Source organism: Nymphaea colorata, chromosome 1 (genome assembly GCF_008831285.2).
Source record: "Nymphaea colorata isolate Beijing-Zhang1983 chromosome 1, ASM883128v2, whole genome shotgun sequence".
Taxonomy (NCBI): domain Eukaryota; kingdom Viridiplantae; phylum Streptophyta; class Magnoliopsida; order Nymphaeales; family Nymphaeaceae; genus Nymphaea; species Nymphaea colorata.
The window spans coordinates 14,484,756-14,696,893 of NC_045138.2; the positions used below are offsets into that span (position 1 = coordinate 14,484,756).

The 212,138-nt window shown below is 38.5% G+C and overlaps 22 protein-coding genes and 1 long non-coding RNA gene across 39 annotated transcripts; 11 read left to right on the forward strand and 12 right to left on the reverse strand.

Moving 5' to 3' along the window:
• Positions 1-13,606: 13,606 nt before the first annotated feature.
• LOC116258338 (uncharacterized) lies at positions 13,607-13,948 on the forward strand. The gene has a single exon (XM_031635482.1). The coding sequence runs from the start codon at positions 13,607-13,609 to the stop codon at positions 13,946-13,948; it is 342 nt and encodes a 113-aa protein (XP_031491342.1).
• Positions 13,949-22,511: 8,563 nt separating this feature from the next.
• On the forward strand, positions 22,512-25,403 carry LOC116258415 (iridoid oxidase-like). Its single transcript, XM_031635597.1, has 2 exons — positions 22,512-23,420; positions 24,792-25,403. Exons 1-2 carry the CDS (start codon positions 22,512-22,514, stop codon positions 25,401-25,403), a joined length of 1,521 nt encoding a protein of 506 aa, XP_031491457.1.
• Positions 25,404-31,233: 5,830 nt separating this feature from the next.
• On the reverse strand, positions 31,234-35,474 carry LOC116245487 (pentatricopeptide repeat-containing protein At4g17616). Its single transcript, XM_031617004.2, has 3 exons — positions 35,146-35,474; positions 34,860-34,953; positions 31,234-34,216 (listed from the first exon to the last, which is right to left on the reverse strand). Exon 3 carries the CDS (start codon positions 34,141-34,143, stop codon positions 31,894-31,896), a length of 2,250 nt encoding a protein of 749 aa, XP_031472864.1. The 5' UTR covers positions 34,144-34,216; positions 34,860-34,953; positions 35,146-35,474; the 3' UTR covers positions 31,234-31,893.
• Positions 35,475-38,738: 3,264 nt separating this feature from the next.
• Positions 38,739-43,000, forward strand: LOC116250058 (WAT1-related protein At5g64700). The gene is made up of 7 exons (XM_031623406.2): positions 38,739-38,965; positions 39,329-39,391; positions 39,513-39,629; positions 40,131-40,386; positions 40,951-41,109; positions 41,668-41,819; positions 42,522-43,000. The coding sequence occupies exons 1-7, from the start codon at positions 38,793-38,795 to the stop codon at positions 42,634-42,636; spliced, it is 1,035 nt and encodes a 344-aa protein (XP_031479266.1). The 5' UTR covers positions 38,739-38,792; the 3' UTR covers positions 42,637-43,000.
• A 981-nt stretch (positions 43,001-43,981) lies between these two features.
• LOC116245733 (uncharacterized) lies at positions 43,982-44,941 on the forward strand. The gene is made up of 2 exons (XM_031617245.2): positions 43,982-44,287; positions 44,403-44,941. The coding sequence occupies exons 1-2, from the start codon at positions 44,171-44,173 to the stop codon at positions 44,652-44,654; spliced, it is 369 nt and encodes a 122-aa protein (XP_031473105.1). The 5' UTR covers positions 43,982-44,170; the 3' UTR covers positions 44,655-44,941.
• Positions 44,942-48,036: 3,095 nt separating this feature from the next.
• On the forward strand, positions 48,037-53,029 carry LOC116247470 (uncharacterized). The gene is made up of 7 exons (XM_031619651.2): positions 48,037-48,419; positions 49,551-49,580; positions 49,898-49,993; positions 50,536-50,695; positions 51,614-51,917; positions 52,075-52,129; positions 52,656-53,029. The coding sequence occupies exons 1-7, from the start codon at positions 48,297-48,299 to the stop codon at positions 52,728-52,730; spliced, it is 843 nt and encodes a 280-aa protein (XP_031475511.1). The 5' UTR covers positions 48,037-48,296; the 3' UTR covers positions 52,731-53,029.
• Positions 53,030-55,834: 2,805 nt separating this feature from the next.
• LOC116257520 (transportin-1) lies at positions 55,835-74,225 on the forward strand. Of its 3 annotated transcripts, none has more exons than XM_031634359.2 (29): positions 55,835-56,236; positions 57,749-58,036; positions 58,826-58,915; positions 59,019-59,096; positions 59,226-59,306; positions 60,136-60,186; positions 60,460-60,545; positions 60,799-60,865; positions 60,953-61,009; positions 61,092-61,121; positions 61,245-61,307; positions 61,594-61,707; positions 62,322-62,435; positions 63,000-63,098; positions 65,522-65,647; positions 65,723-65,797; positions 65,918-65,989; positions 66,081-66,191; positions 67,347-67,430; positions 67,691-67,798; positions 69,301-69,402; positions 69,479-69,547; positions 69,630-69,704; positions 71,169-71,240; positions 71,331-71,455; positions 72,849-72,900; positions 72,991-73,059; positions 73,306-73,365; positions 73,474-74,225. In XM_031634359.2, the coding sequence occupies exons 1-29, from the start codon at positions 56,063-56,065 to the stop codon at positions 73,555-73,557; spliced, it is 2,676 nt and encodes an 891-aa protein (XP_031490219.1). In that variant the 5' UTR covers positions 55,835-56,062; the 3' UTR covers positions 73,558-74,225. The 3 variants fall into 3 exon arrangements, with proteins under 3 accessions (XP_031490219.1, XP_031490228.1, XP_049934152.1); XM_031634368.2 differs by having other exon boundaries at positions 69,479-69,541; XM_050078195.1 differs by lacking the exon at positions 55,835-56,236 and having other exon boundaries at positions 57,905-58,036; positions 58,761-58,915.
• A 5,365-nt stretch (positions 74,226-79,590) lies between these two features.
• Positions 79,591-85,934, forward strand: LOC116245010 (serine decarboxylase 1-like). 2 transcript variants are annotated; one of them, XM_031616770.2, is made up of 5 exons: positions 79,591-79,849; positions 84,291-84,522; positions 84,646-84,839; positions 84,922-85,058; positions 85,167-85,934. In XM_031616770.2, the coding sequence occupies exons 1-5, from the start codon at positions 79,606-79,608 to the stop codon at positions 85,731-85,733; spliced, it is 1,374 nt and encodes a 457-aa protein (XP_031472630.1). In that variant the 5' UTR covers positions 79,591-79,605; the 3' UTR covers positions 85,734-85,934. The 2 variants fall into 2 exon arrangements, with proteins under 2 accessions (XP_031472630.1, XP_031472628.1); XM_031616768.2 differs by lacking the exon at positions 79,591-79,849 and adding an exon at positions 82,777-83,287.
• Positions 85,935-87,049: 1,115 nt separating this feature from the next.
• Positions 87,050-99,666, reverse strand: LOC116246333 (transcription factor RF2b-like). 3 transcript variants are annotated; one of them, XM_031618163.2, is made up of 4 exons: positions 98,937-99,666; positions 98,276-98,408; positions 89,320-89,404; positions 87,050-87,463 (listed from the first exon to the last, which is right to left on the reverse strand). In XM_031618163.2, the coding sequence occupies exons 1-4, from the start codon at positions 99,536-99,538 to the stop codon at positions 87,186-87,188; spliced, it is 1,098 nt and encodes a 365-aa protein (XP_031474023.1). In that variant the 5' UTR covers positions 99,539-99,666; the 3' UTR covers positions 87,050-87,185. The 3 variants fall into 3 exon arrangements, with proteins under 3 accessions (XP_031474023.1, XP_049935331.1, XP_031474022.1); XM_050079374.1 differs by lacking the exon at positions 89,320-89,404 and adding an exon at positions 96,408-96,492; XM_031618162.2 differs by lacking the exons at positions 87,050-87,463; positions 89,320-89,404 and adding exons at positions 93,614-94,458; positions 96,408-96,492.
• Positions 89,411-93,002, forward strand: LOC116246332 (serine decarboxylase 1-like). Its single transcript, XM_031618161.2, has 5 exons — positions 89,411-90,584; positions 91,377-91,608; positions 91,732-91,925; positions 92,008-92,144; positions 92,254-93,002. Exons 1-5 carry the CDS (start codon positions 90,233-90,235, stop codon positions 92,818-92,820), a joined length of 1,482 nt encoding a protein of 493 aa, XP_031474021.1. The 5' UTR covers positions 89,411-90,232; the 3' UTR covers positions 92,821-93,002.
• A 12,010-nt stretch (positions 99,667-111,676) lies between the features above and the next one.
• On the forward strand, positions 111,677-113,151 carry LOC116263820 (vacuolar iron transporter homolog 4-like). The gene has a single exon (XM_031643611.2). It carries the CDS (start codon positions 112,254-112,256, stop codon positions 112,878-112,880), a length of 627 nt encoding a protein of 208 aa, XP_031499471.1. The 5' UTR covers positions 111,677-112,253; the 3' UTR covers positions 112,881-113,151.
• Positions 113,152-117,128: 3,977 nt separating this feature from the next.
• On the reverse strand, positions 117,129-118,024 carry LOC116245781 (RING-H2 finger protein ATL73-like). The gene has a single exon (XM_031617336.2). It carries the CDS (start codon positions 118,022-118,024, stop codon positions 117,362-117,364), a length of 663 nt encoding a protein of 220 aa, XP_031473196.1. The 3' UTR covers positions 117,129-117,361.
• Positions 118,025-124,708: 6,684 nt separating this feature from the next.
• Positions 124,709-126,038, reverse strand: LOC126410609 (uncharacterized). The gene is made up of 2 exons (XR_007575007.1): positions 125,687-126,038; positions 124,709-125,387 (listed from the first exon to the last, which is right to left on the reverse strand). It is a non-coding gene; the product is annotated as an uncharacterized LOC126410609 (long non-coding RNA).
• Positions 126,039-128,144: 2,106 nt separating this feature from the next.
• On the reverse strand, positions 128,145-131,880 carry LOC116245976 (cytochrome b-c1 complex subunit 6-1, mitochondrial). The gene is made up of 5 exons (XM_031617633.2): positions 131,737-131,880; positions 130,749-130,805; positions 130,411-130,495; positions 128,503-128,592; positions 128,145-128,416 (listed from the first exon to the last, which is right to left on the reverse strand). Coding segments are annotated over exons 2-5 (210 nt in total). The 5' UTR covers positions 130,751-130,805; positions 131,737-131,880; the 3' UTR covers positions 128,145-128,383.
• Positions 131,881-134,515: 2,635 nt separating this feature from the next.
• LOC116245975 (uncharacterized) lies at positions 134,516-137,290 on the reverse strand. Its single transcript, XM_031617632.2, has 4 exons — positions 136,601-137,290; positions 136,292-136,375; positions 136,122-136,211; positions 134,516-135,034 (listed from the first exon to the last, which is right to left on the reverse strand). Exons 1-4 carry the CDS (start codon positions 137,018-137,020, stop codon positions 134,768-134,770), a joined length of 861 nt encoding a protein of 286 aa, XP_031473492.1. The 5' UTR covers positions 137,021-137,290; the 3' UTR covers positions 134,516-134,767.
• A 680-nt stretch (positions 137,291-137,970) lies between these two features.
• On the reverse strand, positions 137,971-140,502 carry LOC116254340 (protein WHAT'S THIS FACTOR 1, chloroplastic). Its single transcript, XM_031629707.2, has one exon. It carries the CDS (start codon positions 139,881-139,883, stop codon positions 138,651-138,653), a length of 1,233 nt encoding a protein of 410 aa, XP_031485567.1. The 5' UTR covers positions 139,884-140,502; the 3' UTR covers positions 137,971-138,650.
• Positions 140,503-140,681: 179 nt separating this feature from the next.
• LOC116254345 (fibrillin protein 5 homolog) lies at positions 140,682-145,616 on the forward strand. The gene is made up of 7 exons (XM_031629722.2): positions 140,682-141,252; positions 143,424-143,539; positions 143,823-143,945; positions 144,886-144,984; positions 145,102-145,146; positions 145,253-145,326; positions 145,425-145,616. The coding sequence occupies exons 1-7, from the start codon at positions 140,964-140,966 to the stop codon at positions 145,492-145,494; spliced, it is 816 nt and encodes a 271-aa protein (XP_031485582.1). The 5' UTR covers positions 140,682-140,963; the 3' UTR covers positions 145,495-145,616.
• Positions 145,617-145,723: 107 nt separating this feature from the next.
• On the reverse strand, positions 145,724-148,250 carry LOC116254352 (protein BOLA2). The gene is made up of 3 exons (XM_031629730.2): positions 148,095-148,250; positions 146,176-146,198; positions 145,724-146,069 (listed from the first exon to the last, which is right to left on the reverse strand). Exons 1-3 carry the CDS (start codon positions 148,155-148,157, stop codon positions 145,880-145,882), a joined length of 276 nt encoding a protein of 91 aa, XP_031485590.1. The 5' UTR covers positions 148,158-148,250; the 3' UTR covers positions 145,724-145,879.
• A 1,692-nt stretch (positions 148,251-149,942) lies between these two features.
• LOC116263571 (sm-like protein LSM3A) lies at positions 149,943-153,949 on the reverse strand. Its single transcript, XM_031643311.2, has 3 exons — positions 153,618-153,949; positions 153,100-153,195; positions 149,943-150,280 (listed from the first exon to the last, which is right to left on the reverse strand). Exons 1-3 carry the CDS (start codon positions 153,750-153,752, stop codon positions 150,200-150,202), a joined length of 312 nt encoding a protein of 103 aa, XP_031499171.1. The 5' UTR covers positions 153,753-153,949; the 3' UTR covers positions 149,943-150,199.
• Positions 153,950-154,801: 852 nt separating this feature from the next.
• On the reverse strand, positions 154,802-158,458 carry LOC116263557 (2-hydroxy-palmitic acid dioxygenase MPO1). 2 transcript variants are annotated; one of them, XM_031643302.2, is made up of 5 exons: positions 158,306-158,458; positions 157,791-158,150; positions 155,431-155,493; positions 155,213-155,284; positions 154,802-155,128 (listed from the first exon to the last, which is right to left on the reverse strand). In XM_031643302.2, exons 2-5 carry the CDS (start codon positions 158,118-158,120, stop codon positions 155,012-155,014), a joined length of 582 nt encoding a protein of 193 aa, XP_031499162.1. In that variant the 5' UTR covers positions 158,121-158,150; positions 158,306-158,458; the 3' UTR covers positions 154,802-155,011. The 2 variants fall into 2 exon arrangements, with proteins under 2 accessions (XP_031499162.1, XP_031499156.1); XM_031643296.2 differs by having other exon boundaries at positions 157,791-158,420.
• A 10,270-nt stretch (positions 158,459-168,728) lies between these two features.
• LOC116245968 (uncharacterized) lies at positions 168,729-171,777 on the forward strand. 6 transcript variants are annotated; one of them, XM_031617616.2, is made up of 4 exons: positions 168,731-168,884; positions 169,049-169,147; positions 169,412-169,511; positions 169,751-171,777. In XM_031617616.2, exon 4 carries the CDS (start codon positions 169,966-169,968, stop codon positions 171,247-171,249), a length of 1,284 nt encoding a protein of 427 aa, XP_031473476.1. In that variant the 5' UTR covers positions 168,731-168,884; positions 169,049-169,147; positions 169,412-169,511; positions 169,751-169,965; the 3' UTR covers positions 171,250-171,777. The 6 variants fall into 6 exon arrangements, with proteins under 6 accessions (XP_031473480.1, XP_031473476.1, XP_031473477.1 ...); XM_031617617.2 differs by having other exon boundaries at positions 169,049-169,307; positions 169,412-171,777; XM_031617619.2 differs by lacking the exon at positions 169,412-169,511.
• A 3,156-nt stretch (positions 171,778-174,933) lies between these two features.
• Positions 174,934-186,948, reverse strand: LOC116258926 (uncharacterized). 4 transcript variants are annotated; one of them, XM_031636429.2, is made up of 19 exons: positions 186,745-186,948; positions 184,716-184,825; positions 184,435-184,593; positions 182,553-182,615; positions 182,383-182,466; positions 181,979-182,287; positions 181,773-181,870; positions 180,506-180,541; positions 179,306-179,426; positions 178,976-179,212; positions 178,665-178,760; positions 178,486-178,551; positions 178,303-178,341; positions 178,077-178,211; positions 176,977-177,341; positions 176,418-176,511; positions 175,897-176,079; positions 175,594-175,693; positions 174,934-175,487 (listed from the first exon to the last, which is right to left on the reverse strand). In XM_031636429.2, the coding sequence occupies exons 2-18, from the start codon at positions 184,812-184,814 to the stop codon at positions 175,598-175,600; spliced, it is 2,280 nt and encodes a 759-aa protein (XP_031492289.1). In that variant the 5' UTR covers positions 184,815-184,825; positions 186,745-186,948; the 3' UTR covers positions 174,934-175,487; positions 175,594-175,597. The 4 variants fall into 4 exon arrangements, with proteins under 4 accessions (XP_031492289.1, XP_031492284.1, XP_031492275.1 ...); XM_031636424.2 differs by having other exon boundaries at positions 174,934-175,495; XM_031636415.2 differs by having other exon boundaries at positions 174,934-175,495; positions 175,591-175,693.
• Positions 186,949-189,247: 2,299 nt separating this feature from the next.
• Positions 189,248-209,092, reverse strand: LOC116247572 (serine/threonine-protein kinase STY46-like). Of its 3 annotated transcripts, none has more exons than XM_031619755.2 (16): positions 208,520-209,092; positions 206,875-206,989; positions 202,615-202,730; positions 202,303-202,416; positions 200,206-200,278; positions 199,590-199,700; positions 197,864-197,914; positions 196,142-196,278; positions 195,936-196,043; positions 194,600-194,673; positions 194,060-194,235; positions 193,382-193,477; positions 190,814-190,894; positions 190,631-190,681; positions 189,657-189,791; positions 189,248-189,572 (listed from the first exon to the last, which is right to left on the reverse strand). In XM_031619755.2, the coding sequence occupies exons 1-16, from the start codon at positions 208,696-208,698 to the stop codon at positions 189,546-189,548; spliced, it is 1,644 nt and encodes a 547-aa protein (XP_031475615.1). In that variant the 5' UTR covers positions 208,699-209,092; the 3' UTR covers positions 189,248-189,545. The 3 variants fall into 3 exon arrangements, with proteins under 3 accessions (XP_031475615.1, XP_031475609.1, XP_031475624.1); XM_031619749.2 differs by having other exon boundaries at positions 202,300-202,416; XM_031619764.2 differs by lacking the exon at positions 202,303-202,416 and having other exon boundaries at positions 208,520-209,090.
• Positions 209,093-212,138: the final 3,046 nt, after the last annotated feature.

Sequence of the window (212,138 nt, forward strand, 5' to 3'; positions counted from 1 at the left end):
ACAATAAAAGGTTGAAAAATTGTAGGTTTTCTTGTGCATGTGGATATAAATAATATCTCTTATCTTAGGGACAATTTAATGTATCAGTGTTGTTAAAAAAATAATAATTGTAAATATATTGGTTAAAAAAAGTTAAAAAGAATGAAGCATATCAAACATTTTATGGCATTGATATGTGTGTGTGTGTGTGTAGGTACTAAGTTTAGTATTTAGTTATTCTGCAAATAACAAAAAAGCAAAGTACAAGTAACTTAGCTTGCTGCATCCAAGCAGTATCCATGTATACCACTCATGTGGTCATCAATGAATGTGCAATAGTTTTTGATAGTCATTAGTTGTATCTACCCTGTTGTGATTTTGAAGCACATAATGCTGTTTCTGTTTTCTCATGCTTGTGGTCTTTGTTTTTCAGATGGATCACAATGTTGCTGCTGAGGAATGCCTTCTACTTGTCCTTATTGCTTTTGCACGTCATTCCCCTGCATGTGCGCGTGCTATCATGGAATGTCCTCGGCTTGTTGATACTGTCATTAACCGCTTTGTTAAAAAGAAACAGGAACCTTATCACTAGAACTTTTGAACCTTATAATGGGCTTCCTTTCCATTGGTTGCTCTGTAAGTACCTAGTTGTAATTTATCATAAAGAATCCTTGATTTTTAATGCGGTTACATCACAGTATAAACAATGAAGTGCACGTCATTCCCCTGCATGTGCACGTTCTACATAACAATGAAGTGAAAAAAATGCAAAATTTCATCATGTTCTGGAAGAAAACGACCCCTTTTCTTGTCTAGTGATAAGAAATTACATCTAGTGATAAGGTTGCTGTTTCTTTTTTAACAGAGAATTTACTGGTTCAACCGAGAATACTGTTCTGCTGTAACTGCAGTTCTTTTGCAAGAACAGTGCATGGTTGGTGGGCTCTTCAATCCACCTGCAGATGGTGCATGTATTTTTTTTTCCCACTTAATAACGCAAGGTATACCCAATAATAAATCCTTTCCAAAAGAAACAGAACCGAGAAAGGAACATTTATTTTTGCTATTTTCTAGATAATGACAAGAACTGTTTCTAATACATTACAGAAATGGGCAATCGATTCTGCCGTGGCTGGTAAGATACTCTTTAATAGCATATTATGGCTAATGTTTACTTAGCAGAAACTATTTTCTTTTCCAGCATAAAACTCTTAAAGTGATAATCTTATTAAACTTCTCTTGACTAGAGTGTCACACTTACCACTGTTTGTAACTTTAACTGAGATTCTAACCTCAACTCTTGAATCATCACACATTCAATATCTCCATCGGCACAATATTGTATTGGGGAGTGAGCCATGAGGTAAATAAAACACGCACTGCGCTTTTAAAGCCATTAAAAACAAAAGTCTAGGGCCTGGTGCTAGAATCTGTTACAACTTTACGCTTTTCACGTTTACTTATAAAATTGGTCTTACAACTTTAAGAATGAACGACTTATAAAATTGATTTACGAGCGAACGACTATTGCTTTATCAAAATCGCGGGGGAAGAAGTTAAAACGTGTTGTTCTTAATATACATAATCCTAACTTTTCAAGATTACTTGTAAAGATGTTACCTTGCATGTCTTTCTGTTTCTTTTCCAATTTAAGCCATGCTTACGTGTGCTTCTTAACTTTCAGTATGTGTGGTTACTGAAGTTATCCACTATAAGCCATGCTTACGTGTGCTTCTTAACTTTCAGTATGTGTGGTTACTGAAGTTATCCACTATATAAACAGAAGCACACGTAAGCATGGCTTAAATTGGAAAAGAAACAGAAAGACATGCAAGGTAACATCTTTACAAGTAATCTTGAAAAGTTAGGATTATGTATATTAAGAACAACACGTTTTAACTTCTTCCCCCGCGATTTTGATAAAGCAATAGTCGTTCGCTCGTAAATCAATTTTATAAGTCGTTCATTCTTAAAGTTGTAAGACCAATTTTATAAGTAAACTTGAAAAGCGTAAAGTTGTAACAGATTCTATCTCCGGGCCCTAGGCTTTTGTTTTCAAGATTTCATTCAAGGAGTTCTCATTTTGCAAGTGATTAGGAAGTTAATTTGCCAGCTCGTATATGTCCTATATAAACAGAAGCACACGTAAGCATGGCTTAAATTGGAAAAGAAACAGAAAGACATTCAAGGTAACATCTTTACAAGTAATCTTCAATGTGTGATGATTTAAGAGTTGAGGTTAGAATTTCAGTTAAATTATTTAAGTTACAAACAGTGGTAAGTGTGACACTCTAGTTGAAATATGTTTGTATTTTTGAAAATTTTTTACTATGTATATGTATTTTCAAAAATATAGTTTTGGCACCTACACAAATTTTATAAAAAATAATATTCAGTTTTTTTTTAAAAAAAGTTTATAACTTCTCACACCGGTCTCTATGCAGCCCAAAACAGGAAGAATGAGGGGCTTTCAAGGTTTCCTCGAATGGTATACAGCACACGATCAAGTCCAGAAAAATAAAAGTGAGAAAGGGAACAGCCCTAAGAATTAATGGCACTCATCACAAAAAGCATATATGCTACAACACCAATATATAAATACTATTCTGCAATAAACCACTTTGATCTTTATCTTTTGCTTTTTGAAAAAGATCAGAAGTCCGTTTACTTGGTTCGGTAAACGCTGCCACCAGCAAAAGAACGTATATATATATTCGAGCATGGTTGCTTGAGTAATTGTATTATTAATAAGAAAATTAAAGAAGCCGATTTATGAGATTTTCGAACTATCATTTGGGGAAGGTTTGGAGGAGAGCGGATCCGATTATCTGCAAACTCTATCTTGGAAGAGATCTCATTCAATCATGACCTATATAAATTTTTTGTTAGGTATTAACGCCCTATAGCGATTTCCTTATTTGCATAGGAGTGCACCTCAGTCATGTTACCCAAAACAGGTAAAAAATTATTAGGCTTTCGGTGTCTTATGGCCGCTTCAAAAGGGTTTACATAGCTAGCTAGTTAGGTAGGCGACATGCTAACCGCATGTCATCGGTTCAACCGCATGACTTTGGTGTGTAGAACGGTGCATAACATGAAGGAACCCTAAATTCATTTAGGTCTTGAAGTAGTCATGCCAAGGTAGAGCCCACATGGGTCCTGATTTCACTTTAATTTTTAAAAATTTACATGTAAATTTTTAAAAATTTCACTTATTTTATATAATTGAAAAAATGATATTTTGGCCATAGTTAAAACTTATAAACTTTAATTTGGCCCACCTCATAACAAATTTTTAGCTCCCCCCTTGATCATGAACCCCGCCAGTAGGGTGAAGAGGAGAGACACTTCAACCTCTTTGGAGTAGTATCGCTATAAAGACTTGGTTGTGTAGAACAGGGCAAAACTTGAACAATATCATAGCAAATTAGCATTTTGGATCCCAAGGGTGAAAAAAATTTGAAGCTTTTCGATACACCTTGAATCCAAGATCAATCAGAACCGCAGACTTCACATGCCTGGGCGGCATCGTGCATGATACAGTTCAGTTTGTATACCAGGAATTAAATTGGATCCACATAATCTGCCATGAACAGCAACCTGACAGCTTGCATTGAATTTGATTGCACTCAAGTACCACACTAGGTCGCTCGGGTCGAAACTATGCGCTACCAAGTACCACCCAATGGGGATCTGATTCAAATTAGGGTTCACATTGAGCCAAGTGGGGACATCAATCTCAGGTTTGATTTAGTTTAAACAAACGTTGGTAATTATGGATCCATTCTTCAGATCAAAAATACTAAATTCTTTCTATATGAGGGAATTTTGGCATGAATTGAGGTTCATTTCACTTACTTATGAACCAGTGATCCCCTTTCATAGGGTTGACGTAACAGTAGCAGTAAGGCTGGTAGGCGGCCAGTTTTTGTTTCAACTAGTAATAGCTTCGAGACAGGTTTCTCAGCACCCATTTTCCGTTTTTTCTCACTGCTTCTTTAAACCGCTTGACTTGTGATCTTAGTCTCTCTTTTGATGGCACAGTAAATTTTTGAGTGGTAAACTTTTCATGAAAAAAAAAAAATCAAGAAAAGTATACGACGAGTAAGTTTGAGATTTTTCCAAATCCTTGATGGCCTGGATGTTTTTTCTTAAAAACAAACTTATGTGTTTGTTGCACACGAGAAAATTGCCGTGAAGGAACAGTTTCCTGAATCAATGTGACCCACAGGAAAAGGCAAAAACAAACTGAAGAATGAAGAATTCGCTTTTAGCTCAACTTTCTCTTCATCCGTAACTTATTATTGATCGATCGAAACTTTTTCACCCCTTCCAATTAATGATCTGGCAACCGAAGCCTATTTTCAACTCTGAGAGCCAAGGTTGCTCAATAATAAATTTTTGAACTAGCTTTTTGCAAACTTTTTAATAACCCTAATTATTTCACACAAATGTAGCAAAATTATGATAAACCGACAAATTTAACGGTCATCAATGCAAGTAAAACCACATGCTAAGAGGGTGCAAACATTTTACTCATTAAAATCCAAACTCAAACATGAACGAAAGAAAGTCGTAGCTGAATCTAAATCCCAAGTCCGATTTCACAAGCCAAATTTGATGTGCATCTGGATTTTACGTTCATGCCTAATCAAACACACCCACAAAGCAGAGTCAAGCGGACGAGATGAGTTGGACGTTGCGGCGTTCCTTCCCATTACTCAAATCAAATTCAATTTTTCTCCTCTGGTGTCTGTCTAACAGCTTCTAAAAACAACATATTGTGTAAGAAACAAAGGCATTTTCTTGGCTTGGCATCGACGGGCTTCACCGCCCACCGGTGAACCGGAGGGCGTCTCGCCACATGTAAAGGTGGATTTGCGTTGGGTCCACCTCCTTCCATATTACGTAGTCGGAAAGCACCCCACACCACGCTCCATCCTTTTCATCTTGATTTAAAGGGGTCTCTTGATTTCTGGCGGTTTCTTCCTTTTCCTTCTTGATACTATGGAGGGAATAAGCCCTCTGCGTCGTCGATTACAGGAAAGGAAATGTCACCCTTGAGGCAGGCCGATTCTTTTGATACTCAGGTCATTAGGGTTATTGATGAAACAGTGTCGGCTGCTACTGTTACAAGAAAACACACACCCACATGCACTGTCCTAACCCAGTTAGAGCGACCCTCACTAGAGGAAAATCCCTGTTTCATCAATAACCCTAATGACCCCCACATTTCGCTTATTTATATTAATCTTTTGGGTCAGTCCAATAGACCTGATTCCCGATCCGAACCCTAGACTGTAACAACATGGTTTGTCTATTTATGTTGATAGCTCAAACTTCTTCGGCACAAAGTTTACTATCTATGATGCACAGCCTTGTTACGCTGGAGTTATAGTGACAAAGAACCGATCAACACAGTGGGTTGGTATCAAGCTAGTCTCGCCGAGAGTTCCAGCCGGAAAGTTTGTTCTTGCAGAGATTTATACCTTCTTTCGTGGGAACTAAATTTGACATCTTCAGTTATTCTTGCGCCATTAGTAGGACCTTGGAAGGTCACCCTTTTTTTACAGTAGAGATTAATATTATGAGTTGCATACCATCTGTTCGAAAGTGGCATTAAGAATATACAATGTACAATTTGACAAAGGGACTTGATTGAGGTCCTATGAGGGGCATCTCTTTTTAGATAAAAAAGCACAAGGGACTTTACGATGGTCTAAGCTCGGTAACAATGTTTGACCCTTTTTTCCCTGCCATGAAAACTTACGTACTGTAGCTAAAAAGTGCACCTATACTAGTTTCTCCTTTTAATGTCAAGACTTTTCTATTCTTTTGATCTTTTGGTAGAGATTGGTATTTGCTTTGTAGCCTGGGGTTTTGATTGATTGCTCACAAGGTGTTACGTGCAAAGTTAGTTTTCCAAAATCAAATTATGAACTTTCATTCATCTTTTCCAAAACATTACTTTACACATGGTACTGTTTATTGAGTAAAGCTTAAAATATCATTAGTTTTCGTGTTTATTGAGTAAAGCTTAAAATATCATAGCTTTCATCTCTTCAAGTGATAAAATCCTTTGTTTTGCCTGCTGATTGACATTTTTTTATATACAACGATGCATTATAGAAGACCAGATTACCTTAAGTTGAAAAAGTGGAAGTTTATTTTCTTGAAGTGTCCAAAATAACCTGGATTTCTTTGAGTGCTCTTAATATCAACCTGTTGTAGTTTGTATTTATAATTTTATTCATGCGAAAAATACTATGAAAAAAACATAAGATTGCATGAAAATCTGGTACATGTGGTATGCAAATCTACCAAAAATCTAAGAATATAATAAGAAGCTAGTTGTTTGTGAGTTGACGAGTGTAAAAAATTTAAAAAAGTACCCCAAATATATTGAAAGAAAATAAAGGGTTGAGATGGCTAATATTAAGAAGCTTTTCATAATAGTTTCTTGTTAAACTATGAAAATGTTTATAATTTTTCTGCATATACAGAATGAGTTCTTGAAAACTAGAAATTTTTATGTGCCTAGTTTCCCATCAAAGCTTTTATCTCGACCACTCACGATTTCAGAAAGGTCAAGGGTTCAAAGACTTGGTGCGGCATCAGCATTCCTGTTTTCCAAGTAATAACAAAGTCCGACCACCAAGTTAGGATTACTCGCTGAATTAAGTAAATTTCTGACGTATGGTATATATATATATATATATATATATATATATATATATATATATATATATATATATATATATATGAAAATTTAAATTTGTTGTTTAAAATTTGCGTGATTTTTTGCCCTCCTTTTTTCCAAAGAAATGCATGTTTAACTTTGAAAAGCAATTATCATGGGTGTTTGTAGGCAAATTTTATAAGATTAAGTTGGACAACCACTCGGTCTCATTCTGCAAAATCTGCCAAAGACTTTGGCAGATTAATACTTTGGCCCAAAGTATTAATCTGTTTATAGAACAATAACGAGCCCCGAACCCCTTGAATTAATTATGTAAGTTTTGACAATTATCATGGGTGCATCTTTGCCTTGGAGGGCATGTGGCGCAGTTACGTAAAAGGTGAGATCGTCATTCTCTAATTGATGATGAGTTATCAACTGTATTAAGGGGTGGAATGATACTTTAGTTGATTACTTATTCAAGGGTGGATTGAGAGTGGGGCTTGCAGGGGCCATGGCCTTCCTCATATTTTGATAAAAAAAATGTTCATATTTTTTTTAAAAATTTTACTTGGCTTATAAATACTGAAAAATATTGTTTTGGCGCCTATATAAATTTCGAAAATGCTATCTGGCTCCTTCTAAAGGTTAAAGGGTAGCCTTCACACAATATATAAATAGTATTATGCAATAAACCACTTTGATCTTCATCTTTTACTTCTGAATCGTTTTCACAACTCCGTTTACTTGCTTCAGTATTGCTGGCACCGCAAGCGAGCATATATATTTCGAGTATATTTGTTTGGATGACTATTATTAATGAAAAAAAATTAAAGAAGCTGATTTTATGAGATTGTCGAACTATCATTTGGAGGGGAGCAGGTCCGATCATGTGCAGACTCTCTTATTCGATCATATCAGTTCATTCAGAATGTAGTTGGTTCGACCCATAAACGTTGACGAGTACCCATCAGCATCAAACACCCGTGTTCTTCAACCACTGAAGATGATTGGGTTGGGCGTCGTCTGTCCGTCCACCATCAACGCCACAGCAAGAATGGCATCTGTGCCTTCGCCATCCTTAGGGAGAGAGGGAGAGGGCCTTTTGTGTAAACCTGTATTGATTTCTGAGGTTCCGGAGAGAGATTTTGGGCTGTTCTCTCATGCAAATCTTGGCATGCAGTTCAATCAAACTGAAATCTAGCTTGTGTTGATGGCTTAGCACCTCGTCCGCAACCTTGAAATGTTATCTGCATGCTGGGAGAACTAATTGAGGCAGAAAAAGTGGGTGATTTAGGCAAATTCTGATCATGGTGCTCTTTAGTTCTTCTGGAGACTGCCCATTTCTTCAACGCATCATCTGAACACCTTCTTAGGTTGCACAAGATCAGGGTGTACTGGTAGCAGAACCTCAACTAATTTTGGTACTACCAACCACAGAGACCTGTTTATAGTTTTCTGATATTTTCTTCCATTTTCACGCTGCATTTCTAAATTCCAACAACTACGTTTTCCGTTTGAAAATACATAAAAGTTGGAATTTGATATTTTTTCCATTAACTATTCCCCTTCCTGCTTTCATTGTCTAAGAAGGAAAGTGTCGGAACTTTTAAACATATGAAGGAGCAGCCAAATAGAAGACAGTTTCCCACAGGAAAAAGGAAAAACAAACTGAAGAATGAATGGAATTCACATTCTAGCTTAACTTTAGCTTTGTCCGTAACTTATTATTGATCGATTGAATCTTTTCTTTTCCCTTCCAATTAATGATCCAACAGACAAAGTCTATTTTCAACTCTGAGAGCCAAGGTTTCTCAATAATAATTTTTCTACAAACTTTTTCAGTCTCACTTGGACAATAACGAGTTCTTCTTTTGAATTGCACAGGATAAGAGCGTAACTATTGAATTTATTGAATAACGAGTTCTCGAAGCTCCATCTATATCATATTCACTCTTTCGCAAAACTCCATCGATATCATATTCAAACTCGAAGTTCGTTCTCAAAACTCCAATTAGAAAAATAAGTAGGACTGCACATAAAATATATATTCAGTAAGATATAAAATATATATATCTCTCCCTTCTCCCTTTCTAGAACACACGAAGAACGGATTTCCATGTTCTCAACTACAAGCATCACATTCGAGGCTTCACTTTCACAAAAACGAAAAAGCTAAAAAGCTTCATTTCTAAAGCGTAACTTGCACAGTATTTTCTGCAACTATATTACAAATCATCTGATGTCATGGGAGTAGACCGACTTTTTCTTTTAAACGTTTAAGTCAGACATCAAGTAATAAGCCCACTTATTTCACATAAATGTAGCAAAGTTACAACCAGTTGGCATATTTAAAGGTCATCAGTACAGGTACAACCATGACAGTGCATGTCTTACGAAGATGAAGATTTAAGAGGGCGACAATATTTTACTCATTAAGGTATGGATGTCAATGGTTTCCATTTGAATAGGATGTATTCTCCATCACATTTTTTTTTATGTTCACATCTTTGGATTCAAATTCAAACTTAAATACGATCTAAATCTGATATTGCAATCCGAATTTGATTTGTATCTGGTTTTTACATTCACATCTGAGTTTGAATCTAAATTTTGACTAAATTATGCGTATTTTTAGAATGAGAGGGCATTGGATATATGATATTGTTTGAAACTAACTCTGACCTAAATCCGATCGAATAGTTGTGTACATCTGAATCCGATAAGATGTCTTTTCTTAAATAACAAATCAGATCCAATTTCTTAATGGGACATTAATGCTTTTTTTTTTATAGATGATTTTTTGGAAACAGTTTGGTATGGTGTGCAGTTCAAATTAGAACATATAAGCTGCTCCGCTTCAAAATTGGTTGGCTTGGGATCATGCCAAAGAGTCTCTGTACGACAACAATGGCTCCTTAGAATTTCTGATCGTAATACAGGGGCCATCTGGTCCCATGTCCATGAAATTTTGAAAAAAAAAACTGAAAAAACCTGTTAAAATTTTAAAACTTTTCAAGTAATTTGCCTTTATAAAAATTTTGAAGACTATTATTCAATTCCTGTAATATATATATATATATATATATATATATTTCTGGCTCTACCCATATCGTGATATACAAGGAACCAGCAAAACTTGTATTGTCACACTTGTCCGCCTTCTTTATTTGAATTAACTTAAGAAACGAAGAGACGAATATAAATTGTATTCATATATATATATATATATATATATATAGATATATATATATATATATATATATATATTTCTGGCTCTACCCATATCGTGATATACAAGGAACCAGCAAAACTTGTATTGTCACACTTGTCCGCCTTCTTTATTTGAATTAACTTAAGAAACGAAGAGACGAATATAAATTGTATTCTTATTCCTTCATTGAGCAACTCCCCTTACTTTCCGCCAAACAATCATTCATCCGACAAATCACAACTAGTCGATACTATATTTTTATTTTATCCAATAAAAGTCAGAAGGGCAGATTTCAGGATCTACGAATCTGAAATATTACTTGTACAATAAGCAGCTATTTTAATATAATAACGGAGAAATGTTAAAATTAGACCACTACCTTTCGTAAATTACCATTTTTTTTCCCTTTTTATGATCGAGCGCCACCAAATCTTTCCAACTCCTCAGCCCACCAATTTCTGGGTGTTGGGCTATTTGATTCCCCTTTATTTATGCACAAAAAAGAAAAAAAAAAGGTTTAGATTGCCTGAGAAAATGGAAACTTTTGTGTAGAACTGTTGCTTTTTCAAATCAAAGTTTCAAGAGAGACGGTCACTCTGAAAGATAAAAGGCTAAAATTCATTTTGAAAAATCGACTGTCCTCTGGTCCCGTCCACTGCTCGACCATTATATAATCCACAGGTATGGCTAAAATATGAAAATGCCGTGAACCGAAAAAAAAAAAAAAAAGAAAAGAAACAAAAAGAAACCATATGAGAGGAAATTAGAAGAGTAAAAAAGTTAATTTTTTTTTTTATGAGGATGGCAATACTATTAAACAAAATAAAAACTACATCTCTGAAAACAAACTAACGACTAAACTTTCACGGATAGGTGAATGAGACCAGCTACCCCACATTCTCAGGGCATGACAAAAATCACCTATCAACGAACAAAAGAAGAAAAAAAAATGCCCCCACATGTTAAAGTTAATAGGAGAGACCTCAAATCTACAACTCGAACATCATATGTTGCTTAGATGACTTGGAAAGAACATGCATGCATGAATCAACTTTTCAAAAAGTTGGATGGCAGTCATCTTTCCTGACTCCTCAGCTTTCCCAGCCCCTGTTTCAACTTTTCCAAGCAGCTGATTCGGTTCAGAGAACCGCTTATATATATTTGACAACAGTCGTAATCTCACCTGTCTATCTAATTCTCTCCCTCAGGCAGGCCCATCGCTACCATTATCTTACTGTTTGAAGGAAATTTGAACGATGCGTCGCCGGCACAAAGACGTGCCATTCTGGGTTATCATCAAACACCAAAACAACAGGCCATTCCTCTGTTGCCTTCTTCCTTATCTAATCAATCTGTCCCTTTCAAATAATCGCACTGTCGCACATTTCTTTTTTCTTTCTCTAACTCATCAATACATATGTATATGTTGATGTATTTCATGAGCTTAGTTGATCCAAATATGATCTACAGAAACTACTTTGTTCCTCTCTTTTGCATGAAATTTTTCCATTTTTTTTGGGTAGAGGAGTTGAACTGTATTTGAGCAGTAGGTAGCTCATGCTAACCCTAATTCTGTGCAGTAGGTGGGTGACGCAGACATCCGAACTGCGCTACAATATTATGCGGGTAAGTAATAGCCGCAGTTGCTTTTAAACCGCCACTTTATTTTGTTGACCAGCAGTGCACTCCGCAAGGATAATGCTCTATCGGTAACAATAGTAGTGGAGCAAAAGAAAATTTCATCAGTTTTTTAAATTTTGATTAGGACCGAAATATCATTTTTCAAAATTTTCATATAAAACAAGTGATTTTTTAAAAATTTACATGTATTAAAAAAAAATTAAGGTGGGGCCAGCGTCCATATGGGCCTACCTTGGTTCTGCCCCTAGCAACAAGTGCATGCTCAGTCTGCGGGCCTCAACCTGCCATCAACTAGCTGTGATTTCTTATTTATATGACAAGTCATGTAGGGTGGAGCTATGAATTTTTTATTAAGTCGAATTATAGTTTCAAAATTTTAACAGAAAAATGGCCCTGAGAGACTTGGTGTCATATAAGAGGCTACGTCTAATTTATGCAAGTCCGATGCCAGCAGATTGAATTCAATCCTGTTAGATTCCTTTTTGAAGCCCACAGCAGCAATAGAGTACTTGCTATTTTCAATCAAACAGATCATAGATTTAAAAAATAAATTTGCGGCCTAGCAAGACTCCATCAAGAGGGTCGCCATGCGCTTCAAACTGGGCTCAGGTTCGATTAGGTCGTACTAATGAGCTCATCATTCAAATAAACAATAACATTAACAAACAATTCATAATTAAGCAGAGCAAGAAGCTGGCATTAGCTCATTTGCTTGGACATACAAGCAACATAATCTTATATATAATCAAACAAGGTAGTGGTTGGATTATATATCTATAGTTAGCCGGAAACTTTTGTAGATAGATCCAAAAAGCTGCAGTACCCAATTTTATAGACAATCAACCAAATCAACAACCAAGATGAAACAGGGACAAGGACAGCCAATATTTCAAAATGCTTGCATGAAAAATATGATTTATTCATACTTGACACACAATATTATATATGCAAAATATTATCTATGCAGCTCATTAGCTCTGAGGGGCATAATAAGTCGGTGAAAATATGATCGTTAGTATTATATATTTGTGGACCGCAAATATTTGATTGATAAATTCGAGATAAGTTTTTTTATTAATTACGTTTTCTGAAAATAAAAAACCTATTTAAATCGATTAAATAACCAGAAAACGGAAGAAATCTAAAGGAAGGTATCGGTCCGAGCATAGAGTCGAGTTGCTGTCTCTCCTCGTGCCAACTCATGCCTTCCAAGAGAAGGAGGCGGCTCCTTATCCCTCTACGTGGGCCCGTTCCTGAAGCCCACGTGTACTTGCTTATGGCCAAGGAACACGTGGACCCCGATAGAAGGACGACCTCCTCTTTTAGGACAAGCCGCTGTCATATACACGACTCATCGATTTGAAGCTTAAAGTTGGAGTGCTTCGTGTGATAAGAGGGTCCATTAAGCACGCTCATTCTTATCACGTACTAAATCAGATTTCTCAAAAAAGGCAGGAGATTACATATGTTAAAGCCATCGACACATAAATTCTCATTGAATGGGCTCGCACTTCGTTTATTCTATTAAAAAATATCGTTTTCCTTTTAAGTTGATAGCTTCATACGGGCTTCATAAATTCGTCAACAACAATAAAGCAAGAAGAAGAACGAGTTTGAAAGCAAAAACGAGATGTCAAAAGATCGACCAACCAAAGCTTAGCTTCTGTCTCAATCTTCAACGTAAGAATGAGAAAGCAGGAGGATTAAAAGAAGAGAGAGCGAGTTGAGAATTAAAAAGAAAGGAAGGGAAGAAAGTCAAGGGACACATTCACTGGTTCACCTGCTACGTACGCAGGGTGGCGTCGTTTCCTTCTCTCTCCCGCCCTCCCAACTTCCCCGCCTCAACGGGTAACCGCACCCACCGAACCAGACAACAACCAGAAGGAAGAGAGAAAGGAGAACCCAACACGCCATCGATTCCTCCCCTCCGTCCCAGGCGTCCCTCTCAAACAGAACCACCCTTAAATCCCTCCCCCTCCTCAACTCCCCAACGCCTCCCCCGACCCTCTTATATATATATATGTATATAGAGAAGGGGTCTCACCAAAATCCCCACCAGAAAAGAATCGACGCCAAGAACAAAGAAGATGACCATGGCGAAATCGGCAGCGGCGCCGGCGTCTCTTTCCTGGTGTTTCTCAGCGGCGGTTCTGGCTTTTATGATGCTCTGCTGCGTGGGGTCCGAGCAGAGAGGGTTGAGAGGGGAGAAGATGATGATGATGGCGATGATGGACGGGCACCAGCAGAACGGGCATGGCGGGGAGCAGGAGCGGGCGTGCGATGAGATATATGTGGTTGGGGACGGGGAGACTCTGCACACCATCAGCGAGAAGTGCGGCGACCCTTTCATCGTCGAGAACAACCCGCATATTCAAGACCCCGATGACGTTTTCCCTGGCCTGGTTATAAAGATCACGCCCTTCCATGGTCGATAACTTCGATAGTTCTTTTGGTTTAATACGGTAATTTAGTGCTTCCTCTGCTTTTTTGTAGCTATGTATATGCAAGCGAGTTGGAGGGAGAGTTTTCTTTGTTGTCTGAGTTTGATAATCCGCTTTCCTCCTCTTGCTGTTGATTGTATACTGTAAATTAAAGATATAGAATAATAATAATCTTCTTCTTCTTCTTCTTCCATCTCATTACTTTGCTTCTTTGTGTACATGAGTCGAGAAGATGTTCGCAGACAATCCAAGAAAAAAGGGTTGGCTTTCATGGCGGCCAACGATTGTGTTCTATGCAGATAAAAATTCCCTTTTACCACAAAAGATTATATTTCTTGTATATATCTTCATATTTGAATACATAAACAGCTCTTGTCTGCCACAAAAGATTACGTTTCTTTGAGAAGTAAAAAGTTTTATCAAAACCTGGAAACAGTATTAGATACTTGGCTCAGAAGAAGAACATCGAACGTGACGCTGCACCTGGAAAGAGGTAAAGTAGTTTGAGTTGTTCTGACACGTAGACAGTTGCTGAACGGAGGTGTCCGTCGGAGACAGTGTTGGATTCGATTGGATCTGAACCGAGAAAAGCGAGACTTGATCAGAATTCAATTAGTAATGGTTTTGCGTATGAAAATTTTTATTGAATTGCAGTTCAAACAAAATCTCTCTCTTGGATGTGGCTTCTCTTACGATATTAAGATTAAATGGATCTGGATCTGGATCTGGGTCTGATATTGTAACACCTTTTAAGGAGGTTTGCATTTAGACCATCCAATTTTTTTGAGGGTGACCTCGATAATTTAGATTAATTCATGTTATGTAAGCCATCGGCAAACTGCGGCTACCTAGATATTATATCGGATCCAATGAGACTAAGAATCAATGCGAAAATTGACCAGTCACAGCAGTCCTGAGATTTGAAATCCGATCGGATCAGATCTTTATGGATCTCGCGGATCAATTTTCAAGAACGAGCTGCAAAATGGTCCGAACTCCTCCAGAAATCAAAAACCCGATTTGAACTTTTAGCACGTATTGTTAGCAGAGCTGTATATATAGATTTGCATCACTTAAATCCCACAGGAAAGCTGAAATATTACCGTGAAATTTCAGTTCAAAGTCTCATAATTTCCTGAATTATCTCAAAGTTGGGACTTGAAACATGGTATCTAATCAAAGGACAATATTTTTCTGAGTTAGCATTGATCTTTAAGCATCAATGTCATTGAAACTCCTCCCTTTTGGATCTCGAACTTAATATCTTTTCAATTCAACTCTCATATATATATATATATATATGTTAATGTAATTTGAAACCAAACTTTTGAACTTTAAAGGTAAGATTCTGGTGTTTAGTTGATGCATTAAAGGTTGGTCACCTTTCGCGGCTCACGAGTTGAGGAGTTGAATGGGAGAAATTCTAAACAAATCAGCGATGGCGAGCGGCGGTGGGTCAAGTCAGACCACATCTTCACCTAACGATTCTTCTGGGCTGCTGACTGCGAGGGTGACTTTAAGAGTCAAGCCACAAATCCAAGACCGCCTTTTGGGATTTGACCTTCTGATGCAACAACCACATACAGGCATTTTACCCTATGATGCAACACTCGTTGCACCAGCCAACGACCCTTGGACCCCGTGGAAAGACGGTGGGGGCATGGTTTCTCGTTCCCGTTGACTTTACGAGGCGGTGTTTGATGAGGTCATTTAAATTCTCATCTTTTGATGAAATAAAAATTGAGTTTTCAGACCAAAATTTTTTATTTCATAATTAGAAGCTTCTTTTTTAATCAAAATTCTAAATTGTAATTCTGCATTACTAATGGTACAATTATGATTTCAGAATTTTAAAATTCTTTTCATCTATGTCTAGAACACGTGTAGTAAAGGTTTTAATTCATTAATTTTGGAACTTAAATTACTGTTTTGTCAAACACGTCATTTTCAATTTTGGAATCACAATTCTTGAGTATCAAACACGGGAAACTAGAACTGAAATTTTCATTCCAATTCTAGTTTGAAGCGGAATTTTGTTTCTATATAACTTTAATTCTATTCATCGTTTAAAAATCAAACCGTGGATTGGCTTTCTACCTGTCACTAACCTGACTAGTTATGTCAAACCCTTCCAGGCTCATGCGGAGTGGATTTTTTCTCCCCCCAAAACTTATGACTTAACCACTCAAGTTGGTTATTTTTTTGTGAATCAATCAGGTAACTCTTGCAAGGCTTCACGAGTTCCGGCCGGCGGTGTAAAGAGTTCAGGGGTAGTTGGATCAGATCCAAGTTTGAGTCAATGGAACTCAAATGAATTTGGATTCACATTAGGACCCGTTTTTTTGTAAATGAATTTGCAGGATTTGACATGATCCGGCATTCGCTTCTGATTAGGGATGTCAATATATCAGATTTGAATCGGATATCCGACCGATCCGATCCGAAAAAACGGTTATGGATAAAAAATTAATATCAGATTAAGAAATCGGATCGGATTCGGATTTAATAAATGACATCCGATTGGATTCAGATTCGAACATACATGAATATCGGATCGGACTCGGATACGGATTCGGATCGGATTCAATTCTAGACAAATATCATCTATCTAATACTTGAAAAATGGCAAAATCCGGTTCAAAATTCGGATTCGGATTCAGATATAAATATAAAAATCGGATTCAGATTGTAAAATCGGATTTCGGATTCGGATATGACTTTGCTGTATCTGAATTCGAATCCAAATCTGAATCCGAATATATGAATATCCGAAAAAACGGATATGGTTGAAGATGTATCCGATCCGAATCAGATCGGTTGACATCCCTACTTCTCATAGGTCACATCTTTTCCGGATCTCAGTTGGATGATTTCCTTATCAGATCCGATCCAACTAAGATACTCGAAATCTTAATTTAAGATAGATGGTCGTTCTAATTGAGTTCGTATCATGTCAATTGCTGTATTGGGTTGATAGGAACTAAAGAACCATGGGATTCTTCCAAATCCTTGTTTGGAAGTTGAAGTTGTTGGTTTTTGGCACCTTAAGAATTCTCTTCCAATCAATTCTAAATATTCATATATTTGAGAAGATATCATCTTTTTTCATATTAAACATTGCTACATTTGAACTCATCCTTTTTTTCGTATTCATTATTGCTATATTTCGTCAGTTCATTTCCGTTTATAAAGAGGAATTCACTTTTCTTGAGAAAAACATGATGCATAACAGAGGAATTGATTCTGATTATTGTGTCACTGGTTGCTGTGCTCTTGATCTGCAAAAGTTTATCCTCGAAATAAATGACATTCCATCTATTATACACCATCTGTATCGAAGTGTTCTTCAAGAATAAGTATATTGTTTGTCATCAGAACATACTCACGGATACGCAGATATATTTTGACTTTCTGCAGACGAATGCTTCAAACCTCCGTCCATGTTACTCATGGATCAATGTTTGCATGATCCGTGGAGGCAGGTCTGTAGATGAGTCTAAGTCGAGCTTGATCTTGGATAGCTAGACTTTACTTGACTCGTATATTGTTCGGCTCAAGCTCGAGCTTGATAGACCGAGTCTCTACTCAAACTCTGAGTCATTTAAGCTTGTTTACAACTCATTTGACTTGATCCTTTTTCTTAAGTTTTTGAAAATTTGAAAAGAAAAAAAAAACTAAGTTAAACAAGTTTACTCAGTTTAATCGAGTTGATTTCAAGTAACTCGAACTCAACTCATTGTAAGTTCGAGTTTACAATTAAGCTCGACTGAAAAACGAAAGAGAAACTTCAATAGAGGAAGTAACTGAGGGAGTCACCATTCGTGAAAAAAAAAACAAGTGATTTACTTGGGTGGTAATTAAAGAATCATGAAACTGCAGGATTTCTTGAGTTCGCTTCAGTTTGATCTCTGGTTAATTAAACACAGGAGACTTTGGTGCTTGTCCTGGTAAAGATTCTTTGACTTCCACAAAAAAAGATAACACTACCTTGAAATCTTGTACTGTGGGAGGTGACTGTAGCCACACTAACAGGAAATTAATAAACCAATGGAGCAAGATCGTCCATCCCCAAGAGCTGTTTCATTCTCCATTATCGAACAAAAGACACCCAGAATTTTCTATCTAAGCACTTAAGACTAAACAAAGTTTTAAACTGAGAACCGCAGAAGAGGAACCAGGAAAAATGATGTTCTGTGGAATAATTTGAAAGAAGACGGAAATTCACTGAAGCAATTCTACTGAAACCGTCGGTATTGATTTCTTCGAAACCATTGTCGCCCACCCCTCCTCGGGTTGGCCCCGAGCGGAGCCCGATTCCCAAGCATTTGTTTTAGATAATCAATGCTTTTGTTTCCTAGATTTAAGGCCTTCTTAAATGAAGATTGCTTCAAGAGTCAATGCTGCCAGATTACACTGTTTCAAAAGTCAAAATTTTCCGAGAAAATGCGTGTCAGTTCGCGGGCGAGGGGCAGTTGGGATATTAATATGTGCATCGCCGCCGGCCATCGCCGGAGTCAGCCCCATTGATCGATCGCAAACAAGCTTCCTGCCTCGAAGAAAATCCAATGCTTATTTTGCAACTTCAACTCTCGCCTGGTTGAACAAAGTCAACTGCGGCTCCAAGAACATTTGAGAAGGAATGGCCGACAAAAGAAGAGAACAGATTAATTTGAATAAGAAACTAAGAGTACAAGTTAAGCAATCATCTGCCCATCTAAGTTTGTGAAATCCAATCAGACGATTCATCAATTAAATATTTAACGAATAATTTTTTAGAACATATATTTTATATATATATATATATATAAAAGGTCCGGGCCTCAAAACAAAGAAAGAGGGATATGGCGAAATTGGTAGACGCTACGGACTTGATTGAATTGAGCCTTGGTATGGAAACCCACTCAGTGGTAACTTCCAAATTCAAAGGAACCCTCAAATTAAAAATGGGCAATCTTGAGCCAAATCCTGTTTACAGAAAGCAAAAGTGTTCTTTTCCTAGAAAGCCAGAATTAAAGGTGCAGAGACTCAATGGAAGCTGTTCCAATGAATGGGGTTGAGGGGTTGGTATAAGAATCTATCCATCGGAACTTTGAGGATGATCCTATGTACTGAAATATGAAACGATTAATCACAACTCGAATCCTTATTTTTTTCAATATATATATATATATATATATATATATATACAAAACCACTTGGGTAAAGGAAGAACTAAACTCTTATATTCATGTTGTTTTCAACAAAATATGAACTTTCTAATGTGTTCATAAACACTAATTTAATATGAATCATGAGTGATACCAAACCACTTGGATAAAGGAAGAACCAGACCTCTTATATTCATGTTGTTTTAAACAAAATATGAACTTTCTAATGTGTTCATAAACACTAATTAAATATGAATCATGCTTTAGTTTAACTATTTTTAGAAAAAATGGATCTTTCTACTATTAATAAGAACTGTTCATTATTTTGTTTTTATAAAACATGATTTAAGAAAGAAAATGACTAACTTAATTTATGTTTCTCACCAGAACACTCTTAAGATCATATGGATGAAGCTAGATTGCCAAAAAAAAAAAAATTCATAATTAATTTTAGTAGATCTGATTTTTGTCTGTTTCTCAATTGGTCTGGTTTTTACCAACTTATATATATACTTTAAAAAAAAAGAGAGTGGAAGAGAGACAAGTGAGGTTCGCTTGATCATTCAATCATTTAATGAATCGAATCAGTTTGCCAGCGATTCAATTTGAATAAGCCGATTCAACGCGACAGTTCTTTCAATAGAATTTAGTTTCTTTGTGTATCATCTGAAGAATTCATGTCGTAACTCTTTTTCATCATAAAAACAAGAGAAAATTATCCAACTTAACATTGGTGCATGCTAAATCATTGACATTTCTAGTACAGTTAGACTATTGTTGTATTAAAATTTTAGGGTTTAAGCTTTAAAGTAACTCGTTCGGGCGTAGTACCCTCGTCATCAACCAGCGTATTTAGCCCATTTGGTCGAGATGATTTCCGCCAAATCATGCAACCAAACCGGCCACATTGCGTTTGTGTAACGTGATTCAACCTGGCTCCTTGTTTGTTTTCTTTTTCTTAAGTCAAGTGTGGCTATCATTTTATTTTTTTAAAAAAAAAAAAGTGCTCAAGTTATATGTTCTTTGGATTCTTGGCCCTCACCAGTGTATGTATGTCTCAGACATGTTAGGGCACCAAGTTTATTGTTATATATATAAATTAATCGTTGATTATTTGGTTACTCAAGAGACACATTTAACCAAGAAACGCACAACTTCCTATATGTTTTATATCAAGTTAGATTTAAAACGTAAAATTAAGTCTGAAAAACATGTAGAGTTTGATTCATGCAGGTGCTACTCTTCTAGGGTTGCAAATGGTGACATAATGACACTCATATACCATGTGACCGATACAACCCAGCACCCCAAACACAAAATGAGAATTTTTTCAATGGAGGATTGTTAACATCCTCATTACCCAAAATGTCTAGATTTTTTAGAGCATAAAAACAAAAATTACAACAAACAAGAGACTTGGCATGAGCGCTGCATCGATTTACAAAAGCAGTCACTTGGCCACAAACGGGTCGTCTGGATCCAAACAAGTTACATGAAGATTTATGAATATTTTTTTGTGCGTATATGTTGGTTTTCTCAGTTAGACAAAAAATCATATGTATATAGCCTTTGAATTTCTATCTTTTAGATACAACTCAGGCAGGTGCTGGCAGGGGCGCCCCTGGTTCTACTCCAGCTCACAGACTCCAAATATTGGCGTGCCATGTGCCGTCTCCAGGCAACTCCATTATTAATTTTGAGTCATGCCTGCTGAAATTTACGATTTTTTTTTTCCCCAAGGGACGACGGCCCTGCACTCAGCCATTCGAAACACCATAACTGATGTTTCTAACAAAGTCAATTCACTGGCGACCACTGCCTCAATATGACAACCACAGCTTTAATTAGTTTCTGCCATTTACCTTTTGAAGACATATTCGTTAATCTTTCGTTACTTTGACCATGCCCAGTACCTTATTATAGTCATGAAGATACGCCCTGGGTAATACTTGCACGGTATTTGATCTCATTCCTCTGCTTCTTTCTTTGCGGTAGAGCATTTGTTTTTTCTCCAACTTCTTGATCTTGTAGTCGATATATAACAAATTTTAGATTTACGTAATTACAGCTTAAGATCTTGAACAGTTTCTCTAATTTTAACATCTCCTGAATTCTTCCTCTAGTTTTCAAACATGACCCAGTTAGGTCCCATTCCCATTAAGAACCACATTAGATACCAATTCATACACACGATCTCATTAATCCGGTTTGCAGATTGGTTTCTATTATATGAGTAAGGGAGCTCCACAATGTTGCTCTAAGCTAAAAATTCTCCGGTAAATGGTATGGATTTAATTTGTAGGTTAGTAAGCTAGAAATGATCAATAAGCCAAATGCCCTATAGGTCAGTCGGCACCAACGTGAAAGAAATTTAAAACAAAAAATAGACACGGTGTAACTCTAGAACAGCGCAAAGTGGAGAATTTTGGAGGTGCCAACAATCTCCTTTCTCCTCTGTTGATCCTCAAATGTGGATTGACAGTACGAACTAATTAGACACGTATGGGAAAATGTGGTAGCTGCAGCTTAGGTACTACTGCTTTTTCTTGGAAGATGACGACCCACCGGCCTAGTGGGGATTCAAACGATTGCCAATGCTCTAAATCTGATTCTGAATAAAATTTTAGTCCGAACAAAGAGTTCAAAAGCAGTTATGAACTGCATTCAAATTAAATTTCTTGCTAATTGTTCAATATTCACATGTATATCGAAGATTAGGGTTTATGTGGTGTTTTTTTGCCTTAGAATGAATCCGGTGATGACGACACCGGAACCAGGTATAGGTTCTTGCTCGGATCTGGTGTCAACTAACACGAGTTCTCCAGTTAGATATTTTTTCTGTACAATCCACTTGCACTGCACCTGATGAAGACTGAGAGAGAGGCGCCACTGGGAGTACCCGTCTCTGACTGAACAGGCATTGGCGTCCTCGATCTGCTAAGTAAGTCATTAAGATGAGAGAGAAGTCACGGAGAGGGAGAGAGATCAGAAAGAGTATTCTTTCATGGAGGGAAGAATGGACTTATAAGATTCTTCCATACTGGCAGGACTTAAAGAAATGAATACACTGGTTTGCTCTCAATGATCGAGCAGTCGGAAAACCGCAACAAATTTTAAATGGCCTTCCCGGTGTTTAAGGGCCTTATGTATGTAAACGGCAGTAAACAACTCTGGGCTCCCGCTCTATTTAAGCTTCGACTCTGTTCCACTTCACATGCATCTCCACCCTTCTTCACCTCCACATTCTCCTTCCATCCTCAGCTCTCCTTCTCTCTGATCTTAGAGTTCATCACTTGCTGCAAGAACTCTAACACACTAGACCTTTACAAATTTAGTGAAGGTTTTACAGCTACCATCTTCAATTTGGAGCTCGATCGATCCATTCATACCATAGTGTTTGCTTCACGAACATGGATATTATCCTGTTCTTGTGTGCGGCCGTATGCATCATATGCATGTGTCTCCGGTCGCTGCGTCTCGCTTCCGGCTCTCGCTTGCCGCCAGGCCCGCGGGGCTTCCCTGTCTTCGGCAACATGTTCCAACTGGGGTCGCAGGCTCGGTCTCACCAGGGTCTGGCCAAGCTAGCAGCCAAGTATGGACCGCTCATGACTCTCAGGCTCGGCTGCATGAGGACCGTCGTCGTCTCTTCCTCCGGCGCCGCTCGCGAAATGTTCAAAGTTAACGATTTGTCGCTCGCCGGCCGGACCGTCTATGAGGCCATGAAGGTTGACGTCGCACAGAGCAACAATGGGTCCATAATCACTGCCCAGTATGGCCCCTCATGGCGCCTTCTCCGTCGACTCTGCTCCCGCGAGTTCTTCACGAGCGGCCAGCTTAACGCCATGAAAACCATCAGAAACAACTGTATGGAGGACATGGTCAGATTTATAAGAGAAGAAAGTGAACATGGCAAGAAAGATGTCGAGGTCGCCAAGTTTGTGTTCTTCATGAACTTCAATCTTCTTGGTAACCTTATGTTCTCTAGGAACCTAGTGGATCCTAAGAGCAAAGAAGGAAACGAATTCTACGCCCTTGCGGCTAAGATCATGGAGGTGGTGGCAGAGCCGAATCTTGCCGACTTCCTACCGCTCTTGAAGCCCTTTGATCTGCAACGTATTAGGAAAAAAATGCATTACTACACCGAGAAAGCATTTGAGATCACGGCAGGGTTCACCAGGGCAAGAATCCAAGCAAGCAAGAGCAAGGAGGAGCGAGAGAAGGGAAAGAAGGATTTCCTGGACGTTCTGCTGAACTTTAAAGATGGCAATGGAGATGAACTGTCCAGCTTCTCTTCTGAAAGCATCAATGCACTTGCCTTGGTATATTGTTCTTCTTTCCATTAGTCAGTCCTTTATTCAGATATTGAAACTATGACTCTTGTAGATTTTTGTTCTCCTCTCGTTAGTTTTGTTAAATATATATTATTAATGATTTAATCAGGAAAGAGCGGTTCTATTTGTAGATTTTAAATATTGTAATCTCATGAGGACCCAACTTCTAGAGATCATCCTTCTTTTTTCAAATTCATCCCTTACCATTAGGGGTGTTTGATCAGTTTGGATTTAAAATCCATGATTTGATGGGGTTCTGCAATGGTATGCTTTTTTTGGTAAAAGATCTACAGTAAAATTCATGATTTATCATACCACAGATCCAGGGTCACACATAAGATCTACACTTAAGATCCTTACTTCACTCCTTTGCATTGAGAAAGAGTGTCATTTAAGATCAAAGGGAGAATGGTCTGGCCCATGGTTTTCAAATCCTATAGATCTCAAGTGGGAGGCTATCAAAGCCCTCCTAAGCAGTAAAGGAATCTAGGTTTGATTTTGATCTTCTTAGGCAAATCCATCCTTTTGTTATTTTTTTCACGATGAATAGCTTAAGCAGCATGTGTATAGCTTATTTAAAAATTACTCGCGTCTCTCCACATTTAAGTACTTCATGTTCTATTATATTCCCATTGGAATCCCATGAGTATTTTATTAGAAAGAAAAACAGTTCTCATCAGCAATATTAACTTCAATAGCAATTGAGAATGCTTTTTGTTTCAGTAAATTATAACAGCCGCTTGCGGTTTCCTTCTTGTCCTTGAAAGTCCATAAATTCTCGATCAGATCTGTGTGTTTTTTTTAATGATATCGATTCCCATCTGTTTCAATTCAATGCTTTTTGTTCTTTCTTTAATTAATGTTAATGAGGAAGCACCACATGCTTTACTGGAGGTACAAGTGGGAAATATCTCTAGGTAGCACGATCTAATTAATTTTCTGAAGGTTAGAGTAGTAGGCATTCAGTTACACTACGCATAGCTTGGTCCAAAGTACTTCAGCCTACTGAAAAATTTAGGTGAAAGTTGGGATTCTTCTCAGATAATTTGCTTGTTATTGAGATAATTCCCTTTTCATATGAGTTTTTGAGCCCAGAACTGGCTTTCGTTTTGAATGGTGGAACATGTATTCACCTCAATACAGGTGTAGCCTAAGATCAGCCCTGGCTGATAAAAAATAATGAATCCACCAGAAAACTATTGCATTTGAGGAAGATTGGCTAGTGAGAAATTGCTTGTTGGAAAACATTTCCGAACTTGAGAAAGCAGATTACTAATTTAGCGAGTGATGGGGGTTGGTTTCATGCTAAAGACAGCGATTTCAGTTATTTAACTGTACATACTGCATGTTGATCTGCAGGAAATGTTCATTGCCGGCACAGACACGACGACAAGCGTGGTGGAGTGGGCACTGGCAGAGCTCCTCCACAACCCCCAGATAATGAATAAGCTGCTGGACGAGCTTTCCGGCGTCGCCGGCCCGGATCGCGGCATCGAAGAGGCGGATCTAGAGAGTTTGCCGTACCTGAGAGCAGTGGTGAAGGAGACGCTGAGGCTGCACCCACCTCTGCCTCTGATGGTTCCTCACAGAGCTATGGAGTCATGCACCATGATGGGCTATGAAATTCCCAAGCACACCCAAGTGCTCGTCAACACATGGGCTATTGGCAGAGACCCAGAGACATGGGAAGACCCGCACTGCTTCAAGCCAGAGAGGTTCCTGGATTCCGCCATTGAGTACAAGGGCCAGCACTTTGAGTACCTCCCCTTTGGCTCCGGCCGGAGGATGTGCCCCGGGATGCCGCTGGCCCATAGGCTTCTTCCTCTCACTGTAGCTGCTTTGCTTCTTTCATTCGACTGGGTGTTGCCGGAGGGGGTCGATCCTAGCACCGTCGACATGAGGGAGAAGCTGGGGATCACTCTAAGAAGAGCCACACCATTGAGGGCAATACCTTTACCTCGCCGATCATGAGATTTTTTTCAAAGGATCTTGAAGTAAGAACTTTACCAGATCTCCAAATAAAGGAGTCCCAATTGTTTCATAAATTCATTTCTCCTTTTAGTGTTTTTTCAAAGATTATGTTTGTATAGTGTTTGATTTGAGTTACCATGGTCTCTTAGTCTGTATCATGTGCCCATATATTTTTGAATTAATTAATTTTTACATGGTTAGTTGATATGAACATTGTCATATTTGAGTAATTAATCACCAAAGAATGCATTGTGGCAGCGAAGTTTTGAACAACTTCCATTCCAATCTGTTAGCAACAGTATTTTCTGAATCTGCTCACATACCTTTTTATATTTTATTAATATTTTGAAATATTTATTTATTATTTGTAAATGAAAATACTTAACGACGATGCAAACGCATCGTATCGGTCAGGACACTGTTTTCTTATACTGGCGGAACGATCATAATATTTTTTCATTTCTAAAGAGTAATTTCAAATTTAAAAATAAGAACACTAGAAAGTGGAAAGGGTGAGTCGCTGACAATAATATCAATGAGACTGGTAATTATTGGGAGAAGGGCCGAGTTTATTAATTTATCAGTCCACCACCCATTCTTTGATTTCACACTACTTGAATTCTTTTTATACGTATTTTATATATATATCAGCTTCAGCCTACCATCCTACAAAATATAAAATTAAACATCGTGCAATTACAATTCCTGCTTTTATATTCCTTTGTCGATGTGATTGGTGAAATTAGTTGCATTAATCAATGCAGACTTTGTTAACTGCAATGTCAATAAATTGATTTTAGATGGGATATCAGACTAAACTATTTTGAAAAAATCGACTTATGAGAAGAAAATATTTAACATCCAATTAAGAAGTTGAATCTGGTTTGCATTTATGAATTCAATCAGATTTGGTTCAATTTCTAAATAAATGCCCAAACCAATTAATTCGGAGTCAACTTCGGGCTTAAATAAATATTCTATATTCAATATACATACATTTTAGAGCCACTTTTTAATGTATCATAATGTGGTCCAGATCCTGTTGTGTATTTTGAAAGTTAGATTTGAATTGAAATGTCCATCTAAAAGATGGATTCATATCAGATTTATGTTGTAAATTTAAAAATCAGACTTATGTATGGAACTTAAATTCTTTTCATTAATTCATATTTGAATTCGAACCCAAATGTGTGAATCAAATCAGATGTTAAAAAGAGTAGATGCGGTTCACACATGACCTATTGATATCCCTAAAATCACACATGTGATTCATTTGCATATATGTATATATATGACCAACAATATATGTTGCCTAAAAATTAATAATAAGTCACTAAAAAAAACAGTTGCCACGAACATTAGGGACAATTTCTAGCGTAGCAATTGTTTATGGCATTTTTAACAAAAGTTTATGGTGTTTTCAATAATATATGTTTAATTTTGAACCATCCGGCAATTATTTGGCATCCGACAGATTTGAATCTTCCAATTTATGTGAAGATAAGATGGTTTTTGCTTTCAAGGACATGTAGACTTCAAACGTAGTTCCGTAGTAAAGAAAAGCATCCACTCGACATTTACTCAAACTTTAGGCGCCCAACGGTGACTGTTTCAAAGTTAAGCGTGGTTTTATAATATCTACAATAATTGGGCACTTGTTTATGAATTTTTCACAAAGAAAAATCCCAATAACGCGCGCGGTTTTGATAGGATCTCACTGCCAAGGCGCTGTCGCTACCCAAGATCACGCTCAAGAGGGTGGATTGGTCTTAACTTTGTGATCTGCCACAGCTTCTCCTTCTATCGCAAAATCAGGGGAGACAGATGTTCCTTCAACCGATTAGAGAGAAAAAGAAAAGAGTATTGAGGACGGAAGGAGGATTGACGCCGTCAGATCGAAGAAAGACACTAGCCATCGCTGGTCAAGGGTGAGAAGAAATCAATCCGGCCACCGCCGGGAAGACGATTAGACTTGATTGAGAAGAAGATGGGATGAGAGAGAGAGAGTGACGCCTAAAGTGAAAATCAATTCATTCTTCATTCAAGCATAATCCCAAAAAACTCTAATTACAAAGCTTATATACATCTCGGTTCACTTAGCTCCTAACCCGAGACGGTACAAAGAACTTAAAGTAAAACGATTCTAACACGTCTCAAACCGAGATAGTATAAAAGAGTAAATAAACATAGGCAAAATGAGCGCCTGGATTGGATCTAGTTGCGCCCGCTCTCTCTACGAATCCGGACCCTATGAGTCATTTCTTGGGCTTGCGCCCGTCCTTGGCCGCGCGTAGTGCTGCGGCCTGTCGGCAATCCCTGCCAAGGTTAACCTCACTAGAAAAAGAGGGTTTAGGCCGGTCAGGTGGTAATCGGCGTGCCCAGCTACACCCTACTCCGTTGGTCCATTCTACTCTATGACTCTCGGTCATGCCTTCGGCAGTCCTCAACAGTGTCAAAATTAGGCACTTATCAGTTCCAACTTCCAACGTATTTCCCACGCCTATCCTAGCATATGGTTTGTGGAATTTAATGCTTTTATCTAAGTTAATATGCGATTCAGATTTGATATCTAACCAAACTATAATATAATGTAGATTCAGTTGAAAATTCTAATTATGGTATAGATTTTTCTTCTTCCAAATTTGAATCTGAATATATAAATATTTGAAAAACAAATATGATAAAATATATGAAGCCATGAAACTCTGTATCACAGAGACCGACCAAGGAACTGTGATCAGTGCTCGAAAAGGGCCCATGATCACTGCTCAGTATGGTCCCTCATGGCGTCTCGTTCGTCGCCTCTCCGCTCACGAATTCTTCTCGAACAAACGATTACACGCCACCAAAAGCATCAGAAGGGAGTGCGTGGACTCCACTGTTAGGTTCATAAGAGAAGAAAGTGAAGATGGCAAGAGGCCATCGACGTACGGAAATTCGGGTACCTCACCAATTTTAACGTGCCTCTAGGAACCTAGCTGATCCCACAAGGAAGGAAACGAGTTCTTTCATCTTGCTAATAAGATCATAGCACTGCTAGGAGAACCTGACGCAGCAGATTTTATACCCATTCTGAAGTGGTTCGATCCACAGGGCATAAAGAGAAAGTGCCAGTGTTATATGGAGAAAGTCTTTCAGATAATGACTGGCGTAGTTCACTGAGGAAAGAATCCAGGCACGGATGAACAGAGGGGAGGAAGAAAAGGGAGATCAGAAGGACTACTTGGATGTGCTGCTGAATTTCAGACGACAACGCACAGATGAACCAGCTAAGTTCCCGGCTGTCGTCATCTATGCAATTACCTTGGTACATACATTCTTCACTTTGTCTTACTCTTCCATTCTAAACTTTCCAATGTCTAATATATTGATTGGATTGATTTGATGATTATATTAAGTATTAGGATCATAGCTTTCTTGTCTTATAAAATCTGATCTAGACATCATCATTATCGTTTTCTGTTGGATTTATTTGCTATGAGAAAAAGCAGTGCTTCCAATTGATTAAAGTGTGATGACTTAATTTTGATGTATGTTATGCCAAAAGATGTTTATTGCTGGTACAGAGAGCAGCGGAATGGGTGCTATCCGAGCTCGTCCGCAACCCGGCAGCCATGACCAAGTTGCAGTCCTAGCTGGTTGTCGTCGTCCGCAGGAACGGGAGCACATTGGAGATGCTGGACACCTTTCTTCTTCCTTCAACTGGGCTTTGCCTTATGGACTCCAGCAGGAGATGCTGGACATGAGAGAGAGGCTGGGAATCGGTCTGGAGAAGGCAGTACCACTCAGGGCGATAACTTTGCCTCGCACCAGCCAAAGTTGTTCGACTATATGCGCTTGCTGCTGCAGATCAATGGCGTTTCTGGTCGTAAACTGTGTCAGATACAGTCGTTTTCAGTAACAATTCTCCTGTGCAGTCGTCCAAGAGTCCGGTTGCACAAGTCGGTGTGCTATGTGCTTCATTAATCTCAATACTAAAGAGTGTTGCTTAATAAAACTATGTTCTGTTACAACATGATTTTACGCATGACCAGCCATGGGCAATTCAGACCTGATCCAAATGTCAAAAGACCAAGGATATACCACTGTCCGGTGGCTTAATTTCTTTAATCATGGTTCGTTTTTATAGCACGATTGGCGTGATTAATTTTGTCATGATAATACGTAGTATTGCTTTTTTCTTTTAATTACATGTAATTTTGTGTTTTTAAGAAAAATTTCCCCACACGGTTGGTATTCTTTATCATAAAAGAAATAAATTTTGTAAACTTAATTTTCTTGTGCCTTCATGTGTTCTGAATTTGTGGCACTCCCGCATCAACTTGTCGCATGCATTTTATTGGCATATTATGCTGATCATTTCAGTAGAAGGAAAATTTCTCAACTAAAATTAATTAGAGTTAAATTAATGGTAAAATGAATGAGAGAATGACAAGTGCCATCTACATATAAATAAACAAATTACATGAGAGGATCCAATACGGGCGTAACCGGAATTTGTGGGCAATCCAAACACATAAGAAATTGAATTTTGCAGTTTAGAAAATTTGGTAAAAAGAATTAAACTTTTGTTGATATTTTTCGAAGGAACAAAATTCTTAATAATACAACGATTGAGATAGACAGCTTTCACCATGAACGAATATTTCAGCTGGACTTTGAGAAGTTTTTAATAATAATAATAATGATGATGAACAACAACAATAATAATAACAATAGCAAACGAGAGTGAAGTCTCGATTATCATCCAAACTTTACGAAGGAAAAAGACAATGTGGCATATGAACATCTTCATGGCATCCAGCTTAGATACAACATAATTTTTCTGCCAATTCAAACACGATTACAGTGCCCGACTCGATCTAAAATTCAATTCTGATGACACAAGTCCGAACCCTTCACATCACCAAACAGTTTTTTTGCCTAATCCACCATCGAAGAATATTCTTAACATTATGTAACAACAAGAGCAAGGAGAACCTAAGCCTTAAATTTGAAGCATGAATACTAAACTATATTTATATTTCTGTCAATCACGTCAGTAATAGACTGTAGATGTGCATGAAAGCGAAGCATATGTGTGTTTTTTTTACCAACTTTGTGCAAAGTTTTCCATTTAGATGAATAAAATTGTGCCGACAGTATGTTCTTATACGTCAATATGTCGACAATGAATGGCGTCTAGACAAATAAATAATTTAATATAGATTATAGGTATGATTAAATAAGCATAAACAATAGAGATGACGACAATGGTGATGATGAAACAGTATGTTAAATTGGTGCTTTTAAAAAAGCAGATGATCAAGGAGTGATTCGGGGTGCTGCCTCTGCAGCACTTCCATCACAAACATGGAGGAGTGCTCACTTTTGAACTCTGTCAGGGGAGGAGGGGAAGAAGCGAAAGGCGGTGAAGGTTCTCAACTGGTAATTCCCCAAGAAATTGAGGAAGTTTGAGATGCAATAATTTTTTCTTTTGTTTTTTGCTTGATTTCCTTTTCTTCTTCTTTTCATTCCTTCTTCCACCCAAAATTTTATTGTTGTATGCAAGCATCATGTTCTGCAAAGGAGAGAACCCTCCCTCTCTCTCTCTCTCTCTCTCTGTGTAACATGACATGCGTTTGCAGTTTTTTCAATTTGCACTCGATCGCTCTCTTGGCAGTATAAATTGTCGGATGTGACTCCCAAAGCATATTTATAGCACTCTACGAACAACAATTTCACATTCAAAAACATTGGACAAGCTTTAAGGTACTAGTGAAATATAAATGAATCCCTCGCAATCTTCGACCTGTTAAAAGAAAGTAATAGATTCGGATGACTCAAAACGTAATCTCAATTTAGCTTTTGGATTGCCATTGTTGTATAGAAGACGAACAAATCTTTCATGCATGAATATTGCTAAACACGGATAACTCTATCTTGGTTTGTTTAAACACATTGGAGCAGAAGCTTGTTCTGTACATAAAAACACGATGACCATTCAAATAAATAGATCATTTAACCACCTGTCTTCAAGTAGCATCCAGATGGTAAAAACCCCTTATTAAATTCTGCCTGTAGAGCATAAGCATGGGGCAACGGGATCTTTTGATGTCTTTCATCAAATGTCCGGACCCCATTCACTGGATTCCAAATTCTGTAGAACGACTCGGATGAATCATACTCTTCTTTTGATGGTAAATGCCACAGAAATATGATGACTAACGGGCTGGGTTTGGGCAATCACCAGCTCAGGCCTTGAGGTCCAGTTGCAGAGAGGGCATGGTTCTTCAAGTTCAGGCTCATTTGTGAATAACCAAACGCCTTGTTGTATCGTGGGTTGGGTTCACATAGTTCCTGCAGTTTTGATACAGACAAATGAGTCCTGAAAGGGCCCTATCGACCATATCCAGGTAGGAACTTGATGATGTAAGAACCGTCTTAATGAACCTTCTCCTGATTCCATGATCCACTCTTTACAGCAAAGGATGCAGTAATTCCGCGAAATTCATTTGATTTCAGCCCACCTACGGAATGCACGAACGTGCTCCAGCCTTTTACGCTGCACCTCGTTCTTGGCATCTGAAATTTTCAAGCCTCTGTAAAGAGTTAAATGAAGTTTGAGAAACTCTCTCCTGTACTTGAGTTTATCAATGAACATACCATGCTCACTCATCAAGCCAATAATTTCCATGGCTCTCTCAAAATAACCACCCCTGAGAAAATTCAATAGTAAACTGTCAAGCAAGTCTCTGTTTCTTTTCAAAACTCCACTAACCATGCACTCCTTGATCTCCCCCCATATCATGGTGACCTCTCTGTACATACCTAGAGAAAAATAAGTATTCACAAGATAGCCAAAAGTTTGAACTGTCGGTTGCAGACTCATACTCTTCATCTTCCTAAATGATTTTTGGGCGTCCTCAATCATTTTAGCCGTACAGAAAAAGCAGATGGCAGCATTTATTTCAAGAACCAACAAGTGTGTTGAATCTTCATTTCCAAATTCATGTGCCAAATGTTCTGCTAACTCAGACTTTTCAGCCCAGCCAAAGGCCCTTGTAGCTGTTCCACAAGCATCTGATAAAATTTGTTCATTCGACATTCCTCTTAGCAGGCCAACCTTTCTCATTTGTGTAATTAGTACAACGGCCTCCTTGAACTGATTTTTTTTGCAATAAGCTACGAGAAGAGATGAGTATGAATCTTCCTTAATGTGAACTCCTTCGGCAATTAGATCTTCAATGATGTCATGTGCAGTCTCCAACCAACCCAAGTGAACACAGGCCCATATAGCTTCAGTCACCATCCTGCCTACTTCTGCCTCATCCATCTCCTTCTGTATCGAGGAAAAAAGTTTGGCTAGTTTCTCAGTCTTACGAACCCTCGTGCAGCCAATGATTAACTTTGCAAGAGCTTTATGACTTGGTACAAGCTTTCCTTTGTTCAAGATTACAAGGTCCGGATGTCCTTCAATTTCGATTACAAAATTGTTCTGCAAAAGCCTTGGTTCAATCTTTAGGGCTAAACTTGTTCGCAATCTTCGTGATCCAATATTGACAACGCTGCTGTTAAACTTTTCTTTCACTTCCCCTTTTTTCTCATTAGAGAAAGCACATCCTTGTTGCCGCTTGTAGAGGTTAACTACCAACGCTAAAGAGGCATCAATATCCCTGAACTTGAAGTGCAAACTCAGAAAGCTGTTATACAATAACTGGTAATGATGAAGTGAGTATGCAGAAACCTCACTAACATGTGCTTCAAGTTTCTTCAGTTCATCTCTCTGACCATTTCTCTCATGAACTAAGCTCATGATAGCAATTGAGGTCAAGTCCGCCCCAACTCCTGTTTGTGCCATTAGTTCAATTATTTCTTGGGCCTTTAGTACAGATCCAGCTTTTAAGCATGCATTCAATACAAGGTTAAAGACTCCAGTGTTAGGAGTCACTGACTTAAGAAATGAACTTTGGCCTTTGTTTAAGTTCCTTTTGTGTTTCAAGAAGCATTCACTGATCTCAACCAACAACTCTGATGCAAGATAAGTTCCAATCTTTGATTTTACCAAGTGCAAGAAAACTGCAGTCCATATGCCGACTGGTGGAAAAGCACCTTTCTCCAGCAAAAGTCTCAAGATGGAAGACGCAGGAATAGGCATTTCTGCTCTTGAAAGGGTGAGAGACAACATAATCAGTGAGTCATAACAGAGCATTTCTGGTTTCTCCTCCTTGATTACTAGCACTAAATCATACGCTTTACGAAGCCAGGCAGGTTCCGATGAATATGACAGCTCAGCTAACAATTTTTGCAGCAAACATTTAGTTGGATAACCATATAATCTTTTGAAGTCGGTAAATGATTCCCATGCGTCGATTATCCTATGGTCCTTCAGAGCAGTTTCAAGGTTGTTCAATAGCATTGAATAAGTTGAACCTGCCCAAGAAATTGGAGACTTGGTGACAGCAGAGGAATCCCCAAGAGATGCATCAGAATGTTGCAGATGGTGGGTATGTAATCCTCTAACTGCTCCAAAAACCTCCAAGGACTGAGGCCGAATTTCAGCAACCTGACCTTGTTCATTTGAAGGCTCCAAGGGACCAGACTGGCTGGAACCCATGCATCTCCTAACCCAAACCTTAATAACTGACGGAGTGAAGCAAGTGAAACCTAAACATCCCCCAGTACATTGTGCAAGGGTATCAAAAGATGTAGAGAGCAAATGGCGACAAAAGCCACCGGCAGGAATTATGCACTTTACCATGATGGCGATAGATTATCCAACATCATGGAGTCAGGCACGCTTGCTGGCATAATTAACCTGCCACTAACCTTTCCTGCATAAAAAATCGTTGCACATCAGATTAGAGAATTCACATAAATCTTTTACACTTATAACTTTGCTACTAGTAGTGAAAAATATGATTAAGCTGAAAATCCTGTTCTAATTTTCCTTCCAAAGGGGAAAAAGAAGAAGCTCCTAGAAGTTATCTTTTGGAAATAGGAAGAATTAACAGTGACAATTTTCTATTCTCTTTCAGACATTTTCACGAATAGTTGGTGGGCGGTTAAACCTCGCACAATGAAACCACCATCAGAAAGAAATATACAATTACAAATAGGTTGGCGTGGTAAAGCGCTTGAGATCAGAACGTAAAATAATCGCCAGCAATTGGCCGCTTTGGCAAGAACACATTCAAAACCAAAAGAAAAAGGAAACCTCAAGTGAAGCCATTTGTTAAACTTCAGAGGATGCTGATCCTACACGTTTATTGCTTTTCCTATTAAACTTCAGCTTTAGGTGAATTTCGGTGAACTGGATGAAAACATTCATTTTCCTTGAAAACAGAATGGCTCATGACCTAACACAAACATACACATAAGAGCTCAAAAAATAACCATAAGCATCATGAAGGCAAGAGAATGTGTCAATGCATCAAAATCCAAGAAATCACTTCCTTTTATTCGAAGAGACAATACCTGAAGCGTTAAGGAATAGACAGAGACATCCCACACCCTGAAAGTTTTATGTGCTACTCTTTCCTTTGATCCCACCTTCCACACCCTGAACTGGCTGCAAGGCAGATAATTGTAGCTGAGGCATCATGTCAGAATTGCTTTCCTGGAACTGAAGCTTCAATAATTAAGAAGAAAGGGGAATTGAATCGTCTTGGACAACAAAAAGGCTCTAGGCCATTCCTTACAGTCGGCCACAGTGAGATGTTAACGCATGTTACACAACTCCACTGAAAAGAAAACTCCCTACCATGAATTTATACATTGGCAATTCTCTGTGCACCCAACTTTTTATTTTGTAGAAAAGAGTGCTTTTGAACTTGTTAAATCCTGATATCATTCATCACTCATCAGCTCCGTTATCAGTTCAGCAGCACAATCATTCGCGATGTTGTGTGATAGCGAAGAACGTTCGAAGCCATCCACCGGTGGGGAGCCGGAACTTTCGAAGTGCCACGGGGAACTTTTGTGCTGCTCGCTGCTCGCCGGTGGAACGGAAAAGGGACCGCGGCTGGGCCAGGCCGAGGCGGCGAGAGGCTGTTCGTTGGGAACACCTGTTCGGCTACCGCCTACGGACAAAAAGCTACCCAATACCCACAGGCCACAGACCACGGATAAAAAACGAGTCGCGTCTATCTGGAAAAAAAAATGTAATATTCAATTAAGAAATAGAATTTCAGATTTAACAAATGGCATCGGATTGATTTGGAATATACCATAATCTCATCTGATTTAGATACTGATTTAGATCAGACTGTTGTTAGATAAATATTGTATATCAAATTCAGTCAAAATTCAGATTTGGATTTTAGATATGAATGTAAAAAGTCAAAGTTAGATCAAGTTTGCATTCTAAAATCAGATTTCATACTCATATACGACTTTTTTTTATTTGCACTCGAATTCCAATTTGAATTCGAATATGTGAATATATGAAGAAGTTGAATATAGTTAAAGGTATATCTGCCGATCTGTTCACACCCTTTGTCTAATCTTAATCTTGGATGGATCACTTTAGATTGATGAATTGTGTTTTTCTTCTTGGTGCCAAATTAATTTTCTCAATCAAGCTTTGCCTAAAAGCCTCAGGATGCATGCCTTCACCATCCCGACCGACCATTTGTTTCACATTATGGGTCGAGCCCACCCGACCAACAAATTTGACCAAGATGTGGTCCGCATTTGTTTCAGACTATGGGTCGAGCCCACCGGACCAACAAATTTGACCAAGATGTGGCCCAGGTTCTATTCAAATCAAAAAGTTGGAGCGAAGAAAAGGAGGATTAAGAACATGGACGTAAATATCGAATCCATTTAAGATAGTCAAATTCAGATCTGATTCCTACTCGGTTAGCCCAATTTGAATAACTTGGATCTGATAAAACTATGACCTGATTACATAATCCGAATCATTTACATCCCTAGTTAAAAACTATGATCTATTTCGCTTTCTCATGCACGTCCAAATTGGAAGATGAAAACTTTTGAAAAGCGGGCTTGTTTACTTTTAGAATCTTGCCAACCGATGGGAAGAATTGAGAGCAGATAATTGAAATGAGGTATTGATATTGATGTCATTGATGGGGATGGGCAGATCTACAAGGATCTAATCTAATCCAAACTCACTGTTGGTGATTGATCCCTTTGCCTACTTAAATAATTGGTCCAAATAGTTAGGAGAATGTCAAGCTATTTATTCATGAGATTCATGCTTATGTTTAGTCGATGTAGCCGATTGGTTTCTTGGTCTATACTTTTTTTTTCTAGATACAAACTGTAGGATGAAATACTCTTCTTCTTGATCGAGACATTCAAAGAAGTTACATACGAGTACTGTGCATGTAAATATATTTATATTTATATATATTTATGAATGAGAAAATTATATTTTGGATAATTAATATTAAAAAGCAACATACAAAGCATTAAATCATCATGGAAAATGTAAAAAATAACATGTTCTTTTATCGTCGCATCCAATTGTGTCGCTATATCCGGTGTCCGGACAAGATTTGAACGGCAAAGATTATTGAACACATTGAGGGCTCAAGTTCGGACCCACATTGAACACACTGAAAGCTTCATCCACTTAATCTGGAAAACAATGAATTTGAATTTTTTTTTTGTTTTTGGATTTGCCATAATATTTTACTAATCAATTTCTGAGAATGAGCTGTATTTCTTTTTCACTAAAAAAAAATCCAAAATCCCTCTAGTCAGAAAGCACCAACTAGCCAGGATTTCCTTTACATACAAACTAATGATGTAATCCTCTACCTAAAAATGAATGTTGGGCCCCTAAACACTCGTTCACTTGGCTCAAATAAAGCACTCAAACCGTCACAAAAAAACTTAGTTTCTAGTAAAATAATTTAATCTACCGACCATCAATTCCAAGAACATCAGATGTGGAGATCGAATTGCAACTAAGTTAGATTATTTTTTCAAGAGTCTAAAACACCTTTCAAAGAAGATAAAGGAGTTTTGTTTAAAGAATTGATCATTTATTTCCTCTTCTCTTTCTTTTGATAGGTATTTTGGGCTTGTCCTCTATTATTTACAACTTAATTTTCAATGTTTGGCGTCATCGAAATCGACTGCTCGAATGATCCTTTATCAAAGCTTACCTATATGTGGGAGATCGATAGCTACTTTTTTTCCGGTAAACAACAAACAACAATCTCCTTCCGGTAACCCCACAATCGGCCACAATTTTTGGACGGCCAAAGAAAAACAGATGGCGACATGCCTTGCTTAAAGCTAACTGAGTGTGAAACAGTAGACTCTCATGCATGGACGCCTTCTTTCCATTCGAGATGTGACAGTGAGTGCCAACAGGAGCTTTCTCGGCTAAACTAAGAGGTGGGGTTTAAGACTTGAAGCCCCAAGAAGATTAACAATCTTATCATCAAAAATGCATTTTTTGCATAATTTTATAGCAGCTTACCTAATTAACCTGCTAATAAAAATGAAGGGTAAGACCGGAAGCAAATATTTGTGCATATGATATTTCAATCTTGTAAAAGCTTTTGCTTCGATGGCAAATCTTTTTTTGCTTTTGATTTCGAAAGTGGCCCTCGTTTTATAGCTTTCTTTAACAGTCCTGAATTGCTAAATCACAGTTGGTACTCTTAAAAGGGTGTTTGGTAAGAAGAATATTATATCCTTAAATATCACAATAAAACGAGGCATGATAATAAAAAAGTTAATTTAGAAACCTGGGTTCTCACAGATTGTGAGGTCAAAGTCTCTGGAACTGCTACGTTGTGATTGATTATAACTAATAAGGCTCAACCACCTTGTTTGATTATATGGGATTTGAAATCAACTGATCTAATGTGGATTTGACGTGCCATGTTTTTACTGAGGTAGCGAAAGACCAATGCAGTCTTTATGAAGTGGATATAAAATACTCAAGATTTAGTATCTGCTACAGAATAACCAGAAAAGTTTGGTTTTGGATTAGCAAATATCATTTCATTGTTCTGTATTGCTACTGCTTTACTCTTGGCCGTGGCTGAAGATTCTTTCTCCAATACATATATATATATATATATATGGAATGGTTCTTTTAAAACCAGAAGGTGCATATCTTTTTTAAGGAGACAGAAAAGCAAAGACCAAATAATGTGAAGGAAGAGGAGCCCAGGAAACAAAAGCCTAGTGGAGTGTAAAGCATATATTTTATTGTTGTGGCAACATCAAAAGTGCTTTTCGCATGTCTTTTCCACGTCAAATGTGCACCAAGAAATAGAGCCTAGAGGGTATCAAAATAGAGCATCTCTGGTCCCATGCTCCTTTTTTGCTCTATAAAAATACGGAAGTATAAGAAATTTTCTTCCCCCCGAACTGGAAACTCATCTCATTAGTCCCCTTAGACTGCCATCAAGGAGGACAATGTCTAAATACAAGCCTTACCTGGCCATGATCTGTGTGCACTCCATATATGCAGGCATGGCCTTGCTCACCAAGGCAGCACTCAACCAGGGAATGAATCACTTCGTGTTTGTTGTCTACAGACAAGCCATGGCTGCCGCCTTCTTGGTGCCAATCGCACTGGTCTTCGAGAGGTTGCTTCTTGCTCTTTTGCTGTTAATCATTAAAAGAGATGTGGCAAGTTTAGATCTCATAGCATGCATCTCTTTTCAAGATTCAGTTTATATGTACCTTCTGACAAGGAGGAGAAGCCCCTGCAGGTTTGCCAATTGGTAGTCTGCAACTGAAAATGTAATATAGACTGACTAAAAGGACCTGACTTTTCCCTTGGCCTAGCCAAAAGGACACTGAAGTCTTTAGTACATATCATTATGTGATGCACATACATGTATATTAGTGAGACAACAAAATCACCATGTGAACCATAGCATTTCACATATAAATCATGAACATTGTCATAATGATACGATGTCCATCTTCTTTTCTTGGAATCACAGGAAGAAAGCTTCGTTGCTGTCATTTCAACTCTTCTGCAAGGCTTCCCTTGTGTCCCTTGTGGGGTATGTTGCAGTTCAAAAGAAACTTTCTTGCTTTATATTACTTTAAAATTTTGTGGTTTGTCCTTGGATTCCATGAAAAGGAAATTCAGACAACTTGTTGAATGGTGGGATGTTGTTGCAGGATCACTTTGAGCCTGAATCTCTATATGATTGCCATATCATATACATCTGCTACCCTTGCAACTGCCACTACCAATATCGTTCCAGTTTTCACCTTCATCTTGGCAGTCCTGTTCAGGTTGGTTTAATTTATTTTATTGCTAATCAGATATAATTGAGCGCATGGTGAATCCTGCTCTAGTTCTTTCCGTTGTTGATTGAAGGCTGAAAATCTGTACAGCCGGAAAAAACCAATCAGGATTAAAGCTGAGTGATACATGGAGATGGCTTGGCAGTCTGTGTTATAATGATCAGCATACAAGTTAATGTCCCAATCATATATTAATGACTAGAAAGTATCTCCATATGAGTTCAATATCAATGAAAAGGTCACGGAGTATTCTGACTTGACCATCACAGATTCACAGCAGTTCTTCATTGAGGAAATCTGCCAAGGTGTCTGCTAGATGTGAATTCTATTTACTTGGTGAAGGTTCTCAGCTTTGTTGAGCTTCTTAAATATTACTCTGTGTATCGATATTGGTAGAATATAAAAAGCCTCCTTAAGGAAGCAATGATTTGCAAGTTGAAATTGCTACCATGTTCTTCTATAATAAATTTGGAGTTTATAAATGAGCAGGATGGAGATCTTCAGTATTAGGACAACATACGGCAAACTTAAGATTGTGGGCCTCGTATCTTGCCTAGGTGGTGGTGTCATACTAGCACTTTACAAAGGACCTTCAATAAGATTCTTGGGTCATCATCAAGCTTCAATTAAAGGAGTCGGCGACGCCCCTGCTTCGGGCCATGAACCTTCGATGAGAGACTGGATAATTGGGACATTCTTAATGCTTTCCTCCAATCTGACCTGGTCATTCTGGTTGCTAATGCAGGTAACCGCTCACGAAAGCTTTAAAACCATACGTTTCTTTCCTTTTGTGAAACTTCCACATATGTCATTTAGTGTAGAGCTTACTTTCTTTGAAAAAAGGTAAAATTTTCCATGAATGATCGAAGTTCTGTTTTAAGTCACAAGTTTCAACGTCTATATGCTCAATCAACCAGAATGATTTGAAGTTATGACTTGTCTAATTTATATGCTAACTATGCATTAAATTTGTAAGCTAGCATGCACTTAGGCACACATACAATGAAAGTCTCTAAGGGACTGTTTGGCAGCAGTAATACTCTGTTGTTGTCCTATGAATATACCATATAAAATAGATCTGATTCATGGAACACTTGTCATAATGTTGGATGAATCTACCTTATGTTTTTGAAGCACATTTAGAGAACAATATCAGAGTGTTACTGTTTCCACCGTACGTGTCATTGAATTGTCAAATAACTGTCCTCATTAAGATAGTCCACTGCTATATATTGGGATCAACTAATCTTGATGAATTTCATAACACGGTTCATTTGTGAATCTTATATGTATATAACTATTGGTGCAGGCCCCTCTTCTCAAGGTCTACCCCTTTAAGCTGTCCTTAACTTCTCTGCAATGCCTTCTGAGTGCCCTCCAATCTGCACTGGTAGCCTTTGCCTTTGAAAGAAAAGCCTCGGCATGGAGGTTGAGCTTTGATATCAAGCTTCTCTCAGTTATATACTGCGTATGTTCTACCTAATTAATATTTTCAGTACCCTTCTGTTGATTAATAGTACAAAAAATCCTTCTTTACTTAACAAGTGAACAAAAAATGGTATACTTAAGGGGCCATTTGATAGCAATAACATATTGTCGTTGTTCCATAAATATGCTTCCAAAGCATTGAGCATATTACTTGTTACAGTGTGCCATGAATCTGCCCATTTTTTTGGGTAGGTTCATGAGGCTGTTACCAAGCGGCCCCTAAGGGTCCATTTGATAAACAAAACAGTATATAACTATGACATGAATATGGCTTAATGATTGGGACAGATTCATAGGACACGAATCTGCCACAACTTCTAATGCAGATTCATGCAACAGTTACAAACTGTTCTATTTGTCAAAGGAGCCCCAAAAGATCGTTACAGAATGCACAACCATTTGTTTACTATGAACAATGTAACTTAAGAAGCTTGCCAAATTGATGAGGCTGCGGGTTCGAAATCCAGCTGGGAAGTGTGAACTCTTGGGATTGGTACATGAAAGGCTATGCTAATTCAGATTTGGGTTTTATTTTCAGGGCGTGATCGTGACCGGAGTAACATATTGGCTGCAGGTGTGGTGTGTGGCGAAGAAAGGGCCGGTGTTCACTGCCATTTTCACTCCATTGTCGTTAGTCATCACCATTATTTTCTCATGTTTCTTGTTTGGGGACTTGTTCTATGCTGGAAGGTAAGTTGTAGACAAACAAAGCCTGAGGTTCATTTATATTCTTCTTCTAAATTTCAGGTTCCATAACTTTGTCTCCAGAACTAACTCAGATCGAGTTGTGTACACACTTCTATACACCCAACAAGTATGCGCCAAAGTGAAAAACAAAGTCCATTTTTTGCTTACACTTTTAACGCTAAAGTAAAGAAAGTGTTCAATGCAATCATGGAGCTGAAGCTGTGGGCTCTCCTCCTTTGGTAGGTGGGAGTGGGACTTCGGCTGGGGTCGGCGTTTGACGGAAAGGCTTTCCTTTTGAAATAGCAAGAAAGAGAAGGGATAATTGAGCTTTATCAAGTTCAGATAACGTCTGAATTATCTCAATTAAGCTTATTTCTCATATCAAATTAAGAAACTTATCTTATGAATGAAAAGCTTGACATTCTTTAATTTGTGGACATACTTATAGTTTTGCTTTTTTTTTATTCTTTATGAAACTACATCCAAGCCGAGAGACTTTGCTGCTTGCCCGGCAGCATAAAACTCTGATGCTAGTACCCAACCTATGTTGAAATTATTATTATTATTATTTGCATTTATTATGTTAAGTTGTCATTAATGAGAATAGCTGATATATTTTGGTGTGATGGAACATGCAAAACAGCGAGTGGTTGCAACGCATATTAATTATTTGAGCCATTTACGTTCATATCTTCATTAATGCAGTGGGCTTGGTTCGATTTTCATGGCGGTTGGTCTGTACTGCGTCCTATGGGGAAAGAACGGGGAAGAGAACCAGAGGCATGATGATGAAGTGATATCAAGAGAAGAGGCGTGTTAATCCATTCTTGGCATGATTTCTGTAACGTCCACAAGCTTTTATGAATCGTCATTCCTTATCGCAAGAACGGACGGCTGATCGGATAAAGAATCTGAAAAATATTTTCCAACCTATAAACAGCAAACTAATTGCTTCTCTTATATATATATATATATATACATAACCAGTTATGTTGTGTCTGTAAAACCCATGAATTTCAGTAATGTTCTATACTTTCAGAAATTGTTGATTTATGTGCTCGGATGAAAAATCAGTTGTATTCGACACTTTTATCCTTCTATATGCATGACTAGAAGTTCCACTTGGTAAGAAATGATACAAGATGTAATTTTTTTTTTTTTTACTTGAATGAAAACTGGGCATCTACCTGATATTGGATTCTTGTCTTCTTCATGAGGGATTTGATAGTCAAGGAAAAAAAAGAAAAAGTGTATTGAAGGAGTGAAATTTCACATATATTTGTATGTCCCAAAACAAAAAACTAGGGAAATTTCACCCGTAGTGCATTGCAAAAGCTAAAAATCTTGAGGGAAAAACAAAAGAATAGGTGTGGTTCGATTTTTTTTTTAATTCTAAAAAGTATATATTTTTTCATAAAAAATTAAAAATACTCCAACCCTTTTTCATTTTTCCTTGACTGTATGTTTGTTAGGTCCACACCCTGATACACGCAACTCTATCTCTCTTTAACTAGCTAATGAAGCAAGTTTATGGTTCAAAGAATTAAACCTTCTTTTTTAGAGTGTTGGACAAGATCCTCCAGAGATCAGCATCAGAATAATGAGTATTCAAACACTAATTCCAATAGGATGAACACAAACAAATCTGTTTAAAATATCTTATTTTATTTACTGTTTACCAAAATCATATCTAGCCGATCTACTTGTAAATGAAATATCTGATCCAACTTCTTCCTTTTTGAATTAACATGATTCAAATATATAAAAGAATTCGATTACCGATGCTCATGTAGTCACGTTCCACGCGATCCAACCCGATGACGTTTATATAAATGCAAGTCGGATCCAAATTCGGTTTTAAAATGTACGAACTACGCATTCAACTTCCAATTCGGGTCCGATGAATTCGAATACTAAAATTAGGTAAGGTTTGGATCCGTCAGAGATGGGGAGCCCTTGAAACGAGTGCTAACTATCGGCTGGCGGCATGCTTCCCTGTTCTGCAGCCCGTGTTCCACGAAGCCTCTGTAACGAAAATGGCCGGTCGGAAAGGTTCTTCCTTCCTTTGCGGGTTGATCAGTTTGTGGTGCAGCGGCGACTGCGCTGTCATTATCGGCCATCGCCACCACCTCCCCTTCTCCTCATTCCTATATAAGAAGAGCCCGCCCCTGTGGACGAACCATCCCACTGCACTTCTCGCCTTCCTTCTCCTTTGCCGTATTCTTTTTCTCTCCACACCTCTCTCTCTCTCATCACTCTCATCTCCATTGCTGGTCGAAGCTCGGCCGGTCGGTCTGCTGTTCCACAGCAGGAGGAAAAGGACAGAAGAAGAAGGAGAGTGAGAGAGAGAAAAGATGGGAGGTTGTGCCAGCATTCCCAAAGCAGATAACGCCGAGCCTTTGGCGGCGGAACCCGAGGTCGCAGATCCGGCGGCAGCTCCCACCGAAGCTGCCGCAGCAGCAGACGTCCAGGTAAGTCAAAAAAGCGCTCATCGTTTGCTTGGATGATTTATGTGAATCCCCAAGTGGACATGCTTTAACCTCTGTTGTTGATCGACATTAAACGAGCTATGCTTCCACATTGCAGGTTGAAGGAGAAACCCCCAAGGAAAACCACGAGGCACCAGCGGCGGAGGCACCGGAGACCAAGCCGGCGGCCGAAGCTCCAAAATTCGATGCGGCTGTCGTAGACGCACCTGCCGAGAAGGCTGAAGCCGCCGTCGAGAAGGCCGGGGCCAAGGTCGCAGACGAGCCACCTGCTGAGAAGGCAGAGAAAGCGGTTGAGCACAAGGATGAGGAAGCAGCCAAGGAAGAGAAGAAGGAGGAGGTCAAGCCATGAGAGGGATCCATAATCACTATGTTGCTGGGAAAGAAGATGAAGAAGAAGAAAAAAAAAAAGTTGATAATTATGTGATGTGTTGAGAACTTGTGTCTATGCAGCTTGGTCGATTGTCGAAGATTTAATTTTTTTTTTTTAAGTTGTTGGTGATATGAAGTTCTTGTGGATGAATCCTACATTCTCAGCATTGTTTTTGTGTTACATCCATCGTTGAAAAACAAAAAAGAAGTACGTAATATTCTGAATTTAGTGAATAATTAATTCGTTTTGAGCGAATAATTTGCTTTCCTGGGCCCCTTCTCACAATTCTATATATATATATATATATGCTTTGATTTATTTAACTTAATTTATAAAAGGGTGACCTCAATATACGATATAGCAAGTTCTAAAAAATTATTGTTGCTGAGCATAGACTTTACTAATAACAACTATTTATGCCACAAGACTTTAAAAACAACATTGCGCACCAATTGCAAGGAATGAGATCATTCAGAGAGCGTTTGATCATGAACAAAGTAAGCCTACTTGGATATTGAACATTTGCCTTAGCACGCATAATTTCCTAGACGGCACATATGAACTTTATATTAATCAATTACAGTCTTCAATTGTTTACTCAAGCTAGGTGACGAAAAATCATCATCTTTGGCCATGGGCCTACATGGATCACCTTCTAATTTCCTTTAAAATTTTAATTACCTGCTACTTTTTCCGACAAGCACAGCCGCATAATTAATTGATCTTAAGGGCCCGTTTGATGGGCGGGTGAAAATTTAACGCGGTAAATTTACTGTGGTAAATTTTTCTGGAAAAATTTACAGGTTGAAATTTCTCCCTCTTCCAATTTGAAGTCGTGTTTGATGCACAGGAAGAATTTACCGTGGTAAATTTAACCCTGTTTGATGCACAAGAAGAATTTAACCTGGTAAATTTAACCCTGTTTGATGCACAAGAAGAATTGAACTTGGTAAATGTTGTTTTTTTTTGTGTCTTCTCCTCGCCAAATATGACGTGCAAAGAAATTGGAAGATGATCTTCCAAAACACAGTTAAAACCATAACATCCTACACAGTTTCAGACTTGGAGCATATTCTAAACCAATTTCCAGATAATCAAGATCCTTTGTTGAACGTTAATGTAGAATACATATTCATTCATGAATCAAAGTCCAGAAACAGTAATTCTTCAACCTAGACCATCAAAATTAACTGAACATACAATTCACAAACTGGCAAATATAACGAGCTCAGCGGAGGAAAATCTCAAACAAATGGACTCGTTTATTAGGCTAAGAGAGATCAAGAGAGCACGTTTAATTTACACCAAAAAGACAACTAAAAAAGAATGACAACATATATCAAATTTATTACCCAATCAAGCTTTCCTATCATACGAGCACCACTTGCCCACAATCACCTACAAGCACAACACAACTTGCCTAGAATAACAAGCTTCTCAATTCCAGTAACTAAGCAAGCGAGAAAACCATCAAAATGGAGACAAAATCCAGCCAAAAAAAACACCAATACATCTACTAAATTGCACATCTCAGCAATCTAAATGAAGCAAAAAATGAAGACGAAGTAAATCACTACATCCATGAAGAAGCTCCATAAACAGAACCCAAGTTGATCTATTCGACAAGCAATCACAAAAAAAAGTTTACGATTTTGATCGATCTCCATAAACTAAGAACAAAATTCATGCACTAAACAGCCAAACAATAGAGTCAACCAGCAAATTCCGTCTTTAAAAAGACCTAGATCACCATTTTCTAACCAAAAAAGACCGTGGATGTCGAACGATGGTGGACTGTGGTGGCTCGCAGCTACAGGGCATGCACCGTTTTGTGAAGCGATGGCGGTGGTGGTGGCGGACCGACCGTGCAGCGACAGTGGATGTCGGATGGCAAACGGCAAGTCGGCGATGTCGGCAATGTCAACTCGCACAACACTTTTTCTCTCTCTGCTTGACTCGAATGGAATCCTGGGGAGCGGACGATCGAGAAGAAGGAAGAAAAGGCGAGGGAATTGAATGAGCGGTTGCCCAATGCCCACTCATACAAAGTGCATGACCCCCAAAGCAAAACAGCAGGAAATGCGGAAGAATAAGAATGAGATGATGTTGGTAAGTAAGAAGGAAAGGGGAAAAGGAAGAAGCTGCACGATGGGGAAAGGAGAATATCGGTCCTCCTCCTCCATTTAGGGCATCAGAAGAAGGGAGAAAGAGAGGGAATGAGAGGGAGAAAGAGAAAAAATTTACCGACGGTGGAGGGGAGAGGCAGCGGCGACGGCGGTGCGACCACTCTGGTGCGATGTGAGAAGGCTCGAGGGAGGAGGAGCAGAGGTGTGATGTGAGCTGCCGAAGGAGGTCATGCGCTGAGGAGGGAGGTCGAGCGCCCGAAACAACGAGCGGGTGAAATTTTCACCCGCTCAAAAGTCCGAGCTCCGAGCTCGGACTTTCGAGCGAGTGGAATTCCACCCGCTCCCTTTTGGGTTAAACGGGTGGAATTCCACCCCGTTTGACGGGATTTAAATCGAGCGGGTGAAATTTCACCCGCCCGTACCAATTTCCCCTCCCCTGGTGGATTTCAACCGCCCATCAAACGGGCCCTAAATAGTGGTTGTATAAAGCGGCATGCGTGACTCAGCCTGATAGCCTATGTATAATTTTATATATATATATATATATATATAAAAGCTTGATACGCCTGCTCAGTGGAACATAGGCACCTATTTGCAATTTTTTTAACCATATGTGCATGTACATGCAAATATAGAATTTAAACTTCAGGAAATCCCCAACCACGGCACTTTTTTTTTTTTTCGGAAGCCGCCGAGTCGCCGACGCGTTCGGTGCCTAAGACAGCCCCGTGTTCTAATGTTTGAGGGATTTTTTTTTTCTGTCATTTTGAAAAAAAAAAAAGAATAACTTTCATCATTTTTCTAGAAGGACAACGTTTCTTTTTTCCGATTTGTGCCCTTACTAAGAAAGCCCTCCTTTACAAGTTAAACACGATTTTGAATGCAAAATATCTGTGTAATTTTTATGGTAGTTTCCACAAAATTTTATGAGATATTTCAGAATGTCTCGCTATTTGAAATTGGCAAAATGGTTTTGATGCTGTACTGCAAGTTCTTAACGTTAAATTATCAGTTATTTTCATGTATTATACAACTTAATGTTGTAAATATCGGTTTCCATGTTACATTGACATTTTTAAAAATCGATGAGAAAGCAACTTAAAATTTGAAATTAATTTTTCGTTAATATATGGGTTTATATGGAGCTGCATTGACTGATATAATAGTGTAGAGAGAGTGATTGATACGGAGATCAAATCGGCCTTTTATTACTTGGCCGATTTTTGGATCGGCAACTTGAGATACGGACATTTAGCGGCGATGGTTTAGCCCCAAAAGACATGAAGGGTTCCGAACCCTGCGAGCCAACAAAGGGTCCACCGTGATCGAAGGAGAGGCGCCTCTCCTCCATTTCGGCCGTGTCGTCGCCTCGTCGGCCTCTTGTTTCTTTGAATTGGGCTACATCCCAGTTTTTGGCGCTTCCTGTTAATGGCGAGGGAGCATCGCGTCCCCGTTGTTAATAATCGGGGGATCCTGTGAACCTATCTGAGGAGAGATGCAGATCCTAAAGTCAAGAAACTTGGCGGTTTTTCTCTGTCCTTTCTCTTCACCTTATGGCAACGCGTGCTTTCATTCCACGCCCTCCTCTTTCGCTAAATGGAAGAATAAATGGGAGGCGGTGAGTTCCCTTTTTCTTCGTCCATTTCTTCAGTTTGACACCTTATACGAGACCTGACGTGGAGACTTTTTTTTTTCCCCTTGTGGCCACATTTCACGAGTTCTTTTTGTGAATTTTGGATATGGGCGGTGGTTTAGATTTTTTGTTGATTTTAGGTTGATTTGGTGATGATGGCAACGGTTAAACTTGTATAGGCCGTGAATTTTGATGAGCTAACGTGGAGTACTGGATTGAGCATGTGTCTTTTGGGGCGGCATTTCATTGTTTCTATCAGCTGTTCTTAGTTGTTGCTCTGAGGATGGCGATAGCGCATTGATATGGAATGGGCTGGTGCGAGATGTCTACATTTACAACCATATGGGACTTGGTCGTGCTCGTAGGAAAATCTCGTTTGTTTATGTTTTCCTCTTTTTCTCTAGTGCTTGGAGAATAATGTTGGAATCGTATGCGAGGTTGTTTACAAGGTTATACGTCTGTATTCACCTGACGTGGGTGGACGGAGGTGCTTAGCTTCTATTCATTTAAATGCTTGAACTTTGCATAGGTAGGGTGAAAAACAACAATAATTTGGTTATTTAACTACAATCATTTGGGAGCTGGAGCTCCCTTGTGCTCTTGTTCTCATTTGTTTGAAACCGTTACTCACTTGTCCATCTATCCTTTGCTTGCTCATCTATGTTGTTGCACGTTCAACTTCTCACAACCATGAAGAAGATGCCAAGAAAAATTTGCTGCCAACAGATGTTTCTTTCCCAAATTCAGGAAATTGATATTTTGTTCTAATTTTTTCTGGTTTTTCTTTTAGCGAATCAATGATAAACCAGTGCCAACCCTTGATTTTGATCAAGTGAAACAGTTTAAGAAAATAATTTGAAAGTTGTGGTATATCCTTTTTCTCTTTTAGTGGAAGCAGAGGTCAATAAGGAACTGGATCTTTGTTTAAGTTATGTAACTAAATTGTGTTCCTCCAAGTTGTGTTGAATCTCCTAATTTTGTTTGTTCTCCTTTATAATGGTTCTAGTTGACAAATTTATGCTGTCAACTAGAAACTTTTCTGTGCGTCCAGTTTTGTTGCCTTTTGGCTGTCATAACAATAATATTCATTTTCTATTCTGTGATATGGATTTACAGGACCGAGGGAGAGGTCAAGAGCCATCTAAGGTACAAAATCCTCTGGAAACTCCTCCTTCCTCTGCTATGGGTTCGCCTTGCATATGTGATTTGAACTAGATAACTATCTACTGAGATTTTAACTGAGGTGGTAATACTTAGCTCAAAATAAGTGATGGCCTAAGCAAAAATCAGTTAGGTTGGACTTTGTTATGACTAAATCCAACTTAGTGCAGCTATTTACATCCCTAGCTCTGGTCATGCTAATTCTGCATGATACTGTTTGGAACCTCTTTTATCTTCCAACCATATGGTATAGGCATACATGCTTTTCTTTCATAACCTTATTTTGAGATCCTGGATTGCAGAACTATGTCAGATATGCCACACGTCTGAAGCGTACTAATGCTAAGAAAGCCCTAAGGGATCTGCTGTCCAAAAGCACCTCTAAGTTTTCATTTCAGGTAATTATTATTATTATTATTCCCTGTCTTGTTCTTCCTTTATCTTTCACAGATGCTAGCTTTCTGGGTGTTGGGTTTTTAATGCTTGCTTCTTCTTTGTGATGCCTGTATAGTCTTTTACGAGTTGAAGATGTCTTTGGCTGGTTCGTTATTTATTCTTTGAGAAAGGTGCAAGAGCATTGTTGTCCATGTGTTTTAAGCCAGTTGAAATTAAACGTAAGGCAAGAGTCCTGGTTACATTGTTGTGAAATTGTTTCTGACGTTCTTATTTTGAATCACCAAATGACGTTTTTGCAGATGTGTAACGATGGATATTGACTTCTTATGGAAATAGTTTTAATTCACTTTCAAGATGTTACGTACTATTTGGGAACTTGCATGATGGCACTTCTGCTCTCTAACTATTGTCGGCTCACTCTGAGCTACTTCTCGTTTCTTATGTGTATTATTAAAGATTTCTCCTCCTTTTGGAACTTCAATACCAACTTATGCACAAACTTCCATTCTGTCTGAAGCAGCTATGATGTTAAACTTTTTCCCAGGATGATGACATGTCATGGAGTTTTGATGGGTGGGAACAAGAAGAAAAGAAGAATTCCAATGGGACTAACGACGGGGTGCCATTCAAGCAGTCTCCTGATGATTCCAAGACCAAAAATTCATCACATCAGGGAAGATCTAGCCATCAAAATAGAAATATGCGTAAGACTGCATGCATAAAGCTTTTTCTGGTTTAATCTTATTGTCTGCTTGATTGTCATTTCTCTGTTACCAAATTGAAAACATTGTTTATTGCCTTAACTGTAAGCGGTTACCTGTTTTCTTTAACTTGCCTTCTTAATTTTTCTCTCATGATTGAGTAGAGACCCTCATATTGGAATCCTCACATAAATTGAAAGGGAGTGATCATAAATATGAGGAGAAATTAGACTAGTGGTTCTTGGATTTGAGATTTGAGTTGTTCTAGTGCCCCTTGTCGAGTGCTTGAAAAAAAAATAGGGCAGCAGATTCAGGATATGAAGAACTGGGTTGCTGACACCTGGCCTGATATTAAACTCTGAAGTTTTGCAAATTGCAAGTATCAAATCTGAGCTAGGTTGGATGTCACAGATGCTCACTTTCTGAGATCAAAGAAGAAGAAGTGGGATCTGAAGTCCACCAGGGAGAGGTTGGATCCTTTGGCCCAGATTGGATTCAAGGTCATGCGCTTTTAGTTTGAACTGTTTAGCAGGTTCCTAGAAATATCTTCCTGTTGTTATGTGCTTAGCTCAAATTGAACGATTTGGAATACTTCACAGAGGAACTAACTACAGATAATAAGGGAATATGATTTAGTGTGAGTACAAAATCTAGGAGTGAAATGAATGGGACCCATGGTGCATTGTGCAGTTCTTTTGCTGTATCTGACTCCTGATGAACTTAACCGATTCATTTATATGTGAAATGAGTGTCTTCTTTTGTTCTCCTTGTTCCATGGTGCATGTTTAGTTATTCTGCCTGTTCTGCATTAGAATTCTATTAAAATACCACGGTCCTGCTCTTCTATCTTTCCTGAATCATCTAAAATTGTATCTCCATATTTTTCGAAATGAGATTGAGAATACCTGCTAAAATTTACAGGAAGACCAAGAAAGCGAAGATCTTCCAGTGACTATCTTGAACAGGATGAGACGATCTTTCAAGCAACATTTGGAAGCAAATGTTACACTTGGTCTTTTCGATCATGGGGTGGACACCAATTCCAGAACTCAACATGGGGATTTGAATGGAGAGAAAATTTTGATTGGGGTGCCAATCGAACCATACATGATAGTGAAACTGATGAAGATGATCATGAAACAACCTCAATTGGCTCATCATCTGATAGAAAGATCCTTGGATTGCCATCCACAGGTCCCTTGAAGATGGAAGACGTGAAAAGCGCGTGAGTAATTCTTCTGTGGCTTGTGATGTACTTGTGACATTATGCTTTTTTGCAACTTTACGATGACGCACTCTCTTGCATCTACTTACTGTTCTTCTTTGTTCTATTTTGTGTTGCCTTATTTCTTGTTAATGACATTATAAATTTCTTCCTGCAGCTTTCGTACCTCTGCTCTAAAATGGCACCCAGACAAACATCAGGGTCCTTCGCAGGTCATACTTTAAATCTTCCTCCACCGTTGTTGTTGCTTTCCTGCCAATTAATCTGCCTCCTCCAAGTCAATAAGTACACTCCTATTACCAATATTGATTGGCACCGTGCATAGTGATGTCTATCATTATTTCAGTTGTGATGTTTAAGTTCATAATTGCAAGACTCCATCAGTCTACTCTTTGGTACAGCGAGTTTTTCCTTTTTTCATAGTTCTTTTTGGAGGAGTTTAGTTATAAAGCCTGCTCGTTCAACGTTGTGAACAACTGAGTTGGTTAGTATTTTGGCCAACTAGTCATGTGTATTTGTTTGTACTTGTTCGGTACACTGCACTGGGGTTTTTAGAACCTTGGAGTTCAAGAGCTGACAATTTTGATGAATTTGAAGACAAACGAGTACCCAAATTGCAGTTCACTAACTATCATGGGATGGATAACGAACCATCAAGTAGTCAAGGCTTTCTCAAGGGTCAAGTCAATTTAACATGCACCGATTCTGATGATGGGTTTGGATATTTTTCTGCAACAGGCTACAGCGGAAGAAAAATTCAAGCTATGTGTCAATGCATACAAGTCTCTCTGCAGTTCTTTATCGTCAGGCTGAGCAAAAGCTGTCATACCCAGCTCCTGTTGATGTTGTTGACAATGGCGAGATGTATATTGTTGGTTCCAAATTATCAGCGGGAGTCCACTTTCACGTCCAATAATCTTAAGGCAACTGTCCCATGATATTCCATTGAGTTAGGACTGTTGTCAAGAAATTCAGGAAATTGTAATTTAAGTTGAAAAGTAGATTTATCAAGCGTGGAAGATGGTTCAGTCTGTTGCAACCAACCCACGAATGAATTGCCTCCTAAATGTATCTGAACTTTTTCAAAATGGAAAAATGATTCACATGCGCTATCTCTCATGTCTGCTGGAAATTTAAGAGAATTGCCATCTAGAAATCCATTTCTCAAAAACACAGAAAATAATTTTCTCTCGCACGGTGGCCTCAGTTTGCAGGCATGATCTTGTTCTTTCTGATTTTTTTTGGGCGAGGGTCGAACTCATGGGACCTACATGACTGGTCGACCGCGGCTGCTCGTGCATGGCTGGTGACTGGAAGTGGCTACTCTGAGCGTAAACTCAGTTAGTCACTGGCTGGTGACTCAAGGTGGGTGCCTTTTTCCTCTGCTTGGCCACTGCTGAGAAGTTGGTGGCCCACTTTTTCCAACTTTTTGAAGTGTGGTTGTCTTGTTTTCTCAGGTCTCCCTTACATCCCAATCTTCCTTTTCTTCTATGGAATGATTAAACAACATTCAAGCAGTGAGTCCTTTTTTAGATATTTGCAATGCTTTCTACTGCAAAAAGCCTATGGAGGCGAGACAGACAATGTACTGAAAGGGTGAAATTCCAATCACCATAGGTGAAATTTTTCCCGACCTCCCGTGCAGCTACGAAGGTCTGCTTTTGAGAAAAAAGTAGTCGGTCCTGAAGGGATCCGACAGTTTTGCCGGAAAAATGTTCACCCTCTATCCCACTAGCCAATTAGCACATAGACCCGTGTTTTAAATCTTTATGGGATTCCAGATCGTACTTGTAACTCAAGTTTCAACTGAGTTCCGCAAATTTTAACCAAAAATAAAAAGCTACAAAGAATCTGATCCGGTTGTGCTTTATACAATCTTTATGCTGCCCATGTACTGTTCCTCTTCCATGGCAGGTCCTTTCGAAACCAGATCCGGCCCTAGTACCAGTACCATCGAATTTGGATCTGAATATGGACCTGCCAATGTTAAAAGCAGGATCGACCCACCTTTTGACATCGTAAAGTTGGTCAAATGGTTCATGATAACGTCAAATGTTCGTAAGTTGGAAAAGTGATAAAAATTTTACCCACACAACTGTTCTTTTACCCATTTCTGGCAATATCCAAATGAGCACATCAAGATATTCCGCCATTGTGGGGCACTAAATGATGAGGATTTAGAATCTTCTTCTCTTTTTTTTTTTTTTTTTTTTTTTTTTTTTCTGCTTTGCATCGACAGACTATTCTGAGTGAAAATGACACTTTGGTCGATTTTGGTCTATACGTAAAACTCGCATGTTCAAACATATCACCTTCTCAGCTTACGGCATGTAAAGTTAACTGTTGTTTCAACTATTTTGTAAAAAATCTACTATTGTTTGGACTTATAGATGGAGAAGAGACTTAGGAATGAACACGAGCCAAGCTCGAGCTCGACTCGCCTCGTATTAAGCTCGGCACGAACTTGACTCGAGCCTGGCAAGGTCGGCTCAACTCGGTTAGCTCGGATAAGCTAGTTTACTTTATGACAATGTTTTATAGCATATGTCAGTGAGCAAAAACTAGTTCAAGCTTGTTTAACTGAGCTAGGCTTCTCGAAAGTTTTGATTCTTCCAATCTGGTTTCTTCACTTTTAAAAGTTGGGGAAAGCGCCTAGAGACTGGGAGAGAGCCGCGATAAACCCTTGAACTGAGTTAACCCTAATGTTTAGTTTGTCGACATGTTAAATTTTGTCAAAATTCAAAATTTAGCTTACGAAGCCGTCTCGAGTTGAAACGAGTCGAGTTAAGTGAACTCAAACTCGACTCAACTCATTTTATTAAGATCAAGCTTAAAGTTGAGCTTAAACTCGACTCGTTAATAAACAAGTAAATGTCCCTTACACACACACACCACCAAGGAAAATGAAAAAAACTAGTCCCTCTAATTTTATGTTAAAATGTACTACAATCAAATCGTGAACACTCTAAAGTGTTGATAAACAGTAATTCAATATAAACCACATTTTAATTCAAGTTATTTTTGCAAAATAAAAAGTTTACTTTTTATGTCTAAATTTGAGTTATAAGAGCCGTTCATTTTTCTATTATTAAAAAATATGATTAAAGTAAAAAAGTGACTAACTTAATGCATGTTTGTCACCAAATCACGCTTATTATCATATTCATAATGTTGGATTGTATAAAAAACACTTTCATGATTATTTTTAGTAGTTTGGTTTTTGCATCTTACCTAGAGCCCTCTGGCCAACCGACCCAACATGATAGAAGGTTTAAAAAAAGGGATAAAATGTTGACAGGTATATTAGGCACATACTATTATTTCATATCATTTTTCATTGGTTTTCTTTCAATTATTCATTTGTAATAAATAGATTTCAATTATTCATATGTAATAAATAGATAACCTTAGTTAGACGGTTAGGTAACTCTGCATTGCAAGAATCGTCATTTACCAAACCCTTACATATTAGGTTGGATGAGAATTGCACTAGCAATTGATTTTAATGAGATTGAGTGGCAGAGAAAAAATTAAAAACCAAACTGCATTTTTAAGAAATGAAATACCCTCATTTCCATATGAATAGGACTTCTAGACAATAAGTTTTTTTTTCTTTTAATAAGGAAACATGTGATTGAATACATTATATATATATATATTACATATATAAAAGCAAAACTTTTTTTTTTACAAGACATTAAGTATATAATTAACAAATTTTCATTTGATAATAGAGCAGGAACACGGGTCTTGCTAGGCTCTTTTATATAATTGAACAAGATGGGTGTATTCTACGAAAGAAAAAAACATAGATATGGGAGAGAGAGATTAGTTTCGTTTTATCATTATTTAGGTTAATACGTACTCTTAAACTGGCCTTCCCTCCCCCTCACTCGTATATAATCGGACAACAAAATCCGGGCCATCCGCCTCTGTTTTGCTCCGCCCCATTCGCGTCGGCTCATTCTCCGGACGATAACCCCTTCCCTTCCGGCCTATATCCTCGCCGGAAGTCGGCCAATCTTCGCCCCCCTTTTCTCCTCCCGATCGATCCCCCGAGCAGAGGTAGTGGAGATCCTGTTCCACTTCTCTCCTTCGTCTTCATCTTCCTCCACGTCATCGTCGTCCTCCTCTCCGGCGACGCGATGGCGACGGCGATCTGGCAGCCGCGGGAAGAAGGTCTACGGGAGATCTGCGGCGTCCTGGAGGAGTACCGCTCGCCGACATCTGATCAAGCTCGGATATGGCAGCAACTGCAGCACTATAGCCAGTTCCCCGACTTCAACAACTATCTCGCTTTCATTCTCGCGCGGGCTGAGGTATCGACGTCACCTGTTGATAACTAGGGTTTCTCTATCGGATTATGTCTAGTTTGTTCCGTTAAGTGCATTTTCGGATTTTGGCTATTTTGTTTTTTGTTGATTCATTCACCTTAGGTTTTTCTTGCCGATTGTAGGCGATCGTGCACTTCGATTAGAATTAGGAGTACGTTTGAAGCATGTGCTATGTGATTCGAATGTTTTGTCTTGTCGTTTTATTATTCATTTTGGCAGTTCTCCTGTTCCTCGAAGTGAATATGGCCCAGGATAGTTTGGGAAATGATTTAGTATTGTTTTCTTTTCATGTAGCTTTGGTACCATTCCTGCAAACAGTGGACCTTATCTTCATGTACGATGCTTTTGTACTATTTTAGTTGGCTTGAATATCGAATTCGACTATTATCATAATGGTTTAGCATTATCTATGTTGAAACCACTATTTGACGATTTTTACAAAACGATAGTGTAGTACTTTATCTTTTGTTAGTTGGTCTGGGATGTGCCGCCACTTCCAAATAATAGATATGCTCGTTTCAAACAAGCAGTTTTCCACTTCTTTTCATTGGTCCATGCTAGTGGCCTTGGGTAAGAGTATGGGTTTGGGCGGTGTTGGTTAATGGCAATCATTCGATACTGCTTTTCCCGATTTAACAAGTTGCTTTCCACCATCATTGCATAATCATATATTCTGCTGTTGCCTTTGATTATGGAGTTGCTTTTGGCTCCAAGCTTCAATCCCATGTCGCATGGGCATTGTGCAGGATACAACGTATTTACACAACAGGGTCCGGAAGTAGATAAATGTGATGGACCGAAGGACGTCCATATCAACATGATTTTTCTCATTTTTAAATTTTCACGGCCATTAGTCGCCCTTTGTTGTGCAGCGTCCTGGCTTCAAAGACATGTAAGTCAATTATGTCAAAATAAATAAAATACTGATAACATGTAAAAATCTGGATATTTTCGAGCTATGGCTTGTTAGCTGCAGTAATTTAACTCTGCTTGTCTTCATTGTCTATAATCATTTGCAGCTTTGCACTGTGTCATCATGGTCGCTTGTTTCTTTTAGCACTCATCTTTTAGGTTGTAATGCAGCATAGTGTCTTTGACTTTTGTAAGGGCCTATGTTGAATAGGTTTGCCCATTGGATGTTTTTCTTGCCTGTGGCAGGGATCAAGGAGGTACAAATGAGCTACCGGCAACCTAATTTTTCTTGCTTTTATTGTATGCTAGGTTCTCCATTTCATTTTTCAGTCAATATGTAAAATAATATTCTCTCTTCCTTAAATAATTTGGTGGAGTTCATTAACTCATTGATAACATTTAGTGTTCCTGGACCAAGATATGAAAGTTTATGCTTTCTATTAGTGTTTCATTGGTAATATTCTTTGCAAATTACTGCATTGCTGATTTGGCATCTTATGATCTATCTAAATCACTTATTGCAAAAAGATGTCCTCAGTAAATCTATTTGACTTTGGTATTTCCAATTATCTTCTTTATCAACAGGGGAAATTGGTTGAAGTGCGCCAAGCAGCTGGGTTGCTTTTAAAAAATAACCTGAGAACTAGCTTCCAATCTCTCTCTCCTTCCTACCAGGCATATATCAAATCTGAATTGGTTCCTTGCATAGGGGCAGCCGATAGGCACATCAGGTCAACAGTTGGAACCGTAATCAGTGTAATTGTGATGCAAGGGCATGTTTTTAACTGGCCTGAGCTGCTACAAGCACTTGTAAACTGCTTGGATAGCAGTGATTTCAATCATATGGAGGGCGCTATGGATGCCTTGTCAAAGGTACCAAGGCAATTCACTTTGTGATCATGTTTTCTGTTGTTAAGTGTTGCTTTTTTTCCAAATAATTTTCTTGTTACCAACAAATAGTTGCATAATGGATCCTTAAGAAAATGCATATTAAGATTACACTAGGAAAGTGTTGTGTCTCACAGAATATGGGGCTATTTCTTGATTTTCTGAGACCTATTTTTTCGTTTGCTATGTAGCTCATACAAATTAATTTTTTTTGCTTCTTTACATGTATAATGATGAGTGGTAAACAATGTATGGTTATATAATCATTTATCATGAATTGCTTAAACAAGTGTATAAATTAACTACTGTGTCTTGGCATAGCAATATTTATGTCACATGGAGGAAGTTTGTACAAAATTGCTGGTTTATTCCCTCTAGACCATCTACTTTTTTCAAATTTTCTCCTTCTGTGTTCTTGGGTATGTTAACAAGGATGATGCTACTGAAGCCGTTCTTGATCCAATTATTTGATTTAACTGTTTACGTCCATATGCTTCTGTGTGCTTGATGTTGAGGTGTCTAATAACATTATATTTAGTGTGTGGACTTGTTTTATTTTGGCTGTACCACATCTGATTCTTTATGTATTTTGCCAATTGAAATCTGATTTATCCACCCCCATATTAGTATTGGAATCTGGATGCATTTTTTTTATTTATTATTTTCTTCAGATATTCAAAAAGTGTCACTGTTCTCATATGGTTGTCAGTGTGGTGCATATGATAATGGTGAGTGAAGTTGTGGTCAGTGAACTGATTGGTTTAGCAACCTCAGATTTGTGAGGACATACCTGAAGAGCTTGATACCGAGGTTCCTGGGTTAGCTGAGAGGCCGATTAATGTCTTCATGCCAAGATTATTTCAGGTTTGCTTGGGTACTTATGATTGCCAGCTTTATATTTCCTTCCTTTTGGAGCTATGTTTGGACCATAATGACAAAAATGCTACTTGATTTGATCTCTTTGCAGATGTTCCAGTCACCCCATGCGTCACTCAGAAAGCTTGCTTTGGGATCTGTAAATCAATTTATTGTGCTTATGCCTGCTGTAAGCATGCAGCCAATTCCCTGTGTGTGCTTGTGTGCAACATAACTGATGCAAACGTTAATGATACAATGACATGCTTTTCTGTTCTTTTGATTATCCAATGTTGGTTCTAACGCAACCTTCTTTCAGGCATTGCTTATGTCTATGGATCAGTACCTCCAAGGTCTGTTTCTTCTTGCACATGATCCTGTCGCAGACGTTCGAAAGCTGGTCTGGTTACTGCTCTTCCTTGTTGTTAACAATTGGTTTTTCTTTCTCCTCAATTGAAAGCTCTGTGCTACTTAAACTGATCAAAGTTGATTCCTGTTTTAATTTCTGGGAAACTGTTTCATCTGCTATTTGGAAGAGGAAAGTGTCGAATCTACCTCTAATGATAGTAGTCCCATGGCCCAAGTAACCATATGCAGTGAGTTTTGAGCATTGCAGAAAATTGTGACTGTAATGAGACTCTCTTGCATGTGATGGCAGCTGCAATTATGTGGTAGACCTTTCATTTGTTTGCCATAAACATGGGCAGCGTGAACATCCTCCACTCTAAAAATATGTAAAATGGCAAAATTTTGTCAGATTGCAAAAACAAAATAGCGCTGAGAGTTAAGTAGACGGGTTAAGGAATAAGGATGCAACATAAAAAAATCGGAGAACCTTAAGGGTATAACACAAGTGGCAGTTTGTCTATTGTCTGTTTGTACTTGTGATTCTATTTTGTGCTATAGATGTAGTTCTATAAGTTCAATTTGGTAATGTGTCAAAATGCCATTATTTGAACTGAAAAAGGGACAAGTATGTATGGCTTTTTGTGAAAGGTTTCTAACCATCATTCTGGGAAATAAACCATTATTTGTGATTCTATTTTGTGCTATGGATGTATAAGTTCTGTAACTTCAATTTGCCAATGTGTCAAAATGCCATTATTCGAACTGAAAAAGGGACAAATATGTAATGGCTTTATATGAAAGGTTTATATGTTAAAATCATTCTCGGAGATGGGAGTTTTTTTGTGCTAATGATGATTTCCTCTTTGTCTTATAATATTCAGGTGTGCTCAGCACTTGTTCAGTTAATTGAAATCCGTCCATCTTTCTTGGAGGTAGGGCATCATATGTTGATAGCCTGATACTATGGCAACTTTGTGCACTTTTCATTCGCTGTACATTTGTGCATTTTTTGGTTGCTCTAAACCTGCTTATAGTGCCTGCCTTTTTTGGCTAATGGAATAAGCAAAACAGATCCTATATTCTTATTTCCTGCATCATATACTAATTTACTCATCCTTTAGAAGCATGACCGACAGCCATTTTGCATTTTATAATCGTTGTAGTTAAGTCCTGTCTTTTTTTGTTTTCTATGCCATGTTTTACAGCCACATTTGCGAAATGTTATTGAATATATGTTGCAAGCCAACAAGGACACTGATGATGAAGTTGCACTGGAGGCTTGTGAATTTTGGTATTGCTTCCTTTCTCCCAGCTTCCTCTATGATGTATGAACTGCAGTTTTTTTGCTTACAAGAAAAACGAGAGCTCACCAATTATGCTGAACTTGTAAGGGATTGACATGTTTGTATAGAATATTTAATGATATTGCAGTAGATAACTTACCAAGCAACAAACAAGTAACAACTGGCTTGACTTTTTTTCTCTATCCCTTTTTTCTTAGTTCTTTCTTTTTGAAATTTCACTGTGCTTTTTGTGATGATTAGGACTGCATATTGTGAAGCTCACTCACACCCGGAGAACTTAATGGAGTTCTTACCACGTCTTATTCCGGTAACATGGTCAGATCTTTTGGTGAAGTCAAAAGAATATCTTCAAAATCTGGAATGTTTTTCCAAGCTGCTAATATTTGTATATTAGGTTTTATTATCAAACATGGCCTATGCTGAGGATGATGAATCTCTTGATGATGCTGAGGTAATCATGTTAGTTCACATGCTGTACTTCTATTTACTATTTTTCTTGTTCCGTTCATTGATGTTCCTGCATGCATTTGCAGGATGATGAATCTTTCCCAGACAGGGATCAGGTAATGGCTGTATTTGATGCTTAACTCTACTTGGAGTTTCCGTTTTCTAATTTTGTTTTTGATGCTGTATAGTCTACAAATGCTGGATGTGGGTAATGCTCACCAGATTTTTGCTTGGTGTAGGACCTGAAACCACGTTTTCATTCTTCTCGACTACATGGAGCTGATAATCCAGATGAGGATGATGTATGTTGACATCTATTTTTCATCAATTAAGAAACATGACAGCAGATTGCAATCTGTTTTCAGTCTTTATTCTGATTTACATCTACAGTGTCCAATAGGGTCAAAACCACTTGAACTAGCGTCATGATATTAAACCGAATTTTACATGAAAGAAAGTGTGGCATACATATGTCCTACATATAATTTCTGCTTCCCCACCCAGTCAAAGGTCTTCCATTTGGCTGGCCATTTTAAAGTTTTTTTAATACTTAAAAACTGTATTGCATTTTGTTTTGTTTTTTTGTAGGATGATGATATTGTGAATGTATGGAACCTGAGGAAATGCAGTGCAGCTGCGCTTGATGTTTTGTCAAATATTTTTGGGGATGAGATTCTTCCAACTACAATGCCCTTGGTTCAGGTAATCATGTAACTTGTTCTAATTTGTATGTTTTAGAAAGTCTTATGGAATCCTTTATGTAAGATGCTGCTTTAGAGAAGGTATAGGAGGGGAAGTGTGTATATGCGTATATTGGATGTAAATTATTTTTTCTGCAAACAGGATTGTAACTGAAGTAACAGTGGTCAACTGGTGGTCTCTGTGATCACCAATCATTCCATTACCCGTCAAGTCTTTTCATAACATTCCAAAGGGAGTTGGAGAAAGGCTTCCAAGACTTTAAGACACATCTCTTTATAAACAAGCGTAGTGTGAAAACAGTTGTGCTGCAGTCTTGGATATGAGTTGCCTTTCCTACCTGCAGTCTGCAAACACATGCTAAGAAGTAGACATTATTAATTGGTGGTTTTCCCTGCTGGAATTGCAGCTTAAATGGATAAAAATTTGCTTTTATTTATTTGTCAAATTTCCTTCTATATGGCATGAGTTATTTTCTATTTTTTGCTTTTGAATATGAAAAGTATCCTAGTCAGACGCTGCTGTGCAAATGGTCATTTTGTGGCTGATATCCCATTAGGACAGGATTCGTCCTATAATTTAATGTATGTTGCTGGACCTGTCTTCCTTATTTATAGGCCAAGTTATCCACTGCTGAAGATGCTGCATGGAAGGAAAGGGAAGCAGCTGTATTAGCATTAGGTGCCATTGCTGAAGGCTGTTACAGTGGCCTCTATCCTCATTTGCCTGAGGTAGTATGCGGTAATCTTTACTGAATTTTGATAATGCTATGATCCAGTTTTACAGTTTTTGAGAATGATATTTTGGTCCACTCTTGCAAAATTGTCTTTTGATGCCATAGAAAGAGCATTTTTTCTCATACATTTCTTCTGCAAGCTCTAAATGCGTGCAATTATCTGTTGCAAAGCTGAGGTTTTTGTCTCTCTCTAGTTCTGTTGCATGTGTACCTTCTAGCAGCAAATATGATGTGGGAAGAACCTTATGAATTTTCATTCTTAAACTTCGCATCCATCCCCACTGTAAAAGGTAGTCATCATAGCTTGCTTCTGTGTCATGTATCTGCCTGCTAGTTGTAACATTTTATTTATAGAGCAAGAATAGGAAATCCTGGCTCTTCAACTGAGCAATGAGCATATTTCAAATGCAAACAGATGTTTGTCTCATTTCTCTGTGATTACTGATTTCATTCATGTTCATCTGCCTAATTTTCAGATTCATAGTTGTCTTTATTATTTAACATGATTATAATCAGAAATATGCTGTGAATTCTTTTCCTTAGATGGCTTTTCTTGCAGATAGTGGCATTTCTCACTCCACTTTTGGATGACAAATTTCCTCTTATAAGAAGCATCACATGTTGGACTCTTTCCCGGTTTAGCAAATGGCTTGTTCAGGTAAAATAAACTGCGTTCTTCGACACTTTGTTAAATTTTAATTTTGGTATCCCTTTTGAGAGTCATCTGCATTTCATATGCCAGTTTGATGGTTTCTGCCCGCTTTTGATAGTAGCCTCAGTACCCATAATGGTTTATTAACTCAGGTGGTGCCATAGCTGCAAGTATGTGGTAGAACATGGTTTTTCAGATTTTGGCAAATTATTGCTGCCTACAACATGATTTAGGATTACGGCAACTAGCATTTCTTGAACATCTCAGGTAGGGTTGGGAAGTGTATGACAGCCTGGTTATCCATCCACCAGTTAGGACTACTTACCAGCGTTTGTTCATCTGTTCGATTCAAAGTTCAAACAATAAATTGAGGAACAATATGAGCTCAAAGAACTAAGGAAGGCAAGTACAAGGAAGGGGGGTTGGGTAGAGGAAGAAAGAAGTTTGTTCCTAGCATTTGGAATATCTGTTGTGAAGTCGCCTTCTTTTGGAGATAAAAGAACTAAAGTGCCTTGAAGGAGTTGGAATGGGCACTTCGGGGAATAGCAATGGTTTCAGAGAGGGGAGACTATAAGAAGACAAGAGGCGCATACTGCCGGCTAGGACCTATCCCAGGATGTCTGCTGGTGTTTGGTTCATTTTGTGCTGGAAAAAATCCTTTTTTTTTGCCAGCTTTTACATTGCTGTCTGTTGAAGGTTATGTTGTCAAGGCGTCGCTAAGGCAACGCTTAGGCGTGGATTAAGCCTGAGTACACACCCGTCTCCTAAGTCCACCATTTAGGCAACGGGATATGTACTGGTGCCTAGGCTGGCCTAGGCGTGAGCATGCCTAGCTCGTGTTATGTTACATTATGTTACATCATTACCTGCTGTTATACCTGTTACATGTATTGTAATACCTGTTTTATGTATTGTTAATTTTGCATAATACTGTTATAATACCTGCTGTTATACCTGTTATGTACAGGTAGTCTGTTTTGTTATATATAATACCTGTTATATGTATTGTAATACAGGCTGTTATTCCTGTTATATATATATATTGTAATAACTGTTATATGTATATACTGTTATGTACAGTCTGTTATACCTATTATATAGCATTGCATTAGCCTGTTATATGTATATACTGTTAGCCTGTTATATAATATATAGTATTGTGATACCTGTTATATGTATATGTTGGCATGGTTATGTACTTATATGGATTGTTACTTTCATGTATTTATATGTATGTTATTATGTACTGTTAGTCTTTTTTATTATATTACGCTTTCTTTAAGTACAGTTTGCCATACCTGTGATATTATATAACTTATATATAAATGTATTATCTAAACAGTCTATCTGTTTTATATATGTTTCTGTTTCTGATTTTGGATTTCAGTCTGAGTTGTTAATTTGTTCTCTCTCTTTCTGTTACATGACCGTCTCTAAAGTGATTTCTCATTTCTGTTATATACTAGTAATATATATGACTGTTTTATATATGATTTAGCCATTAGTAGACTGTTATATGTATTCTGTTTATGATTCCTGTTATGTATTCTGTTTTACTGAATAATAGTCTGTATTACTATTCATACTGTTATACCTTTTCTGTTTATGATTCTCCTACATACTATAATATTGTAATATGTATTATATTGTTATATACTGCTTTAGTAATCTGTATGCTGTTATATACTGTAATATGCAATATGTGTTATACTGTTATAGTATACTGTAATATGTAATATGTATTATACTGTTATAGTATACTGTAATATGTAATATGTATTATACTGTTATATACTGTAATATGTAATATGTTGTTATATATATTTTTTAGTAAAATGTATACTGTTATATACTGTAATATGTAATATGTATTATATTACTATTCTCCACATTTCAAATATTAGTAATAGTTAATCAAAATAACTTGACATATTAACATAACTAAAAAAAATTAAGTTTCCTTTTTTGCCTATGCCTGCCTAGGTGCTGCTGCTGCCTGGGTGCCTTGACAACGTAGGTTGAAGGCAGAAAAAGCATTTCTTGTTTTGCTAGAGTTAATCTGACCATGTTGAAATTTCAGTACTTGCTTATCGATGTCCTCTTCATTTGAATGCCATGTCAATGTCAATTTGTTAGGCTAATGCAAATACATTGATTTAGGTAATTGTTGTGTCCCCTTAACTGTATTGCATCTGTTTTCTTCTAGAGCTGTATGTTCTGTGGTTCAATTGTGATCCTTTGTTTTGTATTTTATTGATTTTGTGGTTCGTTATTCTGTACTTCAAATATTGTTTCTCTGACGCAGTGTTTGAGGTTTTCTTCTTTTCCTTTATCTTTTTAGTCTAGGCTTGGTATTTTGGGTAGCGATGGTGGTTGACTAATGTGTCTTCTTGCTGTTTTTATTTATTTTCCCGTTGATTATTGCACAGGGCACTGGCAATCAGAAAGGTCATGAGCAATTTGATAAGGTGCTTATGGGCCTACTAAGAAGAATACTAGATACAAATAAGCGTGTGCAGGAGGCTGCATGTTCTGCTTTTGCAACACTTGAAGAGGTAGGTATGATTTCATTGGCAGCTTTTTGAAGGTTGTCCTTCTGTTGAGCCAGATTATTATTATTTTATTGACAGGAAGCTGCAGAAGAGTTGGCTCCTCGTTTGGAGATTATTTTGCAGCATCTTATAATAGCCTTTGGGAAATATCAGGTTGTTTTTTCATTTCACTAAGGTGTATGTTTTCATTTTAAAAATGTGAAGTTCCAAAGCTACCAATTCACTGTCCCCTTTGTCTTTCTTAACCTATGATTTTCATTTTGGTATTTGCAGAGGAGAAACCTTCGAATTGTATATGATGCTATTGGTACTCTGGCTGATGCAGTTGGAGGAGAGTTGAACCAGGTTAATTTTTCTTAAGTGCTTTTCGTCTACTGCAGTAATTCTCTTGATGAAAGTTCTTTTTATCCTGACAATGGTTATAATGGTTATTCAGCCAAAGTATCTTGACATTTTGATGCCACCTCTCATTTCGAAGTGGCAAGAACTATCAAATTCGGATAAGGATCTATTTCCGTTACTTGAGTGCTTCACTTCAATAGCACAGGTATGCCTTTTCTGCTAGGTTGCAGTTGGAATACAAGCTTATGAAGCATACAAAGTTTTTGTCCTTAATTTTTCTGTTTTCATTTTCTCAGTTCTCTTGAACCTGATCTTTTTTGATCATGTGTCTGTCGATAGTGGAAGATTTTTTGTTTTTTCTGTATTTTACAGATTCTGAAATGCTTTATTTTCCCTGTATTGTTCTACTTTGTTATGGTCATTGAAGAAGTGCACAGTTAACTTGGTTGTTTATAATTTTTTTTATATGTTAAACTGCTGAGAAGTTGGATGGTTCTTGGTAGGTATCTCTTATGTCTTTTTCAGAACCCACAGGTGAACCTTCTTGTTTTATAAAGCCTCGGCCGTGTTTGGATGACACCCTCATAAAAAGTTGTTTTGAAAAAATCGGTTTTGCGAAAAATTCGGTTTTGTAATCATTTTTTATAAATTGTTTTGTATGTTTGGATGACTCACCCAAAACCTTTTTTTTTTGTTAGGTGCACGGTTATTCAATCCCTTTCCAAAACCAGGTTTTCTTAAAAATGTTTTTTGAGAAACCCTGGTTTTGGTGTCATCCAAACACTAAAAGAACTGTTTTGGAAGCGAAAAGTTGTTTTGCCTTGATGTCATCCAGTCACTAAAAGAACTGTTTTGGAAATGAAAAGCTGTTTTGCCTCAAAAAAGCTGCTTTGGAGTGTTTTTCAAACACTATCTCAATCTTCTTTTCATGATTTATTGTCCTTGGCCAGTTGTTTGATTGTCCGCCCACCTGGCTAATGAATGGGATGTGAGACTTTCAGGTTGAAGGATGCAAGGTTCAATACCTAGTATATACCTCTGTTAGAATAATTCTGGCAGGAGTCTACCTAACCCCAGCTTGCTTATTTGAAAAAAGAAAGTTGTCCTTGATTTGCTAGTAATGACCATGGAAAATTTGTAAGCCCATGATTCTTTGTGCCATATTGGTCCAAGGAAAACTTGCTTTTACTTTTCTGTCTTTCTTTCTTATTGTTGGGTTCACTTTTGCATTTCTTTTATAGGCCTTGTGTTCCCTTATCCTATAGTTTCTTTATGTTTTGATTTGGCTTACTGTCTTCTGCTGGAAAGTTCTTTGTTAAAATTGTTTGGCTGCTCATACCTTGTTCTTTGGATGCTTCAGGCACTAGGTCCTGGTTTTACACAGTTTGCTGAACCAGTTTTTCAGAGATGCGTCCACCTGATCCAGTCACAATTGATGGCTAAGGTGAAGAAAATGCTCCAGCTTTTGTTCTTCTACATGCTAATTTATATATAATGCAAGGTTGGCCCTATTTATAGAGTCCATTTGCTTATTAATCCATCTTGTTTATTCGTAAGGTGCCAGTAGTTAGTCAGGTGCTAAGTGGTTTTGGATTCTTTGCTTTTTTCATATAATAATTGTCTATTGTTGCCATCTAGTTTTTTCTCTTGCTTTCGTCCATTTTTTGTTTTGATTTTCATATAAGTGCTATGTTGTATATGCAGGTCGATCCTGTTTCTGCTGGAGTTCAGTATGATAAGGAGTTCATTGTTTGCTCCCTTGATTTACTTTCAGGACTTGTGGAAGGTCTTGGCAGTGGAGTTGAGAGTTTGGTATTGTGTTTTCCATATCCACATTAATTTCGGTAGCACATTATTTGCTTTTATTTTCTAATTATGTTACAAATTCTAATTCTTTAGTTGACTTGCTTAGCCATTTTTCTTTTTCCTGAAGTCATGTTCTAAAGCTTATTTTATAAAATGATATGCTAGTGAATTTCCCGATTTCCATGATGCCACTGTGATTGTCAAGTGCATATATCCAGCCAGATAGAACATGAAATTAGCAAATATGGTTTAACGTTTGAAGTATGTGAATTTTTGTGTTGATACGTATACTTAGAAGTTAGAACAGTATAAAATTGCATTTGTGTTTGGGATGCCTTTGATGCTTGAATCATCTTGATCAAGCACACTCGTCTAAGATTTTTTGCCTCATCCACGTTTATCAAAGAGGACACTTGATCTAGACTTAGTTTTGTGGTATAACAGTACTATATGTACTTGAGAGGGAACTTGTAATGAAGTTGTATTCTGTGGCATAGCTATATCCCTTCGTTGGCCACTTTGAGTTTGTAAATGGTGGCCCTGACACTCTTCTTGTTCTGGTGAACTTTGGTAAAACCATTATCTAAACGGACCTACATGTTATTTGGTTCTCCTATCCAGCCTTTTTGCCTGTCGAAGGGCCAAAGACTTGTTGCTGCTGTTTAATTACCACTTGGATTCATGATGAAAATTATTATTTTCTCTGATTGACAAGCCTGTCAACTTGACTGAGCCATCTTTTGGGTTGACCCTAGTGGGACCTCAAATGGATTGCTTGTGCAGGATCATTGATCCAATAATGTCAGAAAAAAATTAAGTATTTCTCTTATGAGAACTTTGTGGTACCTTCCATAACTCAGCTGGCTTGGCTATGATTGGAACTTGCATAATGCTTCAAGCAACTTTTCCATGTAAAAAATTGTGAAATTTAGGCTTAGTTTTAGCTAAGGAAAGAACTTTTAAAAGCTCTGCCAAGCTATGACGTTATGTGATTCGGTCTTTTTATCCTTGTTTTTCTTGGTTGAACAGTCTTCTGGTGGGAAAACACTGTCCTATACTTGATATATCACAAATGCTTTAAAACTCATTGAAAATTCCACAATTGTTCTTCTGATGTTGATGCCTTGGCTAATGCATTATGGATTCGGTCTTTTTATTCTTACTCGTCTTGGTTCAACAGTCTTACAGATGGAAAACACTGTCCTTGATATATCATACACTTTTTAAAACTCATGGAAAAATTCCACAATGGTCCACCTGATGTTGATGCCTTGGCTACTGTTTAAAGTATATGTACTTTTCCAATACTTTCTTTGATGCAAATATCTAAGGATTCATGGTATTACTCCTTAGACCATTCTGCGAATTCCAAATTTCTACTTTGTTACACTTCTTGTTGTATAAAAAATATAACAAATATTCCCGACTCTGACAATTTTGCATGTCTGGATTGTTCTGGCCAATGGAGAATTGCGGCTAACAGTAATTTTATGCTTGTGTACATGTAGGTTGCACAAAGCAATTTGAGGGATTTGCTCTTACAGTGTTGTGCAGATGTTGCTGCTGATGTTCGTCAAAGTGCTTTTGCACTTCTTGGTGACCTTTCAAAAGTGTGAAGCTTTTATTTTTGTCATTGTTTCTGTGTTTTTCAGTTCTTGGCTATCTAAAGTCTTCCTCATGGATCAGGTTTGCCCAGCTCATCTGCATCCTCGACTGCCTGAATTTCTTAATATTGCAGCTAAACAGTTGGTAAGGGTACGCTGTCTAGTTTGAACTTGTTGAACCACTTGTTTTTTTTTTCATGAGTTGGCTTTAATCTTAAAATGTTCTGTCGTAGAATACTCCTGATCTCAAGGAGACTGTGTCAGTTGCAAATAATGCCTGTTGGGCCATTGGTGAATTGGCTGTTAAGGTTAGTTCCTTTCCTGTTATGCTCTGCTAGAATGGATGGGTTAGATATGCTAATGGATATATGATCTTACCTATCATTCATGTTGCTTGTTTTCTTGTTTCCTGCATTCTTTCCTCTGTAAATGGAAAAGGTGAAGTTCCTACGTTGTAGTGGGAAAGAAATGCTATTCAAAACCACAAGTTTTGCTTTGGTTCCGTAACAGCGGTTGTTGACAGGAAATGGGTTGATTTAATGGATTACAAGGTTGCCATCATAATATCTCTCTTGTGCGTTGCCACTAGCTGGAATCGAACTTCACCTGTTATACTTAATGGTTATGCCTTCCAGTATCGACCTGCTTGGCAATAGGTTTCAGATCTTTTACTGCCAGTACTGGCTGCAGCTAGACAAAGCTTATTACACAATTCCGTGGGGGTTTTTTGACACATGAGTTGGTTTGAGACAGTGCTGCAGATGGTTTGCAGCTGAAGAACAGCACTCACCCGTTTATTTTTTATAGTTATGCCATGCATTTTTTTAAGGTGTAAGGTGGTCAACCACAACACAGTATTGGCAGTTATTTCTTTCCTTTGGAGATCTGCTGAAGGCAAACCTAACTTGTGGTTTTCCTTAGTTTCTTGGCTTCTTATTTTTATTTTCTCTTCTTTTTAGTTCTTTCTCGTCCCTTTTTTGGTATCCTTGTCCTTCCTCTCTTTGTACTTGCCTGACTTTTTCTACTCATGTCCAAAATACTCCAATATTAAAAAACTGCAATCATTTCAGTTCTTCTCATTCTCAGGTCTGTAGGTGGAAAGAGCGTGTGTGCCCCTTTTTTTTCTTCAATCACAGGGCTCTTTGTTGATGGTCTTCTTATGACATTTTATCTACCTAATGGGCAATAAGACAAAGGGATAAAACTTGTAATACATGCTGTGATGAAGGCTAGGCGTGCTTTCTCTCTATTGAACTGAAGATTTGGATTTTGAGAATTTGATATGGGTGTAGCATTAAGGTGAATGGCAGCCAGCTGAAGCTCCCTTCTTACCCCTGCTCCTGGGCTTTAGGGCTGCTTTGGTTATGGAGTGGACCTATGGTAGACCCGTCAACTAGAGTGTCGTGCTTGCTACCTCTTATGGTCCAGGGAAGTAGTACCCATGAGAATTGAACTGATAATACACTGTTAATTCCCCCACCAGCCTGGCCAGCTATGCTGCGCCCATTGGGGAATTTGGTTGTATATATATTTAAATGTAAAAAAGACTTTAGAAGCTTCATTCCTAGTAATTGCAAAGCTAAGTAACTCCAAGTTAAATGATTAGTTGAATAGCTTTTCTGACTTCTGGCTGCTATAAGAAATGATAATTTTTTGCTAGAGTTGGAGTCATTTTTTAGATGCATTTAATCTGTAGTGAACTATGCTTGTTAGTCTAGTCTAATTGGCATGAAAAAGAAGCTGATTTTTTCTATGAAATACTGAATGTTCAGGTTCACCAGGAGATAGCTCCCGTGGTCTTGACTGTAATCTCGAGCTTGGTTCCTATACTAATGAATGCCGAGGTGTAATATCTTTTCTACTTCCTTCCCTTATGCTTACTTGAGGCTTATTCCATCTGTGCTCAGTTTAAAGTTACACTTTTGACATGACAGGGTCTCAACAAGTCGCTACTAGAAAATAGTGCAATCACACTTGGACGGCTTGCCTGGGTTTGCCCGGAGGTTGTATCTCCACATATGGAACATTTCATGCAATCTTGGTGTGCTGCTCTGGGCATGTAAGTTTGATTCACTTTGTAGCATTACACTGATTGCATTAGCCAGTTTGAACAAATTGGAGCTCAGCAGGGCTATAGCTTGTTGAAGGTGACAGAACATACAACTGGTCTTTTCCATGATTCTATGCCAAAAAGAAAGTTGATTAAAAGATGATTATTTTATGTATGCTGGTACTCTTGATTTACATATTTTACGTGATGTATTGATCTTTGATCATCTTTTAAGCTATAGCTTGTGACTGGTTATCAATATCATCTGCATTCTTACTCAAACAGGAAGCAGTTCCAGCTATTTTGGACCTAGTTACTAATTGATTATTACCAATATTCTTCCTTTTGAGTCTTTCGAGCCTTAATCGAGTCGAGCTATTCTCGAGCTCAACACGTAACTACCGAGTCGAGTTTTAGCTCAACACGTAACTAGCAAGTCGAGCTCGAGCTGCTTCCGCCGAGCTATTCTCGAGCTCGAGGTTTCATTAGTCGAACCGAGCTCAAACTGATTGAACTCAGGCTCGACTCGGCTCGAGCTGCTTTCGTCGAGCTATTCTCGAGCTCGAGGTTTCATTAGTCGAACCAAGCTTAAACTGATTGAACTCAGGCTTGACTCGGCTCGTGTTCATCCATAGACTAGAAGCCTAACTATCGATGTAAAAAGTGTTTTGGACAAAGCGTTCCTGACCATGTCCAGTTAGATCACTTAGACTGCTAGTGGTTTGTTTTGTTTCTGTGGGGCTTTTCGATTGTACCCACTGTTCGCTGCCAACTGCATATGGAGGGGGATCATATGACGACAGCCAAGCGCATCGGATCTGTGAAGAACTAAACTTACTTTAGAAAAAAAAATTTGTCAGGAGAAATTTATAAAAAGCTGCTTAACTTTTGACATATTTCTAATTGACTGTTTCAGTTTTGAGAATTTATGAGCAGCGACCCTAGTTTAAGAAACCATTCCAGTCTTTCTTTTTTATACCTCCTTCACAGGTTGAGCTATCACTTCACGTTTGTGGTTTGAAATGAATTCTTTTCTTAATTTATATGGACTCTGGTAGAATTCGTGTCGCTTTGTATGCTCACTATGTCATAGCATCTTTATTGCAACATGTGCATTGGTCCTAGGTTTCTGTTCATAGTATACAATATCGTCAGTTTTCTACAGTAGCAGAGGGGAAGGCCTTGGGCAGTTTTGGTTAATTTACTATAACTAGTGATATTTAACCTTGAAAAGTTCAAGTGATGCTCTCCCATCTTTTTCACCAAAATAGGAAAGATTAATGTCTCTCTGCGTCCACATTTTCTAGCATTATGAAAATTCAGAAACCTCTGGTTTTCTTGTTTTTTAGTGCATTTGTACATTGTCATTAAATGCTTCTTATGATTGTAACTCTTAATGCAGGATACGTGATGATATTGAAAAGGAGGATGCTTTTCGAGGTCTTTGTGCAATGGTGTGTGTTTGCATATGGGAACTGATGACATGACTACCATTTTTTGTTTCATTTTAAGAGAGGTTTTTTTTTTTTTTTTTTTTTTTTCAGGTTCGGGCTAATCCATCTGGTGCACTGAACTCACTTATTCAATTGCTCAAAGCTGTAGCGAGCTGGCATGTAAGAAAATTGTGTTTTGTCATCATAACTTGTGTCTATCGATAAATACTGAAAGTCGCAAAGAGATAAATGGGTGACTACACTATGCAGTCAAGAAGTGTCGTCAAGGATTTGGACGACAACTTTGCTATAGTTAACATGATACGTTCTATTGCTATTCTGGTATAATAAAACACAACACGTGCACAATTTTTCTCCTATACATGAAAGAGGTTTCTTCCAACTTATCTTTCTGTTATTCTGTAGGAGATACGGAGCGAGGAGCTACACAATGAGGTTTGCCAGGTCTTGCAGGGCTACAAACAGGTAAACAGCTCATTCTTCACTTGTGTATCAGATTTTATGTGCTGCTACTTTTGAAGATCATTATACAGATTATAATCTATAAGGCCAGTAAAATGAATACTTCTGCAGATGCTTGGGAACGGGGCATGGGAGCAATGCATGTCCACGTTGGATCCTGCCGTCCGGGAAAAGCTTTCAAAGTACCAAGTGTAAAAGATTGGATATTTATCATCAGTGTGGCATTCAACATTTTGTGAGCTTCTTGCCCATGTGTATGTGCGTCAGTAGGCACAGTGTTCTCGGGTGTCTTGTTGGTTGGTCTTGAATGAAGCTGCCATATGGCTTGTGGAGTTTCTGGAAATTTCTTTGCCCTGGCTTGCCAAGGATGTTGAAGCATGACCAATCCTGTTCAATGCTAGAAGAATCCCTGGCAGTGGTTGTCAGCGGCGGATACATGTCCAGGTGTGCGGATTTTCAAGCGCCTCTGGGAAGTCTTGACCCCCATTCACATGTATACAGTCATTCCCATTCATCCTGCTTCTTTGCAGTTTTTATTATTTTGTAATTGTGGTTCTTTTTTACCTAGAGGCCAGCTTCTTGGTTTAGTTAATTTTGTTGGTGAGTTTCTTAAATGGAGTTCCGAAGAGTTGTCTGCGGGTCCTTGGAGTTTTGAGGCTGGAAAGTCTTTTAGGGAATTGTTTTTTGAGCTTTGAATGTTGTAGCATGGGTTTGTAATTTTTCACCTTGAATAATTTTGGAGCAAGGTTTTTCTTTTTACAGTAATAATTTTGATTGCGGAACCTGTAAAGATAGTCGATCACTTGATGTATGAATGTTGCTTGTACAGTTCGACAGTTTTTTAGAAGTTATGCTTTGTTATATGAGTTTTCTTTCCTCAACTACCGTGATTGGCACTGTATTCGCTTTATTTATGGATGAAACCGGAACTTTACAGAACTAAGCGATTTTTTTACAATGTTCACTTTTGATGCATCCGTTGTGATGTGTGAAGAGGATTATTCTCACACGATGTCTAGATCTGCGTTACATGTTTGAAACGGGTGCTAGATTTGGCTAAACCTAGAACAATGAAGCACACTTGATTATAATTTAACATATGTATTGACTTGTTCGCTAAAAATGATGCCTTTGTTTGAGTAAATTTAAAAATGACGTGTATCGAGAGCGTCATATTTCCGAATTCTTCATTTACGTTTTATGCAAGTTGAATTAAATTCTGGAGGTTAAATTTATCAATTTTTTTCGATAGGATGATACACATTACTTGTAAGTTATAGTAAAGGAAAATAAAAAGAAGGAAAAAACGAGGCAAATTAGGGTTGCCCTTCAATGACATAGCGTCATGCCAAGTATACGACTTTTGCTGACCTTCGTCAATGACAAGAACATCATTATATGGATTTGCCGGGCACTTGTTATTCAGCAGTTGATTTAGAAAAAAAATTTTCCTCTTCGCCCACTTCCAAACTTTACTCTGCCCAACTTTTATCCATATGCATGCTTCTTCACATTTGTTTTAACACAAAACATGTGCGATATAGAGATAGAACCAGAAAATTTACATCAACAAGGTCGCGAAGATACCAAGTTATGTAGAATACCTGAAAGTTAAGTTTTGGAGAAAAGGGTGGCGAAGCAGCACAACCTTAAATGCAGGAAGTAGAGATCCAATTTTTGCCATGGAATGGAAGGGCCAAGCAGTTGAGGGACTTCCTTTAACATAGGCTAATAAATCTTGTCGAAAATTCTTAGCTGGGCCAAAATACAATTTCCAAAAAATTCTAACTTGTAAATTTTAAAACATGATGGCTCCGGCCAACCCCTTGCTCCGCCCCTAATGCTCACGAATTTTCAATACGTCTTTTTATGTTCTTTTGACGTACAAGCAAAATCTTGAATAAGCGTTTTCTTTTAAAATTTTGAGAAAAATAACTTTCTCAAATCCTTAAAAATACAGAGGCACATGATATTTTCATTCCAAACTCTTCCCAAACGCGCCGAAGAGTTCGCATGCTGCTTGCTTATCCAAAGGACTATAAGCTTACCTAATTTTAGACACAATAATTCCAGCAATATATATGGTTCCCTACCTCGGCTTCTATTTTCTAAAGCATGTCATTTTCTTTCGTGGGTCTATGCATCAACAGTAACATGGACAGATTTACAATAATTTTTTGAACTCAAACATGACCAACTGCGACTGGTTGAACTAGCGAGCAGACCACCCAGCAGGTGTGCAGAATTCGCGTACAGAAGACAACCCCAGAAGCTCGGACAAGTTAGTTTGCAGCTTTCTTAGGTAAACTGGATTCTCTTAAGTGTGGGAATGCTCTTACCTAGGAAAAAAGTAATGGAAAAACTTTCTCATGCAAATTAGTTAAGTGGGCGAGTCACTTTTCCTAAGAAATGAAACCACCTGTTTTGCTAGCTATAGTTCTCTCTCTCTCTCTCTCTCTTACACAATTTCTCATGTTTGCAGACAAAGAATGCAGAGGATTTTAATATCAGACAAAGATTGCAGAGGATTTTAATATCAGACTCCTTCCCTGCTTTTGCTGACTTAGCATATTCTTTTTTGAGAAAAGAAACCTATCATTTACATATATACTGAAAGTATACCTGTAAGAATCTCTCCACATGGTGAAGTTATGCATATACGTAGGAAACCAAGTAGCTACCACACTCTCATATACCAGACTTTCATGAGAAGTAATTGGATCATTGATTCCAAAGATATTAAGCAGTAAATATCAATTTGAAAATTAGGAACACCCCATAAAGAAAGTGAGAGGGGGAGAAAGAGAGAGGTTAGAGGTTAAGGCACAAGATATTTTCATTCCAAACTCTTCGCAATTATTACTTAAAAAAGAAGCACTTCTGCTCGAAATTCTGCGTCGCAAGATCTCCAGCCATAAAATATCTCACTTTTGCATCACGTTCGCCCACAATACTTCCGGCATCTGTCACTGAAAGCTTCTTTCTTCCCAATTATTACTTGCCACACTGTCTGATCGTGATTGCTGATGGGGAAGAAGGAAAAGAATGCCTTGTTTTTTTTTGTCATGAGGATCAGTTCGCAGCAGCACGTAAGTGGCTCGCTCCCTCCAGATAGTTTGGTTTTAAAGAGTCGTTTTGAAATTGTAAATAAAGATCACTAAAAATCATTTTAGAGAACCTCTGCTTGTAGCACAGTGCCGGCCTGGCTGCATTTGGCAAGGTAGAAATATCATCTCAAACTGAAATAGGAACGAAAATTCAAATTTTAATTTTCGTTATGTTTTGATAGTCTGAAATTTTGATTTTAGAATTGAAAATAATGTGCTTCATAAAACAGAAATTAAAATTTTAGAATTGATGAACTAAAACCATCATGACATGTACCACTGAAAGAGATGAAAAAATTTTAATTCTAATTCCACTCCCATAAAGTATAATAACAATTCCCGAATTGTGATTCAAGAACAACTCTTTAATTCCAAAATGAAAATTCTTTGTTTTATAACATAATTTTCATTTCTTTAAAAATAAAAATTTTAATTTTAAAATTCTAGAATTCCAACCTCATCAAAATTCTAGAACATTACTGAAATGATATTGGGTCAACATGAATTTAGAAAGTGCTTTTTAAAAATGTGAAATTATCTTAAAATAATTTAAGTTGATTTTAAAATAAGATATAAAATGTGCCAATAGGGCCCCATAAAATTATGGGGCTTGGCCTGCCAACTTGATGTCCCCCCCGTCCCCCACGCGGCACTTTCTATCATGATCTGGCAACTTTCATGAATTAAAAACATGTTTTTGAAAAAGAAAGGAGCATGAATCTATTCATTGCACCTATAAAATTATTGGTCTACAAATTCTTTCAAAAATAATTCCTACTAGCTAAACATGACGCAATTGGCTTTCATAGGACCCCCCCTTCTCAAAATAAAAGAAACATGTAATTTTTAAAAATATTTATTTAATCTATATAAACATTTAAAAAAATTATAGTCAAATTTTTTTGAAATTATATTTTGGTCTGCATATTTGGTCATTTCTCTTTCTTTTTTTTCCCTATAACAAGTTAGACAAACACTTATTTTTAAACTCTTTAAATCTTGTCCTCTAACTGTGTTGATCTTAGTTATATTATACTTGTCAACTAAATGTCGACAAACTTGTCGACCTCCTATTGGTATGCAATCCATGAAAAGGGGAGCCGCAATCCGCATGACAATAATTTTTGTATCACGTATCTATCAAGAGAGTTGTTGATGGACCATCACCAATCACCATCTTCAAAATTACTGTTTGTATGGATGTGGAAAAGAAAAAGGGCGAAAAGACGGTAAAAGTTTTCTTAAGTATACCTTGAAAGGTGAAAATTTCTAGAGGAAGAAAATTACCTTGCTTTCGTTCCTACTTATTTTTAGCCTGAAAAAGTTCAAGTCTTACAGTAAGAAAAAATTTTCACCAACTTTTGGAGATACAAAGGGAACATTTTATTCTGGTAAACTTTGACCTTGTTTGGTCGATGATGCATAGCGAAACCAGTACTTCATTTTAGTATGACAGAAATGACTTCTCATGCATTTGCTTTCTATACTTCCTTTAGAAACAAGGCATGCTTGACGAGGGTTATCTCATATATATATAACATTTTGGAGATTTTCTTACGAAAAGAATGATGAGAAAGTAGCCGCATACATACACAAACCTTGAAAGTATAAAAGTTGAACAAAACATTAAGATTTATAAATATGATAGACACTACATGTTTCAAGACTACGTCAAAATTATAAGAACAAGATTTTTCAAATAAATTATTTGTTCAAGTAAGGCCGTGAAAAATACATTCTTGTTAGAAGAAGCAGAAGATGGATGATCTTACCACTGTGAAGAAAATTTAGACCTATATAACAAATTAAATGTAGAGAGAAAGTGGTATCCAAACTGAGTTTTCAAAAAAGAAAAAAAAATACAAAAAAATTGTTTTGCCTCTCTGTAATCATCAATGCACTCATTAATTATATATATGCACCGTGGATAGGGTTGATGACAACGCGACAGTGACTTAAGCATCGAAGTCCTCAGCGCATTTCTTCCCAAAGTTGTGACCCAAATTTTTTGGGGGTTTAGTTTGATACGTGGCGCATGTCCGCGTCCTTAGATGGATTAGATTTTATGGGAACCGAAAAAGAGTTATTTGAATGGACCATATGAAGGTTTGATCATCTATAGATGATAAAACTATAAAAATGTTCTCTTATATCAAAATTTTGTAGTTCATAAAAAAAAATTAAGTTATAGTTTAGAGGGTGACGCTTTTGAATAAATGACTTGATAAAATTCATTCCCACACGATACCCAATTACCCAAGTCCATTTAACTCTTATATATATATATATATATATATTCATCTTTGATAGTGAAGGAAGATATAGTAAATGTCCCTTTACTGAAGCCCCAAGTATCTCTTTACAAGTCTCCATTAAATTATGAGGGCATTTGTTTTACTATCGATTTTTGATTAGTTCTTACATCTTAGATTCATGGATTTAAGGTTGGAATTCTTCTGCCTCTTTCCTTATGTTAACGTGAAAGTAATATCCAAATTATAGAGATCTTGAGAATCTTAGAAAGCACATCTTCAAGACTATAAAACACAAGCTAAACAATTTACTGATAATTCTTTCTTGATGTTTTTTCTTGCCAGGGCACGGTGGAATTCATGTGGTGTTGGCATTACCTTTTTAAAACAGATGACAAGGTACGTGACCAGATCTGTTTGACATTGGCAAAATATATATGATATTGATATCCTAACCTCAGTTAAACCTCATGAAAGTTCAATCCCCAAGGCGTTTGAACTCTTCAAATCTCATAGTTAGGGCTTTGTTCGTTTTCTTCTTCTTCTTCTTCTCACATCTTGTAAGAGTATGGGACTGTGCGTAGTAGTGTCGGTAGCTACCATCCACGTGACGGCTAAGATGCGGTATTCCTTTTCAAAGACTATCACCACCACGTATTTAGCATGCCCAACTAATGCGCCACACAGTAGAGATAGAAAGAGGAAGAGAGAGAGATAGACAGGAGGAAGCCCATCCCTCGACGTTCACCGCCGGGTCTTCCACTGACTCTTTCTTTCGGGCTATAAAAAGAGGCAAAACCCGACGATTTTCTATCACTTTACTCAGCAATAGAGATTCTTCTTCTTCTCTTCTTCTGCAGGTTGCAGTTTAGAGAGAGAGAGAAATGGTGGGGAGTGTGGAAGTGTCTTCAGGATACGTAAAGAACGGGAGGAGGAAGAAGGAGGAGGCGGGTGTGGTGGTGGGTGGAGGTTTGGAGGGGAGGTGTGTGCGCAGGACGATGGGGAACTGCGTGGCGGTAAGGGAGCCGGATTCCGACGAGGAGGAGACGGGGGAGGGGGAGGCCAGGATGGCCGGCGTCCTCGCCAGGTACAGAGCCTCCCTCCTCGAGAGATCCAAGCACCATCTCGGTAACGATAAGACACACACTCTCTTCCTCTCCCTCCCTCCCTCTTTATAGTTTCTCAATTGATCTCCGCTTTTCTTTGACAACGGTATCGTCTTCGAATATGCTCTCCCAACAGCATCTTCGCATATTCTCTCTCTCTCTCATGTCTTTCTTTTTCAACAAGCAAGGTGCATCTTAGTATATATATATAATATATGCTACGCACTCTCTCTTTCTCTCCCTGGTCGCTTGGAAGCTTGCATTCAACATAAAGCATCATCTCGGCGTTTACCTCTTACGCACAGACACAGGTTGAATCCTTTGAGATGCCGATTGAAGCCCAAATCACGAATGGCGTCCAACCACAAGGTTGATTCTCTAGATAAACTGAGTTCCTTTCAGTGAGATGCTGAGAACAAAGTGCTAGTCACGATAATTCTTCACCGTCTATCTATGCAAATGAATGACAGTTAAAGAAATTCTCCCCTCTCTCTCTCTCTCTCTACCATTGTGTCCACAATCCGCTAGGAGTTCTACTTAGTTCTTAAGGCCAGCTGCCGCACAGCTCTTCTGAATTTGTTTGCGCCTGAGTTCTCTGGTTGGAAGGTTACTTCTGCATTTCTGGTGTTTTCAGCCGACTGACCTCTTTGGTTGCATAATGTAATTTTGTTTCTTACACACATGCATATACGCACAGCGTATGGCAACAGGTTAAACTTGTATGGTCAAGTCTTTCATCCCAACAGTAGTTTCTCTGTCACCAAGAAAAAATTAAGAGAAAAAATGCCAATTCTGCACATCACGCTGCTACTCTTTAAAGATACAGCTGATTTTAACCAAAAAGATGCATATCATAAATTTATGCGTCATGCTTCTTATGCTGTTACAACTACAGCTGATGCTTTGGTTCCTACCACATGATTTGGGCCATCCTGTTCTTAGACCTATCTATCATATAATCCTTGAGGCCCGACTCTCCTCTCCCTTGAAGACTACACATATGGGGCTCTGTTTTTACCTCATTATGTATCCTTTGTCTTGCACCCCACTACCTCTCTCTCTCTAGACCTCTCTCTCAGAAGAAGAACAAAACTGGGAATTAGGAAGAGGATTTTGGAAATCTGATCAGTCACCAGATTTTCTGTTTCTTAATGGCAACAACCAACCGCGTCCAACAAGATCCAAAGCGAAGCTAGGAAAATTATGCATAGAATTATCAGTTGATGCTGTTATGTGTATGTGTTTCTGCGTATGGATATCCTTTTGGGTCATCAAGTTTTCTGTTTCTCGAGGGCAACAACCACCAGCGTATTTTTAGTGACGCAATGTAAAACGTCTGAAAAAACTCGAATAAGCGTCGTAAAAGTTTTTCTGATGTCATGTGCGAACGTGAGTCTAAATTATGTCGGTGAACCATTCTTGGCTCTACCAAGAGCAGGTTTGAGTGCACTTTCTTTTTTTTTTTTTTAAATTTTAGCTCGCACGAGAATGAAACTCATGAAAATTGATGGTTATTATTGATTGAAGGATATTGTGTGTTCGACGCCAAAGCTGACTGCAAAGGACAGAACTTCCTTATCCTTTTTAGAAGAACATGAAAAAGAAAAAATTATGTGCTGGCTTGTCATGGGCCAAGCAATCCCGTCGGTATTCTTTGTCGCCATTGACTAATGTGGCGATTGCCGTTTGTCCCCACTGGGAACAATACTTTTCCAGCCTTTTGTTGTCCCATCCTTGACCTGCAAGATAACAAAAGAAAATCCAACTAGTACAACATCTTTTTTTATTTTTTATTTAAAAAAAAATATAGAAAGGATCGATTGCTGATTCTGTATCTTTTGAGAGATTTTTTTAAAACCTGCTTGGCTATGTAAGCAAAATAAAAAGACAGAGTATAAGTCCAATTCTTTCAAAGTTGAAGAGATTGAGAGTGAAAGGAAAAAGTGTGACATCATTTCCTTTCTCTTTCATTTCAGCTTAATCCATCCACGTTTCTTTACCAGGTCTACTCTCCAACCTGATATTATTATTATTTTTTTTTAATTTTCAGTAGTGTATCAGCAGCATGTACGGGTGATATGGCAAGCAGTTTTTAAAGGAAGGAATGCATTTTTTTGCCATAACAAAGTCAAGTTTGATTGAGAAAGCCATAAGATCAAACTCATGATAAATTATTTTTAGAAGGATATTCTGTATTTTCAGACTGTTTGGGTGACATCAAAAGTAGGCTCAAGTTTTGGGCATGTTGCACACACATAAGCCAAGCCAGGATCAAAATTCATTAAGACAAGCCGTCATCCAATCTCCTTTTAAGAGTCTCTTGGCTAGAGACAATTTTTTTTTTTGAGATTTGATGCAATCAAACACGACTTGCAATGTTTTAGATGGAAGGGGAGTAATGATATCAAATATAGAAAATGAAAAAAATTAAGAGATTAATGCTTGAGAAGAAAAGGAAAAGAAAGAAAATTAAATAACATAAAAGCTTGTTTATATAATAAATAAAATAAAGAAACTATGAAATACCATGTTCATTTTCTTTTCTTTTTTTTCAAAATTTTAAAAGGATTGGAGATACATTCATGTATTATTTTCTTTATTTCGTTACTTCGTATCTTATCCAAGCAAAATTAAAAATTCTCCTTTCTCATTATTTCATTTTACTTTCTATATTATCCAAGCATATATAATCTGGTACTTTTTTTTGACACGAGTTTCGACATCAACCGGATCTATATCCAAAACGGAACGATGACTTAAAATCCAGAGTATGAGGGCAATCGAGTCATTGTGGTCAGACAGGGTCACTCACGTCACGTGTCTGAATCAAACGTCAGACTGCCCATCTTTTTATCTACATCGCCTTTCTGTCGGGAGATCGGAGAGATCGCTCAAATCGGACGGTCAGAAATCGCGGGAATCTTCGTCCCGCGCCCTAAAGAAGGGAACGGGAACCCGACCGATCCTTCCCTCTTTCCCCGTTTCTTCGAGGAGACCTCCGGAATTTTTGCTCCGGTAGGCTTTTCCGACACGCTTCCTGGGATTCTCAGGTATAGGAAATCGTAGCATCCTGGTTTAACCGGGTCTTGTTTCGCTTCGGATTGAGGAGCTATGGTTGGGAGCGTCGAAGTTTCCCCAGTTGAAGCGAACGATCGGGCGAAGGCTACCGTCGATGACGTCGAGCCGTTGCCGGTGGAGTTTTACCCGTTGGAGACCTCAGATCCAGCCGATTTAGGGACGACAAATGGTGTGGGAAGCGTGGGTGGGAAGGCGGAAGGGCCGCGTGCTGGAGATGGTCGGAAGAGGGAGATCGTCTTGGGGAGGAACGTCCATACGATGAGTCTGGAAGTGACGGAGCCCGAAGCAGACGATGAGGTCACGGGAGATCGGGAGGCCTATATGGCGGGGGTCTTGGCTAGATATAGAAAATCTCTCATTGAGAGGACGAGGAATCATCTCGGTATATTCCCTGTTTTCTTTCCATGTCTTCATGTTGAACATTTTTTTTTCCTTCTGTTGTTTTTCCAATTCTCTTCATTTTTGTGGCCGTGATCGTTGCGTGAAAAAATTGGCACACACGGCTTACCGCGGTCGTGATTGCTATAGTAACATGAACAGGAATGTCAATCTTGTGCACGAAGAGTCCTAGTTTATGTGCCGATTTGGTTGTGACTCTGGGCACTGCATTTGTGTAATTCCAATTTTTGAATGGTGGCTACGTTTCGATCCTTTTCTGTGATTGCCTATTATGGAATTTGGGCAGCCCTTTTTTGTGTATTTTTCTGAGTTGATATATTCTGCGTGAACGCTGTCCTTGATGTATAGTGTTACTATCGTGATTATCTTTCTGAATTCGTGAACTGATTTGTCTAAAATGAATTCGCGGTCTTAGTGTGCCTCAGATCTTCATGGCAGAATGCCTTTTTGTTGGAACTCGAGATTTTGCTTGTCTGGCGTTGTTTATAATTTTTCGAACCTTTTATATTCAAAGTGGTCTATGAGAAGAAAGTTTATTCTTGTTTGTTATACATAGCGCTAGTCATGATATATGGGTGGTACTGTATAGCTTAAGGTGGAAATTTTTTTATTTCTACGGCCACCATAGATGAGCAAATCCTTCCCCACGTAAGCTGCATGCGTACTGACTTGCGTAAGTCAAATTTTTTTATTTGTTGTTAATTGCATCATATTCCAAATGATGCTCAAGTGCCTCGCCATTCTATAAAGTCGTCAATGATGTTATTATATCCAAATATATTCTAAACACATAATTATTTTTTTACTAATATACTAAAGTGCTGCGGCCATTCTCAACAGGGCTGGCACTTGATTTTTTTCCTGTAAATGTGGGACCAGTGTGGGCTACACGATTTAATTTAGTTCTCAATTTTCCTCGTTACGTCTATTCGCCCATTTGAGTATTCTCCGCATTTTTTAAGCTATGCTTTTCTTCCTTGTTGCAGGCTATCCATATAATCTCGATTTCGATTATGGGGCGCTGGGACAGCTGCAGCATTTCTCTATTAACAATCTTGGAGATCCTTTCATAGAGAGCAACTATGGTGTCCATTCAAGACAATTTGAAGTTGGAGTTTTGGACTGGTTTGCACGTCTTTGGGAACTGGAAAAGAATGAATACTGGGGGTACATAACGAATTGTGGTACTGAAGGAAACCTTCATGGCATTCTTGTTGGGTAAGAAGAACTGACTCGGAAGTTTCTTATTGTTATCTCCGGCATTTCTTCATTAGAAAGACAAGCAAGCATATCTTGACAGTTTCAACAGTCGATGGTTCTGACCTCCACTTGGTTCTGCAGGAGGGAAGTGTTCCCTGATGGAATTTTGTATGCCTCGAGAGAATCCCATTACTCCGTCTTCAAGGCAGCAAGAATGTACAGAATGGGTTGCATAAAAGTCAACACTCTAACCTCTGGCGAGATTGACTGTGCAGACTTCCGAACGAAGCTCCTCCAGAACAAGGACAAGCCAGCCATCATCAACGTAAACATTGGTAAGTACAAAACCATCCCTGTTCATCTTGCATTATTTGACTCAGGTTCTTTCTCACACAATGTTGGTTTAACGCAATGCAGGAACCACGGTTAAGGGAGCTGTTGATGATCTTGATCTGGTTATAAAAACACTCGAAGAAACTGGTTTTGGTCGCGATCGATTCTACATCCATTGCGATGGTGCATTGTTTGGACTCATGATGCCCTTCGTGAAGCGAGTATGTAGAGCTAACAGATTTCTCTTGCCGTTACGATGTTACAACGGAAGCTTTAACATATTCCTTTGTGCTGCGGTTAGTTCATGTGGTTTCTTCTCTTGTTAACAGGCACCGAAGGTTTCCTTCAAAAAGCCAATTGGAAGTGTGAGCGTTTCTGGGCACAAGTTTGTTGGTTGCCCAATGCCTTGTGGTGTTCAGATAACAAGACTCGAGCACATCAATACGCTATCAAGGAACGTTGAGTATCTGGCTTCAAGGGATGCTACCATCATGGGCAGCCGAAATGGTCATGCTCCAATCTTCCTGTGGTACACACTCAACCGCAAAGGCTACAAAGGGTTCCAAAAGGAGGTGCAGAAGTGCCTCAGGAACGCGCATTACCTTAAAGACCGTTTGCACGCGGCTGGCATCGGCGCCATGCTTAATGAACTGAGCAGCACCGTGGTGTTTGAGCGCCCGCATGATGAAGAGTTCATTCGCAAGTGGCAGCTAGCGTGCCAAGGGAATATAGCTCATGTTGTTGTCATGCCTAATATCGATATAGAGAAGCTTGATAACTTCACGAACGAGCTAATCGAGAAACGGGAGATCTGGTTCCAGGATGGAAAGGCACAAGCTCCATGCATTGCAGAAGAGATTGGCGAGGAGAGCTGTATGTGTACTCGTCACAAGTGATCTGGTTCTCCTCTCGGCCAGATGGGAGAGTAGGTTGCAGCTTTTTTTTGTCTTCTGAAAGCAATGTCCGTATATCAGTATTGTTTTGATTTTCCTTCATGTTTCCAGTTGCAAAATATGATTTAGCATTTGGTGCCTGATTTGTTCTCAACGCTTCTATGAAGCGATGCGTCTAAATAGTATCTTCTTAGTTTTTGGCCAGTCTTCTTCGTCTTCATCATTGGCTGCAATCGATATGGTTGAGGACAATGTGTTTTAGTTTTAGAGCGTCTCTGCTGAATGATTATAGACGTTGCAATAGGCTAAGAGGTCTTTAGGCTCTCTTTATCCTGGCAACCTACACTAGGGAACAGGAGAGCCATTCAATGTTCAATTTAGAGCTCGTTCTGGTTCATCTACACCAAACTTTGGTAAGTCCCACGCAAACCATTAGTTTAGTGTTTGGCGACCATGCAGATACCTTTACGTACATCCTATGGTATTTTTTATTTTTTTTGATTTTTTTTCATCCCGAGCAAAAGTTGAAGGACCCTCGCGTTAGATTAAATAGTGTAATATTGCTGCCCATAGCACCTGCTGTGCCCGTCTAAACTCAATATAGAAATAAAGTGCAGCTAAAGTCGTCCATTGTCATACTATATCCATGTAAAACACTAATGACCATACATCTATTCAGATGGCATATCATCATATCAGCAGGGTAACAAGCCTATCAGGGGCATATGTGTGGTCCTTGATGCATGTTGTATCAACTATCAAACGCCAGGCGACCTAGACCAGGATACTTTAAGGAAAAATGGACACCAGATAAACAAAACATCTTAATTATTGAGCACGATATGAATCGCCATCAAATCAGATGCAACCCCTTCAAGTCAACGATGAATATAGCTTATCCAGTTGAACAAAAGTGTGAAGCTGCATTTACTCCGCAGCACAAGGAGACTCAGACATTACAACACCAGAGAGAGATAGACACAGTCTTCTTGCAACAATCATATTGAATATTCTTCAGTTTCCCACACTATTTTATGACTCAAAATACATTAAAATAAGAATCAACATATTGCTCCAACCAGTTCAACAAATAATCACATCGACAAGCCATACCAAAGTATTACCCTAAAATGACTCACTCGAAGTTGGCCAAATTCCAATGCCAAGGCAAGCTTCAACGTTGCAACTGAAGACATAGATATGCTTGGCTATGAGGTCTGAATTATCTGTCGTATGTAAGATGATGAACTCGTCTTAATCACAGAGGTCAGACACCACACACTAGAAAGCAGTCCCCTTGTTGGGCCTGGGAGCCTTAATGCATAACTTAGATATCACTGACAATACATGCTTACATAGTCTGCTTCACATATATATACAGTAAGAACGGTTAGCTCTCTCAAAAGGACCAATTTCTCCTCTTCAACAATATGAGCATGAACAAACTGAACGGCCCTATTTTAGATCATATCGGTTACCAGATGCATTGACGAAATCCATGGAGTTTTGCTGAGAATGATCTACAAGAGGCTGTCCATTTGGAATTTGTGGAGACATTTGGGGTTGTTGAATCTGTGTGCCGCCAAAATGATGCAACTGCTGGTGGTTGGGAAGGAAGAACGATGTATTTGGCTGAGGCAGACTTCTGTTGAAAGCATTCCCATTGACAGATGGGACTTCTCCTGTTACTATGTTTAGTCGCTGCAGCTCTTCCCTTAATGCTTCATTCAAGGCTATTAAAAACAGCAGGATGTTAAAACAAAAGTACGCAATGAGCTGAACTAAAGAAAATTGCTTCAGGGTTGCTCAAAAGAAAAAGAATCAAAATCAAAAGTGTGTGATAGGCTGTCAGAAATAGGATGTATGAACTGAACACTCTGTATCCCGTTTTAAAGGTACACTGTTCAGGGTGGCCAATAGAGACCAACAGCTTCGCATTTAATCACCATCAATGACTTACCCAAGCAATCATCCACAACATCAAATTACTATTTTGAAGACAATACTTTATAAATCTGATTTCTGAGTACACTTCAAACACAATAACATTCAGAATAATGAACGATTTCTTGCATCTATGGGAAGAAGAAAAAAGCATACACTTTTAGTCCATGGCCTGGATGAATTCATCATTCAGGCTTTTCAATATGCAACCACATCATAAATGAGATGTAGAGGACCATATTCCATATTGGCAATAAGCATCATTATTCTTTCTCAATTCAAGTGTGCCATTTGGTCCACTTTTGTCCTGTGAGCCAGAGTTAATCCTAGCACCTATAAATATCAAGAAACAAATAGTAGGGTAAATTTTGCAGTGCCCCTCTCTGTGTCCGAAAATTACAGTTTAAACTTCAAACACTGTGACCACCGTTTGTTCACTGCTCCATGTCAATAACCATCCAAAAACTAGGCAGTTTTCCACTTCATTACAATACGTCAATCGAAATGAAATAACTTAACATGCCCCATTTGGCTGGAGTACATTCAGCTCTTTGATCAGTTTTTATCCAAAGCCAAATAAATGGACATGGCCCATTTGACAGGAGGGGCATACATGACATACTAGGTCACTGACTTAAGGAGACAACCTGCCACGTCACTGATTCAAGTTCAGTCTCTCAAACAATATCATCGAATCAAATAATTTGAGATGCACTTTCCTTCTAGGTCACTGATTTAAGAACCCGAAAAAAAAGGGAAAAACAAGATACCTCCATAAGATTGTTGAGATTTATCTCTTTGGAGACATCCAGTGAAATAGAAGTAACTTCCCAAATCTGACATACTTCATGTAGATATACAATCTAGCTGAATTATAGCAGTGCAACGGTTGTAGATAAATATAGATAGTTTTTATCACATGCTTCTATAGCAGAGAGGATGTCTTAAATAACCCTACGAGTTCAGCTGGAAGAACATCTCCGAAATGTCATTGCATTCAGCATCTGTACTTTTCTCATAAATAAATTGCACAGCGAATAACAGTAATATAGAAAACCCAATGAATGTTAAAAGGTTGACAGGAGAAGATAATGCTGACCCTTTGAGAATGATGTAAAACATTATCTAGTGACTACCCCTGGAACTATAAGAACAATTTCATAGTATACTCTGCTGCAATTGAGTGACTAACAACGAAAAACAAACAACATACAACAGAACCTAGTGTATGCCAGCATCATACTCACAAAGTAATGAATACCCCAAGGCATTGGATCCTCAGAGAATGAGGAGAAATACAAAGTCCCTTCATCCACAAAAAGACACCATGCAATCACCTGTTCAAGTAATTCATGGAGGAATGTCCTTTTCCACCCATTAGAAAAAACCAAAACTGCCCTGGCTTACTTTAGAAACACTAATTGCAAGCGTCACCAAATGTTGCATAGAACTGCAATTTTACATTTTGCATGGAAATTGCAAGACTTAAATCATTTTCTGAAGCAGTGAGAGGAAAAATCCCTTCTCCTCCTACTATGCTTGCTTTATCTCTTCTCCAATGCCAAAAATTAGCTTAACCTTTAAAAACCAGACAACAGAATCATAAATAAACTGCAGTTGCAAAAGCATCATAATGCAAATTTACCATCACGAAGATGTGTTTGTTGCTCCATAGCCTGCAGCCTTAACTTGAGTTCCTTGTTTTCTGCAGTCAGGCCAGTAGTGTCCCTCTGACTTCATTTCCTTTCCCTATCATTCCCTTTGAGTTCGGGGTTTCTCTGAACTAAAATGACCTAACTGGTTCAATATCCCATTACCAGGTCTAGTCTCCAACCTTCTTTTTTTTTTTAAAAAAAAAAATTCAGTTGTGTTGGATAGGTAGTGTACCAGCATGTACGGGTGAATGTGGCAAGCAGTTTCTGAAGGAAGGAATGCCCGATTTGGGGTTCACTTTTTTGCCAGAAGAAAGAAAGCCATCAAACTCAAGTTTTCATCATATGATTGAGAAAGCCATCAAACTCATGATAAAATATTTTTAGGAGGACATTCCAAAACGTTTGTATTTCCAGTGTGTTTGGGTGACATCAAAAGTAGGTTTGAGGAAAGCTCAGTTTCGACAAAATTTCGCGAGAGCAAAACTTAACCCCTTATTAAAAAAACATGGTTTTTGGTATTGGGCATGTTGTACACACATAAACCAGGATCGAACCGACCATATACCCTGTCAATATCGAACGCATTAGTGGTTCAGCAGTAAGGGTAGGAGAAGCCACCCCAACCCTCAAGAATTCTGAAAGGGGTTATGCCACCCATGACAGGGGGGCGGGGAAGACTTCTGCAACGGGTTATGCCAACCATGACTTATGAGGGAAGTGGCATCCGTTATAAACTTAGTCGGGAACCCGACCGATCCTTCCCTCTTTCTCCGTTTCTTCGAGGAAAGCACCGGAATTTTTGCACCGGTAGGCTTTTCCGACACGCTTCCCGGGATTCTCAGGTCCCGGAAATCGTAGCTTTCTGGTGTAACCGGGTCTTGTTTGGGTTCGGATTGAGCAGCTATGGTTGGGAGCCTCGAAGTTTCCCCAGTTGAAGCGAACAATGGTGCGAAGGCTACCGCCGATGACGTCGAGCCGTTGCCGGTGGAGTTTTACCCGTTGGAGACCTCAGACCCAGCCGATTTATTAAGGACGACAAACGGTGTGGGAAGCGTGGGTGGGAAGGCGGAAGGGCAGCGTGCCGGAGATGGTCGGAAGCGGGAGATCGTCTTGGGGAGGGACGTCCATAAGATGAGTCTGGAAGTGACGGAGCCCAAAGCAGACGATGAGGTCACGGGAGATCGGGAGGCCTATATGGCGGGGGTCTTGGCTAGATATAGAAAATCTCTCATTGAGAGGACGAGGAATCATCTCGGTATATTTCCCTGTTTTCTTTCCATCTCTTCATGTTGGAACATTTTTTTTTCCCCCCTTCCGCTGTTTTTCCAACTCTCTTCATTTTTGTGGCCGTGATCGTTGCATAAAAAAATTGGCACACAGATACACACGGCTTACCGCGGTCGTGATTGCTATAGTAACATGAACAGGAATGACAATCTTGTGCACGAAGACTCCTAGTTTATGTGCAAATTTGGTTGTGACTCTGGGCACTGCATTTCTGTAATTCCAATTTTTGAATGGTGGCTACGTTTGATCCTTTTCTGTGATTTCCTTTTATGAAATTTGGGCAGCCTTTTTTTGTGTATTTCTCTGAGTTTATTCTTGTTTGTAATACATGAAGCTAGCCATGATATATGGGTGGTACTGTATAGCTTAAGGTGGAATTTTTTTTTGTTTCTACGGCCACCATAGATGAGCAAATCCTGCCCCACGTAAAAACTGCGTGCGTACTGAATTGCATAAGTCAATTTTTTTGTTGTTCTTAATTGCATCGTATTCCCAATGATGCTCAAGTGCCTCGCCATTCTATAAAGTCGTCAATGATGTTAGTATCCAAATATTATAAACACATAATTATTTCTTATATTAATATAATAAAGTGCTGCGGCCATTCTCAACAGGCCTGGCACTTGATTTTTTTCCTGTAAATGTGGGACCAGTGTGCGCTACACGATTTGATGTAGTTCTCAATTTTCCTCATTACGTCTATTCGCCCATTTGAGTATTAACCTCATTTTTTAAGCTATGCCTTTCTTCCTCGCTGCAGGCTATCCATTTAATCTCGATTTCGATTATGGGGCGCTGGGACAGCTGCAGCATTTCTCTATTAACAATCTTGGAGATCCTTTCATAGAGAGCAACTATGGTGTCCATTCAAGACAATTTGAAGTTGGAGTTTTGGACTGGTTTGCTCGTCTTTGGGAACTGGAAAAGAATGAGTACTGGGGATACATCACGAATTGTGGTACTGAAGGAAACCTTCATGGCATTCTTGTTGGGTGAGAAGAACTGACTCGGAAGTTTCTTATTGTTATCTCCGGCGTTTCTTCATTAGAAAGACAAGCAAGCATATCTTGATAGTCTCAACAGTTAACGCTTCTGACCTCCACTTGGTTCTGCAGGCGGGAAGTGCTCCCTGATGGAATTTTGTATGCCTCGAGAGAGTCCCATTACTCCGTCTTCAAGGCAGCAAGAATGTACAGAATGGGTTGCATAAAAGTCGACACTCGAGCCTCTGGCGAGATTGACTGTGCAGACTTCCGAACGAAGCTCCTCCAGAACAAGGACAAGCCAGCCATCATCAACGTAAACATTGGTAAGGACAAAACCATCCCTGTTCATCTTGCATTATGTGACTCGGGTTCTTTCTCACACAATGTTCGTTTAACGCAATGCAGGAACCACGGTTAAGGGAGCTGTTGATGATCTTGATCTGGTCATAGAAACACTCGAAGAAACTGGTTTTGGTCGCGATCGATTCTACATCCATTGCGATGGTGCATTGTTTGGACTCATGATGCCGTTCGTGAAGCGAGTATGTAGAGCTAACAGATTTTCTCTTGCCGTTTCAATGATACGACGGAAGCTTTAACATATTCCTTTGTGCTGCTGTTAGTTCATGTGGTTTCTTCCCTTCTTAACAGGCACCGAAGGTTTCCTTCAAGAAGCCAATTGGAAGTGTGAGCGTTTCTGGGCACAAGTTTGTTGGCTGCCCAATGCCTTGTGGCGTTCAGATAACAAGACTCGAGCACATCAATACGCTGTCAAGGAACGTTGAGTATCTGGCTTCAAGGGATGCTACCATCATGGGCAGCCGAGATGGACATGCTCCAATATTCCTGTGGTACACAGTCAACCGCAAAGGCTACAGAGGGTTCCAAAAGGAGGTGCAGAAGTGCCTCAGGAACGCGCATTACCTTAAAGACAGTTTGCACGCGGCTGGCATCGGCGCCATGCTTAATGAACTGAGCAGCACCGTGGTGTTTGAGCGCCCGCATGATGAAGAGTTCATTCGCAAATGGCAGCTAGCGTGCCAAGGGAATATAGCCCATGTTGTTGTCATGCCTAATATCGATATAGAGAAGCTTGATAACTTCACGAACGAGCTCATCGAGAAACGGGAGATCTGGTTCCAGGATGGAAAGGCTCAAGCTCCATGCATTGCAGAAGAGATTGGTGGGGAGAGCTGTATGTGTGCTCGTCACAAGTGATCTGGCTCTCCTCTCGGCCAGATGGGAGAGTAGGTTGCAGTTTTTTTTTGTCTTCTGCAAGCAATGTCCGTATATCAGTATTGTTTTTATTTTCCTTCATGTTTCAAGTTTCAAAATATGATTTAGCATTTGGTGCCTGATTTGTTCTCAACACTTCTATAAAGCGGTGCATCTAAATGGTAGCTTCTTAGTTTTTAGGCGGTCTTCTTCGTCTTCATCATTGGATGCAATCGATATGGTTGGGGACAATGTGTTTTACTTTTAGAGCGTCTCTGCTGAATGATTAGACGTTGCAATAGGTTAAGAGGTCTTAGGCTCTATTTATCCTAGCAACCTACACTAGGGAACAGGAGACCATTCAATGTTCAACTTAGAGCTCGTTCTGGCTCATCTACACTTAGCTTTGATAAGTCTCATGCAAACCAGTATTTGGCCCAGTTCAGAGCTCATACAGGCGTCGCTTGGCATATCTTTACTAAGCTCAATATAGAAATAAAGTCCTGCTAAGGTCGTCCATTGTCATACTATATCCATGTAAAACACCAATGACCACACATCTATTTAGATGACATCATCATATCAGCAGTCTAACAGGCCTATCAGGGGCATATATGTGGTCCTTGATGCATATTGTATCAAACGCCAGGCGATCTAGACCTGTATATTTTAAGGAAAATTGGACACCTGATAACCAAAATATCTTAATTATTGAGCACAATATGAATCGCCATCAAATCAGACGCAACCCCTTCAAGCCAACGATGAATAAAGCTTATCCAGTTGAACAAAAGTGTGAAGCTGCATTTACTCCCCAGCACAAGGAGACAGACATTACAACACCAGAGAGAGATAGACACAGTTTTTTTGCAACAATCAATGAGCAACAATCATATTGAATATTCTTCAGTTCCCTACACTATTTTATGACTCAAAATACATTAAAATAAGAATGAAGATACTGCTCCAACCAGTTCAACAAATAATCACATCAACTAATCTAAACATCGACAAGCCATACCAAAGTATTACCCTAAAATGGCTCACTCGAAGTTGACCAAATTCCAATGCCAAGGCAAGCTTCAACGTTGCAACTGAAGACATAGATATGCTTGGCTATGAGGTCTGAATTATCTGTCGTATGTAAGATGATGAACTCGTCTTAATCACAGGAGTCAGACACCACACACTAGAAAGCAGTCCCCTTGTTGGGCCTGGGAGCCTTAATGCATAACTTAGATATCACTGACAATACATGCTTACATAGTCTGCTTCACATATATATACAGTAAGAACGGTTAGCTCTCTCAAAAGGGCCAATTTCTCCTCTTCAACAATATGAGCATGAACAAACTGAACGGCCCTATTTTAGATCATATCGGTTACCGGATGCATTGACGAAATCCATGGAGTTTTGCTGAGAATGATCTCCAAGAGGCTGTCCATTTGGAATTTGTGGAGACATTTGGGGTTGTTGAACCTGTGTGCCGCCAAAATGATGCAACTGCTGGTGGTTGGGATGGAAGAAGGATGTATTTGGCTGAGGCAGACTTCTGTTGAAAGCATTCCCATTCACAGGTGGGATTTCTCCTGTTGCTATCTTTAGTCGCTGCAGCTCTTCCCTTAATGCTTCATTCAAGGCTATTAAAAACAGCAGGGTGTTAAAACAAAAGTACGCAATGAGCTGAACTAAAGAAAATTGCTTCAGAGTTACTCAAAAGAATCAAAATCAAAAGTATGTGATAGGCCGTCAGAAATAGGATGTATGAACTGAACATTCTGTAGCCCGTTCTAAAAGTACACTGCTCAGGGTGGCCAATAGAGACCAACAGCTTTGCATTGAATCACCATCAATGAATGACGCAAGTAAACATCCACAACACCAAGTTAATATTTTGAAGACAATACCTTATAAATCTCATTTCTGAGTACACTTCAAACACAATAACATTCAGAATAATGAACGATTTCTTGCATCTATGGGAAGAAGAAAAAACATAGACACTTTTAGTCCATGGCCTGGATGAATTCATCGTTCAAGCTTTTCAATATGCAACCACATCATAAATGAGATGTAGAGGACCATATCCCATTTTGGCAATAAGCATCATTATTCTTTCTCAATTCAAGTGTGCCATTTGGTTCACTCTTGTCCTGTGAGCCAGAGTTAATTCTACCACCTATAAATATCAAGAAACAAATAGTAGGGTAAATTTGGCAGTGCCCTTCGCTTTGTCTGAAAATTACAGTTTAAACTTCAAACACTAAGACCACTGTTTGTTCACTGCTTCATGTCAATAACCATCCAAAAACTAGGCAGTTTCCCTCTTCATTCCAATACGTCAATCAAAATGAAATAACTTAACATGCCCCATTTGGCTGGAGTACATTCAACTCTTCGATCAGTTTTTGTCCAAAGCTAAATAAATGGACATGGCCCATTTGACAGGAGGGACATACATGAAGTAAGTTCAATCTCTTAACCATGATACCTGGCTGGAAGAACATACGTTAGATAAGAAATATGGTGACATACTAGGTCACTGACTTAAGGAAACAACCTGCTACGTCACTGATTCAAGTTCAATCTCTCAATCAATATCATCGAATCAAATAACTTGAGATGCACTTTCCTGCTAGGTCACTGATTTAAGAACCCAGAAAAAAGAAGGGAAAAACAAGATACCTTCATAACAATGTTGAGATTTATCTCTTTGGAGACATCCAATAAAACGCTTCATCCAATGAAATAGAAGTAACTTCCCAAAGCTGACATACTTCATGTAGATATACAATCTAGCTGAATTATAGCAGTGCAACGGTTGTAGATAAATATAGCTAGTTTTTATTACATGCTTCTATAGCAGAGAGGATGTCTTAAATAACCCTACGAGTTCAGCACTGGAAGAACATCTCTGAGATGTCATTGCATTCAATATCTGTACCTTCCTCATAAATAAATTGCACAGCGAATAACACTAATATAGAAAACCCAATGAATGTTAAAAGGTTGGCAGGAGAAGATGATGCTGACCCTTTGAGAATGACGTAAAACATTATCTAGTGAGTAGTGACTACCCTGGAATTACAAGAACTTCGCAGTATACTCTGCTGCAATTGAGTGACTAACAACGTAAAACAAAAAACATACAACAGAACCCAGTGTGTGCCAGCATCATACTCACAAAATAATGAATATCCCAAGGCATTGGATCTTCAGATAATGAGAAGAAATACAAAGTGCCTTTATCCACAAAAAGACACCATGCAATCACCTGTTGAAGTAATTCATGGAGGAATGTTCCTTGTCCACCCATTACCTAACACAGAAAAAACCACAACTGACCTGGCATACTTTAGAAACACTAATTGCAAGTGCCATCAAATGTTGCATGGAACTGCAATTTTACATTTTGCATGGAAATTGCAAGACTTAATCCTTTTCTGGAGCAGTGAGAGGAAAATTCGCTTTTCCTCCTACTATACTTGCTTTATCTCTTCTCCAATGCCAAAAATTAGCTTAACCTTTAAACCAGGCAACAGAATCATAAATAAACTACAGTTGCAAAAGCATCATAATGCAAATTTACCATCACGAAGATGCGCTTGTTGCTCCATAGCCTGCAGCCTTAACTTGAGTTCCTTGTTTTCTGCAGTCAGGCCAGTTGTGTCCCTCTGTCATCAAAGAAAATATGTTAGAATATTGCACGGCAGAATGCAAATCATGTGGGTTTACTAACTTACTTTATGTTCTAGATAGATATCGACAGAGTATAAAAGACATGACACTTAGTTGTCATACCAGATTTACACCTGAAAATCTTCCTTAACCTTCACCGGCTTTTGGTAGTTCAGAAAAACGATTATTAAACTACTTAACTGACATATAAAAACCTGTAGCATGTCAAAGATGGAGGACTAAGCTACACTTCTCTTTTTCCATCAGAACCCTTCAATTAGCCCCATCCAAGTGTAAATCACAGAAAGTGTAAATAATCAACCTTCATATAACTCAAAAAGTGATGAGGTAATGCAAAGTTATAACAAGACCATAAAGGAGAAATGGCTTTAATAGCCTTTAAATAAGCCAACCCGTTAGTACATGCTTTGCAAAGTGACCAAAACTCTGAATGTTTTATAAGAAACATGACAGGAGATATGCTCATCAGATCAAAATTTTTTATGTTTCCTTCTCTTTTTGACCATCAAATTTTGCTAATTTCACAGATAATACATCCTATTTTTATCAAGAGATGTCATTCATATGGAGTACACTTATTTACAACATTACCACATATGCTAATGATTATATCATCCAAGTTTGGAAATTAACATAGCCGCTACAGAGGCAAAAACAAGTTAAATGTTTAGCAACTTTAAGTGATCAAGTGATCAGAATGAAGGGACAATTGCAATAGATGGCACTTGGCAGAATAGGTAGTGGTTCCAAGGTAGTAGCTTGTCTCTTGACTAAATAGCTAAAACAAGTTACCAATATGAGTTAAAGAAGTTGTAAACAGGCCTTATTTTAACAAACTATCATTGGCTGCAATGATCGAACTAACCACCTACAAAGTAGGAAAAACTTCTTGGGGGAGTTCAGATAACACCCTCAAAAACCCAGTTTTGTGAAAACTTGGTTCCATACAAACCAAGCTTTTTAACCAGCTTTTAGAAATGGATTTTTGTGTTAGAGTGACAAACCCAACACAGTTTTTTGTGAATAACCTGGGGGGTCAGGTTATTCACACCCCCTCCCACCCCCCACCTTTCTGAAAACCAAGGTTTGTCTAAAATGGGTTTTCTAAAACCAGCTTTAATGTCATCCAAACACTCCAAAAATGCTGTTGATTTATAATATGAAGGACGGTATCCATCACTGATTCCAGGAAGCAGAAAATTAAATATCAGAGTTCCCCATTCCCTTGAATTTCAAAGAGTCAAACTGTAACAGATCTCGATATGAAAATATGATTGCTAGAAAATGAAAATGAATTGAGGCAGAATTGCAGGGTGCAAAGCTCTAAAACACCGAGATAAAAAATTTAAACTAAAGAATAGTTAATGCCAATGGAACTAAGGAAATCCTTTTCCTTTGTAATTTGCAGGTGCAATGGTTTCATCCTAACTACAGCTGTTTCTCACAAATGATTGAAGTTTCTTGTCATATGAAATATTACAAATTCAAAGACCAAATTATGTTGGCTTTTCTTTCGACAGAGCAACTAGCCAAATCAAAATGTACACCCTACTTCATATTCCAACTCAAAACTGTCCTTTGTCACATGAGCATATCTCACTCATTGCAAATAAAAGCTGATAACTTCATCGACCACACCCATTCATATTCAATTTACGAACTACGGACCAAAGGGCAGCCCAAAGAAGCCCAATCATGAGTATTTTTATAAAACGTCTGTAGTAAAAACAAAGATGAATCTGAAACGAAATCCTATACCTGAAGCAATGTGAGCTGTGCTGACAATGTGGTTGCCTCTGTCTGAAGTGTCTGAACCTTCCTTTCCAGCTCACTTGTATAACGTATCTTCCGCTCCTTTGACCGTGCTGCAGACTGCCGATTAGCAAGAATCCTGCCCACATAGAGTCAACGTAAACTTAAAAATGAGTTTAAACAGAAATAAGCCGTACCAACATAAGCAACAAACTGAAGCTCGTAATCAGCATCTAAAGCATCACCATATATCTGAATACCGGACTAGCGAATAACAAACAGTGGTCTTTCGGCACATCTCGAAATAAACGAATGCTTGAATTGATTAACGAGTAGGAAGGAAAACATTAGCGAAAAGCACCAGCAGGCAAAAAAAAGCGAGTCAATTTCCAATTCAATGACCAGAATCATGAACTGCAAACACTAGTACGAGTGCCACTAGTACAACTAATCTGAGAAGTGAAAAAGAGTAGCCAATACAAATATGACGAAAATCGATGGCCATATTACTAGAATTCCCACCAAATTTTAAGCGTTTGTGGTAGTTCCGAAACTATAGGGAAAACAATTATGATGACAAGAAAGAGTGATTGGAGGGGGAAAATAGTTGACAAACAACGGAAAAAGGAAATGCAATAAAGAGAGGTAGAAAAAGAAGAAGACGAGCCTTTTAGCCCTCTTTGGATCGAGCAGGGCAAGTTCGGCGAGCTTATCGGCGGGCATGGCTTTCTTCGTGTCAATCATAGGCAACTCCCCCTCCAGCAATGAAGAACCAGGCGAGCCGTCCATGGACCCAGCGCGGCGATGGTGCGGCCTCCGGCCAGCATCAGCCACGGCCCGTCCCCCGTCCTCGACCGAACCCGGCTGAAACGCCATCCTATCCAGGAACGCCGCGTCCATGGATAAGCTCCGCATGTGCGAACCCCCACCGCCACAGCCGCCGCCGGCCGCACCGTCAACGACGATGGGCTGCGGCTCTTCCTTGACGGCGCTGCCCACCTCCGGCGACTTCCCGGTTTCGAGAAGCGCCGAAAACAATCCGCCATCGCCCGAATTGCTGTCATCGGAGAAGGAGGGGACGTCGATCAGGGGAAAATCGGCGTCCATGTCGAAGAGGAAGTCGTCGGGAAGTCGGAAGGCGACCTCGGAGTGGGCCCGTCGGTGGGAGCCCCTGCGGGGGGTTTCCGGCATCTGGTCGATCGCGTCGCGGCCGGATCCCCGGCCACCAAAGAACCTGGCGGCCGCGCCGCCGGAGTACTCCGCCTCCATGACGTCGGAAGGAAACCGCTAGCCGAAACGCGCCAAAGAAATGGTTCCCCAGAAAGAACCTTCCTCCTCTTCGATTATTCTCCTCTGACCTCTCAGAGATGATGGAGAGGACGAAAGAGAGAGATGGAAGCGAGAACGTTGGTTTTTCATTTTTACCTGTTTTTTCATCGTAAACGCGTAGGTGGGGCCCGCCGGCAGGTGTGTGGGCCCCGCGGAAAGGCATGTGTGTTGACTGAGAGAGTGGCCTCTTGTCAAAGATTGGACCGCCGATCGCCGCTGTGGGGCCCGCGTCGGTGTAAGAAGACGAAGAGAATTGTCACGCTTTTTATGTTCCGCTTTGTGCTTTGACAAAGTGAGCTCGAGACACACAACTTTCGCTCGAGGTGCCTCCTCTTTTACCGTAAGTTCGCAAACAGCCTTACATCGTCTTGTTTTTTTTTTTCTCGTGTTGTCTACTTCATTTTTCTAATCATAAACTTATATAATATTCGTTATATTTTATTTAAGTTAAAGCAACAAAGCAAATGATAAAAGCTTAGTGCGAAGAGCCAAAGTGAGGTCCAACTTATGAATATTAAAAAGAATGTGCTTTTTTCCTTAAATTACGACGAAAAAAGGTAGCTCTAGTTAAATATTGTTTTTAGAGTCGGAGGGAGGTGACTTTGGTGGAGGGAGAACCCTTTTTCTGTTTTTGGGGAATAAGGTAAAAAGGGCCTTTGTTTGACCTATTCAATGATTTGGGAGGGCGACTGTCCAACCACCCGCCGTCCCAGCCCCTCCATATCCGGATGCATATAATGTCCATATATATATATATATATATATAAAAAAGATGGATCCCTCCAACAAGGAAACATCTCATCTCATCAAGGCCGCTTGGAGTCTTTCTTTTAATTACATACATGCCCTGATGCATGCATTGGGTTATATGTCATAAGAAAAAGAAAGAAGAGACAATAACTAGTTCACTTAGTCTTCATAATGACATTCTTGATACCAAGCTCAATACCATTAAGATAGCATCCCATAAGATTTGAACCGAGAACCTGATGATCGCACACCACCTAATTCAACCAGGAAACAGAGAGAGAGAGAGAGAGTTTAGATTTCTTCTTTAGATTTTAGTCGAAAGTTGAATGGGAAGGCGCACGTAGGAAAAAAAGAGAAAGAAAGACACCATCACATGCACAGCATGGGATGGCTGCGTGCATAGTGATGCCCATTTTAGGTGTCAATCCTCTCTAGTTTTTTATTTGATCTTATAAGATATCATATGATTAAAATTTAAAAATTTATTCTTGAAAAGCCATCATTATATTCAGTAGCAATAGTTTGTGGCGATTTTAGACTTTTAGTTTTTTAGTGCTTTTAAAATTTTAACCATTCCACAACTATCCAGCTTCTAGTACCATTTTAACACACACACACACATATATATATATATATATATATATATAGAGAGAGAGAGAGAGAGAATAATGCCGAATCCTATATACCAAATTTGTCTAAACGTCATTTATGAAAACTTAATTTTCCTGGTTCGTGCAAGACTGAATTTGTAATCTAAGTTAGTTACGATGGTGTTTGAACACATCATAAGAATCCTACCGATTTGGAAAATATTGTTGATAGAATAATATGATGTCAACATGTACATTTTATTACTATTATCACTAAATAACTTGCTTGGAAAAAAAGCAAAGTTTTTTATTTTCCCCATGAGAGATGGCTGAATACCATTAACGATTAGTGTCATTATTAAAAAAAAAAACAATTTTCTTGCTTTCTGATTGCATCTCTATTCTCCAAAAAAAGATGTCGACCAACTAGTATTATATATATATATATATATATATATATATATATATATAGTGTCTTACAAAACACATCTTGCAGAGTTTTCCAGGTGTTTAGTAAAATCTATTGAAACATTGCTTCATCCAATCTTCCAAGTCCCTATCCACTGTCCATTTTTTGTTAGGATGGAGAAGAGTCAATTGAACTAAACAAGGTATTGACCATGATCATAATTTGATATTAAAATCACATGTGACGTATAACTTTTTTGAGTTTATACGATTCAAATGAATTGACTTCACAGTTCACATATAGAAGTACATTTCAAAGACAATACAATGTTGGAATTGAATACACACACACACCAATGAGTGATTTGTTTAATATGGAGACAATTTGTTTGTGCATCACTGGATTGACCAAGAGAGTAGCCTCATATTCAACTCCAATATATTTATCCAATTTTAAAACAAGCTTTACATGTGCTCAACACATTCAAACATTGAACTTCTTCTTGATTTGATTTTCATTTATAAGTCAATCAAACCTATTGCTTATTATCTTGTGGCTTCTATAAAAAAAAATTTATTTTGCTCAAAATAGAAATTTCCACATACAATAGTAAAAGAAGCAGTTATGAATGATCTAGTAATGGAATATCCAACCCACTACATACGACTGTCATGGGCTGACTTTTCCAAGCCGTATTTGGCTCGCGCAGTGTCGAAGGTTTTCCAAGCCTTCGACCAACCTTAACTCAATCTTAACATAGCAGACGTATTCACCAATCTTCTGGGACTATGGACTAGATGGGGAGTGCATATTATCACCCAAGATTATATGACAGTAGATCATTTGCAAGTCGTGGCCATGAAGTCTTGTTAGAACACCGCCATTCCTTGAAGTGCTTACATACTTTCATACAAAATCTGAGTGAGTGTATAATTTACTTGAGAGGATTCAGACAAAATCTGAGTGGGGGTATAATTCTTTTGGAAGGAAGTCCCCAACTAAAGCCGATTTCCGACTAGATGTCATTAAGGCGGCCGACCATCGCCCTACTCGACAACGAGCTTTCACTTGTTCGCTCCTGCGTGACTCTACATAGTTGTGGTGCGTTTAGAAAGGGGGGGAGGGAAGAGAATTGCCCCTAACCCACGTGCACCCTTGTGTGCATCTAAAAGCTACACTAGGGAACCTATTGATTTCCTAACGATAGACTGATGACCACGATGCACTTATATACTTTATCGTTGCACCACCTCGCTGCACATTCTAAGTGCATTGTTTTTTGCTTGACTTAGCGCCTGATTGGATCTCATTTGCTTCCCGAGCAATGCCCAAACTAGCCAAGCAGCATCCCATACTACTAGCTTGGTCGGGTTAGATATAGTCGGTCCACATCAACTACAACGAAGCACTAAAATTTGAAACAACTATCTTTTTTTCATCTTTGAGTTGAAGGATATATTGTACTTATACTTGGACTAACACCTTCCCCATCTCTCCTAAGTAAGTCAAAACCTTCAAAGCAGGGTATGACCTTGGATTGGATAGCTGTTTTCGTTAAATAAACATTTTTTTTAGAAACAATAATAATATCTCTGGTCATAACACATAGAAATAATAAAATGGAACTTGTATTAGTCAATGCGTGAGGAAGTAGAATACGCAAACCTAAGCAATAAATCAAACGCAAATACTCTAAGATTAGTGGTTGATGTGAAAGTTAAATGGTATTTGTTCTTTTATACTTCAAACCTCATCGATTGACTGCAGAGAGCTTCACAGGCATCAAGAAAATATAAAATTATTGCATTGGGAAGTCCACACTCAAATGGCTCTTAGTTGCTTGTAAGAATTGAGGGATGTATTTTTTTAATATGCAACAACAGATTAATCAAACAACACTAACAATAAAAGAATTTTTTTTTTCTCATATTCATATAAAAAAAATCGACTACTTAACTTATGATTGGGCATGAATAACAAATCCATTCTTCTCGTTTGCGTCGAAGCACGCAAATCCATTATTTTCGTACATTAGCAACTTCCAATATGCACGTAATCGGGGAATGAGTTTCTATTAATTATCTGAAAAATGCTTGCAATTTTTTTTTTATTTATGTCGTTCCTGTGAAAACTTATTTCAATTTATAAAAAAGGAAAAACTGATTTTATTAACACATTTAACAACAGCTATAAGGTGGGGATAAAAACAAAAGGTGATACATAAGGGAAGGCTGAGTATGAAGAACCCCAAATTGCAAATTAAATATTAAAATTTTTAATACTGCACAAAATGATGTAGTTATGTATGTATATTCCTTGGTCTTAAACTATGGGGAAGTGGATTTCAATGAAAGGATCCAGTTTCTCTTGCATTTAATTACTTGAAATAAAATGAGATCTACTTGTTACCCTAATTTGTTGAGTAATATCATCTATGTTATGATTAAGGCATAAGATCTACTTTTGACAATGTATAATTGGTGTCATATAAATTGTTTTAGTTTTATTTTAATAGATCAGTTTGATGTATTTCAGGCATGGTAGGGAAGTGATTAATTAAATTAGCTTTGTATTCTGTAAAGAGGCAAAAGCATATGAAAAAGCTTGGACACTTCACCAGCTACCTTATAGAAAAGGACATGAGAATCTTTCTTCCTACCGGATATTCCACTCATACAAAAAAAAGAAAAATATTTATTGGGTAGCTGATTAATGGAAGCAGAACTTAGCTCACAACCACATAATCCTAAACTAATTCAAAGCCATTACCAACCAAGGTTTGATTTTTCCGTTTGTCTCAAAATAAAGTTGAGGGAGATAATTTCGTGCAAGAATCTATAGTTTATTTTTTTTTAAAAAAAAATAAAATTTATCCTGATTATAAAGATTCATGGTTTAAATATAAATAATACAGGGAAGGGCGTACATTAATCAACAAGTAGGCGAGCCTGATGGATTTGTCAATTAGACATGGACGGACGCCTGTGTTGGGAATTGAAGCAGCAGCGGAAGCAGGTTCACCAGCGGCTTCAGTTTGCACGTGAAGAAGCTGTGGCAACTACTGTGTCTGTTGAAAGATGGAGAAGAAGGAGAGAAAATAGAATAAGAGAAAACAGAAGCAGTGCTAGAGTTGTTCATGGGTTTCCTTGTGAGGCCCACATTCAGGTAATCACCAAAGATTAACCATAAAATGGTGTATTGCAAGCAGAGAAGGGTGGAAGCAAAGGGGGTAAGCCGTGGCCCCACTCCAATTAATTGAAAAAAACAAAAATTTACATTACAAAAATTAAAAATTTTTAGTTGGATAATATATTTTTTATATTTTGGTTTAGTTTGGCCCTACCCAGATAAATTCGTTGAACCATTTGGTCCGCTCTTGAAAAAAATCTTCGATTGTTGGGCTTAAATATACACCCTCACATGATTTCTCGATGCGCAACTTGCGGTTGGGTGAGGAGAGATAAGCGGTTTGATAAACATGGTAACGTTTATCTTAAATTTTATCAAATAATATGAGTTTAACAAACGGTTTTGAAGTTGATCTCGTAACTGCGAGTAGACTCCCTCGCAGTTGCCAGATATTGGGATAGGGTTCAAGGCCAATATCCAAGAGCCTGAAGTTGGACACTGAGTAACTCTAAGTCCACTCACACTTAACTCGATCAAGCTGAGTTAACTTGGACTTAATGACAACAAGAGTAGAGTTTGAGTAGACGAGAAAAGACAGAGCTGAACTTTTCAGAGTTCGAGTAGACGAGAAAAGACGGAGTTAGAACTTTTCAGCCGAGCCCAGATCGAGTCACTCTCCTTAGAGGTGATGCATGTTAAACGGAGGCACGAGAATCGTGGAGCCGAGCTCAGAATCAAAAGCTTGAGTTGGAGGCGGGTTCATGCCAAGGTTTTTCAAGGGCCAAGATGAGCTCAAGTTGCTTTCAATGGGCGCGAACTCCGCTCGCATGTGCCCCATGAAGTCTCGATCGATTACTTATTGTAAGCAACAGATGAATTGAAAACCTCACATCGTCCAAGTATTGTTGTCAACCTTTAAATTTCAATGTGATTCGTTCCGAGTCTCTCTAACAACTGAAGGAAGCCAGTTTTGCACTACATGATCCACTGCTTCAGCAGATTTAAGCAGGAATTACGGCTCATTCTCTCTCTCTCTCTCTCTCTCTCTCTCTCTATATATATATATATATATATATATATATATATATATATATATATATATATATATATATATATTGAAAATGCAAAAAAAAAAAAAAAACTATATCTCACATGGATGATGGACACATACATGACGGAGAAGATGGCCTTTTAAGAGCTTTAGTCAGCGATGTGGCAGCAAATACAAGGCTAACTGCGTGCGGTGATGGAAATAAAAATGGGCAGTTAAAAATAAAACACTCGTAGTTGAGCCTTCTTCTCGTAAATCACCAATAATGTAGGAACCTTTAAGCGATTTACTTTATTTTCTTCATCAGTCCTTTTCTTCTTTTCTCTTTTCTAAAACCGTCTAGTACGGTACGGTTTTCGACAAATAAATGTGAAAGAGAAAAGGTTTGACAATGCCACATTCACTAGGAACCAAAAGCATTAATGCATGTTAAATAATAAAAAAAAAAGTGTGAACATTTAGAAGTTACCAGCAATATTAAACGGTTTGGATTCGGTTTGGGTCAAGGCTTTTATCGAGTCTGACCCGGTTGGATCTCATTTGACCGGATTAAATTTCGGCTTTAGATTGGATCTGGATATTAGAAACCAAATCGGGCGTCCAACTTAGCTGAACATTTGACAGTTACCTTGTTTTGAAAGTTTCAAACGAAGATCCTCAATCAAGTCTCAACCCTGCCATCAACGATAATATCGTGTATCCGACAATACGTATTGTTATGTCAGTCCCGTATTGCTTTATTGAATTTCAAATCTTTAATTTAAAAAGAATTAATATATTTCGAATTGTTTCTAAAAAAATAAAAATGTAAAATTCAAACCTGTATCAGCCCTATATTGTATCGGCAAGGAGCTGAAGATACGATGCATATCTCCTGTTATACAAGGCTTGATTTATTTGTTTAGGCGACCCATTCAAAGCCAAAGCCTGTGTTTTGAAAAATAATATGAGGAGAATCAGGTTTTTTATTTCCTTTTACAAAACCAGGTTTTGTAGAAAAGATAGTTTTTGATGGCACCTAAACACTCTACAAGCTTGGTTTTGAAGGTTAGACCTAGTTTTGGATGTGTTATCCAAACCCTTCCGAAATCTTTTGATATTATTAAGCTTAGCTGGAAATTTTTCCTTAGCTTGCTAGACCCATTAAATGGTTTGCTTTTTAAAGATAGGCACGCTGTGAAATAATATCGGAGCTACACATATGTTGGTGCGGCAACTGCCCTTTAGGTAAAATAATTTTTTTTAATTCTGCTCTACTCTCAATAATTTTAAAAAAGAAGGCTTTAAGGGTCATAGTGCAGTTGGTCGGGTTAGGGGCTTGTATAAAGTATGGTCTCTAGTTTGATTTCCATGTGTGTTATGTTTTTATGTCTTAAGGTGATAGGGCACGACATCCAAATTAAAAGGTACACTGTTACTGTCGTTAACACCGATACAGCTCAAGACCTTGCAGTTAAGGGGAATGGGGGAGGGGGAGGCCTTAGGGCCTCATTTAGGAGGGACGCACCTCTCACCCAAAATTAAAGAAAGAAGATTGGAAATGACACATTAATTTGGTTTGCTCTTTCAAGAGTTCTCGACCATGAAAAGCAAAATTAAAGAAAGAAGACTGGAAATGACACATTAATTTGGTTTGCTCTTTGAAGAGTTCTGGACCATGAAAAGAAGAAGAAGATGAAGAAAGAAACCGATTTAAGTGGTAGGGTTCTAGTAGACCATTAAAGGAAGCATTATAAAGACTGAATATTTTAGTAACGCTATATAGATATGCGCACATGCAGCTCAATGGATGGGTCCTACGGGTACTTGGCATGGTTTATCACCACAAATTGATCTTGTTAATGGAGGGGAGACTGCCACTACAACATATTTCTGAAGTTCTAGAAGAATCAGCAACCCAAAGTTCTAGATCGTTGCTAATTAACTTCATCAACTACCTATGTTGCAGGCAGAGCGCCATCGCCATTGAGAGGTGGTTATGTGCACTAGAGTCTACCAAGCACTCTCCTGGTGCATGACATGTATCTTCCTCACCCACTGATCGCCATTAATAATCCCAGGTGCAAGCCTGTGCACATAATCAGCTGAGGTCGGGCTCACCCGTTCTATTGCAGTGTGCCTGTCTTGAATCTTGAAAGACACATGCTACGGGGGCGCATGATCTTCTTTATAAGCTTTTGCTTTCTTCCGCTCCAATCATTTTCAGCAGAACTACTTTCTGATTTGTACAACCAGTTAAATAATTCAGGAGAAAACAATGATCAAGATTTTTGGCAGGGGAAAAGAAAGTCCAAAGATTCGTCCACTGTAGAAAAGAGAAAAGTTTACGGGGAGGCTTCTTTTCTGTGTCAGATGGCTTAATTTCGTACGTGTAGGTGAAGACAAGGTCCATGCACTGAGCGAGCAAGTACACTGCGATGGTTTTTTATGAACGGCCCTTCAATGTGGGAAGATGCAGTGGTAAGAATGTGGTAAAAACTTGGCAGAAAGTGATCAGGTTCACGCACCAGGACGATGATAAGCTCCTGATCCTCATGACTCATCATTCCGGCATAATTTCACCTTTTCCTGCTGGTCTGTCTCCATTGCCGCTTCTCCTGTGCTGCTCAATGCTGCCATCAGTTGTTAGCAAGTGGCTTTCCGTTGTCTGTCTCTTTAATGCTCGGGGGTTCCATCATCTACATTTCTGTCCACATTCTAAGTTTTGATTTATGAATCTGATCCTACTATGGAGCCTTCATGTTTAGTGTCAAGAAAATCATCAGAGCATGGGCAGCGATGTTCTTCTTCTAGATCTCCATTGAATTCCTGCATGTGTAGAAGAAGAACCAGAAAATTTTATTTGTGCGCTTGATTAATCTCCCCATGATTAATCCATCCGGCGGCCCCTGGTCATATGCATTTAAGCCCACCTTTGTTTATGGAAGGAATTTGTTGATAGTTTATGATCATAATTGCGGCATATATTGGAAGATCTTTATTTTCATGCGTTCATGTTTTTGATCAATTTCTTTATAGTTTGTGACTTTGTGTCAAGTAAACATGTATGTACCAGGATTCGGATGGTTCAAATTACACCCAACCCAACTTCAGTTTTGGCACAGGCAATCAGATTTAAAACCCGTCTTTTTGAGCTCCGAAATCGATAGCCGCCTTTAATGGTAAATTATTTTCGGATTACATTTTTATGAAGTTCTAGTTAAGAGACCTCATTTTGGCTTTATAAAAAATATACTCTTATTTGTTCTGATACAACCATATATCTCTCCATTAGCAGGAATTAGCTAGAGATCCGATTTATATGAAATCGACCATAAAAAGCCATCACATATATTGGCACTCGTATGTGCTTCAAATTAAGCATGAAAATTTGAAATGAGAGAGATCTGAAAGGCGTATGAAAAGCAGATGATCTCTCTCTCTCTCTCTCTCTCTCTCTCTCTCTCTCTCTCTCTCTCTCTCTCTCTCGTTGGGTATTTGTTTCCAATTTCCTTTTGACTGAAGAAACTTCTGCACTAATTAAATTGCACCCAAACCTAAAGTCGCACTAAAATGTTATCTTCAAGTCTTAAACATATCTTTCTTCCCTTTTCTAATAGAAGAATTTGTTATTACTCTTTTGGCTTTTCAACGTACCATTGGAAAAGATGTGTAGTCTATTATGTAGCGAGCGAGCGAGAGAGAGAGAGAGAGAGCGTGGTTTGCACACAATGTCCACACTCCATTTACTCCACAATGCGTTCTTACATGTCGTGGGACATATGTCTTTCTCTCCTTCTCTTTCTCTTCGAAAGAGTGATAGTCGATTCAGCAATGCATTATCTTTGTAGTGGCAAAGTGCAAAAGGAAGAGTATGGGAAAGAGACAATGTTACGTAGGTTGTGGGCATCATCATTTATAGGGTGTAACAGCTCTCCACAGCAATGGGCAGCACAGAAACGAAAACCCAACAGAAATCTGTTTGTTTCTTCCTGGCCTTTCCCTCTCCTCAAGGGCCATGGCTTAAGCATGATCCTTGCTGCTACAACTGCCACCACATTCATGAGATCATTTAATTTAGCTTGCTTCATCAGTTTAGTTTCTCCTTTAGGTAAGCTCGAAAACCTACAAGTAGATAGTAATCAGAAACTGTCAAATGTTCAGATTCAGATCAGATGTACCCTTTACCAGATCTCGTTAACCGGACAGTCACATATTGGTGTTCAAGTCTGAATCTGATTATCAAAGCCAAAGCCAAAACTGATCTGAAATCCCACCTGGTTTTGCAATTCCTAAACAACTCAATCTGCATTGACTGAGACCAAATCTAAGAGATATATATTAGTATAGAAACAGGAAACGGATTGATGCATGGATAAATTGAATCTTATTGGCAGTGGTGGGGGTAGAACTTTTGACCGCGGGCACTTGAGTCAACTGGAGTCTGGTGTGGGCACCGCATGTAGCTGAATCAAGGACCAACTTTACCATAATGTAATTTTTGATGGGCTGGTGTGGGCAGTGGCCGACACCAGTCCACACTGTAGCTCCACTAGGGCTTATTAGGTGTCATTTAATTTTCAGCACCGGATCTGGTCCAGATTTCCACTTGAGTTTCTAACTTTTATTTTCATATTCCACTGATTTAAAGTGGTTTAGTTGGATATCTAATGCGAGTACGATCAGTAGACATCCCTATCTTATGCGGCATTCTTTCCAGAGCATTTCGGATCCTTTCTTTTTTGGGCTACAGTGAAGGTGTTGATACCATTACTAATGTTTTTGACGGTGGCGGAAGCCGTGTCAGTAAAACTTTTACTGACATTTTTCTTTCTTTACTTCTATTTTAGTGGTAGTGATGAGTGAAATACTTGTAGTGATATATGGCAGACCTGATTTTCTAGCAGTTATAAATGAAGAACCAATAACTCTTGTTCAGTTAGAACTCTTTGATTATCTTAGTCTACAACATCTGTTACAAAGTACCATCTTCTACCAAATTAGACGAGCAATACTGGTCAAGCGAAACAGTTCAGCTTGGCTTCTTTAAGGGCTTCCCTAGCAGTGCTTAGTTTGTCTAATCAGAAATGGATGTTGTTTCAAACTGTTGATGGGGGAATATATGAATGTTTTGAAGGGTTTGGCTTGTGAAGCACAGGCCACTTTGGGTCCAAGCACGTTTATTTCTTGCTTCAAAATAGTTGTATGCGATCAGAAAGGGAAAACTCAAGATGCATTGCATTAAACAGGTTTGTTTATGCTTCAAATTTCCAGAAATTTTAAACTAGAGATCCTTCTTTGTGCTTGGCTAATTTTTCTGGTGCCTACTGTGAAAGCAAACTCTGTTTGGTCCGGCAGTTAGAGAATCGAGCAAGATTGAATGTATAAACTTGGGGTCACTTGGATCTTCTTTATTTTCTAGACATATCCATGTTTAAGAACTACGAAACGACAAAAACAAGCGTATGCTGTGAAATTAGATCCTAGTTCTCTGAATCCTCACATCCTGACTTCAGTTAACCACACACACACACAGAGAGAGAAAGAGAGAGAGAGAGAGAGAGAGATGTCAAGTGGCTAAAGGCACCTTATCTTAATTGAGATATGTAAAAAGTGGCCAAAGGTACCTTATCTTATACTAATTGAGATTGGTAAAAAAGTTCATAAACCATGGAATATCATACAGGAGTTTGCCTAGGCAAAAAAGAAGCAGGCAGGCTACCGCTAGAATAGTCGGGCCAGCTTCCATCTTTCAACTTTTTTGGAAAAGCTTATTTTTTTGCTTTTTCCCAAAAACAAAAGGATATAAAAGTTATGTACTCTTACTGCTGCATAAAAGGAGCACTTGCATAAGACTGTTATGGGACAGTCCCCAATCCATGCATTGAACAAATAGGAAAATGTCAAAATCGTCTCCCTTATGAAAAGTTAAACAGAGTTTTTATTGCACACTTTAACTGATCTAATCATTTTGTCAAATGCAATGGTCATAGACGCATCTCATACAATAATCTAAAGGAAATGAGATGGATTCCAATCAAATCAGTACTGCTACAGAATTTAATAAGAAAGCTAGAACTTTCAGCTTTTATTTAAATCGTGGACTACTTTGCTGTGGAGAAACCTATCTTACTTCAAGTCTCCTCTTTCTCTTTAATCTAAAATTGTTATGGGCGTTACAGAAGAAGCAACTGATTGCCCAATAAAGCCAAGATGACAATGCTCTATCTCGTGGCTCACTTCTAGGCTTTAGGAATGGAATCACATTATTCTCTCTTTCCGAGACCTTACATGCTAGGGGAAGAAGAAAAGTAACATAAACTACTGAGTGGAGACACCAAGATTGCAAATGGGCAATTTGGCATGACCCACCTTCATTGTTGCTCTCTTTAGTGCTCATCTGCGTCCACTCAATGCAGTAACAGATCCTATTTTCTTTCCACCCCCAATCGCTTGTAATTTGTATATAAATATGTGCAGCTTGTGGCGAACTTGTGCCAACCACAAGTTCACAATCTTCTTCACTTCTGTAGATGCTTAAAGGCCTCTAATAAAGTCCTTAGGTCGTCTAGTTTTCTGGCTGGGGGTTCTGCCCTCCGGCGAGATTCGAGCTCCAGCACCTCCGTCTAGATCGCTTCACTCTACCAACTTGGCTACTCACTAGCCAACTGCCATTGTCCTTGATTGTTGATCTTGCGTCTACTTGATCTTACCATTATCGTAATCGACATTTTTTTTGTAGACAAGATGGAAAAAGTAGTGATTGGAGTGAACGATCATGCGATGGCGGGTGCTGAGAAGACTGAGTTCGATTACTCTCAGAGGTCTCAGTGGCTGAGAGCTGCCGTTCTGGGCGCCAACGACGGCCTCGTCTCCACGGCTTCCCTGATGATGGGGGTGGGGGCGGTTAAGCAGGAAATCAAGGCCATGATGCTTTCGGGGTTCGCCGGACTGATGGCCGGAGCTTGCAGCATGGCCATCGGGGAGTTCGTGTCGGTATACTCGCAGCTGGAGATAGAGGTCGCTCAGCTGAAGAGAGACAAAATGAGGGGTGAACAGGGAGGCCGTGAGGGTGAGGAAGACGGAGGAGGGCAGCTGCCTCGGCCGTTTCAGGCGGCGTCGGCGTCGGCGATGGCATTCACGGTGGGTGCAATCGTGCCCCTGCTGTCTGCTGCGTTTGTGAGGGAGTACTGGGTCAGGGTTGGGGTGGTGGCCGGGGTATCAAGCGTGGCGTTGGTGGCGTTTGGGGCGACGGGAGCTGTGCTCGGCCGGTCGCCGGTGGTCCGGTCGGCGGCAAGGGTGCTGATCGGAGGGTGGGCAGCCATGCTTCTTACCTTTGGGCTCATGAAGTTGGTCGGGTCGAGGGTGATGTAGCATTAAGGCCAGTACGTGGTGGGTGTTGCATGTCGAAGCTGTCTGTTTCATGCAGCATTAATCTCCTAGCTAGTTTGAGCTTTCTATCTCTCTCTCTCTTTCTCTCTCTCTCTCTCTCTCTCTCTATACAGTGAGGAGAGAGATGAATAGGTATTCTGATCTTTGACGTATGTTTTGCATGAGGCAAGATCTACGAGAGCTTGTTCTGCAGGCCTGGTTTCATCATGCATGAATGCATGGTGGCTGTTTGTTAAATAAGTAAAAGTTTGCACGTCTCTCTCTCGTTATAAAAAGGAAGAAAAATGAACGAGTAGTTCGATCGATGCATGATTTGCATGAAGCGCATTCCATAAAAATTTGGTGTGATCACGAGATAGATGCATTCAATCAAAAATTTGGATAACAAGTTGTCACCAATTTTACAAAATTCGGCAGAAGAAACAAAATGAAACAGAAAACAAGCAAAAGAGAGAAAGAGAGAGCTTAAATCCTAGTACTTGGGGATTATGGGAATCGAACTGATGGCAGGTTAAGCTGTGTTAAGCCCTTTGGAGCCCAAAAAAAAAATAAATAAATAAAAGAAAAGGGAGAGAGAGCTCCATCAATATAGTCGTTGCAACCATATCTCTTTATCATTTATATCTAGTGATGTTCTACCTAACCCCATCTTCCTGATTAAAAATAAAGCATCCACCTAACTCCATCTTACTAATTAATTAAAAAAGAAACTATAGAATAAACACAACCCACATTCTAACTCACTCATAGATGTCGAAAAATGTTCTCTTCACAACCTTTTTGCGATGTTTTTATGAGTAAGTGAATGGAAGTCAAATCCCATGTACCAATGAAAATAAGGATAAAATTTCACATAGTTTAGCATTTGTTTCATTGTTTAATCACACAACTTTGGAGAAATTTGTCTCCTTGAGTCGATCTCCTGAAGATCTGGCTCCTGCTCCTTCATGAGGACACAACAGTTGAGAGTCCAGTATGGTAGATGCAGAAGAAAGAAAGAAACTGGAAAAAAAAAAAACATTTGAATATTTGGGCTCTCTTTGTTCGATATAAGATCTAATTTATGGAGATGCTTGACATATTTTCTTGATTTTTATTACCTTTTGTGCATTTTTAATTAGTTTTTCTTATGTTCTTTAGATTTTTCATCCTTCAACATAAATTTTGATTTGAATCTTATTTTGAAGTGATTCTCATTTCTGACTCGCATCAATGGATTCTGGTCTTTTTACTGACGACGGATTCGATTAAGGAGTAGCTTTTTGCAATACTAGAGGCCACTCGAATACTCCACCTGAATGATGAATCCCCTTTCTAGTTAAAGTGTAGAAAAGAAAGAAAAGCCAGTGAAGGATCCACGTTGTTCATGGGCATTATCAGCGTGGGAAGATGATAACTGACATCATTGCTCAGGAATTATTTCTGGCTTTGTCTTTGAGAAAGAAAGCTCTACCTGCAAAACCATGTGCACCAAGATTCCATGGAATGGTTCTTTTTGCAACAAGGCGACCAAAATCATGACAATACAATGCGAGTTCCAGATCGAAGTATCTAATTGAGACAATGGTCCTGCTTGAAACGGGGAAGGTTTAGATTTGAGTTAGTTGGATGCCAATTAATTAATTTGGTGAAATTTTTTCAATTCACCATTTGTTTTCCGAAATATAAATTTAAAAAAAAATTGTGTAACTTTTTGTAGGCTCAAGATGGGAACCATCGTCAAAGCATTTTTTTTAAAAGTAATTTCATTCGTGAAATATAAATTAAAAAATGGTGGAATTTTTTCTTGGCTGAAGATGGCAATGATTTTTTCAAGCATCTTTGTAAGCAAGTAATGTCGGTCACTTTAGTCGACAAGTTTACTACGGGTGCGCTTACATTGCAAAGCAGTCTTAAACCCCAAAAACAGAGAGAAAGAGGAGAGTTTCAACCCTGCTTCATACGGTTTGAAAACTTTGAACTAAAGTGGAGACATGTTAGTTTATTGACAACATTTTCTAACGGAATTGTTTGTTATAGATTTTCTTGGGGATAATTTATGTAGACCACCACTTTGGAAAATGAACAAAAATTTGAAACCACTGTCAGTTATAGGTTTTAACGGGTTCAATACAGTGGCGGAGCGGTATGGCGACTGTGTGGGCAGTTGCCCTTCTTAGAATTTCTTTATTTTTAAATTAGCATCTTTAAACATATATATATTATATACATATCCCACCGAATATGAGTATTTTTAAAGCCAATTTTTCTAGCTCCTTTAAATATGAAACCAACGTGATCCATACTGAGTATGTTGGAACTGAGTTTGATACAAAAGAGCCCGGCCTGAATGTTAGGGTCTGACATGTACCGTGTGACAGGTTGACAGCAAGGCCCAGCTTTCACTTTTAAAAGGACCTGGATATGGTTCCCATTGGGGATCCAGATCCTGGCTAAAAGCTAGCCTCACTCAAGCGGACATGGGTCTGGTTCGGGCCATGCAATGCAAGGGTGGTCCGAACCACTGCCACTAAGTCCATGGGCCCAGCCCGACTATTATTAGGTCAAGCGTTGGGCTTCCATTTGGATTGTTCTAATTTTTCTGCCATTAAGGTGAAGCTGGTTATACTAAATTTCCTGTGCGTCTGTTTAAAAGAAAAAGTAAAATTTACAAAACAAAAAAGAGAAATAAAAAAAAAATGAAAAGACTCAAACATTTCTTTTAGCACACTGGCGCGGGGGACCGCTAAGAACTCGGGTCGAGTCCTTGGGCATCACCTGCCCGCTTCAGATGTGCTTCAGTCCATGGCCGTAAAGGGCCCGAAACAAGCTCAGAACCCAGGGGAGAGGGTGACGAGGGGGGGGCCTCTGGCCTCTCTTAGGGGGGTGGAATGAATCACTCACCCTAAAAAAAAAGAAAAAAAATAATAAAAAATGTCTCATTTTTTTTCTTTTGGCATACTTTTGTTGCATGCACCGAGCGGCCCACACAACTCACTCCCCCTTTTATGTGCCAAAATTCTGGGCCAGCGTGATTCCCATCACCTGCTGAGACACAGAGAAAAAATCAGAATCCAAGCAGATTAAAGACGAACACCTGATAGTACATGAACCAAACTATTGTACTATTAGCATATGACAACAATTCAGCAATAATGTTCCCAGGCGGTTAAACCCTTCTAGTTCTGCTGCAACCTGGTCCTGCTGGAAACCGGCAGATTGATCAACTCACGATTGTGAAAACCAAGTCCATCTCTAGCAACTTGAACAAAAATGATAATGATCCGTCCGAATCATGGGGAAGAGCACGCTTAATTGTGCTCGGCGCACGTCAAGAGGTGCGTTGCTAGTTTGATTCTCATGAGTGCAATGCTTTTAGCTTTTAAAGAGCTAGTTTGATTCTCATGAGTGCAATGCTTTTAGCTTTTAAAGAGCGAGACGAGGTACCTGAGTTGAAACTTGTACTGTCGTGACTGGAGATGCACAATGGAAACTTGCAATTCATAAGGATTTCTCATTTATGTGATCAGAAGCAACAAGCGGAAAAACAACTCTATAAACTTGTTAACGTTTCAGTTTTCACCAAATCGGTAGCCGGCCTCTGTTATAGTCTAGCAAAGCTCATAGAGAGAGAGAGAGATCAGATTCCATAAAGTTAATTTGCTGTTCCAGCTTCACGAGCGCCAAATCTAATTATTTATACAGGCAGGTTCACCACTGTTCTTAAGAGAACCTACTTTAGTCATGTTTCTTAACAAGAATGAAATCTTGGCTTCGGTTTTTCGGGATAGAAAACTCCACCAAATTTTGATGCATCGCAAGCCCTTTACTTTTGGTCTTCTTCTTTAAGACAATGCAATTCAAAGCTGGTTAAGGGTAAAATAATCCAAGCTTTTGTCCATCATATTGTTCGATTAGACTGTTCTATATATATATATATATATATTCAATCCTTCTTTGCTCTAGTCAGTGGGGTCACAAAATAAAAAAGACAAACAAAAGCCTAAGACGACTGCCAGTAGAGTCCAAACAAAGTTGAAAGTCCCCAAAAGAGTCCCAACTCGATCAATGGCCATAAACCCATTGATTAGCCATTCCAATAGTTGGTTTCAGACTCAGCTTCCAACTCCTCAAATTCCATATGCTTGCCCTCATCATTAGCCAAAAGAAAAGGCATTGCATCTAATTATAAATATAAGGTCTATCAAACGATCAAATAAACATATAATGTTAACAACTAAAAGCCACTTAATTTAAAGCTTAATTACTCGGTGAGATAATTAAATCTCATGCTCCCACCATTTAAAAAATGACAATTTGTGCACAAGATCATGACTGTGAATCAGCATCCTTAAGTTTGTTTTAAAATGCCAATCACGTCCCAAATTTTCTAAAGCCTTAGGGACCGGTCGGTCTTACTCTTACATACTGTACAAAGCTCTTGGAGCTTACACATTGCGCAGCTTAATTTTAAGCTGAGTCGTTCATCTATAGCCAAGTATGAGCCCTTCTGGACCTAGTGGCTGCAGAAACCCTGAGAACCCTGCTTGGTTCATGACCAGGCTGCCGGAAATTGGCTTCGGATTGGCGCTCACTAGGCAATGCCTACATGTCGGGCACGACGAGTGCGATGCGAGCCACGTGTCGATGCATTTGAGGTGGAAGCCATGGTTGCACTTGGGAAGCACCCGGACCGGATCGCCGGCGACGAACTCGGACAAGCATATGGCACATATGGGGTCAGAGCTTGAGAGTTTTGAGCTGGTTGAGTAGAGAAGTGTTGGGAGGCTCATGACTGCTTTCTTCTTCAGGCCGGTGTTGGCGGCCCGGGCTGCCCTTTGCTCGGACCTCCTCGAGCACTGAAGAGCACATCTAGCTACAGAATTGAGCCCTAGCGCACATACAAGTGCACATAGGAAGAGAGCGAGGATCAGTGCTAGATTGGCATCAAAACTTGCTCCTCCGTCGTCAAAGGTCTCTGTTTCAGAGTTACTGCTTCCGGTACCGGGAAATGGGTGGCTGCTGCCTGAATTTAGTGCTAGAGGTTGGTTGCTAGGAGACTGGACGAGTAGCTTTCTAGACCTGATGGAGCCTAGAAGAGCTTGAGAGATCACGAAGGAAGAGGAAGAAGCATAAGAAGAAAACATGATGCTTAAGGTTGGAGCTTGAAGCAAGTGTTAATGGTGAGATATATATAGATACTAAAGTGTTTGCATTTGAGTTTAATATTTGTTTGAAAGATTATCTTTCTTTTGAGTATCTTGGGGGGATCATTAGTGTTGTAGCTTTTCTAAGGTAGGTTGCTCTTGGTCCATGCATGCTTTTATATTACTCTGTGTGTTTAGATGCCGCATTTCGATTAGGCGAAACCGGTGGCATCAGCTTCGGCTTGGCTTGGCTTCCATTTCCCTTGAGATTCGTAAGCAGGGGAAGAGGGAAGAGGTCCCCTTAGGCCATAGCGTCACCCCAACTATTTGAAAAAAAAAATACATTAAAAATTTTTAAAAAAAAATTAGTTGTGCAATGTATTTTTTAGATTCAGATTCAGTTTGGTCCTACCCGGATTCGAGGTTGAACTGTTTGGCTCGCCTCTGAAAAAAATTCTGGCTCCACCCATGGTCGTAAGTGTCGTACCAATTAATCTTTTTACATGAACAATTGGATTTCAAAACTAAAGATAATGCAAGTGTGACAAACAACATAAGATAAGAATGAAAGTAGGTGAGTATCAACATCATAAATGATAATTTTCTTGGTGGCCGCCATTTTGACAACAAAGTGCGGTCCTACCTCCTCTTCTGTAATCATAAATTGACATCAACATTCAATTTCTTGAGTTGGGGATACATTTTTATGTTTGGTATGGGACTTTTCATGCACACAATCTATTTCATGAATCTGTCCTAAAAAATGAAATAAGTTGATGAAACAATATGTTAGCACAGTAATCCTACCCATTAACACAAAGGGGTTGAAGGACCATACATCCCTCTTGGCACAAAGGGATTGATGCTCATGCCGTTCGAACCAGTGACCAGCTCCCTTCCAGCCCTCAAAGATACCCAAAGATGTAACTGGCTATCAATCATTTTAAGGGAGTGAAATAATCCTTTGAATATAGATGATGGTCCCTTGTTTCTCCTCCATGACATTCACTTTAATTCTAATGAATTGTTATATATAATCCAAAGGAATTAACCTTTTTTCTTAGTTGTGCTTAATTAAGATAAAGAAAAGATTGAGCATCAAAAGCTAAAAGCAAATAATCAACTAAGAGATTCCATGTACCTAATATATATATATATATATATATATATATATATATATATATGGACGGATGATTTAATAAATGTTGAAAGGGGGTCACTAGGGCCATTGAGCCGAGCCGCTTGAGCCGTCAAATAAATTAAATTAAAGATTTTAGTTACGTTTTGGAGCCTCCACTGAGCCGCCATCTGGACCCTCAAACGGTGGACGTCCGAGCCACGTGTCCAACAGTTCGTGGGACCCACATGGGCAATCTGCATTGCTGACGTGGATTTGGACCACGCGTTTCTGCCACGTAGAAAGGCCCGGTGGTCCCCTTCAACAACTTAGGTGGGCCAGTGATGTCCTTCGGTCCTTCGAGTTCGGTTCATGTACCGGATCCAAGTCTGTCCAATGAGGTCCGGTAAAGGAAGACCAAATATGAATGCCTTCGGTTCTATAGTTTTGCATTAGAATACCGAATCCCCATATCCAAATTAATGTGAATCATGAGATCAGGAGATCCAAGTTAAGAAATAAGAGCGATTGGGTCCAGAAATGTTTTCACCTCCGATAGAACCGAAAATCTGATGAGTGCAACTACCATGCCACAAGGACATAACATTCCAGTGCTGAATTGTTTTAGTTATTATGTTGCTGCCTCTCAATTATTCTGAATTATTTGCATGAGGAACAGTTTCTTCGATGATTAAAAAATGTGTTTTCAGCCAAGTTTCTTAGTACCAAATGCCTATGTAACATTAATCTAGGAGTTGGTAATGAAGTTCCTCTATATGTATATTTGTACAAATATATAATCACAAAGAGAGAGAGGGAGACCGCAGCATACATATAATCTAGATGGCTTAAAAGTTTGAGATATAATTTTTTATGTAACTGGTTAAATTGGTTGTGTGGGACCTGGAAGATGGACTTTTCTAGAGTGTGGTGCTTAGTGGCCCATCGTAATGCACCAGCACTCACTAGTATTAAATATGAGATGCTAATCCCATGATGTCCATGGTGTGAAAGTGTTGAAAGCATAGTTTGAAACACCCGAAACAGAAGAAGATCCTACAACTGAATTCGGAGAACTGCATATTCAACTGGCTAAAGATCATTATCAAAAACCAAGTTGGCCATAAGAGAGAGAATGAGAGAGAGCGAGACTTAGTTTCAGAAAAAGAATGAGCAAAGGGATGCAATTTCTGTTCATCGTAAGGAGGATACGGCAACGTGTGTGTGTGTGTGTGTGTGTGTGTGTGTGTGAGAGAGAGAGAGAGAGAGAGAGAGAGAGAGAAAGAGATTTTGAATTGAGTCCATGATAAACAAGCTTTACAGTTACAGCGTAACAGCAGTAACAGAAAGGTCCAGCTACAGAACTGCAGTATCAAGACTTGACCTCTAGCCCCCAATTTGATTCTTTTATATTCTCTTTTAACACCACCTATGATGTAGTAGAAAGAGAGAGAGAACACGAACAATTTTTAAAAAGTGATTTGAGTGTACCCCGAGTAATGTACATTATCATTTTGGATCATCGTGAAGATGATCATGACACTGCAGCTATACATTCGAATCCTTGAGATTGTGGTTCTTTGTCCACTTGCATAGCCTGCCTTTCACTAAGACCAGAGGATTCGAGAAGATCAGAAGGGCATCCCACAGCTTGATCACATATTTGGAACTCGTGCATTATTGTTTTCAGCACTTTCTAAGACCCGTTTTTTGACACTTTATGTAACCCGAACTTTCCAAGGTTTAAAATAATGGATTACAGAACATCTTTACAGAGTGGAGTCCATTCAAAGTACCTTTTTGTGTGGTTTAATTATCTTATCTGTGCAGATAGAGCAGTACATAGTGCTAAGTTTACAGATGCAAACTCTTGGGACCAAGATCAACTGTCTGATTGACTTTAAATCGATTAATTAGTAAAATTAAGTGGTCAAAGTTGGTACTGCCCAGTTTTAGAATACGAAAATTTTGCAATGATATGAACTTGAATTTAGTTGATCCTTTCTACCACAAATCTGATTCTAAGTTTCATTATACTATACTGTGGTGAGGTTGGATCTAATAGTACGATTCGGCAAGTTTGGCCGTCCGCATAAACATAAATTAGAGATCAAACAGAAAGAATCTTATGATATTTTTATCACGTATTTATCAGATTGAAAACTATAACTACTTTTTAATATTAATACACGATGCCACTATTGAGTATATTCTTTAATTTATCTCTCCCTTGTTATTGGAAAAGTACCGATATCCACAGTATAGCAGTGTAGAATGACTTTACTTTTTTTTAACTTATCCAAACATTCTATCTTGTTGCTTTCAGAAGTGCGGGTTGTATACTTGGTTTGGCCATTTGCTTGTGTATGCATTCTTCATGAATTTTGTGTTTATGGCACAAGGGCACTGGTGAAGCTCCTGATTCGATGAGTCTTTGGTGTTGAATTCCTTTTTCATATGTTGAAACTAGCATGCAGGCGATTTAGTAGTGAAAACTAAAGCTACATCAGCATTTGACAGTAGATTTATTCAGATATCGCTAGACTAGTCCATATGTCAGTAAAAAATCAACACCGAAGTCTTTTTCTAAATGGGTTTCATCAGATTGTTGTGTTTCGCCACGTGTTTAGAGTAGTGGGGAAGAAAGAAGTTGAGAAGTTCCATTGTTGAGATATAATTGCACACTTTTTGTACAGTTGGATTAGACAGGAGTATTAGTTTCTCTCTCTTTTCCATCTCCGCTTGTTGCCCTCAAATTTTTCAGGAACGTGAACATCAATATTCATCATATCTTTTCTCCTACCTTGGAGGGAAAGCCATGATCTTACAGACACCTACTGCCACCGGCCTCTCTGTTGCCTGTATGACTTGCGAGATCTGAAAATGAGCAGAGGAGGCCTTATACATACCTGCTGGCTCTCTCTGTTCTCTGTATAACTTCTGAGAACTCGGAGAAAAAGCGGTGGAAGAAAGGCTCGCCTGGGTGGCCAAGCTTGAAAGCAGATCCACAGAATATGGCGATGCAAGATACCTGAATAAGATGTCGAAGACGTCGATTTACAAATTGCCTCATGACCTTGTCTATACTTCAGGGTCCACTAGCAATAACACTACACCCCACAGATGGCCTCCTTCGGCCCTTACCACCACGCTCTTCTGCCATTTCCAAGGAGGGCTACCTGACCTTATCGGTGAGTACGTTGTTCCACAGACACATGCTTTGGAAGAAGGGATTTTGTGCTTCTTTCGTGCTTCTGAAAATTCTCTGGTGAATCTTTTCCTTATTGTCGATCATGGTTGTGTCTGCAATTGTGTAGATACATCTTAGCCATTTGTAGCAACCCTTAGATGCCTACTCCTTTGCTGAAATTGTGTTTTCAGCAATATGGAATTCAATCAGATCTGGTTCTGCTATATGGTGAACTAGTGTTTTGGCTTTATGGCTGAAATTGTGTTTTCAGCAATATGGAATTCAATCAGATCTGGTTCATGCCGATATAGGTTGGGACTTCCATAACAGGTGGTCTTTGAGGTCCAGCTTAATGAACACAGAGGAAGACAAAGGATTTCACTGGATGGTAGAATTTGGGCTCCCTGAAATTGTTTTTTTGGATGATGTCGATGTTAGGAACGAGGCCCTCTCATACGTTCTTACCATACCGAGAACAAAACTGAAGAAGAGGAGGAAGAAAGATTTTATGTGGTGCAAAAACAAGCAGGGTGGAGCTAACCATTTTTGTTAAGCTAACCATTTTTGTTAGGAGTATAGTTGGCAAACTCGAGAATTGGTAGACCATCGGGTAAGTGGGTCAGCGAGATGACTCGGTGATTCTTACTATAACCTTGTAGTGTAATCAATTGTTTCTCCACCTAGAGCAACATAATCTTGATTATAAATAGGTAATGAATCGACAAACACTTAGCTTGTATTTATTTTTATCTCTCTTTCTCTCTCTCTTATATATATATATATATATATAAGGGAAGGGGGTCTGCCTAGGCCATGACCCCTCCCTGGCCAATGAAAAAAATAATTACATTGAAAAAAATAATATTTTTTAATTACACAATATATTTTTTGGATTTCAATTTAATTTTGTCCTACCCAGATCCAAAGATTGGACTATCGGTCCGCTTTTGAAGAAAATCCTGACTCCGCCCATATATATATATATATCAACCACGGAATCATCTATGGGCCTTTATATTTTTAGAAATTGAAGGACGTGAGAATATATTTACAAAAATTTGGGCTAGTATTCATTTCATGTCTCTAATTATAAAAGCTTTCGTAACAAAAAAAAAGTAAAAAATGGTTTAAAAAACCTATGGATAAAAATTATTTTTTGCACTTTAAAACAGTTGAACTGAACTAAACTCAAGCTATTCTGATCCTAAGTCACCGATCTAGCAAGTCAGCTGATTCTTAAAGCTGGTGTTGTTATCAATGAGGAACGTCAGCGACTTGGTGTGGTAAAAAAAATCAGAAGAAATATTTGGAGATTTTTATAAAAATAGATAATATGAACATCATTTCTCATACTATCTAATCCCCTAAGGTCGATAGCGGCCTTCCGTGGTAAAAAACCATGTTAAATATCCAATGTCTATTAATTTTTTGTGGATTTTTAGCATGGTATCAGAGTAGAAAAACCTTCGTATGTAACAAGATAGGATGGAAAATACGAGGATAGTTAATGAGCAAAATTTGCTAAAGTAAGATGGAAAATATGACGTTGGATAATAAGGAACACTCGCTGAAGAAGATTTATTCTTCAATGAAGGTTTCCACACCACCAAGAGATCGTTAGCTTCTTCAACAAAGTAATGACTCGATCCATCTTCACAAAATTTTCAAGGCTAAGTTGGACTTTCCAAATATGTTATCCAATTTGAGGAAGAATGAAAATAAAATATGTTATGCAAAGTATTTAATGTTATCAAATTGGACTTTCACAGTGAAAGAAATGTTATTATTGATAAGTTAATGTGGAAACCTATAAGGGAATGATATCTATGAAGGTCAAGACATGAACAAAAATAATAATGGCATTACTATCAGCAAATAGGATCATTGGCCTGTAACTGAAAAAACGTCAATTGAAATATCTCTTGGACCTTCCAACTATGTTTTCAATTTTGAGGGATAATGAAAATGGAAAGCAATTTGCAAAGTATCTAACATTACCAAATAGGATCTTCCAAACAAAAGGAATGTTATTATTCTTAAAGATTAATATCATAACACATAAGGGAAAGGTACCTATGGAGGTAAAGATGCTAACAAAATAATAATCTCATTGTAATAAACAATAATTGTCGCCAAAATAAATTAGGAAATAAATCTAAAAATCATTGCAAACAAAGAGTATAAATATCAAACCTCACACTATCGATTCTAAGACCAATAGTGGCCTTCCGTGGTGAAAAACCACAGTTAAATCTCCTTTTTTTTTTAATTTACTTCCCAATACAATAACAATTAACTATGATTTCGCTTATAATTTTCATTTTTCAGAGAAGAGCTGCACACACACCTTTTAGCTAACTTAATCTCAGGGTCTTGATTAGTGGCAGTGCCGCCAGAACTTTCTTTTGCATTATAAATGGAATTTCGGAGGCAAAACGATAGATGTTCTAGTCAGCCAACAATGAGAGTGGGATCTCACCTCTGTATTCTTCAGATACAATGGGACTTTCAATATCAGGCTTCAATCTAGGAAAATGGGGGCCATATACGCAACCAGATGAAATAGCAGAAGAGGTCTCATTTCTGTTTTTGGTGTTTCATCATTAGTATGTGAGCATAGGAAGATGGGACATCTTCCTTTCTATCCAACCTGTTATAGCTGGGACATTCTTTTGCTAACTCATCCAACTTTCTGTGAATAAGCTTTGTCACTCTGCAATGATTTTAACAGTGAAAGGGCTGTTGGAGGTTCTGAAAATGTAGCAGAATCACTACAAGAGCGTCGATGGAGACTTCCACTGAGACCCCTTTCAGATTCACCAACTAATTCATCAAACCATGACGGCTGCTCATCTCATCTATGACTGCACTCAAAAATGGAGAACGTTTGTGCCCTCGGCATGAGTCCTGGATTCTCCCACTCAGCAATGAGCCTGAATCCAGACATGGGAAAGCGAGGCCTCTACTCTGCAGGAGGCAGGTGGGCATCCTTCCACACGGTACAAATAATTTACAGACCGCACATATAATTTTCTACCGCCGGTTAGTATCTTCACCTGCAATAAGACGGATGAGAAGTGTTTTAGCTACAGTTTATAACTTGAGAATGGTATTCTATACCGTCAAACCACAACCAAAATCTCTACATATTTGGTCTACGAAGTTCAATCGCTGTTTCTAGTATAATATAACTTCGAATCATAAAAAAAAAAAAAACCAAAGAATCAACAACTAGAGAAACCCCATTTTCCCTTTCTACAGATGAAAAGCATTTCTCACAGGTAGTAGAACAAGTTACTAACACAAACTTACAAACCAAAAAGATACATAACAAAATAAATCATACAAAACCCACATCAACCAAAGAAATCTTATGAATCCCCTGCTAAGCTCCTGCCTCTTTCTTTCTCTCTCTCTCTCTCTCTCTCTCTCTCTATGTGTCGGTCGCGTTGCTTTTAGCTCTGTTCACGAGAGCACCATTATTGTTCAGGTAAGGAGCGATATCTTGGTTCTCGGTCGTTTTCTTTCTCAAGCAGAGCAGTTTCCATAATTATTTTTTGTCAAATGGGATTTTAGGTTTTCAAATTTCCTTCCTTCCGCAGTGTAAATGGAGAGCTACACTATGAAAGGAAGAAAATTTGAAAACCCAGATCCCATTTGAAAAAAATTATGGAAACTGCTCTGCTTGAGAAAGAAACCTACGAGAACCAGATAGCGGCACTTCCCTAGTCGCTGCGTACCTGAACAGTAATGGTGCTTTGGTGAACGGAGCGAAAAGCAAAAGCGACCGAGAGACATAGAAAGGGAGTTGCTTGACAAATGGCTTTCTGACATACTTATTGACACCCAATTCTAGTGTTCCATTAATATATCACAAATAAACCTTGTCGTCATTAATATATCACAAATCTTGTGGTCATGAAACACGTACAGAATGTCTCAACTATCAAACAACCCCTATCTTACTTTTCAAGTCAAAGTGCGGGTAGGGCTTAGCAGGGGATTCATAAGATTGCTTTGGTTTGTGATGTGGGTTTTGTATGATTTATTTGTTATGTATTTTTTTTTTTGTAGGTTTGTGTTAGTAACTTGTTTTACTACCTCTGAGAAATGCTTCTTTATCTGCATAAATGGAAAATGGGGTTTCTCTAGTTGTCGTTTTTTTTTCTTGGGGGGTTTTTTTTATTGATTCGAAGCTATTATATACTAGAAATAGCGATTGAACTTCGTAAATCAAATATGTAGAGATTTTTGTTGCGGTGTAACGGTATAGAGCACCATTCTCATGTTATAAACCGTCTAGCTAAAACACTTTTTCATCCGTCTTATTGCAGGTAAAATGGCCAGCTACACACTCAAGCGTATAAGAGTAACAAACGTATTCATATCAAATTAATTGAAATATTGGACAGCCCTACATTGTAATTAACAAAAAAAGAATCATGTAAGAAGCTAGCGTATTGCTTGATCACGAGAACGTATGCAGTCTGGAAACATTTCTGTTGCGACATGTGTGGGTTGTTCATGTTCACGCCCTTTGACAAAAGTAATGAACTTTGCGAAATTTGTTACCCGTACATTAACATGAAAAACATGGCTTTTTTTACATTGTAAGATAGTTTTAAAGGCCAAAGGAGCGGACCATTAATTAAAATCTTATTATGAAAATGTAGAGAAATTCTTCTCTATCAGACGGATATTGAGATATGGGTTACTTATAAAATGCACAAGCTAACAGGTCATAAGTTGAAGCATCTTGCCCAAATGATCAATTCGACTCCCTTCCGAACTATGAGTCATAATCTTTGTTTCGGAACATGTATTATGTGTTTCTTTTTTTATTCCCTTTGAAATATAGGTTTCGCTTCTTTAGAGCTTGGACTACATCAAGAAGAATTTTCCATAGAGCCATACGCTTACCGCACTCAGCATTACCTTCCTCGTCTTAGACGGCAAACTTATCATCCCAACCAAGGGTCCACTTTTTTGCTGCAATTGGGGCCTGTTTAGTTCTGTTTCTTAACGCAACTAGGAAAAGTAAGTTAAAGACTTTATGAATGGAACAACTAGCCCCCTTCAGTAGGAAGAATGAAAACCAAATTATTTTTCTAAATGGGTTTCATCAGATTGTTATTTCACTAAAATTGTTGTCCCGGACAACCCCCACTCAACTTTTTCCAGACCAGCGTTTTCATAAAACGCTGCACTATGATGACGTTGAGGCCCCAATACAATCTTAGTAGTGCTACCAACAACACCAGCAGTGGTGTCCTTGGGTATCATCCGAGTTACCACCAAACCACAGTCAATACCTCAGTCCACAGCTTCAAGCACGGCCCAGGCACTAGTTTTCAATTTCATTTGCTACACACGGACACACAGAGAAACAAGGAAGAGAAAACTGTGCGTTACTTTTCTGTTGAAGACGAAAAATACCACTTTTGTTCCAAAATTTTGGACCCGCCAGTGCAAACGGCAAAGTGCACGTCTATCTTTTCTTGTTTGGCTTGCCTTTCTCAGTATCTTAGCAAAATGAATAATTTTGCCCGTCCGGCTGAATGTCATCGTTCCTGGTATTGGGTAAGTTCAAATATTCCTCTTTTCCTGTACTAGTTTTTTCTCGGGGAGAGAAAGAGAGAGAGATGTAGTAAGGAACTTAACAAAAATTTCTAAGGCAACCGAAAGGACAAGTTATGCACGATCTGAACCTTGCACCGCAGAGAACGCTCACAGATTGATAACGAGGGCCTGGTGTAGCAACAAAATAAGCAGGTGAAGTATTGAAATAACAAAAAATCTAAGAACCATGTCCTCGTGCCCACAAAAGACAGATGGTCTCTTTATTTGGCTTTCTCATTAACGGAACCATAAATAAGGTGAGCAACACGCTTCAATATAGCAAAAATGTATTTGGCTTCATCAGGTTTTAGCAATCAGCACAATGCAGCCATGCTGGACTTGAGCAAATGACGAGCCAGTAAAGTACTGAAGTACAGTTCGCAATTTCCAAAAAATTGAAAAGAAAAGGTACTGATTTTGCAGCTCGCAAGCATCATTTCAGCTTTGCAAAGAGAGTTGGAGCAACCTGCAGTTTTGTTGGACCCTTTTAGCAGATATGGTTAGACCAAAGAAGCAACATAAATTAATTCAGCGGTGCATAATCACACTTACACATTTATCAATACATGACCAGTAGTCAAAGTACTGCCCTGTGCAATGCTTGTGCCCTGAGTCATCCCCCTGAACCCTCTTTATACACGCCTGAAACAACTTATACAGAATCAGAAACAAGCTTTTGTATTCTTCTAGTAACACAAAGCATCTACTGAACAGGGCAAAACCAAATTTATCCATGCAATATAGTTGGGAAACAGAGAGAACAAAAGAGAAGGGAGACCCTACTGACCACCTTGAAGAAACAGTCCCTAAACAAATAACCAGGCCTGACCAGAGGGAGCAAAATTTATGACCACTAAACATTGGTCATTGTGACCTCCTAAGCATAGAAAAGCAGAAGCATTACAAGGAACAGGCCAGGTGGGAGTAAGTACACACAATGCATCATTAACCTCTCTCTCTCTCTCTCTCTCTCTCTCTCTCTCTCTCTCTTCATGTGTGCACGTGTGTGTGTGTGTATATAAATAGAACTATGAAACATGAAAACACTGTAGGCCATTAAATCATTTAAAGGCTGTGATATAAAAATAGTTTTGCAAAGTGAAAGTGCTCCCTATCTACTCAAGGTCTCAAATTAGTGCTATATATAAAGAAGGATGGAGTGTTACCATAACTATAACCATCTTTTTTTCAAGAAAGAGGAGATTTGGACCCAAATTCTTGTAGGACCAGTTAAAACGGTTTAACTGGTCCTACTCATTTCACATAACATACATACATGCATAGCCCAAATTCAAAATGGCATGCCTCATCCTAGATTACCTCCACACACATAAAATTGATGGCACGGATAATGTTTGATCAGGAGTGTACCAGTCAGTGATAAAGCAAATGAAGAAAAAGAAGTATCAAGCTTGCAGATCAGGCTTATTTGATAGAACAGATGGAAATGGCCAAAGAAAGAGGAGACCAACCATAATATGTCATTGGAGATCAAATTCAGCTATGGAACATGTTGTTAACTTGTTATCCATAGATGTAAGTTTTAACATCAGATGGTGATATTGATGCTAGAGATTGGGTTGGTAAAAAGTAGTGGCAATGAAGGTGATACTTGTGGTGGAGGTGGTGGTCAGTGGCAGGAGCAAAGGTAGTGACATTGGTGGCAAAATCATGTAATGATCTGGCATTGGTGACAACAAAAATAGCAGTGATGACAGGGAGGTTGTGATGGTGGTGATAAAGAAAGATTGTGATTATGTTGGTGGCAATGTTGTAGAAGTAGACAGCAATGGTGGTGAACTTAGTTGTTAAGGCTATTACAAAATATTTTTTTTTTTGCTCTTATGAGGATTCCATGTTACGTTATTTACAATGTAAGAACAAATGGGATAGTTTTCCACGTAATCACTAGCAACATTTTCTACTAGATCTTAAGAAGGCTTGGCAAGGAAAATTTTGCGAAAAGTGACATGGGACACAATAAGTGTCTTATCAGGGATCTAAAGGAATGAAGTGTTGAGTTATTATAATTCCAAAAAGGTAAATGGCAGAGCCAAAACAATAAAAGTACGCATGTTTCACGTTCCTAGGACTATACGAAGGGATTAGCCAATAAAGTGCTAATGACATAACCAGCCCTACATTGTTAAAGATACCATACAAGCGAGACTAAGCAATAAAGTGCACCCACAAATATTTTTACTTGAGTTGAGTTCATAACGGTTTGAACTTTGAACTGTGTAATCTCCAATTACAGAGATTGGTAAAGCAATTTGATAAATTTAGTTTGTGAGAATCATACATGGAAACTTCACATTCATCAGTCATTGATAAACAGTTTTTGGGGCAAGAATTTTGGAGCAATAAATTTATCAACAGCATTGCAGTGGAGTACCCAAATAGCAACAACATTGCAGATGACCCATTGATCACCAAAATTCAATGTAAGAAGAAAATAACCTGATATTCAAGTAAGGGTTTCACACACTTTGGCTTGCAGGATTCTTCAAGATACTTCTTTGGATCCACAATCTCCTCATCAGCCCTGGATTCAAATAAAACACAAGATTGACGAGCTTACTTCAGTTTCCAGGACACGTATTTAACTGCAACACAACAAGACAAGGCAAAACCTTTTATAACAGCCAACATGTTTTCACGTTGGTTGTCCGTCAGTTTTTTTTTTTTAGGGGGTGGGTGGGAGGGGGGGGGGGGGGGGGGGGGGTGGCTGTTATCTAGACTTTAAATATTCAATAATGTAAGTGAAATGATACGAATAAGGGGAGAAGAGTACTCACATTGCAATATAAGTTCTACCTCGAGTGAGCAAGAACAATAAGGCTTATGAACTTCACCTGGATCGTAGAAATTATTAGATCCTTGAAGAGAGACTACTGCAACACCAAGAAAAACAGGCCTGACACTAGCTATCTTTTTCCTGACATATAGGTCAATGCACGCTTCGAGGTGCTTGTGTTGGTTGAAGATATTGAGAAGGTTTCCCGCTTAAGCCATCAACAACTTCTATTATTTAGATGCATCCGCAAGACCATTTCAAGTCAAAATCATCTCTCAAACATTCGGCATGCATTTATAAACTCACAAATAGCTGCTCAACTACCGATACTCATTATGGAAGCTGATAAGCTCGTCCCCCCAACCAAACGACCGAAAAATTATGCTGGATTTCCTACTCAGTGACCAACTTAAAAGTCTAACATACAAAAAGAAGCACGAACACTCAGATTCATGTCATCACACAACAAACACGCTGATGAGAAAACAAACAATAAAACGAAGAACAGGCGAAGACACGCCCACATTCTTTGTCTCCAAAAGAGCTACAATTGCCAGCGGCTCCAAAACTATCAAGAAGGACAGAAGCAGCAAAAGAAACAACAATGAAACTAAACACGGGCCTCAAAATCTCAAAAAATAAGAGACAAAAAGGAAGAAAAGAGATACCCCAGTTGATCAACGAAAGAATCCAATTAACAACACCAAACCGTAAGGGAAAACACAGCACCCAGACGTGGTCAGGTAGATACACACAAATCAGGTATACGAACAATCAAGAAAAAACTAATTGAAATCAAAGACTGAAACAATTTGAGGGTCATAACCAGAAGAGGATGGATCAGAAGAAAACGATAGAAAAAATGTAGGGCAAAAAAACAACCAAAAGATACTGATCCCTCCTGATCAATCAGGAAGAACAAAATGAAACAGAGGAAACGGAAGCGCAAAATATAGTAGGAGAAAACGAAATCATTCAACCATACTAACCAGGTGAGCTGGTGCGCTGAACCGGAGAAGGGTAGCGACCGGAGAACCGAGGGAAGGGAGATATTGACCAACGGCGGGGACGCGAAGAAATGGGAGGGAGCGACGTAAAGAGTTCGGGTCCAAGCTGCAACCCGATTTGATGTTCCTTGGTCTGTTAAAACGTTTGAATGGCAAACATTCCAGTAAGAATTTTGTAGGTAGGGTTTGGATGATCCATTAAAAAAATATTATTGGTTTTTTAAAACTAACTTTTAAAAAAATTAGTTTTGAAAAAATTAGTTTATGTTTTTGGATATAGGAACAAAATCACATTTTTTAATAAACTTGGGGTGTCATGTGATTCACTCTTTTTTCGAAAAAAAAAATTATGCTAAAAATAAGTTTTGGCGAAATATTTTTTTTGTCATCAAACACGGTTGAAATAGCATTGTAGAATTTGTTGGATTTTGGGTGTCATCCAAATGCTCCCTTAGCTTCTGTGAATTGAATTCAATTCTTAAAAAAAAAAAAAATGAAACTGCATGACCGTGTAAATTCAAATAGTCAACAAGAGATTGCATTTAATTAATCATGGGGTGCAGATATTTGAATGGAACTTTTCTCACTAAATCCAATAAGTATATGCGGGAAACAAATCCAATCAATATTTGATTTTGAAGGATATCTGACACGAAAAAATTACATTAGTTATATTCAAATTTGATCCTAATTCTGACTGAAATCGAGCAATATCAGGAAATTTGAATCCAGGATCCTTCTCCATCCGATTTGCTTATCGCTTTCTTGAATTCATCAACCATGTTTGCTTTTCATTATCGTTTTATGTACTGATAACTGTCATTTGATAACTGTCATTTGATGAGTGAATCCATGAAATAAAACGAGCCTATACTATGAGCTCCTAAACCCCAAGACGAAGCTCAAGGGAAGGGGGGAAACATTCAAAGAAGAGGAGGATTCCCCGACTTCTTAAATAAGGAAATCGAAAGTGTTAGTTCATATATTAACTCAATTCCAACAATATCAATTACCATTATTTCTCCTTTCGCACTTAGTCTAGGGGGTGCTTGCTTCATAAGAATACTGTGTTACTGCCTCATAAGTATGTCTCAAAGATTGGCATGTTACGTACAAAAATATGGGAGAACAGAGCTGTTCTCCCATGTTTAAAACTGGCTGTGAGGAGATACATCGGGGCTGGTGCATAACGCTGCACACACTAAACCCAATAAAAATCTCATTGGAAGACTTAAAAATTACAGTGTGATAACTCAAAAATTCAATGGGCTGCCCACATCAGTCCTGGCCTGATAACTGAAGACTGCCCCTCAACCAAAAAAATCCTGGCTCCCCCACAGAAAACTGGCTCAAGTTATTTAAAGACAAAATTGAAATCGTTTAGATAGACTTATTATTTCCTGCAGCAGATGATTAAACTGAGACCTGCATTTCAAGACAAGGACTTGAGAACAATTCAGGGAACCCGTAGAGCTTTTGCAATTACCTGGGGATGATTACAGGGCCTTTAAATGCTTGGTGGATATTGCAGCAACTTGGGTTTCCTTCTTACAACTACATTGGCAAGGGCATAGAATGGTATTTATCACAAAGGCCGTTTTTCTTTAGACAGGTGAGGTGATGAATAACGTGTAGAAGATTTAATAATTTGCTCTCTATGAATAACTTTTGAAAGGTGGTCTTGCTGATAACATACAGAATAGCTACATATTCTGCTCATGACAGGTCAAATGTCCATAATCTGGCAAGGCGTGTGGCTCCTAATCAGTAATCACATTAACTTTTTCTCTCCTGGAAACATGCCATAACATCATCCTTTATCTATAGAATATAAGAATTATGAAGGTTTTAGAATCTCATTCCTTTGTTGATCTTCTCAGACCTTCAGTACGTTTCGTCAAGCAACAAGATGGACCCTACGTCCGAGAATGAAAAGAAAAAGAAAGAATGATTATTATAAATTAGAAGTAAATTGGAAGTTTAATATATAGAGAAATATCTCAGGTATTAAAGAACTGTAAGGTTCTTTTGTTCACATTGTTCCACTGAGGTAGGCCAAAATAACCAATGAGGAAATAATGCCATGGGTGGAGGATCAGCATTGCAACTAAAAGGATTTGTATTTATAGATTGTAGTCACTGACAAGACCATTAAAAAGTACAAGTTAGACAACTTAGACTGCAGCAACATCAGCATGTACCTTGGTTGCTAATTTTGCACAAGGAGCACTAATGTCAGAAGGGGCACGGAGCCTGCTTTTTCAGGAGGAAGAAATGCTTGAAAACATGCATGTACAGCTAGCTTTTTCCACTAATTTTGGACTACAGGAGGGTTGCGTTGCTTCCAACTCATGTAATTAGTAAAAGTTAATGAATTCCTAAAGCTAGCATGTTTCACAAACTTACGGAACAAATAGAAGGAATATCAGAGATCAACTTACATGTTTGCAATCCCCTTCGAGTCTTAAGATATAAACATCTAAGTGCACCTAATGGCATCGTATGCTGCTCTAGCAAAATCTACTTTTTTCACAAATCTGCAATATCCCAGCTAAACAAAAAATACAAGCTAAACAAGTTAGGCTCCAACCAATGGGAAGGCAAATTCCAATTCTACGTATGAAGCAAATATTTGGGACATGACAAATTTTCTCTTCTACCTTCTCATGCATCAGGACATGAAATAAGTATAACATATTTTACAGGAAATATCATTACTTTCTACGTACTTTAAACATTTTAATCAGTTAAACACCGAGGGAAAACATAAAAGATTTGTTAATCAAAAACACTTGCATGTGTGTGGGTGTAAAACAGTAATACTTGAAGAAATGCAACTGCTGCAGTCAAAACAACCGAGGCAAAACATACAGCAACTTCTGCAGTCAAAAAACTATGATGCAGAAAATACAGGAACTTTTGGGATCAAAAACGATCAGAGATTCAGAAGCACAAAATAGCTACAATGTTTTCTTGGATGGAACAAAAGCAATGGACTAATGGTCGTTCCAGACTATGATAACATTGGTGCAGAGCCAGGTTCTGTCTCAGGTGATTCAAAAGGGATTGGTTTTCTTGGTGCAGGCAAACGGCCAATACTGTCAACCTTATCCCGTTGCTTTGGTGGCGGTCTTGCTGGTCTTGGTAACAGCCTTCCCTTCTTCTCGAACCATTCTGGCTTGAGCAGTGCACGGAAGCCTAACTTGTTGTAGTAAACCTTCCTCACTGACCCACCTGCAGCTTCTACTGCTTCTTTTGCTCTGACTGTTACCCTTGACACCTGAATACATTTCATGAATGAGGAATGAGCTAATTGCTCCAGCAAGCAACAGCTAAGTGTACCATTATTACTTTCGACATGCCATGGTTACACATATGATTGACTATTAAAAGTGCTTCCTATTACATATAAATACTTTTCAGCTTTTTTCTCACTTTAATAGCAAAGAAAAACTATGATATACTACAGTGTCCGGTATTATCAGTTTTTTTTTTTGTGTGTGCACCCATGTGTTTTGTGAGTGTCTATGTTCAAACACATTAAAATTAAACGACGGCCTAGGGAGCAGTTGATAGCCAGGTCAAAATTTTCAGGCCTACTTTTTGTTGAAGTTTTCCACCCCGTACAGGTTGTCATCAAGGGAAAAGAAAACCTGGATGAATTTTTTCGTTGGTTTCATAGGCCAACAAATAAAGCATTTCCAAAATTTCACTTGGAGCTACAAGCTCTGACCATCTATCTTGAAAAAATTTCAAACGCCACAAGCAAATGTCCCCTTATCGAACCATTTTTTGTCAAATGAATTAGAAAAGAGGCATTAATATGAATTTCAGAATGAGTTTGCTGTCTAAGCACGTCATGAAGCACCTGAACTGAATGCCCTATGTCATATCAAAACATCATCCTAGACATGTGTCCCTCATTACACACATGGATGCATGCTCAGTCATGATATCAACATTCGTCACAATTGTTCCGATGTTTTTTCAAATTTGCAAGTGGAACCGCTAAGCTGTTTGTCCATGTATCAAACTGGCTCAATGTCATATTGGTAACCCATGAAAAATTACAGAAGCCCGTGAATCCCACGACAAAACCATAGGCAAAGATGGGATTATAGCTCCCACACTTTGCCCGAAACCATTGCCTTCTCAAAGGAACCTCCGATGTGTGTTTGACTAATTTGTGGATTAGCACCATCACTAAATGTGCTTAATAGGTTTCTATATTCTACTTCCTTCAAGTCCACGTAATGCGTACTTTAGTTATCGAAACAATCATCAATCCCTTTTCTCAAACTGGAATGCTTAGAATGTCATATACATATGCCAAAGGCTAAAAAGTGTCAAATTTTGAGTTTGCTTACCTCAAGGTGGATAGGCCACTTGATATGTTCAGCACCGCGTCCCATCAATCTTACACCATCTTCTATCTGCTTTCCAATGGCACCAGCATCCTGCAAATTGGAATACTGAGACGTGTATTTTCCAATTAACCAACGTGATGCAGAAGATGGGAGATAGGAAGCAAGCGTACCTTCAAGGTCTTCATTGTTATCAACTCTGAGGAATCAATCCGGCCGAGATTTATGAGTTTTGCAATCTTTCCCAAGCCAACTGGCTATTTTATGAGCAGAAGATACAAGGCATCTTAGAAATACTTTACAGGGCATTCATAATATAATTCAGCATCATACAGATGATGAGTGAAAAGAAATTGAATACAGTTGGCTGAAAATCGACTACCCAGAATAACAAACCCTGAGAAAGCCCCATATGAACAGAATTAAGATAGAACAAACAGAATGAATGAAGAACCACAGCAAGGAAAAGCGAAAAGGAATGCCTGAAACGTCAAACTGAAGGGATTTTTGAATCCTCTCTTGGGCAGCCTTCTCCTCAATGGCGTCTGCCCACCTTCGAAGCCGAACTTCATCGTCCCCCTGGCCTTCTGTCCCTTGTGTCCCCTTCCCGCGGTCTTCCCCTTCCCAGATCCAATACCTCTCCCTTTCCTCGTTTTCTGCTTCCTCGATCCCTTATTATCTCTGAGATCATTCAGGCTCAGGAGGCTACTGTACGACCTAAACCAACCACCAGAAAGAATGGGGTTTCTGGGTATCAGCGGAGAGTCGGGGACTCCATTGTTGGTGGATGACGGCAACGTGCTCTGCACTCTCAACTTCAAAAATGATGAAGAAGAAGAAGGAGGATGAAGAGGATTTAGTAGAACCCGTAACGTGGGCGATAGTCTCCTCCACATTGCCATTCTTCCCCCACTTCTGTCACCGAAGGACGAGGTTATTCCCCACCGTGAATTAGGAGACGGAGAACACGCCGAGGCTGCGGGTTCGAAAAGGGAGAAGATGAAGAGACCTAGAAACTAATTCCGGGATCGCGTCCTCGTACCTGAGTCTCTCTCAGTGAGAAGGTTGTCCGGAGTGGAGATTGCCACTGATGCGAGTGGCGACCAGGACGATCTCATTGAGCTTGAGCCTTCTACCCTTCCCATCTTCCCCACAAAAATCGCGATATTTTCTAAAATACGGTTTCTCTCAGAAGCCCATCAGAAAATATCGGCCAGTGTAATTCAACAAAAGCGTAATACTATTAATCCAGAAACCTAGCCACCTCATTTTGGCATGTAAATTTACAATAATTTCACATTACTCGCTGCTTTAAAAAGTTCCTCCCATATTCTTGTTTAGTTCCTGAAAATATCTGTGTTTTAAATTAATGATATTTACTTCCAAGGAGAAAGCTATGTTTTTTACCGGCCTTTTAGGGTTTTAGAATGGTCCCACAGGCGGGTCTGACCTGTGGTGTGGTCGATTCAGGTCCCAAGTAAGAAAGAAATGTATGTGCCCCTAATTCCAAGTATGAACTTTGCCTTTTTAAATGTCTTGATATGGGCCTTTGATCGCCAACAAATATACATCCTTTTTTCTCCGTGAAAATAAAATAGAACGGGGAAGTAGAAACTATCAACATCTCAAGGCTATGAATGTGCGCATCGGTCACAATATGTGATGTCCATCAGGAAATTCAACCAGGGAATGAATGCAGCGATACTGGCATCCCAGTTTATACAATTCCTGTTCTGTTTATGAACCACATTTCAGGTTGAGTTTGTATTTTTTGGTGTAAAGATTCAACGTATTCTCCATTACATTCTGCAAAAAGAGAAGCACAAAAAGTTCAGGATGACATTCCGCAGTATGATTAAGCAAATGATCGCTTAGTTTGCATGTCATTTTACCACTCAGTGTTTACAGAGCAAGGAACATGTCAATGGTCCACAGATTTCATAAACTCCACAAGAAATGGATAACAAACGCACTTTGAATTGCAGGGTACCATTACCAATTGATTTAGACCGAAATGATTTAGTTCTGCAAGCATAACACCTAACTTCTGTTTCAAGAATGAACTCATTCTAACCAATGACAAAGCCTTATCGAGAAACAGCATCAGAAACTCCAATATCGGCAAACAGCAAATTCATACTTAAATTCTAGTTGCAAAAATCTCTCCCAGACACTAACGTGATTCAAGCTGGTAACTCTGCTCATAAATCTGCGCCTTTCCATGAACATTGTTCACCAAATCATTGACGTGTGCAGAATTGACGAAACAAACTCCACAGACCGACAGACCAATCCCTTCCATAACGTGGTTCATGTTGCCTCTTTTCACCTACTCATTCAATAACATCAAGTCTGTAGGAACCCTGTTGATCATAGTAGACATTCCTTTTCTCCAGACCACTTTCTTTTTCCTCGTTGAAATGTTTTCTTTTCTAAATCATATGGTCCCCTTGCACCACCATGCATCTTCGGGAACAAAAAAGTTATGGATAAACCCAATTAGTTCACGACACATAAACACCTATATTTCTTCTATGGCAAATTGCTGGAGAGATCTCTCAGAAATGACCTCGTTTCTTCATCTTTGTACAACCCCTCCTTCCATCCATCAAACTCTTTCCTTTGTGATTGAATTACCGACCGCTCACTCCCTGAGACAGCCGAAACCAAACCCTTCTTCCGCTTCTTCTCCAAGTTCGCCAAATGCCGTCGCCTATTGTACTCGTGGAGACCCTCCTGCATCAATTCCCCAAACTTCTCTTTCACGACTACCAGGGGATCCTTGTCGATCAACTCCGATCCAGAGTAACCCTCCCTCAGTACCACAGTGTGTCTCAGGTACCGATTCGACACGTAGAAGATGGCCGGATGCTTCATGAGAAATGGTCCAAGTTTTTCCGGCAACGCAAACTCCCTCCTAAAATGCCCTAATTTGACAATCGATGCCTTCTTCCACAGAGTCGAGGAAAGCAACTCGTGAATGAGCCCCACCGCCCTCTTCTCCATCTCCTTCACCCCCAATTCTCCGACGTCAGCATAGGGCGACACGTAGGGAGAAGAATTGAACTCCCTGAACCGATCCAACGACTTCCCCCAGGTCTCCGGCAGAAACCCCCGGAAGGCCGGCGTCGTCCCCCGCGCCCTGGCCCACGCCTCGACGGCGGAGATTGAGAAATCAGGGTTCCAGGAGGCGAGCTCGATCTCCAGGTTGCTCCTCCTCCCGGTGTAATTGACGATCCTGAACATTTCCGGATATTTCGGGATAATCCTGACGAGATAGTCGTCCGAGAAGCCAAAATTCCTCTTCAGCTCGGCGAGTTTCACGGCATTGATCCGGCGGTGCACGGACATCATCAGCAGCCTGGCGAGTTTCTCGGCCATTAGAGGCTCCCGGGCGTCGCGGACGAACTCCTCCTCTTCGACAAGAGCATTCATTCGCTTAGTCAGGCGGCAGAGGAGCTCGCCTCCACCCCCGGCTTCGGAGGAGAAGACGTCGAAGCAGCAGGGGTATTTGCGGAGCCAGTTGAGGGCCTTCCCCTGGAGATCGAGGGTCTTGAAGCGCTTCTGAATTGATTGGACGGTAACGACGCCGTCGGGGCTGCGTAGGATGATGTTTTTGAGCTGGTTATTGACGATCCACCGGCGGTTGCGGGAGAGGGCCGCCTCGAGGGCGGGGTCCTTCTTCATCGACCAGGGTCCGGTGCCGGAGGAGGAGAAGTCACGGCCCTGCCGGAGAAACCGCGCTCGCAGAGCTACCGTCCTCATCCTCCGCCGCCGCCGAGTCTTTCACTTACTTCTTCCGTTCGTACGATTTCCGGGACGGAAACGACGAAGCACGGACAGCGGGAAGCATAGCAGCAAACGGCGGCAAGGAACGATGGCGCGAGCAGAGCGTCAACGGGTCGGAGCCGAAGAGTATACAGATACATCCAGATTCATATCAATGGAGACTTAACCGTTCCGAATCCAGCCAGATAAGATTCGGTATCCCGATAAATATATGTTAGATATAGGATGTTTTTCTTAAATTGCATTTAAATCCAAATTCAAATCTGATCGCATATTTGCTGAAAATTAAATCCAAATCCTAATATAATTTAGATGTCATTTCTTAAATCTGAATCACATGTGATTTGATGATAAGATATTACATTTACATATAATCGTTGAAGACAATTGAGGTCTACACCTAACAGGAATGTTTGTATTAATGGTCCATTTCAAGCATAGATAATAACACTTTTGCTATGTATATATATTACATTGTATTAGTTAATCAACAATGTCAATTAGTATAAAGTCATTGTACAATGAAAGATGTGTAAACAAGATGCTTTTAGTTAGAAAATTAACATGTTAAATGCATTTATGAGATGCCAAAAACTTCGTATATTATTTGGCCATAGGCTAATATATAATAACATTTTTATAAAGATTTTTTTATACGTTTAAACATACAAAATGTATCTATAAGATTATATATATATTTGGTGACAAGAAGCATACAGTGTGTAAATAAGATCTGATCCAGAGTCATCTCTACCCTTACTTGTGGTGGCCTGGACGGTCAAGATGTAATTCTAGATGAGCCGTCACCGGTTCGGCCAATCAGGAGATGTGGGGATGTCCCATTCCCTGTGAATATCATTTTATTTTGCCGAAGCAACTGCTGTGCATTAAACCAATGCACCATTCTTTTTCAAAGTCTTCAATGCCAATGAATACTTGGCGTCTCACTGTGTCTCCCACTCGCTTCTTCCTCTTCTTCTTCTTCTTCTTCTCCGGCTGCTGTCTTCTGTCAACCCTTTCTGGGGCTTGACACCATTGTTGGGGCTAGGTATCACCATGGCCACAAAGCTTCCTGGAACACCAATAAGGCCCTGCCATGTGTCGGCCAATAGGATGACGATGCAGAGGATGAGATGTAGCAGAGGAATCTCAGCCACCCATTTCAAGAGATGGGGCTATGCGGGAAGAGAGCGGATAGTTGCAGGAAGCAGAAGGGGACTTGCCATTAGAGCCGAGGATGGAAGCTCTAGCGCTGCTGTGGCGGATGAGGGGCAAGGAGCAGGAGTCGTCCCGGAGTACAGGAGTCCTGCTGAAATCAAGGAGGCTCTGTATCACTCACTACAAGGTACGCCCTCCCTTTTATCCGTCTCATTGAAAGAGAGAGAGAGAGAGAGAGGAAAGACAAATTTGAGAATTTGGTATTCATCTAATTGAATTAAAACAGGATTCTAGAGGAAATTTTGCATACATTTCTGGACTGATAGTTGTAGTTGTGAGAGAGAGAGAGAGAGAGGGAGAGAGATTCAAATGTCAGAATTTGGTATTTATCTGGTTGAATTAAAACAAAGTTCCATAGGAAAGACTGGGATCCTTCTGCTCCATTTCTCGATTCAAAGTTGTGAGTGGGAGAAAGAGAAGGGGAGAGACTGAAATTGAGAATTTGGTGTTTATCTGGTTGAGTTAAAACAGGAATCCAGGGAAGACTGCATCTAGCTGCAAAGTTGCAGTTGAAGAGTGTGAGAGATTTGAAAGTTTGGTTTTTTATCTGATTGAGTGAAATCAATATTCTAGAGGAAAGGAAGAAAAAAATGCGACTCTTTTACAACACTTCCAATTGTGATTCAATTAAGGCCTTCGATGAACACAGAGAGAGACACAAAGAGAGAGGGGGAGGATTCAAAAGGAAACTGAGAATCTGGTCTTCATCTGATTGTCAGAAATAGGAACCTAGTTGACAGAGAAAAGAATGCAACTTTCCTGTACGTGGAGTTATAGTTGATTCACTGAAACATTCAAGAAGGGAAAAGCACAGATCTTTTCCAGAAAGACCAAGTTGGTGTGAAGTGGATAGAACTCCCTTTTGGCTCTTCATCTTCTTCTGTCTGGTTGCAAAGAAATTTCTCAGTTGTCAAAATCATCAAGATCTGGTCGCCATATTTCAAAGACTCAAATCTCAAAACTTAGAGATGTCTGATTTTCTCAAGATTTTACATCTTTGTAGTGATACTAAAGCGGTAAAACTCTAATGTGAATCAATATATTTACATTTTTCCTGTAATCTTTCGTACCAAAAACAAAAATATTGCAACGACATTCACGCTACGAATGGCAGAGCGAGAAAAGAAAATAAGTCTGATAGCGACAAAAGCAGTTAGAATTCCAAAAAGACGATATGTTTATATATGTGTTTTTTACAATATATAAGCCAAGGTTAAGGGAATCCCTTGACCTCTTTCCGGTCCACCTCCTAATTAACCTCCCAATTATGTGGACACTTGCCGTATCGGCTTGACCACTGAAACGGCATACTGGCCGATACCCATTGTCAGTATCGGTTTGATGCTGATTTTAATTTTCAATTTTTTAAATTAAAAACAGTTTAAAATATTATAATTATTAAAAATAAAATTTAATGTAAGCCCATACACCGGCTCGGATTGATTGGTCAGGACCCACATATGGCGCTACCAACAATTCCATTTGTCCTGAAAGCTTATGTATGTGGACCAGAAAAATTTTGGAAAAGTATTTAAAAATTCCCATAAATCAATTTTCATTAAATTTATATCTACAACTATTGTTTCCCCCGCCAACAATGGTAAACAATTTTCATGTTTTTATTTTCTTCTTTTACAATTTTCATGTTTTTATTTTCTTCTTTTTTATCGATTAAATAAGTCCATCCAAAAAGTGGTCGCATGTGAAGGAAAGGATAATAGTATTAACAGTAACAAGGAGCAGTTCTCACGTTTTTTTTTTTTTCATTTTTAAAATTAAAAAATGGAGCAAAGGTGAAATGATGAAAATGTGACCGAGAGGACAAAGCGTTCTGCTCCTGTCTGCACCTTTTTCTATTCCAATACATTTTATTCATTTAACAAAAAAGTAGAAAACATAGCGTAGTACCATTAGATTATGACTGGAGAGTTATGATTTATGTACTTTATGAGGGAAGTTAAATACCGAAATACCAACTTAATATACAGTAATATGTACCAAAATATACATAAAAACGGTCCATGAGCTATGTGGACTACGTAAACATAAAAAATGTTTGAACTTGAGTTAGTTGATGATTCACAAGGTGCCACGTTTAAATTAATTTGATGAAAAAAGTGTATCACAAATATATTTTAATTTCGAAAAGTAATTTTACCCATACTTTATATATATATATATATATATATATATATATATATATATATAGAGAGAGAGAGAGAGAGAGAGAGAGAGAGAGGAATAATGTTGTCATCTATTGATGTACCATATGTCTTGAATGATATTCAATAATGAAAGGAATCAATAGAGGAATATTTGGGGTAGCCTCAGCAAGAAAAGCAGAGATTGAAGGGTTGGTGAAGTCGCTGGAGTCCTGCAATCCCAATCCTGAACCAACTGGAGATCTGGAGAAGGTAAAGACTTGTGGACTTCTTCTTTTTTTTCTATGTGGAAACCATTAATTTATTCTCCTTCATTCAGCTGCTTCTTTAGTATGCAAAACAAGTGGTTAATGGGAAATAAAATAAACTCTGAGTCTGTTTTTATTGCACCACTAAAATTTTGTTGCATTTCTGTAAAATTTTCATATTGGGCATTACTTTTTTCATTATCTGATGAGAAGCTTTGCACAGCATTTGTTCTATTTTTATCTTTTTGATAAAGAACTGAATAACTAAGATCCTCATCTTCTTGTAGGTTAGTGGGTGTTGGAAACTCATATACAGTACCATTTCAATCTTGGGCACAAAGAGAACTAAGCTAGGATTGAGAGATTTTGTCAGTCTTGAAGATTTCTTTCAGACCATTCACATCGATGAGGTATGGTAAATCTAAGATCGAATTCTTCTCTGCTTAGCCTGATTATACTGTAAGCAATTGGAACAGTTTCCCCTTGCTAATCATGTTTAGAAAATCTCAGACTATTGTGATAATGTAAAACTCCATAGACACTTGGAAAAAGGATTGCCGGCAGTAGCGAAGCCAGAAAATTTTAGTCCAAAGGCACTGATGCGTAGGATCCCAATTTTGCTCTTTGAAAACTCTTAAACCTTTCTAATACCTAGTAAAATGGCTTAATTTGTGTGGGTTTATGTGGGCACCTACCCACTTGAGCCCACATCTGCTTCTGCCACTGCTTGACGGAAGTGCATCGACGGGGCCCAAGGAGACCATAATAGTGAGTGCTGTTCCTGTGTAAAAATGAGGTCTACTGTAAGAGAAGCAATGCTGCCATCAACTTTCTGAAACAGAATGCAGTCGGGACCAAACAGTTGACTCATGCTCATGTTGGTGGATGATTATGACAAAGTAGGCTACATCTGGGTCCAGAGTCAGATGCATGGAAGCAGCCAAAGGGGTAGGCTCGAGGCTGGTTAGCTTTGACTAGGCATTGTACAGTCATTAATTGATCTGGGCTCATTCCGGCCAAGCCTGTTGGCACATGGGACATGCTAGTACCTGGCCTGACCCAGTTTGGCCGGGGCTAGACCATACTAGGTTTGTGCCTGGAGATGATCAGCAAGTACCCTAGTTGGGCTGAATTTTGGTCAGGCCAACTGGACTACTGAGACCAACACTTCAGCACTTCTAGCCCTAAACCTGAGTGTTTATGGAGTTTTACCGTAACTGTTTAATGAAATGAAGAGCTAAATCAACGAGTTCAACCAGCCTTTTTGAGTTTAGGTGCGTGATCTTCTGACCATGACTGAGATTTTCTTGTTGAGTTTGTTGGAAGCCTGAAACTTGGATTCTGTGGCAGGGAAAAGCACTGAACACCGTCAACTTTCAGGTGAAGGGGTTGAAGTTGCTGAAAGGGCAGCTCACCGTTGTGGCCAATTTCAAAGTTACATCTCCCACTGTGAGTTACAACAAAGTGCTCAAAACTACACGTTTCTGGTTTTGAGATTTCGCTTTGCAGAAGATTCAAGGAGATGACAATAATACTGCAATTTTTTTTCTAATCTTGCTTTAACAGAGAGTTGAAATCGAGTATCAGGATTCAACAATTGCTCCTGATCAGGTTTGAATTTCTGTTCTTTCAAATGGGTGCTTACCAATAAAATCAACAAAAAAAACTATATCAAAATTACCCATTAATAATCTGTTTCTTTTATTGGAAATTTCAGCTTTTGAACCTCTTCAAAAAGAACTATGACCTGCTTCTTGCTATCTTCAACCCAGAGGGCTGGCTCGATATAACGTATCCTTTCCTTCTCTCTCTCTCTCTCTCTCTCTCTCTCTCTCTCTAGCTGTTCCCCTCTTGAAAGAAAAAACTGTTGGTTCTTAATTTGATACAAGATATGTTGACGAGGATATGAGAATCGGACGGGACGACAAGGGCAACCTGTTTGTATTGGAAAGAGCATGAAGGGCAAGAGAAACGCATCAGTGATCACACCAGGAGGTCTCCCTAGAGAAGCTCCAAGATTCTAAATACAAAGCTGTTCTCAGAAACACAGTTTTATCAATCAATACCACGTTTCTATCTTACTGACCCGTCAGACAAAATATTTTGGTATGGCGTGCAAACAGGAATCATGAAAGACCAACTTGCTGCCGACACATGCATATATATTGTGAATAATGAAGGTACCGCGGAAAGCGAATTATCAGAGTTACACCTTTTATAAATTTAAAGTTATTGTTTATTCCTGATAGATCAGGTTTCCAACAGCAAGACAAAGATAAGCATCCATACTGTCTATTGTTAATAGCATATTAAACGTACAACCAGCAAGCATAATGGAGATTTCCTATGCAGCAGCATTAGCCTGTTGCTTCTGCTGTCCCCATTGAGTTGGAGTGATTGCTTTTGTGATGGACAGGGCATGGATCTGTTTCAGCTCTTCAGCAAGTGCAGCATTCACCATCCTGTGCCTTTCCAGCAGCCTTTTCCCCTCAAATTGTTCAGAGACTATCTCAATGGAAAAGCTTGCACCACACCTGCTTTTTCAGACAACAATTTTTTCTTCATTAAGAACAACAAAGAACAAAATGGCAAATCTATAAGAAAAGGAACAATATCATATTTCCTCGATTAAGATCTTACCCTCCAGACGTGTCGGTGATTTCCTGTCCAGACAAAGAAAAAAAAAAAAGGAAAAGGAAAATGTTAACAGTAGGAATACATATAGTGGAGAAAAGTGATGTAAATTGATCAATTCGAGAACATTAATACATGTAATGATGCACATGGCTATGTTGCAAATCAAGTCCACCTTCCGCCTTGAAAATTTCTATCATTTTCCTGCAGGCTGCAACCATTTCCCAGCCCAGGGGCTAAATGTCCAAGTTAGTGTGACAAGACGCGCTGCTCAGTAAACCAACTTTTTTTATTTCACGAAAGACTTTGAGAAATAGAAAGGAGGATTACAAAGTGATATTGCTTAGTGGAACACATGTTCCCGATACAGCCGCTGTGCAGATGACAACGGCAATCAGACGGAATAGAAGCAGAGCTCCTTAATGGGGTCATGATCTTGAATGATGATATAAATGCACATTAATCCCTCCAAAACCAAGTATAGAATAGAAATGCAGGATTTGCAGATACAAAAATAAAGGTGAGAGTATACTTAAAAGCAGAAAACAGTCCAAGTACACCGACAAGTAGAGGTTATCAAGTGCCAACAATCGGCAAGAGATTCCTAAAAAGGATCCCATCGATACCCAAACACATGACATTCCAGCACCAGCATGCTCATATCATGTTCCTCATTCAACGGCTGCAATCAAACTGTAAGCCTACAAAGTACAAAGATGTTGTACTAACTCCAAGCCTCTCACTGCAGCAGAACATACGAAAAGCTCTCCGCTGTCCAAATTTGATCTTATGGACCACGCATATACTTGCCTTTCATAGTTGGTAATTGATAGAAGTCATCGGCAAAGCTTGAAGACATTATCCAGCATATGATTCCTCAATCTGACCTGCCTCTGAGCATATGTGGCCATACACAGTAACTTATATTGGCTTTTTTTTTTTTTTGAAAATATATAGATGAGCGAGAGATTTCAAAAGTCAACATAATCCCCAAGAGAAGCATCATATTTTGAGAACATCGTCTAACTTAATATCACGATCTGACCCCAACATTATATGTTCAAAATTCATATCGTTTTGTTTCTGGAATTTCATTTTACTGATATATGTTTGAATAAAAATATATCAATATTTCCCAAGGTTTTTTGAAGAAAAAATCTCTTTCAATATATATAGAGATTTTCCATGGCAGAGAAGAATCCGGGATTAAAATTTGTTTCTATGGACCAACTCTATTACAAAATAGGAGTCGCATAGACGGTATCGCCTGTCCAGTAAGCCGTGCAGATTGAGGCCTTCTTCCTCTTAGCAAAAGCACTGGACTCACTGTAATCCCAAGGTCGAACTGCTAATGGGGCTTCCATGTTTCCGGCTCTCAAGCACCGCACAGCCCTCACAGTCGAAGTCACAGATTCTGATTGAACACCATTTCCTGGGTCTCTACTAACCTTACCGCCTTAGGTAGATTCAGATGAAGAAGATTCATTCTCAAGAACCCTATACTAGCATACCATATTGAAAATACCACCTTGAATTCGAGGGTTCAAACTTCAAACTAGAATCCCGAGAAAGACAACTTTAAAGAAGTCAAAATTTTTGAGAAAGATAAGTTGGACGGAGAAAGAAAAATGCAATACCACGGAAACGGAGATAACAACAACCTTATACAAGGAACACATTCACTGATGCTATCGTATCAAAGAAACACCTGAAGGGTTAATCAATCAACCATCAATAGTGGTAAGTGTTTAACAAATTCTGTTGGTGGTCGTGAAGAAAATTGAAAAGAAAGACAACCCAGTTGGATATTTCTCTTTCAAGAGGAACAGGTCCAGAAATTCGAGAAACGAACGAACAAAAATGAGAGAAGGAGGGAGGGAGAGAGAGAGAGAGAGAGAGAGAAAAAAGGAGAAAGAAAAACTGACCATGTGTGAGGGCTTCAGCTTGGAGGCCAAGGCAGACGCCACTTGTTCCTTTGTAATGCCCATATCTTCTTCTCTTTCTCTCCCTCTCTCGCTCGCTGGTGGAAGTCGTACCAGAAATCGGCGGTATATATAATGGCTGCTGCGAGTGCCTTTGAAATGCAAACGGGTCGAGCGTTGACTGGAGAGATCCGGCTGACATCCATCGTTGGAGGAAGGAAAGGCATCTTTGTTTTAATCCGTCGTGAGGCCATTTCATTCCAAGTCTGGATCCTGAACTTCAGCAAAAGGTTCAAGTTAGAGCCGACGCAAAAGTAAATTAGCCTATGGATCAATTGGGTTTGATTTGGACTAGGACTTGGAGTCATAATTTGATTGGATCAGTTTAGATTAAATGCTGTAGTCTGTTTACGCCTCTAATAAATAAATCAATTTTAAAGTCATGCTGAGATTTGGATTCGATTATGCTTGCAAGTCAGAATCACGTCCCATTAGTAGAAGACCAGCCTTTTCTCTTGCTTGAACCTTGGAAATTGATATGATACATAAACATAATAAATTTTAAGTCCCTGTTAAATAACTAAGAGAAAGAGGAGAGGGAAGAAGAGGGGGGACAAGTCCACTTGGCCTCATAATGACATCCTTAATATCAAGATCATCACTACTCCTCAATACCATCTGATAACACCCTCTAGAAGGGCAGCAGCAAGGAAATGCATGGTAAACACTAACCTTTCAGATTTGGACTGGGTGCCGCTACCCATTTTGTGAAACTCGACTTGGATTTGAACATCTTTCAGACTCAAATATTTGCCAGACTTGCAGCAGGAGTCCTTGAGGCTCTCAGATTCGTTTTCCCGTATAAACTTAATTAAGTAAAAGCCTGTTTCGGGTCCGTGATTGGTCTAATCTAATTCATTTACATCTCAAACTTAATTCAATTTAATTTTCTATGTATTCAGCTGATCGCGTATAACTAAAGAATCTACTTTTGAAGACCTTTCCACAAAATTCTGCTGCAAATTCTTACCCATCAGTACCTTCACCAGATGCCACAAAAGGAATAAAGCACTCCAGAAAGTGAGAACCTCAAAATCAACCCTGTTGTATGTTACTGTTTGATTTCCTGAATAACCTTCAAATTCATGTAAAGGTTATGTCCATCTTACTAAAATGCAATCCAATACTCGGTGAAGAAGTCCGCGACTTCCTCCACCACTCTAGTTTTTTTACACATGAAATCGAGTGAAAAAAAAATTAACGAAGAAGAGGTCCAACTTTCCTCATTCAACTGTAATGAGTTCAAACTCTTAGAGTCCTCGAAAAGCTTTCCAATCTCCTGAAGGCTAATAAGTTAAGCCGACATGGTTCGTAATATTTCATCAATGCAGTAAAAGACAATGTAAAGCATCTGCCAACGCTGACAACAAACGTAATAAAAGGGCGGTGGAAAATACTTAAAAAGCAAATCATTCCCCAACTTCTTTTTTCAACATGTCGATAGGATTTTATAAATGTCTATCTCAGGATGGGACGCCACGACAAAAGAATTTGATTCAATTGTTTATTCGATTTCTGACCATATGATACATACCATCTGAGTTATTTTGCAAAAGCACCTACAAATATAAGATTTCAGAAGGTCACGGCGTGTTCTTTAAGATCTGATGACAGTGTCTCTGTGTTCACTGAGGATGAAACAGGCCAGCGAGCACACTCCCCATTCTTCTTGGTCACTAAGAGAAGCCCATAACTCGAGCACTTTTAAAAATCATGACTGCTGGAAACATCTTTCTCATGTTTCATTCCACATTCCAAACTATATTCAACCACAAGAAACAAAAGCAGAACTATAGGGAACACAGACTTAAACTGGAAACGTCATTAAGTACAGTAGGTTCAGTTTCCTGCCAAGAAATTCACAAGAACCACATATGTAGAGAGCAAGCATCATTAATAGAAGCTGAGACACATAAAAGTTCTCCCATCTTCTGATGACACGACAGAATTCTAAAGCTGTTAATATTTGACATCAAAACTACACTGCAATAATATCACCAAAGGTGTATGCGCGTTCAACATATCTTCTGCAAAGCAACTTCAAAGACTCATGTCGTCCTGAGTGGTGGAGAAACTAAGATAACACCATCCCCTCTAACAAAGAGAAATGGAACAACCCGCCTAGTAGTCTGAAAGATATTCAATAACCAAAATTAGGTAAAATGCAAACATAACTTAAACTCAAAACCTTACAAAAATAATACAAATAAGTGCAATGTTTATTGGTTCTGCAATAAAACTGTCCCTAGGTTTAACAAGTTTTTCACATATAACTCAGAGGTTATTGTTCCATTATTTCAGTTTAAATCTAAAACTCTCCATTCCATTTGGTTTGGACGTGCATCAAGCATGACATGCTCACATTCTCTGGGTTGGGGGGGCAGCTTGACGCCTTGAATGCAGTGTATGCTGCCCCCATATGTATATACACACATACACACACAGGGAGAGAGATTAAATTGTTTACATCTGTCAACGAAATGACTAGGAACAACACTTGCAATGATTTCAGTCCATGAGTGAAGTCATTTTTGCTGAAAGTTTGAGGAATACACAATTGGTGGAGATAAAATATGAGCAATACACAACTTCTGGAGATAAAGAACGATATCTATCTATGTAGAATTTAGAGTTGCATAATATAATAATCTCAAATACATTTATGAGCACCAAGTACGTCAATAGTACAATCCAAAATGGATATTTGGCTAAGTGCCACTCATCTTGCGTTATGCTTGATTTGTGAAAATTACTTAGGTTCATGGTACGTTGACAAGCTAATGCACATGACCTTGTGTAATTTGTAGATCTCTCAATGGGTCAGGCATTTGGTAGACCAGATTGTAGACATTAGGTTTAGCAGAAAAACTGAAAATTGAAAAGATTCAGACTGCAGCTGTAAGTAAAACACACCAGGGCTCAGGGCCTTCAGGCCCCTACGGTGAACACCTGACAGGGTGGAAGAACAACCCAATCAACTATCTGATCTAAATATGCATGCACACATCAGGTAAATTTTATACAGTAATCTCTAGAGAAGAGAATTGAGCCATACTACCTCCAAGACTGGCTCTTATTTTAAGACAAGTTGGAATTGTTTAAATAATATTACTCTTTTCTGCAGCAGCTTTAAATTACTAAACCCCATATGTCAAAATACGAACATAAGAACGACTCAGGGAATAGAAGATTTTCATTTAGTTGTATTCCATAAAACTTCGGCAATTACTTGGAGGGGCTTACAATACCTTCCAATGCTCGGTGGGTATTGCAGCATCGTAATTTGGGTTCCTGCTTATGACTGTATTGGCGAGGGCATCGGTGAAATTTATCCCCAAGGTAGTTTAGTTTGACACTCTTTGACATTCTTCAGATAGATGAGATGGTGAATAACGTCTAAAAAAGAATAATAAACTGCTTTGTATACAACTTTTGGAAAGTAGTCTTCCTGACAACATATACAGTAGAAACCTATTTATATTCTGTTCATAACAGGTGAAATGTCAATATTCTGGCAAAGCATGTGGAATCTTAATCATATTAGCTTTTTCTTTCCTTGGAAACATGCTACATGATCAAGCTTTATCTATAGGATATGAGACTCATGAAGCTTTTAGAATCTGATTCTTTTGTTGATCTTCTCAGACTTGCAGTACATTACGACAAGCAACACGATGCGCACTAGGTCGTCACTTTCACAGAGAAAGAAAGCATAATTGGGCAAGAAAGAATTACAAATTAGGAGAAGCAGTAAGAATTGGAAGTTTAATATAAGGAGTAATATATAGAGAAATCTCTCAGGTATTAAACAATTTTACATTCTTTTATTCTATAAAGTTAGTATTCAACATCTTATATTGTTCCATTGATATAGGCCAGTGGCTAGTAAAGCTGTAAAAGGTTTTGGCATAGCTGGTTGGACCAGTGACTAGTAAAAGGCCAGGCCCTAAATTCCTAATTTGATTCCTGCACGAGTTAACCCCCTAGGCAAGTGGATGTAACCCTAGATCTTGGGCCTGGGGCCAAGGGGAAGGGCAAGGAGGAGCCTTGCTTCTCATTCCTCACCAGAAATAAGGGGTTTGATTATAGAATATAGTCACTAACAGGTCGGGCCACTACAGAAGAATAAGTTAGCCTGCAGCAACAACGGTAGTATCTTGGTTGCCATCCTTTGCACAGGAGCACTTCTGTTCAGTTACTTCAGGAGGAGGAAGGAACTTGTTTCCTAAAGGAGGAAGAAATGCTTGAACAGGTAGAACTAGTTTTTTCAACTAATTTTGAATTATAGCCAGATAGGGCTAATGTCACCACGTAATTGGTAAAAGAAGTCGAATAAATTCCAAAATCATATGTAACTTAAATGACAAATAGTCTATAGAAGAACGTCAGAGGTTAAACAAGATATGAAATTACGGCTCTAACTAATGAGATGGCAAGTTTTCCAGTTCCATGCATAGGCAAAATATTTGGTATAACCCATTTGTGGGGCATCTGACAACAAAAGATTTGCTAATGATGCTACCATCCAAAGAGCAAGTGCAACAGCAAACCGTTTCATTCCCAAAGAATATTTTTAGCCTCATTTTTCCCCAGAAGCTCGATACATGTAAAACAGCCCAGGACTATCTTTTCTTGTTAAAGAGCACATATAATTGCAAACGAATACAAACTTGTTACAACTTACATGCAACTTTTCCAACAAAGAGAGAGAGAACTAACCAAGCGTTGAAAAATCTCTATAAAGCATGCGAATAACAGCAGAAAAACACAAGAAAACACAAAAAGAGGCTGCCATCCTAAACACCAAGAACGAGAACTTCCATGATATATTGCTTTGGGAAAAAAAAACAACTTCCACTTACGTGAAGTTCACATACCAACAATCAAGACCACCAGATTCCCTATGCGTGAAAAAGGAAAAAATTGGAAAGGGAAGACCACAACATACCCTGACAATCTCTTCATAAGTTTCGTCATCGATTTCTACAGTAGTAACGACTTCTTCGACGTCCCCAAGTATCATATTCAGATGCTGATCGTATGCCTGAGATGGGAAAAAGAATCAAGAGCTGAACATGGACTTTGCCTTTATGGAAAAACCATGAACCGAACAATTTTTGATAAAAAAAATGGAAAATTCTGGCCTTAGAACTAGTCCATATCGCCCATTTTCTGTCAAACATAAGCATGGTTATACCAGCAAAATTTTTCTTCCAAACACTCATGTGTTCCCAAAATACATATCATGTACCAGGTTTTCAATACTCGCATAGAAACACGAAAATACCAACGCGACAGGTCCAAATCTTTCCCAAGTTAGACTGAACACTGATAGTTTGACCGACTTCCCAAATACCCAGAAACGAAATCCCAACGGGCAGAGGGGACATTAAGAAATTAAAAAGAAAAACTTGCATCTGAGTGTGTGGGTGTGTGTGTGTGTGTGAGAGAGAGAGAGAGAGAGACGTGGAGCTTGCCGCGGAGCTCTCGGTCGGAACGGAGCTTGACGTAGATGCGCTCGTCCAGGCTAAGCCTGATGAGGTCGAGAGGCTCCCTCACCGCGCTTTCCTCCTCCTCCCTCCCCGCCGCCGCTGCCGCCATTTTCTCTTCTTCCCCGCCCCTCTTCTCTTCGCTCCGCAGTTGCAGCTACTCGTCTCGGCGACTGCCACCACCAGTCGCACTAGGGTGGATATCCGGCCGAACCCACTCTCGCAGAACCTTGCGCGGGTCTCCGGCCCGCACTCACGTTAACAACATCCCCGGCCCGAGAAAACGCCGCCCAGGGTGCTTCACCCGGCAGTCCAGATCGTGCCTCTAGTATCTACTTGTGTTGTGGTAAATCGTGTAGCTTTAGTTTTACATAAACCAGTTTATCTTAATTTAAGATTTTAAGAAAGTGTTTGATAAAAACATTGTATCCTTGAACTACGTAGTTTTGTAATATATTTCAAAACACCACATAAGCATACCGTTTTCAGAGAAAGTATTCAAAAAATATCTTATGCTTTCGAAACAAAAGACATGACATTCTTGAAATAAGTACGAACACCCTCTAAAAGTAAGTTAATCAAGTGGTTTCAATAGCACCAAATGTTAGTAAGACTTAGGGTTTGAGGGTAAGGAGGCAAAATCTTATTATCCGCAGGCTTTATTACTCGGCGCTGCATTTATGGGCATCATTTAGCATTCAATTGACACGTGTTGATTCAACAGCTAAAATCAAAATCTGTTTAATTTAATTGTCCGACACTAGCAAAAGTTTGGTTGGCAACGCATCTGGTAAAGAGTTATAGCATCCTTAGCAATATGAAACCCTATTCTTACCTTACTGATGGAGTGTGGAGCCTAATTCCAATTTTAATAGGCTTTTTCCCATTTTATGAGGATTCAACTTCATGATAAATTGGCGGGGCGTTATTAGAATAATGAAAAACTCAATGAGGTCGTGGATGTAGGAAGGCTTTATCTTTCTAGACTACGAAATCCTTGTATTCGTGTATTGGTATCCTTGTATTGTATTCTTGTGTGTTTGTCTCCCTGGATAGAGGCCGTTTGCATCCTCGTACATACGGTAAGAGATGATGAATGACAGTGGACATCTCCAAACTCCACATTGCTTGATGCTCAATTTTCCAGATTGGGAGGGGAGAGGAGACTAGAAATGGCTTTATTTGCTTTATGAACAGTCCTACAGTTGAGAGTCACTCTGTCACTTGACTCATCTAGTTTCCTCCCCAGCGATTTCATTACAAAAGCACACCGACACACAAAAAGAGGTTATCAGTATGGAGAGTATTTAGTCTATTACATTAGAGAAAAGTATCTGAGCTTGGTGAACAAGGCCAAGGATACATTAAGAACTAAGAAGCTTTCTTCAGTTTCTTAGCTTGCCATACTTCACGATCCGCCTGTATCTTGGCATTAACTTTGGAAGTGAAACCCGGGTATGGTTCATAGCCAAACAACTTGTGAAGAACCTAATGAAACAAAAACAAGGAAATCAGGCTCTCCATCAGAATAATGCATAGTCGGTCATGATTTTTGCAGTGAAAGCCAATCACCTCAAGCAGAACGAAAAAAGGAGCCATCAGGAAAGCTTGTGCAAGATTGTCCAGGAGGGCTGGGGCTCGTCTCTGAAAAATTGCAATATAAACTCAAAGGGTTGTTAGAATACCAATGTTGAAAACTACAAGCCTACGAATACTAGAAACTTAAGAAAACATAGCTGAATCAGCTGTTCAGAAAGAATGAAGCAGAAGAATGACTGTTAGTCTGTTACCTCGAACACCCCATGGCCTATAAACTGACAAGTCCAACAGAATATCTGAGATGCCAGTACCACCTGCAAAACAAAGCATAAGTTTCAAAACCTGCAAATGATTGCCAAGTAGCCAACCATACTAATCAGCAAAAAATAAGCACTCTTTCTTAAAAACAGCTACAATCATCCAAGTTCATTAGGATCAGCCACCAGCACCAGTCTCCAATGACTACAGTAAAAAGTTCACTGCTGCTGATGCATGTTTGTGTGTGGCCATCCACATCCAGATTGAGCACCAGAAAGATGACAATTTCATAAACATAGCACCGGTAAAATATAACATAAGCAATTTTAAGAAGGAAATAAGTGAAAGCCCATAAAGGGTGTAGACGATCTCATATAACAAATTACAGATTTAAGATACATATTATGATTAGAAATGAAGACATAATATCAACAAGAGTTAAAGAGAACAGTATCATATCATGGGACAACTTCTGTTAGCTTCAACATTTGAGACAGAAGAATGAATTTTTAAGTGTATAAACATAGTCATTCATGGCAATAGGCATTTAATTACAAGCTGATGTTCAAGACCACCTGGGCTGTCTCATCCACAGGTTACAGCATGCCATATGCTACTTAACCGAGGAACATGGCATTCACAAAGCTTTTATGATCCATTTATCCCATTGATAGTAAGTCAAAGTGGAGTATGGGCAATGGACTGAAGAGGGCACCAAAACATTCTTCTTCCAAAATGCGCAACAATTCTGTGAGATAAACCCAACCCTTTGGTTGATGGAACAGGCATAAGCATGGATTCTTCTAATTCAACATAACCCCTGTGAAAGCATGCAGTGCCTGAATGTGGTTGTTCCTACCAAAGGATCGCCATAATTTCAAGATTTTTATCCATTGTGGATGTGACTGTGGACGGTCTATAAGCATAAACTGTCCTAACAATAAATAGTACTCAAATGTAAGAATCCTGAATAACTGAATTAATGAGAAATACAAGGTCCACGTAGATGTACATATTTGCCATCCCTCATGAATGTCCTATTGTGCTCAATCTTCAAACCAAATGGAATCAGAGTCAATACCCTCCAGTTTAACTCTTCACATGGCCAGGTCTGTTAAATTCCAGTATTTACACGAACTACTCAATCTGTTGATGCAGAACAGGATGAGTGCTTGTAATATGACAAGCCTATGTCAGAAATATTATAGACTTTATTCAGAAATGGGGCCTGATGATTTGATTTTAAATAAACTGGTCTTCATTAGGGGACCAGGATCATCTAACCACCTTTTTTCTCCTCCGAACAAGCCTACATTTCACTCAGGATTTTTCAGGATGAGATGCAAGCTCCACTAATATGTGCATTTCATCTACATACCTTCACAGGAAGCTCACATTCATTCTGAACCCTCCCATATAATTAGTAGGTGAAAGTTTGTGGAGACCTCAAGGAAGGAAGTCAACATGCTAAATCTTTCAAGTTTACCCTATGTTGCTGCCACTGTAAAATTCATTCAACCAGTAAATATTTGAATGTTTGCAGAATTGATGCTAGTTACTAGTGGACCATAATTTTTCTTTCTTGTGAATAAGCAACTTCACCTATTTTCATAGGGATAGTGCATCTAAGTCACGAGACGAGAGGAAGTAATATTAAGACATGCAACAACTGAACGACTTTTCAGGATAAAAAATTAAGCAGTTAAATTACAGTGTATTGTATGACATGGAAAACTCTGTAATATACATCGCATAATAAAATGTCAAACTTTCTGATAACAGAACATAGTTACGTTCTCGAGTCCTAGACTGATTACCACGTACCTTGGTTTTTCAATTTTCATGGTTTTTTTGACTGGGTTACCTATGAAGCCATAGGTATTAACGGCTTTAAACAAAACGTTTACACAGAAGGAAGACACGCAACAGCACCATGGAAACATCGCAGACAAATGCATCTCAATTTGAAGCAAGGAAGATCATCGATTACAAGAGGAAAGATCAAGACTCGCACCAACAGGGTAGATGTTGGTAAGAATTAGTCAATCCCCATAAAATTGCAGAGTCCGTCCCCCAGTAAGTTCATCTCGGAATCAAACACAAACTCTTGTATTTCAATCACAACTCCATGATTCAACTAAACTACCAACAAGAAGAATAGCGATGAAAGAAAAGCAAGAAATAAACCACCAAAGGATCAAGAAATACCCATAATGGAGTCGATTATATCAGAATTTCAGTAGAAGGCCGATTAAACGAGTAAACGGATTTTACCAACTTCAAATTATGAAGGGAAAACCAAAATACAGAAACCCAAAACGAGCAGGTCAAAATCGAAAGAGAACATGCTCACCTTCCAAGCCAGAGAATACCCAAGCCGGTGGCCCAGAAAGCTGCTACCTACCCAACAAAAGAAGCAAAGAAAAGCAGCCAGGAAACCAGCTTTCAAGTCCATAAGCACGTAGAAACCGGCGAAAACGAGAGCAAAGAAGAACCCAAAATTGAGGTACAGGGTGTCTGGGAAGGGGATGGTGACGTTGACCATGGGCGGGGTGAAGTAGAAGAGAAGGAGAGCCGTGAAGAAGATCGGCCACACGAACAGGACATGGATGATGACGTTGATGGGGTTGCTGTGGTACGCTCCATAGAAGGCGAAGTGCTTCTCAAGATCAAACAACCCCATACCAATCTCCCTATATGTTCGTTCACCTCTCTACCAGTGAAAAACAAGAGAAGAAAATGAAAAAGAATTTGAAGGGAAGGAGAGGCAACGATGAGAACCAACACTGCGGAACCGAATGATTGGATTTACTGCAGAAAATTAACAGAAAAAGGAGCAGGAGAAACAGAGAGAGGGAACGGAAATACAGATGAGAAGCAAGAGAAGGACGATTCTCGGCAGGCAGGTGACTTCCTTTTCCCAAACTAGTAGAGCATCCGTTACGCCAGCTCGTCTCGGAAGAGTTTGACACAATCCTGATCGATAGGACCAATGTTGTTAAAAGTGCGTTGACGCGCGATGCGTTGAGCCTGTGACAGCTTCTTTCCTTTTTACTGTTCTTCCTGAAAAATTATTTGGCAAAGGGTAAGTGGATTCCCACCAGTGTGGTCCAATTCGATTGAAAAGGTAAATTGCAACAAGAAGAATCAAGGACCGCAACTCACAAGTATGTTTTAACCAACTTTATTACTAGCATCTTAAGAAATGAATAGTTATTGTGGCATTTTATATTGCTACTATGTGACTAAATCTACACTATATGAACAAACGAGTGCAGATTAAGCCAACGCCGTAGCTTACTTTGTTGAATAAAGTAAAAAAAAATATATAAGAAAATGCTCAAAGGTTCCGTGGAAGTTTAAATGTTGATTTCCTTCGTTTAATTGCTTAAATTACATTAAAAACAAGTGGTTAAAGAAAAGACATTAAAACTGTAGCGTGTTCGAAAGGGAGAATACCTTGTTGTTTACCTAAAACATAAAATTAGAATGACAGTGGGAGTGGGGAGTCACCATCTTGCGTGTTAGAAACAAGAAACTAGAGGTGATTTACAGTGAACATACCCTTTCCCACCCGCTAGCAGGAGAAGAAGGTTCAGGGGAGAAAGATGTTCCCTCCCATCAAACAGTGCCAAGGTAGACAGACTTCTGATATATTGCAGGTGAAACTGAACAGCCCTTCCTGCCTCCTATCAAACAGTAGCAAGGTAGACAGACTTCTGATGTAACTGCAGGTGAAAATGAACATTCCTTGACTTATCTTTACTTCCGTCGCTACCAAGCAGAGTGGATGATTCTGTCTTTAATTTGGTCAGAAGCCTAAGTCCACCCTGTCCGGCCCCAAATGATATAGATCTTGAATGAAGTCTACGTACGGTCCTCACTTTATCCAACAAGACTGCAGCAGCGACCAGGATGGGGCCTGACTTCAACAGTTATCCCTTTGGAGATGCGCGTAATTTTGCATTTATTATGTTATCTGACCATGCTGCTGTGGGTCTTTCTTGTTTGCGTTCAAAGCACATGGTTTCATTACATGAGCAAAATTGTGTTCTATTCCATACTAGTAGGAGAACCCACCTCGATATTGTCAAAATAGAAAAGAAAATACAACAAGAAAACCAGAACCAAATGAAGATGATGTGTTCTTTTCGTGGTAAAGATCTTACCATTTTCGAAGGAAATGGAGTTACAGCGGAAGGCCTCTACTCCCTTCAGGTTTCCATCATAAGGAACTGAAGCTACATCTCTTTTCGATTTCCATTGAAGAGTTGTTCTATGTGTTCACGCTCTTTTGATTTTGAGACCTCCAAAAATGGATAAATTTCTTTTTATTAAGAACATATGTAAGATTCTGGTTAAAAAAAAGACAATGGTAATCCCACTTAATCTATAGTAATAGAAACACATGTCCTACCAAAACAGAAGCATACATGAAATCTCAATTCTCATAAGCTAAGCTTCCATCTCCTTCTTTAAAATACATTTTCAAAGAGAGAGAGAGAGAGAGAGAGAGAAATATATGCCCTCTAGTTAATTATTTGTATCATCACTATATGTGTCATGAGGCTAATCGCATTTTATCAAATATGATCCTTCATTTTAGAAATGTCGTTTTCTCAAAGCATGGAATGAAGTTTTATTAGTCGAGGAAGCTCATATTAAATGGTTAAAAAATAGGTTCCAGGAAAATGACTTTGTGTTTTTAGGTTTTCCATTATTAAGATCTCATCTTCTCTATGATTAATTTCCTAAAAGCCAAAATTCACGAACGACATAATAAGAACATACTAAAATGTGACAAAAAATTAGAGAGAATTGCTTGAGTTGTTTGAATTCAAGTCACCAAAATTGGGTAACCCTGTGTGCTTTTAAAAGTTGTTTGCTTGACCAAGATTACGGATAAGACTGGACATCTCAAAAAGATGCTTGAATATGTTTTCAACTTAATATCAGCGTGCCAATATCTTAGAGCATCGTCAAAAGGTCGAACTTATATCTTTCAAAATCTTTACGGGAGCCCAAATCATGTGCTTTTTGAGGTCAAATAATTTTTTTTGTCAATTATTACATGTAATTTTTTCTCTTTTATACACATGCACAGCCTCCAATGTTTTAGCCTTTTCTCATGAATCCAAAATATAAGAAGAAAAACAATGAAAAAACAATATATACGTCCGATTTGAGGAAGAATTAAGCTAATTAAGATCGTTAATTTCAAAAACCTTATAATTTCATGTTATTTTTAGTATCCTATAAAACTGCGACTAATCCTTTCAATTAACATGGCGAAGATCAGTTTGAATATCATTTGGGAAGCCCAAGCCGTAGCTTACTTTGTTCAATAAAGTAAATATCTTGTTCGTCCATAATTGGCCGATGCTGGCTAATTCAAGCCTCAAACGGGCAGATATTTTAAGGGCCAAATTTTGTTCCCATCGTCATACCAGCTTTTGGAGGTACGCAAAATGTCAACCGGCACCGAATGTATCTCGGGTGCGTGCGAACACTAAGTATTCAGTAGATACATTTAATTTAATTTAATAAGAAGAATAGAACATATTTTTTTAAAAGCACAAATTTCAAAAACACCACGTCTATGTATATTTTTGTAAATATAAAATGACTATATTTTTCTTATATCTGACAATCAAATGCTAGACATAATCATATATATAATGTTTTATATAACAAAAAATATGTTGCACTTAAAACAAGATTCTTTTTAGGTAAGTGGGTTTCCCACCGTCCACAAGAAGGCCGAAGTCTCCATCCAACCTCTTATCCCTTTAAAGTATAAGGTCTGATTTTGGTGTTTTGAGTCCACGTCAGTGGTCACTGATTTGTTAAGAAGAAAAGAAAAAAGTTAAAATTAAAAATAATACTCTTTTTCTTTTCTTTTCAGATGAACCGGTTTTTTTTTAACTTGTTCATCAACTAGATATACCCAATATTTCGTTAGTTTAATCAGTAAAATATACTCAACTTCATGCTGCCCATAATTATGAGATGTGGCGTGTCCATGTGTTTGGAACTCGTGATGTCTGGCAACTCAGTATCCATGCATTCTTCTTCTTCTTCCCTTCACATTAAGTAACTGGGTCAAGTGCAAATTGAAGATGATAATGGCAGTGCTTTTTTTTTTCAACATCAAGCATGCAAGTTGCAGATTTTAATCAATATCATCATGCTAGCGCACTGCACCAGTGGACCATTCACATAGGGCCAACCCTACTCTTAGCCCCATCTACAATGCAAATGAGCCAAGTTGAATTTTTATTATAGTAATAAGGCTCCTTCAGGGCCTGTTTGGTAAATGAAATAATTTGTAATTGTTTTATGAATCTACCTCAAAAGTTGGGGTAAATTCATAGAACACTTTTCAAGATATTCAATAAACTTGTCTCAATCTTTGGGTCACATTCATGGAACATTATATACTATGGATTATGATGCTAGTACTAATGATGTGAAACGCGATCATATCATGGCCATTAATTGAATGATAACCATAACATGGTCAATTTTGGTGTATCCTCTTGTGATTTTATATAATATAGTACCTTTGTTTTTCTCTATTCTTCTTTCGAGTGAGCGGAAGGAAATCTCATTGCCCCAGTGAAGACTGAAAAGTGCCTTCCATTTTCCCTACTGCTCTTATGTGTGGCACAAGCCATTCCTTTGTTTGAATAACAAAGAAAGAGGTTTGAGCGGTGAATGATGTGAGTTCAAAGCGCACTATTGATCAGATGCACTTATATATGCTTTTCTATTTTCATTGTTGTTTTAATTTTCTTATCGGTTGTCTTCATCTTTAAGTCTTCGTTTTGTTGTATTAGTTTTCTTATCTGGTTGTGGTTGCCTCCTCAAAGCTGTTAGGGATGTCAATAATCACATTTGAATTGGAGGTACTCTTCATTGTATCTGTTTTTTTTTTTTTTTCTTGGAAATCCAAATGCTCGGATTCAAATTCACATTCAAATAAGAACAACTAGAACATATCCAATTATGAATCAGAATCCAAGTTTTAATTTCACTTTCAAAGCAGATTTTGGTAATCAACTTTCAAAATGTACAGACATCGAAATCCAAATGTTCGGATTCAAATTCACATTCAAATAAGAACAAGTGTAACATATCCAATTATGAATCTGAATCCAAGTTTTAATTTCACTTCCAAAGCCGATTTTGAGAATCAACTTTCAAAATGTACAGACATCAGATATAAGTTATTTAAAACTAAATCTGATCTGGAACAATAGTTGGTATCTTCTTTCTCTCTCTCTCTCTCTGCCCCAACACCACAACCAACGTTAACCCCATCCTATATATATATATAAAGTATTGGCACTAAAATATCAAACTTTGGGTGCAATAATTTCAGCCAATTTCACAAATGAAGGGGAAAGACATTCCAAAAGCTATTTTTCTTCTTTCAATTTTATCCTTTAGGCCTCCAGGGCATAGCGTAGCTGGTTGGGTTAGGGGTCTGTATAAAGACATGTCTCTAGTTTGATTTTCCTATATCTTAAGGTGGTAGGGTGTGACATCCAACTTGAATGGTGCACCGTTGCTATCGTTGACACCGACTCAACTCAAGACCCCGAAAGCAGGGGAATGAAAGAGACTTTCGGGCCTCGTTTCGGGCAGTGGGATGAACCTCTCGCTCACACAAATAGTAAAACCCCTTAGATCTTGTTTGAATATGTAGAATGTGGCTTTTTGCGTTGCTCGGAAACACCTAGGAGCATCAGAACTGAACATTTAAGGGGTCGAAATGAAAAATGTGCTCAGGCTAACTACTATTAGCACAAGCCAACAAGAGTCTTGTAAACTGGTAATTAAGGAATTCGCGAAGCTGAAGGAGGCAAAGATTGTGACCCGAGAAGTGCATGGCTTGGTGTGATTTTCATGCGGATCTGCCTAATCACAACTTGCTGATAAAAGATTATAAAATTAAGAAAGTTATTGTTGTATTGAATTGATGGACAACGACATAAGTTGATTGATTTAATCAGGCAAATTCTCCTTGTGACATCTTATTTAAACACTACTTAGAATTCATACGCATTCTCTTCGGCCCTACTCTACTTTGGCTTTAGCTAAAAGCAGCCATTTCCATTCTTTACTTACTCTCAATTTGTCTTAGTTCGTCTTCTTTCCCAACTGTGATTTCTAGTGATCTGACTCCTGACATAGAGATTTTCCTTTGTATGAAAAGTAAGTTGTACATTTTTTTTTTTTTTGGAAGAACCCACTTTTGAGGTGGAAGACTTGATCTAACACAAACCCACAAAAAATTTTTGTTTTCATATTTGATACTCTAAACAAATTTTATTCGTTTCACATGCCGTTTACACTAGGGGAGGAGGCAGGGGCAGCAAGGGCCGTGGACCTTTTTAATTTTTAGAAATTTAATTTTACATCTAAATTGTAGAACTTTTAGTTTAACCTATATAAATTTTTTTTTAAATTATATTTCAACCCCTATCAAAATTTGAAAGTGTAATTCGACCCCTGGAACAATAATTTCAAAGTAAAGTCGTGTAATCAACATGACCAGCCAATTTCCAAGTTGCAATAATTTATCTCTTAAATAAATGGCAAGTTCTTTATGTTGCTGAGCAACAACTTGGATCATCAGAATTTTAGTAGTATATTTAAAGATTTGCTTCTAACGAAGTGCTCAAGGGTTTTTTCTTTTTCACTTTCTTCACTTTTTAGGTACCACGTCGCACTCTACTCAAATCAGACATAACTTATTCTTTCAAAATCCATTTAGTTTTTTATGACCTCATTCTTTTATTGATTAGAGAAGAAGGAATACAAAAAAACAAAAACAACAAAATTCCAACAAAATGAGGCTTGTAAAACCTAAATCACAGAGATGGGTATGTTTTTGGGTATGCCGGTATGGGCACGGTAATTTTAAAAAATCTTGTTAAGTGGATATTAAAAAAAATGTATATTCATATGTATATATATAGGAAATTGAATGGTAACTTTAGTTCTTTTAGAGTCATACAATCATTTAATTTGCACTGTCTGATTCAAAATGATAGACAGTTAGAAGAAAAATAAAAAAAAGAAGAAGATGACGAACATTTTCATTATTTAATACTAGTTTTGATCTTTTTCTATTTATTTTTCTCTCAACCATTCATCTAATTTTAAATGAACGGTCATGATTAGATGTCTCATATAACCAAAGTCATTGTTTACATATATATATATATATTAGATGTTTAATAATTTCTTTACTAACAAATGACACACATATATATATATATATATATATTTAATCTCAAAATGACCCACCAACAACCCTTGGTTGCATTCATCTGATGCCTTGAGGTTCTTATTCTTTAAGAAGATATGATTTAAATTTCTCCAACTTTTTACAAATGACAACTCATGGAAGCCATTTTTTCTTAAGCATCAAGAATAGTTCCAGTGGTGCAAATTAGAATATCCAAGATTAAGTATTTTCTTTGGTGACCATGGCACTCACGTTCCACGTGCCCAGCAATCAACGCCTTTTGTTTTTTTTTTTTTTAAAAAAAAGATCTGCAAGAAACCTAGACGGTAGCACGAATAATTTTAGAACTGAAGAATGAGGACGTCAGGAAAGATTTTTATATGGTTGAACGTCACAAGACATAAACCTAATCAGGCGATCCGTGATGTTACTCAACTATTCATAATTAATTGCAAACGACGTTGTCAAATATATATATGATGCAACCGAGTCTTTTTTTTTTTTTTTTTTTTTTTTTTTTTGAGAAAAGCATGCCCTGGCAACGTTGGTAGTATATTGACTACGAGAGTAAAACTTTTTACCAAACAACTAAAAGAAAAAGTTTAAGTATGTTTGTATATACATTCTATATATATATATATATATATATGTATGTATGAATGTATTATGGTGTGTATTTTTGTTACATTTTGAAAAACTTAAATGTGTGTGTGTATATATATGTAGTTAGTCCTACATTCTACAACTCTATACTAATTCATAATATGAATAGACTGACAGCAAATAGAATGTGTTATAAAAATATGTAAGGTAAAGAACATATAAAATGAATACCACCGATCCTAGATAGTTTTCATATGGTTAAAATCTAAAAATTCTATTACTAAAAAACCATAAATCATTACTAAAGGTATAACCCTTATTGTTTTACTTATCTCAATCGAATGTGTTGCCGTTTGAACTGCATTTGATTTACGATATATATATATATATATATATATATATATATATATATATATATATATATATATATATATATATATAGAGAGAGAGAGAGAGAGATTGTATACCTGAACGTTGGGGAAGAAGGCAACTCACGTTCCCCCCTGAAAATGAGGATGGAAGTGTTGGTAAGGGAAGCACGTAAACCTAAGTATTTGAAAGTAATGACTTTTAGGTATGTGTATTTTTTATGTCACATATATATTCTCTGGTCATCAACTTTATGGGCGGTCCTGGTTGAATAATTGCTGATATTTTGCATGCAATGCAAGTGGGCCTTATTTTATGCAAGTACCTCCAACCCAATGGCAAAAAAATCATTGACTGTTGTTACACAGCAACCAAACTTCTCGGAACCTCTCCCATCTCTCATCATACCTGAGTGACAACTATATCCCCACAAACTTCGCGCATTTTTGTCTTCTTGGTTAGCAGCCAGCAAAACCATGGCTCATAGTGAGTGAGCTCATCCCACCCTTTATGATTAATTTTTTTTAATAACAGCTACACTTTTCACAAAAACTGTCAATGGAAAGGCTCGAAGCGGAATTTCCTTAGAAACCAAGTACTTAAGGTATTAGAATAAGTAAAATCAAATATTCTTTTGGAATGATCACGATAGATACAAAAAGAAGAGGAGAATAAAGAACACCAATTTTGGGGCGAAGAAGAAGAACCTAGTCGGCACTAGTTTAACCTGTCCTATCTATCTACGCTCGCCTTCTGAAAAAGGTAAAATTCCAAGGCAGAAGATAACTTTTTCTGGGAAAAAGTATCCAAAGGATTTGAATCTATACCAAATAATCCCCTAGATAGAGCCCTCCCCACTTAGCGCCAACTCCCTAGCTGCTAGGTCCCATGCATGTATGTGCATGAAAATTTTTCCATATATTTCCTTTGATGCCAACAAATATGAAAAGGCCTTTGTTTCTAGATTCCATAGCTTGGCACCACCTGCCTGTTTCACTGATCCCATCGATCACTGTGTTGCATGAATCCCATTCATGTACTTCGGTCCAAGAAGAACATTATTCCACCATAGTGAGGTTTGGCCTTTTCTGCCTACCTCATTGCTGCACATCTTCTTGTCCCCTGCTTTACTTTGTAGAATACTCAAATATTCCTACAATGTGGGATACTCTTTATAACAAAAGAAAATCAAACTTTAAGAAAGTTCAAAATTTTAAAAAATTTCATATTTAAACTACATTCATTGAGATAAATTTGAAATCAAACTTAAGGAAGTTCAAAACTTATTTTTGTATTGAATTTTTTCTCATTTGCATGTTGATGTTCCTTAAAGATTTAAAATTTATGAAGTTTCCCGCAAAAAAAAAAAAAAAAAAAAAAAAAACTATTGTTTTGAAAAAAAAATCCCCATTTAAGATCAAACACTTGGCTTTGCTGGTTTTCTCCTGCTTTCTTTGACCCCATGAGGAACTTTACTCGACATGCTGACTGCAACTCGAGCAAAAAGAGGGGACATGCTTATCACAAATCAAAGTTTTTGTACTTAATAGTCAAGATCAAGATTTGGGGTTTATCAATATATGGTAGGCCGTAATGCACCATGGCAAATAATCATCGGCCATGACATCAAACTGCTGACTGGCGTTGCCTCGACCAATGTTGTCAAAATTGGTTTCCAAGTCGATTTGAATCTATCGACAAGAGAATTTCAAAAGTATCAGCTGAGTTGAATCGGAATTGAAATCATCTGTTCAAACGGGCAAGTTTGAATCCAATGAATTTGAAGCCATTCAAGGACAAGCGTGGTTGCTTGAACATTTGCTTTAGATTGAAAGAGATGTTTTAGAGTTTTAGTTAAACTCCTCTGGGGAAAGTCTGGTCGTTACTTTAATTCTCATAGACATTATTTCTCTGGACTGCAAATGGTAGACATTCTAAATGACAGGTGTATTTCGCTCCACTCGAACCCCGAAGCACTCCTGAAGATCATGGGCAAAGAAAAATAAATTTGGGTTTCGGCCTCTTTCCTTCCTCCGGAGCTGAGAGAAAATCCAAAGAATTCATGTGTTGCAGGTATTGAACTTTGAAAACAGTTTCTAAATTTTATAAGAGTATGTGTACAAGTTATTCAAGCAATCAAACTTGTCTTGTCCACGCTAAAACTAATCTAAGTAATAGTTACGATTGCTATTATCATAATTAATGACGTGTATGATTGGAAGAATCATATAAGTATAACAACTCCCAAAAAAAAGAGAGAGGAAAATGTAGTAAAGTTCTTATTTATTGTAGAAGCAATGCCGAGGGCAGAGACATAATTCTTTATTTGTCCACTTGTAAGCCCAATAATCATGGTTTAAGAGCCATAATTTTTTTTAAAAGTGGTGCGCTTAAAAAATTAGAAATTTGTTTATTTTTCATTTGTTGTAGCGTATGATCTACATCTAGTGCTTGTGGGGAATGACAAAAATGGTTGTTGAGAAAGTGTGGGAATCCATGCACCGGAGCAAACGTGCAAGCCTGTCTCGCAATTGCTTAGGTCTTGTAATAAATAACTGCTATAATCAGGGGCCAAGAAATTAATAAGACACCTTGATATGACGCTTAATTGAAGCTAAAATTTTGCCAATATCTCTGGCTTTAAACTTCAGAAGGTTAAATTATTTTCGCCTTTTTCTCATCTCATGCCAAAATCTTCTTCTTTTTTTCTTTTCTGTTGTCTTTTTTTGACTATTATAAATAAACATTTTTTCTAAAGAAGAGAAGAGTTGGAAGGGATTAAGCAGTTCTCTTTAAGGAAAGTTTCAAGAAGAAACATTGGGATACCAAAAATTGCATGCAACAAGGAAGAGGCTTCGGGACCAATGTTTCGAAAGTCGGCGATATTTTGTAGCTAGTGAGTGGGAACATGTCAAAATATCTAAAATATCGGCGATATTTTGTAGCTAGTGAGTGGGAACATGTCAAAATATCTAAAATATCGGCGATATTATGACAAATTGACAAAGTTTTATAATAAAAGATTGAGCTGGATGACAAAGATGAGGACAGGTCCGAACACTGTGGAATGACCGAAGCGTTCCTCTGCCGCCATTGACAACCAGGAGAAAACCCTAAGGAGGCTCAAAAAGAAAACCCATCACGTCTCTCTCTGGGATGTTCTTGCAGGGTGGGGGACTCTGGTTGGCTTGGGCTTAGCAATCAGCAATCCAACTGGTGAGGCCCACATGAAATCTATGCGATAGTTAAATTATTGGTAATTTATGCTATAAAAAACCATTAACATATTATCAAGTGGGAGGGGATCATTCATTCCTTTGATGCGCGGCCCCCGCGTCTTCTTCCTCTTCTTCTTTTATCTCTGTTGTTGCTTATGTTAGGTGGGGGTGGTGGTGGTGGTGGGTTGAGCACAGATATTTTTGCAAATTGCTGGACTGTTTGTAGTTGATTCTCCTTTCAAGGAAAGCAGAATCAGAAAGGTATTTTTTTTTCCTTTGGCTCGTTTGGTTGCTTGGAGTCTCTCTCTCTCTCTCTCTCTCTCTCTCTCTCTCTCTCTCGCTCACTCGCTCTCCATCCCTCCCCCCTGAAGATGGAGATTGGGTGAGGGAGATGGAGGGAGAGTGGTCTGTTTGCTTGAAGGTGGTTTTTTTTTTTTTTTTTTTTGGCGACTGCTGCTGAGTGATGCTATTATTTTGGGGTTCTTTTGTTTCTCATTGTTTGACTGGTGTGAGTGGCTTCTGTAGGTTCTTTTCTCTGGAAGAACACTGAAGATTAATCCAGTGTCTTTCCCTTTTCTGTGATTTTAGCGTTTTCTGAATATTGTTCTTCTGTTCATGGTGGCAGGTGAGTTTTGAACTTTTCTTGGATTATGCTTTTAAATTTTTAATGCACCATTTGCAGAAAACCCTGAATTTGGTTTTTATGAAATTCAAGCTTTTCTTTCCATTATTTGAGATTTCCGATTTCTGATTAGATAATGCTAGTAAATCGAGTTATTTCTACCCTAACATTTTATGTTTTTTGTCGCCCTTCATGGTGGTAGTGTTGAGGGAAGATCTGATCCTATCTATATATGTTTCCAGATTTTGCTTTCTGGTGATAATAGGAAGGACACGGCGTCTAGTGTATTCGATCAACATAACCTTGGTTGAGGTGGCGAGGAGCTTTGTCCGCTCATCCAATCTCAATTTGTTTCTGGTTTCTAGATATCTGATTGATAGGTAGAACTTGGTGCAGATGTGCTAGAGATCTGCGAAGAAATCCAGTATTTGAGCTTTTTTTTCATTTGTTGGTATCCATGGAAGGTCATCTATCAGCAACTAATCTGCTATCTGGCCCTCCTTGTGGAGTGTTAGACCTTCAGGGTTCTCTTCATTCCCACCATCAGCCACAAAATCCTCATCAAAACTCAGTCACCCATCCCCAACTTGAGGATATGTTCCCCATGCCTGTGGGTAGTGGGAATGAGTGTGGCCAGCAGCTTCCCATGGTTGATTACAAAACCAGCCACTGGGTTTCAATGGGCACCGATAGGGGGAAAACTTCTACAAGCGATGAGGAAGAACCCAGCCTCACGGAAGAGGGAGTAGATGCTCATAATGAGAGTGGAAAGCAGAAGCCAAACTCTCAGTGGCATCGTGTGAAGTGGACGGATGCAATGGTGAAGCTTTTGATTTTAATTGTCTCCTATATTGGAGAGGATGCTGCTTCTGAGTGCGGTGGTGGTAAGCGCAAATATGCAATCTTACAGAAGAAAGGCAAGTGGAAATCGGTCTCCAAAGTCATGGCTGAAAAGGGGTTTGATGTTTCTCCTCAGCAGTGCGAGGACAAGTTCAATGATCTGAATAAACGGTATAAGAGGCTGACGGATGTGCTTGGTAGGGGCACTTCTTGCAAGGTTGTCGAGAACCCCTCTTTGTTGGATTATATGGACCACCTGTCGGAGAAGAAGAAGGAAGATGTGAGGAAGATTTTGAGCTCAAAGCATCTGTTTTATGAAGAGATGTGTTCATATCATAATGGGAACAGATTGTTTCTGCCCAGCGATCCTGCTTTGCAGAGAAGCGTGCAGTTAGCTCTTAGGAGTGGGGAAGATCGCGATAGGAGACGACCTCATTCACGAGATGATGTTGATGAAGATCAAAGAGAAGAACATGAGATTGATGACAGGGATGATGATGCCGAGGCCATCAATGGATTGCATGATGAAAGCGATGGGTTTCGAGGAGTTGATGTGCTCCCAAAAAAGGTGAAAACAGGACCGGATGTGGAAGATGCAAGCTTCTTCAGTTTTCCTGGTCCTCATGACTGTGGGATGCAGCAGCTTCAAGATAGGTCCAGAACAGCTTGGACGCAGAGGCAGTCGGTGACAAGCCGTGCCTTGCAGTTGGAAGAGCAAAAGCTTAGCCTTCAGGCTCAAGCTTTGGAGTTGGAAAAGCAGCGTTTCAAGTGGCAAAGATTCAGCATGAAGAAGGACAGGGAACTGGACAAACTCAGGATGGAAAATGAGAGGATGAAGCTTGAAAATGAGCATATGGCGCTGGAGTTGAAAAGGAGAGAGTTAGCCAATGAATATCAGTAGGGTCATGTATTGTGGTATTTCTATCTTATTTTTTTCTTTTTGACATCTAGTTTGGAAGGCTGCCTACCCTGAAGTTTATAGCCGCTTGAATTAGGTTGTGGGGTTATACATAGAGAGGAAGCTGCGGCTGGTTTCTGACTTAAAAAATAGATATGTGACGGAGATGGGAAGCCTGTTTCTAAGAAGTCTGACAATTGGCAGGAAGTCTGAAGCGGCTCGCCTAGCTTAACTTACTGGAATAAGTATAGATGCCTAAAATTTTTGTTCTCTTATGAACTTTCAGTCCGTGTGCCATCACTGTATCTGCTCAGAAGTTTGTTTCTCAAGGGTGTAAATATCGGGTACCTCACCTGGCCACCCCATGGTATGCCAAGTCGTCGAGTTTTTTCATTTTCGTCCTTTTACTTTGTGAATGCCAAAGATTGTAAACGGTTCACTCTTTGAAGTTTGAACCATCTGCTGTTTGATACAGTTTACGAGTTGCAGATTGAATGCTAATTGCTGACCCGCTGGGTCTCAGTAATTTCATGCTTTGTTTCTTGGGTTCCTTGCTGTGGGGCTTAATCATTTCTTGTTCGTCCTTTGGAGAACTCTTCGCATCCTCTTTCATCCATTTGTTGTGCAAGCTTCTTCAATGACAAGGATGGAGACTGGGAAATTTGGTCAGAATGTGTCAAAAGATTCGGTGTCATTGCTCTTATCCCAGTCTCTGTATAACTCCAGCTTCGATAATTGTATTCTGATGCCTTCACAGAGTAGACATGTTTTCAAACGGCCGGTAACTTTGTCATGATAAAAATCCAAAAACAGCGATTTTGAACTGATTGGTACTGTGTAAACCTCCTTTTCTGTTTACATCCTAGTTCAATGTTGGCAACAGGGAAACGATGGAAATTGCGCATGAGATGAATCGGCATGAAGTTGGTGGAATATTTGCATTCGTCTTTCATGTCATGCGATGCTATCATCTGTTGAATAGGCGTTCTGTCAAATCACTTTTATTTATGGCATAACTACTAACATGCTTTATGATTTTGGATTCTTTGACATAGAATAATCAGGAGCATAACAATGACATATATCAGAAAGAATTCTGCTCCTGTTTGGACTGGCAGTTTTTTCTTGTGTACCCTTAAGGTAGTGGCTCCATGAAATTAGGTATTGGACAACGATAGTCTCCTAATCTTTAGCTCGATCCCAATCTTAGAGCTTACCGGTGGGAATCTTTTTCTGGTTTACTGATATGATTAATGATAGCTGGAAGACATCTTGTATCCACGAGAACATAATCTCGTGCAGTTTTGTTGTCAATGGTGGTCTGCAAAGTGCTGCAGTAAAGTGTCTAGATTATATAATCCCTTCTGTAAGAAACTGTTCTTTGCATCTCTCTCTCACACACAGTTTTGCGTATGCATCCTCCCATCTCCTCATGGTGGATACCTTTTTCCTTATGCTATAGAACTTTTATTTATAAATTTCATTTAACAGCTAGATCTGCAATAATTTTGGCCTGTCAACTGCTTGTACGTTGCAATACAATGCTCGACACTCCTTAACACACTCAAATAACCATCCAAAAATAATGCAGGCCTCTCAGAATGCGTACATACTTTGTGCATTATATGTATATTAGTCAATCACGCAGCCTCCTACTTTTATCTTGCTTTCTCTTGGGCTTGTCCGCTCTGGAAAGGTACTCTACAAATTCAGTTGTATACATGGATGCAAACTGTTTAAAGAGCTTAAGGTTAAAGGAATAAAAAAATTATGAAAATCCAATGGATGAGTCATATTTTCTGTACAATTGATGGTCTCAGTTTTCTAGGTAAATTAGATACATATTTTTATTAATTTTTTCCCCATTCATACATTTTACATCCATTTAATCAGTTTGAGGTTATGTATTTTTAATCAGCTTGTACCGTAATGAATAAGCCCGTGCATAGCCATCTGGGGCTGCTCATTTACGATCCCTAATCATACCCATTCCATGTCATTTGTGCGGAGAACAAAGGTGATATTTGATCGGTTATAGAAAATTTTGCGGGGTGAATATCTACGCTTTGATATTTGTCTGCTTTATATCCTTGACCTCTTTGAAGAAAACATTTTGCTTCCGTTCCTACATAACCCAAACAATTTGATCGACACTCGCCATCCAATTTCACTGTTCAATTTTTCACAAAATGAAAAAAAAATCAAAAGTTCTAACTCTAAAAGGACTTCATTCTTGTCTGGTCATATAAGATGGGTTAAAAATTGACCTTTTGATTCATAGCTAGAATGGTTCAAAATTCATTTGCTCAAGTAAACAAATGGGTTTTGATTTTTTTTAGTCTAGCTTTTACATTTGTTTAGAAGCTCCTATATATATATATATATATATATATATATATATATATATATATATATATAGGTCATTAGCCACGACCCACGAGAGCGAGAGGCCCATTTCCTGATGCTTGTCCTCTCTCATGCATTCATTTGATTCACCGGAAATTGGGCGACCCGTCGCTCTCAAAGTGATCGTTTGGATTCGGATGCACTATGATATAATAGGAGAATTTAGTAACTTCCATGTGTAGAAGGTCAAGAATTCAAATTTTTAGAGTGTATGTTCATCCTCCGGCTAGACTCAGAGGGGGGTTGAAAATGATGGTCGATTATTCGTATGACCATAAAAATATAAATTTGGGGAGTCGCCCAATAAAAATATATGGCATTAAAAAATGAGATGCTTGTGGTTTTCCTTTAATTTGGTACCTGTATTATATTGTTTTTAATGGGTGTGGGTCCGTTCTGGTTTTGTTTTGAGTAATTGACCGTGGCTCGAAATGATTCTACATAAATCTGGCATTAAAAAATATGGCCCAATATATATATAATATCACCATCCCTCACTTGAGCGTCGGACGTTGATCCCAAAGCCGACACCAGACAAGCAGCCTGATTCAAGTAGCAGCTATCTTCACGGCTTCAGTCATTCACGTGTGTGAACCACTCCTGTTGGTGGTGGTGACAGTTCGGATTCGGAACAGCTAGATATATCAGAAGAGCAACCTAGTCGGTCCTAGGACAAGAGATTATACAATTGAGACCAGTTCTGACCAATTTGTATCCCCATTCTTTATAGCGAAGTTTTCCTCCAAGGTCTGTTAATCCACCATTTCATGTGACCGTGTAACCTGACCTGCTTAATGAACTTTTTCTATACGGCTGTTGCAGTTTGCATGAAACAGCTCGTACTTTTCGAACCTGCTAATGATGCAATACTTGTTGATCCTCATAAACACCATCATTATTTGCTTGTGAAATTTGTATCTTAGCCTATATTACGCAGTCGAGGACTCGAGGTGTACAGGTCAATTGCTCATGATGTGAGAAGACAACAAATGGTTTTCCCCTTATTTTCTGTCCATTTTGCACGGCACCAAATGCTTGCAAACCATTTGAACAAAAGCTCCTTTAGGCTAGGTAGGGAGATCTGGTGCCGTTGACATGTTGCCTGGCAAATTGAATCACATTATCCCTGTAACAGTTGCCCTTATCTACTTGTGCGCGTTCATGCAGGCATGATTGTGCCTCTCGTGTATGGACATAGTGAAGCATTTTGAACAAATAAACTTTTCATCCCAAAAAATCCTCCCTCCGCTACACACAAACACACACAATGAAGAGGATAGATTATACAAATGCGAAATGAAATTGCTTTACGCTCACAGCTTCGTTTATTCCAATATGGATGTCATGATTTGTCTTTCACATTCCAACCACAAAATTAGCCCAAGCCCTTCTAAGGGGCAGAAACAGATATGTTGAAGGCAACGCTCCCAGTCAAGCTTTTTCTGCGTTCATAGCAATGCACTCACATTCTCTTCAGATGCGCCCATGATACACTTTCACCAGGACAGCCTGACGCATCTTTTAGAAATCCTTGCCACCACTCAAGGCACTTTGCCATGCCTGTTCAACAATCCAAGTAGCCATGAAAACTCTCGTGGTAATGCTTCTGGAGCCTCCCATAAAACGCATTACAGTTCTTTCTCTTCCCCACAAGAAATCCTAGAGCAATGCAGGTTCCATGGATCTAACGACATGTACAATGAATAATTCAGTGAGATCAACATTGTCCATGGAAGATAATTACAGTGTTATGATACATTCCCTACTGAGAGAAGCCTCAGACAAGAGCTTGGAATCCACACAAGTTGCAAAAACAGCAAGCTTTTAAGCTTTTCCTGCACGTCTTCAGGAAAAAGAAAGATCGATCAGGTGAGGTGTGACATGCAAGAACCTTGACACATTAATATGCTCTGACCATATTAAATGGAATTGCTGTACCACGATTTCATCTCTGTGCCATTCTGTAGTTGAGTACCAAATCCTCTGGCTTTTTCCAGATGTATGCTCTGACTGTGGCCAAACTCATCTCAGGATTCAGCAGCTGAACCAATAATTGTAGCATAACTAGAGTTACTAAAGATGATAATTTGGCAACTGATAGATGATGCAAGGCGAATATCGGTGCAACCATCAATTTCATGAACATATTATCAACCCTACCGACTTGACAAAGGTGGCAAGTATTAATGAAAAGACAGGAAATAGTCAGGTTTAGAAACAACAAAAGCTTGAGAAATAGTCTACCTGGTTATTACAGAGAATCTCAATCGAAGCAGGCTTGGGCTTTTGCCATGACTTCAAGCTCGATCTGAAAGAGCCATCCCCAACAGGCGGAAGTAATTGTCCCGCAGCACCCGATACAAAGGCTCCATCTGTGCCTTCTAGTGGTTTGTCAAGCACCATTTTTTCAATAACATAGTTTACAACCTGAAAACAAAGAGATTCTTGTTCAACAAGACAAAAAGTAGAAAAACACTGTGAATGCAGCATAGAAAAAACAATTTTCCTCCATAAATGGGCAAAAAAATTATGCCCCAAATGGGCTAAATCTCACAACGCCACTTTGATTACAATTTAGATTTGTTCATTGGACCAAGCCACACAGCTGGTAGTCGAACCCAACTCTTCCGTAACCCATCAATATTTTCGACACACGTTGCAGGACAACACTCCATGAGAAGGGATAATCTCACAAATAGCACAATAAGGAGAGCAATCATGCTTCAGCATCAGAAAGAATAGTCCATCTATCTAAAAGGGCTCACCTTGTGTATCCGTAGAATCCGTGGAGCACTTAGCTTTCCTTGAGTTAGGACTTGTACGCTTGTTCCTTCATATGGCTGTAAATAAAAGCTGCACCTGCAGGAATCACAGGAATGTAAAGTCAGCTTTTTTATAATTACAGCAAATCTAACCAAACCACCAAAATTCTAAACTTAAAAGATGATCTAACCATCAAAACAATTCCATCGCCTTGTACAGGAAATAAATTGGGCAAACCATTCGCTTCCTTTTATGGAATTGATATTGGGCTGTGCAATGACATAAACCTTGGAGTTGTAATCACTAGTGTTCCGGGAGATTAACAAAACAAAGCAGAATATGATGGTAAATTCTATATAAGATCATCAAGGTTTTGGGTCTCCAGGTTCTTGATAGATATTCTTGCCCAAATAACAAGTCACTTTAGCTGTTTGATGACTTCATGGGACATAATGTGAACATTGCACCCCAAGGAAACAAGATTAAAGAACACAGAAGTAAATGAATGAGCACAGTGGACCAAATCAAGCAAACCACATGTACTTCAACTAGAGGACTTACTTGGTATTTTCTCGAGGAGGTATTCGACCATTCAAAACACAGTCTAAGCACCACCATGGCAACACGCTCTCGTCCTCTGAACCATCCAAGTCTGTAATTTTTTTTCTCCAAGGACCTCCATGAGAACCTTCAGTAATGATGGAAGGAGGAGAGGTTGTTGAGAACTCAAATGATGGGAGGACTGTCGAGCTGTGATTTTCAGTACAATCATCAACCTCCAGTCTGGAATGAGAATGACCTCGGATGGATATATCTTTTGCCATTGAAACATCTCCATTAGCTGAAGATTGTGACCCTGGCCTTTGCTTTTTTTTTGATAACCAAGGAGCCAAAAGGCCCCTAAGTGTCTCTTGAGCTAGATTAATCTGTATCATCCAAATTCAGAGTCATCAAATCAATAAATAGAGGATATCCAATGGCAGGCAATAAATACCTATGCTATCAAACTATGCAAACCCTACACTATGTCATCATCTTCTCAGATCCCACGTTCCTTTTCCTCTACTTTAGGAGCCACTTTTGCATTTCTTTTGTCTATGATTCTACATAGCTTATTTTGTTCTGCTAAGGGAAAACAAAAGTAGATAAACAAATAGAGACAGAAACCACATGATCCACCTGATTTTTACAATGAACTTGGTGATGGGCACAGTAATCAGTATTGCACGCAAAAGAAATTGTAGTTAAAGCTTTCATGGTCTAAACAGAAGAAAAATTGGAGAAATCCAGAAACCACATGATCCTGCTAGCAATGAGACTCGAAAATGGGTGCAGCAATCAGTTGTGCATATCTGTGCAGAGGAAATTGTAGTTAAAGCTTTCGTGGTCTAAAGAGCAAAAAAAATTAGAGAACTCCAGTATGGATCAGATGAGATAAATGAAGGGGATAATTAACAGTAAAGGAGCTTTGGTTCAAGATTCAAGAGAATTTTCCTTTTCTTAGTCGATTGAAACAAGAAAAGACACATATGAAACAGGATGGGTACAATTTGATCGGCAGAAGATGAAACTAAGCATAATAATCAATAGTTTTTCATGATTATTGGCTCCGCTGTGTAGAAGAAATAGTTCCAAGCATCGCAAAAGAATAACATGTTTACCTTTTGTTCTTCAGATGCACCTGGAATTTTCAAATCTGTAGCATACATCTCTGCAGAAAAGCATTGTGGTGTATCCAAGTGGATGGACATGCTTCCCAGACGAGTATCCATAGTGAACCATGCAGGTATACTAACCTAAAAGATGAAAGAAAAAAAAAAAGGTTGAGCATCAATTCAACAAACTAAAGGAACTTACCGAGAAGCCAAAAGATATGCATGGGAGTACCATTTCAAACAACTCTTCCTTCTTTTCTTCAAAAGAAACCTGAAGTTAAAGAACACAACCAAGGATTATACTGTTTCCTAAAACAATATCAATCCACAACATCTAATATTATCTTGCTCAACTTGTTTATCAGTCACCATAACCAATTTCTAGAGATCGTGGAAAAGATTTTGAAACGCAAACCTTGCCATAATCCTGAACAACAGCACCTCTGGTGATCTCCCACAATTTCACAGACCCAGCAGCATCCTATCAAAAAAGGCTCAAGCCATAAGCTTTATAAACTAAATCTAAAAAACTTAGTCCTGCAGAACAAAGAAATGGAGAGAACAATAGTTTAAGAAAAAAGAAAGTGATCTCACCTTAGTCAGGACTTGTCTTCTATTATTCAAAATCTCATGCTGCACAATGCCTGGGTTTCCCGGGATCGTGCATGAAGGATCTTTATAAACAGGTACCTTTGGCAAAAAATAAACACCAAGAAGTTAAAAAATGAAGAGTAAACCATAGAAAGGACAGAAAAAAGATATAGCAAATTGACGCTTTACATTGTAAGGTGGAAAGACTAAATAACAACAAAGAAGCTACATGAATCTCCCTGCCTATATAATATGTCAATGGCAAGGTTCAAATGAGAAATGCATGAGCAGCAACACTGGAAGCATCAACTTACAAGAGTAGATCCTTCTAAACATGCTCTAGCTCTAGTAAACGACAAATTTCCTGCAAGGAACGATCCACCTCTTTGAAAAGCCTTCTGAGGGTTACGCCCTTCAGCTGGCCATTTATCTACAGAAGAATCTGTTGTAGCAACCCATATGCTGTCACCTTGCAATGCCATTTTCAGAATGGGGTGCTCTTTTCTACAAAGTAAAAGGCTCTCCCTAGTTGATAAGTCTGTCAAATACAACTGCGATGGAAGATGCAGATTAAGAAAAGTGAGCAAAGAGGAACAGAAACTACAATTAAAAAGACAAGTATGATGAAACATGGGCATACTCACAGAAAAATCCCTCCCACCGCTATAGACATGGCTGAAGCTTGGGGTGCTTACAAGTGCCCAGACAGAATCAGTATGTACAGCATAGGAATGCACACATCGTTGCTGACCAAGATCCCATAAGCTACAAAAGTAAAATTGAAGGAATTTCTTAACAAGCAGCCACAGACAAAGAATTGGGTATGAGAATTATGTCAATCATTTCAACATGGTACAATTTTTCACCAAATAATCATTTGAGAGATGTAACTTAACAATATCAGCTCATGCGAAACTTCACATATCTAATGAACAACCAAGCCAATCCATTTCAAAGAATTTTCTATGAACAACCAAGTAATCCAGTTGAAGCAATTGTACATAACCAACAACTACACTGTCTTTAAAAACTTGTATGTGATGCCTTCAGCTTTCCTTTAGCTCAACCAATTTTGTTTGTTGCAACCGCTGTATACTAGTACACTTGATATTTCATTTCTTTTTCCATCCCTAACCTAAAAAAATTGTACACAAGTTAGTTACCTATAGGGTCACATCTGAAACAATAACATCAAACACCAATTACATCCAAAATATGGGCACCTAGTCACTGATATGGCGAGTTATACACTTGCCAAATAAAGTTAGACAATTTGGTTGGATTGTTTAAACTTTAAACTTTAAAGTTTAAACTATCAATATTCTTGCAAAATATTGGACTATCATGTAAAGAGCAGAGTTTCGGGAGCATGTCAGAAGTAGCAGTATGATTGTCGGTTGTGTACAACGTCAACTAGCATTTTCAGGATAGTGAGTCTTTAGGAAAGCTTATATCCCTCCTTTTTAAGAGTGATAATCAGATTCCTTGACAGGCTCACCTAGAACCTGGAATTTGTAGTTATGACCTTGAGTATAGGCAATGAAGCTTTTCTGCTTGTAGTTGTCTTAATCCATTACTTGCTTTCAACACATTTTTGTTCCTTTTCAGTGTGAAACATCGTAACACTTAGAAGAGAGTTTCATGCCTCTTTTCAAGCATCTTTTATTTTCTTAGCCAACAATTCATCACTTAACACATAAAATAGTCACCAGAGAGGGCAGTAAGTTCCAATAATACACCATAAGCATGTATCAGCAAAATAGCTATTCATCTGAAATCTTACAAGCCATCAGCTATCAGCTATATAGATCTTTCAAACCGAAGAATCTGGTTAAAAAATATACCGTATCATTGAATCAGATGATCCAGACAAGCAAAATCTGCAAATTAACATGGAAATTGTCACTCTCATATCACCGAGTACATGGAATAACAAAGATCATAGCAGCATCCTTTATGATTTACCATTACTTATCCAGAAGGATCTATCATGCATCCTAGTAACATGGTTTTAACTTAGAAAAAAGAAACAGAATTCAGTTTGCATGAGCATAAAACAGTAAAAAAAAAAAGGAAGTCACTTGCTCAGGCACATTCTCATGTGACCATACAAGAGTGACAAGTAAACAACCAAAGCCAGACAAAAGCAAGCTGAGTTTTGCTTAACCAACCATTTAAAAATCCTGGAAAAGGGTTTGATGTGGTGAATATGGCATTCAATTTACAGCACACATTATTATAGCTTATAAGAGGAAGACTAAATTGAGACCAGACGAAAAAACAAAGGTTGTTACGATAATCTATCTGCAACAATGCACTCGAATGATTTAACACGCAAGGATCAAAGCCTTGATGAAATTGGCATGGAGGTGGTCACCAATGTCTGTGGACAATTGACCTCTACTCACATTCACAGACCAAGTACAGGCAATAAAAAGAACAAAAAAAGATATTTTTGCATCTATGCATACAGTGAATTGGTAGGTTTCTTTTCAGATTAAAAAGCCCAAATATGACCATGGAACCAAATCTTGTGGCCACCAAACATATACACCACAATTTGCATTTCCTAAAAATATGACGTATCCACAGATGTAGTTCTTGAGCTTTATCTGCGAGGTTTTCTTGAGTATGAATTGGAGAGTTTTTTTTCCCTTAAGAATTCAAAAAATTAAAAGCACATACGAAAATAAAGTTATGAAATTATGAGTTTTTCACTAATTTTCCTACGACAACATTGTTAATAATTCAAAACAATTATTGAAATATTAAAAGTAAAAAATGTCCAAAACATCTAAAAAATTAATTTTTTTTCAGAAAATATCATGATATTTTCACGGGAAATGGAAATTGGAGATATTTTCAATGTGAACAAAATCCTATGATTTTAGTTTTTTTTTTTTTTGTGATACTTGAGACTGAAACATGCCTATAATTTTACGTGCCAATACAGGAAAACATTGACAAGCAATAGTTTTTGTATCCAGAATCAGGTGTCAAAGCCTGGTTCCATCTGCATCAAACCCAAGCAGCACGCCACAAAAATGACTGAACCAAGTCAAATTTCTAAAATATTGGTACAAATTACAAAAAAAATACAGGAACCAGTACCTGCCAGTTGAGTCCACAAGCAATGCCCTTATATTATCGGTATGCCCTCTCAGTTTCATTTTCTTAGAACCACTTCTCGGATCCCAAACACGAACAACCTTAAAAAATTAACAGTTAGTGACCAATGGGAGCATGTAGACAGCTTTGTCCAAGTGCAGAAGAATCTCATAAACAGAACAAAACCTAACCACAAGAATGAAGCATACCTTTTCAGTCCCACCAGAAACAAGTAGAGTACCACAATCATTCATCGCCAATGCATATACTGATTCTTTGTGGCCCTTCGCAGCAAGGGGATTATATCCCTGTGGTTGTGCAGTATGCAACGAAATTCCACTGCTTGAATTAATAGAACGCATGCCAGATAGTGGCAGGACAGAACTGCCAGGACTGAGAATTCCATTGGGAGCATCATCCTCCGTATCATCAGTAGACCGTGAAACTGGATGAGCAGCTGCTTCAAGGTCCCATATGAAGACCTCTCCACCGAGGCCACCCGAGGCAACAATATTGCTCTAAAATGATACTATAAAAGGATCAGAAAATCGACGCAGTTGTATCAAGAAAAAATTAACAACTACCCAAAGATAAAGAGAATAAAGAAGCCTACATTTTTCTCCGCAGAGGACAGACACGTGACATAATCGGAATGTTGTCGATATGTTCTTGTGCAGGCGCCATCAGAATTCCAAGTCTAGTTCATCACCAATTAACAAATACAATCAAAAATTGAAGAAAGACACACTCCATATGCAGAACATGCTCAATACATCAGCCTACCTTCAGGGTAGTGTCAGAAGAACAGGAGACAAGAGTCTGTCCTGCAAGAACTACATCATTAACCTGCATACAGACCAAATCAGTGCCACTAAGAATTCATCATACAATCATGCTCACACACATGCATGTCTGCATGATGCACACCTAAACCCATAAAAGATCAAGAATTTCAACTCAGATACATTTAGCTGTGGTAGAGACTAAGGCATGTTTGGATGACACCTTCAAAAACCCAGCAAGTTTTTTCATGAGTATTTAAAAGATGGTTTTATATTTTAGGTGACGCATCCAAAATACATTTTTTTGTGAATAACCCAAGTAGGCCAGGTTATTCACTCTTCTTTAGAAAACTAGGTTTTGTGAAAACTGCATTTTGGCCAAACTCAATTTTCAATGTCGTCCACCAAACACACCCTAAACCTGGTTTCAGAGGTAAAACCAGGTTTTGCTTCAAAACCTCATTTTGAGCTGTCATCCAGAACCCCTTTCAAAGACTGCAAGTTTATACTCAGCATAAAAGCAACTCTATACCGTCTCCGTTTTTTTTTCCCTTTTCTCTTCTTTTCAGGAAATAAGACTTCCAAAAGGTTGTTCATATCCTAGCATTCATTATATTGCCATTGACAATTCTGTAAAACTACTCAGACTATGTGTATAGTGTGATGGTGTTCGGGCAGGTGTACCCCTATTGTCTAGCACTTCAGGACATCTCTCTTTCAAGGAGGCAGCGAGGATCCGACTTCCCCTAGGGGTAGTAGGATACAACAAAAGAAAAATCAACCATAGTTTCATTGGATGCCAATAAGCGAAGTTGATCAAGCTGCATGGATGCTGTACATTTTTAATAGAATGAGGATTAACTAATGAAAGGTTTTGCACAAGAAACCTCAGTGCAGTATTCTTACCTATCTTGACTACCAGCAGATTTTCACTTATCCAACACAAGAAATGGACATAAGCCGTGGTGTGAAATTTAAACACAAGTAAACTGGACACAAAAGGAAAGTTACTAAAGCCCATGCTGATTAAGATTTCAGCATTTCAATAGGTTAGGATTATGACTCATCCAAAACCTAAGTAATTTCCACTTCCACTCGCGTTGGACATCTGAAGTAGCAGACTTGCTTCTGAATATCTGCACAGCATGCCCTTTTCCTTTAATAGGTTAAAGTATCTCAGCAGGAGATGACTCAATTTGCACTTCAATTCACTTGGAAATACAATAGCACTTTAAGCATTGTATATAAGTTCATAGATTATTTTGAACTTGTGTGCTCTTTCTAAAATTATTTTGAAACCATGTGCTCAGATCTAACTGCTAGAGTTAAGCAGAAATGCAAAACAACAAGGATCGGAACCTGCCAAAGCAACAGGTTGAGGTTCTCATTTTCAACCAATTCCTGCACACCTTTCAGTTTTTCAAATCCCAGTGCGATAACTTTCTCAAATTAAAAGAAAAATTTGTATATGAGAAACTCATTTAAAATTTCATTTTGTTCACTTATTGTCAGTAGTTGAAGTGAAAATACGTGTGTTTGTAGATGTGTGTAACATGGTGAGGAAGAGCAACTTTCATGTCAAAATTTTGAAATTTTCTAGTTATTAGATTTTCATGTGAAGAATTCAAGGCATTTAAGCAACTAGATATTTCCAACCTTTTTCGATAGTCACCTATCCCTGCTGTTCATCTGCATCTAAATTTGTCAAATATCTTCTCCTCTTAACTCAAGGACAAATTATAAAATAGAAAAAAAAAGACAATTTTGGTAAAAAAGCGAGACAATCATACTCCGACAAGGATAAACAAAAAAAAAGACAAACACTATGACACTAGTGATAAAGAAAGAAAGAGTGCAGAAACTTCAGGCAGCAAGTAACATACCCAGTCTACATGCGACTCAAACGTTGCTGAACAACTGGCAGAATCTTCAGTTAATCCCCAGCGTCTCAATGTACCATCTCTACTTCCAGTAAATAAATAGTCACACCCGCCAGGAGTTGAGGACTCTAATATAGCCAGACAATTGATACCAGCACAATGCTACAAAGAGCAGTTTGAAAGTAGCGAGTTTGTTAGAAAATGAAAGCATAAATTTCAGCCTACAGAGACATGCCACCTTCTCGTCAGTAGAAGGTCTAGATCAAAAAGGAAAAAGAGCTGACCTTCGTGTCATCTGAATCATTCAAAACATATGTCAACCTCTTCTCCCTACGAGGACGTGTTGAATTGGATGCATTACCAGCACTGCCTACACGATGCATTGCTCAAATGCCTGAAAAAAGAATAACCAAGGAAAGTTTAGAAACTAATCCAGGTCATCCAGACCCCAGTGTCATGTATGAAAATCATATACCAAAAATCATCCTAATCCAAGTGAACCGGAATTTTTATAAGCTTTACCATTGTCCTAAGATGCAGGTAAGAGAAATCACAACAGAGTTAAGGCTGCCATGATCTGGCTCATGAAAGCTGAATGTTGCACAATGCATAAGTTACAGGAACAGCATTGTCCCTAAAAGATATGCTCACTACTGGAAAGCACAAGACATAAAGTTGGACATGTTACTGCTAAGAACTTTTACCTGAGGACAACAAATGCTTGAGAAGCAAATGAAATTTTGCATTCTCCAAAGAAGTGTCATTTATTGGTTTCTTTTGGATAACAACTCAATGTAGCAACCATAATTAGCAATCCCCAAAACTTTCATATCATGAATCAAGATCAAGGGCATTAGTGCATGTTGAGTGTGTATGTTTCTAACCATGAAGCATTTCAAAAGTACAATAATGAAATACTAACTTCATGAATACACTTCCATTTCTAACCATGAAACATTTCTCTCTTAAAAAATGATACTTCTTTCCTAACGCTCCTAATCCCCCTTTTCCTGCCTTCAATGACATGGCTCTGGCTGCATAGGCTATACGCCAAGATAATCTTGAATACAAAGAAAAAGAACGATGAAACCCCAGGCAACGTGAAAGTGATCCAAGGATGTAGTCCTTAGCATCACATTTCACTAAGAATTGCTCCAAAGTTCCCGATAGGAGTCCTGAAGTACACTAAGATAATATAATTACTCAATGTACCAAGCTGTGCCTCTCATGTTCACAGTTCCTACTTGAACAAAAAAAAATAGCATACGAGTAGAAATAAGAGATCTGGAATGATTTCTACAGATGGTCCCTCAAGTAAGACAATGTATACAAAAAAAAGTTATGAGATAGAGATAGTAGAACAATATCAAGTAGCGACCTGCACAGGAAACATGGGAAACATCGAAAGAAGTATTAACCCCTCGGGCAATAATTAGATATAAATGAAGATGGACCAATGGAGTGAATATTGACAGCATCAGAAATTGCTATGTTCTACATTTTTACTACACAAGCATGCGAATATTCTACCTAGTCACTTTTCAATATGCTTCTACGAGATTGTAAATATGCCCATTGTCAGAATCTGATTTAATTTACATGCCATTAACGTATTTGTCTATAAGTAATAGCATAACATGGAATCCACAAAATCAGTCAACGAGGAAGCCTAATTGTTCACACAGATTCGTATAATTTCTTCTTTCACCTTTCTCCATGTGGTGATTGTCGATATGCAAATGTCGCCAGATCAAGCCACACATAACAAGATTAAAAAACGCCCTTAAATGTAGATAACCAAAATGAGAACACCTTTCGCACTTCCAATTGGTAGGAAGCCACGATTCCAAGGTAGCTAGTTCAATCCAAAGTCGACAACCATCATTCTCTGTACATCCATCATATGATACGCTTCAACCTTCTTTTGCAGACCATCTTAACATAATAGAAAAAAATATAAACAGAACCGCAAACCCTATCAAGGAAAGAAAATGAATTTTTATCGATGTGAGAGACCACAAGGAGGGGGGAAACGATGGTAAAGAAAAAGAAAAATCCACCTTAAAGCCCAGGAAATTCGGAGTAAATCTGTAGGAAAACAACCCCCTGAGTAAAATTTCGACAGACAACACTTATAAATTGCAAACAGGAGTACGGGACCCCGCAGACCTGAGGCCTCCGATTCTCCCAGCGCAGCAAGAATCAGAAGCGAGCCCCACTCCGACATAATTAGGGTTTTCGCAACATCTCAATCCATCAAGAAAGAAACAACAGAAGAACTAGGGATTGTGAAAACAGGCGGACATGGCGCACCGCAAACTCGTCGATCGATCGGAAGCCGGAGATTGATCATGCCACCAGAGACCTCTTCTGCCACAAACCGAATCCCTCGTCCGGCGAAAAGTGATTGTGATCGCGATCGCCGGTTAACCTCGCCGGAAAACGTGCGCCGAGTCCGAAGACGGATAACGACGGAGAAAATGGTCGCCGTTCGCCTGGAAGGGGCATTAAAACCCTGTTGGTATTTATATTAATTCTCGGAGGAGCCGGAAGCTCATGAAAACAAATGAAGAAAAATAAATCTTTGAATTTATCGAACGCAATAATGACCTGTAAATGGGGCACATATTAAACAGAAGCCTCCAATACATCTTTTTTCACGTCAACGAAATAACCCCAATTTTTACCTTCGAATTTCTCGCTCGTGTTCCTCCACGGATGGACGGATGACGTGATAGGAACTTGACTCTTAGGTGCTGCATCTCACATGTTTGACGTTTCCGCCCAAGTCGTTGCCCTTTACCCTCGGTGTTTGGGGTCGGGTTGGATTTCATGGCTTCCCGCGGAACCGTACTTGTGTTTGTGTCACATTGGCAGGAACCGGTTTTCCCTGAACTGGACCTTTTTTCTTCTTTGAAAATTGTATTCTCTTATATGAACTAGTTTTAGTTTGTTCAATAATCAAGACATTATATTTGAGTTAAAATGTCCTATTAGCATTATTATATAATCCAAAACTCATTCATGTCTAATAAGATTGTGTTCTGCTTTTTATATCGGACTTAAGTTCGTTGATTCAAAGATGGCACCCACAAGTACTGAACTAGAAATATGCTGCTTCATATGTTTCTAGCTGGTTAACCAGCTATGCTATATTGCGGGATTTTCTTCTTTGTAACCAAACTTCAACCCTAAGAGATTGGGAATGTTTGATCGTTATTCTGGGCTGGACATTGATCCTATTAAGGCAAGCGTGTTATTGAAATTTGAAGTGGTACAACATTTTGAGAAACTCTATTATAAAGCATCCCATTTTCTAATGTAATCAGGTGCATATTCAAGTTGAGTTTGAATTCAACCAAACTAAAGATTGAACTTCGATGCAGGATTGCATAAAAACGGGCATCGTAACCAGATCCTGTTCCTTTTATCAAACCCGAGTCACCGGGATTGGATTCAAGTTGATAATCAGACAAGTCTCAGACAGGGGTATGGTGCCCATTAAGTGAAGGGGCGTAGGGTCTCCCTTACTTGTCAAAAAGTACTTCACGTGTGCCCATAAAAATGAATATTTTTGTGCTCTTTCCGACCTAAGTTTCTGACTCCGCAACTAACCTGAGCTATTGACACTTTCCTGTTTGAGTTCCCTATATTCCATATTGAGGTCTTTTAGGTGAGATGCAAATGGTATGAAAGCTACACTATACTGGACTTTTAGCCAAAGTAAGTTTACTATTGCACAACATTGATATCTTCTGAAGTTTTCTTACATGGGGGGCTCCACTTATGAGCACCATCAAGTTGATAAGACGTAAAGGGTTTGACTATTAGGTACATGTTCCATGTTGCAAGAACAAGTTGAGCATTCTCTCTAGTAGATCATGGGGAGGTTTACTTGAATGTGCTGTCATTAAGTAGTTTTCTTCAAGGGTTTTTTTTTTTTTAAATTTATTTCGATACTAACCAGCTTATGTCAACAAAAAAGATAAACTCTTAAACTTTCTTTTCAACTTGAAAGTCTTAAGTTTAATCAGCAATCATGCCCAACACAGTGATCATTTACCCAAATAAAGGTAGATAGCATCTACGATGTGCCAGATGGGATCTGACGGTACATACATGGTTCTTACACTGTAGCGAGGGTATCAAATGGGTTTTATGCGGCCAGAAGTAGGACCAATTCTCATGATTGGGATGACTTAACCCAGAAAAAAGAAAAGTTTTGAAGGGGTTTTGACTTTGCTTTTACTTGACATCGTCCCCAGAAAGTTAATTCACAAGAAAAACATCATGTGTAGAACTCGATCGTATTTGCTAGAAAACACACACACACACACACACACACATATATATATACAGCAGAAGGGTAGTGGCTAGCAAGCTACATACATCCAGGTTCGAAGTTTCAAAGAAACACGATAGCATCACATAAACACATGGTTTCAGAAAGGAAATTCATGGAGGAAGGGACTAAAAATATGAACATGAATCTCCCATGCAACTGTCAAATTGTAAGGCTGGTGAAAGTATGTTACAAGTAACCTTTGATGTGCTAAAGTCGACCAACAACATAATCGGAAGGCAACGTTATGGTGTTGATTCTATCCTGTCGAGTGCTGCATAAGAGATTGACCAATGAACATGACAATCGGCTGGTGAATTCCCAGATGTCAAAAATGACTTCCATTACTTTTTTATGCCGATCTTATTATGTTCACTGCCTCATAAGAGGCTGATCAATGAACATGACATTCCACTAGTAACTCCTACATGCCATGGCATTCATTACTTTTTCATGCGGTAATGCGTTCTGAAAGAACGTAAAAACGTGGGATACATTCAAGAAACTCTGAAGAGAAATAGAAGAAAATTTATGTATTCCTAAAACGATTTCATATGAAGCCACACCAAGAACACATTGATGGCATATACATTCTTCCAGAATTGGGGCTTACAAAACCACATATATTTACATATATGCTTTCATCTTGACCAGGCTCTGTTGACAAAAAAAAGGTCTTTGTGAATGAATCCGCAGATACTCATGTTCCGGTAGTCCACTATTTTTCTCTTCTAGATAATGAATTACTGTACCAATATAAACTCTGCACAGGTCACGTCATGCAAGAATTTAAAGTAACCTGCAGAAAATGCTCTACTATTATGGGAGATCAAATATATAGACACCCAGAGAAATATGGTGGTTTGAGACAATGAATTCCGACCTCACAAAGGATATCTTCAAGTTCAGAAGTTATTTCTGAAAAGGAAGGACGTTTCCCAGGAACTGCCTCCCAACATCTCCTCATTAAGGCTAATAATCTGGGGTGAGCATCTTCAGGCAATGGTGGTCGCAGCCCCTGAGGAGAAACAGGGAAGAATGTCAAATGCATCAAGCAAAATTATCAGTGTCGCCCGCTCTTTGTGCTCCTTATAACACATATTTTGTAAGCACCAGCATTTGCAAATAGATGCCCACACAAATGCAACAGCAACACAAACTGTCCATGAAATTTATTTTTGAACACTGTCACAAAGTTCATCAATTATTTTACTTTGACAACACACACACACACACACACATATATATATATATATATATATAGGAGAGTTAAAATCTGCTGGATGTTGCCAATGGCTAAAAATTAAAAATCTGACACTGTACTGCAGGTTATTATATATATATATATATATATATATATATATATATATATACACTGTACTGCTGATGCTAACATGACAAAAAAATACAGTTTTTCTGAAAATCTGATAGGGAAACCTCAACTACAAAAACCAGCACGGCATTTTGAGGAAAGTTGACTGATGAAAGCTTGCACTTTCTAAGTACTAACAAAGTTATAGTCATTGTCAAACCCTACATCCCTTCCAATGGCAACAATGGAGAAGGGGGTAAAGAGAGACCATTGACATGGACATGGACTACATTCATGGAATGGCCGGCCTTCTAATGCTTGCAAGATTTTGAAGAATGTACTCAGCCTATGTTTTCCCAATTCCCCTCTGGGCACCAGGTGGGTTTGTGTGCGTGAGAGAAAGAGAGAGAGAGAGAGACAACAGGAGATGGGTATGGGTTGTTGCTCACTAAGTTGTGATGGCTTGGGTCTGTGAAAAGGTTTAGTACAGAGAATTCAGCCTAAACTTCAAGGCAAAATAGAAAAATGCTACCTGCAAATCATACCTGTCTCACTCCCAAAGCAGCCTGTAATGGTGTCATGGTATCATATGGGATCTGCATGATAATAACCAAAAACATTGCTAAATAAAAGAAAAACGCAGAAGCCATGCTGTTAAAATCAAGTAGCAAGTTTTCAGGAATCTCAGGTACTAAAAGAAGAAAAATTAGATGTGTTCAAGGAAGAACCTTTGATGTTGCCAACTCCCACAGTACGATGGCAAAACTGAACACATCTGCCTTTTGATCATACGGCTGATGATTTATCACCTGGTATAGACCAAAACATAAACTTTAGTGGTACATAAATTTCTACAAAATTAGTTCTCAACGTCCCAAAAAGAGTACAACACAAACTGTATTGTCAACCTAGGCAACTAGTCCACCAACTAGGTGCCCTAGTTGATAGCCATTAGCCAGCGGACTAGTCAACGGCCACATAGTCAGTAGGGCCATGGTAGTCAACTGGTCAATGAATGACAACTAGGTTTTCTTATGAGTTCCACATTTGGTTTTTTTTCTTTTTCTTTTTTTTTAAGAAAACCTTCCTTTTCTTTTCAGAAGTGTCTTACGCATGCACATTATATTGGTGACTCTCTCTCTCGTGTGAACAAAAGGTACATCTCCTAAGTCTCTTTATCTCTCTATGCGTGCAGTGGAATGCCTAGTTCCAAAAAGTCCTTTAGGGCTTTGACTAACCCCATGCCCAACTTCTGATTTTCAATAACTCATAACATAAATCAAGAAACAGATGGCACATTAGCTCTTTTGTTTTTTCCTCCAGGGGCTTTTCTAATATGATGACATGTGTCTGTTCCCTTGGCTGCACGTTCCAACTGTAGGATTCCATGGTAGACTATACTTGACACTCCTACACTGGAGGGAGGAGAGGTTCTTCCTCTTTAATCAGACGTAAAGAAAACTAAGCAAGTCACCAATGGTGGAGCAGCTAGTAAATCTCCAACTACTGGTTCTCCGCCTTGAAGTCAATTAGAATGGTGGACTTCTTAATGTCCTGCTCCAGTCTTCCTTAAGGCTTAAAGTATCAAGAACTCTCTTACTCTTCATATTCCCCTACTGATTGATGTATACTAAAGGACAACAGGATGGAGGGAAGGTTGTAAATTGTATAGTAAACAAATCTGAGTAGGATGACACATTTACTTTTCTATTGCACAAACACCACCCGAACAGCACACACAAACCATGCACCAAGCACAACTTTAACAGCATGCTAAGGGTAAACACTTTCTTGTGCTTGCACTTATTGAAATTCTGTTCAGAAACCTTCATACAGGAACCTGTATAGAGAATTTCCAGAAGCTCAGCAATTCTTCCATTCCAACTTAGCTGCTGGTGCTGCTATTGGCATAACAACTGGTATACCACAGGTTCACCCCACGAAGTCCACTCATATCAGGATTGGCTCGACGCAGTTCTCCTTTTAACACCATCATTAAATAGGAACTAAACTGTCGCATTATGCGTTAAAGCCCAACCCAATTACCACTTGAATAGATGGATAACTACACGTCTGGGACCTTCTCCTGCCCAGGATGTGATGAGCAAAGTCTAAAACAGTAACTTGAGACTTGACCAAAAGTGAAAATACTTGTATCTCTCCTGGTAATTCGGTGACTTGGTCTGGATTTGACTACTTATTTTCTCTATAAAAGTGTGCTTGTTTATTAGAGTTTCTAACTCATGATAATATTCACATATTATACGATAGTATATATGGAAATAAATGTGCACTGAAATGCAACTACATTACTAGTATATGCATATGCAATGCATTTGTATAATACAGCGAAGCTCCTGTTTTTATGTATATTGAGCTTAGTGGATTTTTATCAAGTTTTCTAGGGCAAAAAAAAAAACTTGCTTAAAAATCTTACACTGTTCATATGAGGAATATCTAAGCTGAGCGCAAACTGAACCATAGTTTACATACTGCACTGAGCAACCATGCTGAAGAAGGTGACCAAGGTGAAATAGACAACTAAAAGATACTCATCGAAGCATAGAAAGGAAATACAACAGGAGAAATTCCGTATTCTATGATGGAAAGTCACCATGAACTACTGAGGTCGAACATTTACATAGACTAAAATGAACTTTGTGCCTATGACACATGAGTAAACTTCACTAATAAGCTTCCAAGCAACTTTTATTTTGTTTCCTTTGGATTTATTTTCTCCTTGCATAGATATCCTTTCATATTTCTGTTTTTAGGTTCTCTACGTGCCCCTGCTTGGCCCATTCCTACACCGGGCTCAGGCTCCTAGTCCGGCGGATTGCAATTCACAGCTTTGGATTTTGCACCAAAAACGGCTATGAACAAACACTTAACAACCCTTTTTATAAGTCACCCCCAAAATTTCTCACAATCTTAGATACGGGACTAAACTGTTCAAAGTGAGGGATTGCAATCTAGACACCATAAGGCATACACACCCACATGTGTGGAGCCTAAGTCCGATTGTTGAATCCATTCGGATACCACTTGTCATGACCTGGCCCATTCCCACAACATGCTCGGACTCTTGGTCTGGCAAATCCCAACCTCTCTCACAGCAGCTTTGGTTCCTTCCTTGGAACGGCTATAAACCAAGACAATCAATCACTTAACAACCCCCATTATAAGTCCCTCAAAATTTCTCACAATCTTAGATACGAAAGTAAATTTTTCAAGTGGGCATTATAGGAGGGAACAAACAATAGCTTAAAAAAGTACAAAAACACTAGTGATGCTACCTCAGGTGCCATCCACCTATATGTTCCAGTTTCTGCTGTCATTATTCCCCCTTGATTTAGGAAACGAGCAACACCAAAGTCAGCCACTTTAACAACCTGAGCACATTTAATTTCATCAAATTAGTAAACACATTAATTGACTTGCCATGCATCTAACATAAAGTGGCTGCTTCATCACATAACAACTATGCTTGCAAGGAATAATTATATAAAATCTTAATGTGCTTATAACTTCACAAATTCCAATTTTCCACTCAGAAAATGATTGTCCTTTATGATTTGCAGTATAGCAACATGAGCAATACCATTCTTTTATTTATTTAGCCTCATATCATGTTTCCTTTTTTTTTTTTCTTGGTTCAACAGCATGGACAGAATTACACAATGACAGTGGATAGGTATGCTAAGGATTTCTCCCTTAAACATACTTGCATGGCTTGCATGCACAACACAAACACATTTACACAAACATTTTTTCATAAAACATGTATCTTAAAAAGGTTCTGCAAATTAGAGTCACAAGTTATAAGAATATCTCTTACATACACTAGTTATCAATAGCAAATGAATGGCATTATACTAAATCAGAGAAATAACATGAAGTATTCAAGACAGCAAATGCCCAGGATTACGATTAATCACATGTCAACATTAAATTAATCTGCGTTTACTACATACATTCCCATTGTCAATAAGGAGGTTTGCTGTCTTCAGATCCCTGTGAATTATGTTGTTTTGATGCAAATACTCCATGCCTTTGCTAACATCTATTGCAAATTTAAGCAATTTGGGGAGCTCCAAAACCCTGTTTTGCTTGTGCACTAAATCATAAAGATTTCCTCCAGGCATATACTCTGCAATATTGCAAATGAAGCATGAGTCAGAACCGAACATATTGTGAAGAGAAGGGGAAACAGAAAACTGAAGCACTTGACTGAAATATTTGCATCATCCCATGTGAAAAACTACAGGGGACGTTAACAGAAATATGAATTTTGTAGCCGAAAAAAAAAGAAAGAAGAGGAAGAAGAAGAAGAAACAGGGAATATCCAAGGTTCTAGATATAAAAGGTCAACCCACGTGGATCTGAATCTCAACTAAACTGAGAGGTGATAACATAAGCGTCAATGGATCAAATTAAAGCTGTGATTCACCAAAAGACACAAGAAGAAATCCATGAAACACAATCATACCTACTATGATGTTTAAACAACCAACCTGTTATTATGCACAACTGAGGAGCTTTTGTACATGCACCAACAAAGCGGACAACATTTCTATGCTGAACTTCCCTGCAGGTCACATTCTTATGATTAAGACAGGAAAAAATGACCAATGGGTCTATCAATTGCTAACATTGTTCTGACTTCTAAGCAGAGAAAAAAATTGAAGGTTTTCTTTTGATATTCAACTACATATATACATTATAAAGTGGACAAAATACCAAGCTAAAGGCTAATGGGCAATATATTTATCCCCTTAGCATCTAAATTTAAATCATGGTTTAATATCAATAATCTATTAAAGACTAACAAAGTGCAAGAGAAGAATGATCGGTGAAAGCTCAAAAAACATAATGCCAAATAAGCAAGTTTCTCACTATTGTTCACTAATTTTCATCTCATACAGTCCATTGGATGAGCAACAAAGCCACAAAGGGCAATGTCCTTTTTCATCAAGTTATACCACCATCACCAGTCTCCATATATAACAGAAATATTGCTTCTTCAATTACGTCTTCATACCAAAAAAGTTCCCTTTCCATCTTCAACTTCTTAGACTTTAGTTTGATTTCATTCACCCAAACCAACAATGAAAAGAAGCAGTATCAAAAGGAGGAGGAACACACAATCAGCAAGAAAACAGGACATCATGCCAATACAAGCATCTGAGGGAAGAGTACGACAAGCTAAACTCCAAGCCACTTCACCATAAGAATCATATGTTTGAAAACAGAACAGCAACTTGATGGGTAGTAAACCATGTTAAGAAAGACTCCGTAACATAGACACAAAAGGAAACCCTTATTATGTAGATGAAATTGTAAGAACACACAACGTAGCAAATTAGACCTGCCCAAGACTCTCAAAGAATATGTACCACACTCTCATAAGTTTCACTTGTAAGAAAAGGTTAACTCTACAAGTATATGGATTAATTAGACCACATCATAAGTTCCAAAGAAGTCTATGAGCATGGTCTATAATAACCAGATAAAAATAGCAGTGAATGAAAAAACAATGGAAAGGGGTCCATATAATCAAAAAGGGAAAAGGCCAATGCTATAGGCAGTTTCTGGATGAGAAAATTCAGATGGGTTACTTGGAACTAACAACTTGCATAAGAGGAAGTTTCTGTAATTTGTTGTTTGGAAGTAAGAACTAGCAATGTGACTTCAAGTATGAATTAAGAAGGTAAGTGAAAGTGCTTGAGTATTATTTGAACTAGACAAAAAATAGCATCTCTGCTGGACTTGCCATTAAGAATGCATTGTTATATCTGATGAACTGCTATGACATTAGACCTTCTCGCTGATTATCTTACGATCCCTCACCTCAAGATCATAACTTCTTGTGTAAATTCAACTTCTATAGCTTCATTTAGATGCTCAGGTCTAATAACCTTTATTGCAACATCATGCCCCAGGTAAATGCCTCGGTACCTGCATGGAAGTTAATATTGACTCGGAACAGAGATGCCTCAATTAACAATAATGTCATTACAAAAAAACTGCTAACATTTCTGGTTTCCTAGACTTACAGATCTCCACAAGATCCAGATGCAATCTTTTCTCCCATCTTCAACAATCTTCTGTCGATCTCCCAATCCTCCTGTCTTTGAGGGGCCAAAAGAATCCTTTCACTGGCTGAATGTGATGAAGAGCCTGACCATGAATCCTGCATTCTCATACAGAAGGGCAATAGTTACATTTCCAGACAATGCAACATGTTAACAGAGTGACAACATGTTCTTTCAACATCAAAACTTGGCTACACAATTTAGAAAGATATTCAGAGCTTCAATATAAGATAAAACTGTAAATAACATGACAAAGGTTCAAGCATCACTTGAAATGTGGAAAGTCATCTGTACCATTGTCCATTCTAGTGCTATAAAGACCGAGCTTCACAAACTCAGTCAGGTACAGTTAGATGTTGACAACATTTCACAACATGGTGCACAAGAAATGAGCAGAGAAAATTTATACACCAGGACAACACATCAGCAATCAAAAAAACACAAATGAATAGAACTGCTGAAGTAAAAACAGAACATTGAACCTTTTTCATGTCTGTAGCAAAACCAATTCTTAGAAATTAATGAACCTTTTTCATGTCTGTAGCAAAACCAATTCCTAGAAATTAATCCATTGTAACTGAAAGACGCATACAAACTATTTCAAAAAAACAAATTCATAACTGCCACAGTTATCATTTAATGAAAATAGTATGTATTCAGCTGAGCAGCTTTAACTTTAACATATCAGATTTGCTGATACACGCTAAATGAAGACCATAATTCTAATTTCTAAATACCTATATCATACTTTAAGGTGTATTTCCAAAAATAAAATTTCTACATTGCTATGACAAAAAAAAAAGATACATCTGAATGAAAAGATTACATTTGCATAATATCACAGCATTTTCTTGACCTCTTGACTGCTAAAAAGATTCCTGATATGCACCATGGAAAGCACTAGTTTTCAAATTGTTCTCACCAAAATTAAGACAGGGTCATAATTAAGGTTACACATAGGGAAATATGTTTTTATTTTTTCACTCAGGTGTTTGAAATACATATGGGTGTCTGTCAAATGATAAAAGACCCATAGCAACGGTGTACAAAATTTTTCCCTCTTAAAGATCATACTTGACATTGAAAAAGCAACCTGTGTGATCTACAGTAGATAAGCAACTAAGCACATGTATACAAGATCCATCTAGTGTATATACTTGACATCAATGACTTACTAATTACATTATCTTTACAGTCTCCAAATCTAGTGAAGTATATGATATTTATACTATAACCTACACACACACGCGCGCTCTCTCTCTCTCTCAAGGAGTTACCTATTGTAATGCTGCAAACAAGATCAAAGCACTCAAACAAAAACAAGTTCACAAACTCCAGGCTGCTAGCTAAGCTCTTCTCATTAGAAGCTTCCTCGATAAATTAACTAAGTGCACATATCTGATCCACTTTCTATAGAAAAATCATATGGAAGAAAAACCAGACTTATGCTTGTAAGACCAAGAGGCCTCCAAAATTAAGCAAATAAGTTATGCTGTTAAGTATTAACATAAGGATCACAACTAAAAAACAGAAGACAATAACACGTCAATTGTCAAGTCAATGTAGCAAATTAAACCCCAAGAGGATTGAGGAGACATACGTAGACAAGACATGAATGTATCCTGCATAAGGTACAGACAAAGTAATGGATAATAGGAATCTTTTTGTTCTCTAGAATCTTACCTCACTCCCAGCTACAGCTTTCTCCAGTGCTTGCTGCAGGCCATCTGCGTCCTGGCCACATCATTGCATTAGTCAGGAACGTATCAGCTCTGCACATATCCTGTCATAGAATGGAGCTAGCATCACAAAATACAAAAGATTTCCTCTCTCTATTAATTGTGTCAACCCCTTTAAAGGAAATCTTCTGCTTCACTGATACCAAACAAGTGGCAAACAACTGGTATCAAGTTGATAGCTTTCATGTTCTCAGTAAACATGCTGAACATTTGTTATTTTTAACTGCCCAATGAAGTTAGACATTGATTGAATTCACCTAAAACCCTTAAAAACAATCTCCTCATGGAGACAACTAACTCAAGGTGGCTTGAAAATAGCATGCTCCTACAGGTCACTTCAGCCTAGGGAACCTATACAATGAATTAAGCTGGAAAAGAAACAAGGAAAGATGCCATGAACACAAGCATATACTAAGACATCATCTGCCAGTTTCTGTACGAAAGGCCAGTATGGATGACCAGCTGCTGAGGTACAGTGACGTTGAAAGATGTAATTTCTTAACATTTGATTGGTCATCTGTTGATTTAACGTCCCATCTTCATTAATCTAATTATAAAACTGTTAGGTAATCCAATCAATGGAAAACACGTAGTTTTGACTATCAAGATCCCTAAATACTGCAACTCATATTATACCCATTTTGGTTTGTAACACTAGTTTAACTCATAGGACATGCAATTCTCTAACTAGGTTATATTTTCTTCATAGCAATTATAAATTTTGCAAACTTCAGAAACCTTTTACGCCTTGATGAAGTATACTATTTGTAGATTTTCTAGAAAAATCTAAACTGAGTGCCTGCATCAGCATCACAATGGATTACAGCTTCCTCTTTAATTCCCTTAGCTTTGGAAAGTGAACTACCAGCCTGGACAAAGCTTGAAACTGGCCTTGTAATCCTCTATAGCTATTCCACTAATAGTTCCTGGTTCTGTAGCTGCAGAGCCATTGACAAGCAACACTGGCTGTCAAAGTCATGAAGTTGCTATCAAACTTCTCAGGAAAAACAATAATGATAACACTAATAATAACAGCCCTTTTTTCCTTAGGTTTAGTTTTTTTCATTTCTTCTTTTTTCTCCCAAATTAGATCAAGATAACATGATGTAACAAATGCAGATTGAAATGTTCAACCATTCAGCCAAGCAATTGAAATGTATGTCAATACATTACCTATGAACTAAAAAAAATCATTTCACCATGACTGTATCAAAGAAAGGAGATTAATATCAAGATATAGAACTAGTCTGTTCTACTTTATTTAAAAGATTCTTAATAAAAATAATAAATTAGATATAATTTATAATTCATACATAACTTCATTGTTTCTGTCAGACATTTAAATAAAAAATACAAAATTTGTCTACAAACAACAAAATTATCAAACAACAATGCGACCAATGACCCAATGAAAGACAAATTAATTATTAGTCGCCCCACCCGCACCCAAGTTGTGTTGATTCCTGTGCAGTGACTGTCTTGAAGGGTTTGTGTAACTTAGACTACTTAGTTTTTTGCGGCATCTTCTTATAACAAGAAATAGACTTGCATCTGAATACACAAGCAAGCAATGAGTGTAAATTCAGTGATTCAGGAAGCTGATCAAACTGCTACTACAGCAGAAAATTGATATTCTAATATTGAGACATTTTTTCTATGTAAAAGGTTACCTCAACAGGCCATCCGTCCACTACAAAGACATCCAGTGAATAGCCATCGGTAGTAGAGAAAACGTGTGCCTCACGGATGTTCAGCCCAATATCAGAAAGCAAAGCAGAGAGCTAGGATGCCAAGACACCCAAAAAAAAAAGGAATCAGATGAAGCATAAAAAATCATCATTTTCACAAGTTCTGCAATTGAATCATCTTCAACTAAAGGCAAGATATTGATTGCAAGATTCAACATGCCAAAATTATTGAACTATCCCCAAGAGTTCCATAAGAGAATCATTATATTGAGCATCACAAAAATCATGATAAAATTACATAAGCATATAAATATACATCCATACGTATGTTGAATAATACCATATTACACAAGAAATGCACTGTTCCGAAACCCTTCTGGGTTGGGCCCCAATTTGGGTTCCAGCGAAGAACACTTAATGATGTTTTTTCCAATGTATGAATATAAATGTGTTTCTCAATGTTTATTTACTAAAAAACATGACCTCATCAAAGTTTTGGGGAAAAAGGGGAAAGAGAAACAAGGCTCCTCAACATCCAAAATATACATTGCTACCTTGTGTGTCTTCATGCATATATATAGGATTAACAATGAAATACCTGACTAAGAAGCTTTGGCTTATCAAGGGTAGAGAATATAATCTCATGGATGAGGACATCAGCAGCCTCTCGACTGCAAGGAAAACAAAGCAGATAAAAAATGCAGCATCAGCGACATTTAAATGAAGAGAGAAATTTAATGAGACAAAGCACAATATAATGCAAGTAGGAAAATTAAATTACAAATGAACTAAATTTGAATTGTATCCCTAAGATAGGTATCTCAATTAGAACTAACCAAAGGCTGACAATTATGATATACAGTTGTATGCATGAGAGAAAGAGAGAGGAGAGACAAAGGTGAAAGATAGGCAGGCTAAAAAATCATCAAAACCTAGTAACAAAAGAAGAACAAAAAATGCTTTCAAAGATGAATGCATTTGTGAGATTGGTGTTCCCTAGTCCACCTGTAAGTAACCATAATATCATTCCCACATCTCCGCACCAAGAACACTAAGATCAACATTCAATCACTTATCTGTTTTCATGTCCATTTATAACTTCATTAATGGTGATTTGACCAAATTGCATCACTTACAACGTTCTATTTCTTCTCAGTTTCTCCTTTTCAGTAATTTCTTCAGAATTTCCGGTGCACTTAGATCTTTTCCCTTAAGGCTGCATTTGTTTTATTAGGTGGTACAGGAACCCACTTCGTCTGCAATACGTCCCACAGTCTGCAGAATTCTACCACTCATAATGCAGCTCTGCTTTGCCCTCAAAGAAGTAAAGAAAATAAAATCTGAGCCCCACATCCTCCAGCTCCGTTTCTCCCATGGTCTCACCTATTGCAACTCTATTTCACTTAGAAATGGGAAAATTTCATAGTTAAGTCAGCAATTTTCTGATGATTTTAACCTGAAAAAAGAAAAGGACCTAAGGACTTGAAAACACCATCCTGAAAATTAAAAATTGACACCTTGATGGTAACAATCTCCCACTACTACACCTCTGCAGTTCACAATGACAACATCATATGATGCATGTATTACATCTGCTGTTTGACAATCTACTGAAAACCTCACAACAGCCTGAGAAACGAACAATCATGGTCCTACTACATTTGCACTTGATAGATCATTGACCAAAGGTCCAAAACTCATTTGCCAGACATGCTGCCGTTTGACATCGTTGCCACTATAACTCTACCTCTAACCCTTAAGTACATGGACCTTGGAAGAAAGTGAGCTAAGGCAGGTAATGGGAGTTTAGGTATCCAATGGCAAAGCCAGAATTAACAACAGCCCAGTTCTTTACTAAAAGGGCATGTAAAATAACGACCAGTTTACCTCTCATTTCCTACAGACGTATATTTCACATTCACAAGTACTGTTTGACAATGTCATCTGCCAGACCTTTTTCTTTTCCAGAAACACATAAACATAAATTCATAAATCCATTAATATTGCTAAGCCACATCATCCTGGAGACTAATAACTTCAGCTTCTGCCATTACCAATCACTCTACACATTGGCACCACCAAGAGCATTACAGCGATTTACAAGTGAACATCATCTTTATAATTAATCTTTGCAATCCCAGTGAGCAAATCATAATGATCATACTACTTTTTCCAAAAGTCGTTATAAAACTCACATTGAGTAACTACTTCACAAAAGATGTACTACACATACTCATTGTACTTGAAGCTTCCAGCTTTCTCAGTTACAGCAGACTACACGTAGCAACCCGTTTTTACTGCAGATAACAGGATCCAAAAGAGTAGATTTTTTCACGGATGTTACATTCTTAGAGAAGGAATTCTTAGTTTTGCAAGGTAGAATGTAGTAATGTAATTATATGTACATAAAAATATAAAAGTACATCTAAAACAGAAACCATAAATTCTAAATTTTGTAAGGTAACAAAGCAAATATATGTATATAAAATATACAAAAATACTTAGTCAAACAGAAAACACAACTGCAAAGTTTTCTGAATGGGCAATGGAAACTTGTCCTGAGCTACATGACTTGCAAACTAATAAAATATGAAGCTCGGTCATAGTGCTAAAGATGATTCCATAGGATTGAAAAGCTACATGGATTAGTGCCCCAAAAACCATAACAGGATTGCCTAGTCAGATGTCACACCACCTTCCTGTATGTGTTCCAGTTGGAAATCTTCCATCTCCATTCTGTAAACACTGCCTTGTGTCTAAGTTCAAGTCTTCAAGCTTTGAGCAAGGTTCAAATACGACCTCATGTTTCCTGATCAACTCAATAGAGTAGTACCAAGTATCAATAAATACTCTTGCAAACAAACCACCATAGTCCAGCTAAAACACAACTATGAATTTCATTCATTGAACACAGAGCTTTTCTGATCAACTTTTTCTCTTCCCAAAAGTAGAAGATAAAAACGAACAGTTATTATGCACTTAATGAACAATCTGTACGACTGAATACCTTCTATTTGATTGCATGCCTTCTTCAGGTTCAGCACAATTACATCCACTTGTGCAAGAAACATCTTTTACACACTGTTGTGGAATATCTTCAGTGTCCAATCTACTTGTGATATGCTGATAGATATAACATTTAATTAAATAAAAGAAACATTAATTGAATAATGACAGCACTGTTATAAAGATAAAAATTAAACTCAAATTTCATAGAAAGCAATTGTGAATGTATGTCTATGTGTGTAAGGTCACAATTCACAATAATTATAGTTCGTTCATAATGCCCACATATGCCCAAAAAAAAAATCCTTTCTTTAAGACATACTAGTGATTATCATCTAGAGTACCAAAACAAAGCAACAGTAAGAACATGTTCCATGTCAACCAAAGATTTGAAACAAAACAAGAGTTCAGAAAGCAATCTCAAGTGAAAACCTTCTCATTGACACAAGCACGTTGGACACATGTAACAATCCAACTACAGGATATGAAATGCAAGCAAAGTTGCAAACTTTCCTTAAATACCAATTGGAGAAAAAAAAAATAAAAGAAAGATTTTTGGACTGATGGTCAGAGAAAGAGAGAGAGAGAGATGAAGACATCCTTGTGTCCTTTTCCCATGCTTAAGAGATAAGAGAGATAGTAGTGTACATGCATAGATACAAACTAACAGGTACCAGTCACCCCAGTATCTTCAACACATTCAGTATGCAATTGCAGAAACTTATCATACTTTTGTTTTGACATAATTGTACATGCTGAAACTTAAGAAAACATGAAGATGAATGGTTCTCACTATCTAAAGCATTTATTCTTGTTATACTTCCCCCACCATGTGGAGTGCATGTAAAAGATATACTGCATCAGTCACTCGACTTGATGGGTAAGATAGGACATGTTAATGAACTGAACTTATCTACTCCTCTGCAATGAGTGGCCCGTATCAAGCTTGTACAAGCTCTTCAAATGAGCTCATGAGTAAAGTAATAACCACGTTATGCAGGATATTTATGCGAGATGAGCATGAACTGCAGGAGTTATCTTCAATTAAGTCAGTAGGTTTGGAGGGGCACATATGTTTCCCTCTGGAGTCTGTGCCAGAATCAGCATGACAGTTCATGCTTGTTAAGCTTAAGTCAAGGTTTATTCTGACTATGTATTAGGGAATAAAAAATGCCATCGTTTCTATTCCAAGAAGCCAACTCAAGGTTGGCTCCAGTGGATTGGGCATATAGAAGCTTGATATAGGTTTAATTAGCTTTAGCTAGGAAGCAGGCTAAACTGGGTGTTGATGATCTTGCCAGAAAATACACTTTTAGCTTGTGAACAACTGAACATGCATAGTAGCCCATGAGAACAAGTGACAGTTCCATTTCACAACTCTCACATATAACCACCATTTGCAAGAAGAATACGCTCAAGGCATACTAGGTTTCATCCTAGCTCTCTTTGCATAGAATTGACACTTGACAAGTGATTGCCAAGGTTCCAGCAGATAATGCATGCTAAGACACCTCTACTGTGTATACCACCAAACTGAATCTACCTTCAACCTTTTCCTGTTTGAAGATGCCCTTAATATTAGTGACAAACAGAATCATGCTTGGATGCATCACAAGGGCTCCAGTCTTCCCTAACTCTTCCTTGAAACAACTAATGGGTGGTCTAATAAAAAAAGAGCCATCCTACTCATCAAATCTGAACCAAATGCCTTCCTTTATACGACCACACAGCTTTGTGTTTTTTCTAGTCATGGATGCAGCCATATCAAAATATTTGTTTAAAATCTTTAGATATAGCCACTAAAATCAGTTCAAACCTATTTTGTTGTATATTGTACAGCTTTAAAGATTGGTTGGTTAAAAAGGTCATGTTCAGTTTTGGGTTTCTCTATACTTTTCTTTTCCTTCCCAAGCAAATGCTATACCAGTTGGACTTCCTTACAGGTAAGGTACATCCAGTACTAGGTATGTATGTGTGAAAGGATTTCTTCATTTGCCTGAGTCTCTGAATTTTAACCAGGTACCACCCGATTCTGTAGGATTTGATGTTGCAATACTGACGTCAGAAAGAAATCCAGCAAAAGGACGTTCTAGTTAGGACTTCTGATTAGAAAAGAAAGACAAGCAAGAAAAGCCAAAATCCTTCGGTTTGTAAATTAGACAAGGGTGATCATCCTCAATCCTTGAAGAAGCACAGCACTCACAAGTCTAGTGAATCAAATTATGAATATAAGAGAACAGACATGTAAAAAATGGATCAGCAGGAAGCTGAAGAACAATTACTGTAAAAACAGGACTGGATGTCTTGAGTCTTGCGCCAAGTTATAGTCCAAAAGTAAGGCATGCCAATAGAACCAGAACTTGGAAAGGTACTCCAGGTATTTGAACTTGATCCCCTTAAATTTACATCAGAGAGTAAGCTCCCATTCTAAACACATGTAGAGGGGAAGACATTGCGCTCATGAAAATGTACTTTGCAATTGGCACTGAAGAAGAAAACTTGATGAAAATCTCTAGTCCTGCATACAAATTACAGCATGTGCCCTGACTATGACAAAGCCACCACACGGATGAGCTATTGGATAGAAAAGCTCTAGATACTTCATCACAAAATCTTCCAAGTAGCAGTAGAAAATCTCTGATCCTGCATACAAATTACAGCATGTGCCCCGACTATGACAAAACCACATGGATGAGCTACTGCCTACTGGATAGAAAAGCTCTAGATCCTTCATCTCAAAATCTTCCAAGTAGCAGTAAACAATGTCCATGCACCCAGTATGTCCATTGCATTGGGAACAAGCTAATCTGAATTGCCCAGTTCGCCAACATGTAAGATTTTATTATCTGAATTCATCCTTTTTGCTTTCTCATATCACCATCTTCATTATCTCCTCTCCCCAGAGCTGAAACCCCTTGCAATTTTGTCATTTGTTTGACGGGGTTGCTTTGTTGTTTGTTCAGGTTTTCCTCAAGTTTACCCTCTAAAAGGAAGACCGTCTTCATGAAAATTTTACGTGTGTGGTGTGTGTGTGAACAAGCAGCAGAGACATAAAGGCACTAAAAGGCAATTAGAAGGTGTATTGTAATGTGTATCAATTAGGCTGACCTATATGCCATATTGTTAAATCATAATGTATTGTGAACGTATCATAAAATTATTTTTTATTAATAAAAAATATTAAAAATAGAGAAAAATTAGAAAAAAATCATGATAAATGTGTTCTATTACTCTATATAAAAAACTCATCACACACATAATGAGCGTTCATGATTCATCAATCATAAGACATAATAAGTTAACAACACATTAAGAAGATAAACCAAATATCTTCATAAAGTGAACAAAAACCTATAATGACAATAAGCTTTAGAAAACAATAGATGCATACAGTAAAGATTGGAAGCGAGAGATTGTATACTTTTTGTAGAAAAAAGAAACACAAAAGCCCTCTTTTTTCAAATACAAATGGGCTTTCCACTAGTAAATCTCCCTTCGAACCGGCGATTTCTCCCTCAAATCGACAATTTATTGGTGTCTCTTCAAAACAATTAAAAGCTTCTTGTCTCAAAGCCCCTAGAAGTGTTAAAAATGAAGGGTGAGAGGTGGTTTTGAAAATGAATTCGCCAAAAGGGACATTGGGCCCCTTTTCTAAAACTTGCACTATATCATACAATATAGGCGCTATCGGCCATATCATATCATATAGCAGCTGTATGTTACGATACGTTCGATGCACGTATGATTTACAGGGAAAATGCATATAGGTGTATCATATAGGTTTTGCCTACCTATACGATACATATTGTATCATACGCCTCCATATTGTACGATACAGATATTGTATCATACGCCTCCATATTGTACGATACAGATACCACCAACTAGAACTACTAATTTAAGTCATTTATTTTGTTATTTCCCAAAATGCAGATGGATTTTCTTGCAAACCCAAAATCATTCAGTCATCTGCATGTGCATTCATGATCACATCAATCTCTGTTTGTGATCCTGCCACAATTGGATTGTAACTTGCTGCCAACAAATTACTATCACTCACATCCACCTACTTCTCATGAGTTCCACACCCAGCATAACAGTTCTCTTTGCACTTTATCCAGAAAGTTGAAAAGAGAAGTCTACCATTCGTCTAAAAAGATCTTCTATGAGCAAGAATTTCAATCTCCAAAAGAACAAGAAATTGAGCCCTGGAAACATACATAAATTTTGTTAAAAAATCCACCTTCTATAAAACACTAACCTCCACAAAGCGAGCATGAATGACAGGCCGTTTATTTGGTTTCCTTGCATCAGAAAGTATCTTTCGATGTAGCAAGACATCCTCCACTCTATCCAGGTTGACATCTAGTGCATAACTAAATAAGAGAAGATCAATTGTCAAATTTGATAAAAAGAACCGTGCAGAATATATGAGAAGCTAGGTATATGTGACAAGACAATCAGAAAATCTAGAAATATTTAAAAGCAACTGAACAGATAGGTGATCAATAGTGAAAGTAAGCAATCAATAGACTAGACGAAAACTATAATGCCAATATTGCAGAAGGGCTGGGGCATGGTTAGAAAGGGGTTAAGGAGCTTGCTTTCAATAACTGAAAACACATCTTCATCAGCTTTGCAGTATTCGTAGAGCATTTTTTTTTTTTAATTCTTCGACCTGAAAAGAAGTGAAAAAAAAGTCCAGATATGCTACATATAGTAACATATGAGAATACAAAAAACAGAAGAAAACACAAAGAGAATATCCTGATGGTACAACGAATAAATTATCTATTTTTTTCACCATCTTACTCGCCGTAAGAGACATAAGACCAACCTTAAGACAAAACTCGGTATTTGTTGCACGATCCTGTTATCGGAAAAATCTCCACAATGAAAATCCCAAGATAAATCCAAAAATGTTAAGCAAAAAACAGAAAGCCGTGGAAGGCTTTCTTGGACAAATTTATCTGGAGACGGGGCCCACTTACTCCAGTATAGCACCAGAGGGTGAGGTGTGACTCTCAAGCGGGCGGGCAATCAGGGACGCCAAACCATGGCCAACAGCTAGTAGCGATATGTTAGTCGCCAGACGGGCAACAAATGTCAGCCCATATAAAAAGTATAAGATATAGGGCGTAAGCTCAGCGGGCATCACCTGCATTTCTTGAGCTCTATCACGGACTCATAGTCAGCTTTTACCAAGTAATGTATTGAGTGTGACAGGGCTCAACCTTTTGCTGTTAAGGCAATTGATACTTCTGAGGTCAAAAATCCCACAATGATTTCCTTTTTTGGGTGAACGAAGATTAAAGTGTCGGCAGTCGACTAGATCCTCTTAACAAGAAGACTTGGTATACAGTACTCTCATGAACCAGTTGGAAGATCAGAAAAGAGTCTAGGTATCACCCAGAAACCTTACAATTTTAACAGTTTCGAACTTGAGTCTTCTAGCTTTTTTAGCTGCTGATTGACAATAATGTATACATATAGCCACACAACGACTACATCTGTGAAATCAAATTTTTCTTAGTCCCGAGATAATGAAAAAAGGTATATAACCAACTTGATTTCTCCTCCAGTAAACTTCTCATCAATTAAACCAAGCATTTATATTCATTTTCATGCAGTTCTCTTCTCCAACTATGATTCCAACAACCACGCGAACCATAATTATAACCATCGAAGATATTGGAAAGGATATCGGCAACCCATTTCTTGCTTTCAAATCTCTGATCAACACGTTCAACTCCCCTCCCGAATTATTCCATCAACCAATTCAAAAAAAAATTAAAATTGAAAACAACACGCAGCCATCGTATGGACTAAAAAGCTCCAATAGAACTTCAAAAAGATGGTCCGAACTCGAAAATCAAAGAAGTGCAAGAAATTCAAGAACCACATACCTCGGTGGTAATCTACTGAAATGCGCATCCAACTGCTCGCGGAAACCTGGATCGCTCGCTGCATCGTTCCCGTCCTCCACAAGCCTCCGGTAAACATCATCCCTGACATCAAGAAGATGCGGAGAAGCAGCCGCTCTAGGAGGCGACGAGCTCTCTCCCACTTCCTCCACAAACTCCATCTCCCCGAAGAACAATCACAGCTAGAAAAGGAAAACCCAGACCAGTCCCTAAGATCTTTCCATCTCGCAGGAAAACAATAAGAAAGAAAAAAAAAATCCCGAATCTTCCGTCACAAAAAAAAAACACGAGTTCCGGACGATCAAGAGCCCAAAAAAACTCCCGCAAAATTCCACCAAACCGGAAGCCGAAAAACTAGGAAAAGAAGTAGAACTCTAAATTAGGGTTTTCTGAGGTCAGCAAGAAGGAGAAGGAAGAGGAGAGAGGGATCTTTGACGGTTTGAGGAATCTGAACGCGAGGTGAATCTCTGGAAGGGGCCCCTCATTGCGTCGGATGACTCCATTTACTATTTGCAGAGATAGCGAGGAGAGAGAGAGAGAAGAAGAAGATGGTCGCTACCAGAGGCGTAATTTTCTGATATCTCTATGTCCAAAGCCGGCATCGCGTCATGTTCTCTCCCTTGCTCAAGGCGGTGTCGGCGAGGGCAAAAGGGGAAAGATCGACGGTACGAACACTCATGAGGACAACTCCGTCCGAACCCCAAGATCTTGACGGTTAAATCGACGGGACATGACCTTAAACGCCGTTTAGATACCGTTAATTGTGGTTTCATTGGTAATTAATGCATTTCCTGAGGGCCATAAGCGGGATGGGCGGTCTATTCCGACGAGGCAGTTATCTTATCCACACAGGCGTTACTCGTTAATAAAGAAAAGATAAAATTTTTAATGACTAATTTACCCCCAATTAGAATTAAAATGCGTAATGGGTTGGGTTTCGGCCTTTTGCTGACAAAGGAGCGGGTCGGATCGTGACGCTTAACTGAATCCATTTGTCTAGGTCCAGCGGCTTCCATACAAGAAAAGGAAAACACCATATCCAGATAGATATGGATCTCTCGGTAACATGTTCATAAATGTCCGAAATCTAATCTGGATCATGGTATCTATCAGTATCTTGCATCTGATCCAATTCAGGCCGTTCTTAAAACCCGGAACATATTGCCAAGTTAGCTACAAAGAACAATCGGGAACTGTTTGTCTTGCGTGTGAATATCGGGGCAACCAAGATCTGTTTATAGTCTCCGTTCATCTACTGGTGGGATCTGGATCCCGGTCCAAATTCAATAAAGCACTGCAATCGAATGAGGTGATTAATCTGATTAGATCCATTGCCGAATAACGCAACATCCAAACGAGGACCTGATCCACAGGTCCAGATCTCACAAGATGGATCCGAGCCAACGTAGGCGGGACCCTTTTCCATCCCACTTCCCTCTAATCACGGAATACAATGTGAAGTGGATCCAGCTCAGATTCTACTGACAATTTCCAGTAATTACGGTGTAGCAGGATTGACCGGAGCACATCATTATGGATCTGGATCTGGATCTTCGATTATCCTGATATCTGTCCTTCGTGGCAGCGCTCTTTAAATCCAAATCTTGCAACGAGATGCGCGTCTGGCAGCAGGCAGAATGCGACCAAGTTCGTGATCTCAGTGTCAGAGAATACTTGCTTTATACCAATTAAGCATCGACCAATTTTTTGGATTTTGTAAGTTCAGGAACTTATGCCAAGTCGGAATTTCCAAAGATTCGCCAATTTTAGTACATTGACCAAAATCTCCCTCAGCTAGGCTTATCCAAATTTTCGCAAAGCTTAATGACCGAACTGCCCCTTTCCCTACATGGCCCACCTAACCACCCAGTTCGGAATAAAAATATTAGCTGCGGACTTGGATCCATTATCCGAAATGGGTTTTATGGTTCATCACACCTGGACTCGTGTCCAGATCCAGATGTGAGCAAACCTAGTGAAGGAAACTTAATGGGCTATCTAGAGCAAGATCCGTAAATCAAATTTCTTTTCAAGTAATCGCTTGTATAAGATTTGTAATTTTAAAAAAATAAAATAAAATAAAATAAACCGAGTTTAAACTGAATCGGATCTATTTAAGTATGAGCAAATCCTGTTAGGTCGGTCAATCCTTAGTAGTCAAACGCGCTGTCCTTGTGCCCCACTTGGGTACTGCGCATTATACCTCGGCGGGGGGCTAAGAACCTAACTCAAGGATATCCATAAATATTTAAATCAATTAAAAATATTGATATTAATATAGTATAAACACAAATTTTAAATGTTTAAATAATTAAAAATGGTGGGATCAATATAATATTATAGTTTGATTAATTAGTTATAAATTGATGTCTATGAGAATCTGTGCATATTCTTGTGGATACTCTAACAAGGCCATCAATTATATTATTCGCATTTTTTAAGATTAAATGGGATAACAAATAGGTAATAAGTGAAATTAAAATATATTCAAGATTTTACTTTGAAAAATAAAGAGAAACTTTTAACGTGTAATTGGATAAGGACCAAAGATAATGATGTTTGTCATCCTTATCGCATTTTTTTTATCGGTTTTTATATCCATTGGTCCATTGATGGATGACAGGCCATGTGCAGCCATTGGGCGTCCCACCAAGACTTTCATTATGGCACGGTAGGCCCCCCGGGTTGAAGTCCTGACCAACTTGCTGGGTCAAGCCACATAAAACTTTATTGGTCCACACCATCCAAACAATAAGGATTGGTGTTTGATACCTTCTGTTCGGTTAATTTACCGAAAAAAAAATATATGGCTGAACAATGCAACAAGGCTGGTTAGTTCTTAAGAATGTTAGTTGGGAAATGTAAATCATGCATCACTAGTTTATTAGATCTCGTGTTTGGAGGCCGTGACTCATTTCAGCTTGGTGGCGCACTTAGTAAGAGCGCAGCAACAAAATTTTCAGAAGCACCTTTTCTTCGTCAGATTTTGTGGCTTATCTTGTGCAATGAAGAGGATGTCCAGTTTGTCATTCGGTTAAGGCGCCGTTGTCCGTCTGCGGCTGGGTGACTGTATCGCTCTGTTATTCCTCTCTCACCTAATCCCTCTTCTTTTCATGTGCATTGTATTGTATATTTCATCTTCTTGCTTTTGTTTTTATGGTTTGTTTTTGTATCTAGGGGACCTTTTGTCTTCAAATTTTGTTATATATTTTCATTTTATCGGTTCTCTCTTTCTCTTTCTCTATATATATATATATATATATATATATATATATATATATATATGATGTTGATATTGATGTTGTCGTGTTAGTTGTGAACAGTCTATGCATGTTAAAGGACATATTACAAGGCAGGTCATGAGATAAGGTAGGGCAGTGCCTAATGGAATATGCCTTATATTATCCCCAAGGAGGAGCTGACTCAGACCCACTGACCATTATTTCTTCAATGTATATATGTGGAGGATATTTATAGGTTTGATAATCTAAAGTCAAATTCCTTGCTCATTTTTTTAGTCCCTTACCTTCCCTTTGATTTTATAGAGCTGAACAGCCTATGGCTCAACATGTGCGCCAGTTCGAGGAAACAGGACCCAGTC

Excerpts from the sequence above, each read along its gene's own strand:
- LOC116258338 (XM_031635482.1), top strand. The coding sequence starts at position 13,607 with ATGGCGAAATCGGCAGCGGCGCCGGCGTCTCTTTCCTGGTGTTTCTCA.
- LOC116258415 (XM_031635597.1), top strand. The coding sequence starts at position 22,512 with ATGGATATTATCCTGTTCTTGTGTGCGGCCGTATGCATCATATGCATG. Across the intron at positions 23,421-24,791 it reads GCATCAATGCACTTGCCTTG|GAAATGTTCATTGCCGGCAC; the intron begins GTATATTGTTCT and ends GTTGATCTGCAG.
- LOC116245487 (XM_031617004.2), bottom strand. The coding sequence starts at position 34,143 with ATGGTAAAGTGCATAATTCCTGCCGGTGGCTTTTGTCGCCATTTGCTC.
- LOC116250058 (XM_031623406.2), top strand. The coding sequence starts at position 38,793 with ATGTCTAAATACAAGCCTTACCTGGCCATGATCTGTGTGCACTCCATA. Across the intron at positions 39,630-40,130 it reads ATCTTGGCAGTCCTGTTCAG|GATGGAGATCTTCAGTATTA; the intron begins GTTGGTTTAATT and ends ATAAATGAGCAG. Across the intron at positions 41,110-41,667 it reads TTCTCTCAGTTATATACTGC|GGCGTGATCGTGACCGGAGT; the intron begins GTATGTTCTACC and ends TTTTATTTTCAG.
- LOC116245733 (XM_031617245.2), top strand. The coding sequence starts at position 44,171 with ATGGGAGGTTGTGCCAGCATTCCCAAAGCAGATAACGCCGAGCCTTTG. Across the intron at positions 44,288-44,402 it reads CCGCAGCAGCAGACGTCCAG|GTTGAAGGAGAAACCCCCAA; the intron begins GTAAGTCAAAAA and ends TCCACATTGCAG.
- LOC116247470 (XM_031619651.2), top strand. The coding sequence starts at position 48,297 with ATGCAGATCCTAAAGTCAAGAAACTTGGCGGTTTTTCTCTGTCCTTTC. Across the intron at positions 48,420-49,550 it reads GGAAGAATAAATGGGAGGCG|GACCGAGGGAGAGGTCAAGA; the intron begins GTGAGTTCCCTT and ends ATGGATTTACAG. Across the intron at positions 49,994-50,535 it reads CCTCTAAGTTTTCATTTCAG|GATGATGACATGTCATGGAG; the intron begins GTAATTATTATT and ends ACTTTTTCCCAG.
- LOC116257520 (XM_031634359.2), top strand. The coding sequence starts at position 56,063 with ATGGCGACGGCGATCTGGCAGCCGCGGGAAGAAGGTCTACGGGAGATC. Across the intron at positions 60,866-60,952 it reads TCTTACCACGTCTTATTCCG|GTTTTATTATCAAACATGGC; the intron begins GTAACATGGTCA and ends TTTGTATATTAG. Across the intron at positions 65,798-65,917 it reads TAGCCTTTGGGAAATATCAG|AGGAGAAACCTTCGAATTGT; the intron begins GTTGTTTTTTCA and ends TGGTATTTGCAG.
- LOC116245010 (XM_031616768.2), top strand. The coding sequence starts at position 82,939 with ATGGTTGGGAGCGTCGAAGTTTCCCCAGTTGAAGCGAACGATCGGGCG. Across the intron at positions 84,523-84,645 it reads CTTCATGGCATTCTTGTTGG|GAGGGAAGTGTTCCCTGATG; the intron begins GTAAGAAGAACT and ends TTGGTTCTGCAG. Across the intron at positions 85,059-85,166 it reads TGATGCCCTTCGTGAAGCGA|GCACCGAAGGTTTCCTTCAA; the intron begins GTATGTAGAGCT and ends TCTTGTTAACAG.
- LOC116246332 (XM_031618161.2), top strand. The coding sequence starts at position 90,233 with ATGGTTGGGAGCCTCGAAGTTTCCCCAGTTGAAGCGAACAATGGTGCG. Across the intron at positions 91,609-91,731 it reads CTTCATGGCATTCTTGTTGG|GCGGGAAGTGCTCCCTGATG; the intron begins GTGAGAAGAACT and ends TTGGTTCTGCAG. Across the intron at positions 92,145-92,253 it reads TGATGCCGTTCGTGAAGCGA|GCACCGAAGGTTTCCTTCAA; the intron begins GTATGTAGAGCT and ends CCTTCTTAACAG.
- LOC116246333 (XM_031618163.2), bottom strand. The coding sequence starts at position 99,538 with ATGGAGGCGGAGTACTCCGGCGGCGCGGCCGCCAGGTTCTTTGGTGGC. Across the intron at positions 98,409-98,936 it reads GATCCAAAGAGGGCTAAAAG|GATTCTTGCTAATCGGCAGT; the intron begins GCTCGTCTTCTT and ends CTATGTGGGCAG. Across the intron at positions 87,464-89,319 it reads ACAAACACATCTTCGTGATG|CCTTGAATGAAGCATTAAGG; the intron begins GTAAATTTGCAT and ends TGTTTTTAATAG.
- LOC116263820 (XM_031643611.2), top strand. The coding sequence starts at position 112,254 with ATGGAAAAAGTAGTGATTGGAGTGAACGATCATGCGATGGCGGGTGCT.
- LOC116245781 (XM_031617336.2), bottom strand. The coding sequence starts at position 118,024 with ATGTTTTCTTCTTATGCTTCTTCCTCTTCCTTCGTGATCTCTCAAGCT.
- LOC116245976 (XM_031617633.2), bottom strand. Across the intron at positions 128,593-130,410 it reads AACCCTTACTTGAATATCAG|GCGTGTATAAAGAGGGTTCA; the intron begins GTTATTTTCTTC and ends AAGTTGTTTCAG. Across the intron at positions 128,417-128,502 it reads GGTCATGTATTGATAAATGT|GTTGCTCCAACTCTCTTTGC; the intron begins GTAAGTGTGATT and ends ACAAAACTGCAG.
- LOC116245975 (XM_031617632.2), bottom strand. The coding sequence starts at position 137,020 with ATGGCAATGTGGAGGAGACTATCGCCCACGTTACGGGTTCTACTAAAT. Across the intron at positions 136,376-136,600 it reads CCTTCAGTTTGACGTTTCAG|CCAGTTGGCTTGGGAAAGAT; the intron begins GCATTCCTTTTC and ends CTCATAAAATAG. Across the intron at positions 136,212-136,291 it reads TAACAATGAAGACCTTGAAG|GATGCTGGTGCCATTGGAAA; the intron begins GTACGCTTGCTT and ends TCCAATTTGCAG.
- LOC116254340 (XM_031629707.2), bottom strand. The coding sequence starts at position 139,883 with ATGAGGACGGTAGCTCTGCGAGCGCGGTTTCTCCGGCAGGGCCGTGAC.
- LOC116254345 (XM_031629722.2), top strand. The coding sequence starts at position 140,964 with ATGGCCACAAAGCTTCCTGGAACACCAATAAGGCCCTGCCATGTGTCG. Across the intron at positions 143,946-144,885 it reads AGACCATTCACATCGATGAG|GGAAAAGCACTGAACACCGT; the intron begins GTATGGTAAATC and ends ATTCTGTGGCAG. Across the intron at positions 145,327-145,424 it reads GAGGGCTGGCTCGATATAAC|ATATGTTGACGAGGATATGA; the intron begins GTATCCTTTCCT and ends ATTTGATACAAG.
- LOC116254352 (XM_031629730.2), bottom strand. The coding sequence starts at position 148,157 with ATGGGCATTACAAAGGAACAAGTGGCGTCTGCCTTGGCCTCCAAGCTG. Across the intron at positions 146,199-148,094 it reads AGCTGAAGCCCTCACACATG|GAAATCACCGACACGTCTGG; the intron begins GTCAGTTTTTCT and ends TTGTCTGGACAG. Across the intron at positions 146,070-146,175 it reads ATCACCGACACGTCTGGAGG|GTGTGGTGCAAGCTTTTCCA; the intron begins GTAAGATCTTAA and ends CTGAAAAAGCAG.
- LOC116263571 (XM_031643311.2), bottom strand. The coding sequence starts at position 153,752 with ATGGCGGCAGCGGCGGCGGGGAGGGAGGAGGAGGAAAGCGCGGTGAGG. Across the intron at positions 153,196-153,617 it reads AGCTCCGCGGCAAGCTCCAC|GCATACGATCAGCATCTGAA; the intron begins GTCTCTCTCTCT and ends TTCCCATCTCAG. Across the intron at positions 150,281-153,099 it reads CTTATGAAGAGATTGTCAGG|ACTACTAGGCGGGTTGTTCC; the intron begins GTATGTTGTGGT and ends AATATCTTTCAG.
- LOC116263557 (XM_031643302.2), bottom strand. The coding sequence starts at position 158,120 with ATGGGGTTGTTTGATCTTGAGAAGCACTTCGCCTTCTATGGAGCGTAC. Across the intron at positions 155,285-155,430 it reads TAGGCCATGGGGTGTTCGAG|AGACGAGCCCCAGCCCTCCT; the intron begins GTAACAGACTAA and ends GCAATTTTTCAG. Across the intron at positions 155,129-155,212 it reads CTTTTTTCGTTCTGCTTGAG|GTTCTTCACAAGTTGTTTGG; the intron begins GTGATTGGCTTT and ends TTGTTTCATTAG.
- LOC116245968 (XM_031617620.2), top strand. The coding sequence starts at position 169,966 with ATGGAAGGTCATCTATCAGCAACTAATCTGCTATCTGGCCCTCCTTGT.
- LOC116258926 (XM_031636429.2), bottom strand. The coding sequence starts at position 184,814 with ATGCATCGTGTAGGCAGTGCTGGTAATGCATCCAATTCAACACGTCCT. Across the intron at positions 182,616-184,434 it reads TTGAGTCGCATGTAGACTGG|GTTAATGATGTAGTTCTTGC; the intron begins GTATGTTACTTG and ends GTCTGTATGCAG. Across the intron at positions 182,288-182,382 it reads TGTCCTCTGCGGAGAAAAAT|AGCAATATTGTTGCCTCGGG; the intron begins GTAGGCTTCTTT and ends GTATCATTTTAG.
- LOC116247572 (XM_031619749.2), bottom strand. The coding sequence starts at position 208,698 with ATGGAGTTTGTGGAGGAAGTGGGAGAGAGCTCGTCGCCTCCTAGAGCG. Across the intron at positions 194,236-194,599 it reads TCAGTTGTGCATAATAACAG|AGTATATGCCTGGAGGAAAT; the intron begins GTTGGTTGTTTA and ends GCAATATTGCAG. Across the intron at positions 190,895-193,381 it reads ATAGGTGGATGGCACCTGAG|GTGATAAATCATCAGCCGTA; the intron begins GTAGCATCACTA and ends GGTCTATACCAG.